The sequence below is a fragment of the Ictidomys tridecemlineatus genome, chromosome 16 (genome assembly GCF_052094955.1).
Source record: "Ictidomys tridecemlineatus isolate mIctTri1 chromosome 16, mIctTri1.hap1, whole genome shotgun sequence".
NCBI lineage: Eukaryota > Metazoa > Chordata > Mammalia > Rodentia > Sciuridae > Ictidomys > Ictidomys tridecemlineatus.
In genome coordinates, this window is record NC_135492.1 from 53,428,298 (window position 1) to 53,682,989 (window position 254,692).

Here is a 254,692-nt window from a genome sequence, read left to right on the forward strand (position 1 = left end):
ATTTGCATTTCTGAACTCATAGTAAGAGGCTTTAGAATCGGGAGACGCCAACAAGAGGGAGCTGACATCTAATTCCTCCGCCTTTTTCTTAATTCAAGGTAAACAGACGAAAATACCAGGCCAAAGTTTTCTTCCCAAGAAATGAATCCATTTGGTTCTTTCCTCCATGTCCAGAATTAAAAAAAAATAATAAAAATTAAAAAAAAACGTTAAAACAACTCTTTAAAAAGGACAGCTGCTATTTCATTGGAAGCAGCTACAATCTTCTTCTAAGATGAGAAAGTTAAACTAAATTGAACCTGAGACTCAAACACCCTTTAGTCGTGCACCGAACCCCTTCAGAATCCGTGGACTCTTTTATGAAATGATAAGACGCTGAGTCCAGAGAGTTCTGACTTCACCCAATCAATTCCGGATCACTTTTGGAATGCACGGCACAAACCAAAGTGTGGCATAGATTTTGCAGTAAGAAATGAAATTAGTCCCATAAATGTTCCCAACTGAAGGATCAAAAGAACCAACAGAACAGAGAGGCCGTCATAAATCATCAGACATCTCCGCTCTCTGCTGGCAGACGCAGAACAACTTCGTGATGAAATCAAGTTACCTACACCCAGGGGCTGGCTGGGGGTGACGGGTTCTCATCTGAACTCTCAGGGTTATGGTGCAGACAGGCCATTGGTAGAAAGCTCAGCCTCTTCCAGCTCCCACTCAGCGACAAGGGGCTGTTGGAGGAACAGAAACTCGAGGTTGGTACAAATAAAAGACGCATCTTCTAACGGGCTGCCTTCGGAGCGCGGCTTCCCAGGGTGGGGTCCCGGGTGGACCTGTCACCTCCCACCTCCCACCTGGTGTCTAGACAGGTATGGATCTCACAGGCTTTCCTGCCCCTTGATAAGGACGACTTCTCTTAAAAAGCTGATGATGATTTCATAAGTGGCTTTGAAAATGAGTATTAAAAAGGAACCGTCTCCCAGGCTTTACCCTCACACGGCAGGAAGTCCCAGCGGCCAGATCACCAAACAAAGATCTGCAGAAGTGCGTTCAGAAGCCCCATTAACAGGTGCGGGCTGGAGCCTAGTTATTTCACCTGGTTGAAAACAATCCTGAGATAGGAAAAGGCGCAGTAACGGTAGCTGCTTCCCCTGTTGGAGGAGTCCTTGGAGCTCTTGAACGGAGAATGATATGGATCCTTAATGACAATGGATTACAGAAGGCCAGAGAGCTTTTGAGGAGAGGAAACCCAATCCGGGCTTGCAGGCGGGTGCTTGGCGTCCCTGGCACGTGACGAGGCTGAAGGACAGGCCACATGCTAGTGTCCTTCTTGAAAAGTGGACGCATCAAACAGAAATAAAAGGAGCTCCACACGAAAAACCATGCATGTTTTACACTGAATCAAAAACGCACCTCGCTCACTGTGAGGGCAGGAGGGGAATTTGTTGGCTCCTGGCTACGGAACGTATCCTCACTTTCTCGTTCCCCTTCCACCCCCCATGCACACACACACACACACACAAGCACACTCTCACCACGAACATGCTCACACGCACACACACATGCACTCTCACACAAGCACACAAAGCACTCACACTCACAGACACGCACACACTCACACAAACGTGCACACACGGACACGCGTGCTCACTCTCACAGACCTACACACATCCCCACACACACGTGCTCGCACACCTGTGTGTACTCACATGAGTGCTTGCACACACACGCACGCACACACACACACGGAATTCTTTCCATGAAGAGCCAGCGTGGTCAGAAGAGGAAGAGCTCCCAAGTCATTTTCCACAGAAAAGGAAATTCCCTCCGATTCCCTCGGTTGGTTCCTCCTTGAAGCTCCAGCCTCCTGACTTCCAGGACGTCCATCCTGAGGCGGCGGGTCAGTCCTCTCACTGTTGCCCACACCTCCCAACCTTGGCCCTGAGCAGGCTGCTCATGGCTCCCCAGTCTCTGCTCCTCCGTTGACAGATAGCAAGACACATTTAGGTGACAGTGACTCGTGTCGCACGTGTGCAGGAAGACGACGGGAAATGGGGTCTGTAAAGGGCTGGGCACGGCCTGGAGAGTCCACAGGAGCCCCCTCAGCACTGCGATGCCCGTCCCTGGGAACTGTTTCCCTCCTCGGGTGGGTGTCCGCAGGGCCTGCCCACTCCTCGCCCAGGCTGGCACCTCTGCTCAGATGTCACAGGTGGCAGAGCTGTCGGGCGAGCAGGAAGCAGGGGTGAGGGGGCGGGGGCGGCTTCATCTCCAGGGCCATTTCAGTGGGGCGCAGGACGGGGGCACCTGAAAAGCCCGGATCCTGTTCAATTTTTGCTCCTTTCTGATTTTTCACATCATTTGGGGGAAAGAGTGGAAGGATCCGAGTGACCCTACAGAGAGGAAGGAAGGTAGGAAGGCAGGTGACTTTCATCTCCAAGGTGGGACTCGGGGTTCAGTTCCCAGTTCCCTCTGGGGATCTGGCTACTGACGGCTGCCCGGCGCAGGCCTGGCGCACTGTGCAGCACTGTCCTTCTCTGCTGTGACGGTTCTGTGCATTTTGAACTCCGCCTTAAGCTCTGCAGAGAAGAAGAGGAGCCAAAGCCTCCGGGGCTTCTAGTTCCTGGGCTTGAAAACACCGTTCTTCTCAGAAATCCTTCAGGGAACGCACAGGTGACCAAACTTCAGGGTGGTCACAGCGGCTGTCAACCAGGGTGAGAGGGACCACATCCAGCAGAGCCAAAGGGCCCCTGCCTGCAGGACTTCTCAGAGCGTCAGTGAGCTTCTTCCAGAAGGGTCAGTTCTGGAGAGGGGCACGTCTGACCACCCAGGTCTGTCTGCCCCGAGGACCCCAGGGTGAGACTCCTGAGCACTGGAGGACGTGCCTGGGCAAGTCCCCAGGACTTTGACAGCTTGATCTGCTCCTTCTGGCTTAGCCTGATCTGACTTGGTCATCAAAGTCCCTGTTGTCACTTTAAGGGGGGAATTGAAGTCCCTGTAGTTGGTAATGTTTGTTCGGAACACAGAGCCGGGAATCTGAAGTCACCAGCCTTTGGGAGACACTGGGAGGTGGACCGCTCACCGCGTGTCATACCCTTGACTTCTCGGAAAAAAGTCATCGTTCCCAAACTCCAGTGCAGATCCCGGGGACCAGTGCAGAAGTTATGTGAGGGCTAGAGCAAGTGCCAGGTGACGTGTGCTGCAGGAGTGGCCTCTCCACAGCAGGCCTCTTCCCTGTGGTCATCCTCCACCCGCCCAGAGGACAGACCCAGGGAAAGCTCTCGCCTTTGCCAGAGGCACCTACACGGAGGGCCAGCACGCCCTGTGCCCCGGGAGGTCAGAGATGGCCACTTCTCTGAAGGCTCACAGTGAGCGAGGGTGGGTTTTGCCCGGAATCCCCTCCTGCTGCAGACTGACCTCCGCTGGTGGGCAGGCTCTGTCACCCACTGGACCGCCACTGTCCCTGGATCATCTCCTGTCACAGGTCAACATGGGACCAGCAACGGTGGCTCTTTCTGCTTGGAAATGGATACCAAGAGCCTTCAGCCTGGAGGTAAGACCACCATCATCGTGGGGCAGAGATGGCGTTCCTACAGAGGAAGCCCAAGGGAAGCCAGCGTGGTGGACGGGACAGTGAGGGCTCCGGTGGCAGTCGTGGGCCTTGAAGCCAGCGTGCCTCTGAAGCACAGTGTGGTGAGGTCTAACCCACAGACACAGCCGCAGTGAGAGAGTGACTGAATAATCCAGTCCTGCTCTTAAAAATTCATGCAAAATTGACACTCTCCTTCATAATACATCCGTGTTTGTTTTAAAGGAAAAATGTGTTGAATTATTCACCCCGGAGGAGCGTTGACATTCCAAGGAACACGTCACGGGGGCAGTGTCTTCTCCCCTGCTTCAGGAGGACCCCAGTTTTGAGTTGCGTCTTGTTCAGTGAGAACGTAACTGCCTCTTTTACTCCTTTCAATCTTCCCATCCTGGAGGCAAGAGAAGGAAGAATTCAACACACAGAAACGGAGAAGAATCACCTTGTGGGGAGGAGGAAGCGCTGACCGCTGGCCACCTGTATCTGCAGCCCCATGGGCGACAGCTCACCATGCAGAGGGCTGGGCCTTCCTGGGTGCTCTGCGAGTTTTGGAGAAGGCTGTCTCGTCCTCTGGAGCTGCCGGGAGCCTCCCGCCTACCCTGCCTTTCTCCCGTCCTCTCCAGAGGCACCCACGCAGGGTCTTCAGGCCTCCTTTGTCTCTGACTCTGCCTCCCCCCTTCACTTCCCAGGACCCCTGTGGTGGCATACTCCCCCCATAACCCAGGGGCTCGTCCATCATGAGACCCTCCGCCATGCTGACCAAGCCCATGTCATGGAAGCACATCCAGAGTTTCTGGGGGTCAGCACGTGGACGACTTCTAGGACCGGTCATTCTACTAAAGCAAAAGAGGTTCAGCCTCCCCAGAGGCCAACAGGCAACTGCTTCTCAAAAGTCATTTCAGTCCTCCTGATGTCGGTGTTGAGCCCTATTTGATTTAACCTTTCCCTTCTGTGATCAAAATATCTCACGACCTAAAGGAGGAAAGTTTATTTCAGCTCTTGGTTTCCAAGGTTCAGTCCGTGGCCGCGCCCACTCCTTACTCCCCGCCCAAAGTGAGGCAGAACATCGTGGCGGAAGGCGTGGTAGAGGAAACCTGCTTAGCTCCCTTAGAAGGGCAGAGAGAAAGACAGTGCACAAGAAGCTCTCCGAGGGCCTGCCCCTTGACCTACTTCCTCCAGTGACCTACCTCCAGTTACCACCCGGCAGTGAGCTCCAGTGACTACTACATCGGATGGATTAATCCACTGAAGAGTGGATAGGCGTAAGCATTTCACCTCTGAACACTCCTCCACTGGCTAACCCATGGGCGGCTGGGGGAACCTCACATCTAAACCATAACAAGCAGCAGACCCTCCTGCTCTGCCTGGGATGTCGCTCACCACAGGGCAGGCACGGTCCCTCCTGGCCGAGGCTCTATTGCCTCTTAGCCCAGAACACTGCCCTTTCTGGTCACCAGGAGGCACTCACCTGCGGCAATCCATTTCATTGGATTCTTCCAGAATCCGCTTCCCAGGTCTCTCTTAATCAGTGTGTTTTCAGCCGTCACACGAGCAGTGAGACTCTGCTGCTCTGGGACTGAGGTCGCGGTTTCCGTCTTCCTAACAACAAGGGGTCGGCTTGTTGGACGGTCTGGATTCCTGGACTCCTCCCAGGCCGGGTCTGGACAGGCGTTAGCAGATTCCCCGACCTTTGTTTCCGTTCCTATTACAGAATTGGAACCGAGATGCTGTTTTCTTCCAGACCCTTCAGAACCCGTTGGCTCCACTTCTGTAATAAGGAGGTTGTTGAATCTCTGTCCATTTCCGTCTCCGTGGCAATCCTGGGACCTCTTCACACACTTAAATTGGGGGTTAACTGAGAGCGGTCCTGGGTCAGAGTCGGCTTCTGTGAGGTAACAATCGGGCGCCCTAGGAGTGACTAACGGAAGAAGGATGGACTTGCCTCCCCAGTTCTAGGCCTGGCGGGAAGTGTCCTGAAGTGAAGCCCGTCACTGGTCGGACCTCGACAGCAGCCATGTCCGACACCTTGGGCGAATGCTTGGAGCCCCAAGGAAACCGGGAAGGTTCATGTCTCCTGTGTTCTGGGGGGCTGAGGATGAAACCCAGGGCCTCACCCTGCCAGGCAGGTGCTCTACCACCTGCTGGACAGCGGTCTCGGGTGCAGCAAGGGGACAATCTGCTCTGCAAAGAAAAGGGGAGAATGTTTGTATTTTAGCTCCTTAGAAATAAAGCCACAGGCAAGATACAGATGAGTGGAAATAATGGTTTATAATGAATTTCACAAGAAAGGTAGCTGGTGAGATCGGGTCCAGGGCCATGGTTTGCTGACCACCCCCCCCCCATTTAAGCCAATAAACTCACCCCTCCCTACGCCCAGCCTGCTGTTGTTTTGTTCTCGTGCTTGAGCTAAGTTAACCTGGGTTCATAAGTCAAACTGTGCTCAGTAAGACTGGAGTCCTTTGCACTTTACTGGATGCACTCAGAAATGGTGATCCCAGGAGTCTGCATTCTCCGCCACGCCCAGAGGGTCTCACGCAGAGCAAAGGAGAAGAGCCCCGGGTGGAAAATCCCGGGCTCCTAACGCAGGGGCCTCTTGGGGTGGATCACTCCTGAGCAACTGCACTTGGCACAGTGTCACTAGGTTATTACACGGAGAGACAGCAGAGATGCTCACGTGTGCAAAGGGCCTCAGTGACAACCAGCCACCCTCTCTTTGTGCAGTGTGTGGGTTGGATCACTGAACAGGCCCAGCCTCAGGGCTGCAGTGGGGTGAGGTGCTCTTCCCGGCGGAGGTCACATGGAGGCAGATGAGTTCCGAGTGCCGAGTACGAATCCCAGTGCAGCTTCCCGTGAGCCGCAGGTCCTTGGGCTACTTTGCTCATCTCTGAGGTCTGGGTTTCCACGTCTGTCAGCCCTCACGGGGCAGAGAACAGTGAAGGAGAGAGCACAATGAGGGGAGGGAGGTCCTGTGGTTCAGTAGCCCAAAGGCCACCTGTGGGTAGAGGCTGCTCCCCAGGCAGTGCTCACATGGGTCTAGCAGGCCTAGCATAAGGTCTCAGGGTCAGGGAATGCCGGCCCCGCCCCCTTCTCCCCAAGACTTCCTGGCCACCAGGTGAGTGGTCTTATCAACTCAGGCACCTGCCAGGACGTGCTGACTTGCCACACGCCCCAAACCACAGGACCAGTTGGTTGTGGACGGAGACTCGCTAGCCTATAAGCCCAAGCACTTTCTCTCCATCCATGTTGTTTACCGTGATGGACGCTGGCTGACCAGGTGGGCACCCCAGGCTCCAGCTCCCCTGCATGGAGGTGGTTCCCGTGGGCACCTGGTGAAAGCAGGGGGCAGGGGCACTTTGTGAACATGTAAGAGCACAGTTGCTCATTTAGCACTTCAGGTTTCTATTAAGCAAACTGATAAGACTTATGATCTGTAATTGGAGCATGTTCTTTCTTTTCTTTTCTTTTTTTTTTTTTGCCTAATGACACTAATCTGTTTTTATCTTCGCCATTTAACGGAATCTCGTGATTAGCGCAGGCAAGGTTTTCAGGGATTTAAATCATTTGTTTGATGTTTTTGCTTTTAGGCATGTTTGATTATTTATTAAAATCGATAAAATCAGCTGTGTCAACTAGTTATTAAAACTATAATTCCTTTATTGGCTAATACCAGCAGGGCCGAAGCAAATGGAAAAACTACTCCCACATTGCATGAATTCTTGATTAGGAAGCAAGTTTCTATAGGGTGGCCTACATATTTTGCACTAACCGAAGCCTGTTTAGAACAAGTCTGTTCTATCTTTAGTCAATAAGGAAAAGGACCAAGTGGGTAAGCATATGTGCAACTCATGTTCTAATTTATGCTTTAAAATAAATACAAGTTTGGAAGAAGCAATGTGTTCTGATCTTCAGAAAAGAAATACCACGTACTCGCTGGGAGAATGGGGAGGAGCACCCAAAGAAGGCTCCCTTCACTTCCTTCCTTCCTGCCCCGGACGTGCCTGTCATGCAGTGGTCCAGAGGGGGCCTCCTTTACCCCTCCCCAGGAGTCGGGTCTCTTGTGGAGCCTGCAGGGGAGAACACTGCCAGTTCTGGTCAGGACTCCTGAAACCCTTGAAGAGCACCCCCTTTCCAAGTGGGAGCCAGATGTCCAGGTCTAAAAAAGCTCAGGCCAGAACATTAAATGATTAGATGCCATATGGAGAGAGAGAAGGCCATGCAGAGCAGTCCACAGAGGCGGGCTGGACGAGGGACATCTTCTGGAAGCTTCCAGCCAGTCCCATGGAGCAAAGCTGCCCAGGTGAGACCTGCCCGCACGCCTGATGCACGCCCCTGAAGCGGGACAGATCACTGACATTTCAAGCCACTGTGTCCTGTCCTCTGCTACTTAGCAATAGGTAAGGTGGGAGAGGGACAGAGAAACCAGCAAGCCCTTCAGGTAAAATACCTGATCCCCAGGTGCGCTTCCATGGGCCCAAGAAGAACGCTTCCTTCCAAAGAGATCTTGGAAGGAAGAGGTCCCCTTCTGGAACACCCCAGGGAAGAGGGACAATGCCGAGTCACCCAGTGGAGATGTCCTGGTCTGGAAGGAGTCGGGGCTGCAGCCTGGCGTGGCCCCTTAGGGAGAAGACCCAGGTGCGGTGGCTCACCTCCTGCTCCACTCTGCCATCAGTGCAATGAGAAGGGACATTGGGGGAGCAACGTGGACTGGGAAAGCAGCTCGTAGGGGTCCTTGGGACTGGGTGGTCAGCCACAGAGAGCCTGGGGGTGGATGCCTGTCACAGGATGCTTCTTTACCTGGTGGTGGCCTGAGGCCTCATTGTCCCACCTGGGACCAGACAGAAACCTGTGGACACTGAGGACACCCCTGTGCTCCTGTCGGACCCGGACACAGTTTCTGGCTGCCTGACCATGGCTCTGGCAATGGAGCCGGACCTTGTGGGTCCTCCTGGCCTGGGCAGCCCCTGGCTCTTCAGACACATTGGAGGCCCAAATCCAAGGACGGTGCCAACCAACAGGTCACCATAGTACAAAACCAGCAGGAAGATTGTCACTCACAGATCCTGAGCAGGGAGGGTGAGGTGGGCCAGGAGAGCAGCCCCCCGTCCCAGGGCATGAGAGGCCAGCAGGAAGAGTCAGGCAGAGAGAGAAGAGCCTAGGCGAACGAGAGGTCTGCAGGAATGAGGTCGCTTGAAGGGCAAATGCTGCGAGCCCACTAAAGGGGACTCCAGGCAGCTGGGGAGCCCAGGCTGCTGCAGAGACACCTCTGACCAGCATCTGAGTCACTGGGTGTGGGTCGAGCTGGACACCCAGTCCAGGGTCACCGAACCCTGCTCCTGGCTTCAGAAGCCTGAAGTCAGATTCAAAATGGAAGCCGAGGGCGGGGAGGGTGGCTGAGAGGTAGAGCTCCAGCCCTGCAGACCCGTGGCCCTGGGACCCCCCCCCAAAAGGCATTGAGATAGCAAGATTGTAGGAATTCGCAACATCCTCTGAGCTCCAAAAGTTGACCGTCACCCAGGTTTTCTTATGGGACATAGGAAATAATAAACCTGGCGATGAATACAATTTGCAATTTTCCCAACATCTTTCTATATCATCGAGATATCTTTTGAAAAATCAAGACATCCTTCATGACTGTCCAGGCTCATAACAAGGATAGTTGGTCCTGTGAGATCTGAAGCACCGTCCGGACGTGTACGAGGCTTGGAGGCAGAAACTCGCTAACCACAGGCAGCTCACAGTCAGGCAGCGCCTGTCTCCACACACACAGGGACATGGGAACAAAACGAGTTACCCAAAACACAGCACTTCACCCCTGATAAGTGAATAATTCAGCCTCTCTCCTCTGCAAAAGAAAGAAAATGAAAAGGAGGAAAAAAAAGAAAAAAAGATGCTTTTAACACTGTAGGATATTAAGTACCCAAGAGAAGATGGAAAGAAGATAGTAAATATATAAAATATATGCAAATTAAAGCAATATAATACCATTATCACCTGTCAAACTGGCAAATTAAAAAAAAATAATTCCCAATGAAGGCAAAATAGACACTTTGATTCTAAAAGGCTAGAATTAGTCACCAGCAGATACTTTACTGAAGAATATATTAAAGAGTATTCTTTAAACAGAAGGAAGAAAATCCCACAAGAAAGAATGGAGAGGTACAAAAGGGGAAAGAAACACAAAAAGGGTCCACACGTGGATGTGCAGAATGGATATCGAGTTAGAAGATAATCATCATACTATCTTGCTGGCTTTGCAACATTTAAAAATAAAATACACAAAGTCATATCAATCATTAGGGGTAAATAGCATCACAGTGGTGAGCTTTGAGTTCACAAAGAGGTCAAGCTACGATTATCAGACTCATAAGTCAAACACAGAAGCCGTAATCCTGTGAACACCAAAGGAGTATGAAGGAAATTTTCAACGACTAAAGAAAAGTGTGAGGTGATGAAAACTTTTAATCCGTCCAAAACAGCATAAAAAAAAAATAAAGGAAAAAGAAGACAGAATATGTTGGACAGATGGAAGACACCCTGTAACACGTCAATATTCACATTAACTGTAAATGTGCTAAATGCTCCACGTAAATGACAAAGACTACCCAACTGGATCTAAAAACAAAGCAAAACAAAAACCCAGTTTATGCTGTTTAATGGGGATACATGAATTGGAGCCAATTACTTTTAAGCAAGGTCAACTAACAATATAGAAGCTGTGAAATGACACAAAAAATATCTGAAGTCAAAAACATTACTGGGGTTGAAGAGGAGATCATTGAAATAATAAATATTTAACTCATTAGGAAAATATAAGAATTCTAAATTTGTACGCACCTACCAACTTAGTCTTAAAATGTTTGAAAAAAAATTGACGGAATTTTTCTAGGCAAATTCATAATAATTGTAGGAAATTTTAACATATTCTTTTCTTCACTGATAGATGAAGCGGGGAAAATCTGTAAGGATATAAAATATTTGAACAATGCAACCAGCAGATTCACCTTAAATCAAATATGCAGAATGCTGTCCCAACTGGAGATGACTCATCTGTCACCTGTACACATAACCATAACTACAATTGCCACCGATCCATGAAGAAAGTCCCAGCAAATTTCAAAAGGTTGGAATCAAGGAATATGCTAAGCAGAAGCAAATAAATCAGAAATTTAGGAACTAGGCTTGTGCTTCAGTGGTGTAGTGCTCGCCTAGCATGTATGAGACACTGAGTTCAATCCTCAGCACCACATAAATATAAAATATATTGTGTCCACCTAAAACTAAAAATCAAATATTTTTTTAAAAATCAGAAATTTAAAAAAAGAAAAGAAATTATGTAGAAAATATCATATACTCAGAATTTAAGAAATATATGTAGAATATTCTACTTAAAGCTATGATGGATGAGAAACCTTTACCAAAAAAAAAGTTGTCAAATTTGGATCAGAATAAAAATTAATGATAATGAGTGAGTGCGGCTCTTGCAAGCTGGGTGAAAGAATCATGAGTGACTTGGTGATCAGTTTTTCTTGGTATTTTTAGATACTTTCAGGTTTCACAAAGTTAGTATTAGTTGTTTTTTTTTTTTTAAATTCAGTAGGAATTACCTTTTTTACTTAGTGACTATAATGGTTTAGATATGAGTTGCCCCCTAAAAGCCCCTGTGTTAATGCAGGGATAGTTAGCGGGTGAGTGATTAGGTCACGGGGCCACACCTCATCAGTCCTCCTAGCTAAATGGTCGTAACTGTAGGTAGTTGGGGTGTGTGACGGGAGGAGTGGATCACTGGTCACATAGGAGTGATATCTCCTCCTTCTGGCTACTCACCCCCTCTCTCTGTGCTTGCTGACCTTCATAAACAGAATGGCTCTCCTCCCCACGCCTCTCCACCATGATGCTCTGCCTCACCTTGGACCACAGCAATGGAGTTGGCCCACCATGGACCGAACCTCAGAAGCCAATGAGCCAAAATAAACTTTTTCTCCTCTCAGTTGTTTTTGTCACATGTTTGGGTCACAGTGATCAAAACCTAACACAAGGACCACAAAGTTATTACACGTGAATTGTTACTGATTTTCTAATTGTTTATATTCTCAATCAGTATTCCTCTACCCACACGAGAGCCTTAGACACTGTTGGGTATTATTAAAAATATACAAGTTCTTTGACTCAGCAGTTTTCTTTCGAGAAATTCATCCCTAAAAAATACATCTAAACATCTGTCCAAAGTTAAAGACATAAGAATATGTTTTGCATGTATTTATATTCTGAGATATTGGTTGATAGACTGCTATGGTTTAGATATAAGGTATCCCCCGAAAGCTCACGTGTGAGACCATTTGAGAACCAGGCAGAGGTAAATGATTAGATTACGAAAGTTGTGACCTAATCAGTGAATTAGTGCAGTGACTGTAGGCAGGTAGGGTGCTGCTGGAGGAAGTGGTCCCCGTGGGGTGTGCCTTTGGGATATCTTGTTTCTGGTGGGCAGGGCTCTATTTTCTGATTCCCTCGTCCTCAGATGCTCTGTTCTGCCACACCTCACCTGTCAGCTTTTTTCTTCTGTAACCAAAAGAACGGACAAGAACAGTTAGCGGAGGCATTTATTCAGGAGCTCACAATTTCAGAGGTCTCAGTCCATGGACAGACACGCCCCTTGCTCTGGGCCCAACGAGAGACAGAAGAACTTCATGGTGGAAGAGGGTGGAGGAGGACAGCATGTTAGCACATGGCACCAGGAGGCAGAGAGAGCTCTTACTCCCAAAGACAGTTATAAACCCCAAAGGCACACGCCCAGTGACCCACGTCCCCCAGCCACACCCCACTTGCCTACAGTTACTACCCAGTTAATCCATTCAAGTGGATTAATGCACTGATAGCTTACGGCTCTCGTAACCTCATCACGGCACTTCTCAACCTTCTTGCATGGTCTCACACAGGAGCTTCTGAGGGACGCCTCCCATACCAACCGTGACATTAACTCTGGTCACTCAAACAAAGGGGAAGCCGCTGGAGCAATTTCATTGCCCACAGAAGGAACGGGAAGCTGAAGAGTGATGGGGACTTGGTAGTCCTGAACCACCCAGCACCTGATACTGCTCCCTTCTCTGGCCTGATGCCCTTCAAACATGATTCCACCCTCGAGTTCTCTGGTTGGAACTAAAGAGAATGAACTCAGGGTGCATCTCCCCCTTGGCTGTAGGGGACAGGGGATGGATGTGCAGTCCGGGGAGGAGCACACGAAACACAGAAGAGGCGATTCCCCAAGACAAATCCAGGGGGCTGTTTGGAGGAGAAAGAACCTCTGCCGATGGCCACACGAATAACACAGGCCACAGGACGCACTCGCACCAGGCACTGACATTTATGTTTTTAAAAAAGAGAGAGAGGGGATCCACACTGCATGTCTGCACGGGAAACGGCCTGAGAATGCTGGAAACATCTCAACCGCCACGTCTCCCGTCAGACCCTCGTTCCACGGGGGCAAGAATCCTGTGTCTTCATTTTCTGTGTCCCTGGTGGTTCACACAATCACTCACCACCAGGAGGCACATCATTAACAGAGGCAGAGGGGATTTTAAAAAAAAAAAAAAAAAAAAAAGGTAATTCTGAGCGGAAGATGAAACTGGAGAGTGACTGTTCACATTTTAATTTCTTTCCGAGTGCCTACAGTTTCCTTGCAATTACTGAAAGGGATGGAGATCATTAATAATCACAATTGATTTGGGGGCCCACATGCTCCTTACTCTAGGAACTCGGGGAATCATGGCTAAACCACGCTGCCCCGCCTCCCCTCTGCCTGAACCGTGGCATTGTGTACCTGCCAGAGAGACGGGCGCAGAGCAGGCCCATGGAGCTCTGTCGGCCTGCGGTGCACATGCTGGGAGTCGCTCCTCAGAGCCTCCGGAATAATGACTTGTGAGAAGATAAATAGTGGAGGGTTATTTGGTCACACTGGGGCTCGCGCTCTTTAGAAGTGTCTGCACCGGAGGCAAAAACATGGTTGAGTGTCTAAATAATTTGAATGCTATTAGAAGGGAGGCCTTGGAAAGATGAAAGCAGACAGGGCCCGCTGACGGCAAGCGGACGTCGGGACGGGCTCCTGGGGCTGGGACGACTGTGAGTCAAACAATGGCCATGCTGTCCTTCCGCTGTTCTGTGGAACGCGGTGATTCATGAAGTGGAATTTCCAACAAAATAAACAGACTCGAATTTGTTAACTCATACCGTCAGCACAGAACATGCTGCTGTGTGAGAAGAGAAAAGCGGAGGGCCTCGATACTCCTGCTCTTTGCTAAACAGAAATATGTTTATATTGGGCACCGAGTGCTGCCTTTGTTTGTGCTAGAGTTTTGAGAATATCCCTTTTCGTTGACTCCTGAACAAAGATACGCAATGGGAGGGAGAAGCAATACCGTCAGCGCACCTCACTGCACCATCCTGTTGTATGCACGTGTTTCAAATTCTGCAAACTTAAAAAAGAGGCACGGATTTCGCCAGGCAGAGAAAACCCTCCTGTACAACAATGTCCGTTAATGTGCTCTTGTCTTGGAAACCCCGATGCCTCGCTGATCCCAGAGGCTCTGGAGCTGGGAGAGGAACCGCACGGCATCTGCTCAGCCATCTCTGACGTCCTGCCCAAGGATCTGGTCTTGGTGACATTACAAATGAGGAACCGTTTCTCTCCAAACTGTGAAAAGCAGGTCTATTATCTCAGGAAGCATTGTTAAGGGTAAATGACTACTATTTATGGACTCTCTGGATTCCCCGTCTGTACCTGAACGGAGGGCAAATGATGTCACTGCCTGGCAGGGGCTGGGGAGAGCTTGGCATGGCGTAGGCAGTCCGCCGATGTGTGTAGGAGGGTCAGTGTCCCACCCCTCAGACAGACAGGTGCTGCTCTAGTTGTGGACACATCAGAGACAAAGCCACGTGCAAGACACACCAACAAAGACTGGGTCTTCAAGCGCACTTAGCCAGGGGACGCTCTTCTCCCTCTTCCTTTACTCAGTGCAGAGGAGAGCCCGTCTTACAGGGCAAAACAAGGGGCGAGACAGCCTCTGCTGGTAAGGCTGCCACCAAGGAGGGGCTCCTGGAAGGCAGGACACAGGTGCATTCCGTGGTCCTTTGTTGGCTGCAAGGGCACCAGCCAGCAGCTTGGGGACTTCTTGTAACAAATGCCAGGGCCAGACTGCCCTGCGGCAGCACTGCAAGGAACGTGTCATGTTCCGTGGGCTGTGCTCCTAGGGTCAGGCCACCCTGCTGACCCTTCCTGAGGGGCTTGTGGCCAGGAGGGGCAGTCTCCGAGGTCTGGGCACTCCCTCTCAGGGGAAAGAAAAAGTCTATTTCCCAACTGGCACAAATCCCCCTAGAAAACATAAAATAAATAACTAAAATGCGAATTTGAATAAGAAATGCCACCACCACCCACATACACTAAACGAGATAAAAAGACAAGACTGATAACTTAGGAGCATTCGTGCAAAGCCAGAATATCAGTATTTTACAAAAGCAGGCCTTATTGGATCGTAGTTGTGCCCTCAGGCCAAAAATAATTTTGACATTTTACTGAGACATCAGTGAAGCATTGTCCTGAAGAATAAGGAACGGGATTTCTACAGGGTGATTGTGTTTACTGTACAAAATAAACACCTTGGGAAAAAAAAAAAAGCCACCAAAGGATTTGTAAGCTTGCTATCGACTTTGTCTCTATTCATTAATGTAATGAAACCAGTGTCCGGGGACAGTACTACTGACCATGGGAAAATTTAAGTAGAAATTAAATAGACCTTTGGCTTCGTGCCCAGGACAGAACGTCAGCCCTCGTGCAGAAACCCAGGCAAGAGATAAGAATGATTCCATTATATCTACGATACAATCTCCTCATGGCTTGAGTACAAGTTCCCCCTCGCTAACAGAAGCCCTTGCAGAAGGTTTAGACAATCTCAACAATTTCATTATGGGAGTGTGGCTAAATCCAATAAAGTAAAAGGGCCCAAGGACTCTTCCCATATGCCAGGTCCCCTACCCTTTCCTTCTCAGCGAAGTCAAAGAACTTGGCTCTCTGGAAGCTGAACCCACTCCAATCGCCTGAAGCACAGATCCTGCTTTGTTGACATCAACGCAAGCTCTCCTGGGGACACACAAAGGAGGGAAGCAGCCATTAGGGTTCCTCGTGACCCTGCTCGGAGCCAAATCCAGCCTCGCGCAGATGAATGAAAATGCTTGTTACGCGGCCCAAGAAGCTGTTTTGTCCGTTTGAAAATTAATTAGACCGTGGCTAGATGAACATCCCAGGAGGCTTTCACAGCGCCCTTGGACAGATGACTCTGGCGGAGGAGCTCCCAATCTTAACAAGTTTGCCCCAGGGCAAAAGCGGGGCCTTTTGGCGAAGCTACAGCTCCCCGGCTTCCGCGGTAATGCTTTCCTGCACGGTGGCCGGCCTCGGAGCTCAGCGCCCCGGGAAAGGAAGGAAGTGGAGGGGAAAGTGGTTAAAACGTATGTTGGACGGCAAGAGAAGATGCTCAGAAAGGAAATCGGTTTCCTAAGGAACGAGTCTGGTCGACCATTTCGTGGCCAGGTCTGGAGAAAACGTTAAAATGTGCCCATGGGTCAGGGACCACTTCTGCCTGAAACTGCCAGGGCACGGAGGAGGCTGTTTCTGGTCCTGTAAGTGCCACGGGATCGATCGAGGACAAGCAGAAAGCCACAGATCCTGCTGAAAATCTGCTTTTCAAAGGGCCAGCCTCAGGGTGCCAGAGACATGGACCTGGAGAAGCCTGGTGCCAGGTGACCGGGGAGCTCCACTCACCAGGAGACGGAGAGGGAGCCACTGCGACTAGAGTGCCCTGCGTACCGCTCTCCCGGGAAGTCCTTACTGGATGTCGGTGTGATAGAGCTGATGCTGAACGCTCGTCTCAGCCAACTTTTACCCTGCTCTGACCAAAAGACCTGGCGAGAACGATTTTTGGGGAAGAAGTTTATTTGGGGGCTCGTGGTTTCCGAGGTCTCCGTCCGTGGGTGGCCAGCTCCATTGCTCTGGGTCCAGGTGAGACAGAACATCATGGCGGAAGGGTGTGGAGAAGCAGAGCAGCTCAGGACATGGCACTAGGAAGCAGAGAGAGAGAGAGAGAGAGAGAGGCTGTACTCACCAGGGCCACCCCAGTGACCAACCTCCTCCAGCCACACCCTACCTTCCTAGTTAATTAATGTACCGATTAGGTTAAGGCTCTCATAACCCGATCACTTCACCTCTTAACTCCCTTGCATTGTCTCACGTATGAGCTTTTGGGGACACCTCATAGCTAACCCATTACGACTATCTGTTGAAGAGTTGATGGCGGAGATACCAGGAGTAGATACACTGTGTAGAAAACTGAATCCCAGAGATCACCCAAAATAACAGCACATGGCAACAGGTGGCCCTCTCACAGTGCATTTTAGTCTTGCAGGGTCTTTGTCCTGCTCACAAGTGACCAGCCCAGGATGGACTGCAGGCTCAGGGGGCAGATCACCAGCTGTCCCCGTCCCCTTTGGGCTCTCGTTCTGGGGCGGCTGGCGGTGGGTCTTTCTGTGCCATAGAGGAATGAACCCGGTGCCAGTGGCTGGGCACGCAGACGCAGGACCAGGCAGAGTGCAGATGTGGAGTAAGGGACAGAGACGAGGGGCCACGTCAGCTTCGGCTTAATACGAAGGAGGATTGTAAGAGCGTGGGGGAAATGATGTTCTCTTAAGAATTCTCTTCTCTGTCCCGGGGACACTAGAAATTCATATAGTTTGCGTGCAGAGACGTATTTCCCCCATGCAGCTCTGACGGCCTCCCCAATTGCCTGTTTCTCCAAGTCCTTGTGTGACTGTGACAGGGACCAATCGTCATCCCTCTACCCACCCACCAGGAGAAACTTGGGTTGCCTTGGGTTCTTGAGTATCTAACGTGGTCAGAAATTTATGGGTGAGACCATCCCACAGCTGACGCTGAAAGAGAAGGGCCGTGTCCCTGCCCTTGGTCAGCAGATGGAGGACCTGTGCTGATCTGTGCAAATCGAGGGCGGGATGGAATCCCTTGAGCTGAGTTAAAGGAGCCACCATGTCCCTTTTGTAGTCAGGAGACTTCTCCAGGATGAACTGTTTTCCAAATTGCATGGCGGAACCCACCACGATAGGTTATCAGGAACCCCAGGAGGTGACCCCGGAGAGCAAGGAGAAAGGGCTTGGGGCCATGCCTCAGTTTCCTTAAGACATGCTGATGCCTGGCTGCTATGGCTTGGCTGAGATGCTCTGCATTTAGATAACTCCCTTCCAGTCTGGCTGGGTAGCCTCAAATTCTGTTCCAGGCTTTTTGAGTGTTTTCACCCCCAACTCAAGCATCGGCCAAGCGTCCGGAACAGCAGAAGGCTTCAGGTTCCAGCTGCTGCTTCTATTCTTCCTCTAAGAGGCAAACTGGCAAACGTAACCACCTTCCCAAGGGGACCGGCCGGCCAGGACCATGGGAGCACCACACAGATGTCCAGCGGCCAGCGGTTCTGTGGCAAGCTGACAAGTTAGCCCGACAGCCTGGTGTGAGAGCCACGCAGACACGACTCTCAGCACGTTGAAGCCGAGACTGTGACCCACCCCGAGGATTTCTAGGTGCCTCGTCACAGCAGGGCAGACGGGGGCAGAGCTTGGCATGGCCCTGCCCAGACTGCAGAGAAGGAAACTGACCCTCCAGGAGGAACCTGCTAGAAGACTGAAGCAAGACCAAGGGCTCCCCATGAGGCACAGACTCGGGGTGCTTGTGGGTTCCCCCTTTTCAGCAGAAGAACAGGTAGGGGCCAGTTGTGGCCTCTGTGACTCTCCTTACTGACCTGTGAAGCTGATCAAGTGCCAATCGGTGCTGCAGAAGGGACTCCTTCATTATATCACGACTCTCCCCACAACCCATAAGATAGGGTCCTGGGTTCACAGATACAGAAATGCAGGCGGGTGACATTAAGTGACATGCTCAATGGCTGGTGAGGGGCAGAGAGGACGCCAGGCACAGGTGGGGCTGGAGTCCGGCTCTGCCATGGGGCATGTTCTGTCGCTTGTTAATGGTTGGCGTGGAGAGCGAATGGCTTGGGGAGAGGGCTCCAGGCTTAACCCTGCACCAAGCCCAGCAGATCTGCCCGGGCAACTGTGCAAGTGTTGCTCACGGCGATGGCCCTGGAACCCTGAAGGGTGCCCGGAACACAGTGGGGCCTGGGAGTCACTCACAGAGGGGTGAGCAGGGAGTGAGTAAGCTCACCTGTAGCCGTGTTGGGGAGCTGAAGGAGGAGGAGCCAGGACAGAAGTATGGGTGGCTCCTTCTGAGCATGTCCAGAGCTGGTCCACTTCCAGCAAGTGCACATTCACATCCACTGTGAATGTGCACTTGAGGCTGGGCTGCAGAGGTGGGCCCCCAGGAGAAAGGCGGGGGCTGCTGGGTGCTGGTGGGCACTCGCCCACCCTCCGGGGGTGCAGACCCACCTCCCCGCCTCCCACGCACCCCGCCCCAGCCTCCGCTTTCAGAGTCTGGCACCTGGTTGCGCCCCGCACGCACCTGCCCAGTTTGACGGCTGAATGGAAACTGCACCGCCCGACTTCCTATCTCAGCACCCATCACCCCTAATGACCTTAAATGCCACCCAAAGAATTCCACAAATGGACTGGGATCCAAATTAAAGAACGAGATTGAACTCCGGCAGAAAAGTGAGGGTGTTCTTTAAATGCCAACAGGCAGTGCCTTTGGTCTAACAAAGGAGTTAAAACATAATTAAGATCTGAAGGCCGATAGCAGGAATGTGTATGATTATTTTTATTATTTTTCCTCTTTCTATCTTTGTGATAGGATGTGATCAACCTCGGCCATGCTCCGTTGCTTAGTAGCAGACAGTCACAGTTTTAATTATATACTAAAATAAGCCAAAGAAGAGAAAACTGCTTTATGTCTAATACGTATATATCAAGAAAGGCATGTGACAGCATCTAAATTGCCTCGGTGGCTGATAAAGAGCACCTCCGGTAGGGTTGTCACCAGAAGATCACGAAGGGAGTCGCAAAGGATTATTAATAAAGCTGCTTCTCTATTTATGTGTTCTCCATTGTTTGTGAGTCCTTGTTAGAATCTGGAAATGAATTTTTATCTACCGCTAATTTCATCAGGTTTTTTTTCTTTCTTTTTTTTTTTTTTTTTAAGTCTGGGAGGAAAAAAAAGAAAAGAAAAGAAAAGAAAAACTTTTGTCAATTCCTCTGCCAGCCCTAGTCCTCCAAATAGAATTCATTTTACTCCTCCAGATTTGCAATTCTCAAAATATTTTATCTCGCAATAAAAAAAAAAATTAAAGTATTAGTTCATTCATTCTTCCAACATGCAGCCGGGAAGCAGCATTCGAAGGACGGACCCCAGGGATCTCTGCCCTCCTGGAGATTCCATGTTAAGGATCAGAGGATGATAAACAAGAGGAACGAAAAGATGATAATAAACCCTAACTAAGGGCCTGGAGTAAACAGGGCATGACACACAGAACCGGGTTTAGCTGCGAGTGGCAGAAGACTCAACAGCCCCGCCTTAACCATGGCTGCCAATCAGCGGGTTCATACCATGGAAGCCACCAGAGTTCTTTGCCACTGGCCTCTGTCCTGGATGGGCGGGTCAGGTGCATAGGCTGGACTGGTTGCTCTGTGTATTGAAGGCTGATGGTGCCTTAACAAGTTTCTGTATTTCTCTCCTTGAAGAAGGTCAGAGATTGCCTCTTCAGAAATAATAAGGCAGTTTTATGGATTGGTCGGGGACCTGTATTTGCAGTTCACCATTCCAAACACTTGGCTTCTACCTCAGGGTGCAATGTGATGGCCTGGGTTCCACCATGGCACCTGCACAGAGGGCAAACGTTAGAAGGCGGCCGTATCTCCTCTTCCTAAGGATAATCTTGTGTAGGCGTATTTTTTTTCAATAGCCACTGTGTACTCGACGCACAAGGGAAGCTAGCTACAACAGGAGCCGGTCCTAGGTGATCATACGTACACCTGGGGCAGAGAGAGTGGCTTGCAGGAAGACACAGGAAGACAAAGAGCAGACAGCACCCCACAGGGTGATGGAGTGGGTGGTTCAGAGAGGCTGCTCTGGGCAACACAGGGCTTCTTCCCAGGGGTAACAGTGAGCTGAGCCTCGACATTCAAAACTGCTCCCAAGTTACATGGAGAAGAGGACTCGGGCAGAAAGGTGCTTGCTCCCAAAGAGACCGACTCCAGTTCAGAGAGGACCTCAACCTCCCTTTATAATAATATTAGGCAACTATCAAGTTTTCCTGGTCTTGGATGCTACTCTGCCTTCTTCTAAGTCTTGGTTCTTCAAGTCTCATAATGCATGTTGCTTTATGATAACTCTTGAGTTATAAAAAAAAAAAATCATGTCATCATTCAGAACCTGATAGGAAGATGGTGCAGGGCGTCCTCCGCGGAGAGAGTGGTGATTCATTCAGGAGTGCTCTCGGTGGGTGTGGGGAGAGACGGGCGGCCACACCAAACAAACTGTGCACCTAGTACATCTTTGAACCCACCGTGAATGGTGTAAATAATACGCCGGGCTCAGACAAAACCACCTACAAATCGGGGTGTTAAATCACCACTCACCCCTCAATAACCTGATTTGGCTTGGTGTCGCTGGAATAGGGTCGACCGCATGGAAGAAATGCGGTGTTTTGTGCGAATGTCACATTAGTTCTACGTTTCTTACCTGATTTGTGTGGGTCCAATCGGAGGAGCCCGTGGCATTAAGCCTAACACTATACAGGGGAACCTGCCTTCGTGAACCCGTAATTAAGGTGACACTAGACCCAGTCATCTGCCTAACAACTCTCCTCCACTGACATGGAACAGAAGCAGAGATCAGCGCTCCTGCTATTCCCACAACTTCTATGTGGACGGGGATCACTGTAAAGTCAGTGGTTCAGTCTAAACAGATCATGCAATGGTGACATGCCGCACTCCAGAATACGGAAGGGGTGAGTGGATGCCGCAGGGAAGGAGGAGTTGTTATGGACCATTATCATGTGTCTGCAGGAGGGGGATCCAAGTGCACCCTTTCTCTGGGCCGAACACATTTCCCACACCCCAGCCTGTGTCCAGCCAGGAGCCTGAGACCTGACCTGGGGACAGCAAGAGATCCTGCCTGCTCCAGAGCATCAGAACGTGAGCTCCGTTGACAAGGGCCAAGGCCATGTCCTTCTGACCTGGGACCTCTAACCCCGACACAGTGTTTGACACATAGCAGGTCTCGGTGAGGTAGACGTGAACGGATGCCAACCCCCATCTTAACTCCTCCTTCTGCCTGACAGCAGTGTCCCTACAATATCGTGGACGAAAGTCCCACACATAATAGAATTTCACGACAACAGAAACCAGAAGTGGTTGTAAGGAAAACAGTGTCACACGTATCCTACGGGATACACCCCCCTCTCGGGAAGCTCTACCAACACCAAGCCTTAGATGTGTGCCGTGAACGTGGATGGCCCTCTGTGTACTCAGATGTGCAGAGGGACTTCGCTGTCCTAAATCTGGGCCATTTCTACCTTGGGGCTACCCACTGTTATCAAGGAGGCTGAAGGTCAGACTTCATGATCTGGGGTTCCCAGCTGTTCACCCTGGGTCCTGTCTCTGTCCTGGGAGGCCAGACACTGCCTTGGTGACTGGCCCGGGGCAGGGAATGAGGAGTCTCTCTCCTTGTTTCCTGAAAGACCCTTCTGCGTCCGTTTCCTTGGGTAATTCCAGGTCTTTCTAAGTGGCTCTCTAAGCCTCTCCTGCCGGAGGGCAGCACCGTGTCTGAAGGTCTGGCCGCCTCTCCAGGGTCTCACCTGGAAGCAGCCGCAGGTTCCTGTTGCCCTCAGGTCCCATAGAGCTGGCTGGGGCTGTGTCCTCTCCCTGGGCTCTGTCCTCAGTGCTGTGGCCTTCCCCTGGCACCCACCTGCGGCAGGTGGAGTCAGAGCCGAGGACGGTGTGAGGGGCTGGAGCAGGCCCAGCAGGGGTGCTGCCTGGGTGTACCGAGAGCAGCAGAGGCCAAGGAGGGACGCTCTGGGGTCCAGCCCTGGGGTGGGGGACTGTGGAAGTAATGAGGGACCAGTCCCCAGGGGAACCTGGCAACAGGAGCCGCGGATGAAATGGGGACAGAGAGGAAGAAGGAGCACTGCCAGTTGTTGGCACGCACCCCCAAGGGTGCCGTCCACCCTGCCCACTTTGAGAGGGCTTGTGCCCCTGTACACCACTACAGTGCAGCAGGACACTCGTGACGTCTGTGGCCAGGTCACCAAGGCCATGAGACACTTTCTCTGTGGTTACTCCTTTTCGGACACCAGCCACCAAGCTGAGAGAATCTCATGCCACACGCAAGTCACATGGGGACACTGGCCATCAGGCCCAGGGAGCCCCGTCCGGAGCATTCCAGACTCGTGAGGGACGACCCTAGCCCTCAACATCACCTCACCACTGCTGCTGGGGCCTCTCTGGCTGAGGACCCAGATGTCAACACAGAGAGAGGAGACCCTGTGCCCTATCTACCTCCGACTCACAGCATCGACCTGGTTCTTTGGTTTTGCCACCATTTGGGGTACTTGGTTATGCACCAATGGACACGTGGAACAGGCAGGACTCAGGAACCAGGAGACCACGGGGAAAGCTCAGGTGGAACTTCCCAGGTCCAGGCAAGAAACGTCACCTCCATGTTGCAGGAGGAGCCGACGCCCACGGAAGGTCACCGTGTGACAGGGAAGGTTCTTACCTACGCTCAGATCCCTTGGGCTTCCCAGCGGCCTGAGTAAGGGGTTCCCGCTACAGCAGCTCACGGATGAGGCCAAGAGGCTGAGAGAGGAGACGGGAGGGCGGCGAGCGGAGGGCGCCGAATTCAAACCCAGTCTTCAGCACCACAGGGACGGCCCACGTGGCCCAGAACTTGTCTGGTTCCTACCCAAATTCTGCAAACACAGAGAAGGTTCCATCAGCATTTTTGACCAAACAAAAACAAGAGTTGACCCAGAGAATCCACGGCGTCTGCCCCGTGTGTTCATGCAACCATGGTTCTTAAATTTATTTTTTTTTTAAATATTTCTGTACTGAATGCAAACAGATTTTTTTTTTGCCTTTTTATTTAGTAAAATCAAGAATTAATAAATGGGATGGATTCAACCTAAAAAGCTTCTTCTCATCCAAAGAAAGAATCATGTGAAGAGAGAGCCCACAGGATGGGAGAAAATCTCTGCCATCTGCGCCTCAGATAGAGCACTGACCTCCAGGATATACAAAGAACTCAAAAACTTAACCCCAAAAACTAATAATAATAATAATAATAATAATAATAACAACAATAATAATAACAACAACAATAATAATGATGATGTCGGAAGCTGCCCTGGATGCAGACACCTTTAAGTCCTGACGCACCAGGTTCTAAACAGTTACTGCCTTCAGCGTGGGTCACAGTCACCTGGGCGTCACCCCAGCTCGGACAGCAAGGTGTGGCTCCAGGAGAAGGTGTCACCCACTGGGGCTGAGCCACACTCACCTGTTCCTTTGTAACCCTACCCCTTTGCCCTTTGGGGGTTAGAATGTTCCATGGAACCTCCCCTTGTATGTCCCCTGCATAAGAATAAAGACTTCCAGTGGCCCGCTCTCTTTCCACGGACCCTTAAGGTCGGAGAGCCGTCGTGGATTTTGAAAAGTTGCTTCTGAGTGGTTGAGTGCTTTCTTGGTCGATTTCTTAGGTTATTGGAATAGTCAGATTTTGTGAACCCAGGACAGGTCGCCAGCTCGGATAAATAGCGATGAAAATAATAATAACACAATCAATAAATGGGTGAAGGAACTGAACAGACACTTCACAGGAGAAATACAACCAATCAGCAGGTGTATGGAAAAATGTTCAACACCTCTAGGATCTGAGAAACGCAGACCAAAAGGAACAGCTTTTTCCTGTCCTCGCTGCCTAAACAGCACAGTAGAAGGGCTTCTCCTGCAGCAGCCTGTTGTAAGCTGACGGCAAACTAGAGGTGGGGTCAAGGGGAGGGGAGGGTAGAGGTGACAGGCCAGCACTGCCCATCTCCTGGAGGGACATCAGTGCCCACAGACTCAACAGCCACAGGCTGTCCTGGAGCCCAGCCCCGTGGACACCCGGGGACCACTGCACTGGCCTTTCCTTCAGGAAACCCAGCTGCACACTTTGCCTTTGATCAGAGAAAAATGACGTCTCATCCATGTCCTTTGCAATATTATGCTTTGGAATGATGAACCAAGATGCTCTGGCTAATGACACTTATTTCTGAAAAAGAGAAGACAATAAAAAAAATCCATTGTGGGACTAACAGAGCTGAAGGGGAGTGACAACAGCCACCAAGTGTCACTGTGTGGAAACAAGGGCTCTGTATAGCCTTCTCCTTGAGGTCACTCACCCTCAGAGACAGGCATCTCCACCTCCGACCTCGAGGTGAGGAAAGTCTCAGAAACCTTGGTCAAGGTTATGCGCTAAGTGACAGACCCTTCCAACTCAAAACCCCATGTTCCGCGTACGTGTGGCAACTTAAGCGAAAAAGCAAACAAACCTTCAATGTCAGAGGTTCAAAGTTCTCATGAGACTCTTCCCTGTGACCACCCTGGGGGGACTCCACCTAGAACTGAGAAGCATTTTTAAGAGCTTGCACCAGCCGCCGGCTTTAGGATTCTGTAAGCCACCCATCTTTCAACAACTTTTGAACAAGCAGCATTAGCGCCCCTCTTGAAATGGATACAGTTAGGTTTATGGAAGCTCCAGCCACCGTCGTGATTGTCCCCACCCCCCTGTGAGTATAAGAACGTCACTCCTTAGACCAACACCCTGCATGGAGTGGCACGGGGCTCCAACTGCCCAGCCGACTTCACTTCCGCACGTGTGTGGATACAGATGTGTGTCCAATGTGTGTGCGTGGGTGGGCGTGCAAGGGTGTCCAGGCAGAACTCAGTGTCAACGACGCTGACGGCCAGTGTGTTTTAACTAGGGGCTCATGACACAGCACTGCTGCCCACACCCCACTCCACTCCGCCGCCTAATCTATCGTCCCCAGCTAAAGGCTAAGGTCGGAGGTCAAACAACAAGGGATCATTTCGGATGGAAGTTTGTTCCTCCCCATGAGAACCACCAAACTGAACAGACACGCCCTGCGTGGAGGAAACCGCCACAGCAACCGTATCTCATCTGCAGATAAAGTTGAGCCCTTTTTGATGCTTTGCTTGATAAAAGGAAAAACAGCCAAGGCCATTCTTGAGGAGCCGAGAATGAGCACCACCGAGTGTTCCGGATTCTGAGGGCACGGAGCCAAGAGAAAGGTGAGAATCTTTTCCCTTCTGCTTCCGACTTAACATTCCCTTGTCTTCAATGTTCACATCCGTGGTTTGGGCACAGACTGGTTCCCAGCAGCCCCACCTGGAGCCCTCATGCCTGCCACATGTATTCCTTCCAACACCCCCTCTGGACCCACTCCTGTGCCCCAGGACCCCTTTCCAGCAAGAGGCCGGTGGGTGATCTCACTTTCAAACACCCCCTCCCGCCCATCAACTCCTGCCTACATCTGCCTACTTCCCCTTCTTCCTCCGACTTTTAAATCGAGATTAAACTCATGATGCATGCGCTTCACCCTGAGAGTGCACGCTCAGTGGCAGCACCCCCAGAGCCATGCAGCCATCACCGCCTAATTCCAGAACATTCTCATTGCACCCGAGGAGACCCCGTACCCACGAGGTTACCCCCAGCCCGTTCCTCCTCCTTTCCTGCCCCAGCTAACGGTGGGTCTCCTCTGCACCGTGAATGGCTGTGCTTCTCACCCACTGCTCTCAGCTTGACACTTTAACATCTGTCCTCTGAGAACACGCTGGGCATTTTCCCGGGCTGGGCAACCTGGTAATGCGCGTGACTCACCAGCCTTGGCCCCTTGCACCCTCACAACCTGACCTTCTTTGGGAAGAGTCCTCCTCCCATGGGCTCATGTTGACATGCAAACCACCTCCAGGCACCTCCCCTGCTGGGCTCTCACTGTCCTGGCCAGCCCACCTGCCCCACCACCTCTGGCCGGGTACTGACGGTTTGAGAACCCCACACTGCTGAGCCACAGAAGTGGCTCCAAGCAGCCTGTGCCAAGCAAGATGGCCCACCTCGCCCACTCCTTCCCATGGAAGCCAAAAGGAGACTCCTGCCCCTGGCCCCCTGCTGTCCATCTCTGACCAGCCTCAGTGCTTCTGCACGGGCACCCCATGGCATGGAGTGACCCTCAAGACCGTGACAACCCATCCTTTCAATGGAGTGCTCTCCAGGCCTGTTGGTCTCACTCAAATGACTCAAATTTTCCAACACACTGTACTTCAAGAGCGTATTGCCCTCTCCTGTGCTGGCCTTCCTCCACAGGAGGCCAGGCTAGGGAGGTGCTGGGCAGCCTGTAGGTCACTGAGGTCAGCCAGCCTCTCCGGGTCCATTCCTCAACCACAGAATGAAGGGCATTCCCCAGTGCCTTTGAGCACACACCTCTTGCTTACAAACAGCAGCATCTAATGCCCACCGCTACACGAAGGCACCTTCACACCAAGATGCGGTCCTGACACGTTCCTTAAACACGAGACCCCATCAGTGATGTCTGCCTTTTAGAAAACCACTCTCAAAACGACACACCCTGTCCAGGAAATCGCTGGAACGGGAGCACCAAACGTGCCTCTGAATTCTGAACTCCTTTTAAGGAGGTGACCGGTCTTCCAGCCCAGGGAGGGCTCCAGATGACGTCATGCTTGATGCCCGGCCTAAGTGAAAGGGAAACTGTCACCATGCCTGGAGCCCTTGGTGTCCTGCACAATGAAGGAGACTGCAGCAGGGACCCACTTTGGTGGCACCAGCCTTGGCTTCCAGATGGAACCAGGTACCTGCAGAAGGAGAAGCCCGCAGCCAGAGGCCCTGGGAGGAGCTCCTTCCTGTCGGCAGCTCCGGCCGGTGTTGCTGCTGAGACCTGCTGACGTCAGGGTCGTGGACTCCAGGTGGTGGCCAGCGGTGGCCCTGGAGTTGGCTGCTGTCCCTGGAGCCACTCCTGTTGCCAATGACTTCCCTCCTGGAGTCATCACCAGCTGGACCCGGGTGGCCTTTCAGGAGCCAGTCATCTGGAGGTTACCGTCAGCCCTTGTCACCCAGGCACCTCACGTCAGCAGCATCCTGGAGGCTGCTCTACAACCCAGACTCTCCCCAGCGCCACGTGGACATTGCCACCCACGCCACAGGGGGCTCGCTCCGTGGTTCTGCCGTGGTGGAGGCTGGCTCCAGGGGTTCCCGTGACACCCACAGCAGCCACGCCTGATCTCTGCCTCCACAGAGACCCTCAGAGGCTAAAGGGAAGAAGGGGCTGCTGAGAGAGCTGGACCAGGAGGCATCTCAGGGGTGCGGACTGCTCCAGCTCCCGAGGTCACAGCTACCCAACCCGAGGCTGCAGACGGAGCCGAGGGTGTGTGTGCCCTCTGTGCCCCTCGGGCAGTCCCATGCTGAATCCGGGAGTGCCCAGCCAGCCGCTGAAGACTGTCTGCAGCTCCCACTGCACAGGCCACTGAGTGAGCAGGAATGACCTCTGAGTGGGCAGGAGGGACCTCTGAGGGGCGTGGATGCTCTTCTGCAGTCACTTGAGCAAAATGGAAATGAGGTTATGGAAAAGAAACACCAGTCTCTTTTAAAAAGTAAAAGTAACCGGTGTCCAACACAGACTCCTTGAATCACTGTGCATGAACGCGCATCCCGATTCATTGACAACCTATTATGAGTCAGGTTCTTTGATGAAGGTGAGGGATGTTTAAATGACCGTCAGATGAACAACTGGCATGAAACGTCCTGGATCCAGACTGAGACGTAGCCGGGTCCCCCCCTGTGTGTGTGTGGGTTGGAGGTGGAGTGTGCCACTGAGGGTAGACGAGGTCTTAAAACACGGCGCCTGTTTGGAGAGGCTCAGGGAGAAGAACCACTGACCTGTCACCCCCACGCGGGGCTAAACGGAGCACCACAGTGCATCTCATTTGGTCAGAGAGTTCATGGGGCAGGTCACCCTCCTTCCCAAAGGAATGCTGTTTCCCAGTGGAGGGAGCTGGGCCCCGCAGCCTAGCTTCCACTTGTAGAAGCAACCTGAGCCACGAGCCATGGATGCCAAGGGCCCCCGCTGCCCAGAGCTGGGGACGAGCCTTGTACAGGGCCTGCAGCTTGCTAGGCTCTCAATGACCACTGAGTGGCACCCCAGTCCCAGAGTGCTCTTTTGTGGACTGTGAAGCCATGTCCAATCGGAGGAAGGGTTATCAACAGCTACCCAGGAGGTGGCTTCAGGGCCTGCGGAAGTGGGGTCCGTGTGTTTGCCACCCTTGAGTTCGATTTTTAATGCCCGTGAGACTGATCATGGCCCTTGTTGCTTGGAAACACTGGTACAAACTGGGTGTAAGAGAGTAAAACACAAAGAAAGCTATGGTGCTGTGACACATGACTCAGGGGGCAGGGACCTTCTTACCTTCGCCTTCTGCAAGATGTCAACCCTTGGGGGCAGGAGGGATCCGGTCAACAGCCGACAGCCCTCTTTGGCTAGGGAACCAGTACCGGCAGCGGCTTCTGCACTGGTTTGGTTGCTTCTTGTACAGTTTATGATTTTGTGCCGTGTGGAGGTATCACGTTCAGCCATCCCTCCTCTGAAACTCGACACGATTAGAAAAGTTCATCTGAAAGTTCAAAAAAAAAATACATTTAAATACTATCATCCAGTCTCTTGTAAGAATCCCAATAAACAAATAAATGTGCTGCAGGTTCCCTTACCAAAGTAGTAAGATGCGCTTCCTGTGTGTTCTGCTTTCTCCATGATTACAAAAATACAACAGCATCGGGGCTGAGGCTGTAGCTCAGTGGTAAAGTGCTTCCCTAGCACATGCGAGGCACTGGGTTCAATCCTCAGCACCACATAAAAAAAAAAGTAAAGATTGTGTGTGTTCATCTACAACTAAATAAATATTTTTTTAAAAAAAAAAACCAGCATCATATGAGCTTTGTTTAGGAAACCTAACAAATCTTCAGATAGCTTTTGAATTCTAATTTGACTGTTCTTATCCATGCCACAAAAAAGAATTTCATTGTTTTTTTGTTGAAGCAGACAAAAAAAAAGCTCATTATATTACGGAATCATAAGGCCAGCAGGAAATAGAGCAAATTACGAATCACTCTCGTGGACAGAAAGGAGGAGCAGGAGAAGGAAGAGGAGGAGACACGCTCCTCACGTTCATGTGTAAGGAGAACACAGTCTCTTTGCCAGCACAGTTAAGCTGTCCCAGGAAAAGGTCCCAGGCCTCCCTGGGGACAGCGGTTTCCTCCTTGCTCCTGGAGCGGTTTGGAGATGACGGGGTGGTGCCACCACACTCCACAGAGAGCATTTGTTTCTGGGTCCGGGAGGCTGGATCTGCTCCCCTTTCCTTCCTGCACAGCAGGATGATAGAAATGAGGGCGGCTTCCAGGCCAGCGTGCAGGATGCCATGACAAGGTGCACAGGTCTCCAGCGGAGGCTGGGAGAAGCGGGGCCCAGACGTGGCTGTGTGCTGAGCTCAAGCCCAGCTCACCCGGGCACTAGAAGGAGGGGAGCAAACAGACATGGAGGAGCAACTGTCCAGCCCCCAGCCAGGCGCCGGACAACGTGCCCACAGGCCCAATCCGGCCCCACCTGTGCGTGGTGCACGATTTTAATTTTCGTGATTAAAACGGAAACTTGAACTCAAGACAACTGCTTCGTTCTTACATCCTACCTGACCGTAGACTGAAACTTTGAGTTTGGATGGAGGGTCTTGGCTAAGAACTGTCAATATACCAGCTTCATCGAAAACTGCAGATGAGAATATCTAACGTAGATAAAGAATTTAAGAGCAAATTAAACATTGGAAATCACAGGAGTCTTTCTGCCAAACATGAGGGGCCTCCTTGCTTTCCATCAAGGACACTCATTTTATTTCTTTTTTATTGGTGCGTCATACCTATACAGTATGGATTCGTTATGCCATAGTTATGGATGCACACAACACAGTGGATCCAGCTCATTCCCTGTACCTTCCCACTTCCCCGCCCCCAGATCCACTTTCTCTGCGGATCTCCCTCCTCTTATTATTTCAATGAGCACAGGACTCACTGTGCCGTATCTGTACAGGGACATCCCATAACTGGTGGATGTCCTCCCCTTCTTTGTCCTCTGGATCCCTGTCCCTTTGACCTCCCTTCCTGTCGGTCTTCCCTGTAACCACTGGTACCATCAGACGTTCCTCACCATCAGTCAGGTTGCACAACCCCAAGGGAAGGCGAGGAGGGGAATTGGGGCCATTTCAAAGCTTCCTTATGAAAGGAAGGAGGACACTCTTTAGCTGGACCTTGGACACACACCGGATGCCTGTCTGGTCATCACTCTTCCAACCACTTCCTCTATTCCAGAGATTCCTTCATCAGTAGCACTATCAACTCACTGGTCCATTTCCCCTTCTCCATCTGGAAGAAGAGACATTTTTCCACTTGAGCCTGCAGAACAGCAAGTCATGCAAACTGTTATTTCCCCCCAAATGATTCCGTTCTTCTTATTAGATCTGTGTTCTCCAAACTATACCCAGTTACTATTATCATTGTACTTTGAATTTCATCAGTGAAAACTTGTGTGGAAACCTGTTTTCACTGGTGTTCTGTTCAACTCTCAGCTCACAAAACCTAAAGTTCTCACCCCGCAGCGCTTCTCAGGAAACTGGGCCAACCTCGGCCACCGTGGGAGTTGTGAAGAATGACCTGGGGAGATTCCCTCCACGTGGTGAAAGAGGACTGGTTTCCCAGGGGGTCCACCAACAGAACCCACCAACCCGAGGAGTTTGGCCTGCATTTCAATCCTAGGAAAACGTCTTCAACCAGCTCACGCACCCAGCAGCTCCTATCAGCCAAAGTCCACGGGAAAAACAGGAAACAAGAGAAGAAAATTCCTATTAAGCCAAAGCCCCGCCACTTGCGCACGGCTCAGAGGGAGCGGCTCAGGAGGTCCACAGGCCCACCTGGCCCTCTACAGGACACAGTTCTGATAAGATCGACAGTGACTTCCCTGGACAGAGACAGGGGGTTGCTCTCAGGGCCTCTAAATACAGGGACCCAAACCTCCTGAGGTCTCTGAAGCCCCCAGGGTTGCCGGGTTACAGTAGCTTGGTGTAATCATGACCTTAAAGATGACCAAGAGGCTGAGAGCAGCACACACAGAAGGCCCAGGATCAGAAACGGAGAAGGGGAGAGGCTAGCCCCGTACAGAATGAGCTCGGCGGCCTGTGAGTGAACTCCTGAAACTGGGATCCCCAACAGCTGGCCGAATACGACGAGATATGAGATACGATGTCCACCCACCTAAGTCCCAGCAAGCAGGTGCCCTCCACCTGGCGACTTGGCCGAGTCTTAAAAAAAATGTAACACTGTATTCATATTGGCAATAATTGTGGGGACACTCGTCAGGCCCTGACCTGCGATCACAGATGAATATTTTATAAGCAAATGAAGGAGGGCATTTCAACTTGGTGGAAGGAAGGAAGAAAGGAAGGGAGAGAGATGGGGAGGAAGAAAGGAAAAAAAGAAAGAGTAAGGAGAGGAAGAAAGGCAGGCAGGCTGGAAATACAGCTCTGGCTCTGGAGGGAAATGGAGACGCAGCCTCCCTTCTGTGGGGAGATCAGAGCCTCTTCTCTGGGGAGGTCCAACTTAGTCTGCATCCCATGGAGGCAGAAAGGGCCTGGGAGGAGGCTGCATGGCCCCCGGGCTGCTCCTGTCCCCAGGCTGGTCTGGTGGAGATGAGAGACCCTGTCCTCCTGTCCCACGCCGTGGCAATGACCGGTGCAGGATCCAACAGGCTGACCAACTCTCACCAGTGAGACTCTGGGGGGACAGGAGCACTGTCTGCAGGCTGGGTGGAAATGGCAAAGGTGTATCTGGGGTCACCAGCCACTTTGCCACCTTGTAGGGAGTCGGCCGAGGAATGAGGTCAGGGGAGGCAAGCCCAGCTGAGCTGGGGCAGGGCACGGAGTCAGCGGGATTCAGGAAGCTGTCGCGGAGGTGTCTGAGGTCCCCCTCCTAGCTGCACCCCCGGAGCCTGTTGTTCCGTCAGTTGAGACATCCCCCTTTTGGGCGTGGGTAAAATCGAGTGGCTTCTGCCATGTGCAATCCCAGGGGTCTCTGGGAAGGCCCTGGGAGTCCGTGCTCATTTAGGGCAGCGGTGCGGAGCGAGTCCTCTGAACATCTGACCGTGAAGCCTGGATCTCAGGCTCTCCAACCTGCGCAGCACTGAGGGCGGGGTGACAGCTGTTTAATAAAATACCTCCATGGGTGAGGAGGAGGAGGAAGAGGGGACCGGGCATCTAGGACCCAACACCTCCCTGTCTACTGTTCCCATCCCCTGTGGCTAAGTGCAGAGGGAGGAAAACCCCAGGGCCATGCCTCTGGGAGGGGAGAGAGATGACAAAGGCAGGCCTTTCCCATCTTCTTGAAACCAATGGCAGGAGCAGGCGCAGTCTTGCCTGCCCAGAATCCACGTCCTCGCTCTCCGGAACACCACGGCCCCAAGTCCCCGTGGATTAGGTGGATGCACAACTCAGATGTGACCTGGCCAGCTGGCGTGGTCATCTTTGGGCCATGGTGAGCATGTCCCCGTAGGTGGGATCAGAACTACTTACAGGGGACTTTGCCACCGTGGCTGGGTTTCCATAGGACCCTGGACCTGCCAGAGGGGACCTCCTGGAGAAGATCACCTGCAGAGAGGAGGACAGAGTCAAGACAGTGAGGGACAGGAATTCCCACGCCTGCCTCCAAGCCAGGCGGGCACTATCGGGAACATCCCCTGCAATTAAATTCACTTTTGCCACTTGTTCCCAAGCAAAGAGCGGGAGCTCAGAAATGCAGTTAAGCAAGACCCTGACAGAAATCTCAGATCTCAGCTGTAAAGGGTGGAGAAGAAATGCTCGTGGTGCTGCTCAGGGTTTATTCTAGGATAATCTTTGTGCTACTATTACATACTGCAGCTACATGAGGATCAATGCACCTTTATTGGGTCAGCCTTCAGCCAATGAACAACCAAACTTCTGAGAGAAGACCTGGTCCATCTGTTAGAAAATGCCCCTGTACAAAGGAAATTGCTGACAAGAGCCTATCAGTTCTAAATACCAGAAAATTCTTCCTAATGTCCTTCCACCAAAAATAAATGAGCAAAACTTTAAATAAAACCAATTATGCTGTAGCCAAAGTTGCTGCTCTGCTTCTCAAACACTGGGCTGTCCCTATTTAAAGGGCTGGGAGACGCACGATCTTCAAGACTTACCTTTTAACCATCCACAGGAAAGGTACCTCAAACCTGTGCTTGGCCACAATTGTTACTTTTGTTGAAAATGAAAACATGTTACTTTTAAAAGTCAGAATACTTTCTAAATGATCATCGTTTCCTTAACCAGAATTTTATCGGAGATGAAACCCTAAGCTATTTTTTTTCCCCCTAGGGATAATACCTTTTTAATGAGAATGGATTCTATCTGCATTGGGAAGAAGTTGTCTCTGTTAACTCCATATAATTTGTGTAAAATTTTCAGAATTTACCAAACTGTATTCTTTGGAGGTACTGACATGCATCTCTTCTCTCTCTCTCTCTCTCTCTCTCTCTCTCTCTCTCTCTCTCTCTCACACACACACACACACACACACACACACACACACACACACACACACAAACTTTCTCTCTCCTCCCCTCTGGCCACAGGATGGGAAACTTTGCATACCATTCCCAGTCCCAAAACTCTCAAGTCACATTAGCATATTTTAGAATGTGAGAAGTCTTGCAGTTAGAGCTATCTGCTCAAATTTGCTTAGCCCAGCATTTTCCAAAGTTAACTTTCTCAAGATTTAACTATAGCATTTCACACCCGCACCCTCAGCCCCACCTCCAAACCCCCATTCCTCAAAGCAACTTTGGGAACAGCTTGTAGAACTAGTTCCATAAAGTGAAGTTTGGGGAACTCTTTGAGTGGTTTCTATCTCCACAGATTTTGCTGTCTGAATAATATATAAGGAATTTTGAGTGACAATTGCACCCATTTGAATATATCTTCAACTGCCTCCATAATTAGAAATTTAAAATGCAAATTTCTCAAAAGCAAACTGTCTTTACCATTTAGACATGTTGCGGAGATCTATCTGATTTTGTGCATACGCCCATTACTTTCCAGTATATCTGGTGTAGGTAATGGGGTGGAAAGACTGATGCATATTGAATACAAATATGACTAGTGCTGTTCAAGTTTACCTATATACTGGACCTTGACAATTTTAATATGAAGACTGTACTCTGTCCTTTTAAGTCGTTATTTTTTTTAAAAAAAATACGTGCCTCTTGGGACCAGAGATACATAACAAAAAATAATGGAGACTCCTTCAATCATCGTCTGTACAAGAGGCAACCATGACTCATGTGGTGTGTGTCAGACATGAAGCATCACTGCAGACTCCGGATGTGGCACTGAGGAATGAAGAAACCATCGTCACCTCCTGCAAACTTGGGGACAACCCAAGTGTCCACGGCTGTCTTAGACTAGCTCCTTGGCTGTGCTTCTCATCTCAACATGCAAAAAACAATAAAGCAGGGTGGTTTAGAGGTATGTTTGTGCAGCTCAATGCTGAAGATCAGCTCCTCAGATGTATCCCCGAGAGGTCAGCCGGTGCAGGTGCAGTTGAAAACAGACCCCTGGAAATCCTCTCGGCACCATTGGGCTGGTGAACGGGCAGGGTACAGTCAGGGTGACAGGGTCCTTCAAAAAACAGCATGACCACAGCTCTCCCAGGAGCAGAGTACAGACTGCAGCCCTGGAGAGACAGGTTCTGAGACAGCAGAGGACAGTCAGCCCCATGGCAACAGGAAGTGCTGACCAGACAGGCTGGACACACCCACATTTTAGGTCTTTTTGTGCTAAGTGTGATAAACTTGGTTTTTCATTGGATTCTCTAAAATATTCTAAGCCTGGATGATGAGAAGAGCTACGTCTTCTTTTCCAAGGTGGACTGCAACTGCTGTCACCTTGCCACTCCACACAAACCTTGCTATTCTGTAGTGTTGGCGGGGTTCAAACCCAGGGCCTCCCCCGCGAGAGGTCCAGCTGCACTCCCGGCCCTCGGCTCCAGTGCAGCATTTCTCCAGCGAGCTGTGGTGCGCTACTGAGTCAAGGTGATTATAACGATCATAGGAAAACAGCGGCCACTTACTTACTGAGCATCTCCTACCTGCTGCCCGGCAAACCTTCTAGTGCGGCAACGTGGTCTTCACGAGAGCACCAAGCAGCGCTGCTGTTACTGTCTCCAGTGAGCAGATCAAACACCGAGACGCAGGGAGGCTGAGACGCACAAGCTGAAAACCCCACAGCCAGAAACAGGCAAAGGCTCCGATCTGGATGCTAGCGGGGAGCCCCGCTTGGCCATTTTGTGGATTTTTATTTTTTTATTTTCCGGAACGGGGTTCAATCCCCAGCCACTTACCGAGTTACAGGGATTACAGGTATGCACCATTTTACGCCCGGAGGATAAATATATTTTTTGAAAAAGTGAATTGGGCTTAAGATAAACTTTAAGAAATGTAAGTCTGAGGAGGTGAAATGAAGTCATGCAGGTTGCAGTGAACCTCTGGCAAGCAGGTGACACACCACTGTGACATGTGTGTATGTGTACAGCTGCTGACTGGGTCTGCAGGCCTCTGGGTGAGTGTGAACAGGCAGATCACGGGCACAGACTTGGGGCAGGAGCAGCCGAGTCCCGTCCTGCGATGAAAAGCCCACTTCCAACTTACCTGCTCTGGATTTCTCTCCAAAAATTCCCTTGTTCATGTAGGAGATCTTCCTATTTTTTTACACGATTTTAAGACATCACACAGTCATATTTCTATGGGAAATATAAATAATTCAAATAACTCTGAAAAAGAAAGGCTTCAATTATTGTATATTATAATTTGAGGGGGAAAAAAATCAAACTTGAGCAAAAGCTGACAGTCAGATCAGAGGCATTGCAGGAAGTTTCTTGCTCATTTTCTCCAGAGGTTAAGCCAGAATATTTTTTTTAAAAGGGCAGAAGTTTAAGGTCTAGCTAGGGAATAAAGACGTGTTTTGTCTGACACTTCCCAATTCAAATCCAACATTTATCAAATGATCCTTAAGTACTGTATTTAAAAAAAAAAAAAAAAAAAGCCCAGTCAGGAGCTGGCAGACTGGGTATATTAAGCTTTCATTATTGTAAATTTGTATTTTAAAAACCCAATATCTTTTCTGTAAATATGCAAGGGATTCTCTGACAATTTCTCTTTTCGTGAAGCCACCTCTCCCCGAAAACATTTTAAATAAAACTCTTATATCTAAAATGCATTCTTGGCATTTGGGAGTTCAAAAATCTCCCCCAAATTCAGAGGGGGGGGATAATTATAGTTCACTTAAGTGCAAGTTATAAAGTAATCAGAAATGATTCTAACCAAAAAGTAACATCTTAGAGTGGCATTTAAAACCAGGAAAAAAAAAAAAGGGACGATTGGCATTTTGAACATTTTCTGGCAATTTGTTATTCATTAAGTCAGAGAAAAAATGTGCCATTTTTTTTTATGAGGCAAACAACGCTGAAAATTAGCATGAACGACCGGCCACTGCTTTGTGAAAAACCATATGCTTTAATGAGGCTATCAAGAACAACAGCTCGATTATTTCATTGGATACATTAATATCAATCCATAAGATACAGTGCTATGGACCATACAGAAACTATTGCTGCACACAACAGCAGTGATAATTATTAACATTACAGTACCAAGCGTCCGCAAGAGACAGTCATTTGTCGTTTTTATTTTTTTATTTTTTATCAAGAAATAGGGTTTCTTTATACTGTTATCAACATCAACCTTTCCCCAGTGCATTTTACAAAAATATTAGTAAGTGCATTCCTTGTGCTTTATTGGATATCTTTTAGCGTCCTACGTGTTTTATTTGTTCTTATTGCTTTACTGTTCGGAAACAACCAGAAAGAACTTGGTCATCCTCTCCATAGGACCAGGTTGGTTGTTTCAGCTTTTGGCAAAGACAGAAGGTTTGGTATTTCCACTGCCCGACCCACGGGCAGGGGGACAGTTTTGGTGTTTTGGTCACTCCAAATGGAGGCCCAACCCTGAGTCACAGTTCCGCACCCAGGGATGGGGGGGGAGTGGTGTGGATCATCCTCCTGTTGAAACCAAGAGTCCAAACCACTGCCTCTCGGCTTGGCTAGTCCCTAAAGTGAACTCACACTCCGTTTGGCAAAAAAGAAAGAAAGAAAACCAGCCGGCTGCCGCGTTCCTCTGGGTTCGCCCCCCCCCCCCCGTGCTCCCAGAAATGCCCCTTAAGCAGGAAAGAGGAGGCGGGAGCAGGAGGTGACAAACTGGGGCCCCCCGCTGCAGCTGGAGGTGCAGGATGCCAGGCTTTCTCTCAGAGGCTCTCGGCTCTGCCACGGCCAGGGTCCCTGGGCGCGGGTCAGCCAGCCTCGCTGCATCGTTAAGAGCCCCCCAGATGAGCTCAGGAGAAGTAGCTCGTTGCTTTGCCACCTTAGCTCTTGCCCCCAGCCCCTCCCCCCCTTATAAATATGAAGAGAACAGCGGACAACGCTACGATTGTTGTCCGAGCACTACGGCACAGGAGCTGCTCATGCAGATCACCACTACTCTAGGAAAAGGCGACACAATCCAGAGGGCTGAAAGAATGGGAGCCACGCGTCCCGGCCCCCTTTTGTAGTAATAAAGCTATAAAACTGAGAGCATCATCAACATCTTCAAGGGTCTTCTCGGTGGCCAGCGGCCAGCGTGCACGGGGACGGAGAGGTGGGCTCTCCTCCCTAAGCCATCGTCCACACACCAGGCGATCGCGCTCTCGGATCCCTCCATCCCCGTCACCAATTCATATTTGACATTGAAACACTTTAAAAAAAAAAAAAAGAAGAAGAAGACCCCCTTGAAGAAGTTTTCCTGATGAGATAGGTTGGCACTCTGTCACTAAAGTCTATTTCAGGTTAAAAAGATCTGAAGGAAACTGGAAGCTCTTCCGCTGTCTTCAGAGGCACCGTGCCACAAGACCCTCTTCACTCCGGATGCCGTCTTGGAAGCGTCCTCCCGGTCACAGTTCAGTCAGTGCTAGTCCAGAGCAGACGATGCTGTGTGTAAGGCACTTCATTCTGAATGGATATGCTTTGCACCACGGGCTCTTCAACTGCAGGCTGCTTCTGAGAAAGGCCCCTGGCAGCCCGGCTGCATCTGAGTGTCACTGCATAAGACATCTAGGCTGGATAGATGTAACACTACTGTCATTGCATAGGGCTACACAAGTAGGTAATGCACGGAAACTAACTTTACATGGCTGCTTGTTAAAACATTGTTATTGAGTAACAGTAACTTGCCGATACAGTATTTCTCTCTTTTAAAAAATCTAGCATGTTCGCTGAAATAAACCCCAATTTAAAGGACCACAAAGGGCAGAGTAACTCTATGGTTATCAGTCTCCAAGAATATTGCTACTTTATATCCTAAAAATAAATACATAGGTTTATGGTTTTTTTTCTAGAAAGCCTATTAATACTCTATCTTAAATGTGTTGAAAAACAGTTTTGAGTGAGCTATAATATACAAAATATTTGCAAAGCTCTCTTTAAACACAAGACCTTGCATAAAATTTTTCTTTCCTGGGTGTACAAAGAATGCAGAAAACCACCAAAGAGTTGTAAAAATACTGAAAACTCGTCGTCTTCAGATGCAGATTCTTACAAATTAATACAAACATCGAAAAGAACGATGATAACAAAGAGTCTGTACAAATCAAATGAGTAAAACATAATTTAAAAATAAAAATAGTAAAGCCAATTAGAAATGTGCCCAGTTCGGTTGTCTTATCAAAAGCAAAAAAATAAAAAATAAAAACCAAAACGAAGGAAAAAAAAAGAGAGAAAATAAGTACAACAAACTTTCAGTGCTCCTCAACAATGGACTCTGAGAGGACTTTCATTTCCATTTCAAAATGAAATGCATCCGATGACAAAGCTGGGTTGCGCTTATTAATTCACGAAGGGAGAAAGCTGCGCCTGCAAGGTGAGGAGGGGTGGGTGGCGGCTCTCCAGAGGCCCTTCTCCCACCTTGCGATCGGGGTTGGTGTCAGTTCCACTTGCTGACAACCCTCAGGAAAATGACTGCTGTGAATTTTGTTTCATTTTGTTTTTGATTTTTTTTTTTTTTTTTTGGTCTTTTGCAGACTACACTAGTTCCTTAAATAGTTTGCAGACAAAGGCTGAAGGGTGCTCCCAGGTACTGTGTCTTTAAGGCAGTACCAATGAATCAGTACATTTATAAAAGGGAGAAGGGTTAGGATGCGCATCTTTCTTTTTTTTTCTTCATGTATTTTTTTTTTTTTGGTTGCTTTACATTCTTTCAATTAAATTCTACATTGAATTGCCAAGGAAGTCACAGGCATGAAGACCTCAAATCAAGTTTCCCCTGAATTAGGATGGACAGACGCAGCCCCGACAGGCACCTCCGGGCTGGGAGGGGGCGTCGGCCGGAGCTCAGTTCACAGATCCTGCACACACGCGCTGTACGACACTTTGGAGGCATTTGGAGTTGTAAAATAGAATATACAAGTCCGTTTCACAAAATTCTAAAAATAAAATATATCCTGGGCTATCAATAAAGCATGGAAAAAATTCATATTGAAGGAAAATTATCAAGAAAACCCCTTCCGGGGAATGCCGCGTGTCCCAGTCAGGGAGGGGGCCTCTGAGCTCGCAGGGGCAGGTGCGCTAACACGCCAGCTCGGCCTCCTCCATACTCATGCTGCTCCTCCGGCTGCTGGCCTTGGAGGCTCCCGGGGACACGGAGGACAGGAGTGGGTCAGTCACCCCGGCGGGAGAGAGGGTGTCGTCCATCAGGATGTCTTCCAGCTTGGACCCCATCTTCGCGGGGACGCTGTAGGCCTGGGCGCCCTCGGCCGCGGGCCCCAGGCTGCTGCTGAAGGCCAGGGTGCCGTCCGTGAGGTCCAGGCTGGTGCACGCCAGCTCTGCCTGGTGCTGCAGGAGGTCCTGGCTGCAGTTCTCCAGTACCGGCTCTTGCTTGATGATCCGGTTCACCAGATCCGGGGAGCAGAGACCCGTGGATGGAATGAGGGAGAGTCCGTGAGCCCGGGCCTGCATCTCGAGTTCCTGTAAGAAGAGTCCACATCACACACTGGCACCGGGGAGGCGGGGAGGACGCTCAGGGCAGGGAACCACTCCCCATGGCTCTGCGGACGCAGACACGGGAGGGTACACAGGGGGAGACCAGGGGACGCACGTCACCAAGAGTGAAGGTGCGCTTAGGAGGGCGAGGCAATGCCCAAGTCAGTCCTCCACTCTGGGGTACTGCCCATGGAGGAGGCTGTGCGGTTGTGGGGAGGGCATGGGGACCCTCTCTTTGGCTCCCCCTTATTTTCTCTGTGAAGCTAAGACTCCTCTGAAAAATAGTCTATTAAAATCAGACAGAGGGAAAAACAATAAGTTTCCAAAGTGAAAGTTTGTTTGCTCTTTAAAATTAATAAACGCTGTATTTCCTAGAGTACCGGTGACCACCAGTCGCATAGGAAATGACTCTTTAGGTGGCAGACGGATTCAGTTATGTATTAAAAACAGGCTTTCAGAGACATTAATGTTGACAGTAAGGATAAGCTCAAAATATAAAAATAAAACTTTAACATGTGACCTGATGAAAAGAATGTATGAAGTAAACGGCCATAGAATTTCACGGTCCCTAGGTCACGCCCCGAGGGACCCAGGGAGCTGCAGGGAGCACAGGGAGCTGAACATAGTTTAAGATTTCAAGGGAAACGGAGAGACCACCAAGAGCTGCCAAGCTCAAGACGGTTCTCAGCCTCGTGTGAGTCATGACACACACTCAGTCTCTTGTCCCAGCACTGAAAGTGGCTTCACAGGGCTACTGTGACAAGGACGCATGCAGGTCAATGTGAAATGGGAGGACGGCTGCTGCAGAGTCCACTAGCCTGGTGCTGCCCAGCGGGGACACATCTCATCAGTAAGCACTGCGATGACTTAAGAATAAAACGAAAATGATGTTCTCCTTTCAATTTTTATGATTTTTGTTTTCCAAATGTCTACCAAGAGGTTAAGACCTAAATACTCCGTGAGTTGTTTGGACCTAACAGAAAAGGAAGGGATTTCCATGGGCCTGGGGATGCAGTGAGGGCCACACAGACACTGACGGCACCAGGAGTGGCAATGTCTAGAGGCGACGGCCCAGGCTGAGCAGGTTCCCGTGGGCAGCGGAAGGCTGCAGAGCTTGGCCCGGCCATCCTCATCACGGCAGGCCAGGGGACATTGATCCTTCTGAATTCAACAACTCGGTTCTCACCTATGAAATGAAGAATTGCTTCCTACACTATCTTCACGTACTTCTGATGAGCTCACGCACATCCCCAATTCACAGGCTGAGGTCCCAGCCCCAGGACGGACACATGACTCCTGAGAGACAGAGGTCACTAAGCTAAAGGGGGTCAAGTGGGACAGACCAGACCCCAGACACCATCGGGACCAGACATAAGGGAGAAGGTGCCACATGCAGGCCAAGGAGGGGTCTCAGAGGAAACCGGTCCGGTGCCATCCTGATCTTGGACACGTGGCCTGCAGAACAGAGATGGCAACTGTCCATGGCTTAGGCCACCCAGCATAGCATGAGGTGTCCAATACCTTTCCCAATGTCAGAGCCTCCCCAGGACCTCAACCCCAGATAGCCTGGGAGCAAGCCTTTGCCCCTTCCTTTATGGGAGGCTCCTAAAGCAAACCCTCGGGACCCAAGTGGCATCCAGTAAGCACTCAGCTTCTGCGTGCCGTGGCTGTCCCGTGCCCCAATGCCACAATGGAGAAACACAGGATGTGCGCTAAAAGCAAGCCCCGGCTGGCCCCCCAGAGCAGGCCCAGGCTCTCCACAGGACCTGGCCCCTCCACCTCTGCCCATGAGCTAGAATCCATGTGCCTGGAAAACCAGACTCGGCTATGTTGGGACCAGAGGGTCTGCTGGGCTCCTGCAAACCGTGCACGGAGGGGACCAGAGCTTGGGATGTCACCTGAGTGCCTGCCTGCTCCTTTACAGACTCCGGGAGCACCAGCCTCTCCAGGCTTCCCGTTAAGGCCCTGGGCTGTTTAATAAGAGCAGTTCCACCGATAATGAGGCTTCCTGCTCCTTCTCATGTGAAGATTTTTGCAGGCATCGCTTGGGACGGAAATGAAAGGAAGGCCTCAGGCCCCCGCGGAAACCGCTCTGGAGTCTCATGCCCACAGGCGACCAGCAGCACCTCCTACCAGCCTGTGCCTTTCCAAAAACCACACGAGTCAACAAAATCGGACCCAGAGAAGCAAACGCCTTCGTGCACACCTTTGCTGTTTAATTAAAAATGTTTATCAGCTGAGGAAAGCAGTTACTCCTTTCCAAATAAGGTGGAAAAATCTCTTCTGAACACTCTGGCCTCACCGCATTGCAGAGGTTTCCGGATTAATAGCATTTCCTGCAACACCGTGAAGTTGTAAAGGTGGCCCACAGTCACTGAGAGGAAAACCCAGGCACCGTCACCAAGGAATTTCCAATGCACCTGTGGCACTGCGTGATGTTTATGTACGAATACCCATCTTTGGAACCTTGAAACAAAACAAAACCCGATTTCTCTTCCAAAACCGTCATCACATTTTACAACTTGTTTAAGGAAATGACGCATCAGGACAAGCTGCTTTTGTAAGTAGGTCTACTCAGTAGGTACAGGAACCACATCCGTGGGTCCTGTTGGCGGGGCGAGATATAAGACCAGCAGCGAGACGTAAGACCAGCAGTGAGAACCAAAGCAGACGAAGAAGCGAAGATGATTTCCAAAGGACCCACAACCTGCAGGGCACCTGGATTCTACAACCCGACCCTGGAGGGGAGCCCCCTCCAGGACCTTGGCAGCCAATGGGAGTGCAGCACCTCATACCAATGTGGTGCGCTCTGAGGGTGGAGAAGAGGGATGACCAGGAGGGACGCCACAAGGACCGCGGTGGCTCTAAGGGGACATGCTGCAGGTGGCTGTCCCTGAAGCCACTCCCGGAGGAGCTGCAGTGGAATCCAAGGAGATGACGAGACCACTACTCAGGGAGAAGACGCAGCGTCCCAGGCTCTCATGGCGGAGCAGGCCAAGGAGGCAAGCAAGTTAACCGCCCCTGAGCTCTACTTGGACTTTGGTCATTGACAGCGCTTGAGGACAGTCACGGGAAGCTGTGCCTGACACTGAGCAGGAGAGGCCAGTACCAGCGAGGAGTCCCAGAGCTAGCCTTAAACAGGGTCCACAGCCATGTCCTTCCTGCTCTGCTGCAGGCACTCCCGGGATGGGACAGTGGTCAGATGCACACCTGTAAGACTGCATCTGCTTCAGGATCCATACGGCACAGAGCCATAGTCTCTAAGATCTGTGTCCTTATTATTAGACCCTCTGGTATCCCAGGTCCTTAAAATATGGGGACTGCTCCTACCACCCAAGAAGTACCAGGGCACCCTTTATGTAGCAGGCACAATCAGTGCTCATTATTTCTGGCAAGTCCATTCTGCAGAGTCCTGCAAACAGAAGGAGCGAATGTGGGACCACTGTTCCTGTGGGAAGGGCGGAGTTAGGCTCTGCCTGTCACAACACCTGCAACCTGCAGGGTCTTGGCTTCTGCGTGTTTCTGATTCGAGACACATCCCTTTAAAACACACAGTAGGTTCCTTAATACTGGGCTCAGACCACACACCGAAACTAAGGCCTGGAGGGAGTGAATCTGACCCCTGCGCACACCACAGGGACATTTCTCCACCCCGGGAACACTGGAAGGCACTTCTGCACTGCCCCTGGGGACATTCTAAATGGCAAAACCAACAAGAACGAAAACCAGAAAAACGTGGAGCCTGTGACGTTCCACAGGCCACAGTAAGTGGGTGACAGTGTGGGAGCTGAAACCAGAGGGCAGGGCCCGGACCTCCACCAAGAACCAGCACAAAGGGCCACTCCAAACCACCGCTCCCCACGTGTCCAAGAACCACTTCGGAAGCCAGTAGTGGTGGGGGGGGACCAGTGCGCTTTGTAAGCAGGAAAATGCACGAATGCGGGATGCAGGACTGGAGCAGCCTGCGTCGGGGCTGGGTGCCCTTCCCAGGCGTGGCTCCTCTCCCCACCGGCAGCCCCCAGCTGAGCGCTGCTCTACCTGGATTCGGAGCAGCAGGTGCCGGTTGGCGTGCTCCAGCTTCTTCTGCCGGCTCTCCAGCTCCTTGGCGCGCTGCTGCTCCCGCTGCAGCTTCCGGATGTAGTCCACGGATGCCTTCAGGATGGTTCCCTTGTTCCAGCGCATGTCTCTGCGAGGAAGAGGGAACAAAGCAGACCTCGTCAGAAAGCCAGGCTCCGTGAAAAAGCCAACATCGAAAGCGTTTGGCATCTTCAGACGTCATCACGAACGCACATCAGCGACTTTCCACGAGGAAACTGCACATGCCGGATGCTTCCACGGCCTGTGTACCTTGTCCCACTCCATGCAGATACACATCAGGGACAGGAGGGACATGGGACAAATGTGGGAACAGATGACTCAGCTTGTCCTAGTCTCAGAGCCACCAGGCAAGGGCGGCGAGACTTACACGGAGGTCTGTTGCTACCCAGTCGATATTCTCAAACCCTCTATTAATGGCCACGGGTCTCTAGGACCATGAAGTCATTATTCCCTTGGGCAGAATAAGCCACCGTTAAAACTGAGATGACTCTGCGGGGTGATATGGCTTGATGACTGTGGCATAAGTGGTGTGTCCTCAGAGCTGATGGAGAATTATCCTGCCACCTGACGCTCTCGGCACCCCTCTCCTCATGTTCCAAGTGACAGCACCCCGTGTGTCTGAGTGGCCTCCTGGCTGCACTGTTGGACTCACAACAGGCACTTCACATCGAGTGCTCTGGGGCGCCACAGCGGCCTTGTGAGAGCTCAGCCCAGCACCTAGAGTCTGCTCAGAGCGGGACCCTGCCGGGGACTTTGTGTCCAGTGCCTCCTTCTGTCAGGACCTTCTCGATGGAGAGGGGGAAATGGGCCGTTGTCTCACTGGCTGGAAACTGAGGCCCAGGGGCTGGGAAACATCTCCATGGCCTCAGACCCCGGCTCAGAACCCTGCTCAACCTGGACTTCACTGTTCAGACCATGGAGGGAGACACAGAGGCCCCTTTCCTGCCAAAACGGAAAGTGAAGCCCGAGAAGGAAGGAACTTCTCCAAGTTCAGACACCTGCCAGGAGGCCGCCCACCAGGAATCCCCACCAAGGCAGGCAGAGCAGGGCCTCTCAGCGCTCAGTCAGCGGGCTCTGCTGGACTAACAGATGAGGAAATCAGGACATTCGGATGAATTTTTAAATCACTCCAGAAAAAGACACAGAATGATCTACATCTAAGTAAACACTGCTTCGACATTACTTGAAATTAACCTGAAGTCTTTTAGATTTTATGCATGGTCTTCATAATGATGCCAATCGTGAATGGTGAGACAATTCATCCCCTGGGATGCACGCAGAACCACCTACCCCGCCTCCTGCAGCTGCTAAGGGCAGGTGGGAAGCGCCAGGTGGGACCGGAGGGTGGCCCATTAGACAAGCCACCCAGTAATCGATCCTCACGTGTCCCAGACAAAGAACAAAACAGAAGTTCTCCCATGAGAGCCACAATTAGAGAATTCCCTGGGATAGAACCTGGGGTGGACCCTGGGGTCTCAAAGATGGCAAACTAGGTGTCCTGAGAGACCCTGAGCGAGCCCAGAGACTCCTGCTCAGGCTAAAACCAAAGTAGCAGGAACTTGAGCTCCAGCGAGACGTGACCGGGGTGGAATGGTGCCTCCCGGGTCGGGAGGTGAGCTTTGGACCTTTCAGACAGAACTGCCACTCCGTGTTGAAGAAGTACTGATTCCAACCAGTGAGCCGGGGGGTTACCCCCGTGTGACACCCAACCAACCAACTACGTCTCTGGGCTTAGAGGAAGGGTTTCCAACCTCTGGGTCATCAGAGAGAAGTCCCTTTTTATCCGAAAGTGCACATAGATCTTCAGTAGAGAAAACTGACCCAAACTGAGCTGCTCTGGGGGACAAAGGGCACCACAAGGGGCTGGGACACTGATCAGGTAGGACATCTCCATAGCGGCCCCAGAGGACATCCTGGAATCCAGAGGTGGGAAAACCACCACCTGGGTTAGAGGGGTCAGCGTCCGTTTTCTCTTAAAACAGTGCTGACCACCAAGGACCCCTATCCGTTCAGATTATAAACACCCAGTTTTCTCCCACAGCGGAGAAGGAAGATATGCAAATACAGGACTTTCACTGCGGCCGCCCCATAATTTCATAAGACGTTACTAAAGAGATTCACATGCGACGGTTTCAAAGAATATGCTAAAAAGTGAGAGCTGATAAAGAACAGGAAAATGGGAATTCAATTTCAACCACCATGCAAGACTGACTGTCGGAAATGAAGGTCACAGCCCTTTAGTACGACAGATCTGTGCTGCCAAACTGAGAATCGGAACATTTCCAGTTTGAAAATGTCTTTCCTGGAAACCTAAGAAAGCAGAGAGCGCAAGGTGGACGCCGTGCCGGCACGTCCGTCCAAGTCACAAGAGGTAACAGTTTTATTTAGCTACCAAGTCCCCGACAATCATGTGAATTGCATATGTAATAAGCCTGGCATGAACGATACTTGATTGCCTCTTTACCTTTTATTAGGTAGCTGAAAGGTCATATTCGAAGGATGATTTCACAGAGTGCATGTGGGGGCCTTAAAACGTATACTTCAAATGGGCCAGTTTCTAATGGATAAAAATTGTGTATTTGTTGTTGTATTTGCTGATGCTGCAGGTTGGCTGTAAGACTTGGGAGAATTATCTTCACAGCTGTTATCTCTGAGAGGGGGACCCCAGGCTAAAGCAGCTCAAATTAGCTGACTTGTACTTAATAAGAAGATTTAAAAGGACTCTTTTTCCCCCTAGATTGGTAAAACATACAAAGAATATGCAGGTTTTGGTAAAAAAAAAAAAAAAAAAAAAAACAGTTGACCTTTTGTCTGTTGAATGCCACTGAACCTGAAATTTCCCGTATCTGCTCATCAGTGCCCATTTGGAGATATCGTAAATGTCCAAGAGCACAATGACCACAAATCTTGCTTTATCGGCTATTGAAATCTTGTACTGCATGACTGCTAAATTTCTTTTTCTTTTTTTTCTTTTTATTTCTCAGTAGCTCAGAATGTGTCTGCAAGGATTCTCTGGCTTCACAAAGCCCAATTCCTGACCCACAAAACTGAGTGCATTTCTCTTGAAATTTTATTTTGGTGGAAAATAAACAAAGGCAAGTATTTAGAAAGGGAACCAAAGGAAGAGAGGAGACCGGGTTACTCCAGGTTTTCTAACTGCATTTTTTTTTTTTTTTTTGCCACACACGAGAAAACATGAAGGTACAAAAAAATATATGACGCAGATCAACATGCAATTGTACTCACGGATCATTTGACTTGGGAATCAAAGTACCTAGTTCTTTAATGCGGTCGTTTATGTTAAATCTTCTTCTTCGTTCAACTTGAAGAAAAGAGCAGAGGAAAGGGCGATTAGGAAGAGCTCCACAGATGCATGCCGCACGTCTTGTTAAAGCTATGAGCACATTAACCCCCCGGGTCGGGACCCTGTAAATCCAAACCTGTGTCCCCCTGTCCTTACCACGTCTGGGGCACTGAGACTGAAGCACTTTTAAAACGAGCTCCTTGGATACAGAGCTCTATCAGACATACGATTTCTCATTTTACCCTATAACAACCTTGAAATCAGAATTACTGCCCAGGGTCACCAGGGACAAAGCCTCCCTGGAGACGTCAGGGGCTTGGAGAGGGCGGCCAGCCGGGAGCAGGGAACTGTCGAACTGCAAGCTGCCTCCAGGGAGCAGGGCTGGGCATGCTCACAGCACCACACAGGGAGGTCCTGCTTCCCGGCACCCAAACTGAGTAGGTACTTAAATGGCTGACGGGAAAATGAATTCCCACGATTTTCTACGGACAAAAATCAAAACAGTATCCACTGAGTACAATTTTTACACTGCAAGGCTACTAAGTAAAAGCATGGGAATTACTTGCGATGGGGAAATTGGAATTATATGTGGTTTTCACATACCATGAATATCACTCTTCTTCTGATTTCCTTTTAACAACTTAAACATGTAAAAAACAACATTCTTAACTCATGGAGCATAGCCCATTCTCTAGTAGCTTTATTAAAATAGTTCACCTTATTAAAATAGTTCAAAACAAAGAGATAAAATTAATTACGATATTTTGCTAAATCCACTACAACCAAACTACCATAATAACAACAGGGAGTCAATGCAAAACTTTGTAAGTTATCTTCTTTCTCTCTTTCTCTGTTTCTTTTCTTTCTTTTCTTTTTTTTCCTTCTTTTCCTTCTCTTTTCCTTTTGGTACTAGGGTATAACCCAGGGGCTTGTAACCACTGATCTACATCCCCAGCATTTTTTTTTTTTTTGAGACAGGGTCTCACTAAATCACCAAGGCTGACCTTGAACTTGGCGATCCTCCTGCCTCAACCTCCCGTGTCACTGGGATCACCCAGCTTTGTCCAAGTGTATTTTATACTGAAAGCTCGGCACAGTCTGGACTGATCACATTTCAAGTGTCCAGTAGGCACGGTGGTGAGTCACCACACACCAGAGGGCACGGCCCTGGAACTGAAGCCCAGTACTACTGACCATGGCATGCATGGTAATGTGTTCTTCCCCCAAGCCCCTAGTTGCATACTCAATTGATCTGTCTCCTAGGGCAGGAGGGTGACATAGCAGGGCATATGAGGTAGCAAATGTGTCTGACTAGCACCTGTCGGGTCAAATGGAAACACAGAGCCTGTCCCTGGGATTCAAGGACCTGCCCCCTCCCACCATTTTCTTTTCGGGGAGGGAGGGATACTGAGGATTGAACTCAGGGGCACTCGACCACTGAGCCACATTTCCAGGCCTATTTTCTATTTTATTTAGGGACAGGGTCTCACTGAGTTGCTTAGCACTTCACTTTTGCTGAGGCTGGTTTTGAACTTGTGATCCTCCTGCCTCAGCCTCCTGAGCCACTGGGATTTCAGGTGTATGCCGCTGCACCCAGCTTCCACCATCTCTTATCAGGGGGAAGTGTTAATTTATGGCTCATGTTCTTAAAAATCAGCTTAGGAAGCCGAGGTGTGATGTTATGAGATGCGAAGTTCACCTACACTCCCTCCTGCACCCAAGGCCACCGCCCTCACATGCACGTATTAAACAGGAATTCAAGTTTTCAGAGGAAAAGGTCTAAAGATTGGATGGAGAGTCAGTTAGACACACAAAGGCACTGTGCATGTTCCAGGACTTCTCGGAGTCACAGGTACGGTGGGAAGTGGGGGAGGCGACCGTCCCAGGGGCCCCCAGAGGTCTTTCTTTTCTGTTTCTCTCATCTCCCTGGAGAAGGAGAGCCCAGCTCCCCGCTTGTTAATAGTAAGTTCCAGTGTGAGCATCACTTCTAATGGGGTACTTGGGGATCGATTCCCCCTCTTGCAAAAAAAGGAACAAGAAACACCACCTCAAACATCCACAGAAGAGCTAACTCTTTGGAAACCAAATGCGGGGATAAATGCGGAATTCAGTTAGGCCTGAGATGAAACACACACCCTGGTTTCTCTGAGATACGGTTTTCCCCACGTCTTTGACAGCTCCAGAAATCAATGATCGTGCATGATTTCCGGCAAGGTTCTGACGAGGGGCGCGCGGGCCAGCTCAGACGTGGAGCAACTCAAAGGGAAACGGGTACTTACTCAGGTTGTGATTGTCCTTCTTCTGCCTCTCCTTGGCCAGGGCTCTTGCTTCCGACTCTGTGGGGAAAATACACGCTGTGCACGTGAATGAAGTTGTTAGAAACTGGAACTTTCCGGGGCACCACGACGCACCTACACAGCATCTCGTTTTCTACACGCACACAGAATCTCGGCTGACGGCACTCCGAGTACGATCACGCTTTCTAAAATGAGGGCTTTAAAGAAGTCTGCGCTTTTTCGGATCACTGTGGATCTGATTCACGCAGAAACTCAGCCTCCACCAGTGGGTACCGGGACGGTCACAAGGGTCCCCAGGGTGCTGCCCACATGTTCCATTGTTAGTGGGAGTGAAAATAAAGGACCGGGAATCTGCTGTTGGAATTCCCTCATCGGGAGTCAAGTTTTCTTTTCAGGCCAAATCATTTCCTGGTTTTTGATTTGCTGCCCTTGTAACCCCCTGGCATGGAAACTGAGTCAAGAAGCTGCCAGGCTGGACCTTCCCTGCCTGGAGGAATGGCCCCTCTTCAAGAGCCCCGAGGGCTACTGTTGCTCTTTCTGCTCTTGCCTCCTGCTGGGGTTCCTACTGGGTTTGGGGCTTGGGACAGTTTTATTCATTAATTATTTCAATTGAAACCCCAATTAATGATTTTTTTTAAACCTTTCTTCAGCCAGTTTTTTTGAGATGCTTTTTTTGAAAGACACGATCCCACAGGATAGGGATTTTCTCCCCCAAGTCCGCATCCCCACTCTTCGTTCATCACCCCTCTGGCAGCAGGCGGGGAACGTGGGCTGGAAATGGGCGGAGCAGGGTCAGCCTCACCAGGACAGAAGGCCAGCTCTAAGCACCTCCTGCCTCGGTTCCCCTGGAAGTGGCCATGGGTAATTTCACACCTGCCCCAAGGACAACCATCCCAATGGCTCCATTTTATGATTTACTCTCCACCCCACCCTGCCGGGCAATAAACCTTTTGCATGTGATCCAGCAAAAAAAAAAAAAAACCACGTGGCATCTGAAGAGGAGAGAAATACGCTGTTGGCACAGCCCATCCGAGGGCTCCACGTGAGCCAAGGAGAGGCAGAGCAGGGTTCCCAAACTCAGCACCACCAGGGCCTGGGCAAGGGATGTAACTGCCAGGCAGGGCACAGAGGTCTGCAGGGGGAGCACTGCCTGCCCCCCTGACCCAAGGGGCACGCACGTGCAGACCATGACCAGTGCCTGGAAACAGCCGTGTCCCCGTCCCCAGTATCTCAGGAATCCCTGGAACCGGGATGGCCACGTATGAATCCTCCATCTTAAAATATCACACCACATTTTAACAACTTCAGAGACCCCAAGAAACAGGTCCATGGGTCACACACGGTGGTCTAGACATTACTGCACTGGTCCCGGTGCCTGGCCAGGGAGGCAACAGGAAGCCCCCACCAGATGCCCACCCGCTGGGCACGTACCTGTGAGCTCCCGCTTGATGTTGGGGAGGTTGGCGGGACAGGAGTTGCTGATGGTGAGGCCGGGGGGTGGCAGGCCTTGGCTGCCGTAAAGGTCGATCAAGTTTGCGGAGACGGGTAACTGCACGGAGAAGCAAGGACACACGTAAACCCTGGAGCAATGACCAAGTGTTTCAGATAAAATTCACGTCCTGTTTTATTTACTTAAGGAAAAGGATGGATGGAGGGAAGGAGGGAGGGAGGGAGGGAAGGGGGGAGGGAGGGAGGGAAGGAAGGAAGGAAGGAAGGAAGGAAGGAAGGAGGGAGGGAGGGAGAGGAAAAAGGCAAAACCTTTTCTTTCAAACAGGAAATACGACATAAGTATCTTTTCTTCCCTCACAGGTCTTAGTCACAGGGAGGAAGACGAAGGGGCAGTGTCACACCACATAAGGTGAGCTGCCTCTCTGGTGGCTTTATTGGGAGCCTGGAGACACTGGGGAGGTGGCACACAGATTCTCTGGCACAGCAGGCCTCATGCAGGTGCAGAGGGAACGGTTCCGATATCTCTGACATCGGGCTCTGGGGACAGCCTTGCCCCCACAGAGCTCTTGGTCAAAGTCAATTTTCTTACTTCTTTCTGTCCAATGTTCTTTTTTTGGAAAATTATTTCCTTATTGCTAAAGATATTTCCTTGAAACTGAAATTTTTCAGAAATCCACCAGAGGGAGCCACAGACTTTAATAAAAGACCAAAAAAGAACTTTCAAAAAAGGAGCATGTGTGTTCCCAGGCTAGTTCAAGAGTCCTTGGGTTTTCCCTCTAGCTCTGAACTGCTCAAAAGGTGGAGAATTCATTTTTCCTGGTGCTGACTTCCTTTGCAGGGAAGTGCATTTCCTGGTCACTGGTTGGACGTGATGGTTTTATTCGCCCTTTTTTGTCCCAAGAGGCCCAAGACCTTGCCTCTCCCAGTGGCTGAAGTGCAGCTGTGACACCAACCATGCAGGAAGAGCGAGGAAGGACACCCTTCCAGGCAGACCCTGCGGATTCCAGGTCACACAGCCCTCCCGCCCTGGATTGCAGCTGGATCTGACTCCACGTGCGAGGGAAGTAAGTTCAGAAAACATTTGCATTTGATGGGAACATTTAGTGGTCAAGAGGTGTCTAGTAAAGGCTGTGCCCAACACCCAGGGTGACCAGCCCCCATCAGAAATGCTGAGATGCGAAGTGTTGGGTCCTTGGTACATCTGCATGTGCACAGTGAGCATGTGAGATGGCACCCGCGTCCAAACACTAAATTCACCTCTGTTTCATTCACGCCTTACGCGCACTGCCTGTGGACACATTTACAGAATAGCTCGGTGCACCTGTCTTTTGCCTGTGGTGTACCCCGTGAGGTGCACTCGGGGACTCTCCACCTGTGGCTTCGTGTTTGCACTGAACAAGTTTCAGATTTTGGAGCATTTTGGTTTCTGGACTTTCCAGTTAGGGGTGCTCAACCTGCAGTACTCTTGGCCCTTTCAATGACCATCAGGAGATAAAAATGGAACCTTTTGTGCTTCCCTCCTTGAGAGCCCTCTGCATCTATTCCTAGGATGGCTTCTAAATCAATCCATGGATCTAAGTCAGTCCATGGATCGAGCCCCTGGCTAGACAGGGGTGTGTGTGTGCACCAAGTAAGAGCCTTTGTGTCAGGATAAGTTGACACAGGCTAACAGGACCAGGGTGATAGAGAGGACAGGAAGATCAGCAGGACCCAGCACCACTGTGTCCCTGATGAGGTGACATTTACTATATAAATGCATAAAACTACCCCCTCACCCACACACATGCAAACACACACACACACACACACACTGAGCTGATTTAAAATGTCCTTGACCCCCCTTGTAGGGCCTTCCAACTAAGGAGGAGTCACTGATAAAAAGTGGCTTTCATTATTAGCTGTCACTCCCCTCGGTGGCACTGTTTGAAATAGGTCACCTTCTCGGGGTCACCTTGCCCAGAGCATGCAGGCTCCTTCTTGTCCTCCTTAACACCAAGCGAAAGCCCTTCCCACATCCCAACAGAGCCCTGAAAAGGGCCAGAGAGCTGGGACTTCACGGAGCGGCTGGGGTCATAGCACCAGTAATGGCTCCCAAGTCTCACGCCTCTTTCCTGCCTTGCTGGAGTTTCAGATTTGGGGGAAACTGTACATGTTAACAAATCAAGAACCTCGCCTGAAGATTCCAAGCAAGGAGCTAAAGGGAAAACACCATGCCCATGCCTCGGGAAATGCAAACGGCAGGTATTACATTTTCATATGCAAATCGGATACACAACAGGCAATCCTGTCATTAGGATGATTTGTGGGAAAATAACCGGCAAGAGATATGGATAGCCGGCTTGGAAAAGAGGCATCCAATCATCTGATTCCAAACCTCTCCCGAAGGGGAACACATTTTCTCACCATATTTTATATGTCTATAGTACACAGACATATATACACTTAAGAAGTTCAGAAGGTTTAAGAACTATTCAGCATATTGCAAGGCACGGTGGTGTACGCCTGTGATCCCAGTGGCTCGGGAGGCTGAGGCAGGAGGATCACAGTTCAAAGTCAGCCTCAGCAAAAGCACGACGCTAAGCAACTCAGTGAGACCCTGTCTCTAAATAAAATACAAAATAGGATTGGGATGTAGCTCCATGGTCAAGTGCCCTTGAGTTCAATCCCTGGTACCTCCCCCCACTAAAAAAGAGAACTATTCAGCATATTTAAGAACTGAGTCTGGGTTTTATCCTGGGTTTTGCAAAACAACAACAACAAAAAAAAAAACAAAAATTCTGTGCCTCCCTTCTTGGTAACAAAAATTCCCCCATAAACTCAGTTAACATCAAAATAACATCAAAAAAGACACTTTTGGAACTGAGAGGAAGGGACATCTTCCGTGGACATGGTTGTTTTTGTCTTTGATGGTTTTTTCTGGAGCACTTATCAGTGGATAAGAGTCCCTCCCTGAGCTGGCGCACAGAGGACAGCTAAGGTCCCACTGGGGAGGAGGGAAGAAGGTCACCCTGCCCGTGTTTTTTGCCCCCATCGTGGTCTGAATTGAGTTCTTCAATGTTCTGCTCCACCAAAATGAATATTTTCCCAAGAAAATGATGATTGTGAGCCATTATTATTTCTTCTCCCTGGACGGTCCCGTTCCCCGAGTATCAATTGCACACTGTTAGCCCAAGCAAACAGGGACTTTTCTTCTTTGTGAAGGGACAAGAGGCCCTTGTACTCTCAGAATAGTTATTGCTGGACGTCAATTCCCTTAGGATAGTTTCCTCTCTGGGTTCCTTCCACTTTTTTTTTTTTTTGTTAAGTAGTTAACTTGAAATAAAGCATTTCAAAAAAAAAATCAAATAAAAGGGAAAAGTGCCTACCATGAAGAACACTGAATTCAAACTTTCTGTGGGAAAGAAATGAAAATGGGGATGGGTCAGAGCAGCTTGGTTATTTAATTTAGATGACTATCCCTCACGTTTGTGAAGAGTAGCTGACTCCTAGTGGGGGCAGTGGGCCGGGACTGCTTTCTGTGGATGAAGTCATAGTTCTCACCTTGATCAGCGGTGGCAGATGCAATCCTTATCCCCATGTTACAGCGGACACACTGAGGCAGAGGGGGTACAACCACAGAGCACGCATGCATAGCCCTGCTTCCAAGCCTGTGTGCCCAAACCCTGCATTTTACCGTCCTTCCCTGATAGCGAAGTGCCTCAATGATTTGTGGTAAGACTTGGAAGGGGCGGCACTTTGCCTTTCCTGGTGTGGAAATGCACAGAAGTGGAGGCTGCATGAAGTTGGAGCCTCTGCGGTGGCTGCAGGGAACTGCTCTCCTGCCTGGGAATGGATGCACCTGGTTCCAGAGCATCCTGCCTACCTGGAAATGGCCCTGCTCCTTTGTCATACTGTCCACTGAAGGGCGACAGTCTCCCCCTCCAGGTGCAAGCCCCATGGTGACCGGGGCACCCCTCACCTTTGCATCTATAGCAACCACCCCTGCAGGTTCACTCAAGGGACAGCAGGTTCAGAAAGCATCCAGGACCAGTGAGGTCGGGGAGAGCAGCACCCAATGCCCGGGGGGCCCTGACCCAGGACACGTGGGCACCCATTCTACAGGGGGAGCATGGGTGTGGGGGGGTCGCTACAACTATCTGCAGAAGGGTCGTCGCACGGAAGAGTTCATGCAAGCCAGGACCCAGGCTGGACGGCAGACCCCCACTGTGAGGGACACTTTGATTACTCGGTGATGGTGCTCTTAGAACAGAGCTTGGTACTTAGGAGTGCTCCCTGAACACCAGGTCAATCAACAAATGAATCACAATCAATGTCCCGGGGATCCTACTGAGTATAACTTAGGCTTCCAGTGATAAATGCTGTGCGTTATCCAGCGGGAGGACTGTGCGAGGCAGGTATGATTTAGAGCCCTGTTTTACAGGCAGGGAGCACAGGACATCAAGAAGTCAAGTGACACAGACTGTGGTTCTGAACCCAGTTGGTCCACTTCTCCACAGCCCAACCGCTGTGCTGACCCTCCGCCAGAGGCCTCTTGAGAAGCCGGGCGTGAGGACACGCAGGGGGAGGCTCATGGGCCGGCGGGGAGTTGGATCAGCTGTCTCCCAAGGTCCTCACCATTGCCAAAAAAAAAAAAGAAAGAAGTGTTTCTGAAATTAGGTCGATTCTACAGGCCTCTTGAGTGCGGCCAGGGAGCCAGTGGGGGCCACTGGTGGAAAGACCCCTCCCACGGCCAAGCTCTGGGACCACAGGCCCACTGTGGCCGTGGGGACGTGAGCACACCCACGTGCCGTGGCACATTCGTGAGTTCCCAAGTGCTAGCTCTCCGGGGCACTCTGCGTATGCCCACCCTCGGATCCCAGCTGCTGCCACGTGCAGTGGCGTCTCAGGGACGCTCCAGAGGTTCCAAGAGGGTTGGGAAGGTGGCACAGGAACATGTGTCAAAATGGCCCAGCATCGGGTCTTTCCAAAATCAGGAGGTGGGCTTCCACGGTGGGAGTCCTTCCCCCCAAACGTGAGAGCTCAAGCAAATGCATTAAAGAACGGGGCTGAGATGAAATAGGAAATGCTGAATATACAACTCCGCTTGCTGAGGAGCTGGTGTGCATCAGGAAAGGCCCTCTTCTGCCCTGGCTGGGGCCGTTCACTACTGGGAGGTTTGGGTTTTGTCTTAATTTCGCTGTGGTAAAATTAACACACCACATGAAATTTACCCTCTTTGCTATTTCTAGGTGCACAGCTCAGCAGTGTTAAGTATATTCACGCTGCTGGGAAAGAGATCTCCAGAGTCTTTGGTCTGGCAAGTTTGAAATCCCAAACCCATTCTAAAGCTCCCTTGCTCCCTCCCTGCGGCAGAGGCCCGCCTAGAGGTCCTCTCCTGGGAAATGGAGGAGGACTGTACGGCCCACCCAGCACACCCAGCTCTGGCCACGCACTCTCCTGCGAGACTGTCCAACCTGGCGATCCTCACCTAATGCCAAGGACACAGACCAACTCAAGGTGACTCAGTTGTTGCGAGGACTAAGTAGGAGGTGCAGGGAGACTTTGGGAGGACAGCAATAAATGGCACAGGCACAGGAGGAAGGAAAAGAACACAGGGACCGGCTCCGAGTTGTGGAGAAAAGCTGTCCCTCGCCCGAGGGCTACAACCACACACAAGGCCCCGTGACCACGGCTGCTGCACTGAGGTTGGAGGAAGACGTGCTGCTGAGCAGGGTGACCTCACGCCCCCCACCACCTGGGAACAGGCCACTGTGAACCACAGGGAGGAGCACCAAGCGGGGCACGGGCCACCGGGGGAATCGCAAGGCTGCCTTCCCAGGAAGCCCACCTGGACTCCAGGGAACCCAGAGCTTTATCCCGGGAGCCCGAGAAACTCATGAAAGACCCTTCATTTCCAGTGTCAAGGTCGCTTATTTGTGAACTAAGATAATTCTCCATTTTTTTTTGTTGTTGTTGTTGTTATTTTTAATTTCTCAATGAATCGGTTAAGTACGCAACCCAAAACTATAAGAGTTCAGGACAAAGGGAGAGAATCATGGAAGTATCTCAAGATTTTCTAAAACAAACAAGCAAACAAAAAACCAAGACCATCAATACCGTGTTTGCCATCTGCAAGGCGGGATCCATCAAGCCCAGGATTTCCTCGTTATAACTTGATTCCAGGCTGATGATGTCATCGATGACATCATCCATCTGTAGGAAAAAGCCACAGGAGAGAAATGAGCAAAACTGTGCAACACACCCCAAAAGGGACCTGTCCCACCTAAAGCGATCATGCTCTTTAGTTAGGTCTTAAGAGTGACCGTCCTCTCCCCAGTAAGATGGAAACACAAGACCACTAACATCCAGGACGCTGAGCGTCTGTGGCCAGCATCTGAGGGGTCCCAGGTGCCCAGGGCTGACCTAGGGATTTGCATGGGCTACATCTTTTACCCGGACACATCCCTATCGGGGTCGGTGCTGTTACTGCAGCAACCGTCCGGGTGAGATGGAGAAGTGCCTGCCCAGAAGCACACCCTGAAGCGGGCTGGAGCCACCATCTGCCCCTGGCTTTCCCCACTAGGCTGAACTGCCTGTTCTGAGCAGGAAAGATGGCAGGAAGCCTCTTCTTGAACAACAGCGGCCACTTCCTGTTTTCCTTCCCATACCCTGCCGGAGGAGGAAAAGGCAGAAGGGAATTCAGCCCTGGTTCCGGAGGCCTTGTAAGACACCGTGGCTCTCGGGACCCTGGCTGGCCCTGCCTGGATCAGCAGTGGTGTGTAGAGTAACCAGCTCCTTGCAGGGCAGCCAGTGAGCACTGTCCCCCAGGAGCACCCAGGGCGACGTGTTCCCACTACGTTAATCTTATCCCGGAGGCACCCAAGCATCAGGTAGGATGGTAAACCACAGCGATGACACGTGCACGGCGGCAGTTGCAAGAGAAGCCTGCAGACACCTCTCTGTAAATGGCCCACGTGGGTGAGCCAGGTGCTGTGCGTGTGCCCGGGTCTGCACAGAGCTTCCCAGGCACCCAAGGGGACCTCAGAAGGCACAGGGATGCTGCCCTGGGTCCTTCGGCCTCCTGTTAAAAAGCTGAGCCCCTATGTCATGGGCTTGGGACAGAGTCCTGCTTCTCCCACTTCTCAGCTCAAGAGGCACCATTTCCCTGAAATGGGGGCTAATGATGCTCCCCGTCCTGTTGGCTTCTGGGGAGACCTCAGGATAAACCGTAGAAGGAATTCACTGTCAGGAAAGGAGTGGACATGTGAATGTGAGAGTTACAAAGTGATCCCTCAGAAGCATAACGGGCAGCCAACTGTGCAAAACTGCTAGCATTCTGTTACATCCCATCTCTGGGTGGCACTAGTTTTGTTTGTTTTTAATGGATGATTTCTAATTGAATCCATCACTTGTTTTCATGAAAATAACATTGGTGGGCTTAATGTGCTTTTTTTTTTCATATATTTTTTTCCTCTCCTAACAAAAAAATCATACAAGTAGATACTGGGAAATCCAGAAAAGTACAGACTACAAAAATGTTCCATATTCTAATACAGAAAATTGCAAAAGCAAAACACGAGAATTCTATTGCTGCTTACTTTCTCTCTGGCGTCTCTGAACATATGCATACACACATAAATAGATGTCACATGATTTATTCATTAAACAGGATGCTGTAGAGGAACTTTTCGTTATTTGGGAAAACAGCCACTAGGTATTATTAAATCCATCATGTCTCAGAGCGTGTGTTCTGGGAGATTCCACTTGTACGCCAATATAAGTGACACATCTTGCCCGTAAGGACTTGTAAGGACGAAAACTGCTACCCTACCAACCTGTGTAACACACAATGATGATGGCACACCAAGAGCGTTTATGTCTTACTTATTAAAACTCATACACCTAAGCACTTTCCAACGAACCAAAGCCACGTTGGGGAAACATACATTGGACATAGATACCTAGTAATTATTTAATGTTCAGCTACTGGGAAGAAAGTGGCCCAGTTCATAGCTTCCCATACTTAATAAAGAAAGAAAGACAGGAAATCAGTGGAGGTGAGACCCTGAACTCGTCAGGAAGGCGGTGAGCGGCTCCTACCTGCATGCACGAAGCCCGTGGGTGTGCGTTCATGCTGGGGCACTCGCTCTCCACCCTGTTTTGCTCTTCAAACTTATAAAACCCCTGCAAAACACAAGCCAGAAGAGCCCTTGGTTTGGATTTGCAGGTGACTCTGTGGGGACGCGTAAGCGAGGCTGACAGCGGAGCAACAGACCAAGGAAGCTCTCAGACAAGGCAGATCCAACCAGAGACAGCGGGGTGAAGGGGGACCTCGGGCCAGTCACCTTGCTAGATGACAGATCTGGACAGAGGAATGGTCCGTTTGGGCACAGGGAAAGGACATGGTCCTTCTCGTGATTAAAGTCACTTCTGAACTCGAACATTTCGGAGTCCAGGAAAAGGCTCCACCAAAAACGAGGCTCATCGTCTCAGGATTCGGAAAGAAGAACAGGCGTTAAACCACCACTCTCCTCTCGGGGATTTTTGTGCTTCCATTTTGATGCGACCGTGAGCTCTCTCGCAGGTCTGTCCGAGTCTCGGCTCCCATCCAGCCTTTACCAAAGTGGGTGTAACAGGCAGTTTTATCATGGAACCCGATGCAGGCAGCCGTCCACCCTGGTTTGTCTGTCAGAATCTCAGGGGCCGTATGTATTATTCACATCTGGCACGCCAACGCTGCTTGTTTCTTTTATCTTTTTTTTTTTTTTTTCGACTCAGGGAGAAATAAAAATAATATTCCAGACACTCACAGCGGCGGCCAGGCCCTGCCGCCTGTCCCACACCTTTTCTATTTCTGCTCTTCCTCTTCCGCCTCTCCGTCACCCCTCTGCATCTTCGCCACCCCCTGAGCTGGAGGGCAGGGACGGGAAGAGGGCATGGGGTGAGGGAGGCAGAGCCCTGCTCGGGAGGCCGCTGTCAGGGGCAGTGAACCCCAAAACCCAGAGACGGGGGACAGGAAGCCGGAGGGTCTGGACAGACCCTGGTGGCTGAGGCTGGGTGGATGAGCAAGTGAGGTCAGGGAGGGAGGAGGAGGCAACAGACAGGTACTGAGTGGAAGGAGGAGGAGGATCAGAGAGGAGGATGCATTACCTCTTTGTCACAGTTGGAGTTAAGCGTGAGCAGGGCCATGGGGCTGTTGGGCGCGCTGCTCCCCGGCACCGGTGGCATGACGCGATCGCCCGGCTGGTTTGGACATGGCAAGCTCAGGACTTGGTTGGCATGTTTGTTTGCTAAAGTGGTGGAAAGGTACTGCTTGACCTGCTGCCGCTGCGCTTGCTGTATGTGGTACTTGGTGGGGTTTTCGAGGTGGGTCTGCACCTGAGCACAGCCGGGGAGGGAAAAGAAGAGAGCACGTTATTCCCGAGCGGCGGACGGCTGTCCTCCAGGTGCCCAGCGGACCCACCAGCCACCCGGAGCAAACTAGGAAGCGCCCCTAGGTACCAGGCACCGCGCTAAGGGATTTTGATATTATTGAAGTCTAAAGTCCAACACGTAGGATTTGGGGGTAAGACTCTGTTTTATTTCCCCGCTAATTAACTACCCATCTCTGTCAAACCTTGTGCCCTTCTTCTCATGTCTACTCGTTAAATGTTTGCAAGTATCGGTAAGGCTAACGTGTCTCCAAGGCACCTGAAAACATTTAGTAAGATCAAAGTCGCAGTCTCACATATGCATATTCAGTGTATCACACTTTCCTTGGCAAAGAGAAGAGCTTTCTGTTGAAACACACGCACGTACACACACAAAATAATCCACCAAACTCCTTAAAAAGTCACTGTAAAAAGCTTGTAGAACGTAAACATTTCAATGTTTAAATCAGCTGGTCGAGGATTAACTCCTCCTCCTTTAATTTGAATGATTAACATTTTAATTACAAAGGAATTCAATTAAAAAGACAACTCCACGTTAAACAGGTTTTTTTTTTAAAAAAAAAACACGCTTAAACACGTATGTGTTTTTAAAGTCATGACTAAGTCACCCAGATACTTTTTATCCTTAGAAACATTAATGCAGAATTATAACTGCTTTTTTAAAAAAAAAAAAAAAATCAATGACATTCAATTTAAATCGACTCTTTCCCTAATAGACACAATTTAACTGTAAAGGGTACAGTATGAACAGGAGATGGAGATCACACAGCCACACGCCGGGGAAATAAACCCCACCATGGACCCTGTTCAAAACTCTCCTGAATTACTTCTCATTGCATCAGACCATAAGCATCCTAAAAAGAGTAGATTTGCCCTGACTGAGCACCGTGCGTGTGCTGACTACAGCCACATTAAAAAGGTGAATCAGTCCACCGGCATGTCAGAAACCAAAGAGGAACAAGAAGAACGCTCACCTGATAGTGATTATATTCTAGCATTTCCAGCATCACAGCGCTCTAGGTGGCCCCGATCCAGCGAGAAATGGCAGATTATTCTCCCTCCACTTTCTGTGACTCCAACCCCAGGACTGACTGGCATAGGCCAGCACCATGACCAGCGGCCGAGACGCCGCCCGAAGCCTGCCTCCCAGCCCTGCTTATAACAACCTAAGCTAATTAGCTATGCATGTAAAAACCATCCTCACAAGGGGCTTTTTTTTTAAGCCGTAGGAGTTTGGTCTTAAATATTGATATCGGTTTTCCCCCTGGCTTGACGTCACGCTTTTTTTTCTTCGATATCAAAGAACCTTTTTAAGGGATGAGCTATCAAAGTCCAGCTCAGTGGTACATCAAGGCCGATTCACGATTCATCTTTCGTTCCGGTGGTATTAATAGACAATGGCATTTCTCTTCCAGCCATAGGTTAGGGGCTGGGCGCCCCCTTTGGGGCCATCGGTTGCCCAAAAGCTACGGCTACACAGGAGACCTTTCAGTGGCCACACAACGCTGCCACTTCCGAGTTCACGAAGACCTCTTTCACAGAGGGGGGCCTGCTGCATGGTCGACCTCAGCAGCCTCATCCTGCGCCTCTGTGCAGAGAGCTCTTAGCTCGGTGGACACGGGGCCTGATGACCGTCTCCCCCACCCCATCAGGAGGAGGGGGCTGCCCTGAGCCAGATGCGAGACACATAGGAACAAAGAAAGGTTTTTCCCAATGGAGCCCTCAAGTTGGGAAGCATGGGCATGTTTGCTACAGGTTTTCTAGTATTATTCTCGGAGCTAGAGAACAACAGGTTACCATTACACATAATTGATGCATTTATGTGTCTATTCTTTGGATCATTATGCACCGCTGTGTGCTCGGCACTGCAAATCACAGAACACGCTGAACACGAGCCCATGTGAAAACAGACAGCACTTCCAGCTTCGTAAAAGGGACAGTATGGGGTGAGGCAAAAAGAGCCAAGAGCAGAGCCGGGGGGAGGGGAGTGGCGCACGCCTGTGATTCCAGCAGCTCAGGAGGCTGAGGCTGGAGGATCACAAGTTTGAGGCTAGCCTCAGCAACTTAGTGAGGCCCTAAGCAACTTAACAAGACCCTGTCTCAAACTAAAAAAATAAAAAGGGCTGGGGAGGTGGCTCAGTGGTTAGGCACCCCTGGGTTCAGTGCCCAGGACCAAAACAAAAGGGGAAACACACAGATATTTTAAAATAATGATGAACAGGCCTCATGGTCACTGTTGAAATGGGAAGATAGTATTTTAAGCATAAAAATGTTACATTCATTAATTTTGTCCAAATACGCAGCATTGTGACATCCTTGGAGATGACCACCTTGGACTCTCTCCAGTGCCCGACCTCACCGCACAGAGGTCTCGGAGACACATTCGGAGCTCCATAAAGGGTCCAGACGCGACAATGACGAGGACAACAGACACTATGAAAATAAACAGAGTCGGTGGCAGCGGGCGCAGCTTGGAGAAGAAAGGGCTGCACGTTTAAAAATAGACGCCAGTTCACCCACAGGCCCTTAGTCCTTAATGAACCCGAGTTTCTGCTTCACTCAGGAACAAGGCCACCTGCTCCTGGCCGGGCCCTGTCACTGAGGTCCCACACGTGCAGGTCTCGGTGGCCCAGCGGGTTCCCTCATCCTCTTGCCCTCGGCCTCCTGAGCCTCCAAGCCTTCAGGTGAAGGCAGCCGGCCTCCCACCAGGATGTGCAGGGACAACGTGGCAGCTGTGAGGAGGGACTGGGGTGGCAGAGAAGGTGACAAGAAGAGGGTGCATCTTGAGAAGGCTTAGAGGGGCCACACGGCCGCCCACTTGCTCTCTGATGGACCAGCCCATGGTTCCCAGTGGTTCAAGGGCAGCTGGCAACACCAGCTTCTTTTAGTAAGTAAAATGCTCTGGGTTTAAGTAACGGACAGCTGTTTGTCTTATTCTCCATGTGGCATGACCCCAATCAAACACGTGCCGGGCTGGGCTCTGCCCACGAACCCCGAGAACAGGCTCTGTTTCCCATAGTCCAAGGGACAGGGACTGATGGACAGTCCCTGGCGGAGGCCTACCGTCTCCACTTCTGGGAAGTCCTGTCCAAGTCTAGGTATCGCCTGGTGCTGCTGCTTTGAGAGATGAAGTTCCTAACTCAGGGGACAGGTGGCTAAGAATGTGAGGCCTGAGTTCCAATTCTGGGTTTCCACCTGCTATTCCAGTGACCTGCGGCCAGTCCTTAACTCCTCCCGGCTCTCGTGTTCTCCTGTGTTCATGGGGAGCCATAACAGAGCCCACACAGGTGTGTCTGCACCACCCAACAAGGCACAGGCAGTACCCACCCCAGAACTCCACCAGGGTTTTATCTTAGGACACTTTAAGGCCTTCAGAGGGACCGTGTCCACGTGGGTTGTGCCTCTCGACACTTACCCTTCTGGGAATTAAAGTGGAGACCTCCAGAAACGGAGGACCATACCCGCCACGTGCCCCTTGGTGTCAGAGTGACATCGTCACGGCCTGTCACGCAGCCCGCCGTGGGATGGGAGGGAAAGAGGAGGACGGTCGGTTCATTCCGACAGAAGTTTTGAGGGACAGAGCCTTGCTAGGGTCCTGGACACCCCAGGCTCTCCGGTCACACGATGAGAACCCTGATCTAGAACATGGTCAGCATGGTGGCACCGTCTGCCCTGGCCACACCAGGCATGACTCTGGTGGCAAGTGGGACCCTCATGCAGAGCACGCTGGAAGAAGATCCTGGGGGGCCCCGGCACCCCCACCCCAGCACCACCGTGCGGCTCTCCAGCCCTTCCCAATGGTAAACCCGCTCAGCCATCGAACTGACAGCTTCTTAGTAACTTGGCTCTCATCGATTTTGAAATAGTCAACCCGTCACGCAAAGGAGAACATGCACGTAGTATAACAGAGGACAGAAACATCTTTACGATTTCCTGATCATACCCACGCTTTTGACCTTTAAACCAAACACCCGTGTTAAGGACTTCAGATAGCAATGGCTGACCACCACTCTACGGTACGGCTCATCTCTGAAGCACAGACCGCCAAGCAAAACTAGGACACTATCCCAACACCCCAATCACTGACACCCATCATGTTCCTTATGGATTCTGCTTGCCATCCGAGTTGCAGCGTGAAAATCCAAAGGCTTTGGAACTCTGCTTCTAGCTATGGCCCCTATCTCTCTGCCGTTTCCTTCCTTCTTCCAGATCTTGAACTGATAACGGAAGAACTGGACTGGATCGCTGCCTGACCACCTCCCTGTAGCTCTGCCACTTCCTGAGGGACGCTGACAGGCCATTCTCCATCAGTTTCATTCTAAAGTGATCCTGGAGTACATCCCTGTCCAGGTCAGACTCCGGCTCTAAATGCCACCGTCCTGCGGGAACAGGACTTGCCGGGGCAGAAGACCCTCCAGCAGGTCGAGTGCCCTTGTGCTCATCCACTGTTACCCAGAATTCGAGTAAAACTGGATGGAGATTCCCACAGCTCTTCAGTTTAGGATGGATCTCGTTGTTTTCCAACAAGTCAACAGAGTGTTGAGATCCCTCGTGTGGTGGGAGAAAATGTGTTCTTCGGTAAGTTCAAGGGACACTGAAGGGATGACTCAATGGCTCTTCACTACCATGACCCCACCACCTTCTTTCTAAAATGTTTTTTAAATATCAATTTACAAATAAGTCAATTATGTCTTCATAAGCCTCGGGGGAAGAAATGGTGAAACAGAAAACGAGCTTTCTTCTTGTTTTCAGGGTTGCGGTAGGACCCAGGGCGCTGGGCGATGCTTTGCCAACTGAGCTCCGCCCGAACCTGGCTTCTGTAAGCGACGGCGGCAAGCCTTGCAGGGTGGCAGTCTGATGAGGACCAAGGCCCCCTTCCATCCCGCAATGGTGACATTACCGACCACAGGACTCTCGCTTCTGAATGATCTGTGCGAAGGAACCCTCAGCTAAGAAGGAGGGTGACGAGGACATGAATGCTGACCGAAGGGAGAAGCAGCCAAGGTGGGTGCCAAGGACAAGAAAAAATAAAGAGTCCACAGGGAGGAAGGGTACACAGGACTGAGGCGCCCCGCCAGCTCTCTGTTCCTGTGTGGCCTATCAACAGAAGAGGGATCTCTTTTTTTAATCTTTATTTTTTGGTTTTAGATGGACACAATATCTTTATTTTACATGTATGTGGTGCTGAGGATGGAACCCAGTGCCTCGTGCATGCTAGGCGAGCGCTCTACCTCTGAGCCACAACCCCAGCCCCCAGAAGAGCGATCTTATGTTTTCAAATAGTTGGAAAAAAATCAAAAGAAGACTGACATCTCAGGATACATGAAAATTACATGAAATTGAAGCGTCAATGTTGAAAAGCTTTGTCGGCACACAGTCACACCTGCACCCCAGCACAGCTGGACAGTACCCCAGAATGAGGAGAGGGGGCATGTACCCTGGGAGCCTGAGCTGGCCCCCAAAGCCTGAACTAGCTACTGTCAGGCTTCTTATAGGAAATGCTGACCCTCGCTCCCTAAGGAAAGTTTAACCAAACTAGAATTGAGCTTTCCTGTTACACAGAAGCCTTATCAAGGTTTGCAGGAAGGAACGGGGTGATTTTATAAGGAGAAGTAGAGTACGTACACATAAGAGTCGTATTTCCAAATGTTGTCTAAACTGGAGGTCCTCCATCTAAGAAGAGAGGGTATGTTTCATCATCCCCATCTTAAAGACAAGAAGCAGACATGCTGGTGAGAACCCAGAGCCAGGGCATCACGACCCTGGCCAGGGTGGAAGAGGACAGACACGCTGCACTGGGGATCAATTTTGATCCCGGGCTTTATGTGGGCAGAGAGGGAAAGACAGACCTGTGTGAACCAAGAGGCGGGCTCATGTCCCAACGTGCACACGGCACCCACATGGATGGCCTCTCAGCCCTGGCCTGCAGACTCTCAGACAGCCCTTCCTACCTCTTCACTTTGTGGGCTTCTGAAATCAGAGACAGGAGTTGTAACTGTGTACAGATGGAAGGAAGATAAATCTGCTTTTCTACAAATCTGATGTTATATTAGAATCAACCAGACCAGCCCTACCAAAAAGTCCTAGCAGGTCTCTTATCCCAAGCTAATGACCTATGACGGGGTACTTATTATAAGCTACAAGGTAGGCAGGCTTTGGCTGCAGGATAAGCAATATTTAATGGCCGCAGAATAAAAGGTATTATCTTCAGGAAACTCCAAAATCACAGGTTATGGGGAAGGGCAGGGGCAGGGGGTTAGCAATGATGGTGGAATGTGATGGACGTTATTATCCAAGGAACACATATAAAGACACGAATTGGTGTGAATGAACTTTGTATACAACCAGAGGTATGAAAAATTGTGCTCTATATGTGTAATAAGAATTGTAAGGCATTCCACTGTCACATATAAATTTTTTAAAAATTAATAAAAATCAAAAAAAATTAAAATAAAAGAGGAAAAAAAAACACAGGTTATTTCTTCTCTCTTAGACTGAACCAAAAATCACGAGAACAAAAAGAACAAGTTTTATCTTAGCCAGATAGAAGCAGGACAGATCTGACAGTGGTAGCCACCTTTCTGTGGTGTAATTATCATCCTGGAATAAAAATGTCACTTTCAAGAGCAAATTTATACAGGGGAGAAGAAACAAGACCTGGTTAACTTCGTTACCGCTTGTTTGAAGAGAAGATCATGAATTTAGCGTCCTGCACTCTGAGGATCTTTTCAGTTATTATGAATGGCCTTGATGGTAACAAACAGGAAGATTGCTATTCATTAGTAAAACCAGAATTCCTGAGGGCTGAGGTGGTGGCTCAGTGGTAGAGCGCTTGCCTAGCATGGGCAGGGCACTGGATTCGATTCTCAGCACCACATATAAATAAATGAATGAAATAAAGATCTATCAGCATCTAAAAGAATATATTAAAAAAACTCAGGAATTCCTTCTTAGTAAATAGGAAGATTGCTTTTTAAATATAGAAAACAGGATCAGTATCCATTCATTCTAAACTGTCTGCCATATCCAAGACATGAAGAATTTTATCTGCATCCCTAGCTTAGGTCAATCAAAATTCAGCTAAGAAAGTCACTTGGGTAGCCATGCAAGATATTCTTGAAAGTCTCTGTGCAGTTCTGTTTTGGCTTTTAATGCATGGTGACGACCTCTGATTGACTACAGAAACAACTCTTGAGGCCCAGATCTTGGTGTTATCTACCCCCAGCCGCAGCCCTGCCGATCCAAGCCCACCTCATGGAGTGCTGACTGGGCACTGGGCAAATCTTCAGTGAATCAAGGAAAAAGTGAGGATGGCGAGGCTGAAGGGCACAGAGGCCAGGAGCTGAGGCCCAGGGCCAGACCCTGCAGCCTCCAGGAAATGAGGGGTGACAGTCCCTCGCTCACCTCGGCTACTTCAGAAAGCATGGGAGGAGCTGGTCCCCGGGCCAGGCAGCTGAGCCACAGGCAGCCACTTACTCCTAGAGGGAAAGCGCCCTTCCTGCCAAGGTCAGCCCTCAGCTGGCCAGTCCTCATCTAGGAGGACAAGAAGCGACAGGGCCCCGAGGGCGTGAAACACACAACCACAGGCCTGGGGGTCTGCCTTCGTCTCTCCTGCAGACCCCCTCCCCTCCCCCGACCCCGGTCCAGCATGTCACAGGTAGAGGGCAGGCCCCCAGCTGGTAGTGCAGGGACACAGACCACAGGTGGGATTTACCTATCTACCAGGTATTTAGAGCTCTATGGATTTGTCGCCAACAATTAGAAATTGGGAGCCTTCTGACCCCAACTCAGGTCTCTGGGTTTTCTGCAAACACAAGAGTAAGCAGTAACACTGACTGTCACCCTGGAGGGCCAGGTGGCAGCTGAGACGCTGCTCCCTTTGGATTTGGCCCTTGCCCTCCACCCCCCTCATGCCCACCACTCTCCTCGTGCCCACCAACACTGGCCGGCTTCACTCACCAACCCGCCACCCACGGGGGACACTGGATTTGCAGACCCGCCTCACCCTTTCACCCCCACACTGCTAGAGGTGGCTCTAAACCTGACTGAATGGCAGTGGCATCAGTATGCTTAGAAAGCCACCGGAAATGAACACTCTCATCTGAGAAATCGGTAGAACTTTATCACATAAAATGACGTAAAATGATATGAACCTTTGAATCCCAAATATACACCCAATCCAGCTACTTCCCTGTTCTAGAACTTTCCTGGGGAGATCATCGGCTACAGGGGAGAAGAAACAAGGGTGCCCATCAGAGCAACGTCTGTAACAGGTGTGGGGATACTAGCATCCAAGGGCACACCGACTGCTTTTGTCAATAAAACTTTATTGGCACACAGCCATGTCCGCTCATGTATGCACAGTCTACGACTAATTCCAAACTCTTACAAGAGCAGAGTTAAGTAATGTACCACGTGTCCCCCAAAGACTAAAATGTTTACTATCTGGTTGGTTCTTTAAAAGAGAAGTCACCTGTCAATTTTTTGATATTAAGAAATTGGAAATAAATGTGTAAGAACAGGCAATAGATTCAGATATGAGACAGCCACAGAGTTTGGGCTTCTCAGCCTTGACACCTTTGTGCTGGAGGCCGATTGGTGCTCTGGGGGATGTTTGGCAGTGCTTTGTCCTCCCTGTTAGAGGCCGGCAGCCCCTGCGCCCCCAACTCCAGTGGAGACCACCAAAAACTGCTCCAGTTGTTGCCAGATGCCCCCGGGCTAGCCGTGCCTCCTGCTGAGAACAGGTGTTTGCAGTGGCAGGTGCATACAGGTGGCCGCCACACAGCCACTGGTTTCCAGGCTTTATGACGTATTTAAGGAGCAAGAATGCTCTCAAGTCACAGGGGATGCTGCAGCCCGGGACACCTCATCCCTGCTCTCTGAAGAGGGTTTACCATGTAGCTGGCGCACACCGAGGCCACAGACCAGCCAAACCCAGCTCACGGAGAGTCACTCTGCACAGCCTTAGAGGAGACTCTCCCTGCATGATGAAACCAAGGGGCTAGGGTCTTACTTATCTCTTCTACATTCTCTATAAAGGGAAGGCACTAATTTTATGGCAAACTATACATCCCACAAAAATAAATGCCTATGGGTCTAGGTGAACAGAAAACAGATAAACCACTCCATTGAGCATTTGGCCAGCAACAAATAAAACAGAGACGTTGTTACACAATGGTGAAATCTGCCTTGTGTCACTTTATTCTTGAAGTATTTGATCAGATTAGGAGGGCCCTCTTGGTTATGAAATTCCTGGTCTCACACTGGAGCCCAGACAGTCCGTGTTTGTATAATATTTGACACATTTTTCTGGTTTCGTAAAGGGCTGTGACTCCCGGCTCAGCGGGGCCTCATAATGGCCCTTTGTGAGGCTGGCCGGGGTCCCTGCCCCCCCCCAGGGAGTTACGGAGCAGCGTCCCACGTGCTAGAACTTTTCCACGGCCCCCCTAGGAGGGCCTCTGAGTCCAGACGTCTTTTTGTCTTAGCCTTCCTCCTCAAATGCGCCCATTGTTCCCAGTTTATCGGGTATTAGGGATCATTAGGCCGCTCCCTGCGTTCACAGGGACCCACGCTCTAAAGGCACTGGCCCTGGTGGGGTTTGTCAGAGATGGACGCACTGCCTGGGGCCTAAGCAAAAGGTCAGTCAGAAAGGCCCCGCCAGAGAGGAGCGCCGAGCGCTACTGGTATGAAGGTCAAGTCCACAGAACCGAGAACTGGGGAGAAGCAGCTGCCTCCTGTTAGCAGACTCCAGGGCGCGTGTCATGAGACCGAGGGGTCCGAGGGGTCTCTGAGCACCCGTGGAGTCTGGGCAGCCCCTCGGGCCTGCTTTATGCATTATGCAATGACGCTATTCCCACCCACCAACAGCAGCAGCCGGGCGACGGCTCCACCTGGCTGCCAGCGCTGCGCCAGGGCCTAGGCCAGGCCCACCTCCTGACGGGCACCCATGCCACCAGCACCCATGCCAACAGCACCCACCAAGCACTGGCAGCCAGCAAGGACAAGCAGAGGGGAGGCAAAGGCCCAACCTCGGAAGAGTCGCCTTTAAGTTGGGAAGCACAAACAAGCATCAAGTGACCCCCAAAGAGGCCGAATCTCACCCAGGGACAAGTGTGTGCAGAGAGTAAACAAGGAAGCTGCTGAGAATGCCCTGGACGAGCAGCCAGCCCTGGTGACGCCCCGGAGGGCAGGCGGGACGCCGCAGCCTGGCAGCTGCAGGAGAAAGAGCGAGATCAGCAGCCACAAAGCTGGCACGCCGGAGTGGGACCAGGCCCTGCGTGTCCTGGGAGGCCGTCTGGGCTGGATGCTGCGGTCCCCACGGCCCCGGGAGGAACCTCTCTGCCCCCCATAGGAGGCTTTGGAAAGTCTGCCACAGGGAAGTGATGACATCTGACAAATACTGCAAACTGTCACTCAGGCAAGAGAGGACAGGGGCCCCCATGGCCAGACGTGAGCAACATGGTGGTGCCTGGTGGGAAAAGGATCCAAGCTGCTGGGTGCTGTCCCCGGCTTGCTGTCCTGTGTCGGCTCTCATCTAAGGACAGCAGACATTACAGGATTCCTAGGCAACACTTTGGCAGGCCTCCCTCCCTCCCCCACGAAGAAGTTACAAACGATGCACACAGCTGTAAAATACCTCCTATGTGCCCGCAAGGGTCACCCAAGCTGAGGACAGGGCCCACACAACGAGAAACGGGGCAGAGAGCTCAGGATTGTCAAGCACCCCGCTGGCACGTCAGCTGGATCTGAGTTCGAATCCTGGGCAAGTTGCTAAAAACGTTTCGGACCTGGGACTTCTATTGTTGGTGGATACTAACTTCCTGACAGCTGTTGGTGAATGTGAGAGACAGAACAAAGGAAAAGTACAGACCACACAGCCAGTGGTCAGCAAGGAAATAGCATTCTCTATTATTCCCGTAGAAGCCCGGCTTTCACGATCAAGGGGATCAGTTCATCGAGCTCACCCCCCTCAAGAGCATCAGGCCGCCAGGAAGGAGAGGCGAGGAGGAGGAGGGCGGGCAGGGCCGTCTCCCCCCCCCCCCAGGCATCACTTTCTCTTTAGCTTTTCAGCTAACTCAGACATAGACAGGGACGGAGAATGTAGGAGCCATGGCAGAAACAGGACTCTCGGAGCCTGGGGCGTGCGCAGCTAGGAGCACCACACAAGCTCCCCCCAACCTCTCTCTCTCCCAAGTGTGGCTCCGTCGCTGATGCTTGAACTGGGCTTCAGGGAACCGCCAGCCCCTAAAACCGTAGGCAGGGCCAGGCACCGTGGCACACGCCGATCATCCCAGTGATTCCGGAGGCTGAGACAGGACCTTCACAAGTTCAAAGCCAGCCTCAGCAACCTAGTAAGACTCTCTCTCAAAATAAAAAATAGGAAGGGCTAGGGATGTGGCTCCGTGGAGGAGTGCCTCTGGGTTTGTGCCCAGTGCCAGAACAAAACCAAAAAACTAGGCAAGCTTTTTTCTTTTTTTTTTTTTTTTTTTTTTTTTGGTACTGCAGAAGGAAGCCACAGAAAGAGCTCTACCACTGAGCGACAGCCCAAGCGCTTTTTGAAAGGTTTCCCTGATTGCTGATGCTGGCCTTGAACTTGTGAGCTTCCAGCCTTAGCCTCTGGGGAAGCTGGCATGACAGGTGTGGCCTCTGTCACTATCTTCTTTTTCCATGGAAGGAAACACTGCAGGACAGCATACTTAGTAAACACGGTCCCTCTGTGAACTGCGGTGACGGTGGCATGTGCAAGCCTGCTGCCACCTGCTCGTGACTGAGGCCTGAATCACTCTACCTTCCTGTGCCTGGGGCTGTCCAGACCCTTCACCGATCAATAGGGGCGGGTGTCTTAGCTGCAAAAGAAACATCTTCTAAACCCGGGCAGAGGATACAGAAGGGAACCCACACTGACCTCTGCAGATCAAAACAGAGGTTGGAATGAGGACTCCCTCTTCCAAAGGAAACCGCCAATCATCCACGTTTCTGTCAGATAAAAAATGCAACAAACTGAAACTTAGCTGATACGGGGGATTTTAGGAGCTGTGTTTTTTTTTTCTCATTACCAAAAAGGAAAAAAATACATATATAATTTGTAAAAAAAAAAAAAAAAAAAAAAAAAAAAAGATTCACCATCGTTTACAAAAGCAAATTCTCAGAAAGATTAAAACAGGTTGCAGATGTACAAAGATCTATAAAGATAGGATATAGCCATAAAAGTCCCACCGGCATGGCTGGGAGAGTGCCACTTGGAATTTTATGTGATAAAATCAGGAAGGAAGGGTACAAAGAAGAGAAAGATGGAGAACTTCTTTTGAGAAGGGAGGTACAGGTTTTGAGAAGTGGGAAAGCGGGGGTATGTCGGGACTCCTGTATCTAGGAGAAAGAACTAAAGAGTGGAAAGGAGGCGGCCAGGTGCCCAGTGGCCTTTCCAAGTGCTCAGTGGACCTGCTTGCTTAGCCCTTCTGGCACCAACCGAGGTAGTGACCACTGCCGTCCCTCCCTTGGGAGGCAACAGGCTCCCCCTGTGGGTGTGCAAGCACAGGGTCCAGGTGCCGTAGGCTGCCGGGCCTCCGGCAGCACAGAGAGCTCTGCAGTGGCCGTCCAGCATGACCAGGGAGCTGCCTTTTACAAATCCACTCTCACCTGTCCAAGGGGCCAAGGGGGTCAAAGGGGTCCCGATTCCTAACTGAGAAGCAGCAGCCCCCTCGCCAGCCAAGGGTGATAAGGGCAGGACTGACAAGAGAGAAGGTCCAAGAGAAAGTTTATTCTGGGAAAATGCCCTGGGGGACTTTGGAGTAATTGAAGGGATGATGTTTTCTCTCTCTTGTTTTGTGGGAGAGGTAGGGAATGGGGTTGGCCGGCCAGAGGAATCATCCAGGCTCAATAGGAATTTTTGTTAACCAAAAGCGTCTAAGTATCATGGGATTTTGAAGGGAAAGGTTAAAATATGGTAGGATATAGTAATGCCTTTATGAGAAAGAAAAGAGGCCACTGTATCCCTGAAATGTCAGTTGCCATACATCCAACTGTGAGCCACCACCAGAAAGGCTGGGAAGAAGAGAAACGTCCACGGCACCCTTTTGTGAAACACCCACTCAGTGTGCGGTTTGGGTACAACCAAACAGGGCGGGGCCGTGGCTTCATGGTGCAGCGCTCGTCCAGCAGGTGCAAGGCCCTGGGTTCCACCCCCAGGACCACACATGTGGGTCAGCAAACCCTCATACACTCCCTCTATCCATGCCTGGCCACAGGACGGACCCCAACATGGAGTGAATACCTCGTTTCTGTCCCCAGAGAGCTGCAGCTGGAGGGCCAGGCGTGGGACAGAGGGAGGGTCGTCCAGGCCAAGTTTATGTTTAAGTGCTCATACCCTTGATGACTGTGGCTTTCAGACTCAGGCCATTTCGCCCCTAGGAAGGGCTGGACGTGTCTGGAGACACCGGGAGTGGGGCTGGAGGGCTGCTGCTGGCATCTGGGGGAGAGGCCTGGGGGTGCTAAACATGCTCCTGGGCAGGAGACAGTCCCTGGCAACAGTCCTGCCCTAAAAGACAGGCGCCAATCCCCCACCCCACTCCTAGTAGCAGATTTCAGAAAAGGCACAAAACCTCATCTGGCCACAGCAGTGGCACAGACAACTCAGGAACCCAGGATGAGCCTCCTCCTTGTATCTGGGCCTCCTGGTGAGGTGACACTTATTTCATGTCTTGTCTGGATGTGCAAAGGAGACTTTTTTTTGTTAATTGGAAGGAGGGAAAATGCTGTCACCGCTGGAAATAGCCTGATTCAAAACTCAGGGCTGCAGCACATCCGCTGGGGTGCTCTATGGTGGACAGGGAGTGTGCGGCTGGGAAACCAAGACACACCAACTCAACACAAGAAGCACACGCCATGCCCCGGCACGCGGAACCCAGGTGCCCAATTCCAGTGATCCAAAAGCACTCGAGAGTCCTACGGCGGGTGACCCTTCATTGTTCTGAGTAGCCCTGGGAGTGTGCCGCCCAGATCTGAGCACATCAGGTGACAGTCTCTACCTCTTGATGAAAGACTCGGAGGGAGCACCGCTGTCCTGGAAAGCAACACCGACATGTGCCAACACTCTCCTCACCGTGCTGCAGGTAGCAGACAACAGTGCACATCAGCCCCTCTCGCTCTCTCCCAAGCTCTCAGCAATAACACTCTCCACCCTGCCCCACACGGTGTTTTTTAAACTACAAACCACTCAGAAAAACAAAAAAGCTAAAGGGGCAGCAACGGCACGAAACCAATATCCTCTGCCCAAAATTTCCGTCTCAAAAGATACTCATGCCAGATAAGTGCAGAAATGACCTTAAACAGACTCAGACTTCCAGCAAGATGACAAGCGGTTTCAACGGCCGTCCAAGCCGAAGCTTCCCTGTAACAAAGGCGTCTTCTAACTTACACCCCACAGAGGGCCTGAACCCTGGCCCCAGGTGACAGTTCCCTTCCTCCCCCCAGACGAAGCAGTGTGGGTTGGGGGTTAGACCTCTACCACGGACTCTGCTCAGGAAGGCAGCCCTTGTCAAAAACACACAGACAGTGGAGAGGGAAGGCAGGGGGATGGCTTTTTTGAAATAATAGAAATGACTAAGGAAAAGCATGCCACCGGGAGAATAGAGGAATATTAGATAAGGGGACAACACTGAGAAACCTGGGCCCCCAAGCCCTCCTATGCATCCCCCTAACCCTCCTGTGCATCCCCCAACCCTCCTGTGCATCTCCCCAACCCTCCTGTGCATCCCCTAACCCTCCTGTGCATCCCTCCCCAACCTTCCTGTGATCCCTCTAACTTCCTGTGCATCCCCCAACCCTCCTGTGCATCCCCTTAACCCTCTTGTGCATCCCCCTAACCCTCCTGTGCATCCCCCTAACTCTCCTGTGCATCCCCCTAACCCTCCTGTGCATCCTCCTAACCCTCCTGTGCATCCTCCTAACCCTCCTGTGCATCTCCCCAACCCTCCTGTGCATCTCCCCAACCCTCCTGTGCATCCCTCTAACCTCCTGTGCATCCCCCGAACCCTCCTGTGCATCCCTCCAACCCTCCTGTGCATCCCCCCAACCCTCCTGTGCATCCCCCAACCCTCCTGTGCATCCCCCCAACCCTCCTGTGCATCCCCCTAACCTCCTGTGCATTCCCCTAACCTCCTGTGCATCCCCCTAACCCTCCTGTGCATCCCCCTAACCCTCCTGTGCATCCCCCCAACCCTCCTGTGCATCCCCCTAACCACCTGTGCATCCCCCCAACCCTCCTGTGCATCCCCCCAACCCTCCTGTGCATCCCCCTAACCCTCCTGTGCATCCCCCAAACTCTCCTGTGCATCCCCCTAACCTCCTGTGCATTCCCCTAACCTCCTGTGCATCCCCCGAACCCTCCTGTGAATCCCTCAACCCTCCTGTGCATCCCCCTAACCTCCTGTGCATCCCCCAACCCTCCTGTGCATCCCCCTAACCCTCCTGTGCATCCCCCAAACCCTCCTGTGCATCCCCCTAACCTCCTGTGCATCCCCCAAACTCTCCTGTGCATCCCTCAACCCTCCTGTGCATTCCCCAACCCTCCTGTGCATCCCCCTAACCTCCTGTGCATCCCCCCAACCCTCCTGTGCATCCCCCTAACCTCCTGTATAACCCCCAACCCTCCTGTGCATCCCCCTAACCTCCTGCGCATTCCCCTAACCTCCTGTGCATTCCCCAACCCTCCTGTGCATCCCCCAACCCTCCTGTGCATCCCCCAACTCTCCTGAGCAAACCCTAACCCTCCTGTGCATCCCCCTATCCTCCTATGCATCCTCCAACCCTCCTGTGTATCCCCCCTCCCTCCTGTGCATCCCCCAACCCTCCTGTGCATCCTCCAACCCTCCTATGCATCCCCCTAACCTCCTGTGCATTCCCCAACCCTCCTATGCATCCCCTAATCTCCTATGCATCCCCCAACCCTCCTGTGAATTCCCCTAACCTTCTGTGGATCCCTCAACCCTCCTGTACATCCCCCTAACCTTCTGTGGATCCCCCAACCATCCTGTGCATCCCCCTAACCTTCTGTGGATCCCCCAACCCTCCTATGCATTCCTCCCACTGCTCCTGTGCATCCCCCCTTCCCTCCAGTGCATCCCCCAACCCTCCTGTGCATCCCCCTAACCCTCCTGTGTATCCCTCCAACCCTCCTGTGCATCCCCTAACCTCCTATGCATTCCCCAACCCTCCTGTGCATTCCCCCAACCCTCCTGTGTATCCCCCAACCCTCCTGTGTATCCCCCCAACCCTCCTGTGCATCCCTAACCCTCCTGTGCATCCTTCTAACCCTCCTGTGCATTCCTCTAACCCTCCTGTGCATTCTCTAACCTCCTGTGCATCCCCTAACCCTCCTGTGCATCCCCCAATCCTCCTGTGCATTCCCCCCAACCCTCCTGTGCATCCCCCTAACCTCCTGTGCATTTTCCCCAACCCTCTTGTGCATCCCCCTAACCTCCTGTGCATCCCTGTAACCCTTCCCATGTGTCCCCCAATCCTTCCCATGCGTCCCCCTAACCCTCTCCTTTGTCCCAGCAATGCCTGTTGTGCATCACACTATGACACAAGAGCAGAATTCCAACTAAGGTTGATTTTACAGGCAAATAACACCAAAACAGCAGATGGCAGGAACTGTATCAAGCCAATGCCCCCATCTATCAAAATCAGGGACGGTAGACATACCAAAGGCTTTTCCTCACCGAGTCATCAAGCCAGCACACCAACCTAAAAGCCAATAACTTTACATGAGCACAAACGAGACCCTTTTTGCTCATCCTTCCAGAAGCAGCCCACTGTGGCTTCTCAGGCACGTTGGTGCCCATCCATTTGCAGGCCACCAAACCACCTGCTTGCTAAAAACCCCTCGACAATGGCCTCGTGCCCTTGTTCTTGGGTCCTATTGGAACAGCCCCTGACATGCACTAGACATGGGACAAACACATGTCAAATGAACCAGGGAGGGTGCCACAGTCTTACAGGAGACAGCAAGTCCTACCATCCAAAATGGTGGGCTGACGGACTTACTGGCTAATACAGCACTGTGTCTTCCTGCTGTGAGAACGTCCTTTAATTCTAAAAGAACATGCTTGTAAATCTGCAGCTGACTTCAACATCTACCAAGAGAGGAGAATGTCATTCTGAGACAAGAGCCTGATGAAGTTGAATTTCATGCTTTAAAAACTTTAAGAGCCACCTGCTCACTGTTATGGGACAATGCTCGTGAGGCTCATCCAATTGCCCAGTCTAGATAAAGGACACTATTATTTGGGTCTTCATTTGTCTTCCCGATATTAAAAGAAAAAGCTACTAGGTAAAGAAGCATAAAAAATCAGCCATAAAAAGTGCTTAACAATTTGTTAATCCCAAATTTAAATGACTCCATCCAAAACCTAGATGATTGCATTTCAAAAGGTGTGAGGATGGTGTCCATGTATAAGTCACTTAAGGACAAGCATAATTAGGTACAATGACTTTTAATTAGAGAAGCAAGGGCTAATAAGATTTCATTCTAGGTTCTCACCCCAGACGCAACATTCGGATGCCATAGTTTTAGATGTGCACTCCTGCGGGGTCCCCATGTCCAATCAGTTACATGATTGGACAGTACATTACTCATGGCAGATGGCCCCTTGATATCTGCTCCTGAACTGGTCACTGCTGCTACAGGTTAAGCCCCTCGGTCTGTCTCCCTGGGATGTATTCCACAACTGGTCTCCAGTGCTGGAAAAGAAAGTCTTGGGCTACGTTAGCAACCAGCAGCTACCGCAGTGCCCTCCCTGAAGGACCACCCAGACCTTGCCAATCACCCTTCTCTAGGACTTCCTCCTGGGACGTGCCCAGCAATGACATCTGCCCAGTGCTGGCTCCAGTGGGCAGATGAGGCTCCCGTGCCTCATATGGATGAAGTGTTCCCAAGAGGAACAGGGAGTGACACATGGTGGCACGGTGGAGGGTCGGGCTGGAAAGTTTGCACTGCCGGACACTGTGAAATGGCTGAAACACCACGGGGTTCCGTTCTGATGGCAAGGCTTGATGTGCGTGTGTGTGTGTGTGTGTGTGTGTGTGTGTGTGTGTGTGTGTGTGTGTCTATCCAGCGTGGGCACGGGAGGAGGGCAGGCAGAGGGGCAGGACATGAAACAGCACCTCCCAAGAACAATCATTTTGCTAATTAGCATCTCAAAAAGCAAGACAACTGCCCTTCTCATTTTTTTTTTACTGTTGGTCGTTCAAAACATTACATAGTTCTTAATACATCATATTTCACAGTTTGATTCAAGTGGGTTATGAACTCCCAACTTTACCCCATATACAGATTGCTGTATCACATCAGTTACCCTTCCATTGATTGACATATTGCCTTTCTAGTGTCTGATGTATTCTGCTGTCTGTCCTATTCTCTACTATCCCCCCTCCCCTCCCCTCCCCTCCCCTTTTCTCTCTCTACCCCTTCTACTGCTACATCGATGTTCATAGCAGCACAATTCACTATAGCAAGATTATGGAATCAGCCTAGATGCCCTTCAATAGATGAATGGATAAAAAAAATGTGGCATTTATACACAATGGAGTATTACTCTGCATTAAAAAATGACAAAATCATAGACTTTGGAGGGAAATGGATGGCATTAGAGCAGATTATGCTAAGTGAAGCTAGTCAATCTTTAAAAAACAAATGCCAAATGACTTCTTTGATATAAGGGGAGTAAACAAGGACAGGGTAGGGACGAAGAGCTTGAGAAGAAGATTTACATTAAACAGGGATGAGAGGTGGGAGAGAAAGGGAGTGAGAAGGGAAATCGCATGGAAATGGAAGGCGATCCTCAGGGTTATACAAAATTATATATAAGAGATAATATAAATGCCCTTCTCATTTAAAGTGCCATCGTCCATCAGGTCACCCTTAGTGACATCAAATCCATGTTGCGTCTCCCAGCGCTGTTACTGCCTCCCGTCACCCTGAAGGTGGACAGATGAGCACGTGTACCACCCCGGCAATTCACGGGCCTTCACTTATCACATCACTAATGCCTTCCAAGGGCTCAGTTTACACAGCAAGACTCCTGCGGGCTGTGCCCTCTGTCCACTGAGCTGTGCTGCTGCTTGGATCTGCACTGACCGCAGTAGCGCATCCAAGAGGCAGCCGGATGCTCCGCCCATGACCGGGCACCTCCAGGGCTGAAACCCGAGTCCCTTTCACACCAACCCAACTAGGAGGCTCAGCTCTGCCCCATGATCCGGGCCACGCTTTCAAGTCCTGCAGAACCTCACACTCAGAACCTCACACTGCAAACGGAGGTCAGATGAGTCTCCCCAGAACAGGAAGAACTCATCTCCTAAAGAAGAGCATCGTGTCACACCAAAACCAGGCACAGGACCTGCTTCCTTCCTGTTCTCAGACAGCCATGTCACCGAGACGTCAGGAAGGATGCCGACACAGTTCACGATGACAAAACAAGCCCATTGAGAAATCCTGAAATTAAGACAAACGTAAATATAACACCCAAAGCCCCGCTCTATTGATTTTACTCTCTAGAAGTAATAAATTTTCATACATTCTCTTTATTTCCAGCCTAAGTCAAATAGAATCCAATAAAATACAGTCATATACATACCATGTGGGCATTTAAAATGAGCATCTGATTACCCGGTGTGTATCTTCTGCAGCTTGCTTTTTTAAAGCAATAATAACGTGACCTCGACAAGTTCATATGAATACACCTAGGTCTCTCTCTTCTTCACAGTAGTCACCCAGGGCTGGGTTTGTAGCTCTGTGGTAGAGCATCTGCTTGCCTAGCTCGTGTGAGGCACTGGGTTTGATCTTCAGCACCACAAAAAAATTAATTAATTAGTTAATTAATTAAAAGTATTGTGTCCATCAACAACCAAAAAAAAAAATTTAAATGTAGTCATCCAGTGTCCCATTAATTCATTAATAAAATCGTGTCATCATTTCCAGGCAGCAGGAACTCACGTTGTTCCCGATTTTCACTATTACCAATAATGCAGAATGAATGCTTGGCATTATGAACACGCTGCACCCTTATTGAGCTTTCTGAGGGGCAGGGTTTTTGAGACAGAGAAACATGCTGTGCATTTTTTGTGGGGGTGGGGGGACCAGAGATTAAACCCTGGCTCAGGGGCACTTAACCACCGAACACACCCCCAGCCCTGTTTTATTTTGAGACAGGGTCTTGCTACGCTGCTGAAGCTGGCTCTGAACTTGCAAGCTCCTGCCTCAGCCTCCTGAACCGCAGGGGTTACAGGCGTGTGCCGCGGCGCCCAGCCTTGCTGCGCCTTTGGATGGATGCTGCCCATCACCTGTCAAACAGCCGTCTCCCTCTGTTGCCACCAGCAGAGGATGCCAGTGCTCAGAGACACATTTTCCCCAGCAGGGGTCCAACAGGTCTGTGCAGCTGACCAGTATTCCTGGGGTCAGACTGCCGTGGACATGGAGTAAGGATGGACTGTCAAGAAATCAGAGGCATCAGATTCCCTCTAGAAGGTGACTCCAGAGTCGGGGAAACAGCAACGGGGCAGACAGTGGGAAGACCCTGGGCAGCTGGATGGGGAGAAGCTGACCAGGCAGAGAATCGGACCACAAGCAGGTGGCAGCAGCCTTGGATGACACCCCAGGAGTCCCTCCTTGTTTTGTTAAACTGCTCCTACCTTTTTTAAGTTTTAAAATCTGCACACAATAAGAAGACATCTTCCTGTCCCCAAGAACAAAAAAGCTGAACTGCCGCCATGTTTGCGGTGGACTGAACATTAGCCAGCAGGAGCCCCCCGCGGCCCCCCTCCCAGCATGTGCCCCTTCCCTGCCAGGAGCTGCTACCCAGAGCTTGCTGCGGAGTCCAGCCATGTTCACGGGCATCTTCAGCCCCGCATCTGTGAAGGACTACACGTGATGCTCTGGTCTGGGGTGAGGGGTCCCCAAGGCTCCTGTAGAGGCAGGACATCCCGAGGTGAGCCCAGGGGGCTGAGAGAGCCGGACCCTAACCGTCCATCCTACCTGCATGGACCGACTGGGTGGTCCCCGAGCAGGTGGGGCGTGGCTGAGGGGGTGGGTCACTGGGGGTGAGCCCTGGAAGGTGCGTCTGCCTGTGGCCCTGTCCCCTTCCCTCTCTCTGCTGCCCGACTGCCATGCCCTTCCGCCATGATGCTATGCCTCATCCCGGCCCAGAGCAGTGCAGTCAGCCAAGCTAGGACTGAATGTTTCCCTCCTCTAAGTTCTTCTTGCTGGGTATCGTGGTCACAGTGACAAAAAGTTGACTAATGCGTGTGATTTTCTTTAAAAAAAACCATGTTGATGGGCGGCAGGCTTGACGCTGCTTGCCTTCTTGGTCCCGTGTTGGCGCCCTGCGGGCTGCCCTCTGCCGCAACCTCCACGCAGGTCTACTTCACTTACTTCCTCTGCGGCTCTACCCGGTCTGCTCCCTGCTCATGGGCGCGTGGGCCGACTGCAACCCATCGTCCTCACACGCGGTACTGTCGAGAACATCCCTGGGCCTCCCTTGGTCTCCTTGGTGTGTACACTGTGAAGTGGAGCGTTGCTAACAGGCTACACACAACCAAAGTCCTACCGAACGTCGCCAAGCCGTTCCCCAAAGGGTTGGTACAATCTCGGTTCCCACCAGCCAAGTCGACCAGCATGTTTAACCACCTACTCTAACAGCATGTACTTATCGCTTCAGTTTGCAGTTCCGTCAAGACAAATCAGGTCGGCCTTGTACCAACAGCCCGCTGCATCCCTGGCTTCCGCTCCCAACTACTTTCCTCTCCCATCACGATGGATAACCAGGAGCTCTTTCTGGGTACTGATCTCAGGCCTGTGATTTATGTCGTCAATACTTCTATTCCATTGATCACCTGTCTTTCAACTTTGTGTTTCTAATTGATAATCTTCTCTCAAAAGAGCGATTAGAAACCCTAACAGAATTCAGCAGCTGGCAAAGGAAATCATCACATCCCCTCGCCAGAAACATCAAAGATATGTTTTCTAAGAACTGGTTTCATAGTACACAAATGGTACCAAGGAAACAATCTCAGTTGAAAAGCAGAACTGACGGCATGAAGGAGCGAGCTCGGACACACGTCTTATGAGACTGTGTTCACGCAGGAACAGAGATTCTCAGAGAGGTGCTTCTTCTCTGCTCCTCTAGAGAAAAATAAATAATTCTAAGTGGAATCACCAGACAAAAGCATAGGAAACCACCAGCACAGTGGCACATGCCTGCAATCCCAGCGACTGAGGCAAGAGGATCGTGAGTTCAGCAACTTAATGAGGTCCTAAACAACTCAGGAAAACCCTGTGTCAAATAGAACATAAAAAAGGACTGGAATGTGGCTCATCACTAAACGCCCCTGAGTTCAATCTCCTGTGCATATATATAACCATAAAGCTCCAACATGCCTGCCAGACGGTCTTCCAGGAACCTGCAGGAACCTGCATGGTTGGCAGCTGGGCTCTGAGCTCCTGTTCCCACATCCCCGTGAGACGGAACCAGCCCCCGTGCACACATGGGACATCAAAAATATCTACCATTATTTTCTTTTTATATTATTTACATTGTTTTCATATGACGTTTGAGAGCAATGATCTCCGTTGTTTATTAAAGTCCCACTGTTTTTCTCTCCCCCTAAAACACGGGAACAGGGAGGGGGTAAAGAGGAACCCTGTAGTTGGAAACCTGGGTACAGATGGAGGAGGGATACGTGATGGGAGGGCAGGTGTCCTTTTCCACTTCACCAGGAAAGCCCACGTGGAACCACCGTCTTCACCAGTCCACTCTAGAGACAGGGAGACGGCACCCCTCCACCCAAGGAGGTCACGGTTCCTTCTGGAATGTTCTCTCACTGCTTAAACTGGTAGAAAACTCAGTGTGAACCCCAGAGTTATTTGGGTGACAGAACCAAACACTGTGGAGGCATTTCTGTGATCACTGTGCCTCGTGTCCAGCCTGGATTCTACGCCAAGGCCCCAGGGAGAAGCAGAGCATGGCCAGTGGACAAATACCAGAGACCCCTGCAAAGAAAAAAAACATAGGAGAAACAAAGAATGGGGGCCTTTGGTTGGGTGCACTTCCCGGCTCTCTCTTCGTGAGACATGCCCTTGTCTTTGCCCTTCACTGAGTGCCACAGCCTCCCAGCACCCAGAACGGCGTCCACACAGACGCCCGACAGACCTGCAGCGACCCCTCAGGGCACACGGGATTCGCTTGTCTCCTCAAGCAGATGGAACCCCCTCTCTGAAGGCCACCGGCTTCTTCACTCAGAGGTTCAGAACAGACCACGCACAGGAAGGTGACAGACGCCGAGAGCAGGGTTGCCAGAGGCGGACGGAGGGGCTGAGCTCCACTTGAAGCCCGAGTCCCTCCCGCTCAGTGCTCAGGGTCTGATTTCGCCCTGCAGAGCTGAGGGGGTGGGCCGTGGAGGGAAGCAGGAAAGGCTCACACGCTAGCTCGAGGGCCCAACTGGGTGGTCGCGGGCGAGGGGTTCGTCCTTCTTCAAGGAAACCAGGTGTAGAGGTGCCTGCCGCGCTTTGACACGTGGAAACTCAATAGGGCCATTGGTGCAGGGCACTTGGCACAGTGACCAGTTCTCAGTGGCACGTGTGGCCAGGGAAGGAGGTGGAAAAGGGAGGCGTCGTCAGCACCCGCTGCGTGACACCCAACAGTCTACAGGAAGCCAGCCTCCCTCCTAGACGGCCTGCTGTGGGCCTCCTGTAAAGCAGGACAACAGAAACCCACCACCACCCTCCTCCCGGGTGTCTGCCCGTCTGACCAGTCCAGTGCCGAGGCTTCAGTGTTAAGTCCCTGGGGCATCGAATCACGTAAAATAAGACTGAGAAAAGAAGAGACAGGTGGCCTTGACCGTGACTTGCTCCTTGGCTACTTGGAAATTCTAGAAAGCCTCAGATACTTTACCTTAAGAGAAAGAAAACATGAGAGTAAAGCAAGATGGTGTGTTTGCTAGGCAGACCAACGAAGCGAGGCTCAGACCTATCCCTTCAAAAGCTGCCGCCATGCACCAATCCACGACCATTACATTGCACGACAGAAAATAGTGAACTGCAAGTTGGAAGGCAGATGCCACCGACCCCAGGGCTTGCTAGAAGGCCACTGCATCAGGACAGTGTGGAGTTGGTGTCAGCGCAGACAAATAGACAGTGGTCCAGAAACGGCCCCATGCAGGGGACCAGGGCAGTGCGTGGAGAGAAGACGGTCTTCTCAACAAGTCGTGTGGGAACAACCGGATATCCACACGTGAAAAACAAACTTCAACCCACACCTTACGTCATATGCAAAAATCAATCCAAAGCGAGTCATAAATCCTGAAACTCTAAAACTCCTAAAGGAGAACATGAGAAAACCCTCTGCCCTCGGTGTAGACAAAGAGTTCACCTGGCACCGGCAGTTGAGGCTCATAAATAAATAAATTGAACTTCACCAAAATAAAAGACTTACTCTCTTCCACAGACTCTATTAAAAGAAACAGAAAAAAAAACCAACAGATTGAGAGAAAATGTTTGCAAAGCCTAGATCCAGATAGATCCAGAACAAATAAAGAACTCGCAGGATACAATAAGAAAACTCAGTTTAAAAATATATATATATACATGGGCAAATGGTTGGCACAAGCACTTTTGCAAAAGATAGATACATAGATGGCAAACAGGTCCTTGAGAAGATGTTCTCCCTCATCCGTCGTAAGAGAAAAGCAAACTAAAACCACCACAAGATTGTGTTCTACAACCATCAACACACAGACCCTCAGAAAATGGAAAGACGGACAGCAGCAGAGGAAGAAAGGAAATGGACTCTCCCACTTGGCTGGGGAAGCTACAGGATGGTCAGACTGCCCTGGAGAACCGCCTGGCACTGTCCTAAAAGTCACAGGTACCTGCTGCATGACTCAGCTCTCCCACTCCCAGGAATTCACCCAAAGAACCTAAATACGCATCCACACAAAGACCTGCACCAGCGTGCTCAGGAGCTTAATTTATCATACTCCAAGACTGGAAGCCACCCCAAGTGTCCAGTAGGAGGTGGACGGGCAACCAACTCTGGCACGTCCACCAGAGTGCTACTTGGCAACATAAAGGGAAGGGGTACTGGCCCTGGGCCAGGAACCAGCAACTCTCAGATCCACTGCACAGAGAGCGAGCTGCAGACCCTCCTCCAGCACCACACAGACACATAGAGCAATCTAGATGGTGCCAATCCAGTCGGTTGTTGCTTGGAGACAAGGGAAAATCTGAGCTTGGGGAAAGAGGGGTCTCAGAGGTAGCGGTACAAGAATACGTTCCTCACCTTGACTAGTGATGGCTGCACGGTGTGCCAGAACGCAGGAGAAGGGACGCTTTCCTTCTTAATGCTGCTGTTACCACCTTGTGGTCAGACACAATGGTGGGGTCCACCTGGATGTACTCACACACGCACACACGGCACGTGATTCGCTCCGTCTCAGTCCCCGGCACCTCCACCTCACCCTCCCTCCTCTGCCTCCTCCCTCACCCCGCTCTGCCCTCCAGTGCTCACTACGCCAAGGCTCTCTACAGGTAGACACGGAGGTGGGACCCACTGCTGGGGACATGGTGGGCTAAGGGAACGAGCCCAGAGAGCCAAGGGTGGGTGGTTTCTCTCAGATGCAGAAACTAGAGTAAAACAAGGTGGGAAATGGGGATCCCCTGGAAATGGAGGTCAGTGGAGCAGAGGACAGGGAAGGAGGAGGGACGGGAAGGGGAGGAACCGTGGAATGACACTGACCCAACCGTGCCATGAACATAAGAAGGCACCCCCACAGGTGCAGCTGCCACCTGTCACCTAGGCCACCGCAGAGCTGCCTTTACAAACACAGCCGGCGGGCGGCGGAACTGCACTAGGAGCACACGTGCCCACCTTTACACCTGAGAGCCTCGTCCCGTGTCCTCCACCAGCCCTGAGGTGAGTGCACCTTACCCCCACCTAACGGGGAGGTGAGGGGAGGCAGCATATTGCATGAGATCTCTGCTCCACAGGTTATGTACTACACCCTGGGACTGTCCCCAGAGGCGGGGCACACATGGTCCCCTCTCATGATACCCACAGTCTATGGGGCGACTGCCACTGGGAATCGACTAAGTTGACAGGGACAACAGTGGAACCCCAGGAAAGTCCTGGGAAGGGGGTGACAGGTGTGGAGGGAGGGGGAGGGGAAGCAGCAGAGAATGTCCCCGGGAGGCAGTGACCAGTGGGCCTCGCTGATTGGACAGGACGTGGTCAAGTGCATGTGGGGACAGAGGACAGACCAGGAGAAGACCCTCAGAGCACACTCCCAACAGCCCTGCAGGTGTCCTCCCTGCACAGCCCCCAGGTGGGCCCGTGATGTGCATGCGGGTCCTCCTCCCACCGCCAGCACGGTGCATGGTGTGGCTAATGAAATCAGCTGCCAGTTCTTTAAGGCATCATTAGTCTGTCTGTCTGTCCACTAAGTGTCCTCAGGGCCTTTCTTGGCCCACGACTCACATTCATGAAATGAACGAGTAAGAAAGATTCCATCGAGTGCCAAGGCAGGCATCAATGAACCAAAAACAGTGGGAAACGGCTTCGGCCCGAGCCTGGGGGTTGTTCCCAGAGACCTGGGGGCAATGACAGTAACAGCAGCAGGTGACAGGCCCAAGTGCGCACTGCCCAGGAGCATACGGTACGTCACGTGCTCCTCTGACAGCCACCAGGACTGGTATCGCCTTTTTCCAGGTGGAAATTCAGACTCTTGGGGAAGGTGGGGGTGAGTTTGTTTCCAAAGTCACATTGGGTCACCTGGGGACAGCACATCAGGACCCAGGTGATGTGAGTCCACAGCCCCGTGGCTGCCAGGACAGCTGCCCAACCAGGGCAGAGGAAAAGGCATGAATCTGAGCGGGCCGAGTTTCTGCATTCCACCTGCAGGGGAAACGGAGTCGGCAACTCCACCACACGCTCCTGCTCGTCACTGATGTTTTTATAAAAGGCCAAGTTCAGAATCGAAGCCCCCAGGGACAAGCCTGCCTGGCAGATAAGGAAACCAGGTGTCCTTAGAGAAGCCGGATCTCACTGGCACCTCATCCACGACATTTCTACTGCACCCAAGATGTGCCAGGCTCAAGGCTTCCGGTCCACCCTCCTGTGTACCCTCCATCCCTCAGCAAAATCAGGCTAGGAAGCAGGACTCAGGTCCCAGGACAGAGTCCAATCAATAGGTCAACAGGCAAATCAGCCATGACTTTGGATCCACGGGCCCAGTGACTCTGCAAACCATCTGAAACCACCTGGGAATTATTTTAAAATACGTGTGGCAGCCAGCCACAGTGGCTCACACCCGTAATCCCAATGGCTCAGGAGGCTGTGGCAGGAGGATTTCGAGTTCAAAGCCAGCCTCAGCAAAAGCAAGGTGCTAAGCAACTCAGTGAGACCCTGTGTCTAAATAAAATACAAAATAGGGCTGGGGACGTGGCTCAGTGGTCCAGTGCTCCTGAGTTTAATTCCCAGTACCAAAAAAATAAAATAACATTTAAAATAGATGTGGCAAGCCCACCACCACTCCCCCAGGTCTGAGCCTAGCTACATCTATTCTTAAAAGCTCGCCAGGATATTCAAAGATTACCAAGCTTGAAGATTGTTCTTGTCAATCACCATGACTACACACATTAAATTTCATCTCCGTGGCTTCATAATAACTGAAACTAAAACCCACAAAAGGTGGTCAACTTCAAAGAGGAATCCGAGAGTCCTCAATTCTTTGAAGGCTAAACCCACAGCTTAAGATGTCCACAAACAAAATTGGAAGGAATTAAAATATGATAGAAAACGTCACTATTGCATTCATATAATTCTTGTATAACTTTGTTAATCAAAAAATTTACTTGAGATTTCAGAATCAAATCCATTTGAGTTTGTGCTTCCTGCAATTTATTAAAAAAAAAAAAAAAAGTATCCATTAAAGCGTGCCAGAGGCCCATTCCAACTACCCATCAGGAACTGCCGATGACCAAGTCCAAAGGGGAGTCCATAACTCGTCAGAGACAAAGAACTGCATGTGTCACCACGTCAGTGTCCCAGAGGTCACGGGTGTAACTAAAGACTGCACAGTAATTAAAGTATATTTTTGTCTGAAGATCAAACCAGAAACACATATATATTTTTTAAGAGCCTCAGGCGGGTTTTTCAAAGGGACCGATTTTATACCAAAATAACCTAAGAGCTCTCTGTTTAACCCTTCCCGGGGAGGAAAAGCCCAGTGTCCCCAGAGCCCCCTGGAGAGCTGGGGCACTCTCGCAGGAAGATCAAGGGGTGTGGGGTGAGTCACGCGGGCAGCTTCATCCCACAGTTGTTTAAAGAGCCCGGAGTGTGTGTCTGCATTCTTCCAGAGGCTGAGCTCCCAGGGAAAACCAGACAGGCAAGGTCTATGTCACGGCGACGCTCAAACTGAGCTCTGAGTACAGACATGCGGAGCATGCCGTCGGCTCTCACGGCCTCTGAATTCATGCAAACAACACCAGGGAGGAGGCACCAGAGAGGTGACCATCCATCACAGGGGACAGCCCAGGAACCGCCTCGGAACCGGAAGTGTTTAAGGACTCTGACGTAAGACGTCTCAGTTCCCAGTCGGCCACCTGTGCTTTTCTTTCCACCAACCGTGGAGACAATGGAGAAATAAAGTCCCCTCTCTACCACCGTGGGACAGAGGCTGCAGGTCAACTCCCACCAAAGCACACCCCTGCCAGCTCCTGCCCGCCATGGAGCCTGGCGGCGGGCTCCAGCTCCCTCTGCAGCTCCCACACAGGCAGGGCTGAGGGAGTCCCGGCCTGTCCACCACTTGTGAGGGAGACACAAGACCGGGATGAGCACCACTGGACACTTGGGGACGGGATGGGAAGCCACACCCCCAATTGTGTCGCGGAAGCTCCAGGTCCTGCCCATGTGGTGCCAGGGACCTGGGAACTGGAGAGGGGAGGATGTTCTGAAAGCCTGTTTTCAGAATGGACAGGACCCACGACTCTCCCCGTCTGGTGACAACGTAGGCAGAAGCGTGCTCCTTGCAGCATAGGACCTACCGTTCTTTCCCCAGCTCATTATTTGACCGTGCGCCATACAGAAAAAAAATAAAAAGCAATAGCAAGCTACAGGGTCTCAGACTCCGCTCACTCTCCATGGCCTCTGACCAACGCATCTCAAAGAAAACAGGATGGCTGGGCTGGGGCAGGCGGACAACCAGCAGAAGAGAGAGTCAACAGGATCATGGCCACAGCCCAGGTCCTCAGGCCAAGACTCACCTCAACCCTGGCAAAACAGAGACAGTCAAAACGGCTACAAAATGTAACACAGCCAGGGGCAGAAGTGTACGCCTGTGGTCCCAGCAGCTCGGGAGGCTGAGGCAGGAGGATCGCAAGCTCAAAGCCAGCCTCAGCAACGCAGTAAGGCCCTAAGCAACTTCGTGAGACCCTGTCTCTAAATAAAAAAAAAATAATAAAAAAGGGCTGGGGATGTGGCTCAGGGGTAAAGCACCCGTGGGTTAAATTCCTGCTACAAAAATAACAACCACCATAACTATGTAATTTTTTAAAGACCCCCAAGCACTGACCTTATCAATCATACACGATTTGCATTTAGAAAAAAACACTCTGAATACCACAAATCTTAATATACATAGAGGCAGTCTGATATCAGATTATTTTTTTTAAATCTCATTGGTTCCTTTTGGGGGGAATTTTGGCTAAAAAGCCAAAGGAGTATGCTACTTGCAACTGCAGCTGAGCCCAGAGGCTGGCTATGGAAAGTCAGTGGGACAACCTTCAGAGCTCAGTGGCGCTCACGCACGTCTCACCCGCCTTGGGGTTTGGGTTGGGTTTTGCTGTCGTTTTGATTGAAAATAATGTCTCTGGGGAATGCACAACGGGTGCCTCTGGTGTGTGATGTATTTTAAGCCCATTTTTCCTGAGTGTGACTGTCCCCGTACATTCTGGTAAGTTCAGCAGGTGACACATTTGGGAGTTTCACAAGCAGTTCCTCAGGCGATCCTGGCCCCACCACGTGGCCTCTGTCCACGGGCTCATCTTCCCTGGGCGGTGCTGGCCTGCGTCCGTCATCCCGATCGCTATGGCTGCTGTCCCCGGTCACCCAGTGACACCATCCCATGTCAGGCGGGACCTCCCTTCATCCCTCACCCACGCTCCCCACTCCGAGGAGGGAAGGCCGCCGGTGCATCCCTCCCGCTCTGCTCCTCCACTTCTGTCAACTCCAGGGGAGAAAGCAGGTCACTGGTTTGCCAGGTGCCAGCCAGCGCCACCTCATGAGTCAACCAGATGAGCACAGCGATGTGGGAGGTGTTGGTGAAGCAGGGCCGGGAAGGAAGGGGCTCGGGGACGAGCACCCCGCCTTTCGTGCAGAACTAATTAAGGAGGCTCTCTCGAAAAAGGGGCCGGAGGGGTTAGGAACGGGGGAGTGTGAGCAGAAGGACAGGAAGTATCACTAATTGTAGCTCCACGGAGGAAGTGAGGCCAAAATAAACCGGCTGCCTGGGGGCCTCTGAGAGGGGTGGCAGAGGAGGTGGCTGCTTCCAGCTTTGGTGCCCGCGGCGGCTGCTGTGGAAGTCCATCACTCTCCCCATCCCTTCCCCTGGGCAGTGGCTGGGTCCTGTTCATATGCAACCCCTGGGGAGGGACCCATGCATGCCCTCATAGCCATGGAATCTGAAGACAGGAGCCTGCAGAGGCAGACAGTGGAGGAATGGCCCCTAGAGCGTGGGAGGGGGCGCTCGGGAACACTCGGCCTTGCAGGGGGGACCCTGGCCGATCCCAGGAGCGTCACACCCAGAGGCTGCTCTGCCCCAAGTCAGTGGCTGGAAAAAGACTCCTCTAGAAGCCACCTGTGTGTCCCCTTCCACCTTCTGTGGCAGGTCCAGAAAGTCTTCCCTCCTGAAGTGACAACTCTCACTGTCCCGGGAGGACAGGAGTCCCCAGGAACGTTCCCCCAGGAGGCTTCGGGGGACTCGCTCAGGCTCCTCTGCCCAGGTGCGGGCTGCACTCGAGCTGGCCATTCCTAAAGAGCAGAGAGGAAGCCACTCTCTGCAGGGGGAGCGAGGGTCCCTGAGATGAGACCCTTCTCAGGGCTGCCTGCCCAGGCCAGGTCCGAGAGGTAACAGGCGCACGCTCTCCACGAACACGAGGACACGCTTCTTGACGCCCGAGCTGGCCACCCAGCCTCAGCTCTGCATGGCTTCCACTGCTCCTGGGATGCAGGAGGGTCCTCAAGGCGGTCTGCAGATCTATGTATTGTGGTCTGGCCTCCCGTGAGGCTCCTGGGCACGAGTTTCCCCTGGGCTCACCCTGCTCCGTGAGAGAAGGCCTCCCTGTCCTGCTCTGCCGCAGTTCCACAGGACCGCCTCTGTGCCTCTTCGCCCCTGAGATGGACTTCCCCGTCCACCCACTTTCCATGTGTGTCGGGGAGACTGCGTGGCCAGGTGTCCATCTCACTACTCGGTGCAAGCTCCAGGAGAACAGGGCTCTCTGTGTTCTGCTCACGGCTCGCTCCCATGTCTCACTCCCTGGCCACCGAAGCTCTCCTGCCACACCAGCGCCCGAGCCTTGGTCCTGGTCTCCCGCATGTCTTCACGGGCTCTCTCCTGTGTCCAGTCCTCCACTGGAGAGCTCCGGAGCTCTCGAGGCCACGTGGTCTCTCATGACACAAACCGTTCCCAGACTGAAACACTGGCTAGACAACCAGATCAGGAACTGCAGCTCAATTTCGGACTTCACTCTCCAAGGAAAAGACTTTCCTCATCCTGGACACAAGATTCCTGTCTCTCCAGATCCAATCCTTACCCAAATCCCTTTCTCTCCTACCTCCAGGAAGACCAGCCTTCCTTGTGTCTGTCGCTACTTTCTCCTGCCACAGAAACTTTTTTAAAACTTTCTTTATTTTTATTTATTTATTTTTTAATGTGATGCTGGGGATCGAACTTGGGGCCTCGTGCGTGCGAGGCAAGCGCTCTCCCACTGAGCTCCTGGAACTTCTGCACACGCACTTCCTCCTGCCCCCAAAACTCGGCCCACGTCTCTTTGCCAAATCAGAGTCCACTCACTCCTCAGGTCCCAGGACAGGTGAACACAGGGAAGCCTCCTCTGAGCCCCATCCCCAGGGACAGGGTGTCCCTCTCCTGTCTGGTGCTGTGAGCATTTGATGAGACTTTCTCTCCTCTGTGAACAAGGAGTCCCACAAGGTCACAGGAAACTGTTTGCCACTCATCCTTAAATGAAGACCAAGCCCCATACCTCATCGGTACTTGCTTGTTTCACATGCTAACGCTCGCTCCCCATCTGTGTTAGAGTGGGCACAGAATCAGCCTACCCAGCACAGGCTGCGGATCAAACAGACTTGGCTCCATTCATTCATCTGTTCTCTACTTCAACGAATGCCCCTTTTCGAGGTCTTACTAGGCACCGGACACGAGGTGAAATGCCCAGGACAGAGGTGAACAGGAGACAGATCTCCACTCCCAAGGTCCAACTCCCAGGAGCACCACCTCTGAGCAGTCAGTGACCTCTGCCCACAAAGGCCCAAAGTCCCAAGGTCCAACTCCCAGGAGCACCACCTCTGGGCAGTCAGCGACCTCTGCCCACAAAGGCCCAAAGTCCCAAGGTCCAACTCCCAGGAGCACCACCTCTGGGCAGTCAGCGACCTCTGCCCACAAAGGCCCAAAGTCCCAAGGTCCAACTCCCAGGAGCACCACCTCTGGGCAGTCAGCGACCTCTGCCCACAAAGGCCCAAAGAGGAGTCGCGCTCAGCCCCAGGGCCCAGAGTTCTCTGCTGCCGTCCTGAAATCTGCTCTGTGGGGTCAAAGCTACCGCCAGCCCCGGGAAAATGAACTGGCAAATGAATTGGCATGACCGTGTCCTAAAAATAGCTCTAGAAAAGCAGGCGGCGGGCAGGATGTGGCTTGGGGACATGTGCCCACTCCCGGTGGGGACCCGTTCCTTCATGGTCACCACATTCCCCTTCCTTCTGGGCCAGACGCCCCAGCACTTGCCCTCCTCTGCCCCTCGTCCACAGGGCTCCCTTTGCTTCACCCCACATGCTTCCCCCCCCCCAGGGCTTTCTTCTGGGTCCTCCAGGACCTCTGGACAGGAGGCCTTTGTCACCTACCCCTCAACCATTCTGAAGGCCTCCTGTCCCACTGTCTTCCTATACACCAAGGCCCCACCCTCTCCTTCCCTGAGAGGGGAACAGAGGAACACACAGTGGACCCCAATACCTGCTGCGGATCACGCCCCTGCCCTGCCCCGCCCCTGTCCTGCCCTGCCCACACCCCTGCAGGGTGCAGCCCTGTCCTGCCCTGCCTCTGCCCCACCCCTGCCCACACCCCCGCCTCTGCCTCTGCCCCACCTCTGCCCACACCCCTGCAGGGTGCACCCCCTATCCTGCCCTGCCCACACCCCCGCCCCTGCCTCTGCCCCACCCCTGCCCACACCCCTGCCCCGCCCCTGCCCCTGCCCTGCCCACACCCCTGCCCCCTGCCCCACCTTGCCCCGCCCACCTCTGCCCTGCCCCTGCCCCGCCCCTGCCCCGCCCCCTGCCCCGCCCAGCTCCTCCCAGCACTCCTGGCCACGCCCTCTTCGTCCTTGCACCTCAGCCTCCTGGTGCCAAGCGTGCTCTGCCGCTGCTCCTCGGGCCTCACTTTCTCATGCCACCTTCTGGGGGAGCCCCACTTGTTCTTCACGTCCATCACCCCAGCACCACCACCCGAGCTATGGTCCTGTGCCCAGGGCACCTCCACAGGCAGCAAGGCCTTCAGTGTTGGAGAAGCGCCCTGTACCTAGAGGTCACAGTGGTGGCCACCTACTGCATGGGTCTGTCCCCTGTCCCCTGGCCTCAGGACTGCACTCCAGGGCAGCCACCGCAGGAGCAGCGCCTGTGCTTCTGCTGCAGGCCCCAGCTGCTTCCTGGTGACTCCTGTGAGCAGCCTTCAAAACATCATGTGCTGCTGGGAGCGGAGGCGGCGGCACACGCCTGGAACCCCAGCGGCTCAGGAGGCTGAGGCAGGAGGATGGCGAGTTCAAAGCCAGCCTCCACAAAAAGCCAGGCAAGAAGCAACTCAGTGAGACCCTGTCTCTAAACAACACACAAAACAGGGCTGGGGATGCGGCTCAGCAGTCGAGTGCCCAAGATCAATCCCCTAGCCCCAGCAGTCGAGTGCCCAAGTTCAATCCCCTAGCCCACCCTCAAAAATCATGTTCTGCAAAACACACCCGTTGAGCAGCAGAGACACAGGAAAAAGTCAGGTTAGGGCCCGTCCCCTGCAAGCCCCTGGGCCCTTGGGACCAGGGCATGAATGACAACCAGGAAACTGTAACTGCAGGAGGGCTGTCTCGATTTCCACCGTCATCACCACCAGCAGCCCAGAGGCACAGACCCACCACTCCCTCCTCGCTCCACAGGCAGATGGTGGACGGCAAATGCCACCAACAGTCGTCGCCTTTTGATGCAGCTGTCCCGATGAACACAAGGGACAAGAGGGAGACGAGTGTCTACTGCTGCTTCCTCTGCCTCCCCCGATCCCCAAGGAGCAGAGCACAGGTTAGGCCAGGCACTTCCTGCAGCCCAATCCCACCCAGCCTGCAGGACCCCAGATGTGTTTTCACCGAGGTCCTTGTCTGGGTCAGTGCCACAGTCTGGCTGGGCACAGAATCACGAGCCACCACACACCTTGTAGATTCAAACAGCAACTCTTTATTCCCGAACTCACACCGGTCCTCTACAAACACGTTCTGGGAAAATTCACGTTCTTCTCCCAAAATTCACATACTCCACCAGGCTTTGAATCCCAAATACTTTCTGAATTCCACGAGAACTCAAAGGGAACTCAGGCAGCAGGATACGCCCTATTCCCAGCAGGAATAACCTTAAACCTGGAACGGCCCTAAACCCAGATTGTTCTAAACCAGAACGCCCTAAACCCAAGGAGCGGGATACTCCCTAAAACCTGATCCATGCTAATCCAGTAGGATCCTCCTTAAACCCGGATCCACCCTGGTCCTTGAGCAGGGTCACCTTTTTCAAGCATACATGCAATGTCACAGTGAATGTCCAAGGAAAGTCCATTTCCACGAGTCCTTCCTCTAAGCAACATGGGGTACGCTGGCAAGGAAATTTCGATGCGTCATTCCTACTTGGCAATGGCTCTCAGCAGGTCAGACACAAACCTGCCCTGACCAGTTCAAACATCAGCACGAAAGGCAGACCAGGGTGGGCCCATTTACACAGGAGGAAAGAAACTAAGGCTTCACTGCAGACCCAGCCACTTGCTCAAGGTGCTGTACGGAAGCTGGGATTGCAAGCCGGACTGCGTGATCCCAGACTTGTGCACGGGAGGGAAGGAGGGAAGAAAGAAGAGTGGACGGAGGGACTACATCCATAAAGAGGGTTTGCCACAGTAAAGAAGACAGGGAGGATGAACAGGGCCACGGGAAGGGAAAGCCTGGGAGAGGGACCGTCAACGCGCACGATCCCCTCCTGGGGACAGAGTGAGAGTCAGTATCGACACGTACCCTGAGGGACAGGGCAGAGCACATACAGCAGTGAACAAACTTACAAACAGGAACATCCTCAGTCTCTGATTTTTTCTGCTTAATAAAAGGGGAAAACATAAGCTGTAGAAGAATATTCTGTGACCACAAACTGCATCAGAGACAGAGTTTGGCATTCGAGATTTATTAAAGCTGAATTAAACATTTCACGTGGATTTTAAGGTGTGGGTGGGAAGGGGATGGTGGCTTGGCTGACCCCGGTCATCTATTGCAAGCCTGGGCTCAATCCCTACCTGAAAGGCCTGCAGCAAAGTCTCAGAAATGCAGTCAGAGCCCGAATGCTGGCTGCAAAGCACAGTCGGTCTCATTGGTGACACATCTCAGCAACCATCAAAGAGGTGTTCCCGAGTAGCCTGCATCACCCTCAAGGAGGGACCAGTGACATAAGCCGTGGTGGAACTGAAGGCAGCCACTGTGTGCCCTTCTGACCCCAATCCCAAGGCTTCCTCAAGGGTTTCCAAAGCCCTTTGCCACCTTCATCTTATCACAAATGACAGTGCTGTGACCTGCAGGTGGGCTCCTGTCACACTCAGGGCACAACAAGGTGGTGGGAGTCTGGGTTACGCTAGTGGAGAGACGGGCCCAGAAAGGCCACTTCCCCAGGACACGCACCAGGTCTGCCCAGAGGCTGGGCCCAGAGCGTGTGCGTGTTGGATTTCACAGCTGTGGCAGCGATTGTGAAGGGATAGGTGTGGCGGGACTCACGGCGGGCAGCTGTGGTCCTGTCTTAGGCGGTAGGCACTGTCCCATAAGGATAAATGGCAAGATCATCCAGAACTTACTACTGAGACAGAACACTCAAGGTATCCTGTTGCTACAAAGAAAATGGAAATTGTACACAGATTGCAAGGTCAGAGTGGGATAGCAGGACCTTAGACTAGACACAAAAAGTGGCCAACTCAGGTGAGGAAGAAGGCAGGAAGTTCCAGCGGAAAGGTGTCAAGACACGTTGAGGAGAGAGAGGAACAGTCCTGCAGGGTAATCACACGTTGCCTCCAAGTAAAATACAAAACACGGCTCAGGGGTGATGAAAACTCTCAACAGGCCACTTGTGTGCACTGGTCACCTGTTTCAGTAAAGTGGCGCCGGGGCTGTGATTAAATGCATTTTGAATCTCTACTTGTCTAAAAATACTGCTTTAGAAAGCTAACCATTAATAGACTCCGGCAGGGTCACTCATGTTTCATCTGAGCTCCGGAACCAAAGCACTAGCTTTTCGGCTTATTCGTGAAAGCTTAATTTCAGAATCAGGAAGCATTTTAAGAGCCTAAGGTCTTTAATAATTTTTCTTGAATATTTAATCCCAGTTTTCACCTCTTTCCCCAGAATTTTCTACAGATAAAGAGTTAACAAATACCTTTCTGGCTGTCGGTCAGTCATCAAAACCACTTCTAAGATTTTCAGAGAATGAGTCTATCATAGGAGGAAGTCAAAATCTGTGCCAAGCATCTCACTATCCCTTTTCCCCCCGCCAAAAAATAAATGAATGAATTAAAAAGTTGCTTTTAAGAGAAGTTGTGTGACCAGGAGGGTTTTAGTAAAAATTCCCTGTTCAAGGGAAACTCAACAGTAGCTGGTGAGAAGAATCCGGAGACATGCCATGCAGATCAGGAAAACTGACTGCAGATCACAGGTGGGACTGCCCTCCTGTGCCTTTTGGCAAAGCATTCACCTTTTAGCCAGCTCTCGGGGACCCGTCCTGTGGCTCCAACTAATGGGGACTGAGCGTGTCTCTGGTTGAAATGCAGGTGGCAGCAGGGGGCAGCAGGTGGCATGGATACCTGCCATGCTGAGTGCCGGGCAGGCTGGTGCACTAGGCAGCTCTGAGGACTTTCACTACCCCTGCGGTGCAGATACGAGAAACGTGGTCCTCTCGCAGCTCCTCTGCAGCCAGACGGCAGGTACGCCCAATCACCCAGGGCCTCGGGTAGCGGTCCTCTGCCTGCATTTCAATCAAAACATGGAACACCCAACAGAAAAGCTAAGTCAAGTCTAGCTCGGGTTGAGGTGCAGAAGTCCTCCTGGGGCATGTCAGGGGGTATCTGACTTTCTACATCTGCTGGGTGACCTTGAGAACCAGAGGGAGGTGGGGAGACGGAAGGGTGTCTTCTGATTGAAGCAAACCCACCCCATGGTCCACGCAGGAGCAGGGCCTCTCTCAAGGCTGGGCGTGTGGTCAGGACTCCTCGGTCAGTCTTTCCTGTGGAGCCTCCTAAATTAACGGCCGTCGACTTCATCCTAATAGCAGGGCCAGCAGGCCATAGGCTAGATGTACTATCTTCAGAGAGAAGATGAAGACAGAAGAGGAAACAAAGAAAACCGCTTCCTGTGAAGGTCAGATTGCTGCTGCACCAGCAGGAACCTCGGATACCAGCGACTGCACCCAGGCCAGCTGCTGGTGACGTCATGGACCTTGGAGGTCTGCAGGCTCATCAGCTACCGTTTAACGGGGTCTGAATTTTAAGACAAGAGTCCACCCTGCGGCCAGCGCAATGGTTTCATTAATGAGGTTCTTGGCATAAAAGTTAGCTAGCAGAGATGGAAATGAAACACACAGACTCAGTTACCTTTTTTACTATGACCAGGTCCGAGACGGCTCCCCTCTCTGGTTCCCACCTCTAACCGCCTGGCAGGGCAGCAAGGATTACTCAGGACTAGCAGGAGAGAGAGGGAGCACGCCAGGGAGTCGCCTTTTATTGGGGAACAAGAGATTCAGGGGAGAATTCCATCCAATGAAGGTTGGGGGGGCCGCACTCCAAGGTCAGGGTCAGTGATTGGGCCCCCGGGGTCAGTGGCCAGTCCCACCCCCACACGGACGGGTTCTCTCATCAGGAGAGGGCCAGGAAAGTTCCGACACAGCCAGAACGCCTCAGACCCAGACCGGGAGTCGCCCAGTCACGTGTGAGAATAGCTCCCCACACAAGAGTAGATTCCAAAAGTGCGGCCGATGCACTTGATAAATAAATAAACAAATGATCCTAAAAAGAAGTGGCTTTTTACTTCAGAGGAAAAGATAGAGCTCAGAGGATCCTTAGGGCAATGTAAAAAACACTGTGCATGCTACCATAGCCGGGAGGGGACACATGTCTTCACGCGTCTTCCCAAACCCACAGGGCCTACAGCATCAAGGATGAACCAAGGCTAAGTACAGACATGGCTGACGATCACGCAGGTCCCTTAACAGTGACAGGGTACCCTCTGCTGGGAGCACACCATAACCCAGGAGAGTAAGCCTAGGGGCACCAGGCGACACCTGGGAAAGCTACGCCAACTACTCAGGGCTGCTCTGGACCTAGCTCCACAAAACAAAACACGTTCAAAGGAGCTTTCAGCACTTTTAGGAGCCAAGCATTTCAAGGCCCTATTTGGTTTGGAGTTGAGCTCTTGGTTTTCATTGATCAAGAAGATGCCTAAAGACCAGGGGAAATGAAGTTCCTAGTTTTGGTCTCAATCTGTACATTCATGCAGCTGCAGGGCACTTATGACACAAAGGCATGTGAGATGTGCACGATTTACAGGTGTCTGTGGACATGGATGTGTTGACCCTCAGCGCTCCTGAACGGCCCCGTGGTCTCCACAGTGTCACATGGAGCCACTGCTGTAGAGCAAGTGGTTCTGGGGTCCTCCACTCGGCCCCTAGAGGTTTGAAAGGACTGAGCTACTGGCAGCGACTTTGCATTCACCGGGACACACCCACACACCAGGCCCTGAGGAGCTGGGGGCATCTTGCCGTCTCCTCTGGTCCACGCCAGGCAATGTTCCTTCACCTCGCATCCTCCTTTCCCTCCTCCCTGAGTCCTTGTCATGTTAGAGGTTTGCCACAAATGCACACGGCCTGGGATCTAAGGAGACTCTCCGCTGAAAAACTGGGTTGACTTGAACGGTACCTGCGTCTCCACATTTTTCTTACATTCCTTACAAATTTTCAGGTTTCTACAGCTGTGAATCTTAAGCATGCTTTGGGATCTTCCAGAGGACTGGTTAAAACACAGATCCTGGGCCCCAGCTCACACTCTCTGGTCAGTAGGTCTGGGGTAAGCACAGGACCCCAGGTGGTGCAGGGCCTGCAGATCCAGACGGCACCTGGAGAACCCCGAGCTCTTCGTGAGAAGACTACATGAGAAGCAGAGTTCAGGTTCAGCTCCAAACACCTGGGCTTCGTGTCAAGCTGAATGAGGATTTTATGGAGGATTAAATGTCCTTACAGAAGGTTCACTTTGTTCTCCCCGTCTACAACATGCTTCTAGTCCCCAGTGTAAACAAAACGGGCACAACAACCCAGGTTCATCACACCACGACGCAGATTCTATCAGGATTATGCCAATTAATAAGCTGAAAACATTCCTTCAGTATGAGATTTTTAACACAAACCTGGGAAACCAGAATCATTTTGAGAGAGCGTCAGTATTTACCAAGATATTATTTGAAGATGATAAGTGGATATTGTAATAAATTATAAACACTGAGAAACAGATATGACTCCAAACCAAGGAAACTATGAAATCTGAGGGCAGGATGGATCTCCGAGACGTAGTTGACATCTTTGCTCTCTTGGCTTTCTTGCTTATAACCACACAAGAATGCAACCTTACAGGCTCTTGTACGAAGAGCATACTAAAGCTCTCCAACACAGTGCGCTAATTCCAACATAATCGACTTATTGTTTGCATCAGGAATATCGAAGCGCCCAGCAAAACATTCCCCAACACTTAGGTGCGTGATTCCTGGTTTGATAAGTGGGGGGAATTACTATCAAACAGAAAACTCAGGAACATGGTAAACAGGAACAGGAGAAGAACTATTTCACCAAATCATGAGCTGCACAGAGACTTCCTAAACAACAAGAAAGGGAATGGATTCAGCAACATCAGAATGAATAAAAGTCAGACATGCAATTCTATCACAAAGAAAATAAATAACGGTTTTCAATGTCCTTTAAGTAAACTGAGCTACTGCCAAATGCATCCAAAGAGCAAACTGGGATTAACTGCAATGTCTTTTTACACCAAGAACAAGAACTAAGAACACTGACGAAGTAGAGGAATGGGACAGAGTGGCGCGTCACACTGCCAAACTGTCCTGTCACATTGTATGCAAGTGTGCATAGAGCACAAGGAACCCCACCATGGTGCACCCCTGAAACATACTAATAAGAAACATGGGGAGAGCAGAACGCTGAATCAGCACTCACACCTCCAAAGTCTGCACATCGTGGCACCCTGGACAGGAGCCAGTGGGTGTGACCTGTGGGGACTGAGCGTGAATAGCACATGGGACTAACAAGTTGAGAGCTGTCACCATGCAGGGGGGTCAGGGTGCAAGGCACCTAGCGGAGAGGGGTCACCACACCCTGTTCCCAAAGCTGACTTCTCCGCTGTCTCCTACAACCGGCTGCTTTAACAGGAAAATCGGAGCAGAGGTGAGATGCCAGCCTGCCGGGCCTCCCGGTCATGAGCTCCGGCCTACTGGTTTCCTGTGGTGGGGACAAGGGCAGGAGAAGACCACAGCGCTGAGGAGGTGTAAGGTGGCACATGGAGATGGTAACTTGCAGGCCAAGGCAATGACACCACGTCTGGGGGACTCGTAAAGCGCCACCGTTTTTACCATCAGCAATAAGCAGAGTCCTCTCTTGAGTTCTGTCCATCGACCAGCCCTATGTTAAAAATGCTGGAGAAGCCAGGGATGGAAGGAACCTACCTGGACATCATAAAGGACACACAGGACAAACCCAAAGCCAACACCACACTGAACAGGGAAAACTGACGGCATTTCCTCCAAAGTCAGGAGCAAGACAGGGACGTCCACTCTCACCACTTCTGTTCCATGTCGCTCTTGAAACTCGAGCCAGAGCAATCAGGCAAGAAAAGGGAATTAAAAGGAAGGACACAAATAGGAAAAGAAGGCACATCTCTCTGCTGAAGACACCACCCTATCTTTAGAAGACCCAAAAAACCACCAGAGGACTTCCAGAGCTGGTCAATGAATTCAGCAAAGTAGCGGGATACAAGATGGACATTCCTAAGTCAATAGCTTTCCTGTGCTCAGAAAGAAACCAGGAAAACCATTCCATTCACAAAAACCTAAAGAAAATAGGATAAAATGCTTAGAAATGTCACGTGCTGTCCATTTTGAAAGCCACAGGCCACATTTGGCTCCTCAGTCCTGAGAATGTGGCCAGTCCAGCCTGAGGAACTGGATTCTTATTCCCTTTCATTTCAGTCTCAATTTAAACACTTAGCCGAGTCAGTGACTGGGGAATTTCATACATTTTTTTAAACAACTTGGGTCTAGGAATACACCTTTTCAATTGCAAATTCCATAAAATCTCAGCGCTGAAGACTGGGAAAAGCTTACTTCAAAGGCTTAATGAAAAGAAAGGGTAAAAGATCTTGATAACTTGTATGTTGACTGCAGTTGAAATGATGCTATCCTCCAGGCACTAGTCAAATAAAACATATGAAAATCAACTGCAGGGGGTTCTTCCCACCATTTCTAGTGACAATGTTCCACAACGTGGATGTGTAAATGCAGCCGACACACACTCTGTGTGACGGCACAGGGCTGCTTCGGGGAATTCTCTCACTGACCTCTCAAAACTCTGCAAGGCAGGCACTATCACCCCATTCTGCAGATGGAGACCGCAAAGTCCAAAGAGAACAGGGGAATGTGCCCAGAGTCACGTAAGTACTGGACCCAGGCTAGTGTCATATTTTCAAGATTGTGGTCACATCTCAAAGCATAACCAGGCCCTTGAGTGAGCACATACCCAGGCTGCGAGGCTGCTGCCCTGAGTCCTGGGTCTCACCAACTCCATCTCTGAAGATGGACCCTGCTGTCATAAACACCAACAGGTTTTAACTACACCAGAGGGGCCCAAAGGCATGACTGTGGCCTGTCGCTGCAGACAGAGGGTCCCACTGAATTCCATCAGACCACATCGTGCCAACGCGCTCTGACAGACTCCTCTCACTCAAAACCTCCAGGAGTGGACTTTCTTTTTTTTTTTTTTTTCCTTTTTAATTTGTTCCCTCTTTCTCTTCACCAAGACACAAAAGCCAGCCCCGTAAAAGGCTGAATGGGGTGAAAGAAAATGCAACAAAGTTAATAGGGGACATCGATGGCCCTTCGGAATTGGTGCAAACGCAACCACAGGAGGGCACGTTTCCATCTCTGCACAATCTCGCTTTTGTTCCAGGGCCAAGTCCCCGTCTCGAAACGTGTGGGCAATAAATCAGCAGGCATTATTTTAAATCAACCGGTTTTACAAAATAAGCCAAGAGTTGAAAGAGGCAGGACTAATTACCAACATTCCTCGCTGAATTACTGGGCGGCGTGTGCTAAGTCAGTGTACGTCTGCGTCTTGATCCCAAGTTCATCCCGCACTTATTTCCCAGGAGGTAAAAGAACATGTGGCTAATTAAGGCACCAGTCTCCACAGCCAGAAGGACTCAAGGTAAGATTTTGTTCAAGGGGGGAAAAAAAAAAGAAAAAAGAAAAGGTTCTTTGCCTGGTACTTATTAATCTAATTTTTACTACTTCACTAGAAAAACGGAGCTAATCTTGTCACCTTTAGGCACTCTGAACTACCATGCAGTGTTCAAAAAAATGTTACATATTTGTCATTCAGCCAATAAGAATGTCTTAAGCCTTTCCCGACCGGCAGGAATGTCTCTGGTTTGTCACTTCTAATTAAGTCTCGACGAAATTTCCAGCCCTAAATTTTAATTATATAAAACCCAGGGCCAACAGGGGAGATTAGAACAAAGTAATGCTAGGTGGCAAGACAGGGGACGGCTGGGTTCCACTCTGGGCCCCTTAACTAGTATCTAAAATGACCCAGAATGGGGCAGGGGCTCCAGATACCTTTTCGAGTTCTTAATTTCTGGCTCCCCATGCCTTCTTATATTTGTTTTAGGTGCATAATGTGCCCTGGTCTGCGATACTCACCTGACAGAAGAAATGTCCTGCTCCAAAGGTTTTGGGGGAGCCAGACTTCACTAAGACTCTTAAATAGAGCATGTTGGAGACACAGGCTCAGTTCCATGAAGAAGACCAGCGCGTCATCTCCAACTGAAAAGAAAATGGTCACAAAGCCTTGGCCACCACCTCTGCCCATGCCTGAACCACTCCACACCTAAACGGCAGGGACTATTTGGTTTAGAATCCTCTAGACCCTTTTCCAGGATATTCTGTATTTTTTTAAATCAGAGATTAAAGCAATTCTTCTCGTAAGACTTTTCTCTATGTGAGCAGCCTCCTAACTTATCTGCTTTGGATACTTCGATTTTTGATGCACTTCCTTCTCACATAAATCAACACGCAAAAGCAGACAGCTTTATAAACCGAGTAGGAAAGGCTAGGGAGTCCTAGGACGCCACATTTGTCTGAAAGTTCAAGCTGATGCTCAAAGAAGTCGATAAAAGCACACATGTATAAGGGCAAGCACCAGCTCGCTGGCCCTGATTGCTGCAGTGCCCCCGAGTGAAGCCACTGCATTGGTCCGTGTATTCTTAGCACAGACCCAGCCACCTACCTGGGTAGGGCCAAGTTAGGTTTAGAATCTGCACATGCCCACAATCGCTCTCGTTCAAAACCCAGTCTTTCAGATCTAAGCCCTTTCTTCCACGGTTGGGATTACATAGATGACATGAATGGCGGAGACTCTGACCTTGTCACGGTGACATTCACTTCAAAGCAAACAGAAGTGACGTTCCAGCTTTAAGTGTTAAAATGCAGCAAAGGCCCCGATCCTGGCGGGTGAAGAGGGGGCAGAAACACTAAAAACACAGTCATGACTTCAGGAGGGGTTTCCTGTTTTTTAAAATGTTTATTTAGTTGTAGATGAACACACAGCATCTTTATTTATTTTTATGTGGCGCTGAGGCTCGAACCCAGTGCCTCACCCATACAAGGCAGGCACTGAAAAAGTGGTTTTTTTTTTTTTTTTTTTTTTTAGTTTTTTGGTACCAGAGATCGAACTCGGGGGCACTCGACCACTGAGCCCCATCCCCAGTCCCATTTTGTATTTTATTTGGAGACAGGGTCTCACTGAGTTGCTTAGCACCTCGCTTTTGCTGAGGCTGCCTTTGAACTCGTGATCCTCCTGCCTCACCCTCCTGAGCCGCTGGGATTGCACGTGTGGGTCGCTGCGCCTGGCTTGAAAGTGCTCCTCAGCCCTCAGTGATGACTATCAACAGACCAAAACTCACCACCGTGGTCAGTGCGGCCAGGCGGGCTGTCCATCCGGGAGAAAGCACAGCCAGGTCTTCCCTCTGGCCCACTGTGGCGACTCCTTTCACCATTCAACGGAGCAGCCCTTTCTAATCCCAGAGGCCTAAACTCATGTATCTTTCCGTTAAGCTCCGGGCACTCCCCGCAAGTTTCTCTCCAGCCTCCGGCTTCTCTGAGGCCTTTGTCACCAGTGGTTATTCAGAATTGTCTAGCATGGTCCTTGAGCTCTGCAGAAGTCCCAGGAGGCAGCTGAGTGTGTGGACAGTGGACAGAGCGGGGTGTGGAGCCCAACCTGTGACCTGACCTCTGTGCACCCCAGGTCCCCACGTGGAGGCCGGGCTCCTCCCACCTATCCTGTAGGGTGCAGCAGGTCTAAGGACACAGCTGGAGGAAATAAGCATGTGCTATGTGCCAAGGCTCCTGCCGCTGGAGAGACGGAGGCTCGCCATGGTCTCCCCTGAAGATCCTCAGGCCATTCCCTCTCAGAGAGGACCCACGCTGGTGGCCACGGAGCTCCGGGGCCAGCTCGGGTCCTGAGGTCTCTCCTCTTCCTCTGGTGACGTCTGGTGAGCTACTGAGCGTCTCTGTGCCAGCTCCCCTGTCTGAGATGGCGATGCCGGCACCTCCCTCCCAGCCAGGGGTGCATTAAAGGCCTGTGCTGGGTGTGACTGCAGCGGCAGCCCCTGTCCTGGGAGACCCAGCCCAGGCAGAAGGTGGGGGTCACATCACAGGAGTGCCCGGAGGAGGGGAAACAGCTGCTGCTCACTACAGGATGGATCCCAACCTTCTCCCCATCAGCACCCGCCCCAGGAGCCTTTGCAGACGTGGGTCTCCTCACCGCCTCTGCTCCATCGCCACCTCCACGAAGTTTTAACCTCCCCGTCATAAACCATGGCTGACCAGGGTCACGGGCTACTACAGTACGCATGACCTGTGTGCCCTCCCAGAGCCAGTTCCTCTCCGTGGGGGACCTCCCTCCCTGCTGAGGATGCATGCTCTATGTATCGTAAAGAAATGACGGCTCCCAGGCACCCCCGCCTCTGCCCGCGCTCGGGGTCGCAGACCCTGGTAATCTTGCGATGCCACCCTCACCTCCAGGAGCAGGGAATCCCGAGAACTGCACAGGAGACAGAAGCCGGTGCAGTCGGTATGGCTTCCTCCAACCGGGGGAGTGACTTGTGGCCAGTATCTGCCTCCTGGCAGGTAGCAGGAGTTCAGCGATGATGACGGTGAAGACCCACATACCTCAAGGCAAGTGGCTGTGTGGCTAGGGGTCACGGGGCACAGCCGGCCCATCCACAACCTGGTAAAATCCAATGACAGCTCTGTCCCGCCCCTCAGCCACATAAACAATGGCACTGTGGTCACGGTCACGCAGGGAGAGATCGTCCCCATCTACTACAAACATCACCAATGGAAAATGCGGTTGGAGTTGGTATTCCAATGTTTTCAGAAAACCGGGGACAACCCGCCGGCTTAGTGAGGCCCACTGCTCTGCGGTGCACATTTGCTCCTCCTGGCCTGCTCTTTCAAGTGGACACAGCCTGAAAGCTCAAGCCAGAGGACTTCACCCCGCCAGCATTTCATTACCGGTCATTAAAAGCAGCACAGAAAGGCCAAGCCCAACTCTGATCAGTAAGCACTGACCGAGCACCTTGCCCTTCTCGGCCTGTGTTCAGTCTGACTTCACCACCGAGGGGCAGCTGTGCCCCGAGATTAGTCACCCTCGCCCCGGGGGTCCCTAAGCTGTGAGATGCAGGGCCAGAGGGTGCAGAGCAGGCAGGGCGCTCTGTGCACCACAACGGCCAAGCTGCTCTCAGGACACGGCGAGGGGCCTGCCCAGCCTGGCGGGCTGGGGGGACTTCGGCAGGGTTATTCCTCTGCTGTTTGTACCTTTAAAAGTTAACAAGTACCACCTGCAACTACTAAAAAGAAAAACAGTGACTCAAAGAAAAAACGAAATTACTTCATCATAGGTGACCTTGAACAAGCCAAAGACCCTGCAGGGAAACGGGGTCAAGAGGAAGAGCTGTGTGTGGAACCCGGAGACTGAGTCCCTTTCTCTGAGGACACAGCCTTGTGGACACTGCACTGGATTCAGAAACAAGGGATACCAGAGGTCACAGACACACCCTGGGGCGGGGGTTGGCAGATCCATTGCAACGACTGGGCCCAGAAGGGAATACGGCTCCAGAAGAAGTCTCAGATCTGGACAGCGCCTCCACCGTGGGTCCCCTGACTCGGGGACCAAGGCAAGCTGAGCTGAGACACGCCCCATCTGTTCCTGCTTCCTGCAGTCAGAGAGGCTGCCCGGCTCCTGTATCCCAGGCTAAATAAACCTTCAGCAAAGTCCACCCGTGGGGGTGGGAGAGCCTCCTTCCACCAGCCCTGAACCCCTCAGCCCACATGATTCCATAGGCCCTACAAACTGAGCCACGCCTGGAAAACTCTAGTCCAGGCGAATTTCATAATCCATGGAGAAAGAGCAGCAATACAGTAGTCGACTTTTCCCCTCCCTGGAGAGACCTCGAGGACATACAGCATTGTACAACGAGGTGATAAGAAGTGGGACTTCCATTCCAACTCACTAAACTCTGTTCAGAGGGTTGCATTGTTAAGGAGGCAGCCACCAACCAGGTGCCCACACGGATTGAGTGAACCTGGCACAGAGTCCTGGCAAAAAGCACTCCTGCCCTTGACAAGCAGAAACAGAGCCAGGTGCCCAATTCCTGAGATGACTCAGAAAAGAGTGAAAATGTAACAATAAGGTACTTTACGTATAATAAAACACTCTAAAGTAACAAAAGTATATATTTATATATTTTTTAATTTATATCATCTTTCTCTGAAGGAGAACAGAAAAAAAAAAAACAACAATGTACAACCTACTCCACAGAGAATATTAGGACTCTGAATTCTTGAATTCAAAAGCAGAAAGAAAGATGGAAAGAGGAAGAAAAGGAATGATGGAGGAGAAGAAGGAAAGGAGAGAAAGTGGGAGGCAGCCCGGTTTTCCCTGTGAATTTCTGAACAGAGAAATGTCTGCACACTATCGCTCGTGTGTTTGAGCTCCGAGCTGCCGGGCTGCGTGTTGGGGAAAGAAACCTCCATGACCTGTCATCCCTAGATCAGGAGACCAGGACTTCCAGGGTCCATCCAAGGCGGGGAGCTGCCACAGACAGGAGCAAACCCCGAGGTGAACGATACCTGGGGGTCAGGACCAGGAGGCATCCTTAGCTGCGAGGCCTGATGTGTCCCCAAATCCGTCCTTGGTTTTCCTGTTGTTGTCTGAAAGACGATGCATCAAATTTCAATCCTCAAGTTTGTACCAGTGCCGTGCCCACAAATCCCTTAAGAAATCATGTCTCGGGGCTGGGGCTGTAGCTCAGCGGCAGAGCACTTGCCCAGCATGTGTGAGGCACTGGGTTCGATCCTCAGCACCACATAAAAATAAACAAATAAAATAAAGGCATTCTGTCCATCAACAACTTAAAAAAAAATAAAAAAAAACATGTCTCTTAACGGTCCCTAATAATGTTTTGTGTTAATCCACAATTTGACATATGGGAACGCTCACTACTGTGAAAAACGCATTCCGCATTCCACACGGCGGTTCATGTATGGTAAAGACGCACACTTAAATCAGTTACCAGTTGGGTACGCCTGCTCTTAAGCAAGCCAGGGAACATCTCCACTAAACAGATACACAGCCACAAGATCATCATTCCACGTCACCCGACATAAAAGCCAATAGGAGGAATTAATCCACAAGCAAACGGGTCGATACAGAGGCCAGATGCCGACCCTGCAAAGCTTCACAGAGATGAAACCTGATCAGGTGCCGAGAAATGAGTGAGTGTGAATTTCCAACCTCCCATGGGAATCCCTGCGAGTCACCAGACAGAGACAATTTTTCAACACAATTCAAAGAGCTTCCTAATTTCAGTAAAACTCTGCTAAAGAAAGGCACTAACCTGAAAACTTGGCTCTTAAAAACTCCGACCTCATCCCACCAACTGCAGAATGCCGGTAACTGCAGGCATCTGGGACAAGTGCACTACAACCTCTCTCCCGCCAGGTTCAAAATCAGAGAGATGGGACCAGACGCTGAAGTGTGTAGAGCACATCCATCTGCTCATATGGAGCTCACAGAGAAGCAGTTTAAACCTTTAGACGTGAAGGAACAGTTTGCTCAGACTTCACCGTGAGGATTTGGTACTCGGTGGTACCTATGTCGCATACTCACAGAGAATGGCCCAAGATTCAGCACATTATGGTTTTGCTTTCAGTCATTGGCTTCACAAAATTGTGCTGACTTAACTATAAAAGGGAAGATAAAAGCCCAGATTTCCCACGTGTGTATTTCCATAATAAATATCTCAGTATTTTTACACACACACACACAGAGCGGTTGAAGATACATAAACTACTTCTACAAAGCAGTGAGACTTAAGCGTCTGAAGCAATCACGTACAGGGAAATTCTACATAGAAATGCGACTTGCCTTTCGTAGCACATCACCTTACATGGATGCAATCATATCTTTCTATTCTGCCCTTCGCTTAACGGCATTAAAACTCATCTAAACAGCTAAACAAACCACCCAGCTGGTAAAACCAAGGACTTTCTGTTTTCATTTATATGACACACTTCACCAGTTCACATATCAAAGTCTTAAAAACACAAAATTTAAGTAGAAATAAAATCTATTCAGCATGAAATCAAATTCATCAATTGCTCATTTTTTGCTCATTTCAGTTTTCACCATTTCTTTGTGTTTGTGACATTCACAAACTCTGAATAGGAGCTCACAGCTCAACCCAGGACAGCCAGGACACAGCAACGTGAAGGAAAAAATGGGCAGATTATTTACATTTATTTAATGCAGAATAGCTTTGCAAAATCACATCTTAAACACTTAAAAATGTCACCTTTTTAAATGATATGGAAATGGTGTTTCCATACACTTGTATTTGGACAAATTTCTCCTGTATCACAAGCAAAGGTCGTGATAGGAAAACGGACTTCAATGTGATATATTTTAATACAGCATCAAACAGAACCTTCAAATTGGCTATAAACCACAATGAGCTCAAATTCACTTCATCTCCTCTCCTATTTGCTCTTCAAATTTAAAAAAAGTAGATCATAATGAATAAAATGGACATATTTCTCCATATCTCGTTGCTATTTAATTCTTGTTAGTTTAAATACCCTAAGATATGCATAGAACAACTGTGATTCTTGCAAACATGAAACCACATAAATCATACATCTATAAAACCTTAAGAGTGTCAGTTTTCATCCAAGCAGAACTTAAAATTCATGGCATAATCAATTCCAGAGCAAAAACCTTATTTTTTTTACTTGACAAGAAAAGTGAAATATCCCTTGTGGTGACAATATCCAGAATGTCAATCACATCTCAGCAAAATTCTTAAAATTCCATGGGAAGCAGTTTGGATTCTCTGGGCCCTAAGAAAGTTTCAGTTGACTTCTCTATCAAGAAATTCACACACAAAAAAAAGAAAAGAAAAGAAAAGAAAAGAAAAAGTAAATTCCACTACTGTCACAGCATTTTAAAAGACTCTGCAAATAAAAAATAAACAGACTTTAAAGTTGTTGTTGAAGAATCCTTTCGGTCCCTCCTGGGAAGGGTCACCTGCGGCTTCCTGATTACACCACATCCTCGCTCTGTTTGCTTTAAGAGTAAACTTTAAACACAGAGATTGCTGCTTTCTGCTCCCAGGAATGAACCCAAAGACCAACAGTGAATCACCGGTGCGTAAAGTTCACATTGTCTGTTGAACAGGAACCCTTGGGACTCTTCAGAAAGAATCAATTAGGTGAATGGGGGGGGGGGGAGGTAAAAATTAGAAAGTAAGGAAGTTCCGATGCCGGTTTTCCTTTTAACTTTCCCTGAACCCATCATCCTAAAAATTGAAATGTTTATCATGAAGCGAGGGGGTGTCTCCCCGTAGGAGGTGGAAGACACATGGGAGATGCAAACCGTTCTTAGACTTGTTACGACTTTCCTGAGTAATTAGGAAGCTCTATGTCCCCGACAGAATGAGGCTAACAAGCTCCCGCCGTCTCTACTCTAGCAAGAAATCAAAGAGACCCAAAGCAGCGGACTCAGTTCAGTAAAAGGATTACACAGCCTGGCTATTATGGAGCCGAAAGCTCGCCCACCACTTTGGACCCGCAGACCCTTCCTAAGAGTTTCCACAGGCAACGAACGTGACTAAATGAAAAAGAAGACTGCAGTGTGCCGTAGAACGTCCAGATCTAACAGGAAGGATCCTGGGCAAGTTATTAGATGATGCCCGGTTCAGATAACGCTTAGGTTTTGAAACTTTCCCCAAAGAAAGACTGGGAGGAGGTTCTTCTAAGGAACACCTGCTCCTACCTGGGACTCCTGCTGGAAAGCTGCCTATGGAGGGTCCCAGTCAGTGTCACCCTTCTTTTGAAAGACAAAGGCATGTCGGAACCCTCGGAGGTGACACTTACAAGTACCACTTTGATGATCGGATAAAAACTGAGAAGCGAAAAATCCAGAAAACGGAAAAAGGAGGAGGTCTGGGTCCCTCGGCAGACATGACGCGCACGTACCTTGAGGACTTCCATGGGCACCTGGGTGGCAGAGGGAAGGGCTGTGGGCGCGCTGACGTTGATGGCTGGTGTCTGGCTCGCGGGCACTCTCTGCTGCAGGAACTGGGCCGCCTGCAGCTTTTGCTGCTGCTCTCTGCGCTCCTGCTCCTGCATCTGTTCACGCATGAGCTGCTGGCGTAGCAAGATGCGTGATGTCATACTGGACGAGCTTATCGGAGGCTTGGAGGCCCCGGGATGCTCCGCAGAACTGCTGTGGGGAGACCAAAAGGCACACGGCACTTAGTTTCCTAATGAGACCCCTTGTTTGCATTTTGGGGTGTCCTAAATGGCACCACACTACAAAATGAGCCTGCGCGAATATAATCAAGTCCCACACGACGGTACTCCACATAATTGAAAATCAAGAGGTGACAGGATTTGAGTCATCAGTAGTCGAATTAAAATAAGTCGGCTTGATTGCATCGAGGCATTTCTATGGAGCTGATTAATTTTTTTTTTTGACATTTTATACCGCACACCCTTCATTCCACCAAATATAGTGCCGCCATATGCATTTCCAAGGAGCCATGCATCTTGATGGCACCCCAGACCCCAGATTCAGACACAAATTGCTTGCTTTGCTTTTTTAAATAATAGAATCTAGCCAACTACTCAGAGATGCCTTCAAAATACCTCGAGGATGTCTAACCTGTTTACTAAGAAGGAACGATTCAAGGAAAGGCGAGCTTTATCGTGGGGAAACAGCTCTCTGATAGTTAGTGAAAGAAGCAGGTGGACGGGAACGTCACCCCTGAGCTCGACCCCAAGTGGACAAGGGAGCAGGAGACGAGCCCCGTTCTTGTCACAGCTTCCTCGGGGCCCCTTTTCTTCTGCCCTTTCTAGGTGTGTCCGCTGCTTTGCGTGCTCTGTGTGTCCTGCTACTAAGGGTCCGGGGCTCCCTGGGTCCAAATTATTTACCATGTTAAACTCTCGTCCTGAGAATTAAAGACCCCACCCCAAGTTTCCCACTCTGGGTCTGTAGCTGCCTTGCCTTGACAGCTCTGTGACACCGACGAGTGGTCACACCCGTCTCCGCCTTAGTGACTGCCCCTGGAGTAGAGGGTGCATGGGAGCAGAAGGCACTGGCGGTCCTGCAGGGGCTGTACTTTGCCTGCTCATGTCCACTTCATTGTTCATACTCCAGGCCCTGCCTCCTGGGGACTTTGTGGGATTAAAGAAAACAACACACACAAATCCCTTGGTGCAAAGGGTCCTTGGAGCACTGCTTCCCTGAACGTCTACTGTGGCTGTCGCCGTCACGTGGCAAATCTAACTATTTATTCCAAGACCCCGGTTCCAGGCAATTCGTATCAAACTTGGGAAATGTTGGAGTGACTCTTCACCTCAGGTCAGCGCGTCTGGGGACACGTCTGTGCTGGCTCTTCCCTGCCTGGGTACAAACCCCAGCACTGCCTTCTCACCAAAGGCCGGCTGACCCCCTGGGAAGTCGCAAAGGCAGAAGTTTCAGATCCGCAGGAGGCAGAACGTGCTGCAGGGTGAGCAGGTGTCCCGAAAAATGTCCCTGTCGACGTGCTACCTACCCCCAGTTTGCCAGTTTACACCACAGGACAAGCGGGCCTGGTGACGGGGTCCTGCCGAGCTACCTCCTGCGGCGTTCACAGACAGTGCGGGAACGTTTGCTGATGGGACTGAATCTAGGCGACGTGATAAGGTTAGAAACACAGGTGGAAACAGCCCTTGAGGTAGGAGCCAAAGTTTTAAATGTTCACCACAAGGAAAAGTGTGCGGATATCGTTCTGGGGACCACGGCTGGTGAACACTACAAACCTCCAAGGAAAGGACCAAAGGTCATCCAGAAGCTCCACCGTTGCTCCTTCAATTAGAGTCAGGGAGCTCGTCGCCAGACGGTTTTCCTTAAGTCAATGATTCCGACGTCAGCTTCCCATTTTCCTTCAATAAATGGGGAGCCGACACTCTAGAGCTCCTTACAGACACACACTCTGCCAAATGGCCTAGATGTGCCCCGGAATCCGAGGATGAGTAAACCCTGACACATGAAGTCAAAACAACACGGCCCAACTACAGAGCAAAGTAGGAAACAGATGTGATAAAGAGTAAATCAGAAAGCAGGACTCAGGCGTGCATGATCTAGAGGAACCATGACGTGTGCTTGTGTGTGCACACACACACACAGTGACCGCCAGGAACGTGACGGACAGTCATGGTGACCAGGCTGAGAGGGGAACTGCAGGTCAGTTTATTTTTCTTTAATTTTTATCCTCTAAACTATTAAGCCATAATGTTTTGTTCAGTGGCAAAATACACGTCACTAGACACTGATTTAAGAATGTGAAGACCAAAGTCGTCATTTGGAGGAAGAAAGGACCTTGGATCCATCATCACAGAGGGGACAAGGGGATTGTGGCCAATACACTGCTTTCCTGGAAGTCTGTAGCATCCCAAAGATTTATACCCTCTTTCCTTCCCTGCCTTCCTAAGCCACAAGCACGTTTATTACTTTAATATCATGCACCCTTCTGCACCATAAGAATGCTCCCGGGCTGTTCTACTCACTTAAAACAACCCAGTCACTGGCCGAGGCCCTACCAAAAGAGCATCAGAAGAGAATGTATTTTCCCTCCGTTGAAGTATGTACGTGTTCAAAGCTCGGTGTACTCTCCTAAGCTGAGAAAAGAAGGGAGAGGTATTTAAAAATTAAAAAAAAAAAATAAAAAAGTAGTCTTACTATTCAAAGCCTGTCAGGCCCTAACATTCCCAGGGAGGCTGATCCTTTTGATAGAAACAGGAGCAAACCTTTGTGTGGTAGCAAATGCAGCTGTGGAATAATCGCACTAATTAGCTGCCCAGGACAAGTCATTGGCTGTGATACGGGGAGGAAAATCCTTTCAATTAACAGTAGAGCATTCCGGAGACAAATTAAAATCGCTAGTTACAAACCCTATTAAGGCTGCATACTTGAAAGTCAACAATGTTACTTAAATCCCGTTCTCAAATGTTCTCCTCAGAGGAAAGATGCACATCTAAGCAAGAGCCCGTACAAATATATGGAAACTCTATGAAAGAAAATATAGCAAATATATTTTGTAGCTCAGCTAATTGACAGTGTTGACAAATTTTTCAGGATTAAAAAAAAAAGTGCCAAGAAAGCATTAGTCAGTTCACTGCACACACACGCACACACACACACACACACACACACACACACACCCTGCAAGGTGGTTGCTCTCCATCTTATAGAGATAACTGAATCTGTCATTGTCACCTCACAGACAGACATGAGGACATCTGAGCGTCATCACACCAGAGGGATGAATGAGCCCGGTGCTTTAAACTCAAAGCCGTAGTTTAGCTGAGGCTGTTCCCAGGTGTCGAGGAGGCTGATGCCGAAGCTTCTGATGACACACAAGGACAGATGTCCGAGTGCATTTGATTCTGAGTGAACTGAACCCATCCGGGGCCCATGAATCTGAACCCTGCCTCCATAATCCTAATTCCATGAGTCTGATTCCTCTTAATCAGATTATGTAAAGGTCATTTATTCAACAAACAGTTTCAGCCAGGTGCTGGGAGTACCTGGCTGCTAATCTCACGTTCTAAACCTTGGTTGCCTAATTCTGAGACGCCTGAAAATCAAGTCAATTACCTTGATGACTGGGCTCTGATCTGGTTCCACGTGGGAAGGTATACGTCTCGCCTTCAGAAACCAAAGCCGGGCCCAGAGGCAAAGGCTCTGGGTGGCACTTCCCTGAGTCGCTGCAGCGGGACGTGCACCGCCCCTGAGGACGGGACCTGCTCCACGCTGACCCGAGGAGGGCTCCAAGGCTCAGATTCCAGCCCACTCAATGCTGAGCAGTGCTGCTTTCCATGAGCCACTTAACCTCTCTGGTCTTCTCTAAAACCCACCTCCCGAGGGCACTGCAGGGTCACGTGAGCTAACTGGCTAAAGCAAAGGGCTCAGCGCAGTGGTGGGAGAGCAGCAGAGTCCAGGAGTGGCCACTGAGCGCCACCAAGTTCCTGCCTCTACTGCTGAGTGTAGGTTTTTAGGCTTCAACGCCTCCTGCTTCTCTGCCATGGTATAGGAATATTGGACAGGGCCTCTGAATAAGCTGGCATATCCCTAAATCCAAATGATTTATTCCACTGCCTTTATCAACAACCTCAACCTATCAGAAATTCCACAATGCCCCAGTCCCCGGCTTCCCTGATCACCCCTCACCTGACGTGTGCCCATACCCCTTCATTCACCACGTAAGTCTGCTTGGTCTCCACGTCACAGTTCTCCATGTCAGGAATCTGGTCACTAAACCCAGAGAGGCTGTGGGAAGGAAGGGTGGGGCCTCTCCTGTCCCCCTCCTCGATCCCCTGGGCAGGGCACAGCCCTTCCACTGCTGACTGTGACAGAGGCCCTGTCTGTCTGTCTCTCTGCACTTGGGTTTTCCTTATTAACCAAGAGCTTTTCAGTACACTGGCCCCTTGGCACTGTGGTGAGGACTTAGCTTTGTAGTAGATATAAAAAGCTTAGCACAGCGACTGGAAAAATTAGTGGTGAAAATTATATTAAGCCATGAACATGCTACTTCTTTTTGATAGAGGAAGCAATTAAAAAAAAAAAAAAAAGGCTTGGACCATGGAAGACCTGTCTTTTAAAGGTCAGATGATCCCTGTTTAATTCTGAGAACTTGACAAAGCTTTTGCAGGGATGGAGGAAGGAGGTGATTTCAGCTGCAATTTCTCATGAGCCCTAAAGTAGGAATCCCAGCATTTCCCCCAGTTGAAGTAACCACAGGAGCATTGGGTTGACAGAGTGCCAACCAGCCTCGGCTCACACGGGGGCACGCTGTGCTGGTGACCAGGAAGGCACAGGGCAGAGGCTCTTACACACACAGTGCAGGGCACCAGAAGGCGCAGCAACCCCAGGCCCTCGTAGGAAGGCTGTCGAAGGAAGGCTAAGCCACAGGGGTTCCCAAGGACAAAAGGCTGCAACGTCCTCCTTGGCTGAGAGCTGTGTCTAAAATTAAATCTCCCAGTTCCATTCCTGCAGAATTCTGATTTCAGTTCAGGTGAGGCATCTTATCTACAAATTCTCTGCATCTTATCTGGTACGCAGCCTCGGGTAGAAACTAACAGCAAAACGTCCAAGATCCCAGATCTGTCTGGCAGGAGCTTTGAGACACCAGCCCACATCTCCAATTCTGCAGCCCGGAGGCTCTCCGTCCTGCACCCGAAGTGTGCAGCCTTCTTGGGCTGGCCAGCACCTGGAGCCCTCTGCATAAGTAAACTCGCCGAGTCGACAGGAAGGAGTAAGCAGCACGCTCACTCCTGCCAAGAGGGCTGCAGAATCAGTCAAGAACATCCCTCCAGACGCTGCCCGCGGATCTTGACGGTTACGGCACAGCTACTGTATCATAAGCCCAGGAACCCATGGCAGGATCTATGGAGATGCCCCCCAACCAGTCTGCTCTGCCAGAGAAAACCCAGTCTGAAGGTTTCGAAAGTGCTTCCACAGGAGGAATCGAGTTCGTGACGGATGTGGTTTTTAAAATCACGGTCTTGGTGTCCATTTCAGAGTGCTCAGTACCACACTGTCCCCGCCATGGTGATTCAGGGTGACTCTTCCAACATGGATAGAGGAAGCAAGCACCAATAGGAGACACCATCATCCCTCATCGTGGGATTTACAACAGCTGGGAGTATGAGCCGGTGGAGGGACCAGGTACCACAGACTACTGTCGAACCCCGAGAACTTCAGGGCACCTGGACTCACCAAACCTGGGTTTTATTCTACGTGTGTGTGTGTGTGTGTGTGTGTGTGTGTGTCTGTGACTCCCGGAGACTGAACTCAAGGCCTTGCACATGCTAGGCAAGCAAGCCACCACCAAGCTACATCTCCAACCCTAAACTTGGGTTTTAGATGACATGAAAATAAATAAAAATCTGCCAAGATTCCACTTTTTCTGGAAACGTTACCAGCTCACATGAGACATACTCTGTTTTTCTGATAAAGAGACTATAAAAGGGCTTGGAAAAGATAGCACATCTTGCTCCCCTTTCCCCCTTCAACCAGCATCTGCATGCTCTCTGACACAGGTGCCCCTCCGCATTTGGGACATCGCCATCACGGTGCCTGAACTGAACGGTGCTCCGGTCTCAGGAGCCTCCTACCTTTCATTGTGTAAAAGAGAAAAAGATTCTAAAAACTAGGAACCACCAGTCACGTGGAGGCTGAAACTTGAAATCTTTACTTCCCGACACCAAGACCCCAACTAGTCAGTACAAACTAGAGATCAGAGACTCTCGTGTCTATTCGAGACTCCCTCACCTGGACCATCGGTGGGTCCAAGTAAGAGTCTCAATGGATGATTACACCCAAATCAAGGTGTCTTAAGAGACTTCCAGTGTATCAATAGTGTCTGAAGGAGGAATCAAAACAGGACACCCCGGGGTGGGGGGTGTGGCTGTGGCTCAGTGGGAAGGCACTGGCCCAGCAGGCAGGAGGCCCTGGGCTCCCGCCCCAGCACTGGGGGAAAAGAAGAAGGTACCCTGGGGTGCAGGAAGAAACCTGAGGACATTTCTCCACATTTATGTCATCATTTCTGTGCACGCTGGTGAGTGTGATACATGTGCACAGGGATATATATATATACACACACACACACACACACACACACACCAATATAAAATGTGTCAATAAAATTAAAATGCACGAGGGGGCTTGCCTGACAAACCAGGAAGCGGCAGGGAGGATCAGCCATGTGCAGCGCCCGCTCTAACACATGAGCTCTTCTAGGTGGCTTTCGTCCTCCTTACTTTTGCATGTTAAGTTGGTGATTATCACTTCCCCGGTTTCCCACGTCTCTGCACTCCCACCAAGGACAATGCCAACGTCTCACCAAGAGCTGCTCTAAGCCAAGGACATGGACTCTGTCCTCCCCCCACCTTACGGCCATGACTGTCTCCACCCCAGCCCACTGCGACTTGGCGTTCTCCACACTCCAAATGACACGCTGCTATAAGGGACAGGCAGGGAGAACGCCGTGCCCCACGCCCAGGTCTTCTGACTTCCAAATCAAGCTTCCTTCTGCTAGACCACTCTCTCAAATTCTTCTGTCCAACTACGGAATCTGGTTCTCATCCAGCTGCTGTGTTTTAAAGGGCTTTGTAAAAGCTCTCCTCCGCGAGGTACATGTGTTGCTATGGCATGGCAAGATGCCCCACCTGCGAGATTACTTCAAAGAGCATTTAAAAATAAAATCCCAACTGGGACAACATAATGACAGAATTCTGCATGAGTGCAAAGATCAGGAGAAACCTTGTAACTGCAGAAAGCCCCTCTACCCCTGCTGGGATCATGACCCGACTCCTGGGGCAGCCAGGAAACATTGTAACAGCCTGGAGAGGATCCAAAGGCTTCAGGTTCCCATCGAGGGCTGCATGTCTAGGGCATACCCACCAAGGGGCAAGTTTGCGACTTGCTGAAATCCAGAGGAAAGTGCGAATTCTGATTGAAAGAGCAGGAAACAGGTGCACCTTTAGGGCCTAGGAGGTAACCTTACCAAGAGCAGGCAGGACTTAGGGCGAGCCCACATTATGCACACCTGCCCCCACACAATCCCACTTCCTCAGGAAAGTGCCCATTCCACCTTAAAGCAGGAGGATCGCAAGTTCAAAGCCAGCCTCAGCAACGGGGAAGCAGTAAGCAACTCAGTGAGACCCTGTCTCTAAATAAAATTGAAAATAGGGTGTGGATCAGTGGACAAGTGCCCCTGAAGAAGGAAGGAAGGAAGAAAGGACGGGAGGGAAGGAAGGAAGGAAGGAAGGAAGGAAGGAAGGAAGGAAGGAAGGAAGGAAGGAAGGAAGGAAGGAAGGAAGGACGGGAGGGAAGGAAGGAAGGAGGATGGATGGAGGAACCGGGCTTCCTGTCTCTGATCATCAGGTGAGGTGCTCCTCTGCCTCCAGACATGGAAAGCAGTCTGGGTAAGGAGCATTAGCGGCCATGCCCCGTCATAGGGATGTACGGATGCAGGGAGTGACTGGACCTGGGGACACCCAGTAAGAGGTGGCCTGGGTCTCTGGGTGCCACTACTAGGGTAAAGCAGCTCCCTTTACACTACAGCTGGGAAAGCTGGTAGAAGGTAAGACTCAGAACAGATACAAGGAGCCATCCTATAAACTGAAGAAGGGACACAGTGTTTGGACGATATTCTGCGTCTGGGTCTAATCCTACTTGGAGCTCTGGTGACCAAGAGCAACCCTGGAGGCTGATTCAGAAAGGCCAGTGTGATAGGCCCTGGGCCACCCTGGCTGCCTTCGGTGACACTTTAGAAAGCATCGGTACTTCTGAACCAAGATGATAAAATCTCATCCTAAGATCTATGGTGCACATAATCAAAGCCTGAGCGTCCTTTATCCAAAATGTTTAAGTCCAGAAGTGCTTTGGATTTCAGAAGCTTCGAATGTTAGAATACGTGCAGATGCATAATGAGATATCTTGGGGAGGGGACCCAAATCTAAACGTGCCATCTATGTGTGCTTCATGAACACCTTACACACAGAACCTGAAGGCAATTTTGTACAATATGTTTACTGCACCTGCGTTTTGACCGGCATCTATCCGGAGAGGCCTTGTGGGTTGTCCACGCACGACATCATGTCAGTGCCCCAAAAGTTTCAGATTGCATATTTTCAGATTACGGATGCCCACCCATAGTCCTCATTTTCCTGTCCCCTCCTGATTTTATCTAGGTACAATGCCACGCACAATATTTCACAGTTTTCCAGGAGTGAACCTCATTTGCCAATGAGGTTTAAGGAGAAATGTCACATGGTACACCCATCTTTTAATATTAGCTGTTTGGTCTCCTTAGATCTGGCCATAGTGGACCACGAGGGTGAGGGCCCGCCTGCAGGGAGAAGATGGTATGTACCTGGCCCTTTGTAACCAAGTGGAGCCAGCTCCAATGAGGGCAGAGATGTTGACATGTTTTATCAGGTTATGGATCCCCAGCTCATAGTCACATAAAATAAATATTGGTTCAATGAGTAAATCTGGTGTCTCTGTTCTCACAAGTATGCCACCCCATAGAGTCCAATGATAGTTTTAGAGTCCCTTCTGTCAAGAAGAAAACTGGCCTCATCCAGTGACGGAACTCAGCCCCAGGGTTCCACCGTGTTCCCTTAACCCTAGGAGGAACTGGTCCCGCACATACTCTTAAGATTTCCAAAACCAGGACAGATCTCACAACCAACCCATGGACCTTTATTTAAAAGGGATTTTCTCCTTCCCCAAACAGTTGCCTTAAAATTGGTGGTGAACTTGCCTCCAGAGATGCCATCTGACAGACAAGGACTGAGTTGCAGGTTGGTGATTCAGAAGAATGGGGATGGGAGCAATTCACTCAGTAGAAAAGCAGAGGAAGAAATTCAGACTCACGCAGTATTTCAATGAAAGTGCTTGATATATATATATAACAGGTAGGAGAACAAGCCCTGGGTCTGGGGGGTCTGGGTTGCAGCTAAGCTAACCCCACATTTCTTAGCTTTATGACCGACAGCAGTGTTCACCTGGCCAAACCCTAGCTCCCCCTTCTGCAGAGCAGGGGTCCGAAAGCCGTGGTGAAAATTACACGTGTTGCCACAGGGAAGATGCTGGGGAAGGATCCCCCGACTGAGTGGTCAGTAAGAGCGAGATGAGGAGTCCTTTGACAACGTGCTTCAGTTCCTGAAGAGGCGCCTGGACATCCTAGGGGTTTTTCAAAGGGCGTTCCACTACGGTGTGTCTTTGCTTTCCCGGAGGAAAACACAAATCAGACAATTAATGGGCAGAGTGGGCCCTGCTCAGAAAGTTAATGGGCAACAGCTCAGAGCACAGCTCTGTGAGACGCGCCGGCTGGGAACTGCATTCGGGGGTTTCCACGGGAGGCAATGCTCCTGTGGCAAATATTTCAGTTAACTGGGGAAAAAAAAAATCAGAATCAAGAATTAGTTTGGGTATAAATTCAGGTTTGGCCTTACTACTGTCTTTATGGTGCCTCAGAATGGGTAAGTTTCATCTGACGGTACCACTCATTAACTTGCTTAAAATTAAAGAAAGGTACTCAGGGCACGGAGGCTGTGGCTCAGTGGCAGAGCGCTCACCTCGAACATGTAAGGCACTGGGTTTGAGCCTCAGCAATGCATAAAAATAAAGTTACCGTGCAACTAAAGAAATGTTAAAAGAAAGAAGAAGGAGGAGGAAAAGGTACTAAGTTCTAGAAAACATGCCTGCAGGAGGTGAATCACAAAAGTAGTCGTCATCTCCCCAGCTATTATCTGATTTATAAGGCAGAGATGTATAAAATTTCTAGCATAATGACATTTTAAATGCCTAATTACACAGACTTTGTTCACAGAATGCTGTGTCATTTTAGAGAGATGAGCAATTAACTGTTTTAATGACACAGAATCAAAAAAAAAAAAATACAGACAAGAGTATCTATAAAAGCCAACTTCAGCAAAAATAGAAGCACAAGAAATTAGAAACCACTTTTTTTTTAAACTACCTTTTAGGAGGCCTCTTAAAGTCGTATCTACTGACACTGACGGACGTTAGCCCACACATACATTGATGGGGGTTTTATTTTTAAGAATCAAATGCTAAAAATAGTTCTGCCACATCTAGTGTTTTTCCACTACTCCTGCCGCCCGCCTTGAAACACACCTTCACAAGCTGCTGAGCACAGGGCCTCCCTGGCTGCAGCAGAACCTCTCTCATGACCCAGGAACTCTCAGTGAATAATTATTAAGCCCCAGAGGTGGGTTTTGCATACGGCGATTTGCTTGAATGCCTATTCACTTAGGGACACGGCTGGAGCATTGTTTTCGGATCTTATCACCCAATAGTGAAAGTAAATGTTAAAGAGGGGTGCGGGGCTGGGGGGTGGGGGTCACCCACTTAGTATGGCTCCGTTTCAGCATTTCCCTAAAATTGCTCATTTCAAACCTGCTCTACATTTACTGGCCAGGCAGAAGACTCTGATGTCAGGATGTTTTGCTTTCCCCTCAAAGAAAACAAACAAACAAACAAAATCAATATCCCAAAATACAAAGGAGATGTTTATCAATGCAGAACGATTGCTATTCCATAATCAAAGTGGGAAAAAAGAGAGAGAGAGAGAGAGAGAGAGAGAGAGAAGAAGACCAAAATCCAAAGGGCTGATGGCACATTTGACAGTTTTGAGAACTGTCACTGCCCAGCAAACTGCACCCAGAAGAGAATTCTCTCCGATTCAGCCCAAAGCTGGACTGCAGTCTGCCTGTCACCAGAAATCAAGCTCTCATCTAACTCAGGTGCCTCGAGCACTCAGTTTTTGTCATCTATGGATTTAAGATCAAAACTCTGTCTTAAACAGGAAGGCAAAGACACTGGCTAGAACTTCCACCCCCCCACGCCCCCCACCCCAAATGAGTAGCCGCCCATGTCACGTCCACCCTCCAGTCATGGCTGCAGCTGATCCCAGCCACAGCCAGAGTGTCGGCTCCAGTGTTTATGATTCCCTCTGACTCCCCCTTCCCCCAGAAGGAAAAAGGCAATCGCTGCTTCAAAGCAGCCCCGGGATCATCTCCAGAAGGAAACTTGACTTACAGGTAGACGCTTTCAAAGGAGCATGGCATGAACATCTGAAATCTAAGCGCCTCCATCTTTTCTCCTTTAAGGTGTTCTGCAAGCCCTTGGCGAAGAGTGAAAGTCAAAGTTAGTTCTGGCACTGGCTGTGTCACTAGGGGTGGCTCCTGATAAGGCCCTGGAAACTCCAATCCAAACACAGCTCCACGCTAGAACGGTGCCTGGTGTCTGTCTGCAAAAGCAGACCTGTTTAATCCAGTACCTACAGTACCTGCAGGACAAAAGTGCAGCCTCACCCTGCAAAAGGGGGCTCCTCCAGGGCCCAGGCACCCCCAGACAGCCATCCTGCAGCCCCGGAGCACAGCGGGGGGGCTGAGCTAGCCTCCCCAGCTCAGGTACCGGTTCAGGCCTGTGGGGGCTGCCCGTTACTAAAGAACTTGAAAGGAGGGGTGATTTCCCATGCCGGTGAATTTTTAACACTTAATGGACGCACGGCATCTAGGAGCCTCCTCACCTGGGAGACGCCAGGCATCAACTCAGCACCCAGCTCTGGCGTGCTGCATCTAGGCATGAGCATTTCTGCAGCGGGGAGGCTGCATGCCCTCCTGCTGCCAGGCAGCATTCCTCACCCCCACACCCCAGGAGAGGAGGGAGGGCCGCCCTTGCCTGGCTCTGGTGGCGGTAAAACACCAGGTGCGTCTGACTATGGGCACCCTCTTTCAGCACCCACACACCTCCAGCCCCCAGTCTGTGGGGCCCGAGACCGTCGTCCTGTCTGACTCTGGGCGCCCTGATATACAAGAGGCAAAAACCAGCAATACATGTTCTCCAAAAAAAAAAAAAAAAAAACCCTTTAAAATGCAGACATGACAACATCAATATTATCAAATATTTATGTGGCTCCTATGGACCCAGCACACCAGAGATGCCTCTCAGAGTTGTGAGAAGGTGTGTGTTTCTCCCTTCCCACCACTCAAAGGTCAGAACAAGGACACCTGGCACTGACTAGCTGTGCATCCTGGGCAGCTTCCTCCACCTGCCCGGGCCTGGGAGCCCATCTCCAACCTGAATGAGAGGAGAATACTGCGGTCCCCTGGAGCTATCACCCAACTCTGATTCCGCAGGGCCGCGAAACTGTCCTTTCAAATTCCCCTTCATAACAGGAACTACCCAGCCAGCGTGATCAGCCAGACAGATGGTCTCCATTCCTTGTTCCTTCATTCATTCTTTGGTTTGGTAGATTTTTACGCAACACCTGCTATGCCCCAGGCGCTGTGTAAAGGCTTCCGAGTTTTCAGTCCTCGATGTGGGAAACACATTCTATAACTACGTCAGACCATGAACGTGAGTATGACTGTCAATGACAACTCAGAGGGCCTTCCTCGCGGGAACCTGGGCTGAGATCTCAGCACTGGGGTGGGAAGAGCCTTCCAGGTGATAACAGCACAGTAAGAATCTCGAGGTGGGAAGTCAGCAGGAGGGACACAGCGAGGGACGTCATGGTACTGGACCAAAGCAGCATCTAGGGCCAGGCCCACAAGACCCCATGGGCAGGGAAAGGGCACTAACATTGCTCCAAGATTCGAAGAAACCATCAAGAAGCTGTAAACAGGGGAGCGATGGGCACAGCATTGAGTTTCTAGAAAGTTCTCTCTGGCAGCTCTGCTGAGAACCAGATAGGAGACAGAATCAACTGCCACGGTCCTGAGAGAGTGCCTATACGTGCAGGAAATCAAGAGGATGGAATCATCCCAGCGAGACTTGCAAGAGCCAGCTGGAATGTCCACCCCGGGCACTACTGGAGGTTGCATTAACTTACAAAGCACTTGGGTACATATTAGAGTGGAAACTGATTTATGACATGCTTACTCACGGGAAAATCTGTGCCCTCCATGGGCTCTCAAAGGTTGACCACGAAACCAGTGGTATCGATTCCAGCCACGTGGCACACGTGGTGGGAGTGCTGCCAGCCACCGCCCGGCTCTCTCCTCGACTCTCCACCACCCAAGGCAGATGTCCACTGACCAGTGACACGCACGTTGAAGTAACATTGCTTTTAAGGGGCATGTTTCAATTAATAGTGGCATTTGAGAAAGATCTGGAAGGCACTAGTGTCCTTAGGACTCTTCTGGGACACAGCAATGACATGCACACCATGTGTCACCTGCCACCCTCTGCAGAATTCACAGAGTGCTGTGCACATGGCCTCCTTCTGAAGACCAAGCACAAGTGTTCACAATCACTCCACCAGTGTCCACACCACCAGTGACCATGGCCATGGGGTCTCTGCTGCATCCCTGGGAGGAGACGCAGCCCACAGGTGTCTCTAAGACACCTCGAGCTCCCGTGTGTAACAAGTCCACGTGCCCATTTCCTCTGCCCACACATGTACCCCAAGTTTGTACACACACGTGAGTGTGGATGAGTGCGTGCACTCACACACACACTCTTACCTAAACCTTAAACTTAAAAGCAAAGAGTTGATATTATGTCGGGGGGAAGGGTGGGAATGACATTAAAAAATAAAACAAATTCGAACATAAATATTACCTGTGCTTCGATGCATTTCCCATCTTCATTACTACTCCCATCCCAAACTGCAGTGACTAAACCACAGTCCCAGGAACTCTCACTGACCCTGTGAAAGCCGAACCTTACCTAAAATGGGATTTTAAAATATCGACCGTTCAAGGCCAACATTTTCTTGGGAAGCTAACTTGGAATATTTGGGGGAGGAAAACCTCCATCTCTATTTTGAAGGGGTCAGAAAAGAGACGAGAGGTTTTGCCTATTGTCCTGTGCAAAACGCAGCTGAAGGAAAGCCGGGCTACCCTTTATCCTACCTCAGAACTCTTATCTGAAGGGGAGGGACCGTCCTACGGCCCTGAGGAGCACACCACTTCCTGCTGATTTTTCTTTCAATGGCCATTGGTCTTCTCGGGGAAGTCCTGCCTCTCCTCACTACCTGACAAAGGTTGCCACCCAGCACTGCCACGTGCTGGACAACCCACTGGCAGGGACCGCCCCCTACACACAGCCCAGGGAGCCCCGCCCAGGCTGGACAGCTGCAGACTATCCCAGCTGAGGCTCCCTGACCTGTGCTTCCCTCAGAAGCCCTGGGAAGCCTTCCCCTTGCCTTGCCCTTGAAACAAGTGAGCGGATCCTAAGAGCATCCGCGTCAGGATCTTTCCCAACACGTGAGTGGATGAAGTCCTCCAGAGGCCTGGAGAGGGAGGGATTCCGTGTTTTTCAGAGGACTTCACAAGAGTCCAATCTGGGAGCCACTGATACATGATGCCACATGGCAATAGACGCAGGCACACACAATATCTTCTCTGAAATGGTCTCTTCCTGGGTAGACAGGAAAAGAGTTCCACTTATTGGAACAAAGAAGGATAAAGAAGTTGGATGTGCTTTTTTGGCTTGTGGAAGGGTCCCCTGGGTACCACCATGGACTCACTTTGAGCAGTGAAAGCCTCAGGTCGAGGCCCCGCCGAGCAGCAGCCGCCCGCGGCCGACACGGGTCCTCTCCCCACATCTTGCCCACCATGCTCAAGTCTGGGAAAGTCTGCGGCTACCAGAGGCCCCTCAACTCAAATGTCTGTACACTCACCCAGCGGGTGACAGGTGCCATTCTCAGTGCCTCGAGCAAGCAACCCACGCCTGGCACCCACAGGCCCTGCTGAGCGGGCAGGGAGCCAGGGCCCCCCCCCCCCCCGGGCCTCCACAACAACCCTCCCGGTTGGTCCTCCATCAACCTCTGCAGATGAGGTCTCCAGGGCCCAGAGAGACTCCCCGGCCAGCCCCTCTGCCTGTGTTTCCTTCACAGCGCTCACTCCAACCTGTGATCTTGCATTTGCTGACTCTGTTGTCTTCCGTCCCGAGAGGGCAGGACTCCTGGTCCTCACTCCCTCAGCAGTGGCTGGTGTCTGGTCAGAGCTCAGGGGCTATGTGGGTGAGGGCGATGGATGGATGGGTGAGAGCTAGGCCAGGGAGGTCAGCACAGTGTAATCTGAGCATGGCATTTCGTTCCTCAGGAAGGGCACCCTGCAGCTGTACTCCTGGGAGGCTTTTCAGTGGCCGACGCAGCTCATTCTCATGGTGGGGTGCGTGGGTAAGAACTGGTCCCACCGTTCTAACTTGAAACTGTTGCAGCATGACTGAAGGACACTGGTAATGACCACAAGTGACCCCCTGAAGTGTCTATTACAAGTGGCCACCTGAAGAGATGATTCTCGAGTCCCACTGGATCATGTTTTTCTCTCGTCCTCATTTTTTAAAAATTCTTTTCTCCTACCAAGAAGAGATCTCCCTGCAAGAGCGATATCAAGGCGTCCTCTGAGAGAGCTGCTTGCTCCTGTTGACAGAGAAGCCCACCGAGGTTGAAAAGGATATGAGAAGAGACTAAGGTCCCCCAGGAAAACCGACTTGGGACATTCCTAAAGAAATGTTCATACGCTTACGCAACAAGCCAGAGGAGAATAAAAGTACAGTCCATAAGGAGGCCGTCTAACTCCGTCTGAAGTGAAGGAAGGCTCAAGCAAAGACTGGGGGACAGGTGTGCACAACAGGACCTTGGCTCCAGTGTTCCCGCGGCTGTTTTCCAACTAAGAAAACAAAGTCCCAGAGCTCTCCCAGCACCACTCCCCCGAGTGACAAGAAGGCGGAGGTGTCCTGACTCACCTGGACCCTTCTCGGCTCTATAAAAGCAGATGTTCTCCTGGAATCTTAAGGTCCAGGCCCCGAGAAAAACTTTTCCATGTGAAAGAACTCTAGAGCATAACCTTCTTCCCTGAGGGGGCTTCTGTACAGTGAGCTGCCTGGGATGGTGCTGCTTCTGCACGGCCAAGGGCCACATTCTGTGCTTGCGAGGCCGCCCCAGCTCTTCAGCAACAGGACATCCACACTCGGCTGAGGGTGCACAACATCCACAGCCTGGTAGAGCCCACAGCGGATCTAGAGCCAAAGGACTGCGGCCTGCCCAGCCCATCACTAGGTGGCTTCCTGTCCATGGACGGATCATGAGGCAGGACTGTGAACCTATTAGCCCCAGACCTACAGGCACCTCCAAAGTCAACCGCAGACACCACAGATGACCCCAGAGAAGAATCTGCCAGACTTACAGTGCCAGTGTTGGACGACAATAAACAGAGGGGTCTCTAACCTTACCCAGAAATAGTCACGGCTTCCAGACCACCATCTTCAAATTTCCCGCAAAGCTAAAGCGAGTGTTTGCAAGAAGGAAAAGTCAGTTCATAGAAGGTCACTTATATCGTTGTTACCTTGGTATTGTTTTAACAAATCCACGAGATTATCGCAGCTTCACTGAAGATTATTTTGGAGAGCAAATGTGAGTCTCCTTCCATAATATTACAATTTTTTAAATTAATATAAGTAAAAAAAAGTTTGCCTTCTTTTCTACGTGGTTTAATTTTCGTGTTTCTTTCATTAATTGAAAAACTTTACTGTAATCATTATATTCTTGCACATAAAAAGAAAATACAATTACAGAATGATCCCCTACCTCGAGGTCTCGGACAGACTCTCAGGGTTCACTTAGACTGCTCACCCCCACCTCGGAGGAGACTCAGAGGGCTCTCTGCTGTCAGTGAATGTCAACCAGGATTGGCAATCAGCAGGCCACGAACTGCAGCGGGAGCCAATTAGGTGAGACGGCACGAGGCTGGTGGGTGGGAGAGGACGCTGCTTCGACAATCTCTCCAAAGGGGAAATTTAGTAAAAAGGCGATTTACTTTCCTTATCGAGGTAAATAAAGATGAAAAGATAAGGCTGTCGCCAGTGTGTGGGAGGGGTGGGGGACAGCAGAGCTGCCCACAGCACAGGTCACAGCGCAGCCCACCTTCCACTTTGGAACCTGAAAACTTCAGTATTTTCCCTAACCCCTAACCCGTTTAAAAAGAAAAAAAAAATGGGCATTTCAGGTTTTTTTGTTTGTAACTTTAAATATAATGAAAAAATCAAGGCACCAGTAACCGTGCGACATCTCTGTCTTTCCTTCGAGGGGGGGTCAGGAGCAAAACAGAGAAGGGCACCGTCATCGTCGCCGTCTGCCACCTCGGTGCTCATTCCAGGCAGGAGGGAGACACCACTCGGCGCTACAACCGGAAGTGGCCACCGAGGGCCACCTGGGTATGGCTGGCACCTGAGGGGTACTGAGGACAGCAGCAGCTCCAAGGCCACCGAGTCCTTCATGGCCCGAGGAGGAGGGGGGAAAGGGGCCGAGGTGAGGAGGCAAGAGCAACTCTGTCAGCCACATGTTCCAGTCTCAGTCACGAACCAAATACTCATGGGTCAAACAAGGACCCTTCAGTTGACCCAAGAGCACAGACGGTGGTCCCACGGGATGGAGCAGAGCTAAACGGTTCCCCCCACCTGGTGACCGCCCAGCCGTCACAGCATCAGGGACAAGGCAGTGGCCACATGTCCGGTGGGCTGGTGTGACGTGCCCCCGTCGATGCCAGTCATGGGAAAACACACACATGCACGGTCCTGAGACCTGATAGTGAGGGACGCTGCGACCCGTTTAGGTTCTGCAGACACAGTGCTTCTTATGACTAGAGTTCCCTCCTACGTCCAAAACAGTGCGCCTAAGTGCGCTGGGACCAGAAGGGGAGGTGCCCGAGTGCGATCCCGGCTTCTGGGGAGGCTGAGGCAGGAGGAAGTTCAAGGTCAGCCTCTGCAAACCAATGACACCCTAAGCAACTTAGCAAGAGCCTGGCTCAAAATGAAAAGTAAAGAGCCGGGGACATGCTCAGAGGTAAAGCGCCCCCCGGGTTCAGTCCCTAGCAGCGGGGAGAGCTCGCTCCAACACAGTGTGCACTGTCACCCTGACAACGGCCTCCCGTGACTCGGGCTTCCGCAGCTCTCCTCCATACACAGAGGCCACACGGAGTGTTCGGCCTCTACACCCGGGCTGGCTCAAGTGTGTTCGGTGACCCCACGCTGCAGCAGGGCCTGAGCGCATCTGTCAGAACACATCCCCGCTGACAAGCTGCGACGCCCCACCTGTGGGCCAGGAAGGGAGCTGCACTGCAGAGGTATCTTGAAGGCCAGATGCCACTGCTCAGGTGCTGGGGGAGCCACCACAGTGCCAGAGCCTGGGCTCACACAGGTGAGGTGAGCATCCTGGGCAGAGGTTCAAACCCACGGACGAGGCCCTCCGTGAGGTTTGAATGACAGTCACGTCTCCCCAGTGGATGCAAACTCAGCACCTGTCTCCAACTGAAGAGGACGGAGGGTGGTCCACTGTAGACGTGCACGCGTGCAAACACACCTCGCCAATCCACTGACGTCCCGGCCTTACCTGGGACAGGTCTGACCTCAGGGTCTCAGGCTCTGCGTCTACAGCACAAAGCGTTAAGATGACCCATTAGGTCACAGACCCGCATGATGGCTGGCTGGCACAAGGTTTGAGAAGCACGTGGCACAGGCTGAAAAGCAGCATCCATTGCAGCAACAACGCCATTTACGAGGACCATTCTAGAACTCTGTCAGGCGAAGCAAACTCAGCCACCCTGCCTCAGAGCATGCCCAGTTGTAGGGCAAACTGGGTGCTGAACCCTGGTATCTGAAGGGGCTCCACGGGTCTCAAATGCACACAAGTTCAGGAAAGGTTGAGACAAAGGGGTGAACATGTAATAGTGGATAACCAAACACCCAGATGGTGCCATCTTGACTTCTGATAATAAACTGTGCCTTTTCAATGGTTTTCTTAGCTGGGGAAAAAAAAAAAAAGATGTCTAGTACAGGGACCTTCTGTGTTGGTTCAAGGTGTCAACAGTGTTTTTAATTCATATATCTACTATGTGAACAACCTAGGATCCAGCAGGAAATCAGGCATTTGAATAAGGAAAACTGGAATAAATCAAACCTCTCCGTGCTCAGTAGATCACCTCATGCTAATCTGCATTAATAGCCAAATTTCCCAAACATTCGAAGCATTTCAGATACTCTCACAGTAATGACATCCTGTTTCAGTTATGCTGAGCCAACAGGATTTAAAGACGAGAAAAATCATATCTGCACAAAAATCCTTCCTGTCTGTTGATTAGATCCAATCAGTCACCATGAGCTCCACGCACATCAGCTTTCTGGGCCTAATTCACACTCCAGGAGTCCTGCCTATAATCAAAGTGGATATTTGTGTTCATAGTAAAAGTTGAAATAACCGATATTTACACCAGTAGCCGATGCGATTTCAAGTAAGACTCCCACAAAGTAATAGACAGGATAAATGACATCTTTGCTTTCAATATCAAGTCCCAATATCCTGAAAAACTAAGAAAGCTGTCCAATTCTCCCTGTAACACTAAGTCGGAATTAACTTCCAGGCGTCACAGGTCGGGAGATACAGGTAGAATAATGAGCACTCCGTGGCGGGCTCATCTAGCTGCTCATACCAAAAAAAATTTAATGGTTTATTTCTAAGGAGAAAACCATGAATACAAAATAGAAAAATCATTAAAAAACCCTTTACTTGTGGGCTGGCACTGTAGTAGAGCACTTGCCTAGCATGCGTGAGGCACTGGGTTCGATTCTCAACACCACATATAAACAAATAAAATAAAATGTCCATTGAAAACTAAACAATATTAAAAAAAAAAAAAGAAGCCATTCACCCAACATTCGTAAGTGAGCATCTACTGCACCTAGGCAGTGCTGCGTGTGTTTAATTCATGTCTATGACGAACCACAGACCTCTCGTTCTTAGCAGGAATGTTTGGGGTAGCCGAAAGCTCAGACCACTAATTCAAACAGACGACATGGTAACTGCAAGGGTTTGCCACCTCTGCCACCAGAATGTTGCTCCCAGGGACAACGATGCGGTCTGCCTCCTCGTGCCGGGTCAGCCCCAGTGTGGTTTCCTTTCTAGGTGCGTCTTTGGAAACCTGAATCTTTGAAAAGGCAATGAGATCATGTCTCTGCCTCCTTTTTACAAGGGGAAGGAGAAGCCTCGTCGTATTGCCATACCCTAAATGTGCTGCAATCTGCGTAGCACACCTGTTGCTTATTGAACCTCTTATTTAGATATAGTGACAGAGGGACAGCGGGGTGTGAGGCCATCACCAGGTGCAGACCTGAAGACCTGTACCCTGCTGTCTCCTGCTGTAGGACGGCGCTCTGTGTCAAGCTCATGCCACTACCCGGCCATCACAAAGGCCAACGCATTCCAACTGACAGCTCGTGAGGAGGCGCCTCGAGGCCTGCACCCTCTCCCCACGCTGGACCCTGAGGTCCGTGTCACCCCTTCACCCTTCAGCTGAGTACAATTCCACACCAAGACGACGTTCAACGACTGCTTGCAGCATTGGACGGTTTAATGACCTTGGTCCTCTTTCTAGCCACCTGTGACCAGGATCTGACTTTTAAAACCAGAGAATCCAGCAGGCTTCCCTAAAGGATTCCGCCAAGCCCGAGTTCAGTGAATGGCACTCACCAGAAAGGAACATGAAGCAGAATCGATATCCTCAAATAATCTAATCAGGCTAGAAAAGAGACCAAGACAACGTGAGATTATAAGGAAGGAAAAAAACCATGAGCGCCGTTTAGACTTGTTAAGAAGAAGTAAGGACTTACTCCAAAAAGAATCACTCAGACAGGCTTTGGAGGGGAAGCTGGGTTTGGGGGAGTCCTGGGGGTGTGATGGCCTTCATCGTAAAGGGGACACACCTGGAACTGTGTGGGGAAGTGTGGGATCAGGAAGGGCTCAAACCAGTCCGTGTTAAGCACCAGGGAGCCTCAGGGGGAAAGGTATTAGGGTTCCTTCATCTCAGGGCGCTCTGATGAGAATGGCCCCAAGAACTCAACGCTGGCCTCTGCTTCCAAGAAACTGGAGCCCCCCCAACCCGGGCTGCGCCCTGGGGTGCCCCTCCAAGGCCCCCCACTGCACTGTGTTCTTGTTACACATCCCTCCACCTGAGACGTCTTTAGAGAAGAACAACACGGGCTCTCTAAAATAAGCAAAACACGGGATGCAGCAGCGATGGAGAGAAGCCAGGACTGCATCAGGTCCCATCAGTGGACACAAGATTAAAGGCAGCCCAGAAATAGCAGCCGCTCTGTCGCAGTGACAGGCTAAGAGCCGCGAGAATGTCTCTGATAAAACAAAGCCACGCAGTCTCTGAAGCCAGCATGGAGCCGGCCCCACCTGTCAGCTGGGAGACTCTCAGCTGGGATTCCCCGGGGAGGGGCCGCGGCCTGGACCAGGAGGGCCAGCTACATTCCTCTTGCTGGGCTGCTCCAGAGCAGGGGTCAGTGTCCAAAGCGGGCACTTCAACCTGTGGGGAGGCCTCTCCCCACTGATGTGATGTCCCCAGAGGTGTTACCTTCTGGGGCACAGAGTGACCAGTGGCTCGGTTTTACTGTGCTTTGGTTTCTTCTAGTTTCATGGAGTACCAACAGAGATTCTTCGTACCGTTTTTGGCCAGCTATATGATACTTTCCACACTAGGTGGAGCCAATCATAATGCTTTGGGATTCACACACACGTGTAGTGAGTTTGCATTAGTTATACTCAGGGGCAATAACTTGGTAGTTATAGGAGAGAGCCGTTTGCTACCTGAATATCTTTTAATTCAAATATATTATATTTTCATTCCAAAGCTGAAAGTTCCAATCATTTTACCTAATTCTGCCTATTTTCTTCTAGCACTCTTTAACCCAAATTTATGTCAAAGTATCAATAATGCTATAAAATGTGTTTCTAACATGCACATCATTCACTGGCAGTTTTTACTTTGATTTATCAACACATTTATTACAGGATTTAAGCCAACAATGCAAAAATAGGCATGTTTTCCCCTCCCCATATGGAGGATGGAAGCAATCAGAAAGTGCTTTGAGGGGCTGTGGCTCAGTGGCAGAGCGCTTACGTAGCAAGAGTGGGGCCCTGGGTTGGATCCTGAGCACCAACATAAACATAAATAAATAAAGATATTGTGTCCATCTACAACTAAAAAATAAAAAAAAAAGAAAGAAAGTGCCCTGAGCTTGGTGATCTCACCAGGCCTGGGAAGTAAAGACCACCTCCAAGCTCAAAGGGCGTTTAGGGAAAGACTGGCCAGTGGGCCAGCTGTGGACCTGTGGTCCATGAGAAAGAACTCAGACCTGGGCCCGGCACACAGTAAACCCACCAAGGCCCTCGTCACGGGAGAGGCTGATCTCCAGCACCAAGAAAAGTCCACCGCCCAAGGCTGGGAGGGGGCCGCTGGGAGGGGGCCGTGGGGAAGTGGGAAGAAGGCTGGGGCCTGGACTCTCTGGGTCACAGCAACTGATGCCTGTCACGGAACGCTTAGATTTCACAGCACTACTTCTCAGCCAGGGACAACGCTGTCCCTAGGGCCATCAGACAGTGCTGGAGACAGTTTTGATATTTGCAGAGGGGGAGGTGGGTGCTGCTGGCCTTTTGAGAGTGGACGCCAGGGATGGTGCTAACTATCCTAGAGTGCTCCAGACGGCCCCTGCAAGGACTGCCTGACCCCAAATGTCATTAGTGCCACAGTGGAAAGCTCTGTGTGTCAAATAGGCACGTCTCAACTATGAAAAACAAAGGGCCCCGAGTCTTCATGAGTGTTAAGTTATGAGCCATGAGTCTCGGTGAGTTCACTAGACACCCTCCAAGTCTGTGGGATGCAGTACATGGATGTGCTAGACTTTACCACCCACTGTAGTGCTCGGGTCAGTGTGTCAAGGGGTAAGAGGTTAAGAGTGAACCGGTCTGACCCGGGATGTGGCTCAAGCGGTAGCGCGCTCGCCTGGCATGCATGCGGCCCGGGTTCGATCCTCAGCACCACATACAAACAAAGATGTTGTGTCCGCCGAAAAGCTAAAAAATAAGTATTAAAAATTCTCTCTCTCTCTCTTTAAAAAAGAAAAGAAAAAGAGCAAACAGGTCATCAGCTGGGGACTTCGGCAGAGCAGTGAGCGTGAGTGGCCCACATGGCGTGGGTGATGGAGGGCAAGGCGCACAGCATTGCCATGTGGTCCCCAGCACAATTTGGGGACGTGTCCCTGGATGGTGGATTAATGAAAAGCAACAGCATGATTAGTGCAGAATTCAGGTGGTGGTCACGTTGGGGAGTGAAGAGCTTGGAGATGGTTTCCCGTACTTAAGACGAATTTAGTAATGAGAAGCATTAAAAATAAGGAACGGGAGGGAAGTGAGGAGCCGGAGACTCCAGGTGTGACACCACAGCAAGGACGGGGCTGGTGCAGTCATGACCCCCGCTCTGGAACCACCGGGGCCGGGTCCCTCACTCTTCCTGCCCTGGCCCTCCAAGGAGCAGGTGCTGTCATGTCCCATCTGCCAACCTCCACAACGCATCTCCTCTGTCCTCACGGTCACCTGACGCAGTTCCACTGTGGCCCCGGCTCTGGGCTTCCCCCAGTCCACCCTGCAGAGAATGCTCATAAAGCAGGGGCTTGCTGTTCTCAGGCAACTACTTGAGGAGAATTAATGGCTCATCAGTCAACAGTGAAAGAATGTCCAATGCAATCAGGGGCCATGTGTCCTCCCTGGACTTGCCTGTTCTGATGTCCCAGCTAATTCATGCTCCAATTGTAGCTCACACCCTTGTTTGGGTTGTCCTCCAGCCTCGAGTACACTTGGTACACAGCACCCTCCTCTATGCAGAAAGCCGCACACTGGTCAGTCAACGCAGGAGCGCTGCATGCCCAATGTCAGTGAGAGGCAGGGCAGACACCACACGCCCGCCACCAGGTGTATACGCCTGTGCAAAGACTTCTGGGAAATGTTTGCACCGCCTGCCAAGGCTTGGAGTGAGCACACCTGGCAACCCACTCATCCCACCTCTTGGGGTGCACATGTGGAACAGAAAGGTGTACGGAAAGCAAGCAGGTGTAACATGCAGGGTAACGCTGCTCAGATCAGAGCACCTGTCGCCACATCAGATCTCCTTAAGGACAGAAGGCGACACTCAGCGAGAAGGAATGAGTGACACATGAAACCAGAAAGCGTGCAGCTCACATGGCACCCCACAGACGAATCCAGGTGTGAGAACATGCCCCGTGATTCTGTTGGCTGGAATAAAGCCCAGGCATGACCCACCCAGGGTGCAGGAGGCCCGGGCAGCCACCCTGTGCACAGGAGGTGGCCCTGGTGCTACAACCCTCATTTCCCACAAAGGAGCTGGTCAGTGGTGAGCACCCACCGGGCAGCGTGTGTGAGATCTGCTCACTGCTCTGCAGGATCGAGCTACTTCAGTTAAAAGTATATATGTACACACACACACACACACACACACACACACACACACACACACTGAGGACCGCCACTCTTCAAGACCGTTCCTTGACAAACATTCCTCCTCGCTGCCTTAATCATCTTTCCAGACCCCTGCTGGACGGTCCCTCATCTGCTTCAGTCCACAATACAACTATAACCTTACAATGACCGTAGGGCTGCTGGTGCACCTTCACCGAGGAGAGGTCGGCGGATGCAGTGCAGGGGTCGGGACTTCCCAGGAGATGCCCCATGAAGCAGTGCAGGATCGCAGGTAGCCCGTAAATATCTATGGGGTCCGCATGACCTCTCTGGGGTTCTGTCCTCATCCTTACAAAGCCACGTTTCTCTCTCTGTGATCGTGCTGGGTAGATGCTGTGGCCCCTTTTATGTTGTTTTTATTTATAAACATAAAATTCCTCTTTGGGGGCCCAAGATAGTATGCTTTGAAATGCAGGTCTGGGTGATCATGAGGAAAGGTGCTGTCCACTTTCAGGATTTTGTTTTTAAAGAATATTTGCAAGAGGCTCAGCCAAGGTCATAGTTACCACTGATAAACAGCAGAAGCTTTATATTTTTTTAAAAAAGAAAGAAAAGAAAAAATGAGAACAGTGTGAGTCCCCCCCCCTTACGTCCCTCAGGTCCAGCTCAGTGTGCCCTGTGGTCAGGAACCACGGGCCACCCTTTCCATATTTAGTGCACACTGATGGGCCGGCGGTCAGAAGATCCAGGTGCGTTTCCACGTGGCTCCTTGCCAGTGTGCACTCTGCTGGGCCCTGATGAAGAACCTGTATGTCCCCTCTAGAGGGGACTCCGCATCCTCACTGGGTAAATGGACGATGGCGCCCAGCCGGTCCCCGCCTTCTGTCTGACCTACTGTATGGACCTGGGACACACAGAGGAGGGAGGGGGAGGGCCCGGTGCAGGGGCTCCGGGAACACGCCAAGAAAGTGCCACTTCAACAGTCACCCACGAGGCCAGCTTTGGCTGCACTTTTTTCTGTTGATTTAAACACAAAAAGCATATGTCCAAACCCTCTGGGGCAAAGTGCCCACATCGCGGAATTTCCATGAGCTGGCATTTTAGGTGACCGTCGGTGGAACCCGAGCCTGCTGGAGCCTAGGAGAAGCCACCAGAAAGGATGCCAAAGGCCACCACTTCAGGGAGAGAGCTGCCCAGCACCTGCTGGGTGGATCGCGCGTGGTCCTGACCTGAAGACCCAGAGTGCATGAGTCCTTTCCCTCTGAAGGTTGGGTACCTCTACGATAGTCACAAGGAAAACGGTGAGACCTGTGTCCCTTGGCCCGTCTCAAAGGTCCTTGAGTATCATCACCAGCGCAGCTAGGTACAGACCGTAGGTACGTGGTCCCACGCTGAGCAGCTCACAGGAAACACCTTATTCTAGCTCTCAGCAGCGACCCTTGGACACTGGGAGGATGCTCACTGACCACAGAGAACAAGGGGCTCAGAGAGATAAGGCCACTTGCAGAGGGTCTGCAAAGTGGGACCTCAGTCCATGGTACAGGCTGGATCTGGGTGCACCTTCCCCACCCCAGGTCCTGCAACCCGTCGGAAGTTCCTTCCTTCATCCAGACACCCCCAGAGACATCACGGTGTTCACCCAGGGAAAGAAGCAAGAGGAAGAGACGCTCTTTCCCTCCGGGTTCTTATTATCTGGGGAAAGGGGAAGAATCCCATCAACAATAACATCTTCGACTTTGTCGTCAAGTCCTGCACTGGGAGTCGTATGAAAACCGCAGAGTCTCCCCAGAGAGGACTCACAGAGGCGAAGACACGCCTAGGTGACGGCTCAGCCCAGGGACAGGAACCTCGGGAATCCCAAGAGCTGACGATGAACCCATGGGGTTTGACAGCGTGAAACTGTGCCCTGAGGGTCCTCAGAGAAAGCCCAGGGGACATCCTGAGCGCAAGGCCACCGAGGTGCCCTGGCCACCAAGGCGGGCGTGGGTACCTGCGATGACAGTCCTGCTGCAGAAAGCCAGAGGCAGGCACAGCTCTGAGGAGGGAGGAGGAAGGAGCAGGGTGTCAGGGCGGCAGGCCATGGAGACACCCCTGCCAGGACGTGCTGGGAACGAGGTGACTCAGCCCAGGCCCGAGGTCGGGGAGAAGAAGTGCAAAGGTAAGCACCTATTCTCTGTCACTAGCTGGGCACCCAGAGGGAAGCTGTCCGCCCCTTGGACCTTCAGCTTCCTCATGTGCATAACCAGGATGAGAACTGTCCATCCCCAGAGGCCGTGAGACGTGGTGAGAAGGACGCCTGGCACAGACATGCAGCCTGGGGATGGAACCCAGGGGTGCCCACTGAGCCACATCCCCAGCCCTGTTTAGTTTTCATTTTGATGCAGTGTCTTGCTGAATTGCTCAGGGCCTCACTAAGTTGCTGAGGCTGGCCTTGAACTTGTAATCCTCCTGCCTCAGCCTCCCAAGCAGCTGGAATCACAGGCGTGCACCACCCCACCTGGCTCATACAGATTAACTCCATCATCACCACACCCTGACGTTAACCATGGCCTCACCTGCAGAACAGCAGCACCCGACACCCCGATGTATGTCAGGGCCCTCCAGCAAGGCATTCTGGGAGGATCTTTGCCCAGTTAAGTCCTGGTGCAAAAAGCTGACTTTCAAAATATTGTCCCTATACATTTCCATGTTACCATGCCTTCTCATGAACCACCCAAAGATGTGACAAGCGCACTCTAGAGGCGGGCAGCGATAGCCCTGGGCTGGCTGCTCCGGAGTGAGAAGGGGCTGCAGTTAGGAGCCGCACAGGGGTCACCACTTCTACCCTCATGACGGTGTCCACAGGAGTCTGAGGACCTGAACGTTCCAGAAGGCTTCTCTCACCAGCTCCCCTGTGGGCCAGCCAGGCACAGCACTGCCAGGGACAGAGAAACGGACGACCTGCACCCCTCCACCTCCTTCATCACGGGCTCTGACGAGTAGCTTCTCTTCACATGACCTCCGAGGTGACATGAAGGGAACCCACTGGGACCCTCCACGAGCGCTGGGGGAAACGGGTGACAAAGGTCTTGTCCTCAGCCCTGGTGACAGACACAGTGTTCACAAAGCCCTGGCTCTTTCCAACGTCCCTCGGTCAGCCCATCTTGGCCAGAGTGACTTTGCCATGCAGTCAGCTATGGAAAAACAGACTCGGGAGAAACCGCCGTTTCCCCTTCCCCGGGAGGCCACCAGGGTATCCGCGTGTCCCTGCTGTCTAGAGAAATCTCGCCACCTTCAAAATTGCAACCCCTCAAGACAAAGGTGCCACATGAAAGGCACACGCAGGGTCCACTCAATCCCCTGCCCCACCTCTCAGCTGTAAGCTTGTTCTCCTGCCAAGGGCAGGTGGCACAGGAGTCCGGGTGGCACGGGGGGCCGAGTGGCACGTGAGTTCCAGTCCCCACGTAACAGAACAAGCAGGCGGAAACCCAACAGCCCAGGGCGAGCAGAGGCATCTGCTCCTCACAGGGGGACAGGGAGGGGGAGGCAGGCAAGAGGGTGGTGTCCCCAGCACATGGCCACCTGCCTGGTGAGGCTGTGGAACCCGTGTTAAGCACCCACATGGCATCAGAAGCCAAGGAGGGGGTCCTGCTAGGAGGGATCTCAGAAAACCAGATGCAGTGAGTCTCAGAGATCAAGCCAAGGCCACAGGCTGGGAATCCACCCTCTCCAAAGCTCAGGAGGGCAAGGTGAAAGAGCAAACCAGCCTGGACCGAGGCTAGGAAAATGGCGGCACCTCTCCATCGGATCCCACGGTTGCCATGGAAACATGGGACCCCACTGTGGCCAGATCCACCCCTTCAGGAGATGCTGGTAATTCAAGCACACACGTTGGCAAGTGGGGTTTCTCTTGGTTTAAATTAAAAAAAAAAAAAAAAAAAACAAGTAGAATAGGAAGCAAACACATCTGTGGCCATGAGGAGGAAGACGGTATGATCAGACCCAGACCGTGACTAAGTGTGTCCATAAAACAGAAACCCAGGGCTGTGCAGGGGCCGTCATCTGTGGTACTGAAACCAGAGACACTTCCTCCTGGTCTTCACAAAGAGGGCACTGCGACGCCCACCAGACGGGCACCCCCACAGCCAGGGTTTATGAGCACTGAGGTGACTTAGCACACGCCACTGCTGGGCTCTGGGGACACAAACGCTCAGGCCTATCAAAATCCAGCGGGAGAGATTTCTGCAGTCCGAACGGCCTCGGGAATGGATCTCAGCCTTCTCACACCTTCCTAAAGCAGTGTCTTCCTGGAAAATTCCTCTTGCTATGACAGACCCGTCCTCCCTCACTGTCGCAGAGTTCCAGAGAAACGGACGAAGCCCTCTGCTTCAGGCCGAGCTCCGTCTGTAACGAGGGTTTCTCGCAGCAGCATCTGGTGACTATGGAGCGGGTTTATGTTCAAGGATAGACTCCCTGACCAGGACCTAGGATGCTCCAAGTTCAAGGCCACTGGCTTTATTGGGTAGTCCATCTGGCAATGGAACTGCAAGCTGTGGACGATTAGGAGCTTGGTGCCTCTGGTCAGCTGCTGAGGAAGGCTATGCAGCCTCCACGGGAGGAGTACTGTCCCACATCTGTCCCTGGTCACAACAAAGGGGGACCGGGTTCACATCCTCCATGGACCTGCTGGGGTTGGAACAGGGACACTGGCTCCACACTGAGCTCCTGACACACCTGGGACACGGGCAGCAGCACTTCACCTGTCTCTGTGCCGTCCCTTCCGCCACAAGGCCATTTAAGAATCACAGATTTGTCCCAGTGCGGTTTTTAGGGAACAACTTGGGCATCCCCCCACGGAGGCTGCTGTGCTGACACATGACTGTGCCCACTAGACATCCTGGGTGCACCCACCCACCACCCACTTCTCGAGGTCACATGTGCTGGGCACCACGCCCACCACGTCCCATCCAGCGCTACGGCCAGACCAGCTCCAGAGACGCTTCCTTCCTCCTACTCTCCCGGCTCACGAGCTGCAGCCCTCCTGAGGCCACCCCCAGGAGCAGCCCCCTGGGCGTATTCAAGGCAAGCGCCCAGCTGACCACGTCGGTGCATCACACAGCCGTTTAACACGTGCAAAACTGCCCACCGTTTTTATTAGGTTCCCATCGTTTCTTTTTCCAGAGTTTTTCCATACGGTGCTCTCGATCCCTTTTCTCCTCTACCCCCTGTGGTCGATTTTAAAAAACACGCTGTGGGGTAGCAGAACTGCCTAGACTGGGAATCGACATGAGACGTTGTTTTTAAAAAATGAATGTGGCTAGGCTGATAGTTCCACTCAAAGCCACTAGATGTGAGGGGACACTACACACCACAGTAAATGTGCAGCCTATGTACTGAGAATTCATTAACTGGAGCTTTAACAGTTACATGAACCTTAGCATATCATGCTCCAAGCAATGAACTGGCTCGCTGCAGAAAATTAATGCAGACAAAAAAATGCACAGGGGGCCAGCGTCACTCATCATCACACATGCCAACGTCTGGGTGCTGTCCCTTGAGTCTCTTTTCCATGCTCTGGGAATACCTGCCCGTGGGCTTCACACTACCCCACCCAGCCTGCTTCTCCTAACTTGATTTTACAGTTGACCCGCTACTTCCACATTCAGGGTGCTTTTCTGAGACAAAAAGCAAAGTGTTATCAAACGGACGTGGTCACTGGGCCTTAACTGAGCATGTGCTATCTGCTGAGCTCTGTGCTCTGGGACACACCAATGACAATACTCAACAGACTGGGCTTAATTACCAAGAGGATTTTGTGCAGCTTCCAAATTTAGCAGAGCTGCAACATTTCTCACCCTTAAGATTAATTACTATTTTCATTCCGGTTCTTATGATTTGTTAAAAATATGAATTATATAAATAGCACATTCCGAAAAGAAAATGGCCTTGTATTATCATCGGTCTCCTGCAAATTACAGCTTCAAGAATTACCTTCTGCTCTTTCGGCTGCCACCTTTTCAAATATTATGCCACCAAAATTAACTATGCAAACAAAGCTGTATTTGAGTATAGGGTAGTAAACGCACATTCCATTGTCATGAAAACTGCCTCCTTTTTCTTTCAGCTGAGTTATTTTAAGATTGTTTTGTGAGTATGGATTTTTGTTCAGTGAATTATGTGTGTAGGATATATACAGACACACAGGCATATGATGCCCAGACAGACCCATATCTGTTTACGTACTGTGTGTGTGCACTTCAGACCAATCTTGAACTTTCTCTTCCAACATGTGAGCCACATCTATCTCTCTCTCTGCAAGGTGAGGTCCCCAAGGAGCAGCACACAGCTTGGGGTGAAAAGCTGACTGGGGTCCCAGCCTCTCACTGCTCAATGAGAAGCCAAGAAACAGGAAGAAATGCGGGCAAGAGGACCGCCTCAGAACAGGCTGGATGGTCCATCCACAGAATCACCTGCTCTAAAATCACTGAGAACCTATTTCCCCTTCTCTTTAGGGAAAGGGCTGCCTGGTAAGGTCGAGGTCTCACCTCCTGGTACCACTCCATCCCTGACATCCACCAAGTCTTGCCGCTTCCTTCATGTTACTTAAAAACAAGCAAAACCCTAACTGTCCTATTCTACAGTTTCCAGATGGGAGATAAGAGCACTTCCCTGGGCTGTGCTGGGGTGGACACAGGGTGCTGGCTGGCCCTGCAGCAACTCGCCTCAAACACCTCGGCCATCCACCTTCCTGCACCTGCAGGGCCATTCCTTAAAAGGCTGTGTTTGAGAGAAGCTGTCAAAGCACCTCACAGCAGAGGGCTGAGGACCAGTGTCCCCAGGAGGACGGAAGCAGGGCCCAGGGCTGTGGTGTGCGTCCGCCCCAGCAGGCGGCCATCTCTGCCACCTGGTATCTCATCTCACAATCTCCTCCACAGCAGGCCCCTGCTCACCGCAACACAGGAAACTCCCAGAGCCTTGACTGTGGCATCTCGGCTGCTTTTACAAATACCCGAGAACTGCCGATGGTCCAGAAAGACCGGCCAGCCTGCCCTACAGCTCCACGGCCCGTGGCTGCAGACTCCAGAGGGCACAGATATTTCTAAGAGAGATCTACGTGCCAAGGACCTAAGCGTTTTCATTTTTAAAGGTATAATGTAATTTTTTTTCATTTGACATTTGTTTACATTTCAATCGTTCCTGATGTGGGTCTGCGCAGAGGGCAGATCGGTGTTCTCTTTCGTGGGTCCTGGACATCACTGAATGGAAATCTGGAGGTGACGTGCCCTGACGTGCCCCACACAGATGTCACCCCCCTCTTGGATCGGCCGTGAGCCTCGGCTGTGCCCCGCCCTCTTGCAGTGACCTCCCAGAGCTGGAGGGGAAGAGTGAGGGAGAACATCCAGCCCGGGGCTGACGGGACGCAGCAGGGCCCCATGTCCAGCAGACACAAGAGAAGGCCCTGGACTGTCCTGGACCCAGGAAGAGAAGCAGGGGCCACGGAGTGAAATCCGCCTTTCAAAGCAGTCATGGTTAGGCTTAAAAAAAAAGAAAAACCACATGACTTTGTTCCTGAAGTTCCGGCTAATAAAAGGGGGCATTCAGCACCGTGGGGGAAGGAGTGGCACTTTCAAAATCTGAGGAGCAATTACGACAAAGGTCACGTGTGAGAGCTGGGAGAACCCTCACTTTTCCTGACCTCAAGCACCAACATTTCTCTGAAGTCAGAATCGAGAGGCCGATCCCAGAGCTCAAAGTTTTCTCAAGTCTCTTTTTAAGAAGGGGACAGGGGCTGGGGCTGGGGTGGAAGCCCAGTGGTAGAGAGACCGTCGAGCACGTGAGGCACCACATAGAAATAAATAAAGGTACCGTGTCCATCTGCAACTGAACAAAGTTTTTTTAAAAAAATAAAAATAAAAGAGGAAAAAATAAACTTCACATTGACTGACACACGTCACTACCTCAGTGCAAAAATAACAATAACAATAATAATAATAATAATCAGGAAATGTTCAGCTGGAAACCACCGTGACAGGTCATGAAGCTGTGGTGACAGCCACCCAGGCTGCGCCACACTCACTGATCAGAAACCTCCTCGTAAACAGAAAAGGGCCAGGCAGGGCTCTGGTCCAGTCCACTGTGCTCCACACACCAGCCACTTGTGTGTGAGCTTGCAGATGACCTCCACAGCACCCTCCACAAGTCCACTCCCCAGCACTCAGGTGTCGGACTTCGAGAATTAGAGGAGGGGCAGGGCACAGCTATAGAAATCAGCAGCAAGACCAGAACATGCCGGCCCCTGATGGAGGTCCTTCTCACAGGAGAAATGCAGCACTGCAGATGAGCCCGACCCAGTGCCCGGGGCAGCTGGTCAGACCTCCTCGGCCACGTACACGTCAAGCCCCCGACGGCAAAATCAGACTTACCCTGGGAGGCCATCCCGGAGGCTAACTCAGAAAGAAGAGCGGCCTGCTGAGGGTCGAGGAAGAGCTACGCCCCAGCACTCCCGGTCCTCGCTGGGCTCACTCTGCTGTCCACCTACTAGCCCCAGTGACGACGCTCGCCTCTGCCTTTTGTGAAAGGACTTCTGCAAAAGCAGGGCGGTGAGTAATCCTCAGGCTTCGTGGGCTGTCGGACCCATCACCCACAGGAGCGGCTTCACTCACCCACCACGCTTCTGGATGCCGCCGTGGATCTCGTTTAGCAAAACCAGTGCCTTTCCTGATGTGAATTCCCTGCCAGTCGGGCACGTTCCAAAGGCAGCCGGCTGGCTGCGGTGCGCCTGACTTTTCCTGGGTCCTTGTCAGTAGTGAACAACGTGGAGCTGATATGCTCAGCAAGGCCTAGCCACACACCATCTGTTAGCATGACCACTACTTCCTCCAGGGCAGTCAGATTTCCCCCGACCCCCATCCTATCTCCTTCCATGGGAAAAGGCAACTGTTTTATCACAACTATTATCAGAAATACTGAGGACTGTGATGCATAAATCAATTTCTGTCTCCGCATCCAATCCTTTCTTTTAAAAGTAATCACTGTTGGCAGTTTTGGATGTACCCTTCTAGAACTTGCTATATCTGTATATGCAAATATGTGCACATACATGCATGTGCACACACACACACACACACACACACACATACACACACTTCCAAAAAAACCCTTGGGGATGGATGAGTCTTGCACATCAGAATCTTCCAGATTCCGTGAAGACAGCAGGTCACGTACAGTGTGCCATCCCCCTCGAGAGCAGAGCAACAGCTCATAACCAAGCATATCAATATTCCTGCCAGGAAGCATATGAATATTCAACTGGCCAATGGAATGAAGGCTGCAAATAGCCTCGTGTCATTTCGGGTCAGGGATTTCTGCCCCATGAGCTATCAGAAAAGAATATTCACCCTTCGACATTCAGGACTTGGATTTCAGACTGTAGATGAGGGAGTTTTCTCAGATATTTGTCCAGGAGACTGTTCTATTCTAAACGCTCTTAATGGGAAACTCTGGCGGTATCCGCGAGTAGAATCAAAGGCACTGGCGCAACCCCCTCCCAGAGAACCAGGCTCCTTTCCGCTGGCTGCACCGAGAGGCCCAGGAGGACGGGCTCAGCACCCTGTGGACACGGAGGTGAAGGCAGACGCAAGCGCCGCTCCCAGACACCGGAGGTGGAGGGCCAGGGCCCACCTGGAAGCTCCTGTGGGCACTGCACCACCAGTGTGCTCTGGTGGCACCGAGTACCCTCCTTGGGCCACCCCGCAGGTCCTAAGACACTTGGCTGGTGGGAAGTTGAGGTCTTACGAGTTCAGAGAGAGCTTCAGCTGCAGAAGCCACGCGTCACCCTTCAGGCTCCCTGGCAGCAGGGTAGAGACGTGGCCTCCGGTGCTGCCCACCAGGACAGCCTGGCCTGAGCGCAGAGGTCACAGGTCTGGAGGGGAAGATGAGCTCTACCCCACACGGGTGCCTGGCTCCCCATGGCTCAGACCCCATGCAGGCTTTCTGGCCTTCCGGGGACCCTAAGCACGTCCGGGAACTCTTTCAGCTTTTCCTGGGAGAGTTCAGGTTTCTGTTGACACACCTGAGAGCCACAAGGAGGACAGGCAGGCAGCACAGAGTAGTGAGAACACAGGAAGCCACCTGGAGATGAGGGGCGGCTTCCCAAACCCTGTCCTCTGGTGCGGAACGACCTGGCCTGGGCCCACGGGCAACCTTGTTGGAGAATTGTATCATCACGTCCGCAAAATGAGAAGAGCCAGCTTGCAAAGCCGCTCAGAGCAAAGGAACGAGACCTTCCATTTATCCACCGTTCTATTCATCCAAACATTTACGGAGCTCCTACAGTGTGCCTCACACGCTGCAAAATAACAGGCCCGAGGATTTCCTGATCCAGCCATAAAAACTACCAAATGCACAGTTAAAATCTGAGTTTTAGAGAAACCACAGATAACTTCTCGGTGCAAGCTGGCCCCATATTTGGGATAGATTTGTATTTTTTAAAGTTTCGTTCCTGTGATAGGCAGAAGTCTTGTTTTATCTGTGATTCAAAGTTCACTGGGTCTGCAGACCTCACAGGGCGCCCCTCCTGGGTGCACAGGAGGCATGAGAGAGGTGGGATACAGGGTGGCACACCTTCAGCTTTGGGCTGGGGTGGGGAAGAAAGGTGACAAGGGACAAACACTCAAAGGAGTCCACGGAGTCTCAATGGAATGAGGAAGTGGGCGGTAGGATCCATGTCAGAGGGGCTAAGGTGACACCTGTCTAGGAAGTCAACCTCGAAGGCAGAGTCACTAAAGGGAATGCAGCAGTCACGCCAGCCTCCCACGCACACGAGCTCGGCAGACACTGATGTCACTCTGTGGCAGGGCCAGCACCTGCGTGGCCCTGGCTGGAGGCCTCACGTCCCTTACCCCAGTCCAGCCCTGTCCCCTGCCCTGGAGGAGGATGATAAGCAGGGGTGTCAATTAACCCACCAATGGTGTCCTCGTCCTGAAATTGTGGCTAGTGAAAGTGAAACCTCAGCCAAAGGAAGTAAAAACCCAAGCAGGTGCTCAGAGAGACACGCGGTGCGCAAGCCCAGGTTCATGGGGTTCATGGGATTAGACTCAGCAGAGCTACGATTTCTTTGTCCAACGGCTACATGTTTCTAACCCCGTTTCTGTTCAGGTTCAAATGGCAGCACAAAGTTCACGATCCATTCCAGTCGTGGGCACCCTCAGAGAGCACACTAGGTCACACACTGTCGCACACCCAAACTCACACACTTAGACACACCCTCACACAGTCACACATGCACACACTCCCACACTCACCCTGTCACACACACTCTCTCATGCACACACACTCACAACACACCACACCCTGGAGAGTCTGTTATTCGATGTAGTCGCCCATGTCTTTGCTCTATATCTGATAATGAGAAAAAAAAAAAAAAAAGAGTTCTGCTTCCTGCAGAATTTCTCTCTGACTCAGGCAAAGCACCAGGGAACAGAGCTGGCAAGTCCAGCCTGGGACAGTGTCAGACCCTGGGGAGGTGTTGGCTCAGATCTGTGCCTCCCTCCAAATCCTCCCAGATGTCAGCGTGGAAGTCAGAGTCAGGTTGTCCACTGGTAACAGGCTGTCCCCTGAGCAGGACAATCGCCATCAGAACCGTTCTATCTAAAGACCATGGGGATTTTACATCCATCTATTGCAGAATACAGTCTCCACATGTCCACCTCCTCCACCTATGTGCCTGCAGCTCTGCAGAAACTCGCTTTTTCTGTGAGCCGGCATGGTGAGGTTTTGTTGTTATTATGTTTAATCCACTAAGATGACGCAGACTTAGGCTGCCCCTGGTTTCCTTATCTTGGTGAGCTGACATAATCCACACGAAAGCTGTCCTACACAGCCTAGGTAAAATCTGATTAAACGTGATCCCTACGTAAAACTGACTGACCACTCTAAGGGCGATACAGGCCATCCCGGGTTATTATGACAACAGCTGCCTATCGACAAAGGATGCTAGCCAATCTTCTTAAATTATTCTGCATCCTAAAATACCACCTTTGCAAGTGCACACACACAATCATCTCTCGTCAAAGCCCCGTAAGCCCAGCCCCAAGTGCTACAGAGAGGGCCCTCAAGGCCGAAGGGCTTGCTTACCTGCAGCCCAGATCCAGCAGTGGTCTCTTGGGGACAACCACTCGAAGGCCAGGATGTTCCAGACGGCACTGGTAACACTGATTTCCTAGAGCCAGGCTTCGGGCTGGAGCCCACAGAGCCTCCACACCGTGCCTGGCAGGAGGACCAAACGACTGCTGGATGACCAGAGCAGCTCTCGACCCCTCAGGTGTCACGAGCTGCCCATCAGGGATGCCCAGGTGTGCTTCAGTGAGCAGGGGGTCCTTCACCACTGACCGACACCCAGGTCTATCCAGCCTATGTTCAGCAAATTTGCCATCTCGTGTAAACGACATGAAGACCAAGAAATTATATGCACACACCCATGCTCACATATGCATATGTACTATGCACCTCTTACACATGAATCACATGCACATTGTAAGCTGTGACCCCTTGTACATGTAAATAGATGCCACATACATACCTAGGCGCACAATAACAAAACAGGGAGCGCACCCTGTCAGCCAACAGGCAGGATGACTGCCCTGGAGAGGCGCAGACAGGCCAGCCGGCACCTGCGGCCCTTGGGAAGTAAAGAAGACAAGAGCCAGGAAGTGGCAGCACAGAGGGACACCAGGCAAGTTACAAGTCCCAGAGCTGAGTGCTCAGTGTCACCTCTACACTGACCGAGGGGTCCTGCCAGCAGATCCCAATGCCTGATTCCATATTTCCACAGGTGTGACACACACACGTCACTAGGGGACACAAACTTCCAAAGTATACTGCCCAAATCCCTGACTCCCAGGGCTTGGCACACCGGGCGACGTGGAGGAGAACCAGGAGAGTCCGAGGGCAAATGAGAACCCGGTGCCCACGGCAAGACCTGGGAGGAGAACGCAGAAGGACGGAGAGCCGGGCCTCCCCGTGCAATCCATCCCTGCAGCTGGAATGCGACAGGCAGCCATGGGTGGGGATGCCAGGGGGTGTGAGGATCCGAGCCTCCTTGCACAGGCCAAAAGCGAGACCGCACCAGCAACAGGACACGGTGAACCACGGTGACACCTCGCGACCACCCACAGTATTTCAAGTTATAAAATAACGGCAACTTGCGTTCTCTGAGTGATTGTGTCCAGCACCAGGCAGAGCACCCAGCATCTCACCCCGTTTTTTTCTAAAGCCATGAAGACCAGAATTAGTGTGCCCAATACAAATGAAGGGACAGGTCAGGGACAAGCAGAACCAGACCCAGATCACCCGGTGGGTGTGTTCTCTGTCCAGTTTGTCCCCTGGCCATCTCCTAATCTTCAAGAATTTAAACAGAACTGTAACAAGTGCTGAGAGCCTCGTTATTGTTAACTGCTCTCAACTCACGACGTCCCAGAGGCCCAGCAACAGCAGAATGGACAGAGATCCCAACACTGTCATGGTGAAGGAGTCTACAGCACTGACCACAAGTGGACCCAGCCCCCACAGGGGACGGCACGGGTCTCAGCATCATCACGGCCACAGGTGCAGGCTCTGGAGGTGACCTGCAGGTCTGACACCCTGACGGCGGGCGGTTCTATGAAGTACAAAACCAGCCTGAATACACCGTTAGGAGTCAGGTGCTGGGTCCCCAGGGAGGGCTAGTGATGACAGGGCACAGGAAGGAGGCGGCTGGGCAGCAGCCACAGTGATTGGCTCACTGACCCGGGGCTGAGCTGGCGCGTCTGAGTGCAGCTTGCAGCAGTCGGTCCCACTGTCCCCCGATGACCTGTGCCTCCATCTCTGCACACATCACACTGTTCCAATCCACAATGCAGCCACGCGAAGCATTTCCCCGCCACCCTTGTGTATTTAGAGTCAACTCTTCTTTAACAGAACACGTAGTGTGTTTTCCCAGGGTGCATGAATGATAATACAAGTGAAGAAATCCACCAGTGGGCTGGGCCCGGGGCTCAAGTGGTGGAGCGGTTGCCTAGCATGCATGAGGCACTGGGTTCGATCCTCAGCCCCACATAGAAATAAAATATTGGGTCCACCTATAACTAAAAAATAAATATTTTTAAAAAAAAGAAAAGAAAGAAACCCACCATTATAGAGTTAATGGATGGGGGTCAGAGAGCCCACCTCTGTGTGTGTGTCTAATGAGGTGCACACTCTTGGGAGCAAGCCACCTGGCCGCACCTGTGGTGACCTGAAGCCAGGTGACCCTCCAAGCACCTCATCCTGGCCTGTTCTTTCTGTCTGGGTCTCACAGTTGCCCAGCCCCTGCTGCTGAGGGATTCACACAGAAATAGGAACCAAGACTGACCAATGGGGGCCTTATCACAAGACGCAGGGCAGAAGGAAGCCAGGCTGGACGCGTCCCTCCACAGCTTGTGATTATCTTTGTAGTGCCTGTGGCTCTGCAGCCAGGCCCCAGAATTGAAGGGCCACTCATCGGCTGGTCCAGCAGCTGGCCCATGGCTCCTGGAGCCCCCAGGCAGCGCAGAACGGTCAGCTTGCCAGACGAAAGCTGGGGGAGGTGTTGCTACAGGGACTTCAGAGCCACGCTCCTGCACCCCAGGCCCCTGCAAGCTTCCAGATCATCCTGGTCCCCTGCTGGCTCAGATCTGGGGCAGCAGACACATTCTTCTTCCATGCTTCTTCCTCTACTCCAGCCCACTGGGCCCCTCCTCTGCCCACACGCGTCTTGCAGAGTGCAAGGTTTGGACCTGAAACGTCTTGCAAAAGCCATATTTCAAAGGCTCAATTAGGAGGTGGTGGGACCTTGAAGAGGTGAGGCCTAATGGGAGGTTTTAGGTCCCTTGGGGGCAGGTCCTGGAAGGGAATTGGGGGACCCAGTCTGTTCTTTCTGCCCTTTTGTTCCCAGCTCCACCATGCTCTCCGCCTGCCATGTGCCACCGTGGGTCCAAAGCAATGAGACCAGTCAGTCATGGACTAAAGCTTCTAAACTGTGAACAAAAATAAACCTCTTCTCTCTCTAAGTCTATTTACCTCAGGTATTTATTACAGTAACAGCCAACTATCACACAATGCAAGACAGAACCTGATTCTGTTGATGGGACCCTGCCCGGGGCTAGTCAGAAGCGCAGAGCACGCTGTAGCTTGGAGATGGAATTTTACTACATGGAATTATGAACTGGAATGCGGCAGAAGCCAGGTGAGCATGCCCACCAGCTGCAGGAAAGAACCCCCTCCTCCTCCAGCCTCTGCAGCCCCTGCCCTTGACAGGACTTGACGCCACGCCACGGGAGGGCCCAAGTCCACTTCCACAGAACGGGCGATAGGGCTGAACTTGGACCTGAGACCACAGTGGTCACCATACGTACCCAGCAAGCAACCACAGCCAACCCCAAGGCCTGCCTCCCTACAGGCCCCAGCTATTGACATGCTCCTGTGAGACTCCCTGAGACACAGCGGGAGCAACAGAACTGCCTCCCAGGGAGAGTGGGGCTTTCGGGGGTACCTCCAGATCATCTTCTTTCCGCTGGTGTCTCTCTCTGGATGGCTCCTGGTCTGGCCCAGCCATTGGCGGGACCAGGCTTTGACAAAGGCCAACAGACTTTGAATGTCAAACCTCTTACTGAGCCACAAATAACAGTGGCTCCTCCCGTTCGGACCTTTGCTTAGCCATTCGCATGAATGTGGTAACTGTCAGGAAACGGGGTGATTTCAGGACCCCTTATGATATGCAGCCATGGCCTCTGTCCACACTGTGGCCACTCTACTAACCAAAACACAGGCTCCAGGGCATATTCTGAATCACCAAAGAAATCTCAGTGGGCCACTCAGTGTGCCCAGGAAGGCAGGATCGGTGGCCTGAGGGTGCTTCAAAGGGTCCCAGAGGAAGAGGTGAACATTAGCTCTCACTTCAGTGCAGACCACAAAATGCTGGCTTTTTAGAGAAGATGGGGTCTGGGAAAAGACCCTGCTTCTCAACGAAGTAAAATCACCAAAGCCCATATTTACGGAAGAAAAAGAAAAGCGCAGAAGACGGTGCTTACGTCCTCCCCCAGTTCCCAAGTGGACGCCCCCCACCCCCAGCATGATGGTGTCCGGGACTGGGGCTTTCAGGAGGTCATCAGATAGAGCGGAGGTTACGGGGGTGGGCCCTCAGGGTGGGGTCAGCATCCTCATTGGAAGAGGAGGGCACAGAGATCTGCTGGCCCCCAGGAAAGACCAGGGGAGGACCAGCTGGGAGGTGGCAAAGCGGGAAGAGAGCGCCCAGGGGAGTCACATTGGTGGCACCCCGAGCCCTAGCCTGCCAGTCATCCGGGCTGTGAGAAGTCAATGTCTCCCGTCCACACCGCACAGTCTACGGTGTTGTGCTGGAGCAGCTCAGGCTGAGACCAAAACCACAGCTCAGATGCAACCACACGCCCTCCCCAAGAGCTTCAGCGGAGGCGCGCAGACCGACTCTTGGAAAGAGAAGGAAGGACACCCACGAACCAACCCCAGGTCCGCAGCAGGCAGGGGGTGCACAAGGCGACCTTGAAAACGAAAAAAAAAAAATAAGAAAATGAGGAAGTGACTAGGAAAAGCAAGGGCTCTGTGTTTGTGTGGGTGTGCGGGGTCAAAACCTGGAAAACGACTTAGTCACCATTCCCCAGCACGGCCCAAGAGGGAAGGACAGGCTGAGACACACAGCCCCCACCCCGGTATCCTTCCTCTCACACTCAGCACAGGGGCCTCCGGGGGCTCCCTTTCTGTTGGCCTTGGTGAGATCCAGTCTTTTTCCTCCAAAGGAACATAAGCTCCGTGAAGGTGGAGATTTCTAAACTTTACCTCCCCAGCACCTATGAGAGTAGCAGGAAGGAACGAGAAATATTGGTTGGGTGAATGAAGAAAATCTAAGAAAGGAACGACACCTTTGGCTTACACATCTGAGAGCAGGCACCACACCGGAGCCTGTCCTACGCCAGGGCCAGCTAGCTCAGCTTCATTCAGAGCTGTGCTCCAACAGGCAGCAGGCCAGACGCAGGTTAGACTTGCACACCGTCATAGAGATGAGACGCAGAAACGGTGTTTATGAGACAGAGAGAGAGGGATGCACCCTCTCTAGAAAATCCAGCTTGGCCTTTTGTGTTTGTGAATAGGGTACTTTTCCCTACTTAAATGAAGAAGTCGGGATCCTGATAGTAACCTTGATGTCTACACACGTCTCTTCAACCTAGGTCTCACTGGAGCCTAGGGAAGGAAAAAAGCAAATCCCAGGGCTGGGACCGTGAGATGCCAAGTGCGCAGGTTGGGCTGCCGTGCAGGGGCCACCTGAACCCACTTCCACTCGGCCGACCAGCTCCACTTCCAGTTTCAGCCACCTCATTAGTTTTTCAGGCTCTATGTGTGACTCAAGCCTGGGGTGGGGGAGGGCAGCGACCCACAAAACAAAGGCTTCGATGTCTCCAGAAGCTGAGAAAATTCCAGCCTCGTCAGGCAGAGGCTATTTATAACCCGTTTAGCCAGCGCTGCGCTCCCTCCAGAGTGCATTTTCCACACAGTGCACCCCAGCCACGCTTCTGAGCTCCGGGCCTCAGCAACGGGCGTGAGCCAGGCAGCCCCAACCCTCTGACCACCCAAGGGAAAAAATGAACTCCTGGCTATTATTATGATTATTATCTAAGGACAACCAGCACCGTGTGACAGGCAGCATTCAAAAAACAGGCTCCTGGTTTTTGACTCACCTTTTTGACAGAAAAAAAAAAAAAAGTAGCCCATTGCTGTGAGTTTGGAACTCAGATTAGTGGAAAATGTAGGGTTGGAAAATATCCTACAACTCGGCTGAAAGAAAAAAAAAACAAAGTGGTGGAAAACCCCATTTAAGTTTTTTTTTTTTTTTTCCCAAACACACACACACGCCCACCATCCCATACACAGGAAAGAACATGATGAACAATTCAACTGGGGGCAGAAGTGGCCTTCCACACGTTCCTTTTCCGTATTTCTGCTTTTCCTTTACTGCACAAAAGCAGGGCTTCTGGGGGGGGGGGGGGTCTTGACGTGCTACTTCCCAGAGTGAGGGTGCAGAGTGGCCCGACACCACAGTGGCCGAGGGTCCCCCACGCCCAGCACATTGCCCTCTCTGTCCACGGATCCCGACCACATTGAACTCCTCCTGTGCCAATTCTCTCACATCCCTTGGGTTTGCAAAGAAGTTTGACCAGGCACCAGAATATTTTCGTCCTGGCAGAAACTTAGAACAGAGTTTAAAAATAATACAATGAGAGTGAGTTCTGAGCTTTGCAAAGCGTTTAGTTTCTAGAATATTTTTTACAACTGGGGAAAAAAATAATCCCACTCTTGTTTCTATTGCTACACTGAAGCTGCCAGTTACTAAGAGACTGACTGACACATTCCAAGGGTTTAATTCCATATCGGACCTGATTTTTTTTTTTTCAAAATAAATACTCAAAAATCAAAGTGTAATTTGGAACTGTTCCATGCATAGTTCTGGAAGAGTCTATAGCAGCATGTCCAATAGCTATAAAATGAGATAGGTGGGTCTGGCTGAATTTTACAGGAGTAAAGAAGGAAGAAACCAAGATAGGTAAAATCCATTTTATTATTGTGTTTAAGCTAACATGTCAGAATATTTCTTCAACATCGACCCACATTGAGAGTTATTAATAAGCCATTTCACACTTTCTTCCTACTCAACGTTTGCATGAGTTCACACTTAGAGTCCAGGTTGACCAGGACTGGCCGAGGTTCCAGGGTTCAAGATGCACATGTAGCCAGGGTCACTGTGCTAGAAAACACAGGTGTAAAGACCTCACCTAGGTTTCTCTGCGCTCCCTCTTCCAACACAGAAAGCGCTAGTGGCAGGAGCAAGGCCACCTTCAGGAGAAGACGACTCTTGGAGAAGTTTGTCAGCTTCTTGGACGGGCTGGGCCTGGCGCTGGGACCCAGCCCACATGAGGCCCATCTGTCACCGTGGAAATCCACAAGTCACGGCTCCCAGCCCAGACCTGCAACCACAGCAGCACATTCCCCTGCCTAAGCAGTTTCTGCCTCTGAACTCCTGAACCTCCCTTCTCCCAGGTGCAGCATCCAGACAGTGAGCAGGGCTTAAATTAGCATGGCTTTTGAGCAGCTGTCTTTGGAAGGAGGAGAGGCAAGGTTGAGCCTCTCTGGGGGACGGACCTGTGAGGACGAAGGTTACAGGAAACAGCTCACGCTGGTGGGATGCCGTGCCCCTCCGATGGCACAGTTAAAACACGGTTCACCTGGTGTGAGCCCTCATTCCCAGCCCACCCCAGCGCAGCCAGTGTGGCTGCTCTTCCTAGCACGGTGGGATTGAGCCACAAAAACACAGTGTTAACCTATCCATCAGGTAAGACAGGGGAACCCTGGGGTGGAGGGCAGTGCTTTCCATTTAAACACCTGGGGCTGCTCGGACGCCCTGTCCACGCGCAACTACATTTTTAATTTATTTATTTCAACAAGAAAATTAACCAACACCATGGAATCAATCTCAAGTTGCTTCCCTGGTTCCAGAAAACTCCTCACTTCTCTGATTTTGAAAGAGACCCGTGGCCCCAAATGCTCTGAATATTTTATGAAACCATTCTTAAAAATATCTGTTAGCGTCTTGTTTTCTCGATGTCTTCCACGAAATGGTTTTAAGCATCCAGTAAGGATGTGTGGAGGGAAAGCCCAAAGTGCACTTCATTCAAATATGTAATGTCGAGGTTACTAGGGCCACAGGGAGGCTGGGAAATGGAACCACACGTGGCTTCTCCGGCAGACCGGAGGGATGGGTGGGGAATAACAGGGGGATACGGTCGGGCATGTTGGAGAACCGTGCGAGGCACACAGTAGGGGGACGTGTGGGGCTCTGTGAGGATGCCAAGGCTCAGACCTGAGTGACCACCGGAGCCACAGGGACAAAGGAGGACTCTGCCCTGGTGAGGAGGAGCCATGGGGGACTTTAACATCTGACCTTGGCATTTATGGAAGACAGCGGCAGGGGAAAGATTCTGCACCTCAATTTCCAAAACCCAAACTCCGCTGGACCCCAGTCAACTTTTATCCTAATGGTAACGACTGCAGATAGGTCCATCTGGGAGAGCTGTGAGCCCTCATTCCCAGCCCAGTGTACCACGCACAGGGACACACTCCGAAGTGGCCCAGATGAGAGGCAAGGCGGGGCATGATGGTCACGTTCCTGAAAACCTCCCCAAGGAGGTGACAAGATGTAATGTGGAAAACGCACTGAAGCCCAGAGCTTCAACCCCTCCCCCAATGTGTGCAAAACGGTCCTTGCATTTGTCCACGAGCTACAAGTCCAGCTTGCAGGAAAACACGGACAGAGAAGAACAAGGACCCAGGTCTGCCCGCTCCGATTTTAAAAAGTCATCCGGAAATAAGAAATCGCGGATTCGATGTTAAGATCATCTGTGCTCTTGCCTGTTCTCTCTCCCATGTCTCTTTTTTAAAAATGACTGTTTTTCTGAACTCAGTAATCCTTTCCAAACCAAGATCACTGTGCTCTCAAACACGCCCATTGGGTGCATATGATGGTTTCTGCGTATTTTAAAGCTTCACCTACCATACACAATGTATTGCAACTTCCAGTGCTTTTTAGAATAAATACATTAGGACTATTTGAGTGGGCCATAGGCTTTCAAAATCATGAAAACTTTCGGGTATACCAAAAGACCAAAGAGAAGAAAAATACAGTAAGCCCATGCAAGACTGCACCACACGAGGACCACTCCTCGGGGGGCCTTTGGAACACCGTCACTGGGACTCTGTTATAGGAATAGCTGCAGAACAAGCACCATCTATTCTGCCCACCTTAGGAAGCCTCTCAGGTGACCACAGAGGAAGAGCATCCATGTTCCCCATGGTCCTACCACACCTGTGACAATCGACTATCACAAGACTCACAGCACCTTGACCTTCTAACATAGTAAAATCTTTTATTCCACCTACCATGAAAAACTGGAATCCAAGTCCTGATACTCGGCAGCTCACCCTGAAAATATACCACTCCTGGTGAGTGTCCCTGGTTGGCAAGGCTTTGCAGGAGTCACCTCGCGCTGTTCTGGGAGAATCTGTGGACCCTGTGTGGTTCCCCAGGCAGCAGAGACCAGGAAACCTTCACTATGCCCTGTATGCAGCAGTAGATTAATAACTGGCTCACTGCTTTGGTGTACAAACACGTCAAGATTCCAGACCATGCCCAAAAAATGGGGGGGTGGGGGGAAGGCAGGGGCCATGAAATCAAGAGATGAAAACACGGAATGAGAAAAAGTCCGTGAATGAATGGATCAATCCAGCCCGCCAGCCCTAGGTGGGACCTTCCAGAACGCACCACAAGCCCAGGCCCACTTTGAAGATGTTCAGGGGTGGAGAATGGACTCTTTAGGAGGGAAACCAAGCAGGTGCCCGCGGACACAGTGACCTGACCTGTGTAACTCTTGCCAGCTTCTGTGAGCTGGCCAGACCACCATTCCCCACAGGCAGGAGGTGAAATAGGGAACCACCTTGCTCTCTTCCAGGGACCCTTCAAGGCCCAGTGGCTCTCATTCAGCTTCTGTAGCTCCTCGCGGTCACCCAGAAGACAAAGGACCCGTGATCCTCTCCTGCCTCGCGGAGCCTGACTTGGACTTCTAAGATCCTTGACCACGCTCACTTTCTGTTCATCACACCAGCTAAAAACACCATCTTTTAAAAATGCTGATTTTTTTTCCACTGAACATAATTGTATAAATTCTACTCGACTTGCTAGTTTTGGGAAAGAACCGTATTGTATACTCCATTCATAATTTAATGGAAAATGGTAAACTTTAGACCTTTTAAGGAAAGCTCAGATGTATGGGATCTGGGTAACTCCAAAAAACTTGTGATTGATTATTCAAGAGATTTGTGGTCTGAATTAGTCAGTTTTACACTGCTGTGACCAAAACACCTGTCAGGAACTCTAGATGAGGCACGGTTTACGTCCATGGTCGGCTGACTGCATTGCTCTGGGCCAGAGGTGAGACAGAACCTCATGGCGGAAGGGCGTGGTGGAGGACAGCTGCTCAGCTCATGGCCAGAAAGCAGAGTCTGAGACCAAGGAGACAGGGACGAAATAAACTCCCCAAGGACACGGCCACACTGACCCACCCCCCCCAGCCGCACCCCACCCCCAATACCTACCACCCAGTGATCCATTTAAATGATCCATCCATCCAATGGATGACTCCACGGCTGGGGTTCCAGCTCCCATAGCTCATCATCCCACCTCTGGACCCTGCTTCACTGGATATCATGCGTCTACCAAGTGGGCATTTCACGGGACACTTCATACCCAAACCCCAGCATGGTCCCAGGTCACACACAGGAGCAGCAGAGGTGGTCTGTCTTTCCACTCATAAACAGAGCAATCTGGAAAGCAAGGGAGATTGCCCGAGGTCTCTGCAGCAGTAAAAGCTATCAGAACCCCTGTGCCTGTGCCTCACGTCAGGTGAACTTACGAGTGTCTTTGGGAGGGAGAATGACACTGACGTCCACAGGTGTGGGAACCCAGCCCACTGCAGCAGGGAGGTGCAGGTGCACCAGGGAGAGGGGCGCAGGAAGGCTCTGCACATCCTGCCTCCGGAGGAACCCCGTCTTCCTCCTCTTCTGCCTTATCTTTCCCCAGCTCGCTGACTGTCTGGGGAGAGTGACATCTTCATCTTCAAGAGTGACATCCAGGAATGGAAAACCCTGCCTGAGTCAGGCTTCGTGGAGACCAGATACGAAGCGTCTCTGCCGCAGGACCGATTTCCCTCAGTCTCAAACTCCTGACACTGCTGCCTGCTCAATCCAGCGAGTGGAGATGGCAGAGCGATTTTAGGACGCGCCAGCCGAGGACGAGACCAGCCGACCAGATCATTTCCATGCACGACCCAATTCTTGCTCTTGACCGAACACAGAGAGAAACAGTCACTCAACCCCTAACTCTTAGTACACAGAGCTTGGTTACCCACATTTTCAGCAGATGGGATTATTTCTAAAAATGCACGTTGAATGACGGAGGTGATCCAGGCAGCAAATAATTAGGAATTGTGGGAATAAAATAATAACCACGGGGAGAAAACTCAGGCTATGGAAATTAAAGTCCATACAAGGAAAGCCTCGTCCATTTAGGGGGACTGCACACACACAGCAGGCTTGGAGACCCCACACTCTGACATGGAGAGCAAACGTCCCAACGTGCGGTCTCTGAACACCCGCTCCACGCGCCCCCTCCCCGCCGCGCCCCGCCTCCTCAAAGCATCCACAGGATCTGTTTCTCCTTGCACCACCCCTGGCGGGGGGTGGCACCACCCATTCCCAACAACCCTGGATGAGGGCAAGAGCCTCGTGGGACAGAGCCGGGACCTTCGCCACCCATTCCTTCCAGACACTGCTCGACTGCTCTCCTCCTGGGCACCCGGGTCTATTTCTGGCGCTGCCCACTGCTTACTGAAAAGCTTCTACTGGCTCATCCCAGAAGCAGAGGGCAGAGGGCAGAAATCACAGGAGGAAGACAGAGGAAGGAGAAATGATGGAAAACCAGCAGGCAACCTCAAAGCTGCCCGTGGACAGGAGCTCAGCGCCACCGGGCCCCTGGGACAAGAGCTGGGACCAGGCCAGTGAGAGGAGCCTCACCATCCTTTCCTCAGGATGAGCTAGCTGTGCACTGGCCAGCTGACAGGGTGGCAGGCCCTGGCCAAATGGCTATCACTCATCTGACCAGCCATGGGGCAAGAGGACGCGAGGCAGCAAGGTCCATAGCCATTCTGCTAACAGACCGGTCATGCAGCAGGGCGTTAAACCTGCACAACAGCAGGACACTGGTGCTGGCGGGTCCCCTCACCACAGTTAGCCAGACCCTTATCTCACAGAGAGAACACGGAGCTCTGCGTTGTAAAGTGCCTTGTTAAGGTGACGGACGTGGACCATACCCTGATGTCACAGCCCATCTGCCTGGATCTCCGAAGGCACGGGCTGTTCTGAAACCCATCACACTTGCTGGTCCCCTGGCTGACGGAACAGCTCTTCTCCCACACCAGCTATGCTCCTTGGTGTTGAACAGCAAATCTATCCCTTACCCACCAGGTGTAAGTGCTTGGGAAAGACCCCACCTTTACAGCAGTGAGTCCCCACCCCAGCTGCCCATCAGAGCCTCCCGGGAGCCTTTAAAGACACTCCAGTGCCCCAGCTCCAGCCAAATCTCTGAGGGCAGCCGAGTAAACTAGGAATTTCCGTGTTTTCAAAGCCTCTAGGTCATCCTACTATGCGGTCAGGAGTGACAACCTCTGCTGTAGAAAAATTTAATGTGCAGGAGAGGCCAGCATCCCTACTTTCATACAAAGTTCCCAAACCATCTCAGAGCACATTTTAGATGACCAGCACCTGTCACAGTGTAGGTGGTGACAGAGCTGCCGTTCACTGATCATCCATTGCATGCTTCACAAACATTAGGTAGGTTGTAAGCTCCCCGGGGGCAGGAACTTGGCTCTGCCTCTGTTGTGTGCAAATGTCCCGCACCTGGCTTGCATGTTGCAGGAACTAAACAAATACCTGTCTAAGGTGCAAGTGGAAGATCTTACATGTCCCTCATGGTGGCCCTTGGCTAAGCAAGCATTAGCTTAAAAATCCCTGCCTCTAATCCCAGTGGCTCTGGAGGCTGAGGCAGGAGGATCACAAGTTCAAAGCCAGCCTCAGCAAAAGCAAGGTACTAAGCCACTCAGTGAGACCCTGTCTCTAAATAAAATACAAACTAGGGCTGGGATTGTGGCTCACTGGTCAAGTGCCCCTGGGTTCAATCCCTGATACCCTAAAACTTAAAAATCCTCATTGATCAGGAAATCCTAAAAAAGACTCCAAAAGAAGTCACACAACATGCTTGCTCTACCTATCATACAGATAATATTGTAACTACATATCTTTTCTAGGAATTAAATCAAAACTGATCTTTCCATCACACATCACAACTGTGAAAAGTTCTTCTGGGGCTGGGGTTGTGGCTCGGTGGCAGAGCACTTGCCTACCATACGTGAGACACTGGGTTTGATCCTCAGCACCACATTAAAACAAATAGTGGTATTATATCCATCTTCAACTAAGAAGAAAAAAGATGTTAAAAAATTTAAAAAAGGAAAGTCTTTCTGACCCGTGACAGAGCGCTTGCCCAGCATGCACAAGGCCCTGGGTTCAATTACCTGTACTGAATTTTAACAGGTCATTGTGAATACCAGCTCTACTTTTTAATTTCAAAAACTAAAGCCTAGTGCCACCAAATGAATCTTTGGGCTGCCCAGTCTCCTGTGGTACAATAATCCAGGAACGTCTTTTACGGCAAGCACGGTTTACCATGCCCAATTCATTATGAAAGGCCTCAGGAACGGAACAAATTAATCACATCCAACATAAACTGTGACTCAAGGCTTAGTAAAGGAGTGAATCGGCAAAGCAGCATCCAGGGCCGCCCCAAATCACCACCAAACACGGCCTGCCGTTCCCGTTCCCGAATCCCGCAACAAGATGGCAAAACCTGGGCGTAGCTCTTCATCAGTAAGACCCTGTACTCCTGGCCCATCAGTGCCAGGCTCCGGAGGGAGGAGCTCGGCAGGATGGGGCTCCTTACAACGAATACCAGCACCAATAAAAAATACAGAAGGAGCTGAGACAGAAGGCAAAAGACAAAAATTCCAACATGGTCCTTCATCATCTCCTCTCAATCAAAAAGGAGGGCTCCCGGAAGCTGAATCTCCGTGAATAACCCGGGGCAGAAGTTTCATAATTAGTCAGGAATAAAGATTAAGCAGAAGTGGTGAAGGGACACCCGTGGAAGGTGGGAGGGTCTCTGCTCCTTTTTTTTGAGAGGAGGTCTTGCGATGTTGCCCAGGCTGGCCTCCAACTTGGTGAGGCAGCCCCGCAGGCCGAGCAGGACAGGTCGGGGGAGAAGCCAGGCGGCCCTGGCTGGGACCACGCCGCAGGCAGCTGCTGCTGCGGGGGACTGAAGAGCCATCGTCCCCTCCACAGGCACCTGGGGCCTGTGCTGCCTGCCCCCCAAGTGCACACAGCACGAGCCCCAGATTTACCCTTGTCCCCCACCCCACCCTGCTGCACCCATCTCTGCCGGATCCCTGCTCCACATCCCAGCACGAAGGGGCTCTTCAACAGCAGCTCTGACGCTGGGCGCCACCCCTGCTAATCCCCACTGCCCCTAGGGGAGGAGCCGAGTCCTCGCCAGGCAGTCAAGTCCTGCCAGGGTGGACCCCCGCCCCTGGCCACCCCCCACGCACACTCCACACGGAGTCCCACCTGAGTCTCTGGCTGCTCGGGCTTCCTGGAGCGCAGCCTACCTGCTTCCCACCCCACAGCTTCTCACACCTGATTCTTCCTTCTGCTCTGGGCCCCCGGTTCTCTTGGAGTCAGACACCAACTTCGGCCCCTTAGGAGGACTCTCCCCTACCCACAACCGCGTGGTCCATCCTGTTTCTCCTCCAGCTGTGAATGGGGCTCACTGTCCTGTGACCTGTGTCAACCACGGCCTCCTCCACAGACTGGCCGCTGGATGAGGACAGACGCCGTGTCTGTTTCCGCGAGGGTGCCGCTCATCCCGCTCCCCAGCTTCCTCAGCTCCCCCAGAGGAAAGGTGAAGACTGCTCCCTCCGACTCTCAAAGGACCAAGCCGGACTCAGTGTGGACGGTTACCCTAGTTTAACCCCCCACTGAATCCCCAGGATCGGTGCCCACGGCAACTGTGTGAAGTGGTCAGTCCAGGCTGACTGCGTTACTCATGAGAATGAAGTCCTGGAACAGAACACGGATTTTATTTATATGTATTCATATAAAAAATTATTGCCAGTAATCCCAGCGGCTCAGGAGGCTGAGGCAGGAGGATCGTAGGTTTGAAGCCAACCTCAGCAATTTAGCAAGTCTATAAGCAACAAACCTGTCTCTAAATAAAAAATAAAGGACTGGGGATGTGGCTCCGTGGTTAAGCGCCCCTGGGTTCCATCCCTGGTACCCAAAAATTCCAGAGACTCTGCGAGTAGCTCCCCAACCTGTCTAACACACCCAATCACTAAACAGAACGCCATCAAATGTAAAGTCGACTCACTCGACCGGCACTCAGCATCACTGAGCTCAGCGGCCAGATTTGCAGACGGAGATCAAAAGGGTGCTCCAGAGAGGCACTGGGCTCCTAAGTGGGTCACTGGACGATTAACTGCCTCCATGAGGTCAGTGCCTCAGAGGCGGGAGAAAGAACCCTGACCCAAACGAGGGAGTCAAAGTGGCTTGTCCACCACAGAAGCTCAGGAAGAAGAGCTCTGCCTTACCCACGGGGTGAGAAGAAAGGAACTCCCCTCCACTGACTGGCTGCCTTTGCCCCTCACACAGGTCTCTGTGAACGCCCCTCTCTGAGAAGGGAAGCGTAAGGCAAGCACCGTTGGGGAATCTGCCCTGGACCTTCGACGCTGGATCCTTAATTCGTGCAAACAGCAAGGGCTCAGGCCAGCCCTTCTGGGACCACAACTCTGCATTCCCCAGGAATCAGACTGCAGGAGGAGGAGATCCGCAGGTTGCCCGAGGCCAGCGGGCAGCTTGCGAGGGCTCCCAAGTTAGGAGGTGTCGTTACCACGGCTCCAGAGAGCTGTACACGGGGCGGGAGAGCTCTCAACAGCAGCCGAGCCGTGAGACCACCAGCCAACGCAGCAGGTGCGTGCGTCCTGCAACTTAGGAGAGACGAGACAGGCACCCACTGGGGCTGTTTCTCTTTGGGCCGAGGACTCCCAACAGGCTCCACAGCCAGATAAGGATCTGCAGCCACGGAGGAGACGGGGTGGGTGTGTAAACCTCGCCACCGGGAAGCAGAGCGTCAGAGTTTCCTCACATTGCTCATCGCGCTGGCTGGTATTTTTTTTTTTCCTGTCTTAATGACACACGGAGCCCAACTAACAATAATTGCGGTTTTGATTACAAGTTCGGAGACTCACCAAGTTTTAAGTAAAAGAGCTGCATCTTTCAACTCTCAGAATCCTGCTATTTATAGGGAAGCCTGAATGGGGGCAGGAATGAGACCCCTCGGCAGAGAGCATTTACCTCCCCCTGCACCTGACGCTTCTGTCTCAGGTCCCCGGCAACGATCGTCCTCCTCCGACATGGCCACAGATCCAGTCTAAAAACTAAGGGGGGCCGCTGCACGTGGGTCCTTAGCCTGTGGGTCCTTAGCCTGTGGGCTCAAGGTCCCACCCCTAAAGCCCGTGAGTCTTGTGGTCACCAGCACATACCTGTAATGGGCTAAGTGTTTTTCTGGGAAAAGATCCTTATCTGCAAATTATAAGCTGGTTCTTGACCTCCAAAGTTCAAGACCTTTCTGGTTAGCAAATAAATACCCGATTTTTTTTTTAAAGTGTGTTAAGAGAATAGTAAAATGAACCACTCGATTTAAGAAATGCCTTCAGTGCTGCTAAGACATCCAGCATCTAAAATTTTCTTTGCAAAGTAGATTTTCAGGGAACAGGTCCACGTGACATGGACTCAGTGATAACAGCTCCATGTGGATCCTTCTAAACATGCGTTTTACTGCCTCTCCTGAACCGTGGAGCACGGTGAACGACACGACACTCTTCCTGCCCGATGGCCCAGAGTGAGGTGACAAGAAACAAAGACACAGGATCACAACCTTCTTCACCACTGTGAAAGAGACCCAGAGAGCGGAAGGCCACGGTGACGGTGCCTCATCAGAAGATGGGCGCCTTTGCTCTTCCTCCACCAGCACTAGAGGGATGTATGGAGCAACTTGAAACCATCCAGTTACCATGGACACCTCATCGAAAACTGCAAGTGACCACCAAAATACTGCGTATTCTAGGTTCCGTTTAATCAAGAACAAAAAAAAGAGAAAACTGGAAATGACATGGAGAGGAGGCTGAGAAACGAGTGGTACAGGCACACTGTGTTTCTGGTTTGAATGGCTTCGCTGAGACGGAAAAACCAAATTACAAGTTCATTAGAGAGCAACAAGACAAAATTATGACTCAGTTTTTCTTATTAAACAGAAGGAACCTGAAGAGTCAGCAATGAGCCCTCCAACATCTGTATCCTCAGCACACCCAGAAAATGACGAGCCTCGTTTGAAAAACAGTGCAGGACCCTCAGCCACACAGCTTGCCCGGCGAGGCTGACCTGCCCCTCCCATCCAGGTGCCCTCCTGGTCTGCCGGGCAGAACGAAGGCACTGCACACCAACTACAGTCCCAGGGACACTGTGCCGGCTGCTGAAGTCTAAGGTAGCATCATGCTGATCGGCCATGACACAGCCAACGCCCAAGTCTTCCTCGATCTCAGAATCCCTCCCCAGGGATGCCCCGGGACCCCTCTCAGAGCCCACAGAGGCCCTCGGACAGCAGAACAAAAAGTTGAGGGCAGCCAGGTGCACTGGCACACCCCTGTGGTCACAGCAGCTCGGGAGGCTGAGGCAGGAGGATGGCAAGTTCAAAGCCAGCCTCAGCAAGGGCAAGGCGCTCAGCAACTCCGTGAGACTCTGTCTCTAAATAAAATACTAAAAAAAAACAGCTGGGGAGGTGGCTCAGTGGTCAAGTGCCCCTGAGTTCAATCCCTGTTACCAAAAAAAAAAAAAAAAAAAAAGTTGAGGTCAGAGGTATGATTCAAATAGCAACCCTCGATGGTACAAAATCAATCCATTTTGAAACTGTAAACTCAACTGCACTTGTGTACTTACACTTCCTAAAATGAGAGTAAAATGAAAGAGTCAACATCAGAGTGACACCCAGTGCTCATGTACAGTGTTAAAGAGATTTAACCACAAAAATATATTAAATGCTGGCCATGAAAGAGCTAGAGGAGGGAGGGACTCCGGCATCTGTCTTAGCAAAGCTTGACCAAGTTTGAGGACTTCAGGAAGCTCAGCGGAGTTGGCCGTCCTGTGTACCAAAGCGTGAACCTCCTTCTTGGTGCCTATGCACATAAGCTGCTTAAGTGGTTCAGACCACATGAGAGGGGCCACGAAACCTGGTGGTGAGCCGACATATGCACAGCAGGGAGAAAACCTGCCACATGGAGTCTCATATGCATATGAGACTTGTATATTACATATTATAATCTATTTATAAATTTATATGCAGACGGACACAATACCTTTATTTTATGTGTTTATTTTTACGTGGTGCTGAGGATGGAATCTGGTGCCTCATACATGCCAGGGGAGCGCTCTGCCACTGAGCCGCCGCCCCAGCCCCACGGGGTCTCTTCAGTTTAGATGAGAACAGAAATGAGGAATAACATTGGAAAAACCAGCCTGGCTCACCCAGGATGAACACAGCATTCTGAGAAAGGGACTTCCCGTCCGCAAACCCACGGCCCGCCCCTTCCTCGCCGCGGGAAGCTCTGTGGTTAATAAAGTCACTGCGAGACCTCGGGTCAACGGAGTTGGTGAAAATAAAACTGCAAGAGCAGTTCTAAGTCCTTTCCCGGGACACACTGAAAACCAGGACCTCGCTGGTCCTCTGCAGGGCTGCGGGGGGCACACACACACACCTGCTCTCGGTCATGAAAGGAGCCCCCGCCGGAACAGACGCACTTTTAGAAAAATGAGTTTTGCCTGAGCTGGGGCTGTAGCGCATGCCTGAGACACAGGGGTCCATCCTCAGCACCCCATAAATAAATAAAATAAAGGTATTGTGTCCTTCTACAACTAAAAAAATATTTTTTAAAAAAATGAGTTGCTTAACTAAACCCAGTTCTTTTTATAAGCCTGACATATTTTTTGAGGGAAATTAGGTACTTTATGATACTTCCCACAAATCCAAGCAGACCGTTTCATACCAAAAGCAAACCACAGAGCTCGGGCGGTGTCCAACGGGGATTCTTCCTTCCTAACCCTTAGCCTCAGTTCCAAAAGCCTTGAAGACACAGACCCATGCAGACTGGTTTCTCAAAGGGCTTCTAGAAGTAAAGAGAACTTCCCTAAAAAATACAACTGCAAATCAACATCAGGGTTTGTGGAAAGACAAACAGGGCGGCTCCCCCAGGGGAGCCGGTGCCCAGCCTCACTCAGATCCTGGCAGAGACACCCGCACCCACATGCACCTGAGCAGCCGGGGAGCACGGAAGAACCACGTGACACCTGCAAGACCCACCTTCAACCCCAACATCTTCCTACCCAGGTGCCGCTTGGGGCTCCTGGGACCTCTCACTTTGGTAATGTGGCGGGGGGGGGGGCGGGGGGCAAATCACAAGCTGCCTGAGAACGGCCAGTCATGGGCATGGACCACCCAGGGCAGGGGCTCTCTAGGTGGTGGGACGATGAGCAGCCAACTGTGAGGCAACCCCCAAACAAGGGGTGCAGGATAACCGTGGCCATCCCCCACGGGTGTCACCTCTGCTGCCCTGCACCTGGCCTGCCGCCCTCCCCTCCCAGGACAGCCCGTCTGAGTCTGGAGGGCAAGACACCTGTACTAGGGATGAGTGAAGCCGTTTTCTGACTCAGATGCAGAAAACACCACAGAGAGGCAATGGGAGACTGGGGAAGGCGGCCAAGGCCAAACCAGGTGGCATCTCCTGCTAGCACAAGAAGACAAGTCGGAGGCTACTGTAATAATCCAGGGAGAGGACAGAGAGGCTGGGCTGTGGGAATAACAGCAAAAATACCGGCAAGTGGATGTCTGTAAAATCAGGATAGAAACAACAAGAAGAAGAAAAGCCGTAATCATAGCAGTAGCTTTCATTTGCTGAACGCTTATTGGATGCCAAGAATGATACATTGTATTTAAACACATTCTCATCTTCCCCACTACTCGGCTGAATGACACACAGGATTATCCTCGTTTTGCTTGTAAGGAAACCAAGCCTCGGAGGTTAAGTGATCTACATCACTGGACTGGCACCGTGAAGCTGGCACGTGCGCACACAGGAATCAAAGCAAGTCTGCCCGCCGGGGTCCCCTAGTTCAAGCTACGATGGAGCCAGGAACTGCGCTAGGTGCTTTTCTATTAAATGGCCTTGAATTCTCCCAGAACTGAGCTCTACAGGAGCGGCAACCCTTCTTCACGGATGGGGAGTCCAGGCAACACCAGGTCCGTTACAGGCAGGAACCCGGCACATCCAGGTTCCCAGCCGGGAAAGTCAGAACAGGAACTCAGACCCACTGAAGCCAGGAAAGATCTAAATGGTTTCTGCTCTTCTGTTTGGATGACAAATAACTAGAAGCTAGGAGTCCCCGGCTCTATCTGTGATCAGTTTAAAGCCCTCGGCAGAAATTGCTTCTGCAACCAACATTCGTACTCGCGCTGTAATCTCCGGCCCGCAGCCCTGGAGCCCCCGATCTGTATCTCTCTGCGTTACCACACGGCGGACAGCCCGTGAAGACACGGAGAGCCGGGGCTGCAGAGGAAAAGCGTCAGTTCCACCAAAATGGACAGAAGAAATGAGTCTTCAGCTCTGTGGGGACTGTCACTGTTCAGGAATGTGTGATCCCAGTCGCGGTATGTCAACATCAACACTCAGAACAGACGCCAGTTCCCACCACCGAGGACGGTCGCAGGCTGTAAGACTCCGGGAAGCAGGAGGGCAGGAAGGGCTGCCTGAACCCCTAAGGACCCCACCGTCATGCCTACCCCACCTGAAAAAGTCCAGGCAGCAACCAGAGATTTTGCTCTCAATTTCTCCTGCTGAGTCGACCAAAACAGAAAACCCTTCCTGTTCAGCCGAAAGACTCTTTCGTTTTTCCTGCAGTCTATCCATGCCCCAGGAATATTTAATGAGTGATCCTTAGTATAAAAGTTGATGCTGTCCTAAAGTAAACCACCACCGACACGACTTGTGGCTGACGCATTCGGGGTCGGGGGGAGCGCCTCTCTGAAAATGTACTATATACGAGAACACCGATTTAAAAGCAAAACAAAGCTCCCTGCGCAGAAACATTGGTATCCGAGGTGCCCTTGCAGCTCTCCAAACTTCAGCAACTGCAACAGGGATTTATAATGCGCTTTCCCAAGCAAGCACCTGCAGCATCGAGTTGGTTTGAAGAAAGACAAATAATCAGAGGTGTGTCGTCTGGACTGAAATACAGAGCAAGTTCCTGCACGTGGCTATTCCAATAGGTTCTCAGCCTACCACACCAGCCCCTGCTGGAGCCTGGATGTTGGCTGAGAAGCCTACTCTACAAACCTCCTAAAAGCAGGACCTTGGGGGAGCCTTCGCTCCACGGGGAGGTCTGGTGCCTCTGTCTCGCCACGTGATCCGGAGGGCACAGCTCTGTGGCTGGCCTCTGCCCAGGGATGCTGCAGTGTTTGCTTTGTTGCCAAGGCAACAGATGTGGCCCAGTAACAAGTCAGTCTGATCTGGGCTTTGTTTCGGGGCCGTCCGTAGAAGATGGCGTGTGTCACCATCACGTCGCGGGGGACATCCATGGCATGAGAAGTTTACTCCTCACTTAACATTTCGTCACACCCGTGGATCTTGTTTATGATATAAGAGACCCCTGTTCTACAAAACGTGGTGTGGCCCCCACATGACAAAACATAAGAGAAATCACTGTAAAAACGTGCACTGTAAAAACCTCATGATTTTAAATACGTGCATCTGAAATGAGATTTAATGTTGATTCTGTATGAGAAAAAAAGTCTTTTAAAAACTAAACGTGATCCCTTTATAATATGAGAAGTGATCATGATACTTTATTTTTTAAAGCTCAAAGTGGTCCACGTCGACTTCAAGAGGCAATGCTCATTGTAATGCACGCTACATGATATCTATTAAAATGTACTGAAACTTGCAGTTGAAAATGGGGAAGAAAACAAAATCTATTAACAACAGCATTAAAAAATTCAAACATCTGGGAATAAAGCCAACAACACAGGACGTGGACCGCTCCACTCCCAGCATAGACCAGCCACGTACTGAAAATGAGCATAGGGTGTCAGGGGTGGCCAAGGCCCCAGGGGGGGAAGACCTCAAGGCTAAGCAAGGAGCAGAGACACTTTCCCACATGGCCGTGCACACACATGTGGCCTGTGCACACAGGATCAGGGAGCCCTTACTGTCTACAGCTGCAGCACACAAGAGCCCCACAGGTGAACTGTCCAGAGGAAGAACTCCGTCTCAAAAGATAGAGCCCAAAAGTGGCAAGGCACAGTGAGAACCCCCAGGCGGTGCTTTTGGGTGACCGACGGTGGGTGCACAAAACCCGATAACTCCTGACCTTGGCAATAGCTCCTTGGGGGTGAACGAAAAGGTAAATTAACATATCACAAGGGCACAGACCCTCCAGTTCACTGCCGTTCTTTGAAACACGTGAATTTCCTGGCTCGCCCCTGACCTTGCTGAACCAGCCCCCATCACCATGCCAACCAAGGAGAGCAGCTGACTGCGTCGTCCCGGCCTGCCATGATGGCAGAGGCTTGTCCAGCCCTCACAGCACAGTGGTCCTCACAGCCACCTGCCTGGGAAAGGCACCAAGTCAAGACTTCATGCTTCTGACTTGGGCAAAGCCAGATCCCAAGACTCTACTGAGGGTCGCGTTTCTGGTTGAAGGCCGGATGCCCGCGTGGGCGCAACCTGTCTTACTCGCACCCCGAACAGCCTGCTGGGAAGTGTGAGGAGATGTGCAGGCACAAACAACCCAGCACGTGGCAAGGACAGACCCCGGGGTCCTCACAGGTGGGGCCATTCCACTGAGGGCCAGACGCGGGGGCTACCTGGTGCCTTCACCTCCCGCACACTTGCCCACACAGCCTGCCCTGGCAGGACGGGTACCTGTCAATCGCACAGACTTACCAGGAGGAAAAGGTTCAGTTACGACGATGGAATCGCGTCTCACATCCGTGGCTCTACGTGCATTGGTGCTGCCCCACCACAGCCAGAGAACACCCCAACTGCCCCGTCCAGGCACACAGTGTCAGGAACAGAAGGACACTCTTGGGCCAGCATGGACCAGGAAGCCGACTTGAGTCACTACGGGGTCACAGCCCTGAGATTCGCTGCAGTACAGCCACAGGATGCTCAAGGACAGGGCGGCGCTCTGAGAACACATCTCCAGGTGACCATGCCCCCCTGCGATGGTCACAGAGCATACTCACACAAAAAGGTGGCTCCAGAGTACCCTGGCCAACATCGTCCTACGGACCCACTGTCATACACGTGGTCCACCTTTGACCCAAGCATCTTCATGCTGCGTGTGACCACTGTGTGGCCCTGGGCTCATGCTGTTAATCAGGGTGAAAATATAAGAAAACCACTTCCTGCCCGCACTCCTGGATTTTCAATACCTTCTGCACACACCTCGTGCACAGGTTCTCAGGCAGGGCCATCTCCCCAGGGAACATTTTGCAGTGCTGGGGACAGCTTTGGTCTTCACACCTGGAGGGGATGGAGGGACACGCTGGGCAGTGGAGAGAGGCCCAGGATGCTGGGACAGCCACCCATAAGGAAAGACGACCCGGCCCAGCGTGCCAGCAGCACAGAGGCTGAGGAATTCCGCAGGAGAGCACAGACGGCCGAGCCTCAGAGATTCCAAGAGGAAAATCAGCAAATCAGAAAAGCTAGAGACCTCAGCAGAAAAATCAAGATGAAATTGTCAGGTCAAAACCAAAAGCAAAATGAAACACAAAAAAGCTCTTTAAACCTCCTCCAAACTCCCCGCAGGGGGAAATGAGAGCCTTTAAAAGCTGGTTAAAACCTGCAGCGGGATTCACTTTAGTGGGAGGAAAAATGTAAACACTGCCAATCAATCAATGAGGGATTATGTGAATAGGCTCTGATCGACTCACACTCTGGAGTGATCCAAATAGACCATTACGTAGAGTGGTTTGGAGCTCAATGGGCCTCTTTGGAAAGACACCCACAAAATAGGTCATGCCCGGAGAATAGGAAGCTACAGGACGTTGTCCACAGCAGGAGTCCACTTTTATAACAATCTAAACAGATGAATGTGTCTAGACACCTAGCCCACGAGGGTGCGAAAGGGATTGCTGGCTGCAGACTGAGCTGTTAAAAGATGGATTTCTTTATAAGGGAAGAATTAGGGATGAGACAGAAATTTTAAAAAAAAATTAAATTAAAAAACCTTATCACCAGGCACAGTGGCCCATGCTTGTAATCTCAGTAGCTTGGGAGGCCGAGGCAGGAGGACTGCAAATTTGAGGTCAGCCTCAGCAACACCGCAAGACCCTGTCTCTAAATAAAAAACAGAAAGTTCTGTGGAGGTGGCTCAATGGTTAAGCACCCCTAGATTCAATCCCTAGTTTCCATAATATATATGTACGTGTGCATCCCTTATCAAGTGAATTGGAGCTCAGGGAGGAAGGGAAAGACACAGAAAACATAGAAGGGAGAAGATAAGGGGGAGAACACGGGAGCACGTGACTGCTGCGGGGCTGCTGTTCCCGTTTTTACCAGCAAGTGCTGCTGTTGACCAGTTTAATGCAGAAAAGCAGTGACATGGAATCCGGGAGAGTAGCTCCCAACATCTGGCACGAGGTTTGCTCTGGGCCTTCCTGTGGGCCCTTCTGTGGGCAGCACAGCCTGCCCAGCAGGACCTGCTCGGTTCTCGTTCTCCATCCGCAGGCCATCTCTGAGATCCTGCACCGAGGTGGACACCTCCAACCAAGTTCCTATCTCTCAAAAAACAGAGACACTTGCTGTGCCTGACGGCAGCCCCGCTCATAGCAAGCTTGGATAAGGACTCGGGGCTCTCGGGGCTCAGGGACCTTAATTAGCCATGCACCATTTCCAGAATGTTCCAAAAAACCTTTGTTCCTGGAAACCAAGGCCTCCTCTGCTGCTGTTCACTATCATTCAAAGTGTGAAACTGCACGTTCCAAGTTCTACTGCACAAAGGAGACAGGCCCAGCCCGGGCTGTCGGGCAAGGCTTCCTGCAGAGCCCCTGAATGCACACGCTTATATCACAGGGCGGGCGGCTTTGAAAGCTGCGTGACCAGCACTGGCAGTATGTGTGTCCACTTGCACCAGATGCCACCCGTCCTATCTCAGAAAGCAACCGGACGTTAAGATGTAAAAGATACAAGATTTGTCGAAATGGAGCCAGTCTGAATTTTCAAACAGCCCAAGTTCCTGTACTTGGCAGGAAGGACCCTACTTAACTTTCCAGAGAGGCAGCCCCTGGGGTCTCTGGATCCCTTTCTACAGACCGGCATCATCGGACAGCTTGTGCATTTAAAAAAGAAAAAAAAAAAAAAAAAGCACAAAACACGATTTGTTTTTGCTTGCAAAAACCATGACTTATCACCAGGCTATTAATCCAGCACCAGTAAAGTGCACTTAGGAACACACGTATTTGTCTTTATTTGTCTTTTCTAAGCGGCGTCGCTCCGGGGACCACCAGCACCACCCTTGCAAGAAGAAAACAACTCTGAGATCCTCAGGGGTTGTGAGGCTTCTTTCATCACAGGGTGAATCACAGTGGCAGAGGCCGCATTTCACAATCCCGGGGATGGGAGGGACGGAGGCCAATCACAGCACCTCCCCTGATTAGCACACTGGCCAGAGACCCATTGAACGCTTCCACATTTGAAACTTAACACATCTATATTTAGAACATGACCCACAGGACGACGTGAGCTGCCTGCCAAATGGCAGAGGAAAAAAGGGCATTAGAGCTATATTTGCCCCTATAGAAAGGAAGCCAGGGGTCAGGACTCAAAGATCCAGCACTGAGCAGGCACCTGCAGCCTAGCGACTCAGGAAGAGGGAGCGTGGGACAGCAGGGTGACCACCAGCATGGTGCAGCACTAGCGGAGGCACGGGGAGTTCTGGAGCTCATGCCACGGCCAGGAAGCCGACCTACGTGAGGAAGCCCTGGGCTAGGCAGGAGACAGGAGGAAGAGAGAGCTGGACACTCCAGCCCTGCCCACCCCGCTCTCCAGCCTTTGGGTGGCTGGACAGACTAGAGGTTCCCAGATTCCAGATTCTCCAGCTTTCCACAAGAAGCTAGATACGGGGCTTTGATGAGGGAGCTCCAATGTTTTAAAGACATGGGGCCCTATTCCCTGTCCGGTGGACAGCCAGTGTGGGTCCGTTGGCACGTAGCTGGGGGCCTCATCTGTGGGCGCGGAGTCTGCAACTTCAGTAAGACGATGCGTGCCAGGAGGCAGATGCAAAATCTCTAAAACTGTGCTAAGAAAACACAGAACACAAAATTCACCCTGTGAAGCTTTTTCAGCGTATAGTTCGGTGAGGGTCACTACATGGACACCGCTGTGAAGCGGATCTCCCAGAGCTTTTCATCTTGCAAAACTGAAACTCCTCCCCGTCCAACGCCTGCCCCAGCTGGGGACGCCAGAGGGCCAAGCCTGGGTTTGTCTCTTGGTGACTGGCTTATTTCACTCGGCAGAATGGCTGCAAATCCATCCAGGTCGTAGCCTGTGGCCAGATTTCCAAACTTTTAAAAGGCTGACTCACGGCCACGGTACACACCACCTTCTGCTCGACCTTCTGCTCGTCTTCATCGGCTGGTGGACGTCGGGGTTGGTCCCAGCTCCTGCAGCTGTGAACAGCTGTCAACTGCAAGGGTGTGCAGACATCCCTGCGAGACCCCGTTTCGCCCCCGTTGGACGCACACCCAGAAGGGAGGCTGCTGAGTCATGCGGCAGTTCTGTTTTTAATTTTTGAGGAAGCCTCGCGCTGGTTGCCACAGCAGTTTCACGAGCTCAGAGACCCACCAGCCGCTCACATGGGCTCCGACCTCTCCCCATCCTCACCCACGTTCATGATCTTCCTTTTTAAAAATATCACAGTCGCCCCGATGGACGTGAGGCGACACCTCACTGTGGTTTGGACACGCGTTGCTCTAACGAGTAGTGATGTCCAGCAGCTCGATACCCTTGTGGCCTCTCCTACATCATCTCTGGAGACGCATCTTTGCAAGGCCTATTGGAGCCAGTGGTTTTGATGGCCTTACTGGCTGTTTTGCTGTGGACAGGGAGGAGTCCCTCCTATATCTGGATTACCCTATGGGATGGGATTCTGCATGCTGCGGCTGCATCTGATGATGCACATGTGTCCCATTTATGCATTTTCCCTGGGATACCCTCTCCGAGATTCACTGCCAACTCCAACAGCAGGACCCGTTCCCCTGACGTTTTATCTAGGGTTTTTATAGTTTGGGGTCATACTGGAGTCTCTAACCCGTTTCAAGTCCACCTTTGAGTATGGTTAGAGTAAGGAGCTAGCTTCGTTCTTGGTGTGCGGAGGTAGTCTGCACAACGCTGCTGGCTGAAGTCGCCACCCTTTCCCGATGGAGTCTAGTCCAGGGTCCTCTGACCATCTAGGCCAGGGCTGGTCCCCAGCTCTCTTCTCCATCCTGTGGTGCCTCGATGTCGGTCTGGTGACTGGAGCTCTGTGAGACGTTCTGAAATCAGGAAGGGTGTGTCCTCCAACTTTTCCAACCTGTTCTTCTTTTTCAAAATTGTTTTTGTCTATTCTAGAAAACACAGATTTTTATGGTGAGATTCCCAGGTCAGGAATTTCCAAGCTCCGAGCTGGTAAGCACTCTTCCAATCCCTAAATACCATCTGAACGAAGAAGTGTTAGCTTTAGAAAGACTTCGGGCATGATGCAGCTTCCTGGAAATTTTAAGCCTAACACTGGGTGAGACAGACTCTAACATCCTGGCTCTGCCAGCCAGGGGGACGGCAGATGAGAGAAACTGGGGCACAGGTTTTGGCTCTGCAGCTTCCTGCCGATGCACGCTTGCACACCCTATTACCCTCGGTTTTCCCTTCTAAACAGAGGCATCGACTGTACCCTCACAGGACTGATGTGACAAGGGACAGCAATACAGATAGGGTGCCTGCACCCGGTGACCACAGTCAGCACCCAGCAGCCCAGGCACCTCCCCCGACCCCTGCTGTCCACGCCTTTCAATAACAGCTATTTTATTTCTCTCAGTGGTGTAAGTTTTGTAGAAAATGTAACGTCACAGACATTTAGGAGATCCACTCAGAAACATGTCACTTGTTTATTAAGGCCTGAAGCCCAGTGTCAGAAGCAAGGACAATCATACTGAGATCAGTAAGGGAGAGAGAGAGAGACAGAGAGAGAGAGAGAGAGAGAGAGAGAGACTGTGAGGGTAAGTTATACTGCTCTCATGAAACCTCAGGTCCACTCACCCAAAAGGCATTCGGAAAAGAAAACCGCTGGCCAGATACACCTGCAATGAAACGCTTCACAAATTCACAACCAAAACAGAGACTTTGCAACCCGCTAACGGGAGGAGAACCCCTCCTTTGTCTCTTGGTAGCTTATACTAGTAAGAAACTGAGAGGAGGTTGAGACCAAGCCCTGCAGCAGGTTCAGCTGGTGGAGTCTTTGATTCACTGAAAACCCAGTTTCACACCTGACTGCTGACGTGAGTGCCCCAGGTCTCCGTTACCTAAATCTGTACCTGGCCTCGGTTGCGCTGGAAACCACGTCTCTTTCTAGGATCCAGCACCCCTGAGGCTCACTCCCCCTTAGTCTCTGGACATGGCGCCCACCGCGACCCACTTCAGCCTAAAGCCCTCTCCTCATCGGAGGCCTCAGCTCACGAGTGGGAAGCGCTAAGAGAGCCTCCAGAAATCAGCCCATCAGCCACAGTCTCCCAATCTCTCCTGCTTCTCCCCAGTGTGGAGGGGGAATAAGTCGCCCTGGGAGTCGGTGGCTGACATGCCGTGGAATCAACAGGAGCCTAAAGGTGCTGGACGTGGCGGCACACGCCTGCAATCCCAGAAGCTGAGGCGGGAGGATCATGAGCTCAAAGCCAGCCTCAGCAACTTGGCGAGGCCCTACACGACTCAGCAAGACCCTGTCTGTAGATAAAATATTAAAAAGGGCTGAGGATGTGGCTCGGGGCTTACGCACCCCTGGGTTCCATCCCCAGCACCAAGAAACAAAGAGTCTAAAAGTGACAAGACACCAAAAAGACAGAGGGGACTGGATCAGAAACCAGGTCCATTCCAAAAACTCTAGACTTCTGGATCAAGCCAACCCTGAAGCTAACGCCAAAGGACCCGCGGACTCGTCACCTAAGTGAGCCAATGGATCTCCTTTGCTATTTCACATGGAGGTTTTCGTTGGGAGCTCAATGGATTTTGACCCAAGTACACACACTTCCAAGAAGGTATGTCCCAGAAGTATTTGGGGTGGGGAGACTCTGGCCCCAAACATTTGGGTGCATGGCTTCCAGAGTCTTCTCTGAGATGACCGTCATGGTGCTCGAGAACAGCTGCCAGTCCTCAGTGCCACCTGAGGACTTGAAGGTCAGACTCCGGGAAGCAGAACGTGTTCCCAGGTTGCGATTCCTTTCCCCGTGGAGTCAGCGAAGGCTCTGAGGGCTCTCCTGCTGGGCCACACGCTCATCCTCAACGTTAGCTACCAGCAAGGAGCTCTGGATGCTGCACGGGACAGAGGAACACCTTGGAGACCCAAGCCGCCTTCTCTCCTAAGAGCCCCCGGAGCTTAACCCTCACAGTCGATGTTCCCGTGAGGAAGAGGAGACAGGGCACTCCTGCCGCTGACCACCGACCCAGGTCAGCACCGGGCAGCGGCGGGATGGAGCCCGACCCTCAGGGAGCCCCTGCTCCGTTCTGAAATAGCTTGTGTCCCCAAAATGTGCCCAAGGGAGCAGTCAGAGGAACCGATTCTGTTGTTCAGCATGTCCCAAAGGCACCGGGGAGCATCCTGCCTTGAGAATCTAAAAGCACAGGAGAATCTGTAGCCAAACACGGGGAGCCACACGGGGAAAGAGAAAGGGTCACGGCCTGCCGGACGCGTCAGAGCCTCCGCCTGCTGGCCACAACCTGGCCCGGGTTACGTGAGCGAGTGTGAACCCACAGCAAGGACTTCCAGAAGAGGGCCCGCGGCACAGGCACGGCTCGGCGTGGGTCACCGGGACAGCCCTGGCAGACCATCGTCCACGTCTGGAAGCCCCCCTCCTGCACACGGCAGCACCGGGTCCCTCATCCACGACCTGGGGTATCAGGACCCACGCAGTACTTCAGGTGCACACAAGAGGCGCTCAATAAGTGACAGTGCTGCAGTGCTTTTATTTTTTCCCAAAAAGGGGTTAGAAAAAAATGACCGTCTGCAAACTCACGAGATTCCGGGAGCTTTTTCTTCCTACAGACAGGCCTGGCACTAACTATGACCCAGCTGACCTCTGACCTGCGTTCTTAAATGATATTTACCTTCTCTCCCAGGAAGGCAGGTGTCACCCTGGGTGTGTCCGCCTGTCTCTGTTTTTCCTGCCCAACCCTCCAATCTTCCGCCTCCTAAGATTCTCCTTATTTATTTTTTTTAGATACAAGGTCTCGCACCAAGTTGCCCAGGCTGACCTCAACCCACCGTCCCCCTGCCTCGGCCTCCTGAGGAGCCGATTGCAGGCTTGAGATCCCTGCTTTCCCTCTGTGCCATGGTGGGCGGGGGGCGTGATCTCAGGCCCGACACACCAGGACGAGTGCTCCACGACGTATTTCCTTCTCACTCGAAACCTCGACTCATTCAAGTGAGAAAAGAAAACCTTGGGTCACTGGAGCCTAAATCACCAGGTGAAAACTGATGGCGAGGTCACTTTCAGGAAAGAAAAAAGCCAGGAGCAAAGCGCACTGAGGTAGAGAGAAGGTGCTGGGGTGCCCCGAGCAGGCACTCCCACCCGAGTGGGGCCCTTCTCCTTCTTAGCGACCCCACGACCTTGAGTTGACAACTGAAAGCTGACCTACAGGTAGCCCCAGCTCCTGGGGCTGTTCCCATTTAAATGAGATAATGCATGGAAGGCACTTTGCACGCTGGAAGCGTCGTCCATAAATGCTAGTTACTGCTAATAAGTTGCTGCTGCTGCTGCTGCTATTTTGGGACGCGATGCCAGCACGCCCGTGACTCACGGCTGCACTCGCTCACCCTGCTCAGCCCTCCTGAGATGCTCCGGTCCCTCACAGGACACCCCGACCCACACTCAGCACCGCCCAGGTCAGCCCAGCTGCACAGCCAGAGCCTCTGGGCCGGCACCGAGCTTTCCTGGGAGAGACGCGCAGGAAGACGAGGGTTGGTGCTGATGAAAGTCCGCTGCAGCCCTGTGACTAAGAGAGCAGGCACCCCCCCACATCAACCAGCCCGAGCCAGCCCCAGCCAGACAGCTCCAGAGCCCCTGATCAGCCAGGCCAGAAGCGCACACGGGGTCCTGCAGTGTACCTGGGCGTCTCCGGTGACCACACGCCACGGAGACAGGGCCTCAGAGGGACTCACCACAGTCTGTGACTCCTTGACTGTGCAATCCTTGAGTCGCTCTCCTGCCTTAGGAGAGTCCTTCCCAAGATGGACCTGCCTCCCAAATCCTGCTCTGGACGACACACCACAAAGGAGCACCCACCCCGAGCACCTGCACCATCCCCACCTCCAAGAACCCCACTAGCTATCACCAGGGCCGCACGGGGACAAGGTGTCCAGGTCAGCTTTCTCCCCAAAGGGATTTCTCTAAGGTGAAGGAGGGAAGCGGGATCCATCGCTGAGGGGAAAACCTTGGCATTTTTATAAACCTACTGAGTCCCCCACTTTGTGGCCATTCTCTGTACCAAGAAGCCTACTCTAAAGTCCCTGAAGAGCCTCCAAATGATTTCTTAAAGAATTCTGCTCCCTGATTCTCCCAAAAGCAGCCCCTACAAACTTTACAAATGTTTGCACTGGATTCTGTGCTTTGCAGTAAAGAGGGATAAGAAGTCGCTGACCGGTGTTGACCGCGCAAGGCCCACCCCCCAGCAGAGAATGTCAGGGTGCATCCCGGGGACAGGACACACAGCAGGCTGCTCCTCCGTGCGCCTGCCACGGAGGACAGTGGGCATCGTAAAAAATGGACCTTCCAGGGTCTCCCTCGGTGCCCACCAGGAGGAAGAGATGGTGAGCCTGCAGGGCACAGGTCACGCACAGCTCTGGTGGACAGCAGGCAGCACTAGTCACAGAGGCACACTGAAGAGTTTCCTGGACACATCTGAAGGTGGGGGGCGGAGAGACGGGCAGCGGGAAACGATCACGGAGGACCCAGAGAAATCGAATCCCCCTCCCCTGCTGGCACGTGCCCGAGCAGCTCCCAACAGTGCTGGAGCCAAGCCAAGGCCCAGGGGAGCGGAGCAACCCAGACCCCGGGGACGAGGGGAGCATCTGGGTCCCTAAACCTCAGTCCACGTGGGTAAGCGCCCTTGCGGGCGACTTGGCAGGTGTGTGTTAAGCTGTCCTCGGTGACACTCGGCTTCAGACCATTTTTTTAAAACTAATTGGCTGCAGGGCTCCAACACACGACCTCGCCTGCTTCCGGCTGTCCACCGTGAAGAACTAGCCGTGAAGAGCCCAGATCAGCAGACGGGCTTGTCACAGGGCTGGAAGTCAACGCTGCACCCGTGGGCAGGACGGACGAGAACCCCCAGCCCTGTGCAGTGGACACCCCGGTCTCTGCTTCCAAACCAGCGTGTTCCCATGCCGGGAGGAGGAGCCACCGCTCTCACATGTGAATCTGGGGGGACGTCGCTGATGGGAGAGCCAATGTCCCCCGCTACCTGGGAGGAGGATCGAGTCCCAGGAGCTTGCCGGGAGCGTCCTCCCTCCTCCTCCGCAGGTCGGCTGCGGGCGGTGGCCTCGTCACCAGCAGGGAGTGTGGGGGTGAGGTTCAGGGCCCCGTTCTCATCTGTGCCAAGACACTGCGCTTGAGTGTGTTCCCTCGGGACCTGCCAACCCCAGGCAGCCCGCGACTCCCAGGGTTACTGCTCGATGAACACGGAGTGCACATTCCCGGACTCGCTTAGGCGGATGGCGAAAAGGAAACCCAAACTTGTGCAAGGACTGGTGGTCACCAGGAAGAGCACCCACGACCCCAGGGAGCGGTCACGGTGCAGGGCAGTGACCCTCAGCCAGACAGGCCACAGTCACAAGCTCGGACAGTGAACTCCGCCATGTGCAAGCACCCCCCGAAAGGCACCGCACACACTCGCAACGCTGCTGGGTGTGGAAATGAGGCGGCCCTGGGTTCCAGTCCCAGCTTGTCACTTAATTAGCTGTGTGACTTAGGGTAAGTCATGCAACCAGGGTTAATCTAGGCATTCTCATCTGCTAAATGGAAGAATAACAGTAACTAATGGGGTTGTTGTGAAGATAAAATTAGATAACGCACGCAGAGAGCTTCACACATAATAAGCATTCAATAAATGTTAGCTGCCATTATTCTATTAAAAGGGTCAGGTGTGTGGGTGTGAGGGTAATTTGGCCTCGCGTGTACCGATTGATAGACTCGATAAAAAAAAAAAATAAGAGCTTATGATGCTACGGGTGAGGAACCCAAATAAGTAATTCAAAGTGGTTCTGTATTATTAAAAATCAGCTCCACAAACACCTCTGTAAGTTATCACAACAGAGCGAGTATCTCACAGGGCTGGGCCTCCAGGTACAGCTGCTCGGGCTGTGCACTGCACACCTCAGGGGCTGCCACCCATAGACGGCGATCCGAACACGGTTGCTGAAGTTGTGCAATATGACAAACCTGTCCGGAGTCCCCCAATGACTTTCTCGCGATGTGGACTCCCAGATCCTGACCATCAGTGAACTGTGCTGGTGTCTGTTGCATGTGAAGACATGTCCCCGGGATCACTGTGACTGGTTTTAAAAAAGGCAGCATCACGCAGCCTCCACAGTCGCAGAGCAGCTTGGCTCATCTTCCTCCCTGCCCTGGACGGCCCTTGACCTCAGCACCTCCCACGTCTGCACGTCTGGACTCGGCCCCGGTGGCCAATGACCCAGCCTCCCAGGGTTCCCACCCCCATGCAGTCCCCTCCCGTGGTGGACACGGCCATCTGTGCTACCTGAGCAGAGGTGGCTAGAGTGGTGCGGTGGCAACCCGGGTCCCTGTCTTGAAGAGGCTGGCAGGTCCCCTTACGTCCCCCCTGTTGAAACCCTCCCTCCGGGAACGCCGGGCCGCCGGTCCAGCTAGCCAGCTGCACAGGCCACGTGCAGAGGCCAGGTGCAGAGGCCACGAGAGTTCCTGGAACCACACAGAGGCTCCAAGGCAGACCTCGGACATCCCCGGCCCCAGGCTCACGTCTAACAAGGGCGCCGGGGAGCCCAAGCTAGACCAGCAGAAGAACCGGCCAGCTGAGCCCAGCCAGCTCTCTGACCTTTGGGAGATCAAGCAGTTATTGGGTCACACCACGAAGTCTGCAGGGCAACTGGTGAGGCCGCAGAGACAACTGAGAGGCCCCCTGAGCATCCGCCCAGGAGAGAGCGTGGGAACCTCGGAGGAGAATGTCACCCCCAAGGAGCACGAGATGGCTCCTGTCTTGTGTCACCTTTGTGTCTGGCAACAGTTAAAAGCTGAGAGACCTCACATAACAACCAGATTCCTGGCTGTGCAACGTCAACCCAGCAGGCACGCCGGCCGCATGCCCACGCGGTAATACCAACCATCACTCCACGCAGGGCTCGCGCTCTCCAGCCTCATGGAGCGTCCACCTGTCCACCTGCCCACCTGCCATGGCCACGGCACCTGGACTCTGCTAGGTCTCATGCATCTGTCAAATCGAGTGCACGGTGGCCTTCAACTCCTGCTGGCTGGGCCCCTGCACAAGTGCCCTCTGCTCTCGTCACCCTCTGCGCTTGGCAGGTCCACTGTGACCACCTCAAACCCCAGCGCCATTGCCAGGTGTCCACGCTCCTCCCCACGCTCTCTCTCCCAGGCCACAGCTGCTGGAGTGGACCAGCTCACACAGCCACGGGCTCCCCCAGAGTCTCAGTGACTTCCCGGCTGTGATGCCACCATCAATTGACCCACTGGGGACAGCGGGTAAAGGGGACACAGACGTCTCAGCATTCCTTAGGAGTCATGTGACTCCACAGTGTCTCAGCATGAGAAGTCTGTACGTACAGATCCATGGAAGTGTGAAAGGTATGCCATCTTTGACCCGTGAATTCCACTTCTATTGAAACTGAATGTCTGTGAATGTTTGGGGAGTCTCAAGTTGCGCCCCATCACCTCCAGAACAAACCCAGCTCACTCACACTTTCAAGTCCTGTTTGGAAAACAGTAAATCCCTGAAGCCTCCTTCACACATGCTCCGTGCACCTTCTCAGCCTGGCGCTGCTCACAGTCATCCCGAAAAGTCTCCTTGGGGCCCCATGGACCTCTCACCCATCCCCAGACCATCTTCCAGCAGAAGCTGATCCTCCCTGGTCTACACCCACCATATCTCCCTGGGTCCTTTGGTCTGCCCCAGCCACCCTTATTTCCAAGGTGCTTTTGTATGTGTAAATGCCAGGCCATGGGGGTAACTCCTGCCGGGCACTGTGGGGCACAACTGTAATCCCCGCGGCTTGGGAGGCTGAGGCAGGAGGATCATGAGTTCAAAGCCAGCCTCAGCAATGGCGAGGTGCTAAGCAACTCAGTGAGACTCTGTCTCTAAATAAAATACAGAATAAGGCTAGGGATGGGGCTCAGTGGTTGAGTGCCCCTGAGTTCAATCCCCAGTACAAAAAAAAAAAAAAAAATCTCCTCTCTCATCCCAAGCTATAAAATAAAGCAGATCAGAGAGGCTAAAGAATGCTCTCCGGATCACACAGCACAGATGCCAGGCTCTTTGCAAAATCTCTGCTGCTCAACTGCAGGGAATGGACGTTATTTATCTTCAGATCCACTCTCAGCTACAGCGATCACTAACAGAATTCCGCATCTATTAGGTGGTGAGCGCATCCTGAACTGAACTGCAGCAGAGGGCAAATATTTGCATCTTATAATTCCCTGAAAAATGTTACCTTCAAAAAGAATGGACAAACATCTCCCTTCTCTAGTTCTCAACACAGAATAGTTACACCCTTCCTGAGACAAAAGCCACAGAGGCCATGACCTTTTCCAACAGGCCTGTGCCCTGACTGGCCTATCAGCCGGCCAGTACCAAGTGGAATTTTCCACATCTGCTCTCGCGTTAGAGAGGCCCCCCCGCCCCAAGAATTTAAGAATAGGGAAGATTTGGAGTAAATTCGAGACCAAGTATACAGCCCCGGTTAGAACTTGAGTCAGGGTGGAAAAGAACACATATTGACATATTTTAAAGGTAACCAAGCCACATGTGTTTTAAGGTATCAGAGGACAGCACAGAGACACACGGTCCCTACGTTAAGGCCTGGTGGTCACTGCAGAGTGGAGGGAAAATGTGCCCAGGGGAGGTCCTCATGCAGATGGTCACCCTCCAGCCCTCAGCTGAGGCCCGGCTGAGCCAAGCACACCGACTGCCTACACAGAATCACAATCTGCTTGGGCAGCGACGTGTCGGTCCAGGAGATGATCTGAGGCTGTTCTAGGTGATGAGAGGCGAGGAGCTGCCTGCCTGGGGCTTCCAGGGAGGCCTGTGCTTTTCTGCTACAGGCTTCACCTCCTTTTCCTTTCCCCTCTTCTTAAAGTGTGTGTGATGCCTGGAGGAGCAGCAGCCTTATGGTAACCATGAGGTGACAAGCCTCGGGAGAAGCGGCTGAGGGGCTGGTTCTGACACCAGGGAGCCACCAGTTAATGTCCCTGCTGGTGTGGAGAACGGTTAGTCAGCTATGGGTGTTCGCACACGCCAATGCAAACCAGGTTAACAGACCAACTCCACCCTGACCAGGGCCTATCCTGGAGCTGACTCCGGCGACAGCTGCTGCACCCCTACACCCCGTGTGCAAGGCACCCCTCAGTTCCACCCCGACTCTCCTCCTCCACGAGGACCAGGAAAGTCCTCGGTGCTGTCCTCTCCCCTCAGCGCTGCTCCTTGGCTCCCATCGTCCCCACGGCCCATGCCATTCTCAGTGGCCATGCCACAGTGACGTCGCCACAGTGGACTCCCAGAAGCACACACGGGAATCCACCCACCGTCCTCCTCAACACGGAGACGGCAGCCACAGTGGCCCCAGTGAAGTGGACACTGCTCCCAACGCTGGAAGCCAGATCCGCTCCTGGGGGAGGGAGCATGCCTCCCAGGTGGGACTCGCTGCCCAAGGCTCAAGCCACATCAAAACTGCCCTGTGCGCCCAGTCCCAGTCACGGCAGGAAACAGGCCACCTGAACAGCCCTCCGCTCCCTTTATTTTAGACATTTCAGCTCCTATCGGTCCCTGTAAGTCATTTTCTGTGGACATAACCTCCACCTGACGTTAACCCCGGCTTTGACCTTCTGTGACCTCTAAGGCCATGCACATGTGATTGTGAGACTTTGGATGTTTTCCAGATGGGGACAAGGTCCCAGTAGGTACGTGCGCCACCAGTGACGGCGCCCCTCGGCACTGTTTTTCACCTGTTCGTCACACTCAGTTCCATACGGCGTGAGGACACCACCCCAGAGCCAGAGCCAGAGCCACAGCCCGAGAGGTAGGACGCCTGGCATTTGCCAGAGGGACTGTTTGAGAGGTGACGCCAGCGAACCGCTGAGGTGACGATGTGAGTGAAGCTGTATATAACTGCTGTGGTGCTGGATGGAACTGTACTGTACATTTGACCTTTACTGCTGGGCAGTGGGCGGCTCTTGCCTGCTGCTGCTTTGGAGTTCTCGCAGGGGTTCCTGGAGGGTTCGCCTTGGTTGGGGAAGGTCGGGAGAAGGGATTTCGGGTCCGTGTGCTGTGTGCCTGGAGGAGCCGCGCGCGGGTGGCTTTGGAGAGAGGTTCCCAGGGAGCGTATGTGTGGAGTGTGCTGGTGGAGTTCGGAAATAAAGTTTGTTCCTGCTTGAGCGGCTCGAGATCTGTGCCCAGCCAGACTGCGGCAATTCTACACGAGCCGGAGGCAACCCGCAGTGGCATCAGCCATCGAGGAAAGAGCAGTGATTTAAGGCAGGTCCCCACCGTGTCCCTGCTACGAGTGGCTCCCGCCCGCGTCCTGGGTAAAGCAGTCTGCAGAGGCACCGTCCCACCGACTTCTCACAGAACCTGCCACTGCGACTAGTGCTATCCCGGGAGCAGAAAAGAGGGCACGGGGGCTCAGAGAAGTTGAAACTCCCTTGTGGCTGGGCATGTGGCAATGGCCCACTTACGAGCCCAGAGCCCCTGCCCGTGTGACTCGGGCTTCCGCGTCACAGCGGCACCCATGAGCAGGGCACTGGGGATGCCAGGTGCTCCAGGAGCAGCAACTCTGCAGGGCACACGGCCACCGCACGCAGCAATGGTGTTCCCACTCCATCCACCTGGCCAGGTCAAGTGACCAACCAAGCACGGCCCAGCCTACAAGCTGCAGGTCTCCTCTGGAGTCAGCACCCTCCAACCTAGCCCTGTCCTACCCCCGCAAGTAGCAGCCACGTCTGCAGGATTTCGATGTGTGGACAGGGGACACTCTACGTCACCACCTGAAACCCTCCCAAGGACTCTGAAGGCGGTCGGTGAGCTGATCTCCGCTTCTCGGATGGGAGAAGCTAACTTGGTCACCAAAGGTCACACAGCCAACCTCTACCACGTGGAAGATGAAGTGCCGGCCGCTGGGTTTCACTCCCCAACTCCTCATTGTATTTCCCCTGGATCACGAGTGGCTGGGAAGTGGTCCGCAGCAGATTTCCCGACTCCTTCGAGGGTTCAGTGCATGTAATTCGGGGTGTGACTGCCCGTGGGCACCTCTGAGCTCATCTGCGGGAGCCAGCGTCGCCACGCACACAGCACAGTGACGCACACCCTCCCTGGGAATCAAACACGCCGACCCAGGAAAAGCCTCCTGGGGCATTTCATTTTACAAAGAAAGCCCACTGCTGCTCTTCTTTCCTTCTTGATGTTTTTTAGTTGTAGATGGACACAATATCTTCACCTTCATTTATTTATTTTTACGGGGTGCTGAGGATCAAACCCTCACGCGTGCGAGGAGGCGAGCGCTCTGCCAGCGAGCCAGAACCCCAGCCCTGATTTTCTTTTTTATAGAGTTAGTTCTCCTCCTTCTAGAGAAATTCCCACTGACTTTTCCATTTCACGCCCCCCCCCACCAACTGTTTCATTCTGCAAAGCGGACAGAGCGCTATGAACTCTGCTAGGACAAGCCACGCCTGCCCGACTCCTTCTGATGAACAGAACTGGGGGGATCTGCAAGGCCTGGGAGCTCCCTTTGGGAAAGAGAAGAAATAAAAAGCCCAGTCTAGCCACATAGACCTGATCAGTCATAGGCCAAGCCTCCAAAACTTAAAAGAATGCTGACATCTTTGAGTTCTCGTTTCCACAAAGAGAACCTGAATAAAATCTCACAGGCTGTGGGTCTAGTTATCCCGGAATCACAAGACTCACCTATTCCGAATGCCCGATGATATGCCAAGCCCTGTGCAGCTGATAACCTCAGGAGGTGGGCACAGACGTCCAACACCAGTCGGTGGGGGAACCCCAAAGTCTGCCCCTTCGTCGTGGATGCTTTAACGCATGGAGTCATGTAATTGCCTAGTGTCTATGCACCGCCTGGCTGGGCCGAGGGTCTGGTCTAGAGCTGGGCTAAGTTCTACGAATACAACCGTGAACCCAACGGCTTCGCGCCCTGGCCTCGTGGATGTGGGAACCAGACGCTGAACAGAGAGACGCAGACAGATCGCATAAGTGGGAGCAAAGACAAGATGAGGCAGCCATGAAAGATCAGCCACCCGCGTCCGATGTGGGGCGCCCGCCACCTTACGACTGAGGCTGAGGGGTGAGCAGAAAGGGAACAGCGGGCAGCAAGCAGGTGCCCAGGACGGCGGCAGGAGCACAGGCGAAGGCCGAGAGTGGAGAGGGGAGGCAGGACGTGTGGTGCGGCCAGTGAGGACTCCTGACCCTGTTTCCGGCCCGGCCGCTCACTCTGCCCAGCACGTTCTCCCTCCTGGGCCTCGGTGTCCCCTCACTCTGGCCAGCACTGGAGTGGCCACTCACACCTGAGCCTCCCCACAGGGACAGCTCAGGTGCTGGAGGCCTGGCCTCATGCTTCCGAGGGCCATGGCGTGGCTCCCCACGGCAATGCTGCCCGGCAGGAAGGGCTCCGGCACCCCACTCCCCGGGCTGCCAAAGACACACTGGGGCCCAGGCTGGGTGAGGGACACCTCCCACCACTCAGGAAGTGGCCCCTCTAGGCTGCCCTAGGGGAGGCCAGACCCTGGGGTAGGTAATGCTGGGGCTCCCCGACTCTCACAGCGCACCCTGGAGGTTGGCTGGGGACAGGGAGGCCCTGCCGCTCCCCTCCACGGGGGAGGTCTAGAAGTGGCCGGCCGTGCCGCTCCCTGGGGCACCCAGACACTGCAGAAAGTGGGAGAAATATTCCAATGGAAGGAGAAGGTGGACAGTCCCCCGGGACACTCCTGAGTAACCAAAGACGGTCCCCAAGCCACCCTCTAGAGGACCTCCGTGGGCCACACGGCATGATGTAGCTCGAGGCAGAGCCAAATGGCTCAGGGACAGGAGAGAAGGAGCCAGGTCCACCCTGCCCTGGAGGCACTGGGTCCCACCGGCTGCTGGGAACATGCCCTGGAGGTCAGCTGGCCCGGGACCGCACAGGCCTCCAGCCGGCCAGGGCCGGGTGTCTTCTCCGTCACTGTCACTGCGAGGTAGGAAACGACCTTAACTGGGAGTTCTCCTGTTCAACTCCTTGAGGAAAGAGGCTGCGTGTCCTTGCCGTGTCCCAGCTGAGAGCCCAGGGCAACACTGGTCAGCTCTTGTCTCCTGGACTCTGAGGCACTGCCCAGCCCACGTGATGGAGCTTGCGGCCCGAGATCACCCACCCACGGGGTCTGCGAGAACCTCCAACATTAACGTGTGAAACTACTCCAGACTTCACCAAGTTTTCCATAGGAAACGACTGTGGGAATTTTATTTTTTTTAAATGAAACAGAGTTCAGCAAGAACATGTACGCATCTGTCAGGAGCCCCGAAGACTCAAAAGGACCAACCAGCCGCACGTGTGAAAGACTGAAACGCTTAGAAATTGGGGCCAGGGGCCACAGCTAATCCCGAGGGGCCAGATCAGAACCACTGGTCATCATCCGACCCACAAGCACTGCTTTACAGGAAGGGAAAACAAGTGACCCTCAGAACGCATCTGTCCCCACCTAGGGCAGGCCTGACCAGGACAATCTCCAAACTCGACACCACCGCGGTGAGGTCACTCCCCCGACTGCAGGTGCCGAGGCTGTCCCCATGGAAGTCCCCCACAGGGCTGCCTCTGCCCGGCCCCCTCCCCAGCCGACCTCCTGCCACTCCCCTCCTGCCCCGTGCCTGCAGGTCCAGCCATGGGGCTGCCGTGCTCTCCGCGGCAGGGACCCTGCGCTGACCTTGCCTTGTCTTTGTGGGGCCTTCTCAGCCACTGGGTTGTGGTTTGGTCTTGTTTTTTAGTATATTTGTTTCGTTGTCAATGAATGTTTATTTATAGGTGGTGCTGAGAAAGGAACCTACTGGCGGGTAGACTCAAACACGGCCCAGATCCAGGGACCTGAAGGGCCGTAACATTGCCTGGCAGAGCCGGGCAGCCCCTGTGGGCACCCTGGGAGCCATCAACCATCACCTGTGCCTGCCCCTGTGTGAACAGACACTCACTGACACCTGTGTCACAGTCAGAAAACCAAGGGGTGAAGTGTCCCCGTCACCGCAGACCCCTCTGAGGCTACGTGAGTTCAGACTGAAGGCAGCCGAGATGCCCTGAAAGGGACAGAGCAGAAATCCCTTCTGATGCTTCCCTGAGCCTCAGCACGGAGGGAAAGGACGGTTTGCTGAGGCTGGACACCCACGAGACGAGAGAGCTCCGAACCTTGCTGGCAGGCACGGGCCTTGCCCTTGAGCCTGAATGGCCGGCACAGCTGCACCTCCTGCTTCATGTCAATATAAAACGTGAAGCTCAATGATAGCTTCATGACAGATACATAAAGGAAGGTATTGCATGTGGCCAAAAACAAGGCGGTAGGAACTGCGGGTGGACGTTAAGGCCCACGGTATGTGGCCTGGCCATCAGGGAAGACATTCCCAGACTCACATCACAGTTTATGCTCTTTCACACTGAAGACCCCCACCAAGGTTTGCATCCAGGGTCCCCCTCGCCCACCAGTTCCTGAAAAGGGAAAGACATCCACGGGAACAACCTGTCCCAACTCGAGGGACAGGTGCCAGTCCTTGTTGACGAAGACGACACCCAGATCACCCAGGGCCTCACCAGTCTGCGAGGGAATTCAGAGCGCTAAGTACTCGCAGACCAGAGAACGGAAAGGTTCTCCGGGACCAGTCGGGTTCTCCACGCCACGTCTCCCAACCCCCACGGCCGCCTGTCACGGTTACGTCCGTTGCTGAAGGAGCCGGGGTGGCCTCGGCAAGTTGTGAAGCCAGGGACATTTTTAGTGACTTCTCGTGGAACCTTTATTTTTTCTTTTAATAGAAGGGAAAGCACTGGGAAAGAAGTCCTGAGAACAGTTCAGAGATGACCGTGATGGCTCCTCCTACAGGAGTCTAAACGTCCCCAGGTGGAGCTCAGTGGGCAGCGGGCATCCTCGGCAGCCACGCTCGCTCCAGGCACTGTGCTGGGTGGCGTGGGGGACCCTCCAGAACCCTTAAGGCCCTTAACTCTGACATGGGCCATAAACGAGAGCCATCCCCACAAGACCCCAGCCAAGCTGGCTCTCAATGTCAGGGCAGCAAGGGCTCAAGGTCAAGAGCTTGTGGTGGAATTCTGCCGTTGATTCTGCCCAACTGGAGTCAGAGATCACCGCAAGTGTTCATTCCAGAGAGATTTAAAAAAGGGAAAAGAAAACTCAAACTGAAATACAGTGACCTCAGTTGGTTCCAAGGGAACACCTGAGACAGTCCCTCATATCGCCCGAGTCCCTCCGGCCATCACATCGGTAGCGACAGCAGGTGTGTGACGGACATTTAGGAAACCGGCAGAGAAGGCACCCAGCCCCACCCACGTCGAGTTCCCGACTGTAAATCGACACCATAAACAGGCGCACGCCCGTGGGAGAAGAGGTGGTGGGCATTGACCGGGGTGTCCTATGGACTCCTGTCACGTCTCAGTCACGGGTTGCTTTCAAAACGGGGCCACTTCCAGGTCTTTGCTCTTGCTGGGCCTACGCCTGGAATGTCTCACTTTCCAAATGAAATCACCCTGACCTTCGCATGGTTTCCTCAAATGCTGTCCTCCAAGAAGCCACTTCTAAGAATCCACGCCTACGGCACTCGAGCGAGGCCACTCCGCCAAAGCCCGTTCCCTCTACCGCAGAGCCCCCAACCCGACCGCCTCTCACATGCATGCAGCCACTGGGACCCGGCTGTACCAGCCTGGACACTGCCCTCGCTGACCCTGCCTGCTGCCCCGCCGTTCCTCTTCTGGACGCTCCAAGAACCAAGAAGGTTTCCGAGGGCAGGAAGCACACTTTAACTCTCTCTTGCAGTGTGCGCCGTAGATGCTCAGTGAACACCGAGTGCATTGAAACACAATTCTTTAAAGCCTCCAAAGAATCAAGCAGCTTAAAAAAAAAAAAAGACCTACTTAAAAATTTATTTGAATTCTGAGTACATTGAAATCGCTCCAAGTTATTAACCCAACCACTCAACGTGTTTATATCCTACCTGGAAAACCAGGCCGACCACAGGAACAGCCCTGCCCGGTAGCCGACTTGCAGAGCGATGAGGTAATTTCCTTCCAGGATGATGAGGTTTTGGGGATTCTCTGGAATGCACACCTAGCCATGAATGCGTCATTGTTCACAGTGCCCTCTGGGCAGAAGCAACGTGGGACATTTCAGAATCGCCAGCTGCATCACGCTACGCACTCAGGTGTCAACATCAGCTCAGCCTGATGGTCCATGGCCCTCTCAGGGGCAATGGATCGGGAGGCAGTAGCTCTTTAGATCTCTTTAGATAGGTGCTCGAGAGTCCTGTGAGCATTCAGGCAAGGGTATCAGAAAAAATGAGAGCACAGGGCTGTTCTACTCCTAAACTAAGGGGCCAGATAAATAGGATAGGATGCCCAGGTAGATTAAAACTATGGCAAACAAAGAATAATTCTTTGGTCTAATATTTGGTACAACCATATATTTTTAAAGCATTCTTTATCAGAAATTGGAACTTAAATGGACATTCAGTATTTTGTCTGGCAAACGTACTCCTATCCCAAAAACTTATTATTAAGTCCTTGAGAATTGAGACGGGGGTGAGTTTTGTTTTGTTTGTACCATGGATGGAACCCAGGGGTGCTCTACCACTGAGCCACATTCCAGCCCTTTTTATATTTTATTGACAGACAGAGTCTCATTGAATTGCTTAGTGCCTCCCTGAGTTGCTGAGGCTGGCCTTGAACTCACAAGCCTCCTGCCTCAGCCTCCTCCTCTGCACCTGTGAATCATCAGATTTTTTTTTAAAACGCAAACACGTAGCGACAAATGTATCTGGTGAAGCAGTGGCTTTTGAAAAGAACAAAGCAGTCATCCCATAGCACTGCAGAACGTTCCCGAAAGCTCCGTGTCCGGATGGCAGGCAGAGCGGCCAGCCAGGTACGGAGTGCCGGCCAATCCCTCCGTGCACATGACCTCAGCTAAGTCTTCATTCACCCTTCCAAGGTGGGGACAATGACAGTGACCATCATTATTACTCTCTCACAGATAAGGAAGTCAAGACACAGAGAACAAGCTGCCCAATGCTGCAGAGCAGGTGTGCAGAGGCACAGACGCAGGCCGGTCATCTAACAGAGCCCTCCCATGAGGCCACCGCCTCACCTGACAAGAAACCTAGCAATTCACCCAAAGTCACACAGCCACTAATCAGGGCCACTGGGACTCGAACCCAGGGCAGTCTGAGTTCCAGCCCCAGCAGTCCCCCGCCCCTCCCAGCCAACCAAAATGGACAAAGTGCACCTCCCTCCCTAGCAAGGCCAGCAGCCATGCTGGAGTCCCGGCTCCGCCTGGAGTGGCTCTCCAGACCGTCCAGGTGATTCTGAGCCAGATGGGGAACAGGCGAACAGGCCCTCACTGACCTCTCTGCACCCAACCACCTCTGTGCTCTATGCCACCTACCCCACGTCCGTCCATCCTGCAGCCTGCAGGACAGTGCCTGCTCCTGGACATGAGTCCAGGCACCAGCACAACCTGGGGCACAGGCATGAAGGCCGAGGAGCAGCAGCCCCCAGAACAGCCTCGAGATCCCGTTCTGTGCCCAGGGAGCGAGAGAGCAGAGGCTTTTCTTCCTCCACGTAGGGCGTCGAGTTCAGGAAACAGGAGGATACCTGGAGCCTTCCCCGGAGCAGAGCCCCTCTGCCCGACTCCAGGTGCTCGTCCACCTCTGAAGGGGACAGGGCTGCTTTTAACTACTGAGTGTGCACACGGACGTGCCCAGCGCTCGCATGGACCTGAGGCTCACCTGCCTACTCCCTCAATCTCACAGCACATACCCCGGGGCACAGCGAGCGCGTGTCGGACTGTAAGTCTGCACAGGGACGGTCTGGATGGGCACTGGAGTCGTGCTTCTCGCCTCAGAGAGTGCCCTGCATCCACCACTGACAGCGAGGCTCCCGAGAGCAGGGACCAGGCCGGCAAGTCGGCACGGCCCCCAGGTGCTTGGTACAGGGAGGCCTGACGGCTTGAGGGGTGAACAAGTGAGCATCACTTGTCACCGGCAAACACCGTGCGCACAGCCTGTCACCCTCACTGCCCTGGGAACCTGTGACCAAGGTCACAGCCTAGCTCCAGGCTGCAGTGTGTGTTCTCACAGACACTCATCAGCACCATCCCAGCTGGCCTCTGGACACCAGGCCTGGCCACCCTCCAATCCACTCTGCACTTGGCAGCCAGAGCACTACCACCGTGCATGAGGCCGGCCACGCTCCCCGTGCCCAGCCACGTTCCCCCGTGTGCGTGCCTCCTCTCCCTCGCTGGGCAGTGATCTTTTGGTAAAGCTCACTTCCTGGGGACTCTGCTGCTCCCTGGGCCCCTCAGGACTGACCCGTCCGTCTTTGGGTCCTAAAGGAACAAGGAGAGGTCCAGGCCCACATTCATGTTACTGTGAGTTATCCGAAGGTGGAGCCACATCCTAGGGGCTGGCGGCCGGCCACCAGCGCAGTGTCCGTCGCACAGTGGATGTTCGGTGGTCATCTGCTTCAGAGGGCAAGAGTGGAAAACGGCATAGGACATCATTTCTTGGCGGGAAGATTCTGTCCGGACCCACTCACTAAGTTCTACCCACATGTGCTGAGCGCACCAGAAAACCTGTTGGTGGAGGCCGCGGGGCCCGCACCCAGCACTGCTTCTGTTTCACTAAGCACCTGCTGACCAAGGAGCTTCACGGAGCATCGCCCACGCACTTGGACTTGTGGTATCAAAAAGCAGAGAGGAAGGGAGATCAGAAGGGACCTCACAGACCAGCTCCGCCACTGCATCCTTGGTGAGTGCAGGGAGCTGGGCACTGAATTCACAAGGGCCAGGCCTGGGGGCCAGTCACCGTCCACCGTGAGCAGCCCCTGGAGGGAGCAGCAGACGCCACCACTCTCCCAGGCCTCGCCCCCACCTTCACTAGACACAGTAGGAGTCAGATTCCTGATAAAGGGAGGGTTCACAGCCTGCTGCGGCTAGTGGGTGGCCCAGCGGGGCCTGCACCCAGGCCTCCCAACACACCCACTCATCCCCTTGACGTTTACTGAGGAAATGCAAGGTCCAGCCTGTGCTAGCCCCTGGGATACAATGAGGAACGGAGCCAGGAGCGGTGGCACACGCCTGCAATCCCAGAGGCTCCGGAAGCTGAGGCAGGAGGATCTCAAGTTCAAAGCCATCCTCAGAAAGACGCTATCTCTAAATAAAATACAAAACAGGGCTGGGGATGGGTCTCAGTGGTGGAGTGCCCCTGAGTTCAATCCCTGGTACCAAATAAATAAATAAATAAATAAATTATGAACAGAAACAGTCACAGACACCCCTGGTGGCACATGCTGCTGACCGAGGCCTGGCCACAGCCCCTCTCGGGACCTCCTGGTGTGCTTCCCAGTCCCACCTTCCCTCTGCCACTAACCTCCCATTTTCTTCCATTTTCTTATGCGAGAGACACTACCTAGACAACTATCCAAACTTTAAAAAATAGCTCACCCAAACAATTTGACCAACTCATTTTCTTTCTTTCCCCCTTTTATGCTGTTTCTCCAGAGTTAAGAAAAGACTTCCAGTCAAACACACCACAGGGCTATCTGAACTATTTTCTGGATAGCGAGGCCACTCAAAATCTCGCACCACTCACCATCGCAACGTTGGAGCCAAGTGACAGCTACGTGCGCACAGAGCTCACAGCGCCAAGTCCCCGGGGGTCCAACAATGGCAACGCATCCTCAGACACCTGACTCCACCCTTCGCAGTGCTCACAATAAGGGGATTCTACTTCCATTCCTCATCCAAACCTTGGCACGGAGGCCACACTGAATCCTTCCATGTGGAAGACAACAGCAGAGGACCTGCCACCGCCACCGTGCATCCTGGGGACCCATATGACCCATGGTGCTTCTCTTCTCTTCTACCTTGTTTTCCTCTTTTAAAATGTGAAAGAAATTATTTAATATTTTTTTAAAAAAGGGAATGTTATTTCTTTAAAATCTTAAAATACTTTAGTCAGAGAAAAGAAAAAGTGACCCAAGATGGAAATATCTATACCTCTATCATTTTCACTGAAGACTCTCTGTTTGGACTCTGTGGGGCAAACATATGATTTCTCCAATTCACGTTGGTTTCCTAAATGCCAAGGCACCGAGTAGCCCTTATTTCCATAAAGGAAAAAGTCACATTCTGGCCTTATTCTAAACAGGACACCAGAAAACAAAACCAATACTGTGAACCAACGAATCTTAGCTAAAACTCATTGAAATAGTCCAAATGGTTTCCATTCCAGGGAAAAGAGAAACTCAGCAGTTTGAATATGCTGCTTTTTCGAAACACACAAAATAAGCAAAACGCCACCCGGGAAAGAACAAACGCTGAACCCTGCCCATCTCTGCTCCCGCAGGGGCTGCAGATCACAGCGCTGAGCAGGGCTCGTCCAGGTGGCTGCCCACGCGCCCCAGGACCAGGTTCCTGGGCCACCACCCACCCCACAAGGCAAGAGATGGGAAAGCCCGGGGCCCAGCCTCCACCAGCCGGAGCCAGGAGCGGAAATGCAGAGAAACCCGCGTTTGCCAGGGCCCAGCCATCAAGACCGTCAACAACGGCACCCGGAGGCTACGTGAGAACAGGGGGACCCAGTGAGGCGTTTCTCCAGGAGCAAAGGGCTCTGAAAACAATTCACATGAATGAATCAACCCAGTGAGTGCAGGGGGCTGGGCACTGGATTCAGAAGGGCCTCAAAACTCTCCGTAAGACCAACCCCATAGGTAACCCCCTGGGCTGGCCAAAGACCAGTAAAAATCTTCTGTATAAGGAAACTTATTTAAGGGAAGCACTGAAAAGCCTTCACCCAGGAGAGAAGACAGTCCAAAGGGCAAGGCACGGGTGAGAAAGCCCGGGGTCACCAGCGTCACCCCGAGCACCAAACCTGGAAGAGCAACAGAGAAAGGAAAAGTGCTTCACGGGCTTCGAGACAAGGAAATTCTCCCCAAATCTCCATCCTCCCACCCAACTCCAAAGAGCAGGAATTAGTCCAGAAAACGGCCAGAAGAGGAAGTGGTGTGCCTTTACAATTTCTGTAAATCCCCACCAGCTGTCATTTAAGAAAGTCAGTGACATCAGCACTTCTGGCGGAGCCGGCCGGGGTGGGAGAAGTACAAGTGCAGAATCATCCAAGAGGGGAAAGAACCCCGGGGCGACGGGGAGAGGCACGGGACGCGCAGGAGGTCGGGCGAGCACACGGAGCCCTGCAGGGACGGCTTCTGCCCTCCACGTACCAAGGCTGCCAAGAACCACACGCCAAGTGGAGGAGAAGCGCAAGCTCTCCAAACCCCGTCAAGAGACCCAGGGAACCCCAGAAAGTGCCCACAAGGGACCGAACAAGGGTGCACACAGCAGGGCAACGTCGCCATCCCTGGACCGTGAGGAGCAGGGTCAGCGTCCAATAAACACCAACACGCTAAAAAAGAAAAGGTGCTGCACGACCACCTTCCGCCAGTCCCACTGGCCATCCTCTGCTTTTCCTTCTTGAAGACAGGCACAGGTCAAATCCATGGGCTCCTGGGCACAAGCAGGGAAAACAAGCCGGGTCCAAACCACATGTACTTTCCAGGTGTCCCGTTTAGTTCAGAGACACTTTGGAAATAGGGCTGAGCGCCCACCACGAAAGGCTGACGGTGAGATTGTGCCAGGGTCAGAATCAAAGGGAGAGATGGCCACGCCAGGCCTGACGGATGGAAAACAGTCGAACGCACTCACCAGGGCCTCCCGGGCCCTCTGCCTCGACATCGAGTCCACTGGAGCGGCTCCGAAGGGAGATGGTTGCAGAGATGCGATCTCGGCCGCTCTGCCACACGCTACACACCTCTCAACGCCAGGAAGGCTGAATCGGAGATAGAGCGATAATTAATAGGCTCCTTGGCAGCAGGAGCAGGCTTCTTTAGCAAACCAGTAATTGCTGCCTACTTAAAATGACAGGGAATCCAGCCAGGGAGGAGGGCGGTGCTAATGATGGTAATCATGAAAGGTACAGCAGACTCCACATCAACAGGCTACCTGGCTGCCGCTCAAACTGCCTCCTTATCTTCAGATTCTGTGAAAAATGACAGCAGAGCCATTCAGCACCTCACAGAGCAGGGGAGGAGCCCCCAGGATCCCTTCAAGGAAAAGGTGCAAAGCTTCTGCCGGAACTGGGTCTCCGCTCCCCAAATCCTCCAGCCCCGGAAATGTCACCCAGAGTGAGAAGATGGAAATGACGGTCGATACGACGCCGTCGGTGGCGTACTGAGTTCTGACAGTGAAGAGCACCCTGGTGGGGACGCCCTCCAGGAAAGGAAAGGCTTGCTGCTCCGAGGTCCTCGGCTGGAGAGACCCAAGCCTGCTGGCCAGGGAGCTGGAGAGGAACTCTCCAGCCCGGAAAGAAGGCAGCTCCTCGGGCATCGGAAGTGACCACCCAACGTGGTGCATCTAGACAACCCCCCAGTGCCCACTGCCCACCGCAGCAAGGGTCAGCCTACCTCCAACATCTTCAGGGGCCCGGAGACGTGGAGAGGTGGGAACTCCGTCACTGGCCCTGGAGACGTCTGGGGAGAAGCCCGAGCAGCAGGCACATAGTTTCCCTGTGAGTCATGCTCCCCAAAACTCTCCATAAAACCAGCCCCATAGGTAAAGACCTGCTCTGTGCTCAAGAAAGCCCTGCTGGCCCTCGGATAGCGTGGCCAAGAACTGCCAGGTGGCCCTCCCAGGAGTGCGGTCACAGGGCTGAGGCTTTGGAGCTGGCTGACGGCTCAGCCCAGGAGTCCCTGTTGAGGATGACACCGCCCAGGGAGTTACAGACACACGGGAGACAAGGGGTCAGTGGCAGAGGTACAGGAAACTTGGATCACATTATGCGTTTCTTGGGCTGGGGCCATAGCTCAGTGGTGGAGGGCTTGCCTAGGGGCACTGGGTTCCATCCTCAGCACACACAAAAAAATAAACAAGTAGATAAATAAATAAAATAAAGATATGGTGTCCACCTATAACTTGCGTTTCTTGGTCTGAATGAGAACTGGGTCCTTTTTTCATTTTTATTGTTGGTCTTTCTCCTCTCCCGCGGGGAGGAAGGACACGTGACATTTATTCCAGGGATCTAACCCGTCACCGGGGGACCCTCTGAGTGCAGGGCTCACCGTGAAGGCCATCCACCAGGATCTTTATCACTTCCTCCTCCTCTCGGCGAGGTCATGACAGCCCTGGATTGAAAACATCTAACTCCGTGCTCTGCGGTGACTAACGCTCCGAGCAGCCGCATGTCAAGACCAAGTTATGCCTCGTTACACAACCTTGCGTTGATTCAAGAGCCCTGGCACGGCAAAGATAAACAGTCCAAACTGGAACCCACTGGCCTCGACTTAGGAAGACCCACAAGAAAAGCAATCATCCAGTCCAGGTCGGGGGGGGGGGGACCTCGGAGAAGACGGCTGAGATGGCGGGACTCGGGTCGGGTGGGTAGACCGGACGGCCCAGAGTCGCTGGTGGAGACATTGAAAGATCTTTAATAAGGACGGAGGAGAATCCACAGGGACACACCCTGTGCTTGGAAACGACCGGGCACCCACCAGCTCATCCTCTGCTACCTCCCTTGGAGAGTTCTCAGCCCGTCTCCCCGTCTCCCTTCCTGCATCAGAAACAGCTTTGGAAACCAAGGGCCCGGCAGCCAGGCAGGCCGGGAGCATCTTCAGCAGACGGCTCTATTTACTTTGGATTCGAAAGCTCCACCACACCCTGAATCCATTGTCTTGACTTCATCGGAAATACAGTGTGCTCCTCATTCCGTGGTCAACACCAGGCGTCGTCCTGCCTCTGCCTCTGACTCCCCCACACGGTGGCCCCCACTGCACAGTGGAGAGGGGCAGGTCTGAAGTTGGAGCGCCTGAGGTTTCAAGCTTGCTTCAGACCTTATGAAGGCAGCCAGGTGACAGGAGAGAGGCGGGCCTCAGTTTCTTCATCTATGAAATGGGATCCTCCCCGTCGTAGGAGATCTCCTCATACACAGCACCTTCCAGGTTCAATGCTGCACCTCGGTGACCGCAGGTGCCTTCGTGTCTCTGACCCACCTCCATCTGAACCAGTCATTTCTGCCGTTCGGCTTCTTGACTTTTCTAATGGAAGAAGTGTGAAAGATACTACACAGGCGTCTTCCTCGCCCCAAGACCAAGACAGACCAGGGACACAGACACACACCCAGCAGAGCCCTCTTGGTACCACCCAGGGAGACCTGGGAACCCAGAAGGCCATCTGCAGCGCTGATCCAGGGACACCTGTGACCAGGGCCTTAGACATGCCACACGCGGATGCTGTCATCACGGTGGTGACTCTGTGTTTTCTTGGTTGCTATTAAGCTGTGTGATCTGTGTCCTCTGCCACTTGAAGTGGCCACTGAAAACAATCCCCTCCTCCAGGAGAATTCCAAGCACTCCTAACATGGCTCTGGGGACGTTCACCACGGGGACTCTGCCGGTGACGGTGACGGGCTAAGCTGCCGTACCAGGGGTAGTCAGGCCACCACCTCTAAACTCTAGGCCCCAAGTGAGCCAGACCCAGGGACCTCGAAGCTGCCCACGCGGAATTCCTGAGCCACCTTCTGCTTCCCCTGGATTCTTCCACCCAGGCCTGTGAGTTCTGTTTCTCTGCCACCCCCACCCTCCCACGCCACCTTCCTACAGGAACTACGTCACAGTAAAAAGCACCGAAGGCGAACAGCGGAGCTTCCGTCAACTTTCAAGGTCCAGAAGGGAGGGGCCATTTTTATTGACAAACAAATGGGTAAAAATGCGAGGTCGGGTTCCTGGAAGAGCTGTCTTCACGTGGCCTCATGTTTAATCCACAATGTCTGAGCGCACATGTTTTAAAACGTTCTTCCCAGTGAGTGAGCTTTTAGGACCAGGGAAAGAACAGCTACAAAAATATAGCTGCAAAAACAAAAAAAGTTAATACCGTCAACTTTCACTATTCACAGATTCCCCGTCTGCAAATTCACCTACTTGCCCACGTGAACCTGCAAAGTCCAAAACCCAGCATCTGCAGCGTTTTCGGTTGATGGTGGACCCCGCGGGTCAGCGGGGCATGGAGAGCCAGGTGCGTGCCCAGCTGAGGTCCAGGAAGACAGTGGAGGCCTCCCCAGAGGGCCCTCGGGGTGTCCGGAGCCTGAGCGCTCTTTTCACAGGTGATCTCAGGACACCTTTTCTGCACTTGTGTGTTTTCCCATGGTGACTCCACTAGTCCTAAGGCCCCAGCACAGAGCTGAGCTGCTGTCCCCTGTCCCCAAGCGTCAGAAGGCTGAGACGGGTCCTGTGGGGAAGACCCAGGCTCGAGGACGAGTGGGCAGTGGTGAGCGAGGAGGCCCGGGAGGCAGCGTGGTCAGTGGTTCCTTTAAGCAGATGCACAGGGAGCAAAGCCATGCACTGATCAGCCGACACAGATGCCGTGACCAGAGGGACACGGAGGCCGGCCTTCGACTCCCTGGAAGCGCTGGCTCGGGGCCCACTGACCCGGTGTCTGCGGCGGACTCAGAGCGGCCATCTCTGAGCACAGGCATAGCTCAGTGACCATCACCTCTACTAACTCACGCTTGACATTTCTTTTTGTTTTATTTTGGGGGTTGGTTGTTGGGTTGGTTGTTTTGGGGTGCCAGGGATTGAGCCCCGGAATGCCACATCCCCAGGCCTTGATTTTATTTTTCCAGTTGGAGACCGAGTCTCACTGAGTTTCTTATGGCTCGCCAAGTTGTCAAGGCTGGCCTTAAACTTGCAATCCTCCTGCCTCAGCCTTCCAAGCTATTGAGATTACAGGTGTATGCTACAATGACTGCCTGGATTTTTCTTAAAATATACGTGATTTTCCATACGAAGCCTTCAAGTGAAGTAACCGCTAGAGGTTAACTTCAGTGAACATCAGTTTAAATATATTTATTTCTCCTGATGGCTGATATGACCCTCAAACTGGCTCTTTTCCCCTCCCCCAATGCCTCCCTGTCCTTCCGTGATGCCATCATCACTCAGCAGTCACCCATTTACCAAGGGGGGTAAGAGGTTCAGGCTCACCCTTCTTGCTCACCTCTGTCTCCTGACTTCGTATGTTCAGTCAATCTCAAATAGCATTGCACCTCACAGGGCACACTGAGTCTGCCTGAGAACGCTACAAATAATTCCCAAAACATGACTCTGAGAAAGGAGAGAAAGAGGCAGATCTCTCCACACCACCAAGTTACATGCCCAAGAAACACCCCGACCCTGAGCGCTTCCCACGTGCCTCTTCCTGCTCCCGTGGCTGGTTCACCCCAGCGTGGCTCCTGACTCCCAAGGCTGGCCTGCACAGCAGACCTAGAGCTGGGAGTCCTCTCTCCCACCAGACCCACACGGGGCCCACCCTCTCCTGTGCTCAGGGCTCTCCAGACACCCGCGGGTGCTCACCCCGCAGCACCTAGCCCGAGGGTCTCTGGCTGTCGTGTTTGTTTACTTCAATCACGTGAAAAAAGGAAAACTGTCACTGTCCTTCTGTAGGACATTCAGAATGGGACCTACTGGACCGTGAGGAGCTGGGATCACTGGTAAGGCTGAACAGAGGGTGCACGACGCTCAAAGAGCCGCCTCGAGAATCCGACCTGAGTCCTCTCTGCTCCCCTAGAGTCCACGTGCCTCGACAGGATCCGATCCCGTTCCTCTGCAGACAGCGCTTGATGGCTGGGGACGTGGGCTGGGGAGTGCTGGGCCACAACCCGTGCTGGAGAGGGTCTGAAAACACGCTGCAAACTGGTGCTGGCTGAAGCAGGGGAGAGCGCAGGGACTCTCGGGGACTTCACAGTGACCGCACAGTGTCGGCAGCGCCTCACAGAGCCGCGGGGCTGTGAGGAGCACTGGCCACGTCCTCCAGCCTAACGGGCCTCCAGATGCCAACAGCAGAGGAGCCCCCAAGTGACGCAGCCCAGGAAGCCAAGCGCCGCCGCAGCAGCAGCGGCCACCGCGTCCCCATCACAGGCAGGGCCTCTCCACCCGCTGGAGTCCTCGCATCGGAGGCTGAGTCAGCACCTGGTGTCACACCACAGGCCCTCGCTGTGCCCCAGAAAGGCATCCACAGAGAGCACAATGCCCAGAAGCACCCCCCGGGACCACGGTCACACTCAGGTCACCGTCCCTTCCTCTTTTTCCAGCGAGGAGCCTAACCACGGGGGTTTACATGGGAACTTGTGACAATCAAGCAAAAGAAACCGTCCCATCTGCCCGGGGTGGGGGCTCAAAGCTCAGATTCTAGTCTCATAAACGGCTACCCTTGCTGTTACCTAGGGAGGTCCCAGAAGGGCCCAGGCACCCGGGTCCTGCGGCTGGAGCGCCCAGGGCCTCTGGGCTGGTGTCGCATGAAGGTGACACGCAGAGAGGCCGCGGCGTCCAGAGCTGAGCGAGGCAGTTAGGACGCACACGGGACAGCAACACCGTGAGCTCCGCGGGCCTTGTGCACCCACTTGGTGCCGCCCCAGCCACATCTGCATTACGATGAGAGAGAGCACCTGGATGAGGACCCGCGGAGGAGGCTCACCTCCCTCCCACGCACCCTGCCACCATCTTAGTCAGTTCAGCTCAAAGGTCCTGCTGCTGACTGTCCACCTGGGGGTACGCAGGCCCCCGCGCTCCTGGGGGTCCTCTTCTTTTGCTGCCACTGCCCTCGAGTCATTCCCTCTGGGTTACGCTGCCCAAGTGGACTTTTAAATCCATTTCAAGTCAGACACCTAACTGTGACATGGATAGGAGGGTCACTGAGCGCTGCACCCACATTTCCTTTAATCAGGGTGACTGCCCTACATCTAGGATCCCATGTCCCCCCCCTCATGCCCTGCTAGCCCTGTGTCCAAACAGAGGACCCAAGAACAAGCCACTGAGGACACACAGCGAGGTGGCCCAGCTGGAATGACCATCAGTCTGAAGTTCAGAGACGGCTGGGGACTCCTGGCCAGCGACAGAGGCGACCAGTGTCTCCCCTCTGGAGAAGCCCAGCAGGCGGGTGGCAGATAAGGGGCCCTCCCAGCACTGACCCCGCCCCTCCCTCCCTCCCAGCGTCTGCCCCGGAACAGAGGGACGGTCCGGACAGCTCACGTGCCAGAGGGATGCGGCCGATGGCAGCCGTCCCGCCCCTCTGTTTTGGAAGCTCCCACACTCCACAGACGGTCTGGAATTCATTAAAGACGGGAAAACAGGCTGACAGTCGTATTTCAAGTTTTATTCAGCAGAAATTTTGTGAAAAACAATTCGGTCCGTGCGGAGGGACCCAAACCACCGTCTCCCTGTTTCTCAACCCAGTCTTCCAGTCAGGTGACGGCCGTCGGCTCGGGCTTCACCCCGGCAGAGTCCTGGTGGAGAGGGTCCCTCCGAGGTCACGCTTCCAGAAACAGACCCCACCTTGGGGATCCGAGCTGTCCCCACCCTTGGCATTTTGTCATTTGACCCACGATTCCTTTTCTGATCCAACATGGTCAGCTCGAGTATTCTGCCACCTCCCTCCGGGGGACGGCCTGAATACACATGACTGACACCCCACATCTTGGCAATGCTTTCTGCTTCGTGTTCTTTGAGCAACATCACCTGCTAGCAGCACCTGGGAGCAGTGGTTTCCGGGTGTGACCACTCCAGGCCCACAGAGAGACGCCTGTCAGAAATGCAGACCCTCAGCCCTTACCCGGGACCTCCTGAGTCAGTCCCAGAAGCCCCTGTGGCATTCGAGTTTGAGGATCACAGCCATCCTCCCTGAGCCACAAATCCCACATCTCCACAGTGCACACGCTTCGTAAAAAGAACAGAGTGTGGTGGGTACTGTCAGATGAGAGGCCATTGGCGACCGTGGATAAGAGCTGCCTGCTGGTTACAATTTTTTAAAAAAGGAAAGTTCTCTCTAGAAAGTAAGTTATCAGGTCTGCACAAGTGATCAGCGCAGCAGCCAGGCAAGTCCAGGGGTGCACTGTGCCTTGCCAGGGTGACCCTCCCTGTAGCCAACCCTGTGACAAGTTCCTCACTCCTGGGGCCGCGGGACTGAACCGCACGGGCTGGAACATGTGAAAGGCATGTGACAAGAATTTGGAAAAGAGATAATCAACAGGAGAAATAGAAGCGTCCACTAGGAGAGCTACACCAGGAAGAATCGGCGGCCAACCAGAACCACTTAGAAAGATGCCAGGTACCGGTGAAGCAGCAGGGAGAGATCTCCACCCCAAAAACAAACCCCAGGGGGCGGCCTTGCGACTTGGCTCCCGGTAAATCATGCATCTGAGTGATGCTGACCCTGGGACCAAGCAAGGAGGGTGGCCCTCTCATTCATTTCTAAATGGTCACTGTCACTGGAGCTGCATTCCAAGGTGCATTCCGAGGTGCCATGGCTGAGCATTGACTCACCCGGCACCCACCTAGATAAAAGCATGATTAGGGGATGACCGAGGGAAATGACTGAGCCCTGACGATGCACAGTCTGGTTCCAAAAAGTCTGCACTCTGACTGTCGGGCACACGACCAGCCCGTGCCCGGCCTCGTCCCCGAGGTGTCTGCACACGGGCGTGTTTTCATCTGGAGCGTCAGCAGGAATCACGCCAGCTGATGGCTTATACTTTCAGGGATTGCTTCACATGCGCTACTACAAACCCTGCCTTCAAAAATAAATAAATAGAAGTTGCAAGAACACACAGTCAGTGTCATGCTCTTCCCTGGCCAGTAAATGACCCTAACCAGCCAACACCGTCCGAATGTTTATCCTCGGTCATTCTCGGCCACAGGCATTGGGAACTGGCTGCAAAGGGCCAGGGTGTCGATGGCCTAGGTTTGGACGGTTCTGCTCTGCAGGTCCGGCCACAGAGCAGAGCTAAGGGTGGAATCACGCTTCACCCCCTTGCTGAAAAGCCTCCAAAGCTAAAGAAGAAAAACAGCAATAAAGCCGCTCCTTCTGACAGCGAGGCCTTTAGTACAGCCCGACCATGGACACACCTGCGAGCTGGTTCAAGGACATGACTTCAGAGTGCCGTCCCCACCAGTTTGGGAGAGGCCTCTTCCTGGCCAGAGGAACCCAGGTGCATCTCCTTCCACCAGGGGTCAAATCTCCAGCTAGGCAACGTGCGTTTGGAAAATGTGCTTCTTAGAACCCACGAGTCATTAGGAACCTGTCACAGCGAAGGCACCCGAGTGAGCGGTATTCCTGTCCCTCTGACGTTGCGTGCGTGACTTCCTGCAGGACCCCCCACGCTAGGTGAGCCTTCTCTGTCCCGCATCTTCTTCCCACTGAGGCAAGTCCTGCTGCCTGCAAGGAAATGCCCTCTGCAGGAACACGCACTGCAGCCCTGACCGTGGGGCCCAGCACTTTCTGATGCTGCCCCCAATCAGATGGGACAACTGACCACATGGGTCAGAGGACCTTGGGTGAGTGACTCATCGAGTCATGCCCCTGGGGGAGAGGGGTGGGTGGGGGGACGGTGAAGGCCACAGAGGCCTCCCTGAAGTTGCTCAATGAGCGGCCACTTCTTACAGAAGGACAGGACCCTACAGAGCTTCTCCAGACCCGTCACTCGCTCAGCGTGGGTCTCCCACAACCCCGGAGAGCTACCGTGCTGCGGGTCCCGGAGCCAGACAAGACAGCTAGTGGGGTCCAAGTGCTTTCAACAGCCGCTCGGAGAGGCTGCCTCCACCGCACAGCCCACCACCCGTGGAGTCCAGGTGGGCGGGTGCTGGGCTGCCGTGGGGGAGGAGCACTTCTTCTTTCGTTTCTGCTCCCACGCTGGCACTCTTGCCAGGGAGGACACGCAGCATGATCAGGGCTGAGGCCCAGGACAGGAATCATGTGGCTCTCCACCAGATGCCCCGGTGGGAGTGGGCGCTGGGTGGAACGATCTGGGATTTACTGTTGCACCCGGTCCCTTGGACCACTCCCTAACCCCCCAGAAGTAAAGGACCCAGTGTGAAGACCATCCCTGGGCTAGGCGTGGACAGACATGACCCCAGTGGAGAGGGAGGGAGAGCCCTGGGCAAGACGGCCCCGGAGGGAAGGAGAATAATGAAAACACGGAGACCCGGGGTTGGTTCTGCAGAAACAAGCGTGGACTCTGACTCACCTGACATTAGGAGACACTCAGCCAAGCTGCCAACACTCAAGGAGATGCATGCACACATTTCTCTCCCCCTACTCACACCTCCCTAAGGCGGAACACCTACGCAGCGTCCACCTAAGGGAGCTGCTTTAGGGACATTCCCTGCTATCTTCTCAGCGGCCTTGCAGGGCAGTTACCACCCCGAGAAGAGGGAACAGGTGCTGGCATCAGAGAGGCTGGGCAACTGGTCTAAAGTCACAGAGCTAATGAACGGCAGGGCCAGGGTCTGTGTCTTTCTGCCTCGCGTGCGGGTCTGGCCTCAGACCACACCTTCACCACGGCCTTGATGATCGTCTGGCCCCTTTCTCAGTCCACTCTACCAAGAACACCCCGCTTAGTTTCAAAGCCTTTAGCAAACTTGATCTCGTGCATTTCTCTGGCTCATGGTTGACACGGAGGCTCCCCTACCTGGTGGGAAGCGCCTGCTGACAGAAGCCTGCCCAGTTAGTTGCCGCTTGGTGTCCTGTGGCTAGCACGGCGCCTAACCTCAGCGCTGCCTGCCAGTCACTGTTCTAAGGAGGGAGCGAAGGAGGAAAGCAAACACACCGGCCTTTCTGACCTCAAAGTCACTGCTTCTGCGGGGAGTGCTCGAGGGGAGGCTGAAAAGCAACTTGGAGAGGGCACTGCGGGTGCCCCTGGCCTCAGGTACGATCTGCACCCTGTGCCGTCTTCTCTCTGTTAGTCCCGCTCCTCCAAAGCACTGTCCCTCTCGCCTGTACGGAGTCCACCTCCAGCTCTGACGGGCCACCACCTGCAACAGCTGGAGCAGAGGCTGCAGGAGCCCCCAGGAAGGTGAGAGCCCCATGACTCCAAGTCTCAGGACAGGTGTGTCCCGGGAACACCCCAAGGTTCCACCTGTTCCTTCTCCACGGCATGCTTCCAAGGCCACAAGAGGGAGAGGAGAGAACGGCAAAGAAATAAGAAAGTCAGTCTTAAGAAACGGCCTGAGGGGCTGGGGACGTGGCTTAGGGGGGACTGCTCACCTAGCACACAGGAGGCCCTGGATCATCCCCAGCAAAAAAAGAAAAATAGAAAGAAACCACCTGAGAAGCCAAACCTGGTCTCCTGAAATGCCTGCCGATGGAGAGGGGGTAGAGAGCCCAGACCTCTCCTGCCAGTCCTCTCATCCTCCTCTGCCCTGACAAGGATGCAGGCTCCCTCCTGGGTAGGGACCTCGATCCCTGGGCTCACAGGGGCCTCTGACAAACGACAAACACGCCTGTATAATGCCAAAGCCTACGAGGACGGCATTTAATACCTCTGAGCTGCCTTCTTGACTGTTTTCTCCAAAAATTGCAAACTTGGAGTATAGTCAAACATATTTTTTTAAGTTCATTCTGACTTAGCAAATCTAATAGTAAAGTTCATTTTATACTTAACCACCACTCACACACAAACACAAAAGATGAAACCCTTGCTTATTGTCCTTGCAAGATCACACACACAAAAAAAAAAAAAAAGAAAAAAAAAAGTAGCCAAGGGTTTGGTGGTGTTTTGTTTGATGTTTTTTTCCCCCTATTATTTATCCTAATACTGCCAGTTCTGAGACAAAGCAGTTGGGGGAGAAATTTAGTAACTTTGATTTGTCCCAAGATACATTTTTTTACACTGAGGTCCTATTCCTGACAGTAAGCACATGTGACCTGTTCTAAAAAAAGGATATTTTCCACTTCTTGCACAACTGGAGCAGATATAAACATCAGCCTGTTCAGACTGCAGTGCAGAACTCAAAGGAAACCAAACATACACACGCTTTAAGAAACCCTATAAATAGCCGTCACTGGGAGGAGGAAATCTCCAGTAACACACTGAACCAACACCCAGGATCCCACTTTCATCAAGCGCTCCATCTAATCAGACAAAACTCATCTGCATGATGAGATGGGAACATCTGCAGGCTGGAGCACCTTGGTCCTCTCTGTTTGGCTACATGATTCTGTGTCTCAGTTACTGTTGGGAGGAGGGGAGAATCACTATCACGGTGACATCTTACTAGAAAAGAAAGAATTGGCATCATTTCCCAAAAGTGCTAGATGTCACACTGAGCACTTACACACTTGTGCCTCATTTTCAAATCCAAGCCTAAGAAGATGGGCTCTGTTGATCCCATTTGGCCAGTAAAGACAGTGACCCACCAAGAGGCCAAGCCTCCGGACAGAGAGGTAGTGATCAGTGGCAAAGCCACGGCCACAACCCTGGAGCGTGGCTCCCCCTAAACCCGCCTGCCCGCGAGCATCCAGCCTTGCCACCTGCAGTCTGGGTTTAGCCTCCCAGGTGGCTCACACTTGAGACTGAAGGACGTCTCAAATGCCCCTTCTCTTCCTCTAGTGAGTCCCCCTTATTGATGCCACCTGCCCCCCCCCACAGCCCACGCTGGCTGCTTTGGCTAACTGGGTCATGGGTTCTGTGTCCCACCCACTGAAAGTTTGGAGAAGGAACCGTGCGATACATCGTACAGCTCTGCACAATCACACAAACCGCGTTTAACACGGCAAGGGGACAAGAGCGCGGGGCTGGAGCTAGTCTGCCTCGGTTCCAACCTGGTCCGAGAACTTGGAACAAGTTCCTCTCTCAGTGAGCTTAATAAGGGTGACCAAAAGACATTCCCAAAAGTGAGAATTAACTGAACAATACTTAAACCAGTCAAATATTCAGAATAATGCCCGGCATGTGGTGAGTGCCAGGTAAGTGTTACCCACTTCTAAAATTAAGATTAGTACCCTTGTTGTTTTTGTTTCCTATTAGCACCTCATGCAAGTTTTGCAAACACTAAATATGTTTTATGTAATTAAAAACAGAACAGGGCCTGGCACACAAAGCCTACTAAATAAACATTAGTCATCATTATTTGTATTAATTTCCATGAGCTAGGACTTGAAAAGTTGTGCTGAATATGAATTGTGTGTTGATATCATAATTGTCAGGTTTTCTTTTTTTTTCTTTTTAAGCAGCATAAAGAAATTGTTATGGACTGGGTCAAAATCATAAAATGTGAAAAGACAATTATCTGAAAACTTCATTAGAAGGAAAGCAAAAACATAAATTTGCTGAAATTGAGGGGATTTTATTGCATAACCACACGGCCCTTAGAGAAGCTAGCCACAGTCAACCAAATACAAACACAGACCAGAATGTCGGAGCTTAATTTTTTTAATTAATTAAAAAAAAAAAAAAAAAAAACATCTGCTAACGTTTTCTGAGCACTATGTGCCGGGCACCTGGGTAGGTAAAATTTCCCCAAATTGTGAAAGTCATAGTATTGCTCTCAAGGTCGCTGAAGAAGCAGACCCCCATTTGCCAGATGAGGATGCTGAGATTAAAGGTCACCCGCCTGCCTGACTGGACAGGCAGAGACAGCCGGAACTCAGCTTCTCATCTCCCTGACGACAGTTCCCTGCAGATGGGCAGACCAGGAAAAAAAAAAAAAAAATCCAGAAAACTTTCAGCAACCAATAAAAGACTGAAAGTGAAGTTGTGTTTTTCCAAGACTGGATCATTATTTCATCAAAGGGCCTTTTTAATGTGAACTCAGAAAGGGAAACCGCAGCATTAACCCCATGAAGGGTAGTGGACTTCTGCCCAAGTATGTCTGTGACCTGTCCCTCATGCAAACAGCACCTACTGCTCCGTGAATCAGCACCTGCTGTCCCCTGTCCTGGCAGCACCCACCCAACACTCACTTGCTTTCCACTTATAATTTGCAGGAAGTTTATTAACAGCTGTTTAAAACAGTACTGCCAACTCAAGAAGAAGCTGGAATTTGACTAAGCCAATTCTGAAGCCTGCCCAGGAAGAGGGCATTAGCCATTACAAAGCCACAGACCTCTGCACCAGGAAAATCAAGCTGAAGGGCCCGGAGACGAGGCTGCACATCTGAAGATGTTCTTCCATCCAAAGACCCAGAGTTCTCTTGCTTGTGGGAGCTCAACCATGGCCCCACGGTTGTGTCCCTGGCATGACTAGGCCAGTGTAGGAATTCTGGGTTCACTCTGACATTTCTCCTCTGCCTTGTGAGAGGAACCAAAGTGCCAAAGATTCTTCTCTAGCACCTTCCTCAGAGTAAGCATCTCCCTCCAGCTCAGCACGGCCAATCCACGTGACCCAAAGGGGGTTCTGAGAACCTAAACCCAACAACCTCTCATTTCTAAGTTCAAGGAGGTCTGAATTAGGAATGATCTGTGTCTCTCCTCTTGATAGATGAGAATATCTTCACTTAGCCTCAGTGAAGAACACATAAGTTCCTCTTTGGAGCATGCTTTGGTGGCATCTTTTTTTAAAAAAAGAACACCCTGTTGAATGCAAAAACAGAAACCAAATACCTTGCCCCAAGGGGGATACCAAGGAAGGCCACATACAGTCAACAATATTCATGGCCAGGTATTATCCTATATCAGCAGTTCTAAAGTGGAGTGACTTTGCCCACCATGGGCCACTCTGCAGTCATTTTTGGTTGTCACATCTGGCGGAGGAGGCACTGCCGGCTTCCGGCAGGAGGAAGCCAAAGATGTCACTGAGCGCCAAGCAGTCCGCAGGACAGCCCTCACCACAAAAGAGTGATTGGGCCCAAAATATCAAGAGCACTAAGCCCTAGAAACCATTCTGGGCCCTGAGAAAACCCAACAATCAGACAGGAAGAGAGAAATCCTGCTCCTTGAAGCTTGCGGTCTAGCGTGGAGACAAATAATAAACATTACTTATTGGAAAATTATACAGTAGGTTACAAGTAGATGGAAGAAACAGAGGGCGGGGAGACTGAGTTGAGAGGGATGGCATTGTGAGCCTTGTGGGCCCAGAAGGCCACACCCTCAGTGTGAAGGGAACGTGGGGGTGTCTGGAGGCTGGGAGGAGTGGGGCTTGGGCAAAGACCGTCCAGGCAGAGGCAAGCATGATATAGGAAGGCCCTGGAGTGCCCCAGGAAGAGCCTGCAGGCCAGAAGGGTGGAACATGAGGAGCCCCAAGAGAGCAGCAAGACAGAAGGTCAGGGTGGACAGGCAACCTGACCATGTAGGCCACCTATGGCATTTTAAAGACTTTGAGTTTCCTGAGAAAATCTAGGAACCATGGTGGCAGGTTTTGAGCAGAGAATGACAAGGTCAGACTTGAGTTTGGACCCAGGGTTTCTCCACCTCGGCTTTGTCCACATTTGGGGGCCAGATGATATGTCCTTGTGGGAGGGCCGTCCTGTGCACACAGAATGGATAACAGCAGTGCCACCCCTGCCTGCTAAAGGCCAATAACAACCCCCTTCCACTGTGACCATCCCAGATGTCTCCAGAGGCCAACAACTGCTCCCTGGAGGTAGGGGTGAGACTCATCCCTGGTGGAAAATTGGTTTTAACAGTGACATTGTGACTGCTAAAAAAAAAAAAAAAAAAAAATCATTGAAAGTGTAACACGGAAGGCAGGCGACCTGACAGACCTCTGCAGTGACCCAAGGGACCATCTGGAGAACACGATGGGCAGGTGATCCAGCCACAGCAGCCTTAACCCTCGAACTGTAGCTTGTCCAGCCAAGACACAGAAGCAGCCAGGTGCCCCAGCAAAGAGGTAAGGCAAAGAGCAAGGGAGGGCCCAGCGGAACGGGTAGGTGTTCCAGTCGCGCAACAGATGCGGAGTCGGTGCTGGGAAAGGCGACCAACTCCACGCATTTATTCACAGATTTTATTTAACCGGCTTATTTAGAAGCATGTGTCTGCTCCCCAGACAAGTTTTCCAACAACCTTTTTAATTTAGTCCTCCTTCTCCATACCGTTGTGTCCCACACCTGTTTCCATCAGTGATGTGCGAATCCGCTACTTCCCACGTCCCCGAACCTCTCCTCACACGTGCAGGGTAGCCAGCTACCAAGAATGTGCACCCAGGCAAGGAATTTTTGCTGACTCTAAGAAAGAACAGGCCCAAATTCTTAAACAGGAGCATTACGGGCACTCATCTGGGTTTTTCCAGATGGTATTTTCCTTACTCCCTCGAACTTATTTAATGTTATGTATCAGCTACCATCAAAAATGTTCCCAACAGTCCGGCCAATTCCTGTCTTTCAGGACTCACACACGCCCGCTCCCTCATTCTGGCCATGTAAGCATGACCGCTCAGTAAAACACTGGTCCCTTCAGCGAATGCAGATAAAGCCCCAATGAGAATGACCAACAATACCCCTTACACAATATTATGCAAAGCCCCCAGCCCCCAACACACACAATCTAAGCTCCCACACAAAATAGCCATTATGCAGAGAATCCACCAACTGAAGGCTGCTTCATGCCTCTAACTGCACAGGAGACCTCCTTCCAATTTGCATTAAGCATCTGCAAGCAGGCTGTCTCTGCAAGGGCAGCTGCCCATCCTCCAGATCCCCTTCCCCTAAGTGGACTGTCCTGCCACCCCCTGAGGGAACGGCACCTGGCTCCCCTCTCCATGAGGCTCTCTCCAGAAGCAGCCTCGGTCCACCTCACGCTGACTCCACTGCCCTTCATTGCCCCTGTCATCTGGGCCCCCTCACCCAGGCCCCAGTCACCACCAGGGGCAGGGCAGACTCAGAGGGTGCCGTACTGTGACCTGATGGCTCGCAGTCACAGCCTTATCTATCCCACAACGGAGAGGGCTAGAAATAAACCGTTCGCTGTCACAGCCTCAAGTGATCACCAGCTCCTCGGGAACACTCGAAACGAGAAGCGAGAGGCCTCCCGAGTGTCCACAGTAGGGAGAGAACGGAAGAAGCCCCGCCAACTCCGCCAGACTAGTGGGGACAGAGGCAGCCAGGGGTGGGCGCTGGGGGGTGGGCCGGATTGGAGCGGCTTCGCGCCTCTCCCGAAGTTTCGGAAGTCCTCTGCCAAAAAACCACTCACGGCGGCCAAGTGGAACCCGCTCGGGTAAACGCCCCCCACCGCGCAGCGGCCCGCCCCCGCCCCAGGAGACCGGTCAGCGGGCCGGGCCCCAGCTTCACCTGGCCGGGGGACACGCCCCGCCCCTCCCGCCCGCGAGTGCGGCGACAGCAGGTGAGCGGCGGGCGGGGACCGCACCTGGAGTCCGCCGGAGGCCGGTGTTCCCAAAGGGGCAGGACTTCTCAGAGGAGGCTGCCGGCGAGCTGATGGCCTCCGTGGAACGTCGCTCACCGGCCACCCCAGCTTTCCCTCTCCGATCCCATGGGGATCTTGAGAAAAGTGGCGCAGTCAAAACTGTCCCCATCGCACCTGGTCAGCGATCCGGCCGGCGCTCCTCCCCCACCCGGCGCCGGGCGCTCCCCAGCCCCCACCAGTCCCCGCCGCGCACCTCCACGCAGGGTCCCCGCGCCCCGACAGCGGCCCGGCCCCAGGCGCTCCCTCCCACTCCGAATGTGCGCCGCCCGCAGCGCCCGCAGCCCGCGGGGCAGACCGCGCAAGGGCACGGGGTCCTTGTCCCAAACGCCGGAGCCAGCCCTCCTCGCCCCGGGTGGAGGTGCGGCCCCGGCCGCCACCGCGCCCCGTCCAGCTGTCACCCTCACCTGCTCTTCAGGGGCTGACTTTTGAGTTCGTAGTAGGTTTTGGGCTCTTCGTGAAACTCCTCCCCGACTTCGAAATCCGGCACGATCCCCGATTCCGACTGCATGGCTCCGGCTTCGCGGCCCCGCGCCGCTCCGATCGAGGGCAAAGCGGGGCGCCCAGGGAGGTGGTGGCCGGGTCCCGCCGCGCGCCCCGCGCAGCGCCGCGCAGCCCGCCCGGCCGAGTCCGCGCTCCCGGCCCGGGCGCCTGGGACCTGTAGTCCGCGGGCGCGGGGCACCCCAGCTCGCCCCGGCCGCGGCTCCCCGGAAAACTACAGCTCCCAGAAGGCCCGGCGGGAGGCCACGTGGTGGACACCGCCAGCGCAACTCCTGTTTGGACTCACTGTCAATGTCAGGAGCGCTCGCCTCCTCTCCCCACTGGCTTCAAGGGTAGACCCGGCTGTTTAATATTAATAAGAGCGAACTCGGCCTGCGCCTTCGTCCTCGCCGTCGCCCCTCCTCCTAGGTGGACAGCTGCTAGGGCGCGCTCGGACCTCGTCTTAAAAATAAAATAGCGAAGGGTTTGGGTCCTGGAAACTTTCCGCATGCACGTCTGTCTTCAACTTAAAGGACTTCCTAGCAGTCCTCGCTCGTCTCTGGGATGCTGCGACATTGTCAGCTTGTCCTCGGATTGGAGCTCAGTGTCAGAACTTTCTTCACTGCGTAATGAAAACACAGTTGGAGAAGTTGTTCCTGCGCGTCGCTTTTCTGGAACCAACCCAGTGTGGGCTTTTATAATAACATTCAGCAGAGCGGCTCTTTCCCCGCCTTATCCAACAGCCACCTCTAATCTAAAGCAGCACTTTAAAGAGCCCGTCGATTTTAAAAGGCACGAAGTTACAAAACGACGTCATGAGCGTCTGCTTTCAATTTCTCCGTCGGCTGGGAGTTGGAAGGAGGCTGTCATGCCCCTTCTGAGCTTCCCAGCGCTCAGGTGGTAGAATAAAAGACTCGGCTTCAGCTCATTAGTACTTCCAGCCTCGCCCTCCGATTAGTTCCAGGAAATGTCTTCCTTTTATAAAAAAATGTCTTGAGCCAGAGCCTTCTGGGCCGCGGGGCAGAGCTAGAGGGTAGCGTTTGGAGGTAGAAAAGGCTCAGAGTTGACATCAGCGGTCCTTCTAAGTGCCCTGCCCCTCAGGGCCGCCAGTTGATTCCTAGAAGATCCGGAGTCCTCATCTACAGAAGAGGAGATTGGGAAGTCTGTTTTAGAAGGTGCTGCAAGGTTAGATGTGAGAGTGATTTACCATAATAACAATAAAAAAAGATCTTCTCAATGGCCATCCTCTTTTTGCTTTTTAATTTCATCTTGAAGATATTCTTTTCCCACTAACATCTCTGTGTTAGTCCTTCCAGAAGTAATAAACGAATGGCTAGCCTAGGAGAAGACTCTAAGAAGATGATATCCTAGGAGTTGCCGGTTTTGACTCTCGTTGAAGCATTTTAATTTCACACCAGAAAAATGTCTCCCAAGGGATGGTTTGATTTTAGAGCTGAGGCTCTCAGGGGGAATGGTGAAAGTACAGGAGACTCGCTCTGTTGCAATAGCAATTGCCAAAATCCCATAATAAAATGTAGTCCTCTAAACACTCCCTATAGGTCCCTTCCTCTAACAGCACTATGGCAACCCTATGGCAGAATATCAGAAGCCCTCCTAAGGGCAGCAGGCTATTCCTTGACAGAGAAACGACTAGAAATCAGATGTCAGAAGTGGAGAAGTGTTGCTTCCCTCCAGGGGAAGAGGAGAGCGGAAGGGAGTGAGCGGTCTTGCCTCCTCAACTCTTCTGTGTGCCCGCCATCTAGGTGTTTGCGGGGAGAACTGATCTGCATAACTTGGAGCTTGATATGGTTTAGATGTGAGATGACCCCCAAAAGCTCAGGTCTGAAACAATCCAAGAAGGTTCAGAGGTGGGATGATTGGATTATGAGAGCTATAGCCTGATCTGTGCATTAATCTACTCATAGGGATTAACTGGGTGGTGATGCAGGCAGGTGGGGTGTGCCTGCCTGATAATTCTGTCCCTGGTGAGCAGAGCTCTCTCTGCTTCCTGATTGCCTGGTCCTGGGCTGCTTTCCTCCTCCACTTCCTGCTGCCATGATGTTCTGCTCTGCCTCAGGCCCAGAGCAATGGAGTTGGCCGTCTATACATGGAGACCTCTGAAACCATGAACCACAAATAAACTCTTATCCTCTAAATTATTCTTGTCGGGTCTTTTGGTCACAGCTATAAAAAAATCTGACTAAAACTGAGCTATTACAGACATTTAAGGAGTGTGGGCCAGAGACACTAAACTTCTTGCACAATAACAAACTGTTGTCCAGCATTAGGTGGAGGAGGAACACTGGAGTCTTCTTAGTTTCTTGGCTCAGACCAGAAGCTCTATAATCCAAGAAAAGCTACAGACCCTCTTCTTAGAAAACACAAACTTAAGCAAAATGCTGGTCCTTTGACCTTTTGAAGACTGTCACAGACCTCATGCTAGAACCAATGAAACACTTCATTATGCTGCGCATTACACCAGTCACCTGCCAGACATAGGGATCAGCCTCAACTGTGGGGGGGTGGAGGGACCCATCAGGAAAGCCAGCACTCCCAAGCTTGCCTCCAGCCAAGTGCAGCTTCCAGAGAGACCTGAGGGCACAGAGCCCTGAGCTGAGGTTGCCTTGAGGCTCACATGGAGAGCTATTTTCCCCTGATCCTCTTCATCAGTCTCGTCCCGTTCTTGTTCAGGAAAACCTCCCAGGATTATGCATTACTGCACCATGTGCCTCCCATGGGAGTGGGCATGTGACCCCAGCCCCTGTATCATCACCCTAAGAAGCCATTGCTCCTGTCGGTGGATAACATCCTACAGGCTGCCAGACCTTGATCCCATAACAAAAAATGGCTACTTGATGGACATTCCCTGTGATTTCTCTGAGTTAGAAGCTGAGAGCAGATACCCCTTCTAGAAACAGGTGCTGCATCAAGAGTTCTGTACACTCCAACCGAGGGCTGTGATTGTTAGGTGTGAGAGGAATGGCTGGAGACTAGAGTTATCGTTATGAATATTACATCTTTAACATTTCATGTACACTTATCATGTAACCTCCTCTTGGCTCTCCCAGCAACTCTACAGGGATGGATGAGCAAGGGACTCCAGGTCACTGTGCCTTGAACAGGTGCTAGGTGTGAGTATGGCATTGTGTTACGCACTCCAGCTACAAAAATGAACTTCCCTTCATCCCTGCCCTCCTGAGCTCACAGTGAGGAGCTGAGACGGCTCACACGGCACAGTGAGAAGCCTCACAGAGAGCAGCAGAGCTAAGCAGCTGATCGCTGGAGTATGGTTGTCCCTCGCATCCACGGAGCTCAGGATTCTCTACGAAGCACCTACCTGTGCCAGGCAGTGTATGCTAGGCAATGACATGCGTATGGTGTCTGCATTGGGGACAGGACTCCTGCCTTTTTAGAAATAGGAATGGGCATGTTTATCACAGCACAAATTACAGAACCCGCCCAGGTGCCAATCAACAGGTAAGTGGATAAAGAAAAGAGGTACATATACAGCGTGGAGTTTATTCAACCACAAGAAGAATGAAATGCTGTCATCTTCAGGAAAATGGGTAGAACTGGAGAGTATCACATTAAGTGAAGAAAGCTAGACTCAAAGAGAAGTGTTGTATGTTTTTCTTATACGTAGAAACTAGTGGGGAAGAAAGCTGGGGTGTCTTCCAAGTAGATGAGAGCTCATTAGAGTAGAATAAGGGGTTCAGGACAAGAGAGTAAGGGAGGCTAAGAGGAGTTACCAAGGAGCAAAGTTGATCATATTATTTATGTGCATGTACCAATAGTCCACAGTGACACCCACCATTCTGTATAATTAATATGCACCAAGAAAAAGTAACAGGTAAGGCAATGCATCAGGAAAGACAGGTAACTCTGCTCAAAAGAGCAACACTAGACCCTGAGGGTGGGTGGTGAGGAAGAATTCCTGGAGATGTGACTAAGCTAGATCTTCCAAAAAGAAAAAGAGAGGGGAAAAATCTAAGTCCCATGAAAACTGAATGTAATCAAGCCCCTAGGTCTAACCTCCAATTTATAGGAAAAGAATGAGTGAGAGGAACAGGATAACAGCACCAATGAATGCAGTCAGTTGGCCAGAGATCTATAAGTTCTACAAGACATCCAGAAATTCTGCAATAATAATAACAATAATGATTTTTAAAAATGAATAGCATGAAACAAGGAGAAGCAAGAATTGCTACAGGCTGAAGGAGACTTAAGAGGTCTATTGGGTATGTGAATTATGTATCAATAAATGGTAAATTGGGGGGGGGGAGAGAGACATAGTCCTTAAGTACATTATGTGGAAATGTATGTGGAGCCTCATTCGAGTAAACCAGTTATAAAATCTCACGGTGGGGAAAAGAGAGAGTTTGGATATGGACTGCACACAGTGAGTGATGCTCAGTAAATTTCACTATTTTGATGAAGTATTTATGGGTGAGATGATGTGAGGTCTTGGAGTTGTCATTGAATCACTCTCTCCTCTCTTTCTATTCCCAAAGAGTCACTGAAAAGAAAGTTGAAAAATAAAATACAGGGCTGGGGCTCAGCGGAACTGCACCTGCCTGGCATGTCCGAGGCACGGGGTTTGATTCTCAGCATCACATATAAATAAATAAAGGTCGATCAACAAATTAAATTTTTTTTTTAAATGATCAACTGCTGGAACTGTAAGATAGGTTTCAGGAAGTCACTGCAGTCGTCTCTTGTGTGTAAGTTGGGGACATTTCCATGATCAAAAAGAAATTTTTTAAGTGAGAAAGAAAAGAGAGAAGAAACTAGCATACTGCTTTTTAGATGATTTGCCATTATGGATGATACTAGATGGAAAGGCGTATCATTCAAAAAATAAAACACAGACCTGAAGAAGCCTGGGTGAACTTGGAGAAAAAAGTCGATGGATTTTAGCAGAAAGGAATGTATTCAAAGCATCCTGAGAGAGAAGGGCAGCAGAAGCCAGCACAGCCACCTTGCAGCAGCAATCACTCCCAGCCCGAGGCCCCGGAAGTGGGCTGCAGAATGCTGCCTGGCCACCGCTGCAGCACGCCTGACCCTGTGGAAGTGCTGCCTGTCTCTGGGACTGGTGTTGCCACAAACACCCCACACACACACAGCCAGGAGCCCACTACGTCAACTCTTCCACTTCCCACCCAAGGTCCAGGCAGAGTTGACTGGTGATCTAGGTTTTGTGCCCAAGCCCCAACTACAAGCACTGATAGCTGCCTAGAACACGCAGCTCCCTCCTTCTCTCACTATTTTGGAGACCATGAAATTATATATATAATATATATAATATTATATATATATATATATATATATATATATATATTGCAGCCTTCCTGGAAGTAATGAACACAGCTACAGAAACCCACGAATCTTCCCACCCCCCAACTTTTCTTAACGTAACTTTTGTTTTTGTGATTTGAAATATATTCTAATGAGCACAGGAAAGAACAGTAAGAATGACATCCAGCTACCTACAGAAGAGGGTGAGACAGTCCCAGATGAAGACCAATATAATACAAGAACAATGCCAAGGGAGGAGGAGGAGGGGAGGGGAGGGGCAGCGGGCAGCGGGCAGCTTTCCTACACCTCTTCCCCGTGTTTGCCAATTGGAAGAATCTATGCTAAGACCTGTCCATGCCCAAGAAACCAACAGAAGCTGCAAAATGATCAGACATGGAACTTGTGGAATGTGAAGGTGATTGATTAAAGGCATAAATCTCTTTCACTGCTTCTTAGGGTTCCATGGACATTCTCCAACCACATTCCAAATGTCCTGTGCAGTGTCCAGGGTTTACCTGTGGGTCCTGAGCTAGCGGCTAGCTTCTGAGCCTATCGTCCTTGCAAACGCTGTGTGGAGCAGCTCTCTAGAGCTACTGGAGAGACACAAGGGGACAGAAAGGAAAAGGGGATGTCGTGAAAACCTAAGGAAGACCAGGAGGGTGGAGGAAGGAAGGGGCCAGGGGAGGAGGACAGAGAACAAGGGGAATAACCCTGGTCAGATCATGTTATGTGCATGTATGGACATTCCACAATGAATCCCACTACTGTGCATAATTATCACGCATGAATAAGAAATTAAAGGCGCATTAGTATGAATTATGTTTCAATACAGACGTTCTTAAAGATAGGGTTCCCGGCCATGTTCAAGTTGAATCCTTTTTGGTTTTAAATCAAGAATTACACTTGTGTTTTTAAATTAGGTGAAAAATTCATAATTTGTCACCTAAAAAAAAAAAAAGATGTCTGAAATAAATTTTTCATTAAAAAGGACAATGCAGCCAGGTGTGGTGACGCACACCTATAATCCCTGCAGCTCTGGAAGCTGAGGCAGGAGGATCCTGAGTTCAAAGCCAGCTCAGCAAAGTCGAGACACTAAGCAACTCAGTGAGACCCTGTCTCTAAATAAAATACAAATAAATAAATAAAATGGGTCTGGGGTGTGGCTCAGTGGTTGAGTGTCCCTGAGTTTAATCCTGGTACTCACACACACACACACACACACACACACACACACACACACACACACACAATGATGCAAAAAAAATTGTAATTCTGTTTTCATTTTAGAAACTCTGTGTGTGTGTGTGTGTGATGTTTGTTGTACATACATTAACTGGTAATATTTACTATGGGCTGAGGGAGAAATCATAAAGAAATTTCACTTTCAGTCACACATTTTTGTCAATTTGTCATTTAGGTCAGTGATAAGAACTGCAAATTGAACAAAAGTGATACATCAGACAACCCTTTAGGATTGACAACCCCTTAGGATTCTACTTAGTGCTTAATATATGACTTTCTGTAATCCATTATTTCAAATTATTTCCACCATTAGTGAGAGAGCTAAGAAAAGCAGGCATTAAAGAAACTGACCGACAGGTGTGTATGCATCTCCAAGTCTATAAAATTGTACACAATAAACACGTTCAGCTTTTTCTGTGTCAATCACGTCTCCAAAAATAAGATTAAAGAGGCTGAGCAATAATCAATCAGAGCATATATTTTCCTGTATCTTTTTAAAAATTTCCCCAATAATATGTTGGCTTTTGAAGAATTGGAAATGGTACAATAAAGAAAACAAATTGCAATTGACCTACCAAAGAAAAACACTTTTAGCATCTTGGGGTCAGTAGTTTAAACTTGCTCCTAAAGTTAACACACACATGCACACACACGGAGAGGGGGGAAGAGAGAGAGGAGAGAGAGTTCCGTTCTTCTGAAAGGGACAAGACCATAGGCCATGGTTCTGGGACTGTTTTTCTCCACATATTTTGAACAGCTTTTCACATTTAAAATATACTCATTCTTAATGATTGTATCACACATGATATTCCATCATGTCAAAAGTTGTGTAAAATGCTAACAAATGATCCCTGGATCCACAGTTAACTCCTCCTGAATCTGCAAAGAATGAAATATTTATGAGGGGTTTTATGTGAAACGTATGTGCATTTTCCTAGAAAGAGAGCCCTTGCTTCCCCTCTGTGTCTGTAAGGTCTCTGTCATTAAAGACACAAAACCAAACAGAAGGGCTGAGTCCCTGGGTGATAGGGCTGTGCTGCGACTGGACAGTCCCTTCTTGGTCATCTCCCTTGTCCCCACTCTTTCCTTGCTACAAACAGTGCTACATGGACATTCGGGAGTTTCCAGTTTGCGGCTCAGAAAACATGAAGAGCACATGATGATCTCCACCATTTAAAGGTGGAGGCCTGGCCACTGGCTCTGCTCAGAGGCACCATCAGCGTCGGGAAACCCTCTGGCACTGAGACTGCATCAGCTCGGCTGAACAGAGCCTGCCATGGGCTGTCAGGCAGAAGAGAAGCAGAAAATTCAGCAAATTCCTAGGGGAAGGAAAGAGAAAGACAGGGAGAGGGAGCGAAAGGAGGAGACAGCTCAGCAATAAGCCCTCATTTCTGATTGTTCAGCTCCCTTCCTTCTTTCCTCTGCCTCCTGCAGGCCTCCCGGTGCCTGTGGGGAAGGCCCACGCCATTCCAGGTGGTGCTGGTGAGGCTGGCAATCAACCACTGCCCAGTTCCCTCCTGTCAAGGAGGAGAGCTGCTGACTGAGCCGGACCAGTAAGCACCTCCTACTGGGACCCCCGGAGGAAGGCTGGTGGAGCTGAGGCATCAGGAGCAGCCCCAGCGAGTGGGCCCAGGAGCTCCTGCTGCAGAATCAGCCAAGGACCCCTGGCTCCTGCCCCCGCCCAGGCAGGCTGTTCCGCTACTCCTTCTGCTCTCTGAACTACACAACATTCTTCCACTTCCTTCCTTCCCCCGACTTAGGTGAGAATCAGGGTTTGTTGCTTGCACACCAAAAATCCTAGTACCATTAGAATTGGATCCACAGGTACAGCCAAGCATAGCTTTACGCTTTGCTGTTGAAAAGAAAAACACAAATGCTTACACGGGACCCATGAGGCCAAAACATCTCACTAAGTTCCCACAACCGTGACGAACCCGGAACCAGGCACCTACCTACAGGATATTAAATTCTTGAAGCAGAGATACCTTCTTGTTCAGCGGTGAATGTCCCATCCCTGGCAGAGTGAGAGGCCGGTAACTTGTTCTATAGGTGCTCGTTCTTAACGTTGGGTCATTGTTTCCTGGCTGGAAAACAAAGAGTCGTTTGTACATCCAGGATGTGCTGTTAAATTAAAAACAAGTTGCAAACTATTTTGCATTGCATGAGCCTATGTTTGTTTATTTTTCAAAATATTTTTTATTTGTAGACGGACACAATATCTTTATCTATTTTTATGTGGTACTGAGGATCGAACCTAGCACCTCACCCATGCTAGGCAAGCGCTCTACCACTGAGCTACAACTCCAGCCTGTTGTTTGTATTCTTAATAGCTGACATTATGACCGGAGTGAGATGAAACCTTAGAGTTTGCATTTTCTCCAATTGCTAGAGATATTGAACTTTTTTTCATATTTTTTGATTGATTGTATATCATCTTCTAAGAAGTGTCTGTTCAGCTCCTTGGCCGATTTATTGATTGGGTTATTTGGTTTTTTGGTGTTAATATTTTTGAGTTCTTTATATATTCTAGAGATTAGTGCTCTATCTTATGTGCATGTGGTAAAAAAGGATAAATATTTGATGAAATTGATATGTTTAACCTGGTTTAAACATTATACAACATACTCATATTCAAATGTTACAAGATACCCTATTATTTTGTATAATTTTTATGTTTTTACACATCAGTTAAAATAAATTCAATAAAATGTTAAGAAGTACAATAATATATTCTTGTGATTAGAAAATACTTTTTGAAATGCTCAACATCTTTAATCATCAGGGAATGCAAATCCAAACCACAATGAGATATCACCTCATACCTGTTAGAACTGCTGTGTCCAGAAGATGCAAGATGTTGGCAAGGATGTAGAGAGAAGAACTCCTGTGCAAAGTGGATGGGAATGTAAATAAGTGCAATCATTTTGGAAAATAGTGGAGATTCCTCAGAACACTCAGAGAGAATAAGCATATGATCCAGCAACACCACTTTTGGATATTTATCCAAAGGAAATGATATCAGTACCCAGAGACATTAGCACTCCCAAGTCCACTATTCAGTCTATTAGCTAAGACACAGAAGCAACCTAAGTGTCTATCAGCAGACAAATGGACACAGTGTGGCATATACGTACGTAAAGTGGAAAACTATTCAGGTTTTTAAAAAGAACAAGATCCTGTCATCCATGACAACATAGAGGGCACTGGAGGACATGTGCTAAGCTGAATGTGTCAGGCACAGAAAGATGAATGCGGCATGATCCTACTTATACGTAGAACAGGAAAGAGCTGGTTTCATAGAAACAGCAGGTAGGAAGGTGTTTACCACAGGCTGGAACAGGGGTGACAGGGAAAAGGAAGATGACGAAAGTGTTTACAAAGTGTTCTCAACTGGATTTCTTTCTTCTTGGCCTTTCTCCCCATATCTGCTTTGATCTTTCCTCTCTTGACACTTGATGGCTCTAGAACTTCTTACCCTTGGCCAAAATTGCTACATAGACTCCTTGGTCTAACGCATCAAGCCAACCCCAGTGAGAAGTTTCTCGGTTCCGAACTCATTGTAGGGAGAAAGAAGTGGATTGGCATCTAGTGGGTCACGTGCCTGGCGCCCCTGGTCCTTCTGATATGAGATGAAGTCAGGGTGTGATCCTGGGTGCATATGGAGAAAGAGGATCCGCTGGGTCTGGCAGGGGCCCCACTAGGCTTCTGCTCCTGAGCCTGGCTCACTGACTGAAGGTGTGAAAATGGGCCATGGCTCAGGAGCAGGCAGTGGGACAGGAGGGTGGAAAACTGGGGTCATCCTCACTGCCTTCTAAAACGAGGTGGACCTACACCCACGTGGCTGGATTGATTTCACCTAAAAGTGCAGATCGGGTGACATCTGTACAACAAGGAGTGACTGCTGGAGTCAGATTATGAAATGGACAAATTATGAATATCTTACCAGCAATGAAGTCCATGACTATGGTAATCCCAGGCTCCACAGACATCCAGTGAGATTTTCAGCCCAACACCCAGGAAGTCTCGGATTTGTCAGTAAGATGATAGCTCTTGCAAAACTTTGTTTAAAAATAAATATGTTGCTGGGCACAGTGGTGCATGCCTGTAATCCCAGAGGCTCGGGGCTGAGACAGGAGGATCATGAGTTCAAAGCCAGCCGCTGCAAAAGCAAGGAACTAAGCAACTCATAAATACAAAAATACTAAACAGGGCTGGGAATGTGGCTCAGTGGTTGAGAGGCCCTGAGTTCAATCCAAAGTACCCTGCCCCCCACAAAAAAAACCAAATAATGCCATGGGTGAACTCCTTGAGGCAAAGTACATGCAACTGTACAGGTGTCAGGAAGAGTCAATATGAGGTTTGAAATGCACTCCTGCAGGGGTTTCAGATGCTGAGATCCAGATCATTTCACTAGTTGGTTTCAGAAATAACAGAATGTTAGTAGTCAGCCTTGAGGAAATCCAACTCTGCACAAAGCATCAGAAATAGCAAAGTGTGCCAGACACAGTGGTGCACGCCTGTAATCCCAGTGGCTCGGGAGGCTGAGGCAGGAGGATTGCAAGTTCAAGCCAGTCTCAGCAACTTAGCAAGGTCCTAAGCAATTTAGTGAACCCTGTCTCTAAATAAAATATTTTTTTAAGTGCTGGTGGTGTTGCTCATTGGTTAAGCACCCCTGGGTTCAATATCTGGTAAAAAAAAAAAAAAAAAAAAAAAAGTAAGAAAGAAAGAAACAGAAATGGCAAAGTGGTGTCCAGCGGTGTTCTACAGGTGAAGCAACATTCACATCTACAAGTAGATAGGATAGTAACATCTACATGGAGGCAACAGTAACACCTGCAACTGGATACAATAGATACAATAGTAGCATCTGCAAGTGAATACAAGTCCTGAGGCTGCCAGGAGGAATAAATGTAGTCTAGGATGTCAGGACCAGTCTCTGATTTTTCAATTGCTTTGATATGTTAATTAAGATATGATCCTACATGCACACACACCCCAGAATGACTGGGAGGGTGGTAAAGCAATTTCATAAAGTGTGATCAAAATTCAGAACCTATCTCCAGTCTGGGTCCTGTGCAGATGCTTATTTGAATGCTGTAAACTATCCTCCAGATTAAAAATGCAGACGAGTCCCTCTCAGGTGCAGTTACCCGTAGCAGTTCACAGGTAGCTCCTCTGACCCTCCCTCCAGATCCTGGAGAACAGGCCGATCCCATGGATAATCAAGATTTGCCAAAGCAAAACCCTGGACATCTTCTGAGTCATCGGGTTGCAGCTGGGAAACCTCAGACCTGAGCGGTGGAGTTCTCTGAGTTTAGAATGTCCTTTTACTGTTCTCTTGAACTTGACTGTGGGAGTCCGGCGCTCCTCTCCATACGGCTATCATCTTCAAAGAGATAGTCATACTCCGGAGAGGTGAGACCTGTCTGGCTGACGGATCCTGCTTGCACCATCTCCAGCAGATGTCACACAGCACCCCCGGGGGCTTCTGTGGCTGGGCCTTGCTGGCTGTGAGCCTCTCTGCCCCCAGCTCCCCTCCTGGGTCCTCCCTCCATCCTCAGGCCCCGTGGCCTCTGGCTTTCAGGAGGTTTGGCCAATGGGAGACACGGGTGCACACCTGAAGCCTGAGCAGAGCTCCTCGCTCTCCACCTCGTGAAGGACCTCGGTGGCTCCCTTTCTGCAGGACAGCCCCTCTCCTATCAGCCCTGGTGACTCGCCTCTTGGTGACATCCTGGGCTTTGGTGACTTCTGTCTTCTCTCCCCAGCCCCGGGGTCGTCACCAGCTCCCTGATGCTGCTGGTAATCTCTTATCCCCGATTCATTCTGAGCTCTTTCTGCGTCTGCATAACCAATCCCCTCTATGAAGTGTCTTCCCTTTGAGCTACCGGGAATCACAGCGGCAGTTTTGTCTGAACCGTAAATAGCACAGGGACAAACACAACACACACGCTCAAAAGCCAAAAGTGAGAGCATTATACAGACAGATGAGTAAGCTGGAGAGACAGAGCAGTGGCCACAGAGGGTAGTGGTCAGGACGGTGGACGTGGGGTACAGTGACCTTGCCTGTGGCTCCCAGCGGCTTCTCTATGTCCACCTCCCAGCTCCAGTTCTGAAAGCATCGTCTTCCCCTCTTGGTAATCTCCAGTCATATTTCTGAGAGAGCGTCTGGGTTGTGCCCTCCTGTCACAGGACGCTTGGTTAGGGTGTCCACGGGCTTCACTCTCTCATGTCTCCTCAGCCAAGGCCAAGGAGGGGCTGGACACAACAGGAGCTGGGATCCGCTGGGCACTAAGGCTGTGGTAAAGCCATTTGACCTGCTATCTCCCCTGTAGAGAAGGGGAACCTGGGGCTTGGGAATTCAATCTGTCTCAAACACAGTCACCCTCTGCTTCTTCACCTGTGGGAATGGACCCCAGTGCACTGGTCCCTCCAGAAGAGCCTGGGGTCAGCAGCTCTGGCAGACATGCAGACGGCGGTGGATGTGGAGCAGGGAGCAGGCCACAGAAGGCTCACCTCAGTGTGCCTCAGAGTCTCCGTCAAGGGAGCAAGACCAACGTGCCATGTAGTCTCTTGAGTTAGTGGAAATATGGCTTTGTTTTATAGGAAAGACCTTGGCTTGCTCCAGAAGGACCTAAAGGCCTCTTGTTGGAAGGCCGCACAAGGACGTGCAGCCGCACACTGGAGCACCCGTCAACTCAGAAGTATGTTTGGACTTTCAGCCCCCAGCCCAGTGACATCTACCGATAAGGCACCTTCCCTTCTGCAGACTCAAAGACGACACCGTGCCAACACCGAAGTTTATCCAGAGGTGAGTCTTCAGGGGAGACAGATGACAACCTGAAAGGGTCCCCAGTGGCCAAGGCACACAACCTGAGCAACGGAACAAGAAACCCCGGAGCAAAGGAAGAACCTACGTGTCCACACTGAGATGAAGGATGGAAGAGATGGGAGGGAGAGTGTTAATAGAAATCCACCTCTCATGTGCACCTCTCAACGGGACTTTCTGATTGGGACGCCATTTTACTCAGGGACATGTGGTGTCTGGGGATTGTGGGCATGTGGGAGGACAAGGACGTGAGAGGGAGCGTGCGTGTGCAAGGTTGGTACACGAGAAGCTAGCTCAGCTGTGTGAGGGTGCGAGCGTGTGAGGGCAGACGTTGTGAATGCACCTTTTAAAAGAAAAACAGAAGAGTGTTCCTTTCTCCCCACGATACTTCCTCCAGTAAAATGTTATTTGATTTCTTGATTTTCTCATGAATAATTAAAAAAAAAAAACCTCCTCAGATGAATACATTAACGTCTTTACATATTTTTTCTAAAGATGAACCATAAAATAGCTGCCTGGGTGAAGGGGGGAGTTCAGCTTGGCTTTCTCCCTGCTCTGGTAGTGGGGGTCACCTTCAAACAGCTAAGACCCACGGGGAGAACGTCAGGAGGAAGGAGTAAGAGGCGCTTGTTGAGCTGCTCACATTCACTGGTTACAGTGATACAAGAGCTCCAGGAGCTGAGTTCTGTCAAACCTCCCTTCTTGATTTAGCTTTAGACCGAGCACCACCCTTGTCACTCAGATTCAAAATTCTCCTCTCCAGTACAACACGTCACCAGCACAGTCACCTTTTATTTCAACAGAAATGGGAACAGAGTCCAAAGGAAGCATGAAGAAACAACTCCCCGGGGAGGGAAATAATCTAGAAATCCCAACATGGTGTGTGTGTGTGTGTGTGTGTGTGTCCTTGGGGTGCTACAGGAGATGGGAACGTGGCCAGCGGGTTCCCCAGATGTTCCTTAGTGCTCACAAGGTGGGTGGCCAGGGCACCTGACACACAGCCTGGCAGAAGCCAGGTTACCTGGGAGGCCAGCGAGCATCTCAGTGACCAGCATGGAGGTTGCCATTTGGAGAGCTCTTCCCGGTACTTTTGGTTGCTCTGCAAGCCACTCTTTGACAGCAGAGTTCTTCTCTACAAACAGGTAAGATTGTCAGGTAAGTATTTTACCATGATCACCCAGGTGGGAGATAGAACATCGTTTCTGTATTATTTTTTATTTTCAAAAGGCAGGTCCGTAAAACAACAGCAAAACCATGTGGTGCCATTTAATCATCAGTGACAGAGTCGTTCGAACTTCACTCAGAACTCGGATGACAGCGTGGACTCTTCTGCCAAGGACGCTGATGGATGGTAGGGCCTGGACTTGGCGGAGACCACTGCTGGCAGGCTGGCCTGGGAGCACATGGATCAGACACAGAGGCACAGAACCCGCCAGGAGCTCTGCTCTGATGTGACCCCGTGACTCACGGCGTGACCTCGGGTAACTTCTCCTGTGCAGTTTCCTCATCGCTCCTGTGGGCTGCACATTTGCGTGGTAGAGTTGGGGTGCTTAACTAATTAGCATACACAGACCAGCCTTGGAACCATCCTGTGCTATGGCTCAGACATTGGGGCGTGAGAGCAGGCAGACACAACTCCCAGCACACTGAGCTGCGGGGCAGAATCGTCAGTGGTCTCGCAGTCTCACAGGGCTGCTGTGCCGAATCTCTGTTTTGACAACTGTGTCAGTGGCACCAGCCTGCTTTGGGATGCATCCATGGCTGTATCTAAATGACCAAAGTTGACCCCAACGGGAACATGATGCCTCTACTCATCTTAGTGAGTAGGACCGCCCAGCTCTGAAACCACCACGCCACAGAGGAGCTCAAAACAGGAAGTCAGTTATGTCATGAATTGGGGGAAAGCGGTAACTAGAGTCAGAAACTACACTGTCTAACATTGGGAGCAAATATCTGCTGCTTTGAAAGAACCGGAAGAAGTAACTGCATTTCTCTGGCTATTTGTACCAATGTCCTCCGATGTGCCTGGGAGTGCTCCCTGGGTGTGTTTGCACATGTGCTGGCTAGTTTGTGAAAGCTAAACCAGTGCTGAACTGCTTTGAATGCTCACCACATAAGAACAAATGCCCAGTGGGTCTCACTCACAGTTTGTGTTGCTGGGACAGTCACTAACTGTAGCTCCTCGTGATCACCGATTCAATCAGGCCCATCTGAGCCATTGAAGAGTACAGAACCTGCTGGGTCAGTGCTCTGGAGTCCTCGATACATACACAGGAGGATTCTCGAGGGTCCTTGTAGCTCTTGGTTCAAATTCCTTTTTATATCACCAAATTCAGGTTGACAAATTTGTTACTCTCCAGGTCTCCCCAGACAGCTCTCTCCATGGAACGCTCTCCATCCAGCTCTCCCCATGCAGGTCTACCTGTGCAGCTCTACCTGTGCAGCTCTCCCTGCACAGCTCTCCCTGCACAGCTCTCCCTGCACAGCTCTCCCTGCACAGCTCTCCCCGCACAGCTCTCCCCGCACAGCTCTCCCCGCACAGCTCTCTCCATGGAACGCTCTCCATCCAGCTCTCCCCATGCAGGTCTACCTGCGCAGCTCTCCCTGCACAGCTCTCCCTGCACAGCTCTCCCTGCACAGCTCTCCCTGCACAGCTCTCCCTGCACAGCTCTCCCTGCACAGCTCTCCCCTCACAGCTCTCTCCATGGAACGCTCTCCATCCAGCTCTCCCCATGCAGGTCTACCTGTGCAGCTCTCCCTGTACAGCTCTCCCTAGACAGCTCTCCCTGCACAGCTCTCCCTGCACAGCTCTCCCCGGACAGCTCTCCCCATGGAACGCTCTCCATCCAGCTCTCCCCATGCAGCTCTCCCTGCATAGCTCTCCCTGTACAGCTCTCCCTGCACAGCTCTCCCTGTACAGCTCTCCCTGTACAGCTCTCCCCGCACAGCTCTCCCCATGGAACGCTCTCCATCCAGCTCTCCCCGTGCAGCTCTACCTGTGCAGCTCTCCCTGTACAGCTCTCCCTGCACAGCTCTCCCTGCACAGCTCTCCCCATGGAACGCTCTCCATCCAGCTCTCCCTGCACAGCTCTCCCCGCACAGCTCTCCCTGCACAGCTCTCCCTGCACAGCTCTCCCTGCACAGCTCTCCCTGCACAGCTCTCTCTGCACAGCTCTCCCCGCACAGCTCTCCCCATGGAACGCTCTCCATCCAGCTCTCCCCGTGCAGCTCTACCTGTGCAGCTCTCCCTGTACAGCTCTCCCTGCACAGCTCTCCCTGCACAGCTCTCTCCATGGAACGCTCTCCATCCAGCTCTCCCCATGCAGGTCTACCTGTGCAGCTCTCCCTGTACAGTTCTCCCTAGACAGCTCTCCCTGCACAGCTCTCCCCGCACAGCTCTCCCCGCACAGCTCTCCCCGCACAGCTCTCCCCATGGAACACTCTCCATCCAGCTCTCCCCGTGCAGCTCTACCTGTGCAGCTCTCCCTGCATAGCTCTCCCTGTACAGTTCTCCCTGCACAGCTCTCCCTGCACAGCTCTCCCCGCACAGCTCTCCCCATGGAACGCTCTCCATCCAGCTCTCCCCATGCAGGTCTACCTGTGCAGCTCTCCCTGCACAGCTCTCCCTAGACAGCTCTCCCTGCATAGCTCTACCTGTGCAGCTCTCTCTGTGCAGCTCTCCCCAGACAGCCCTCTCTGAACAATTCTCCCCAGACAGCTCTTCCCAGTCAGCTCTCCCTGCACAGCTCTCCCTGCACAGCTCTCCCTGCACAGCTCTCCCCCAGATAGCTCTCCCTGTGTAGCTCTCCCTGCCCAGCTCTCCCTGTGCACCTCTCCCTGTGCAGCTCTCCCTGCTCATCTCTCCCTGCTCATCTCTCCCTGTGCAGCTCTCCCTGTGCAGCTCTCCCTGCCCAGCTCTCCCTGCTCATCTCTCCCTGCCCAGCTCTCCCTGCCCAGCTCTCCCTGTGCACCTCTCCCTGTGCAGCTCTCCCTGCTCATCTCTCCCTGCTCATCTCTCCCTGTGCAGCTCTCCCTGCCCAGCTCTCCCTGCTCATCTCTCCCTGCCCAGCTCTCCCTGCCCAGCTCTCCCTGTGCACCTCTCCCTGAGCAGCTCTCCCTGTGCAGCTCTCCCTGCCCAGCTCTCCCTGCCCAGCTCTCCCTGCCCAGCTCTCCCTGTCCAGCTCTCCCTGTCCAGCTCTCCCTGCACAGCTCTCCCTGCCCAGCTCTCCCTGCTCATCTCTCCCTGCCCAGCTCTCCCTGCCCAGCTCTCCCTGTGCACCTCTCCCTGAGCAGCTCTCCCTGTGCAGCTCTCCCTGCCCAGCTCTCCCTGCGCAGCTCTCCCTGCCCAGCTCTCCCTGCCCAGCTCTCCCTGCCCAGCTCTCCCTGCTCATCTCTCCCTGTGCACCTCTCCCTGAGAAGCTCTCCCTGTAGAGCTCTCCCCAGACAGCTCTCCCTGCCCAGCTCTTTCTTTCTAGCTCTCCCTGTCCAGCTCTCCCCGTCCAGCTCTCCCCATTGGAGGTCTTTATTCAGCTCTCTCCATGCAGCTCTCCCCATGCAGCTCTGCCCATGGCCATCACAATATGTTGGCAGGTACACCAACAAAACACCAGTCTGTCTGCTGCTGCCTGAGGTCTGGCCCTGCCTGGCCCACTCTCCAGCTTCCCAGTCTTCCCCTGTCTCCCTGAGGTCACCCCGTGATTTCAGCTCTCTAGTTCCACAAGCTGGTCTGAGACCTGCTCAACTCTTGATTTCCCCAGGTGGGATGTGGCCACCCTGGAAAGGTAAGCTGCAGCCTCCCACTGCAGGGAGCACAGTGGACTAACGTCCCCAGCTCCATGCTCTGTAGCACATCTCTGTGCTCAGCCAAGGCTTACCACCAGTGAGGAGGCAGAGCTGGTATTAAGGCAGCCTGTTTCAGGGAGGCACAGAATTCCTCTGGTGGGCGATGAGTTTAAAGAATCCCCAATGGCCTTGCAGAACTTCCTTAGAACTACACCAGGACCTTCCCTCTCTCCAGCACTGAGGCAGATTTGTAGTGGGGTCTGATGGCTCTCCCAGCCTCTCCATTTTCCTCTCAGAGCCATAAATGACTGCACTTCTAATCCTGTCCTAGCAAGCTTCTCAAAGGGCCCAAACTGATACAGGTTAAGTGGAATCTTCCAGGAGGCTGGATGCCGGTTCTCTGAGGTGTCTCAGAACTGGAAGAGCCCCGCGGAATTGACCCACTGTCCTGGCAACACAGCTCTCAATCTCCTCTTGAGGCTTCTGGGGACACAAGGGTTCTAGCAAAGGTGCTGCCACTCCCCCTCCTTGTGCCATGATAGACACTGTGACCTGACACAGCTACTGGTGTAAAACAGCCGCAGGCACCATCTGCCATGGGCACTATCTGCCGCTGGCACAGTGGCTACGGGAGAAGAGATGGCAGCACCCGCCCTTGTCACTCTAACCTGTCGCAGGCCCTAAGCAGGAGGTGGTGCGCCACGTGCCGAGGTTCCAGCAGGTTCATTCCTTTCCCAGCATTCCTGCCCTAGGGAATGCCTGCAGGTTCCCGCTCAGCATCTTGGTCCTCCCACTTCCTCTATCGAGCACTGCAGACCATGTTTTTCCACAAACTTTCTAATTAAGTGTTAAAATATTTATAAGAGGAACGCATGTGCGTGTCTTTGCACGTCTAACACAGGCAGTCGTTGAAGGTTTATAATGTGCCTACTGCCCGCCCCAGAAGCACCCCTCCCTGAACTCTCCAGCCCTCCTCCACTATTTACTTTCCCATTTCTAAAATCGCACACATACTGCCATTTCTCGCCTCACCCGTTCGAGGCGCCCACCGACCTCACTGCGCGCTACTGAGGGCTCATCCCACCACCGTGTTCCTCTTCTCCGCACTCCGACACAGTCCTTTGTTCCCCTGAACCTTAGTCTGCGTCTTCATTATCATGACTGCAAATATCCCTCAGCCTGGTATAAGCACGCCTCCTTTCATGCACAGACCCATTTCTGCTGGTGTTAACAGGCGCTTTGCCTACTGTGGTTGCTATAAATTTTCTTGGCTCCTTCAGCCCTCCCTTTCCTCCTGACCCTACCTGGGCTCACTGTTCTGAGCTTGCCGCATGGTTGCATTCGAGGCTTGACCCCCGGCTAACCTTCAAGATGACACCCTCTGTTTCCCCACCTCTCACGTCTCCCTTTTTCTTGCCTTATTCTCTGGCAGCTTCCAAATAAAGGCTGAGGAAGATGTATAACCACTGAGGCCCTGCTGGAAGAACACACCTTTGTGCCACCCGGCGTGCCCTGTGTCTCGCTGGTGCCAGCCAGCCTCCATCGCTGTAACGGACACCTGAGGGAAACAACTTAGGGAGAGAAAAGGTTAATCTGGGCTCACGGTTCTAGAGGGTTCAGTCCACCACGGACTGGTCCCATTGCTCTGAGCCTGTAGTGAGGCAGCTCCTCACAACAGGGAGCTTGTCCAAGAGCAAAGCCAGTCCGCTCAACGCCAAAAGGCAGAAGGGGAAGGGGATGGGCCATGTTGAGGTCACAAGCCTAGTGGCCTGAAGATCACCCCTAGGTTCCACCTCCTAAAGATCCCACAGCCTCCCAGTGGCCTTTGACACACGGCCTCTGGAGTACAGTCCGCACCCTGACTGCAGCAGGCAAGATGACATGCTAAGGTGAAAATCACGCTCTGGGATCAAACCCACACCTAGGGGGAGAGCCGTTCCTGCGTCACTGAAAAGGCACCTTCCTGCATCCCGTGTGGCTCAGGAACCCAACCCACTGGTGTCCCCTCCTTTCCTGCAGGGAGCCATCAGAGTCCTCCTTAGTCTTGAGCCCTGAAGTTCACACAACTGCCTTGGCACGCTCTCGCCTCGGCTTCACCCCCGGCTGCTGCACTGGGAGCTAGAGGAGCTGCTCTTGACCACCCCTGGAGGCCGGGCCAGCAGGCAGCCCTGTGGGGCAGGCAGGTGGGCTGGGCCTTCGTGCTCTCTTCCTAGCTGACCAGGCTTGGGTTCAGGTGAGTCCCCAGAGGCGCCGGAGCTTGGCAAGACCGGCCTCAGCAAGAAAAGTCTGGTTTTTTTTTTTTTGGGGGGGGGGGGCGGGGTACCAGGGATGGAACTCAGGAGCACTCACCACTGAGCCACATCCCAGCTGTTTTTATATTTTATTTAGAGATGGGGTCCCACTGAATGGCTGAGGGCCATACTAATTTTCTGAGGCTGGCTTTGAACTCTATCCTCCTGCCTCAGCCTCCTGAGCCACTGGGATTACAGGTGTGCACCACCACGCCCGCCCGGCAAAAAAAGATGTTTGCTGGTCTGTGCAGCTGCAGAGCTCAGGCACAACGGCACCCGTGGGCAGAGACAACGGTGTGCCTGCTGCATACTCCTAGGCAAGTTCTCTGTCAGTGCTGACATCTGGCTGCCCCAAGCTCCCATCATCTTTCATTTATGTCCCAAGGAAAGAGAGCATATCTCTGTCAGGGATCCATGAAAAATGTGGAATGAGTATTGATCTGGTCCAATTTGCTTGGCTCAGGATATGTACCCAACTCCGAACTAATCACTGTTGCCACACAGAGGTGACACTCTGTGGACTCCCTCCACTCCTGAAGTAGAGGCTGGAGGGGAAGTAAAATCAATTCTCCTGAAACATATGGAGTAACAGTGGGGTGCTATGGACCCGAAGGGTGAGATGGGCACGGTGAGGCACACCTGTAATCCCAGCAGCTCCCAGCAGCTCGGAAGGCTGAGGCAGGAGGATCATGAGTTCAAAGCCAGCCTCAGCAGCTTAGTGAGGCATTAAGCAACTCTGTGAGACCCTGTCTCTAAATAAAATACAAAAAGGGCTGGGGATGTGGCCCAGTGGTTAAGCAACTCTGTCAATCCCCAGGACCAAAACAAACCAAAGAATGAAGAATAGGGAGGAAAACTCACAGACACAAACGTTAGGGCCGTCACCGTGAGATCCCCTCCTGGGAGGAGTGGCCTCATCTCCTGCCAGCCCTGGGAAGGGAGTGGGAGACCTCTGCCTAGCTGATGACTGCTTTTGGAGCTCTTGGTTTTATTGGGTGTTTTGCAATGTTCCAAAACACTGTTTCTTTTCAGTATTGAGTTGTTTATCTCTCCAGAGAGAAATGACTTCGGAGAATTAGATCCTGAGGTTTCACTCCTCCCAACAGGACAAACGTGGACAATGCGCCCTATTTTCTCCACAGGGTCCCTCCTTCTGCTGGTTCTGCGCGAGGCGGACGCCCGACCACAGGAAGTTTCAGCCTCTCTGTTGTTTTTAACCACCAGGCTCTCAGCTGACATTACAAAGGGCAGAGGAGACCTCGGGACACTGCCTTATCTCCTTTCCTCCGTTAGGTCTCCATGAGTCACAGCAGCCTAATCCTTGTCTTCAAAGATTCCCCTACTAACGCGGCCTGGGCCGATTCCGGAAGATTTAATAAACACACAAACCCGGACCCTAAACGATACCTGTTCACTGCCGTGACGCTGACTTGGTCTTCCTTTGAAATCTCTGTCCTCTTTGTTCAGGAAGACGCCGTCTAACGTGGTTCTTTTCAGTCTCTCTCGTGGGCTCCCTCCTGCTTTATATCTCTGAGTCATTTTCTTTCTCCTACTCCCTGCGTGTCTTGGTGACTTCCTGAAGTGGCACAGCTTGTAACTGATACCGCTGAAGTTCAAGTCGGCCCTGTCGGATCCCAGGGTCCATTCCCTCTCCACTGGGCTTCCTGTCTGTGTCCGTTCTCTCCTCTTATCCACCACGGATCTCTTGAGCACTCTGAGCCAGGTACAATGTGTTGGGAATAAACACAGACCCGGTCCCCTATTTAAACTGCTCACGGCCTAGTGAGGGGTTCAGCTGTCAATTCAGTCAGAGCAGAACTGCTACTCTGAGTCCACTTCAAATTCCTAAAACAAAATACCTGGGGCCAAGTCCTTTGTAAATAGGGGTTTACTGGGGTTGGGGATGTGGCTCACGTGGTAGCGCGCTGGCCTGGCATGCGTGAGGCACAGGGTTCGATCCTCAGCACCACATAAAAATAAAATAGAGATATTGTGTCCACCTAAATATAAAAAAGGAATATTTAAAAAAATAAAAATAAAAATTTTAATAGGGGTTTATTTATCTCACAGTTCTGGAAGTTCAAGAGCACGATTCTGGTGTCTACTCAGCTCTACAAAGGCCCTCATGGGAGAAGGCGAATTGGTAGAGAGAGAGATGTCACACAGGAAGCAAGAGATTAGGGAGGGGCAAGGCTGGCTTTTTTTTGCTGGGGGTAAAAGGGGGTGTACTGGGGGTTGAACTCAGGGCCACTCAACCACTGAGCCACATCCCCAGCCCTATTTTGTATTTTATGTAGAGACAGGGTCTCACTGAGTTGCTTGGCACCTCACCATTGCTGAGGCTGGCTTTGAACTTGGGATCCTCCTGCCTCAGCCTTCCAAGCTGCTGGGATTACAGACAGGCATGCACCACTGTGCCGGGCTCAGACTTGATTTTTATAACAACCCTCTTCTGAGTGAACTAACACAGACCTGCCAGATGCGACCCACCCCCAAGACAGCATTGATGCATTTTTAGAAGTGGAACCCCTAAGACCTGTTACCTTTCTCTGGACCCCATTTCTTAAAAGCTCCACCCTCCCCACACACATACCATTACACTGGGGACTGAGCCTTGGGGGACATACTCAAACTGCAAGGGGACCAACCTTGGGGGACAACACTCAAACTGTAGCACATGCATGTGTGGCAAGATCCTCTCTAAGGCTAGGTTATCTAGGCTGAGCTCTGGTCATTATCACCAAGGACCTATTGAGCGTTTCATTTGGATATGGTTTCCATTATCCATTGGGCCTGACAAAGCATACTGGCTTCAAACAGCAGTGAGATTCGTTATTTCTCATCAATGTTTGGGGTGAGCTTGGCTCAGTGGGTCTTCTGTTGAGGTCACTCCTACATTCAGCTAGGAGTCAGGCTGGGACTGTAGCAAGATGGCGGTCACATCCTGCCGCTCTCTGCCCACCACCTCTCTGCAATCAGCGGTCTAGCCTGTGCTTCCTCACAGCATGGTAGCTGGTCCCAAGAGGCCAGGGCGCAGTGGGCGGGTGCGTGCACACAAACACATCCAGCCTCAGCTGCATGTTCATGTCTCCTTGGCCAAACAAATCACCTGACTAAGCCCAGGCAATGTGGGAGGACCACGTGAGAGCTGAGTGCCAGAGGTGTGGGGCAATGGGTTCATCACAGGGCCCAGCTCTCACCTGGCATGGGCTGACGTCACCGGGTCCCCTGGGGACAACTTCTCATTGGCATCTTTATTTCTGTACACCATTCTCAGATTTTAGGAGTACTCACCTCAGTAGCTACTGCAATGACCTCTGATCAGTTCCCAGTCCCTTTCGGTCTCCTCTGTAAAGCATGTTCTCCTTCCTCCCTGTGCTGTGTACTCCATGTCCTGTGTTATCCAGGGCCACTGCTAACTTAGAGGGTCCTGGCTGTGAGCAGGTGACCACGACCGTGCTGAAAGAGTATCAGGTGGAGAAGAAAGTGACCCTCGCTAGAGGATGTTTTGGTGGAAGCTAGAGTCTCTCCCTGGAGGCTCACCCTGGCCAGAGCCTGGTTAGTCCATCTGCCCCAGTGAGCAACAAAATCGTCTGCACGTGTGCCCCGACATGACAAAGACGACCATAACTGAATTGATCGCCATCTCCCCATGTTTCTTCCCATCACCAGGTTAAACTCCTGGGTACCACTTCTGACATTACCCTCCCCTTCACCACGGAAGTTGCCTGCTGCCCACAGTCGAAGCTGGTGATCAAATTCCTTCCATCTCAGCACCGACCACTCTTCCATAAAAACCTACTTCTGCTCACCTGATGACTAGCACCTCCCCAGGTAAGAGTGGCCGACATCTCCTTCTGCTCTACCCTCTGAGGAAAGTTCCCAGCCACACCTCTCCTCAAATCCACGCCAAGCTCCTCATCCTTCATGAAGGCTCTCAGAAGGTTCTGGCCATAGCGATTCCCTGCTCTGCCCCTGACCTCCAAGAGCACATTATCTACAATTTTTCCGTGTCCAATATGGTGATCAGCAGCCTTGTGTGCCCATTTAAATTTAACTTAGTTAAAGTTAACAAATATTTAAAATTCAGAATCTCGGGCACTGGCCACATCTCCAGTGCTCAGGGGCTGCAGCTGGCCTCTGGCCGCCATATTGGATGGCAAAGATGTAGAGTGTCTTCGTCTGGCTCAGAAGGTCTGATTGGACCCCCAGGTCCAGGCGCCTTCGTGGCAGTGGACTGGTGTTTCTGGCTTTAGGTTGGCTTCTCAATAGCCGAGGCTCAGCCTCTTAGCTCTTGGTTGCCTCCTATCCTGAAGCCTGAATCCTCCAGACACTTCCTTTTCCAGACTCCCTGGAAGCTGGCCTTGTGCGTGTGACCTGGTACTGGCCACTGCCACCTGGGGGTTCTGGGTAAGAGCATTCCCGTGATAAGGGAGAGACACCAGGAAGGCTCTCACACAGGCCCCCAGGCCTTTGGAAGAGGACAGAGCGGAACCCTTGAAGTCTACAGCAGATGCCTCGTGACCTTCAGGAGAAGCCCAAGAGCCCCTCCAAGGCCTGCTGGGAGCCCTGAAGTGCTTCAGCTCTGATCCGCCCTGGGACGGCCCCCAGACTCGGGCCCCCGAGGTTAGTGACGTGATTTCCCGTCTGAGCTCTCTGCAGCCCGTGAGCATTCCTGCTGGTGAGACCACACTGCCCATGTAGGAGCACATACAGGGCTGTCTACGTAGCCCCCTTCCTGGCACCGGCCCAACCCCCGACCCGTATGGTTAGAGTCCCGCAGTGACATCTGTGCCATGTGACCTGGCCTCCTGGCCACAGTGGCTTGGCTCGGGGCTGAGCATATACGTCAAGCTGGGCTGGCTCATGAGTCCTGAGGCTTGGAATTCGGACTCGGGAAGTCCAGTGAATGCTCATCTTTTCTTCTGAACAGAGGAAGGATCAACTTTGGTGCCCCGGGTGGCTTTCCTGCCATGTGGCCCGGGGTTTCGAGCGAGCTGGAGTACGAGGAAGTAAGAACGGAGGAGGACAGTGGGTTCTGAGCCGGATTCTTGGCTCTAGACAAGGCCGTGCTAGCATTTTGGAGTTCCAGCATCCACTCTTACGTTCTGCGTCTGCTCCTACAATTATAACAAACCCGCCACCCTGCCCTTGGTGGAGTTCCAGCTTCCTGCCTAAGAGGGTCCTGATCCCGAGGCGCTGAGGGCTCTGAGGGCCAGATTGCCTATGGCAGGACATCCCCCTTCAGCCTCTGCAACTCCACTGCAAATACAGGAGAGCAAGCATCTGCATACTGTCCCTCGGACACCCTGCAGCACAGGGGAGGCGGCCCGGCAGACTCAGGTGGGGTGACTGAGTTTTGGCTGCTTTGCAGAATCAGCAGCGAGGGGCTCCAGGCTGGACCACAGCCCTGTGGGTCGCTCCCGTGAACGCTCTATCTGAGCCCAGGTGGAAAAGTGGGCCATTATAACAGCAGCGACACCTCAGTCTATATTCGTACCTGAGAGTTGCACTAGGAAGGTGAGAAAGGAAGAAATACAGCTCTTCATTTTTACCTCCACGATACACCCAGACGCAGATCAATTAAAACATTCCTCTGGAGGTGTGACATCAGTGACAATTTGAAAGGAAGACCTTGGGTCTCGGTGAAAGCTTGGCCAGGTAAACCAGCCCCATTGAACTTGGAGAATCAGGAGCAGGGCGTTGCCCGTGGAGCGTGAGGTGTGAATGAGCGCGTGTGCGCTCGGCTCGATGGCTCAGGGCCACGTGTCTGGACTGAAGATGTCACCGAGGTGACTGGACCTGCTTTCACTTGCCTTTGATTTTCCAGCTCACACCAAAATCCCAAGGGTTCTCATTTCATTCCTGTTAAGGTTTATCATCAGGCGCCCAGAACAGCAGAGAGCCAAACGTAGCCTTCCATAGTGCTGCTATCTAGAGGACTCACGCTCCACCATGGGACGGGGACTTGCTCCTGCCCACCTCCCTTATGGTCCTTGCTGCAAGGCTACAAGCGACCTCCCACAAGGGCACAGTGAGGGCTGGCAGCCAAACGCCAGAGCCGGGAGCCTGAGGTTCTGACCGTGGGCTGTGCCGGCCCAGCATGCGGGGAGGCTCTCCAGCTCACGGTGTGGAACCCCGGCCCTGGGCGTAGGCTCAGATCCCAAGTCACCACGTGGAGTGCTGTGTCAAGGGGGACCTCAATGGGTCCTCTGGGTCTCCATTCTTTCCTCCATAAGACGGGACCACAAGGGCTCCTATTCCAGGGGGCCAGCACCTCTACGCAATGCTTGTCCTGGGAGAGCAGGAGTGTGCTAATACGTGACAACCACACCAGACTGCTGACAGCTTTGGGGAGGTGCGCCCAGGTGTGCAGTGCACTGAGCCAACATGCCTGGTGGTGCCGTGCCTGAGCAGACCACATGCCCCTGGAACCAGGCACAAGTGCCCCTTCCCTCTGCCCAGAGGGGCTGCTCTCAGCTCAGCCTCTGTGAGTCAACTTTAGGTTGCTGTGACCAAAACACCCGACAAGAACTACATAGAGCAGGAAAAGTCTGTTTGGACTTGGTGGATTCAGAGGTTCGTTCCACGGCAGGACGACCCACTGCTCTGGGCCCAAGGTGAGGCAGAGCATCATGGAGGAAGGGAGCGGAGGAGGAAGGCAGCCCCGGACATGGCACCAGGAAGCAGAGAGAAAGAGAGAGGAGCTGTGTCCAACATGCACACCCCAAAGGCACCCCAGTTCCCTGCTCCCCCCAACTGGACCCACCTGCCCACAATTACCACCCAGAGAGTAGTGGCTTTCAAATTTCAGTCCATCCAGTGTATTAATTTACTGATTAGGTTACCGCTCTCACAATCTGATCGTCACGACTCTGAACATTTCCTGTGCCAACGGGCGTTTCTGTGTCCCAGCCATAACTCGACTCCAAGCGTAATCACGTGGCCCCCTCTTAACCCACGGCTGTTAAAATAAGCATGATCGCTGCCCATCCCTCCCTCGTCCCTTCTGAAAACCATGTGGGTGGGGGAGGCGGCGAAGTGGACCTCATCTGGGACCTGACTACACAGCTCATCAGGGACAAGTCCCCTAACCACTGCAGGCCACCGGACAGGGAGCACCCTTTCCTTCAAGGACGTTTGTAGAGATTAAAGACCAGATGCAGACACTCCTCCCAGCCCAGGGAGGCGGACCCCTTCCAGGAGGAGAACCCCGCGGAGAGGATTCAGGGAGCACGCAGCTCCCCCTCCCCACGTTTAGATGGCATGGGGGACTGTGTGAGGGAGGAGGGAGGGACAGGAAGGGCTCAGGGGTGGGGACACTTCATACCTACATTTAACTAAAAGGGAAAGCCAAGATTCCCGGGAAGGGGGGTGGTGAAGCTAAAAGGAGACTCGCCACACACCTTGCCCCCTTCCAGACACACAGAAACCCCGCCTCGGGTTTGGCAGGACAAGCCACGAGGCGCCAAGCCCAAACCCTCGGGGCCACTGGATCAGCCCTGGGAGGGGCTTCCGCAGGTGGAATTCCTCCCTTGCTCCTTCCTGGCAGCGGAGGCGTGGGGAGACTCCTGGTGCAGGTTTGACAGCGTGAAGGAAGGTGGCCACCAGGTCTTTAGGGCCTCCCAGGCCACCGGTGCGTCTCCTAAATGTCCCTTCAGCTCTCTCCATTCCCTGGGCCTCTGCAAACGGGCTTCGCTCTGAGATGTTTGCCTTTAACTGCAATAAGGAAACCTGGGGAGGGAGAATCATAGGATGTGGCGCTGATGGCATCCGTTTCCAATCAGCCACTAGACGTTCAGGCTCCGTGGCACCTGGGGCAAGCTCATCCGCCACTCCCAGGCCAGCCGCAGCCGCGCTGTGCTGCCAGGCGCTCCGGGGGCTGCTCTCGAAGGCAGCCGCACACGCGCTTTCCAGAGACTGGACTCCTGGCTCCCTGTGGCTTTCTCTGGGAACTAGGGGAAATCACAACCTGTTCTCATTTTTTAATCTTGAAAAATAAGTATGATAACCTCTGTCTTCCGGAGTCTTGGGTGAGTTGTGCAAATCAGGACGAGGCGCCTGGAGCCCTCGGGGCCGACCGAGCACTCACTCTGCAGACCAGGGGCCTCCCTCGTGCCCACAGATGTTAGCTTCAGGTGCTGATGTGTATTTAATGATCGTTTGTTTCTACTTTTTTTTTAATAGACCACAAGAAGGTCTTGATTACATTCTTTTTGGTTTTCGTTGCAGGTCAGAAATGCACAATCACAATCTCAGGTGTGCAGGAAATAACAAAGCACATCCCTTTAAAGAGACTTAGCATGAACAGAGGCAAAAGCAGTGAAGCTATACCACCACCCTCCATATAATTCTCACCAGCTTCAGAATGTATCAGCTCAGAGCAGATCATGCTTCACGTACACTCCATTCCTTCCTTGAGAAAAATTAACCACATCCAGCTGCTGCCCACATCAGGCCCGACCATTGGGAATACAGTTCCACTTGTTGGGTTGTTCAAGGGTCCTGGGGTCTCGTACAGAGTGAGACATGCAAGGAGACACTTTCAGCATCTGTCCCACGGGTTCCTTCAGAGCTTCCTATGGGTGGCTCTTTGTGTCACAGGTGCTTTGCTGCCCTTCAAGTTGTGGAGTTGAGAAGGCTGTGGCCAAGTGCCTGGCTGCAGATTCCTCAGACACCCCCTAAGCCACCTGCTAGGGTCTCGCCACCCCATGCTCCCCACCCAGGGCACAGGCAGCCAATGGGTGCGCCCCTTGAGTGGGGTACCAGTCCTCTGGTCCTTTCTTTAGAACACTGTTCCTTCAGCTTTCCACGTTCCTGAGACCCTACCACCTGGCATAACCAATGAGCTACCATCTCAGTATTCTCTCCTGCTCTAGCCACCGGCTTTTGCCACCCGTGGATTCTATTACACACCGTCTTTACCAATTTGACCTCCTCCTTGCTTCCTGGGATGTGAGCTCTGCAAAGCCAGGCAGTTTGGGTCAAATCCCAGGTCAGTTCCTTGCGGGCTGTGCCACTGAGACAAGTTTCTTAACCTCTCTGTGCTTCAGTCTCCTCATTTATGGATAACGATAGTTCTGGCCTCAGAGAGTTGTTGAAGGATGAGGAGTGGATGGGTACAACGCACAGGGAACAGTCTGCTCTTCAGCCGGTGGCTCACTCTCACCGCTTGGCCTCACCAACCCCCAGAGGTGAGCATTATAACACTAATTCCATAGGCTGGGGTGGAGACGCACTGCTCCTCTGAGCACTGTGCAGTCACTGATGCAGTTGACTTAGGAGCGTATTCCCGTTGGGGTTTTGAAAAAGAGACTCAGGCAGTGTCCAGGTTTATTTATAAAGCTGGACCAAATTACTCTCTAAGTAAGCACCTCTGAGGGTCCAATAGGACGCCATCCCTCACCACTAAGTGGTGATCTTAATAATTTCAGATAATTAAACGAGAGCTTCCTCCCACTGGTCCTTGGGGACCCACAGCTTTTCCAAGCATCTGGGAGGGACTGTAAATCTCAGGTAAGGCTGCTCCGCAGTTCACTGCGTATTTACACAGGAGCCCCCCTCAGTAACGCCTCCTGTCAACCTCACCCCTCCAAGGTCTCCACCCACCGGCAGGTCCTAGATCCTCTGGACGGCTCTGGTGCTGAAGACCTTGCCCTGTCGTGTTCTCCCTCAAATCATCCGAGTCTCTCTGAGAAGCGTCACTTTATCATCCCGAGTCCCCTCCTGCCTCAAGTAGGATCAGACCCTCCTGGTGGACGGGTTAACACTGATCTCCATTGCAGCTTGATCGTGCAGGACTGAGCTGGTTCCTACAGCAAAAGAGGCCAACACCCAGGGCTTGGCCTCTTTGGGCCTGCGCCAGCTCCCATCCTGCTTCTCGGCCATGTCACCGTGCAGCCAGGGCTTCCTTGCCAGGATGTTTGGACCCTCCAGTCTCCACGATTGAAAGCCAAATAATCCTCTCTACTTTATAATTGAGCCAATCTCAGGTATTTTGTTCCAGCAACACAAAAGTCTTAAATAAGAAAAGGTCCCTCCTCACCCAGAGCTGCTGACCTCAGGCCACTGAGTGGCCCAGACCATGAAAGGGGAATTAAGTCCCAGCATAAATGTCCTGATCACTTCATCAGACGTCCCCAAGCCGGGCCTTGTCCCAGATGACGTGCCCCTGCATGGCCTCCCCTACCCACCCCAGCCCCCCCATCTCCTCTTCCTAACTGTTCTCCTCTGTAGCTCTTCAGCCCACCTGCAATCAATGCTGCACCCCCCCCCAGGTACCCCCAGAAGCTGGCTGAGGGGCTCTGCGCCAGGAGCCGTCTAGCAAGGACCTTCCTCCTGTGTGTGGTGAAGAGGCTCAGACTCCGGTGGGTCCCGTCTGGCCTTCAACGTGATCCCATCTGGAGTCCAGCTCTGTTCCCTTTGCTCTCTCCGCAGAGAAGGAAGAGGTAGCACGCTTGCACCCCACGGATGGAGCCTCACACTGCCTTCAGGGGAAAGGTCTCTGACCTGTATTAACCTTCCCCTGTGCGCGTCACCGGCACCTACTGCCAGCTCAGCACCTGGGAGCCCTTGTTCTGTGGCCTCCTGGGGTGAGACACTCACCGCTCTAGGAGCAGAAGGCAGAATGCAAAGCCAGGCGAGCTCCCGACCTGAGACCAGGAACCAAGGTGCGTCTTACGTGGGCTTCTCCAGAGCAGGGCCTGAGACCAGGACGTGGCACAGGTGGTTTGGGGGACCCAGGAGACAGGAGGAGGGAGGGGGAAGAGTAAGACAGAGGGGATGAGAGTCAGGAACAGGCGCAGAGCGCCCGGGTCACAGCCTTGGGCAGCAGGGGCTCCGTCACGCTGGGAGCCTCCGAGGGGCCAGGACAGGGAGCCTCGGCCTGTTGTGACCTCCTCTGGTGGACATCGTCTCTGGGGTGTACCGGCCTCCTTCCCTTCCTGCCTAGGCTCTTCCTGCTGGAAGGGGGGCCACCTCCACGGTGTTGGAGAAAGTCCTACGTCGGAGAGCAGAGCCATTGGGGTGTCTGAATCGCGGCTGTGGCAAATCCAACCACAGCTGCCCATGAACACAGGAGGGTGAGGTGGACAGGCCGAGGGGGCGTCTCCGCTGAGGCTGGGACAAAAGACTGCCCACGAACTCCCGCTGGACTCTGACAAGCATGGAGTCTACCGTGCCTGTCACCACGCCCCTTCTATCACGGGAGTGTCAATTACTGTGCTCTTGTACTGAGTCCCCCCGGAACTCCCGCCTTCATGAACACCAAGACAAGTCTTTCCATTCCCCTACCCACAGGGAAACTAAGACCAAGAGCTGGGTGCCCAGAGTCCCCCGGCCACCAAGGGAAACACTCAGCTTCAAGTCCAGGCCTTTAAGATTCCGAGAGTCTTCCTCCTCCTTCCTACTGGATAGAAAGGGAAAAGCGGACTCGCAACCCAGGCCTCAAGAGCACTCAGTACTCCTGCACTCAGTACTCCTCCCTCCTTCCTGCTCCTAGCACCACGCTGGGTCTCCTTCCACCCCTGCAGCACCTGCAGCGAGAAGCAGGTGGTGTTTACTCTCTGCCCCTCACAGGCCTGGTGCTCTCCACGCTGCAGGAGCCCAGGAGCCCAGCAGGCAGACGGACTGAGGATTGGAGAGGCCGGGAGCTGGAGAAGTCCTTTGCTGAGCTTCGGGCAGCTGCACGTTTTCCTTGTTCAGCTCTGCACACACGTGTGCACATGCACACACACACACACACACACACCCTTCTGCCTGGCCTCCCCTCCGAGTGTCCAGGCCATGCTGGAAGCAGCATTTGTGACTGTCCCATGTCTGTGACTTGACAGGTCCCAGGAAGCCTTCGGCGGGGCCAGACCCTGGACGAGGCTGTGTGTTTTATTTGGATGCCTCTCTGTTTTTCTGCTCACTTTCCCTTTCAAGGGGTATTTCTGTGAGTCATCTGCTGGCTCTTCTTCTAAGTCATCTGATTTCCATTTAGATTTTGCATCAAGATGGATTTTTCTTTTACAGCCATCTCAGTTGCACTCGACTGGCCGGGTACAGGCTAAGGGCTGGGGTCGGGGGAGTCACTTGAGCCCCTCTTTCTCTAGTGTCCTCTCTTACTTCTAACCCTTCACCCCTCTGCTCAGTTCCGCAGTGGCCTTACCTAACATCTGCATGGCTGGCCGCGTCCCCCGGCGGGCTCTGTCCTGGTTTGCTGGCCGACTGGTCATCTCCCCACATGCTTCCCTTGCTCCTCTCCTGCTCCTAGACAATGCCCAGGACCTGGGCCTTCCAGCCCCCTAGGAGCAGGCTCTGGGAGCGGAGTGACTGTGTCCTCCTGGGTCTTGGACAGCCTGCTGGGCCTGCTGCTGTGTCCAGTCCAAGCTCCTGGTGAACATGTTCCACCTGGGTGACAAGTGGCACTCTGTCTGAGGGTGTGTTTGCTCCACTTGAGTCAGCAGACAGGGCCTGGGGACATGGGACTGTCATGGGTTCGGATACAGGGGCAGCAGGGGACAAGAAATGGCAGGGAGAGGTCTGGAGTCACCTCTGTGGATTGATGTAGACAAAAGTTTTGAACTTAAGGTGCCAAGTCCTAAGATCTGTTTGCGTGTTCACCATGAAGACAGGGACTTGTGGGGCCCCTCTGCTCACGCACGGGGCAGGGCTTGGGTGGCCGGCCTGGGTTGGGCCCGAGCTGTGACACTCATCATCCAATCTTGGCCAAACCCCTGAGCCCTCCAAGCCTCCCTTCTGCCGCTTGAAATGCGCATGACAAACATTTGATGCCTTGAACATCCAGAGGCTTCAAAGGCCACCCGCGAGCAGCTTCAGAGGGACGGTCATGCAGCCCTGTGGACACTCACTGAGCTGCAGACTCCAAAATGGCTCGTTTTCTGTGAATGTCACCTGCAGAAGATACGCTTAAAAGAAATAACGTGTGGGGAAAGTTCCGATGCCGAGCAGAAAGTGCACACCCTTCTGCCGCCAGGGGCCCTTTCTGACGGTTTCCAGGAGGGCTTGATTGCCACTGGGCCCTGTGTTCCTTCTAGGCTGGACGCCCCAGGGCCCCCGTCTGCATTGCTGAGCGAGTGGCGCCCCCTGCTGTCCAACAGTGTCCTGGCCCTCAGTGCAAGAGTCTGGAAGGTTTGCCCCCCAATTCCCTGGGTGAACTTGGGGCAATGACGTGCCCGGGTCCTCCTCTTGGAGAACCCAGTGCAGTGGCCTGTGGTGGGCTCCTGGCTTCTCTGTCAACAGTCTCCTGGGTGACGTGGAGAGCCATGCTAGTCCCGTCAGCTCCCTGTGACGTGTTTCCCCTGCTGGACTTCAGTGACCACAGATCTGCCACACGTCCCACAGCGGTGCAACGGGTGAGGTGCTCGCTACCTGCTGCCTCTTCACGGCATCCTCTGTGGTGGGCTGCACAGGACTCGCTGTTCTCGGGGACGGACACCCAGATGCAGCGCTTCTTCCAGGTCCCAGAGCTCTCCAGGGATGGAACCAGAGCCCAATTCACGGCCACCTGACTTTGTCCACCGAAAATAAAGCCCTTTCCACCACATGGCTGAAGCCCCTTCCCTCTTTGTTTCTACTTTCAGAGACGATCATGTCATTATCATCCTTTCTCTCCTTCCCTCTCCTCCTGCACAAGCCGTTGGCGTCTCCTCAAATTCACCACTTATCCACTTCATTTATAGCTCGTCTCTCATCCCCCCAACGGAGCAGCAGGGAGGGTGGGCACTGAGGCCAGTGCTCCCTGGGAGAGGAAGGGGCTGGGGTACCCTGAGACCTGAGTGGACAGGCCAGGGGCGTGTGTGTGAACGGTAACGAGAGGACCCTTGCACACTCGTGGAGATGGTTCCTGGTGGGGCACCTTCTGGGTAGGGTCACTGCCTTCCTGGTTTGCCCCGTCCCGAGGGATTCCTGGGAAGCAAACTTCCAGCCTGACCACTGGGGAAGGGCCAGGAACATAGGGATGAATTGTCAAGTCATGGCTGAACACATCGACTTACTGGGTTCTCTGGATCCTGCAGAAGCAGTTATTACTTGGCACAAAATAGGTATCATCCCATTTCTGCTCTCCCCGCCCTTCACCAGGCCACCGTGCTCGCCTTGGGGGTGAGCCTGCCACCTGCTCTGCCTGCTGCCCTTCCCCCTCTAGTATGCCCACCGCCTTCCACCCCAGGAAGACAGGCCCCAGCCCTGCCCTGCACCCCACCCCCTCAGGACCACCCCTGCCCTGCTCCAGTGCTGACTCCCCTACTCTGCAGAATCCAGGGCCTCCTGGCTACTCAGGCCTCAGCCAAGGACAGTGGGCTGCAGCTTGGAGCCCACTCCACTGGTCTCTAATCTCAGGCAGCGGCTCGGGCAGTGGCCCTCACACCCCACCGGGAATGCCCAGGGGCCATCGCAGCAGCCTCCAAGGGCACCAGCGCTCTCCTCTGCCCCCTGCTGGGCTCTTGTGCACCTGCTGCTCACTGAGCTTCCCAACTCACACTCCCCTCACCCAGGCTGCTGGCTCCCCTTGATCCTTGACCGCCAGGTGCCCAGAGGTGAATGCCAGCACCCACCAGCACCTCCAGTTCAAAATGCCTAAATGGACACGTGTCATGTCAGTAAAGTCTGGAGGAAGGAAGAGTTGTCCCACATGTGTGGGGGAGAAGAGCTGGGTTTTTTAAAGATGAAAAATGCCATTCCAACCAAGTCCCTGCAAGATTGTGTGTGTGTGTGTGTGTGTGTGTGTGTGTGTGTGTGTGTGTGCGCGTTATTAAGAATTGAACACAGGGGCATTTAACCACTGAGCCACATTCCCAGCCCTTTTTGTATTTTATTTAGAGACAGAGTCTTGCTAAATTGCTGATGGCCTCACTAAGTTGCTGAGGCTGACTCTCCAATCCTCCTGCCTCAGCCTCCCGAGCCACTGGGATTACAGTTGTGCACCACCACGCCCAACCCTGCAAGGTTTTTCATGTCACTTTTTAAATGTCACAGAGATAAATAAAGAAACATGCCAGAAGAGCCAATTTGGACAACGGAGCTCAGAGGCAGTCCTGGAAACTCATTAAGGTGTACTTTAAAGCTCTACATGTGCAAGCAGGGTGATGTGGGCAGACACAGTCACACAGCCACAGCCCAGCACTGAGCCCAACGGTGGGACCACAAACATGTGAAACTTGAAAATCTAATACGAGGGAATCTCATCATAAATATGAGCATTTACTACAGCACAGGTAGCATTTCAAATCAGAATAGAATCTTGCATGTTGAAATTAAAGGGTGAGGGAAGCCCGGCATCTGTTTAGGAAAACAAATACGCACTCCTATGCATTTAAATCCAAAGCATGAAATAAAAATATAGGACATGTTTAAGATTTTTGGCAGGGAGGGCTCATCTCTAGGATAAATGAGTAGCACTGGGGTGCAGCTAGGTGGCAGGGCACACACCAAGCATGCACAGGGCTCTTCACAACCGCAAAACCCACAAGGAAAACTAGAGATGGGATTTATATGTGACTGCTGTGTGACAAAGCACCACAAAAATCAGAGACGGGTCGGTGGGGAGAAAGTATGTGGAACATATATAAGTAAGCAGGACTCATATCCACAACCAGGAAGTCCAGCTTCTAAATCAATGATAATAAAATCTGATGGAAAAGTGCACAGGGGGATCTGGGGAGTGAATTCACCCAAAAGAAGCCAGGGAACTGAGCTCCCTAGAAGTCAGGAGAATCCTGAACACACCCCAACACGGAGGCATCTCAATGGTTTTTGGTGCTGTTGGTCTTTGGGGTGATGAACAGTCTGTCATGTCCCACTGGGTGTCCAGCTCTGAGGACAGGAACCAGCACCCTGCTGGCTCCCCTTCCTGTCTCCCCTGCTTCCCAGCCTCTGTGGGGACAGCAGCCTTCCTCCAGCACAAGCTCCCACCCCAGGCCCAAAGCAACGGGGCCAATAAATCCTGGGCTGGCACCTCTGATGCTGTGATCCCAAACAAACCTCTCCTCTTGGTATTTTTTTGCTGCTGGTAATTGAAGCCAGAGCCCTGTGGGTGGTAGGTACCTACCATACGTTCTCAGTCCCAACCTTTCCTCCTGGTAAGCAGATCATCCCAAGCACTTTATTACAGCAGTAGACCATACTTAGTAAAGCCCTAGATCAGTCTTAGATCAGACTAAGATGGCCAGAGACGGGCTACTGTCAAGCCCATCTCCTCTCTCCAAAGACACAGCCGCCCATCAAAGCCCCCAGCTGGACTTTTGACAAAGCGCCACCTGCTGGACTCCCCTCAAGAGTGCACGGAACTGGTCCATGTGGACAAAGGCCCACTGTGAGTCCCAACCCATCCCACCTCACACTGGTGAGAAGGGAAGCCGAGTCTGTCCAACAGCTTCAATCCTGGGCCGCTCCAACGGGCAGCTCAGGAGCCTCCTGCAAACAGGGAGGGCCGACATCTCACCCCCGCCCTTGCTCCATCTGGACGCGACTTAGGGAGAACTGGAGAGAACGGCGGGCGTGGACAGTGATCACCTGCTTCTTTTTCTCTCATTTTTAGCATTTTGTAATGTGGTTATTTTTCCTTGTCTTTTTATTTTTTCTTAGTTGGTTTTTTTTGGGGGGGGGGTACTGGGCTTTGAACTCAGGGAGCACTTAATCACTGAGCCACATCCCCAGCCCTATTTTGTATTTTATTTAGAGACAAGGTCTCACTGAGTTGCTTAGTGCCTCACTGTTGCCAAGGCTGACTTTGAACTCGCAATCCCTTGCCTCAGCCCCCTGAGCCGCTGGGATTACAGGCGAACACCACTGCGCACGGCTTGCCTTGTCTTTTGAGGGTTCGAGTTTTTTTGGTTTGCATATTTGTGTTTGGTTTTGTATTATTTTCATTTATTTATTTCTCATTTCTCTTTCCCTCTTGTCTTCTCCTGCTAACAGCCAAATTTCATTGTTGTCTCTTCCTCTTTCCCAATATTCTGCTGCTTCTGTTTTTCCCCTCCTTCCTTATGAACATCACCTGCTAGGTCTCTTCAGCATTCTCTCTGTTCACTTTTGGAAATGGTGAACTCTTTCCTAACTCCCTAACACATTTTCTTTTCTCCTAATCAACTGTATTTTTGCCATTTTTCAGAACTCGAACTCCTGCCCCACCATTAGTACCAATGTAATCACTCCTGCTGCAGAGGATACAGTTGACACCTGCTGTATACTTAAAAGCCAGATCGCCTTCATGGTCACTGTTTTTACTGTTGATGATTGCTGGTCCCCTCATTTCTGTTCTTTGGGGGTAACTAATGTTGAAGAGTTCGTGGTAGGATCTGGTATTTACTTCAACGCTGTGTATTGTTGGCAGTGGTTATTGATAGTGTTTGTTTCACCCTATTCTGTTAAAAGTGAACCTACAGGGACCCTAGCAGTTCACAGGTTATATAGACCATGGTGTTGATCTAAATCCAACCAAAAGACAGTGTGCCTTGCTCCACACACAAACTAGTGACGCTCAGGCTTCAGCTATACTTTGATACAAAGAATAGACGAGACAAAAAACAAAACTCATGATAAGACTGTGTAATTCCCACCCTATTCAAGTTGGGGTGGTCATTAATAAGCTAGACAACGTAGTAGACACCTGCTCCTGCTGTTGAATTCCTGATCTAGTTCATGTTTTTGTTTTTGTTTTCATTTTGGGTACTCTTCGATGCTGAGCCCACCATTCCTTTATAGATGGCACATAGTGTTACAGGTGTCAAAGAGGACGCCAGACATTTACATAAAGCCGACTTCTTTTGCTGACTTTCCTGACACCCCCTCCAAGAGGGGCTGTGAAGACATTGGGACCCTTCAAGACCACAGAACTCCTGCAGCTCAGAAATACCCACATCTCAACCAAGCAACAGCGAATCTCACCCCTCACACCATCGAACCCCACCTGAGCCCTGACGTGACTCCAACTCAAAGAACCGAAGAGACAGAAGCCCTAAACTAGCCACCAGGACCCAAGGAAGGGATCTCAGGTCCCACCTGTGGCTTCGACTCACACATCAAAAAACAGAGAGAAGTCTCAGAACAGATAAGATAATCCCACGCAAAAGGAGGTAGGTGCAAAAGAGGAAAGGGGAACCCAGCTCAACTGACATGCGAGTCCAAGACCTCTGAAAGGAAAGAGGAAGCAGGCAGGCAGACCTCCTCCCCAATCCACGGTCCCCCAACATGTGACCACACTGATATCAAAGTGTATGCGCTCCCCCCAAAATGTCATG

General features: G+C 51.9%; 1 protein-coding gene and 4 long non-coding RNA genes across 16 annotated transcripts; 2 read left to right on the forward strand and 3 right to left on the reverse strand.

The window, feature by feature from the left end:
* Positions 1-13,429: 13,429 nt before the first annotated feature.
* Positions 13,430-37,060, reverse strand: LOC120891421 (uncharacterized). 3 transcript variants are annotated; one of them, XR_013431390.1, is made up of 6 exons: positions 31,327-37,060; positions 29,400-31,100; positions 29,101-29,305; positions 23,343-23,535; positions 15,600-16,678; positions 13,430-14,939 (listed from the first exon to the last, which is right to left on the reverse strand). It is a non-coding gene; the product is annotated as an uncharacterized LOC120891421 (long non-coding RNA). The 3 variants fall into 3 exon arrangements; XR_013431389.1 differs by having other exon boundaries at positions 15,600-15,704; positions 16,383-16,678; positions 29,400-37,060; XR_005735793.2 differs by having other exon boundaries at positions 29,400-37,060.
* Positions 37,061-37,288: 228 nt separating this feature from the next.
* On the reverse strand, positions 37,289-216,189 carry Mitf (melanocyte inducing transcription factor). Of its 10 annotated transcripts, none has more exons than XM_078033605.1 (10): positions 215,942-216,178; positions 112,878-113,124; positions 61,137-61,364; positions 60,087-60,170; positions 58,104-58,199; positions 51,990-52,107; positions 50,541-50,597; positions 48,204-48,279; positions 44,898-45,045; positions 37,289-40,844 (listed from the first exon to the last, which is right to left on the reverse strand). In XM_078033605.1, the coding sequence occupies exons 1-10, from the start codon at positions 216,043-216,045 to the stop codon at positions 40,446-40,448; spliced, it is 1,557 nt and encodes a 518-aa protein (XP_077889731.1). In that variant the 5' UTR covers positions 216,046-216,178; the 3' UTR covers positions 37,289-40,445. The 10 variants fall into 10 exon arrangements, with proteins under 10 accessions (XP_077889731.1, XP_077889729.1, XP_077889730.1 ...); XM_078033603.1 differs by having other exon boundaries at positions 50,541-50,615; XM_078033604.1 differs by having other exon boundaries at positions 112,878-113,127.
* On the forward strand, positions 104,296-105,266 carry LOC144371193 (uncharacterized). Its single transcript, XR_013431391.1, has 2 exons — positions 104,296-104,487; positions 104,950-105,266. It is a non-coding gene; the product is annotated as an uncharacterized LOC144371193 (long non-coding RNA).
* On the forward strand, positions 200,528-203,270 carry LOC144371194 (uncharacterized). The gene is made up of 2 exons (XR_013431392.1): positions 200,528-201,964; positions 202,309-203,270. It is a non-coding gene; the product is annotated as an uncharacterized LOC144371194 (long non-coding RNA).
* An 8,248-nt stretch (positions 216,190-224,437) lies between the features above and the next one.
* On the reverse strand, positions 224,438-226,947 carry LOC144371373 (uncharacterized). The gene is made up of 3 exons (XR_013431438.1): positions 226,495-226,947; positions 225,374-225,435; positions 224,438-224,635 (listed from the first exon to the last, which is right to left on the reverse strand). It is a non-coding gene; the product is annotated as an uncharacterized LOC144371373 (long non-coding RNA).
* Positions 226,948-254,692: the final 27,745 nt, after the last annotated feature.

Bases quoted from the DNA above. Each gene is read 5' to 3' on its own strand.
- Mitf (XM_078033602.1), bottom strand. From the start codon at position 216,045: ATGCAGTCGGAATCGGGGATCGTGCCGGATTTCGAAGTCGGGGAGGAG. The intron at 52,108-58,103 runs GTATTGATGGTC...TTCTCCGTGCAG, and splicing joins CCTTGCAGATGGCAAACACG to TTACCCGTCTCCGCAAACTT. The intron at 48,280-50,540 runs GTAAGTACCCGT...CTTTTCTTCAAG, and splicing joins GAAGGACAATCACAACCTGA to TTGAACGAAGAAGAAGATTT.